A 288,358-nucleotide genomic window follows, 5' to 3' on the forward strand; every position below is an offset into this window, starting at 1 on the left:
TAGGTTTGTCGCAAACATCGCATGAAAAATAGTGTCAAAGAACAATATTTCTTTTGTTTTAAATAAAGCATGCAATTTATAGTATCCCTTCTGTTTCCCTCCTTTCTGTCACCTGTTTATCTTTTACTTCTCAGACTGTAGACTGTTATTATCCTGCATACTGTCCCACTGTTCCCCCATTATTTATTGCCTCCGACAGCTTTAAATTTGTAACCTTTGGAGATCCCTTTTCACAGTCCCACCATTATTCTATCACAACTAATCATTAAACCTTAAGCGGCTATTGATATCCTGTAATTAGCATGTGCAGTTAAATTTTACAGAGCGCTGAGTCAGGCAATTCTCTGTTTTGTTGTGTTAAAGAGATTGTATGGGTTTTAAGGCATGGCCGAAAAACCCACGAGACCCGTCACCAGTCAAGATAAACTACTTACAGATAGGCGGAAAATTAAGTGATAACATTTATCCCATAGTGAAACATTTCCTGATAGGTAAGGTCTCATTCAGAGGTCATCAGGGGGCTCACCGAACAGTTTGAAATGAGTGGAGCCTGTGCTACAGCTCACACAATCATCAGATCTTAACCAAACTGGATACCCATAGGAGGTTTTTCAAGTAACGTGTTAGATATTAGTCCACCAAAATCTTGGTCTAAAGCTGGACACCAAAATGTATTTTTTTAATAAGCCGTATTTGCTTGTGCAGCATGTTTATTAGCATATACAGCATAAGTAGGAACCATAAAGTTGATTTTTTAAAATGTGTTTGTGCATTATTTTTGATAACTGACTGAAGGGCCGTGTCATCGTCTGCCATAAACTGTATTTTTGTTTCAATAAAGCTACAAAGCAGTGCTGGATCTCCTGCCCTGTATGCACACAGTCGGAGATTTCCAGTAATAACCATCGCATGGTGCAATCTCAGTGGGCTCAACAAATGTGTGTAAACACTCTTCCAAGCAGTTAGAGCACATTATGACATTTAGCAGCATTTCTAATAACATTTATTCTCCAAGGCTCCTTTTTTGCCCATCCTGCGGGTGCTTGTAACCATCATCTGACTAAAGTCTTATCACAGAGACAATACAAACCATATTGATTCAGTCCATGCTGTCAGACTCAAACTCTGTGAATGTCTTATGAGTAGAAACTTGAGGACAACAAACACAGAATCGAAGCCATGAGAATAGATTTTCCCACTCAGGGATCAGGGCTGGTGAATGGCCATTTGCTATGTGCTGAAGCAGTGGGCTGTACTGTGTTTACATCTGTATAATTCATGTAAACACGCGGCTACAAAAATAGCACTATTGTAGGACTTTCTAAACTTAAACACATTATGGAGCAATTACGTTCTCAGTCCATCACAAGCAGCTGCTGCCACGTTTCACTCTGTATGTGATCTGTCATGTGTGAACGATCACATAGTTATCTACACACATTTGTATTTTTGACGCATTTGGATTCAGCCAGAGAAATTAAAAATCTCACTGTGCAAAACAAACATGCATGCAACATTTTTACTGTTTTTGCACCCCCGAGAGGATATTTGAAACACATTCCAATGAAACCTCACACCTTAAAGGAGCATCCAGTGAGTGAGACCACACCAAACCTCTCTGAATGAAATAATATAACCGATTAAATGAAAGCACTGTCATTTACATATGATGGGTAGCGTAAAAGGTGCTAGAAAAATCACTTTTGGTTCAGCTGATCAATCCACTACCTCTATCCTAAATCCTGCTTGAGCATTCTACTATGTTCGCTTGTTTATCACTTTCTCTGGCAGCGGTCTTTAATCAGTATGAAGATACTGCCACTAGCAGACTGCATCTGAAATCATGCAGTCTTTAAATCATTCATTGCTAATGATCCTGCAGTGGCAGCCGCAGAATTACAACCTAGTATACTCTATTATCTTCTCTCACACCACAACAAAACCAAATATCTGCTTTAAAGGTCTAATAATGAACAGAAATAGAAATATTAAACAATATTTTACACTCCCAGTTAATCCATTTAGAGCACTCATTCATTGCAGAAATCTTGCCTATAATCAGTTGGAAAACAGTGGAAACAATGTTGTTTTATTTCCGGTTTGTTTTGGCAATAATAAGGCAAGAATAAGAACATGGTTAGCAGCGCGTTCTGCTGAGTCAAGCTGACGGAAAAGATAAGAGAGGAGTCAAGAGCATTACAGGAAAGAAAGGAAAGAAACAAGATAACAACAATATGAAACCTATTTAAAACATTCTCTCGATTAGATGCCTTTCTTTTTTACAACAAACATATGACGATCTTTCATTTAGTGTCACAATGATCTCATATACAATACAAGTACAACGCTGTATGCCTGACACAATCCATCTGTCAATTAGTTTGCTGTCTACACACACACACACACACACACACACACACACACTACCAGACCTATCCTTTTCCAGATCAGGCATGTGAGAAGGTTTGCTATGAATGGTTCTTTACCAGAGCCCTTAAACTGAGCCAGCTAAACCAAATTTAGCCATCGTGAATTTTATTATGTAAATATGTGACATGTAATATTAAAGTCCATTTCATACCAGGCAATTTTCTGTGCATTGCAATTATATACCCTTATTAAGGATCCGGTTTAACATCAAAATTGCAATTTGGAGCAGTTGAATGGTTCTTTGAATCATTAATGAACCGACCCTCCATTGTTGGTGGTATACCACGTTCATTGAATATTAAGCAGACCACAAACAGCACCCATGTTGGCCCTCACAGAGCCCATCAAGTCGCCCCCTTCCTCGGCCCCTTCTTCTAATAACCAGTGTTTAGCCAGATAATGAAGAGAAATGCAGATTTCTGCAGTATTAAAACCCCACTGTAATAATGCAATTGGCTTTTATTGTTTTCAGCAGGCTCTTTGTTACAAGAACATCTTGACACATTATTTCCCAAATGTTTTCGATACCTCATTTTACTGCACCATTTACTCACAGCAGTTCAATACGGCAGTTTCAACAAGCTGTTCTGTCATTTGCTTACCAGTAAAATATTTTGTGATTAGCACTTTGAATGTTGCAGAGATGTCTTTTACATAGCATAAAGACAAATAATTGAAGCTGCACCGTTTAAAGTCTTTTCTGCCTTTAGTTTGTTGAAGTATTGCGATTTTTCTCTAGCAGATTTTTCAAGCTTTGTGACAGTTTTTACTCTTCAGTGCTCCTGGAGTGTGGTTTCAAGGTCAAAGCAACTCACTGTGCTCCTGGGCTACTTGGGCCACAGCATTTTATGGGAACACAGAACTTTATTGGTGACAGTTATGTTACATCATTAGCCAAACACATTTACATTCAGGAAGAACACAGTGGGGTACAAGATTCTTTTACAAATCTGCTGAGTTTGCATAATAAAATCAAAATGCAATAATATAAAGGAATATATTACTATGTTTTAAGGGAACAATGAAAGAATACCCTGCAATCTTGCACGGATATTGCCAAGAATTAAACGTCACATGAATATGTCTGAATCCAAGAGCATCATTGGTGTTAGTTGATGAGCTAATATTCAGTTCTTTCTCATGTATGGCATGTAGGTTGGCACCAGAAGTGCTTTTTTTAGGAATGATATCTAAGTTTTGCTTCATTATTCGCTTTCAGCCATTAGAAAGGAGAGCATAAATGAGGTGAATGGCTTGACAGTTGTGTCGCAAGACTTCACATCACCCCTCTGCCATCCAATCCGTTATGTGATTCTGGTAGGAGGTAACCCACGCAGACCAACCAGCAAGTGCTCCTTAACAATGAGCATATTTTACTAATTGTGAGTGAAAAACACCCCGATGTGCCTCACACTGACGTCCAGTCTGAGTGCCGGTCTGCTTTGCTGAGACAAAAAAAAAGGCATCGGCAGAAAATTGCTGTCCTTGCACGTTATCTTCAGTTCAGTAATTGGAAAGCAGTGAGTGTGTGTGAACTAGAGCTGCATCAGCAATGTCACTGCTACATTCTGCCTGCTGACATTAGTACAGGACAGATATTCTCAACCATGATTGCTGCCGTAGGGGACCAAACTAACCTGGGTTTTCCCTTCCTTACAGAAGCTACTGCTTCTGCAATGACGTTGTCAGCCTTCACCAATTGTGGTAAATCCCCCTTTGAGAATTGTTGTGGAAATTTGTCTCCTGCAAGTAAAATGAGTCTCATGTGACCTGCTTTAGCTGGAATAACACGTTTGTGCTCAACTTACCTCCCTGCAGGGTACAGTAGGTGGCCTATATATGATGATATCAACTTCCAGACCTTCTGTTGACACTGTTGGATCTGCCTGGAGCTTCTCATAAGTGTGCCACATAAATAGTCCTGTACATTGTTCAAAACCATACGAAGAGCAACAGCCAAAGGCCTCCTTCTTGAATTAGTATTCAATAGTTTGGGTTCCAGACCTCATTCAAAGACCATTTATCTTGTAGTTAGAAGAGGATCAAAATTCCCTTATTGCTGGAATCACTTTGTCCAAAACACTCAGTTTCCATAATCATAAAGGGATGTTATTTCATGAATGATATTTTTCTGCAAATCAGCACAAGGAGAACATACACAGTACTGAGTAAATGTCTTTTTTATTTCTATTTCTTTCTATTTCTATTGGGAAAAGGATTGAAACAGGTATAACAATACACAGAAAAACACTATACATGCGAACAAAAGGAGTTTGTGCATTTCTAACCAGTCTATATTTGGTATGACCACCTTAATTCTCTCTCCCGAACAAGCTTTCTCATAATTTCCTGAAGCAGCCTTCAGGAACAGTTCTCCAGGCTTGAAGGGCGTTCCAAGTTCTGCCTGTCGTTTCATTCTCTGTCAGTCCCACAGTGCTTCAACAATGTTGATGTCTACTCTCGCACTGAGACAGTTTCTGATGAGGGTTTGGTAAATAATAGATAAATCAGCTGAAAGGCCAGAGGCACCTCACAAATTTTGTCTCAGGTCTTTGTTGGTCTGATCCATCCTTGGAGGCGCTTTTTATTGCTGAATTGGTCAGTATTAAGTGGGTGAAAATAAAGAAAAATCCTCTGAAAAGGATCAGGCACTAGGACTGAACTGAAAATGTGTGAAAAAGCAGCCAATGTCCAAAGAAAATCTTTGAAGGACTTTCAGAAAGCCTGGAGAACGACTGCTAAGGGCCACTTGAAAAAATAATCTAAAGTCTGGCTTCTTGAAAGCAAAATATGTAGTAAAGGCTTAAGACCTTTTCACAGTACTCTGTACAATTAGTTTCAAAGGTTTGGTTTCTGTTGGCTACTGACGAGTGAACAACTCAGGGAAAAACTTTATCTTTTACCTCCATCTAGTGGTGAGTAGGGAAACTTGGCGAGTACACCAGGAAGAAAAACAAAACTGTTTGACTAATTGTATGATAAAGATCAAAGCGTTTGCTTGACCACAGGTGAATTTAGAGGCAATTCATCGCAGCAAACAGGAAGCAAACTATTCAAATCATTAATGCTGTGAAGCAGATAAAGTCAAATGTTAAAACCAGCTGCTTTTTCTGTGTGATGCAAATTAAAGCATTCTTTTTCTGGTTTGTTCTTTTCAGATATCTTAAGTATTAAAATTACAGTCATGTAGCTTCTTTAGGCTCAACATAATGCTTTGATAATGGAGGTTTTTTTTTTGTGTGAATTATACATAGAGGGGTGAGCAGCTGTATCTGCATGCGGTTGTGCACAAGCTGAACTCTTTGTCCCGCTGTGTGCCTGAATAGAAACCATTTTCTCCTTCTAGTCCACTGTTCTCTCTGCCTCTTCCCCTCCTCCTCATCTCCTGCAGTCTCTCATCCTATTCTCTGCCCCCCTCCCCCCTCTTTTCTTCTCATCACACCATCATTATGCAACTCTGGGAAAAGAAACACACTGATTGTTTGTTCTGAAAGAACAAATTACTACTGACAATTAAACTTTTCTCCATCCAACATTAAGATATAATGGCACTACAGAGTTCTTTTAGAAATACTCTTGATGCAACAGTGCATCATTAGTGCCTGGCCTGGTTTTGTGTCATCTGTGAAACAGTGTGGGCCTATGACCTGTGAGCCTTCAGTAAATGTTATGAGAGGATATTGTAAAAGCTTTATCAGACATTCAAATACAAGCCAACATGGGTACTAAATTGTAAATGTTTTATCATGTGCCTCGTTATTGCTCATGCCCCAGTTCTCCTCTAAGCAGGCTGCCTGCTATATCAAATAGATAAGCTGTATTACTGATGACAGCCATATAGACGTGAAATGAACATCAGATATTGAAAACCCTGTACTGCTAAAGCAGCTGTGGAACACAGTGTTAGTAAGCAGCTGTGCAAACCTGACCTTTGGTAGAGAAACCTCAGATGTTTTCAGAAATAGAATTATAATCAAAACATTAAAAATCGCTGGCTGATTAGGGTATCAGAATGCAAGTTGAATATGTCCTCATTTTGAGCATCAACACTGTCTCTTATCACAAAACATCCACGAACCACCATGAAGGGGCCTTTTAATTCCAGCTATTCTCAATGTGTTATTCATGGTAATGATACTAGAGATGTTAGACAGTATTTCTTATATATATCTGATATATTTCTTATATCTCAGACTTCTGAGGTGCGGTTTTTACACACACACGCACGCACGCACACACACAGACACACACTGTTTGGAACGGAACATATGTGTGTCTGTGTGTGTGTGTTGATTTAGACATATTCTCGATTTAGACTTATGTTCTGTAATTTATAATAATGGAGAATAAGCTGCAGATGCTCAGCTTTATTTTTTTTTTAAAAAGGAAAAGGGTGCATGTTTTTTAAAAATCTGCTCTTTAGTGCGCATTGTCATTGGTTAAACGTTTCCTGGATTACATCTCATTGGCTGCAGACTGTGTCTGTCGTCTATCTAACGACGCCCCCATTTGCCAGCTACTTCCGCTGCTGTGTCAAGCTGAGGCTACACAGTAAATTCTTGTTCATCTTTCTGGACTTGCAGATACATTCAGCCTGCTCACGCCACTCAGGTACGATGACAGATATTCCGTTGGTCTTTCTATGGTCTTATGTTTTCTTTTCAGTGCCCTAAATTTTGCTTTGGCCTCTCTATTCAAAAAGGTGGCTAACCATGCTAGTTAGCCACCTTATTTTTCTTTAGCCCGCCCGCTAATGGTAAAGCGCTAGCTGTCAAAAAGCTCCGGCCAGCCTCGGCACTGTCAGTTTGTTGTGTGGGAACAATGATTTAAAAACATTGTTCTCATTTAGGAATATTGTATAGTTCGTCACATGTTAAATTTGGCAAGTTAAAGTGTATGCTATTATGTTAGCAAGCATAGAGTTTACAGTAGCATTTATTAGATGGGTTGTCAGAGCTGGGTGTTTTTCAAGTTGTCAGTGAAGGTTTAATTGGTAATTGATTTAGAATATAATTATTATTTGGGTATTTTTAATGTATTGTCAGTGCAAGCAGAACGATTAAGTTCCGTGTGCTGGTAAAAAGCTGCTGGTAAAAAGCTCTTGATGGTTGAGTGTGAGGGAGTCCTTCAGAGGAAAACATCTATTCAGATTAAAACCGTCACATTTTCTTCACCTGCAGCAGTTTATGTAAAGGTGCAGATTAAAGTCATTTCCTATCACGTTTCACTGCCTCAGCAAACATTGGTAATGTCTCCCCGCCAGGCTGACTTCTTCCCGATTACATCCGCATCTGACTCGCAAGAGATTAAACAAAGGTTTGTCGTTTAAAGCTGGTGTACTTTAGGTCATTGACACAAGGTTTGCTCTGACACAGTCATCTGTTTGTCTACTCTCCCTGACAGACATATTGCTCAGTGGCATTCATAGTAGTACTACTGCATGTTTCCACTGTCACTAAGGAACTTAATGTAAGGAAGTGATACTGTGTTACTGACGGTCAATCTGCTTAGCATTGTTTGTTCATTTGATATCGATCTTTTGTAGATATGTCAGTAATAACTGTGAGGCAATTCACAAATGTTTTGACTACCACAATTTGATAAAGTTGAACTGAAAACGTTGAACCAAAATAACATCATCTAAGCAGATGATGAACAAAAAGTTCCCCTTTTTCAGAATCAGAATCAGAATACTTTATTGATCCCTGGGGGAAATTATTTTTTGTTACAGTGCTCCATTATAAATCAACATTAAGACAAGACAGACAATACGCTAACTAAGAATAGTACAATATATACATACATACATACATACATACATACATCACTCATAAATAAATAGCTGGAAAAGAAACATGTGTAGTTGTAGCAGTAAACAGTGTGTTAAGTGGATGCGTTGTACAGGGAGATGGCCACAGGCAGGAAAGATTTCCTGTGTCGTTCAGTGGTGCTTTTCGGTAATCTCAGTCTCTCACTGAACGAGCTCCTGTGACTGACCAGCATGTCATGTCATGTCTTAAACTTTTTAAGAGTTTGTTAAAAAAAATGAGAGGTTTTGTTTTTGGTGGTGATGGTGTTTTTTTTGTTTTGTTTTTTTGCATGATGGTACAGTGGGGGTGGATCTTTTGGATCCTGTGGATTATGCTTTTTGGACTCCCATAGTTGCTATGTGTTGATCTTGGGGCTTTGGAGGCCCAGCCAACACTTTAGAATATTTTTCATGTACCTTGAACCATTCCTTGACAGGTTTTGTGGTGTTACAGCATGCATTGTCCTGCCTGGAGAGTGAGTGCTGCTCCATGGGGGTCAGTTTAATTATGGGTTTTATTTGTCAAAGTATAAAAGCTGGCATGGAAACTTTCCCAGCAGAACATTGCACTGAAAGGATGCTCTGTGTTATGTACTTCACGTAGTAGCTGTTTTATTGTTGCTAATCATCTTTTGTATGGTTAGGATTAAAGTGAACTTCCCTTTTTAAAAAAAATTGTTGCTTTATCCACAGGAGTATGAAGGTAGACACATTTTGTTTTTATCTTTACATGACATACTAGTCTGTCCTCTCTGGAATTGCAGTTGTTGTCATTTAGTTATGGGTTTTCCTCCCTAAGGTACCTTAATTACCCTCACCATGGTGTCTATGGCAATAGATTCCATTTGAAAGGGGAGCTTTACACTGTGCTAGTAAGTAAGTTTACTAGCACAGGTAAGGTAGTTACCTTAGAGTAATGTAGTTCCACTTGAGAGCTAGATGAGCAGTTGTCCTTGTTGAAACAGCAATTGCCTAATTAAAGTGTTCATGGAATAAATGCTTATGAGCGTTCAGTTGTGGAATATCTGTGTTTTGTTTATGTTTTGCTTTTGTATTTTTTTTCTGCCTCACATTAGAAAAAGTTTGTATGAGTACAATTTGTCTTTCAGCAGGATTGCACAAACGATTATTAGCCTGACCTTCATGAAGCTTGATGGAGCGGTGGTACGTGGGCAGAGGAAAGACCCATTGAATTTTGGTGGATCTTTTTAAATGAGCAAAATAGGGCAATGGCTCTGGTGGAGATTAGCCTGCCTAATGCTCTTGTAGTTGAGTTCTGTGGCTAAATTTAAGTGAACAGGAAGAAGATGTTGCAAGCCATGTCCCAAAAGTTGGGTTTCAGCAGTGTTGAAACCTAACTGTTGCAGCAATGGGACGGTCAGCAAATGCAAAATCAGTAGTTGTATTTGGAAAGCAGGGAGGAGTCTTGGTGTAGGTATGTTTTCAGTGTGATTTGTCTGTTAGATAAGATAAGATAAGATAACCTTTATTAGTCCCACACGTGGGAAATTTGTTTTGTCACAGCAGGAAGTGGACAGTGCAAAAGTTATGACGCAAAAATTAGAATACAATAAGAATAAATACAGTACACAGCTGTACAGAATAGAATAAAATAATATACTATATACAGTAGAATAAAATAGAATAAAAATATACAATAAGATAAAAATAGAATACGAATGCTATATACAACTGAGTAAAAATACAACGGTGCCAGAAAAGATTATTGCACTTAGTGTTATTGCACATGTGTGGATGTGTGTGTTTGTTCAGTTAAAGTCTTTGTTGTGGAGTCTGACAGCAGTGGGGAGGAAAGACCTGCGAAATCTCTCCGTCCCACACCGTGGGTGCCGCAGTCTCCCACTGAAGGAGCTGCTCAGTGCTGTCACAGTCTGCTGCATGGGGTGGGAGACGTTGTCCAACAGGGATGACAGCTTAGCCGCCATTCTCCTGTCACTCACCACCTCCACTGGGTCCAGAGGGCATCCTAGAACAGAGCTAGCAAATACTAGGTTGCTTCTGCTAAGCTAAATTTGAATCAATTTATTTAAGTGGAGCATGGGTGAAGACCCATGAAATCTTTAGTGCAGCTTTGTGTCTCTTTCTTTAAATTTCTAATTAATTGTTAAAAATAGATTATGTTGTTTGTGTATCACATTATATTGTGATATTCTGTCGTTCGTACAGTTGCATCATGTACACGAAACTGCACGATTTCCTCAAAAGTAAATTAAAGATCTTTCAGAAGTTTCTCTGAAGCAAAAAAAGACTGGTATATTTTTCCTTTGGTAATTTATAACTGTAGGTGCCCTATAAAATGCAATTAAAGTATATTCTGGTAATGTGAAATTGACTGGTTGTCTCTAAAATCCATTGGAAATGTGGCTCCACATACCTTTTTACCTAAATGCCAGAACGCAGAGAAAGTTTAAACCCAGTCACCTGAACCTGTCAAATAACAACTCAAGTGCAAACAATGCTGATCACAAAACATGCTTTTGTGCACATGTTTTATCTAAACTCAGGAGTGCCATTGTTTGTGTTAATGGGTGGACAATTCAAGGGAGTTTCCAGGCAAGATGCTGAGCAGGCTTTGTTTCTGCATACACTGTGAAGGTAAAACTCCTCCTAGCAGGTTCTTCTTCCTAGCAGGTATCACTGGTATGCGCTGACTCACACTGTTCAGTAGTGTTGTGTGTGTGTGTGTGTGAGAGAGTGTGTGAAACTATACGTTCAAGCATCCTGCCCAGAATGAGACAGTATCTTATGCCCAGTGGGGTTTACTTGACTTCAAGCAGGAGTAGAATAAAGAGAACAAGCTCCTCCCTTATATTTGAAAGACAAACAGACAGGATAGACTAGCGCACATGATTACACATATGATTGAGCTTAGATCTCAAGTGCAACAAATTCAATGAAACATTTGTTTGGAGCTACCTTTAGTCTTTAGAAACTTACCTCATCAGTGTTAGGGGTGTTACAAAAAAAAAAAGAGTGGGGCAAGAAATTAAATAAAATAATAAATTGCATATTATTCATTACTTTTCTTAAAAATAATGCAGTGTTACTTTCTCTGATGGGTCATTAAGTAATTTGTTCCATTACTTCCAAGTAACAGCGTAACATGACATTAAATTCGTTGTCACATAAACTCATATACATAGAGCATCAAATTACATCTCTGTATCTCTGTTATATGTATGCTAATTTCTTTACATTTGCAAATGTACTCCACAGTTTTTGTGTACTTGTTTGAGACATTTTTTTCACCCCCTACTTCCTCACTTCTAAGGCTGAATGACTTATGCAATCTAGAGGTTACATGAGTCCTCAGTGTATTTCAGAAGTTTCACTGGGAGCTTTTGTTATTATACGGCAAGATTTTTCACTCTATCATTTAAATAATCTGTAAACATGTTTTACATTACAGTAAAGAGGAAGAAATGCAAAAGGATCAAAAAAGATCTGACCAACATGGAAAAAAGATTTGTACTTGATTCTCATAGGAGAGTTTACTTTTCGTCACACATTTGAGTTATTATTGCATCAGATGTAAAAGTGTACGTTTGAGGCTGTTTGGGTGTGGTTTATTGCAATTTCCTCTCTTTAAATGGATTAATGGTTTTAATGTTAGCACTTAGTTTTTCTAAAGTGCTCCAGTCAGTGGATGTACTCCGTAAGGTTAGTCTTGTGATTGAAGTAGACTGAATTTGATTTCATAGTTTCAGTATACTATAATAAAAAGTAATTTGTGAATGATTGTCAGTTAGACCGTCTGTTGGTCTTGTGCTCTACTTCCATTCGCCAGCTCTTTGGAGCTTGGAACGTAAGTTTGGATAACATCATAGAAAGCTCACGGCTCTCCAAGGGGAGATTGAGAGACCAGTGTTGGACTGTTAGAACAGCTTTGAAATTTATGAGTTGTTCGCACTAAAGTAAAAACTATCATCACTTCATGCGGAGACCCCTTCGACGCCAGCTGCGGCCTCAAGGCTGGAGCTGAACAAAACACCCTCATAACGACTGTGTTTAGACTGTTCCCCCCATTCCATGCAAGGCCACCTGGGTTGGCTGGAAGACTGTTTACTTAGCCTGGCGGGGCGAAGGACACTGTCTCAGCTGAACTCTGGACACACACATACACTGACTCCCCCCCTCCCTTTCCAAACGCCTTCGATGCTTGTGCCCTACCGGGGAAGATGGCAGTCAACTGGACCAGCGCAGACATGCTGCAGGACCGGATGCGCTGTCTACACCGGCTCTCTCTTACCCTTTACCTGCCCCTGTTGCTTGTCTTGTGTTTCTATGGTGTATTGACAGTCATGTGCTTTTTGTGCTGAGGTGTTTTTTTCTATTATCAAACTGTTCTCCCACTAGGAGCTCAGTCTGAGTAGAGTTTTTGTTTTTTTTTTCCCCCTCCTCCTCTTACCTCATGTTATGTATTTTTTTCCCCCTCCTCCTCTTAACTCATGTTATGTATATTTTTTCCCCCTCCTCCTCTTACCTCATGTTATGTATTTTTATTTATTTATTTTTTAAAGTTGGTCAGAAGGTTCCTTTGTAAGTACAGCATGCGCCATTAGCGTGCTGCCTGCTGTAACCCTAATTTCCTTCGGGATTAATAAAGTATTCTGATTCTGATTGTGATGAAAACAGGAAGCACGGAACACAAAATAAACTAATTTTGGTCATTTCACCCAGTTAGACTCTTGCTCAAATAACTTTTGCTCTACGTCAGTCTAGTACTGGCTTACAGTACAAACATTTGTGTTTTGTAAGATGCTTGGGCTTAAGACAATCACGTAACAGCCTTTCCTGTATACAGACATGTTTCTGAAAAGATAAGAAACTAAAACATCATGAACCATTATAAACTACTGATTCAAACTTGGGGTGTAAGAGGTTTGAATCCCCGATGAGATGGCTTTTCATTGTTAACCAATATGGACCTTAGAAAAAATAGCGACCACGCACATAATGGTGAGTTTGGATAAATGAAATCTTAAACTCACCATTAACCAAATACTTCGCTGTTCTGTGTTATGTCTACACATAGCAGAAGACTTCACAATGTATATGTTATGAATTGTAACTTTAAGTGCTTTGTTACCAGCAGCTTGTTGCAAAAACACATAATTTGCTCTCATTTCTTTAGTTGAATGTGCAAAAAATTTCAAAGATGACAGTTTGACAGATGTCGGTGCAAAAATATAATTTTACAAGTTAATTCTCAAAGAGCTATTGGCTGAAAACTTGGCATATCTCTGCTTGGTGTGCAGAGACCTGATACAGGACCTGGGAAATGCATCTGGCCTTTGAGTTGATCCACCCATTGTTTGCCAAATGAGATCTTTGAATGTTTTTCAAGAAGCCTAAAGAACTGTTCCTGGAGACTACTGACAGAAATTACAAGAAGGCTTCAGTGCGAGAGTTTAGGCTGTGTTGAATGATAAATTTTGTTAGAATAGTGCAAACACTTTTTTTGTTGCCTTACACTGTATGTTCATGTGTATTTGCGCCTGTTTCAATAAATCATTGTACCTGTTTTCTAGCAGAATATAAATTCAATATGACCCAAAATGAGTGACTGAGACTATAAGCTTAATGGCAAAATGTTTAGATGCAAAAAAAGAAACATTTTCCAGTAGATTTCTATAGGACTTGATGTGTCCTACGTCCAGCACAAAACCATGAAGAGAAAGTTAAGAATGAGCAGGCAGAGTGGTTGGGGTCACCACGTTCAACAAGACCAAGCTAGGTTCATTCCTCCTGAGTAACTTGCTGTTTTTCAGTAGTGCACTACTTTCTGAGTGCTTTCTGAGTTCAGTTCCTTGGGTTGCTGCTTTGGCTTTAGTTTACTTGCAGCTACATCTACAGAGCACAAATGCCTATTAACACTCAGATCTCCATAGCGATTCTGTCCACCCCCCTTCTTTTTTTTTTTTTTTTTTTTTTTTTTTTTTTTTTTTTTTTCTCCCCCCCCCTTCCCTTTCTGCACTCATTAGTGCACAGACAGCACACACCGCAAAATGCTGCTCTCTGTTGAACTCCCTCCAACACAGTGGCCTGTCTGTGATTCTTGTTCCCACTGTTGTCTCTCAGGCCACATTCACATCCTTCCTACTTCTCTCAGAATCGTAGATGAGACCCATTTCCTTCATCTTAACCTTGAGCCTTTGCTAGGAAAACTTAATCACATGACATAAATAGCAGTGTGGCATCTGAGTATTTAGATGTCTATATAAAGTGTATCAGATGAATGACAGTGAATTGCAGTGGTTATCCGTGTGGTCTTATAATATGCATTTGGCATTATTTGACCGAAAAGTTCCGGGAACTATCAAAGTGACATGAAATGACATCAGCACAGAGTATAATTTTGTCCTGAACCGCAGGTTCATAGAAATAAGCCTCTGTGTCACAGAGACTAGTAACAACAAAAAGTCCAGGACTGATCATTCTTATATGTGAGGAACTAATATTAACAACAATAGCTAACATTTAGTTCACACAGTCCTGCATTAGATAGCCCTTCTGGCTGTGGTAGAACAGGTCTCTTAACAGTGGGCCACATTTGGGTTATAGAACAGTTGCCAGTCCTGTCTCTATATATGCACAAACAGAACCAAAGCACAGATGCTTTCTTAGTTTCAGTGTGGACTTGCTGTCCTTGTGGGCTATCCTAACACCATAAATCACTATGAGGAAAAATTGGGGTGAGGGGTGGGGGCTCCTGTTTCATCACATTGAAGTATTAAACAGTTATTCTACACTTTAACCTGGCCAGTGAGAATGTTAACCATATAACTATTAGCAGATATCCGATGGACAGAAATCTAGTCCCAGGGAAACAGAAGTTACTGTACTTAAAGTGCTGGTCCCAAGTCTGGATAAATGGCAGAGTAACCTTAGGAAGGGCAATTTGTACCAAATCAAACATGCGGTTCCATGTGCTGTGGCAACCCATTTGGAAGTAAGGGAACAGTGTAAAGTACCTCTATCTGCAAATAATAAAATGATAACGTTAATGTGGGAGCTAGGCAACAAATATTTTCAGGCCTACCTTTATAGATATTTGTATCTGAAAACCGTTCGTTTTTCTTAAAGTCCCAGATTCAGCAACTAGACAAATGGTGGAAGCTTACCTTACCAATTCTATTTAATCAGCAAAGAAAGTATTGTGCCATATCACCAGAAGTACAGCACTACCTCAGGTGCAACCTTTCTCTAACGTTAGCCTTTTTTGGTTGTCTGCTATACAGTTTCTGCCATCAGTGGCATGTTTGTATGTGAAACTGACTTGGTATGTGGTATGTGTTTCAGTCTGTAGAGGTGTGTCCCCTGTTGAGGTAGGTGTGTGTAAAGAGAAATATAGAGGTGTGTGTATGCTGTATCAGTATGTTGCATGGCAACCTTGTCCTTTACTTTCTTTCACCTTGGCTCTACCTCTGCCAGTCTCTTGACTCTCTCTCTATGCGCCTTTTGGCTTTGGATGTTTTTGTCTGCGGTGGACAGCAGAGACAGACATTACTTGGCTTATGAATGGAATTTTGGCATCAGTAGGTTTGCATTTCAAATGATTGTACAACATTTGGTGACAATTTTTACAATCTGTAATTAATGAAGGACTCGGAGTGCGATTTGACACAATCACTTGTCTTGTAACAATTGCTTTAGTTTAAGTAGTGTCTCATGTTTTATCAAAATTAGAAAATCTAGGGATAAACTGTGCACGTACCCTGTGTAATATTTTAAAATGTCTGTCTTTGTCTTCAAAAGAGAAGATATTATTGGTCCTGTCACTATGTATTTATAAATCATTTTATCCAAAAAAAATGGATTAGTTCATGATATAAAGTTTTATTTTAGGTTTAGCTCAAGCTTTGATATGGGTACTGCTATATCTAATTTTGCAGGTAATTAACTAACTTTATTTAATTATTGATTTAGAAAGTTTCATAACAGTTTTATTTTACTTTCTCCTGATATTTCTGGAAAAATGGACACCGACAGTGAACTAAATCAGAAAGCTTAGTCTGTGGGTCTGTATTTGAAATGAGTTACATGAATGAGGAATGGGGTAAAGTTATCTCTGTTCCAAAGCTTTATCTCTCTGTTCTGTGTATATATATATATTTTTTCATCTGCTGACCTTTTTTGTGGCTACATTTGGTGAGCTATTATCAAAGTACGGAGGAGAGTGGTTGTGGTGCTCATATGGTGCCATGTCTGTCATGGTTACGTAATGGCTCACAAGGCGTGTGAGACAGCGAGTGATATGATCTGAGAGCTTGCTGCAGCCAATCGGATACCTCTCTTTTTCTCTCGCTGTCTGTGGGTGTGTGTTAGAATCCGTTTAATTTATCTGCACAATTCTGGAATGAAAAGTAAGTTCTTTTAAAAATGCAAGACTATCAAAAAGCAAAACAAAACTTCTAAACATGGATTTAAACTGAAATTCAAGTTTTAGTGTGTGCAGATAAAAACGGTGGCTTGTCAGTGATTATGAAGAATTTATTTTCACTTTCATCTATTGTTGCTGATGCTGAGAAGGAATCCTGGGGAAATATTTGTTCTACAAAATATAAAAGAAGACTAAATTAACAGTGTTGTTAATGGAATACATTAGAGCACATAGAATTAATAGATTAGACAGTCTTTAATTTCCAAGTATTGCACTCAGTTTACTACTTTTCAAATACACAAACCTAATTATTCAGGTCGTCATGTGCCTCTGAAACTGTGCTTCAGAACAGCTTTAAGAAGTAGTGCTAGTTGGACATCTTACAAAGACCAGCTACAGCCTGAGTGCAGTAGTCATACTTTGTCTCAAGTGCTGCATCTCTATCAAAAGAAATTTTCTTATGATCTGAATAGGTTTAACCAACCTTATAAAATGGGTCTGCTTTTTAATAGGTTGTGAACAAAGAGCAGTTTGAGAAATGAGCTTAGAGTTCGAGTCAGTGTTGTCTTGACTTTTCTGAGTGAGAACTAGGTCAGCTTATTTCATCAAGTCAATAATGCAGTTCTATTATTGATGATAGTTTCCATCACTAAAGCACACACTCGTCATCTTCCTGTTTTCTCTGTGTGCCTTAGTGGAGCTAGGAAAATGTGATGGATATCCATTTCTGATATTGCCTTATTTTAGAAAGCTTCACTGAAGGATATTGATTCTGGTGACAGAGATTGTAGCACTGTTGAATTACAAACTGTGAAGTGGCCTGTCTATTGTACAAAACATTTAATGTCATACGCAAATTTTATTTTCAGTCATATTTGCTTTGTGCATGGATGTTAAGGTTGGGAAAACGTGTTTTGTCTGTCATTCTGTTGCTGTATACTATAGCTGTATATAAGGTTCAGTGGTCAGGTATTTGGGGGGAATTCATTTGGTGATGTGAAGACAATGTGCGACATGCCTTTTAACTGACAGCTTTGTTCAGAATCTGCTGTAACATTATGTTCACATAGCTTCCACAGACCACTGACTATGAATGCACTGAAATATGAATAAGGATTATCATACCACGACTCAATCTTTAAGAAGTGAGTTAGAGAAGGTGGTGTTTTCTTCAATCATATTTTCAACACAAACCCTGGTAGACAAGTGCATTAGTCAGATTTCCTCCGGTTGGGATTCCAAAATGTCCTGCAGAACCATTTAAAGGTTTGGGAGTTCCCTAGTTTATGTGATTTGTGAGGCCACAGGAAATATCACGTTTGTCCTGTAGATCTCCTGACTGATATGATCAGCTGATACAGTCAACTCCCTTTTATAGTGGAATTTCTTTTTTCTTTGTTTGTTGCTTTTAAAAAATGTTGGTATAAATCCTTTCTAATACTGAATGTAGGAAAATGAGAGAGATTCTATTTATTAATTTTAAAAAAAAATCTAGATCTTATTTAAGCCAGCCTTTCACAAGTTAGAAAAATGCTGAGTTGGACACAGAGTTAACTGGTAGAATATTTGAATAATAGTTTATCATCCATTCTGTCCACCTTATCAATTGTGGACGCAGAGGCCAAAGTTCATGTGTGTGCTGAAGGCGTTTCCTTTCTCTGGCAAGGGCAAAACCCATCCACTGTGTAGAAATAGGCCAGGCGAGTGTGTAGAAGGCCAGGCGAGTGGGAACAAGACTGAATTTGGTATTTTTATCTTCTAAATCAGTCAGCTGTATGAGACTGGATATTTCTTTTAGGATTTTCTTTATGCTTCAGGTATGTAAAGATTTTATAATTCTGGAGATGAGGTCTGTCACACTGCATTACTGTATTATTTAGACATTAATCTGTGCTCTCTCTATTACTTGCTATTACTCTCTCTATTACTTGCAGGAGGATCCCAATAAGCAGCAAGTGGGTAGAAGGGAATTTAGGTTTACTGTTTAATATACAATTATATTAATGTAATTAATATTCATATTTTTGTGTTTAGAGATGCTTTTTTTTTCTTAAGTGTAACCTGTAGGTATCAACTTTTTTTTTGCATATCCCAAAATAGGTTCATCTGAAACAATTTTATTATTATGCTTCACAAAGGCTGCTGTAAACACAGTGGATAACATTTGGTAATTTGGTTTGGCTCCTGATGGAAATACTGCTGTTAAAATAAATCAGAAAATTGTAAATGCAAATGGAACTTTGCTAATTTTAAAAGCTGTTAAACGGTGGAACACTGATTAAAAACTTGATCAGTGGAGTTATGACCATAAGAATGAGTTTTCCATTAGATCAGGGGTCCCCAACTCCAGGCCTCGAGGGCCGGTGTCCTGCAGGTTTTAGATCTACACACCTGAATCAAATGATTAGCTCATTACCAAGCCTCTGGAGAACTTCAAGATATGTTGAGGAAGTAATTTAGCCATTTGAATCAGCTGTGTTGGATCAAGGACCCATCTAAAACCTGCAGGACACCGGCCCTCGAGGCCTGGAGTTGGGGACCCCTGCATTAGATGGATGGGGCCATGCCTTCATTAGTCAAAAATTTCTTCTAGCATGGGACTGTTTGTCCTACAATAGGCATCTACAAAAGTTCTTTTTCTGTGGCAGTAGTAGATAAAAGTGTCAATGTAATTTATTGGAAAATGGATTAAATAAAAATAAAAACAAAAAACGCACAGAATACAGTGGAATGAGATGTGTATGTCTTACACAAATTCACCTTTGCCTGTTCCCCTTCCCTCAGGATGTGTGTCTTGCTCATATAATATTAATATTATATGAGCATTTCGTTGCCTTGTAAATATTAAGATTGCATATAATTTTAGTAATAGTTGTAAGTAAATATTGCATATATGTGTAACCCTGCCAATGGAGGGTGCCATCTAGATTACATCTGTCATATTGTTGTTAACACACATGCGTTTCACATATTCTATCATCCTTATAAATCAAAGGGGCCAATTTAATTTTCATATATCTGTCTGGTATTCTAGTTCTAATGTTTAGAGCCATTGGTGATAAGATAAAATGGATAAATGGGCCCTTGTTTACCTATTCCTTAGGGGGGTGTGTGTGTGTGTGTGTGTGTGTGTGTGTGTGTGTGTGTCTCAACATTTGACATGTGGGGTGTGTCATAATAAAATGATGTATGCTATCTTATATTACTGGTAAGAACAGGCACATGGTAGTAGTGGTTGTAAAACTAAGCTGATTGTTTAAAAAAAAAAAAAAAAAAAGTGTCCAGATGAAAATATTCTGTGTAATGGTAACAAAAATCTTTTTACATATTGTGTGAGGTTTTTACATGTTAAATGGTTTTTAAATATGGTCGGCACAGTGAACAAATTCCTTTTTAAGTGCAGCTCGGGTTTTTGCTAATTAATTGACACTAGGGCTGCACGATTTTGCATAAAATGAGAATCACGATTATTTTTTTTTTTTTTTTTTTTTTTTTTTTTGGCTTAGAATTGAGATCAGGATTCTCTCACGATTTTCTTTTCCAGTATAAATATTTATTGCACTTATTAACTGCACATCAACTTCGTAACAGTTGAAACTGAACATAAAAACAATAAATAAACATAAAAACAACAAATGTCTCACGTTTTGTTGTTGCCGCAAAATGTTGTACTGCTTGAAATTCCGTCTCCACCGTTGCTCGACACTGCGTGTATAGAACAGGTAGTGCAACAATAGAAAAATAGTTGCGGGACAGCACTGTGTAGCGTTTGTCTAGGGTGTTGATCATTTTCCTAAATCCCTTGTTTTGCACAGTGTTGATGCGAGCCATATCTTTGGTCAGGTGATAAGTGATAGCCTCCGTAATTTCTTTGTGCCTGCGGGAGTTCGACGGGTATAGGGAAGGGCTGTATAAGGTTCCCGTTATTGATGTTTGGGTGGTTGACTGGGACGGATTTTCTCCTGTCACTTTGTCGTCATCCCTGACGTGTTCGCCGTTGTTTTTTTCCCTGCTAATTTTAGCATCACGCGGCACAGCTTCTGTATCACGTGGTATAAGGCTCCGCCCTTGTCATTTGTTGAGCAGGAAGAGTGAGCGCTTGTTTTCATGCAGATTACGTCCCGGATCAAAATGCGGTACAATCGTCGTCGTCTTTTTTTTTTTTTTTTTTTTTTAATCGTTGTCATTTGGAAATGTGATCGCACATAAGTATGAATCGAGATCGCGATTTTCTAACAATTAATCGTGCAGCCCTAATTGACACACTCATTGACCCGTTGGCATTACTTTTTTGTTCTGTGTGATGAATAAACTGGAGTTTCAGTTTATTATGAATTGTATTTCTTGAAGGTTAAGTTACTAATTAAACAACTCCTTTTACTTCCTTGAAAATTGAAGTCCATGTTAAAATGTGTTTTGAAACTCTCAAAACTCTGGGCTGGTAATTTTGACCTGGGGAGTTACAAGTTATTCTGGGTCTTGCTTTTAAACTGGGTGAAGCTAATGTACCAAGCAGAGGGTAACAAAGACCCAGAATGCCTGTGACAGTGGTGTCCCAATTGTGTAACTACTGAACTAGAAACATCTCTGTTTTCACGCAACAAGCCATGATAGACAAAATTGCGACTGTGACAGAACAAGCAGACTTTGAGCGGATGGAACAGATGGTTAGATCTACTGTAAAGAGCATCAAGATAGTCCACTTAATGCAATCTTCTCTGCATGTTGTTTTTATTTTTGAAGGTTATCATTCCAGAAATGGAAGAAAATGTGTTAAAAGTTTGATTATTCTTAGTACATTAGTACTCAGAGCATGAAGGATGCAATGACATTGTGTGCAGCTTTCTGTAACTCACAAAGGTCTCTGATTTGCCATTGAATTGTTGCTCTAGGGCTTGTGTGAATGTGTTTGAAGAAAAATCATATGATGGTTTATATTCTCCCAAATTGTTTCAACTCCAAAGAAAGTAGAAATCCCTTGGAGGGAGTGGAGGCTACGGCAATTTCAGTTATAAATTACCTTAAATTGCAGGATTATTGCAACCTAAGAACATTATGATCCCAGCAGTATGTTTACACCCTTAAGGCCTTTATACATAAAATTAGTATAAAATTTGTGCAAGTAATTTGGTTTCAAAAATTTTTCGACTTTGTTTTGGGGGGTTTTGTGCAAGTTGGTTGTTGTATAAAGGCATTTACAATTAATTAAATGAGAATAAAGGATTATACCCATTTTAAGAAAAAACAAACAAAAAATAACACATTTTTGGAGGTTTGAACTTTAATGTGTTGACTTTATTTTTCCACTTTTGACTTAAAAAAAGTGGAGGGAACAAACATGGCAAGTAAACACTAGTTATAACCTTTTAATATTGATTGTTAGTAACATATTTGTTTCTTCTTTTTTTTCTTTCTACAGATTATTCATTTGCCTTGGTCAAAAGAGCCACATAAATTGAAGACTGGAAGTGCATCCGTTGTTTGTCTGCTAACTAAGCAGCTGATTTGCTCAAATTGACATCTGCTGGTGTCATTCCTCTGAGGACAGACCATCTGCTGAAAATCTGTGTGAAGCTGTATTTGGGACATTGTCTCGATATCAGACAAACATTGCTCTGTTGTTGTGGTGACACTCAAGCGAGACCTAGATTGACAGGTCTCCCTCCAGAGTAACTTTTCAGAGCAGCCACCAAAAGGAACATGTGCTAGAAGTTCAACATCTGTCCTAAACAACCGGTCAGCTTTGACTCTAGAAGATGAGCAATGACGATGAGTTCTTCGATGCCGTCACAGGTGGGTGCTTAATGTACATACTTATTGATGTGTTTCCCTCTAGTTTATCTTTTATTAAGAAAGGGGAAACATGCATGCTTCCTGTATTTCAGGACTGTATTGTGATTTTGTAGTTCTCACTTCTCCTTTGGTAGTTTAAAAACTTAAAAAGGGTTTTTAGAGGAAGAGAAATATTTTGTTTAGCGTTTTGGTATTTATTAGACCTGATGTGTATATATGTAATCGTTATTTTTCTTAGGTCTTAGTCTTTCTCTGGAAATTGCTACATGGTTTTTCTGCAAGAGGCTGCCACTCCTAATTAGATGGTCTGTTTTTGTTGTCGAAGCACAATGCTGTCCAGTGGAACTTAACCTGCCTTCGTCTGATGATTAGTTGAATAATTCAGAGGTTGGCTGTCTTACGACTATGATTAGTGATATCAACAACAACCTGGAGGGTGTGTGGTTCATACTTGTGTGCCTGTATTATATTCACAAAGAAATTTCATCTGGTAGAAACTGCCAAAGTTTGTGTCAGTGGGATAATAGTGACTACCCCAAATCAGCATATTTGAGGAAGCCAACTAGACTTCACTCTTTTTAAAAGTATTTTCACATTTCTTTTTTTGGTGAGCAGCAGTTAATAGTCCTTGAAGTCAGCACTCTCAGGATTTCGTGCAGCCTAATGTTACAGTCCAGGTGAAGGTCTGATATCAAGCAGTACCCATTTACAATTACAAAGTACAGCCATGGTGACTCGCCTGGGGTTTGTGAGCAAGCATTCTTGGAAGCAGATACCTGGAAACTCAGGAGAGATGAACTTTGAACTGTTTACTCTAGGCAGATCTACCTCAAGTTTAGAAGACATCAAAACAATATAAAATCTCAGGATTAATGAAGTCAGCATGTGTAGGTTCAGCATTGAATGCTGAAATATGATTATAATATTAACTCTGAGAAATAAAGGCATGCAAACACTTTATTGTTGTAGATAAATTAGCAGTGCAGCCACTTATTTAACAGCTCGTTCTGTGCAAGGATAATAAGAGGGCAGGCAGGGTGGTGTTCTCTGTTAATAAATATTAGAATCACTGTTTTGTTGTTTGATTACCCCATGTTGACGTAGAGCCATTGCTATATGGCTGTCGTCACTTTAGCAAGTCATTTCCATTCAGGTATAAATAAAAGGGCTGTGTGTGTGCCTGCACCTGTCTTTGTGCCATTGTTATGATCATCTTAGTAATTTGAGACAGATGCAGAACAGGGGTGATCTATTATTTATGTGGTAGCATCAGGTATCATCTGGCTTGGCTTTAGCATCTTTTTCTCTTCTTAATTTACCCTCAAATATTTTGTTGTAACTATTTATTTTAAAAATATTACTAATGTGCTTGATGATTTGCCCGGGGCACACCTTCATAACACCTACAGAAGCTTGAAAGACATTGTTGAAGTGCAGCTTATATAATACATGAAAAGAGATTATCAAATATTTAAAGTTCCACAACCCTGGCTATGGGTCAACACTAATGTGTGACAAATAATTTTGTGTTGCACATCCTGCATTTAATGAGTCAGTTTCATACTGTGCAATACATTTTGTTTCTCAGGAAGTGGAACTTGCGACGTCTCAGTATCCATCCATTCGCTTCCGCTTATCCTTTTCAGGGTCGCGGGGGGCGCTGGAGCCTATCCCAGCTGTCATAGGGCGAGAGGCGGGGTACACCCTGGACAGGTCGCCAGTCTGTCGCAGGGTGTCTCAGTACTAAAATAAAATATTTTGTTGTGACTTATGTGACGATACGAACAATGCACCTTTGTACCTGACACCTGATTAGGCGTGTTTTCTGAGTAATGATAGTCATTAGTGTTTTTAAGCTTTTGTTAATGCACCACCTTTAATTGCCCACAACTCCATCCTACAGTACTACGTTGCAGATTATTCCAGCCCATTCTCATTCCCACGCCATGAACATCTGCCTTTTTGTTAAATCCACTGACGAGATGCAAGATATTCACAATCTGTCCTTTTTTTGAGATTATGATGGCGAATATGACTCCTTATAATATGCTCTCCTCCATGTTGAGCAATGATGCCGAAAGGTATTTGTGTTAAATGTGGCCCTATGTTGTCGTGGCCAGGCTTCCTTATGTGAAAGGTTTGAATTGAGACGTAGATTGTTATTACCTCATAAACAAGTTTACTGTTGTTGTCCCAGGTTTCTTAGTTTACAACAAGTGTAAAGAAGATGACATGGTGCGGATATCTATGACGTCGGTTTTCTTTGAATGCCACATTTCTTTTTCTTCCGCAGGCCTGGAATCGGACGAGTCGTGCGAGGGGCTGTCGGAGGCCAGTTTCAAAGATGCACAAGGGATTGACAGCAGCAGCCAGAAGAACAATGGATCAGTCCCACAAGAAAATGGCATCAAGAAACACAGGTACTCCTGCATTCCTCACCCACATTCCATCTGCTGTGTGTGTACTTGTTTGTGGATAAGTACTCTCTTGGTCAAAAACAATTGAGTTAAGTGGAACATTTTTGGGCAGGGTCACAATTTGTAATGGCTCAGTTTCATACAAAACGCATACACAGAAAGGCACACAATGGGTGCAGCAGTTTAAAGGTGACGTATTTTTAAACTTAAAAATAATGAGGGGGGGGGGGAGATTTGTTGTTGTTCACAGTGGGGGGCTGACTTGGGTGACCTATATGTGAAGGTGTGGTGTGTTTACTTGAGTTAATTTCCTTTTTATAAATTTTAAGATGTCAGTGGAAAATTACCAAGTAGGAATTTTAGGATAGTTAGGTGACTGGGTTTAGTTCCTGTGAACAGAGGTGAGATGAATTGGCTTTGCACTTGTTCTTATCTTCGTGCAGAATTTCTTTATCTTCTGCCCTGATAACAAACCTGAACGCACTATCTCTTATCTGCAACCTTGGATATTTCTTTTCTTCTCCATTTCAGGACATCTCTCCCTGCACCCATGTTTTCCAGAAACAATATCAGTGTGTGGAGTATCCTGAAAAAATGTATTGGACTGGTAAGGGAAAGCTGGTTATCAGATTTAAGAGCTTCTCTTCTGTACATGAAAGGCTTTCATAGAGAGGTTTTCATAGTCATATTGGGCAGTATTTACAGTTTTTAATTTGCACACAGATAAACTGAAACAAGAAAAATGTATTACATAAAATTACTTGTTAAAACCACAATTTGAAAAACGTTTTAGAGTTCAATAGTATAAAGGGTAATATGTTAGGTAGCTTTTTTCCCCATTATAATTTACTGTAATTTCTTTCCATTTTTTCCCCCTTTATATGCACTACTGTGTTTAGTCATGTTGTATTTTAGGAGTTATTCTAGTTAACCTGTGGTTTAACTAGTGTTTAGTGCTTTGGCTGCTGACACAATTACAGTTTTTGTGATATAATAGAGTATATTCAGCTTTTATCTTAATGTTAAACAGGAACTGTCCAAGATCACGATGCCCATTGCCTTCAACGAGCCGCTGAGCTTCCTGCAGAGAATCACGGAATATATGGAACACACTTACCTCATCAACAGAACCTCCTCAATGTCCGACTCCATAGAGCGCATGCGGGTAGGGAGAGACGTGGACACACACGTCCTGTGTCATCTACCATGTTTCTCTGCTGTCACCCCTGACACTCTTCTCCACCCACTCCACCCTAGCTCCCCACAATGACATTGTCTTTACCTCTCTTGTCCATTGCTTTGAATGGTTGTAGTAGAGCCACCAAAAAAATTATCTAATCGAATATCATAAATGAAATGCAAATAATCTGGACATAGTATGGGGAGAAGGAAAAAACAAAACACTAACAGACATACTCAAGAGATGACTTGGACACATACGCGCATGCTAACTTGGTCTGTAATTGTTTCTGTTTAGGCAGTAGCTGCTTTTGCTGTGTCAGCAGTTGCGTCGCAGTGGGACAGAACTGGAAAGCCCTTTAATCCTTTGCTGGGAGAGACCTATGAACTTATCAGGTACACTTGCTTTTTTCTCTCTCGTTTTTTGTGAGGTCACTTTGTTTTACCAGTTAGCTTTCAGTCTCTCTTTTCACCCCTGCTTCTTGCAGAGAGGACCAGGATTTCCGAATAGTGTCTGAGCAGGTATCCCATCATCCTCCAGTGAGTGCATTTCATGCAGAGAGCCTGGCTGGGGATTTCGTGTTCCACGGCTCCATCTACCCTAAACTTAAATTCTGGGGCAAGAGTGTTGAGGCAGAGCCTAAAGGGACTATCACACTAGAGCTACTCAAGTTGGTCACTTAAAATCTTTGCGTTTAAATTATTTATTCATTAATTGTATTCTAAAACTGATTTCTCATTGTGTTGACTTTTTTTTCACCTTTCCCTCTTAAAACTTCCTCCTTCATTCTTATTTCCCCTTTTTCTTCCTTTTTTCTCCCCCCTGCAATTTTCATCCAGGCACAGGGAGGCATACACATGGAGCAACCCTAACTGCTGTGTACACAATGTCATACTGGGAAAACTGTGGATAGAACAGTATGGCACAGTAGAAATAGTCAACCACAGGTATTTAAATGATGCTTGCATGATAGAATTTATTATTTTCTTCTTTTTTTTTGGGTTGTATGGAAGCCCCAAACGCAATTTCATTGTTCTTGACAATGACAATAAATAAATAAATACCAAAAAAAAAATACCGAACTAGATACTAAGAAGTGTTTAACCTGTATTGATCACAATGCTTCCCTATAACTAGAGTGAGGAAATGACTGCAGTCAAGTTCAGATGAAACACTGTAAGGCTAACAAATGTTTACCCACAGTTCTCCATTCCTGCCGTGCACCTTCCTTGTTTCGTCTAATACTAGACACCAGCCTGCTTATGGTCTGTGTGGCTTCACAGGCAAACAACGTCTCCTTCAACATTTATTTTTCTAGGAAAGCAGTGCAAAGCTTTTATTGTCCTTATTGCTAAGCGTGCTGTGTCTTATTCACACAGTTGCACAGATTCATGCTAGTAACTGTGAATCAGCCAGACCTTACTTGCACTGACTAACTGTTGTCAAAACAGCAGGGTTTGAACGTGAACCTCTTTTATACAAATAGCCATGCAAAGTGATTTATATGAACGTATAATTGCATGATAAATCCACCACTTTATAATGTCAAATAATGTTGCTTTGTCTGTTTAATTCACTATAATGAGCTCTGCCAGTGAAAAGATGTTAATTGGCTCTTGTCTCATTTTTCCTGCAGCACTGGAGACAAATGTGTGTTGAATTTCAAGCCCTGTGGGATGTTTGGCAAAGAGCTACACAAAGTGGAGGGATACATCCAAGACAAGAGGTTTGTGTTTACTCTAACTGGTTTGTCACCTACATTGTGAATCTTCCTGTCTTCAAACGTTTAAAAAGACATGCTAATGCATTTTCATTATTTTCAATCTCATTTTCCATTGTACTTTTCTTCTCCTATTATTGACCATTTTCTTTTTTACATTCCTTTTTTTTTTTTTTTTTTTTTGTCTTTTCTAACAATTTCTTCTCTCCACTTGCATCTCCAACTTTTTGTGTCTTGCCCTTTTGCTCCTTTTCCTGCCACATCTTCTTACTGTCGTTTTCATCTTCCGTTTCTATCCAGTAAAAAGAAGCTTGCTGTCATCTATGGGAAATGGACTGAATGCATGTGGAGTGTCGACCCTCAGGCCTATGAAGTACACAAGAAGTCTGAGAAGAAAGGAGACAACAAAAAGCAGAAAAATGTAAGAACCTGTGCAACTAATATTTTACATCTGCAATAAGAAATCATAAAAAAACAACAGTGTAGTGCCAGTCTGTGGGCTTTCTTTCTTTCTTTTAAAAAATAAATAAATTCATCTAAGTCATATTTCCTTTTCTTCTTCTGTCTTGATTTCCTGTTATTGTCCACAGCAATCTGTGTGGTCGTATCTAGGTAAACTAACAAGCTTGTGTAGATCAGTGCAGAGGTTTTTCAGCTCTTCCCCTTTTAGTCTGCTTATTTATTTGTAGTTGTGTGCAAATGCTCCAAACTGCAGGTTTGGAAATAAACAGATACTGACAGAAGCTTTGATCTCGCTGGTAACTGTTTGTGCCTGCAGCGTTCAGTCTCTGCTGATGCTATCAATTGGTCCAGTAGTTACAGTGAGTTGTATCATTCACAGGATGAACTTGAGGGCGCTGAGAACGATGACGCAGATGACATGCCCGAAGTCCAAGAGACTGTGTCTGTTGTACCAGGAAGCACTCTGTTATGGAGGATAGACTCTAGACCAGCACACTCTTCTGTGGTATCAAAAATAAAGTTACACATCCAAATTGGTGGCCCAGAACGCACACACGCAAACACACTCATTCTTGACATCTTTTATTCTTTCTCTGTTTCCCAGATGTACAACTTCACAAACTTTGCGATGTGTCTGAATGAGCTGGAGCCCGGCATGGAGGCCATCCTGCCCCACACAGACTGTCGCTTCAGGCCTGACATCAGAGCAATGGAGAACAGCAACATGGGTAATTAGTTTTTATCTGATCAAATTTGAATGCGTCGCTGGCTGACATTCAATAACTTGTTTGACAGAACTGTTGTTTAAAAAGAAAACCAGTATGCTATGACTATGTGGATGTTTAAGACGACTTTTAGAATGATCACTCTGTGAAAGTAAAACAAAACACAACAACAACAAAAAACAAAACAGAACCAATAAAGAAAAGAAACTACAAATGTTTTACTTCTGCTGCTCAAAGCAAAGGATTGGCAATAAGTCAGTGCTTCCACCTGCTGGATGTTGATGGTATTGTGCAATCCAAAGTGAGTGAGTTCCACAGGTGCCTAAAGAAAAATGGAAACAAATGAAATTAAAGGGGTAAATAAGCACAAGACTTTTTCTTGTTTTATTACAATCTGAAACCTTTCAACTTTTTATTCTTGTGAAGATGAGGCCAGTAAAGAAAAGGAAAGACTGGAGGAGAAACAGAGAGCTGCCAGAAAAGAGAGAGCCAAGAGAGATGAGGAGTGGTCTACTAGGTGAGAAACGCACACTAACACATGCATTCACTTTAATAAATTTTTCTGTGGTAACCTTTACAACAGCTTCAAAATATACCAAAAGTAATGAAGTTTTCATGATGCTGTTAGATGTCCAGTGTACATGAGAATAGCAGGGGGATTGCAGTGGTGCAGAAACTGTTCTGGTTAGTTGTTAAGAGTAGAGCTGAGCCCTAAAGGAGAATCTGTTACCATAATGGTTAATCTACATTCCTACCCTCACCCATGGCCACAACATGGAATGTAGCTTTTACTGCAAGTGTTAAGAAAATATTATTTACATAATGGACATTTTGTGTTCCACTCTCATTTTGTTTAATAAAATTGAAGCTACCAACATCCGCTTACTTTATTACAAAGGCTGGAAACGGATTCAGTGAAGCGAAGTCTGTATATTTAAAGCTCACTAATCATTGATGAGATTTATTTGTTTATACCGTATGAAAACTGAGGTTTGTGAAGAAAGTTTTGAACTGAATAATGGATTAAAAGAGCTGCAGGCTGAAGACGCAGAAAGGAAGGACAGCTGTTAAGATTACAGATTGACAGGGAAATGCAGGTGGAAAATAATACACAGACTTCTTGGAGGTTAATTGTAAAAGTTATATCTAGAAACTGGTAACACACTTAAGACCAAAGCCATAGTAAATCCCTACGGAAGTGTAACCTGTGTTGATTTTTTTTTTTTAGGTGGTTCCAGATGGGCACCAATCCATACACAGGTTCTCAGGATTGGATCTACACTGGTGGATACTTCAACAGGAATTACCAAGACTTGCCTGATATCTACTGAAAACCTACTTGCCTTTCTCCTCCTCCTCCACCATATCTATAACCTCCCGTTACACCCCCCCCCCCCCCCCCACCCACCCCCGGTCATTAACTGGAGATAAAATGATACAAATCATCATCAAGGCACACCAACTCAGATTGGAAATGCATACAAAGAAGCTGAACGTTGTTGACTGCCGAGTCTTCAGTAAAAGTGATTGTTTTGGGTTTTTTTTGCGCTGACACACACACACACACACACACACACACACACACACACTTAAGAGAAGTTGTTATATTATTTCCAAGTCTTACTCTCCATCATCGACTAACATCTCCTGTTTCCCTGCTGAAGCACACTTTAGAGCACAATGGCCATTTAATTCCAGGTCAATCCCTCTGGCAGAGAGTTGGTAACAACTCAAAAACCTCACAGGTCCGTTCTGAATGTTTAACATCTTTGCTATTGAACTCTGTGCTCCGAGGATCTGCCCGCCAAGACTCTTGATGGCAGCATTTTAAAAACATTCACATGTCACAAATGAATTTTCCCAGTTTAACATGTGACTTTAGAGGATAAGGGTGTTGATCTGCAGCTGCTTGTGAATGAAACTGTTGTTCAGTCGTTTTTTTTTTTTGTTTTTTTTTTTTTTTCATTCTTTTAACTAGTGAACTTAAGAGGAGTCCAAAAAGACTAGAAGTAAATATTACAGTGATGGTATATGCTCATCTATTGTGTGAACCCGTGTATAAATGCGTACAAGCACCTAAAAGCCATATTAACAGGAGAGGGTGTTTTTTCTGTGCGGATATGAATTAGAAAATATGAGCCTAAAGGAACTGGATTGTTATAAATCTCACTATCGTCATAGAAGAAACTTGTCGGTGTAATCCGAGTATCAAATGCAGCTCTAGATAACTGTGTTCTGTGGCAGGATTGGGTGGATGGATTCATGGACAAAGTGACATAAGCAGACATGAACGGGAAAAACTGGAGAAAAATGGCGACTACAGAAAAGTTAACGGACCGCAGATTAACTTGGCGTCGACTCGTATAATAGGACAACAAAACAAGCAGAAACGATACAGTGATGATTGTAGTCTTTTGTGTCTGTGCAGGCTGCTTCTTACACTTATGTGCCAAGCAGAAACACTATTTCTTAAAGTGAAGAAGGAGAGGAGGAGGAAAAAAAAAAAAAAGCCGGAACTTCTCTAATGAATGTTGGCACACACAAAAAAAGACTGTAGACGTTTTGGATTGTTGGTAGTGTCCCAACAGGGTCCCAGAAATTGGTAACTCGAGATGAGGTCCACTGTTGTGCAGTTTCCCTTTGATTTGTGTTGAGCTCAACAACAGTGTGACTCTACATTTAACCCATTCATTATTATTTTAATGCATCGTCACTGAGCAGGACTCACATTTCCCTTCAGATTCTAGGATACAGACATGTTGGTAAATGAATACTGGGATGAAATCCATCTTTTTCTTTTTTTTTTCCTTTCTTTTCTTTTTTTTTAATTTAAATTTTTGTTGCTATGCTGAGGTTTTATTAAAAGGTTAAAGTTTTTAAACATTGTAATGCTTTCGATTAAAGCACTTAGGCAGAGCTCGAGTCACCCTGCGGTTTTGATAGAGTGAGAAATGTAGAACAAACAGGTTACAGCTCTCACATGTGCGTACTAACTTAACATCGTAACACACGCGCCTAATTTTGTTTGACAGATGCGTTCTGCTGAAGTCGATCCCTGCTCAGTACGTTATGGCACGCATCTAATTTTTAATCACATTTAGTTTTGTTTCTGTATTAAAAATCACATTTTCACATGAATATTTAGCTTGCAGCACCGACCCTATGCAACTTTTGCACGTGTCTGTTATTGTACCACAGCTTAACATTCCCCCCCCTCCACCCGCAGCGACACATTGAACGCACGCACACACACACCTTCACTTTTGAGTAGTGAGATGTACCTTTTTATATATTGACTTTGCAGCCTTAGTTTAATACATTCCAGATAATTTGAAACCTATTTGTACTACTTGTCACTACAGGTAGCCGTGTTGTCACATCTTCAATTTGACTTTTATTTGTATTATTTTATTTTATTTTTTTCAAAAATGGATTACCGTGTCATGCTTAGTGCCCGAGCTTGTCTGTTTTCCATTTTTAACTTGTGTGTTATTTATGGTGTTTTATGAATGAGTTTTTTTTTTTTTTTTTTTCTCTCTCTTGTAGCAAAATCGTTTCTTAATGTTTTGCTTAGGAAAGAGCAGAGCGCCTAATCGGGGCTTGAAGCAAACATTCACCAGCTGAACACTGAACCTTTGACTGTGGCTGTTACATCTGTCTGATTTACTTGCCAGTACAGTATCTGTAACCTATTCAGGACATGTTGGGTTAAATTCACCAGTACAATCCAGAACTTTTACATTCATTTAAAAACAACCTAAAAACAACTTTTTTTTGTTTTGTGTTATTAAAAAGCTTATTGCACAAACACTACTCCCAGTGCGCCATCACAGAAGGCTAAAGTCAAGCACTCACCAAATTCTGCAGCTGTACATGAATCCAAACAGACACAATGATCTTGGTAATTTTTTACTGTAAACTACTAACTGGCGAAAACTAAACACATGTAACCGTCACGTTCATCAGTGCTCATCAAGCTCTACCAGTTATACAACTAATAAACGTTATTTAACTAATTCTAGGATTTTTATGTTGCTTTGATTGTTGGCTCTTTCTATTAAGGAAAATGTTTTCTGTTGAATTTTGTTTCTCTTCGATTGTGTCATGTGGTTGTCGATGTAATATATGTGTAAAAGTGTTGCACAGAAGTAATCACAAGCAAAATGGCATATTTGTGCAATTGATTTTATTTTTATAGTATTTAAACAGTTTTTGGTGACAACCAGAAGTTTTATTTTGAAGTCGGGAGGGGTCTGTAAGGGGTTGTATCCATACTGTGGACAGCTTGTTAGATTCTATGAATGGGGAAAATGTCTACTAATAAAATCCTAATGTCAGCTTTGGGACCCTTCCCTTCTTCTTCTTTTTTTTTTTTTTTTTTTTTTTTTTTTTGGAAACATGCATGAGTAAGTACTGACTTTGCACTCCTGTAGCATCCCCGGACACATGATGCTTACTAGTGGGTGCATATTTAACTGCAGTGGGCTTCTAACTCAGTTGTGACAACCTACTCATGTAAGACTGTGTGATCCAGCTGTATTACTATCAATGATGGATATAGCATCGTTCTCAAAAGTAAAGATGATTGTGCGAGGAGAACCTGCGTGGTTGCAAACAAGTACATTTGTTTAAAAGTCAGACAGTTACAAAAAAGAAGTTGGTTTATAAATGACATTTTTGCGCAGGCATGTTTCCTTGCTCCCCGCAGCACCAAGAAGACTCTTCCTAGTGGGCGTGTTTAACTGGGGATTATTTTCACTACTTTTTGAGTGCTGACAAGTACAGCGTTAACTCCAGTGGGCTTCTAACAGCAGTCATGACATCCTACACATGTAAGACTGTGATTCAGCTGTGCGTGGAGCCAATCACAGGAGATGTTGAGAGGCTACAATGGGGAAAGACAGCATACACGATTTAAACAAATCATGAAAAAAAGTGCACGTACTGTAAAGAAAACAAAACAAAATTAAAAGGCTTAAAAAAAAAAAAAAAATCCAAGTGACCGTTATTACTGGATGTCCACACAAGTAAATTTTTAAATAAATTTGAGTCACAGTGAGCATCTCAGAGGAAATGAAAATGATTTGATGGTGGTTGAGCACTAAACAGGCTACTGTGCAGATTTTATGAATCCAGTGGGAATTTTGCATATGTGTTTTGTGCGCAGAGTGAGAACATTTATATGCAAATATAAGTGAATAAGGCCCATTTTCTCTCATGTGCAAACATGACAATTGAAGCATTCCATTTTTCTTTTTAATGACTTGCATTTAAATTTTTCCGAGCACGGCCTCCATTTCAAGGTTCAAGGGTTCAAGGTTCTTTATTTGTCACATGCATAGTTATACAAGTATAACACACAGTGAAATGTAGCCTGACACGCTCCTCGACATGTGCAAAAATGGGGGGGGGGCTGTATTTAATATTTAATTGTGCACATAGTGAGGAATACCTCTAAACTTTATTTAATACAAACAAATTCAGGTATAAGAATATGCATAAATCAATTATGTGTGTACACACTGTTAGTAAATGATAAAAAAAAACTAAACAAAACTGGGTTTAAAGGGTTTTTGTGTGTGCGGCGTGTTTAGGGAGGCTGACGATGCCACAGAGGGAGACAGAGTCAGCGCTTCTTACGAAGCTATTAGAAAACAATGGCCTGGGGACTGGCTTCACTTGTCTCCTGTTTAAGCTGAAAATCAACAGGCCTGCAGAAGTGAATTGCATCATTTTGCATCTTGAGAACATCAGCGGCATCTGCAAGGTCCAAGCTGCATGCCACAGCTGCCGTTAGAAGCCTGCTTCAATGATGTAGCTGTCAGCGCTTAAAAAAATCTCTGCAGGTGCCCACATGGTTGCATGGATGCACATGTTCATATTTCAAAAACAAATGGTAATACTCCAAATATTCCAAATATTGAAGATGATGCTTCAAAGCAGAGATCAACTGCCGTGCCAAGTTATGAACGATGGATCAGCTCAGTAAAGACACAGAAAAGCAACAGCTTTAAAAAACACAAAGCGTAAACATATTTTTAATGTATTTGTTTTTGTTTTTTTTATTTATATTTCCTGATTGAAATGTATTGTAAGGTCATAATTTGTCATTCATCACATTACATGGCATGATGCACCAGGTCTACTACACCCATTTACAGGAGGAATACACGGAAACATACACAAGGTTTTACAATGGGGAAACAGGAAGTTTAGCTCATTGCACTTACAACAGTGAATGGAACACTTTGTACTCATTTTTAGGCTCTCCACCTTTTTCTGTATTTTATTTTCAACCTTTTACTTCATTCAATTGCATTATTTTATAATTCTTTTAGTTTTTTTTACACACACATTTCCAATGTCCGCTTCACCCTCTCCCCATCTCCATAAAATCCCCCCCACCCACCCCAAAAGTCACATGGAAGCCAGGATATTTTTCCCTTTTTTGATTTTGATGTTTTCATTTTACAAACACGACATGTATAGAAACTCTACACAGACCAATATGTTTATTTTTTCTCATATCCGAATACAACTTTTTTTTAAAATGAGTTTTAAACAGTCCGCATGAGCCAGCCACATACGCACAACGATGCATTTTGTCGTTTTATTGATCAAATCAACATCTGATCTTGTTCGTTATGTTCTCTCGTTGTTTTTATACACGAGTAGCACGAGTCTGGGCAGGGAGTTTCCGGCTTGCATACGCTCCAGCTTGTGTTGCCGTTTTTGGTGTGCAAACGCCTCTCTCGTGCCTCTCGTGCGCGCGTGTGTGTGTATGTTTGAGATTTACATGGCATTTACATGTTGTTGGTGTCTGTTTCGAAGCGGACTCTAGCCGGCTCTCGTGTGATATTTACACTGGAAAAAAAACACGACATGGCAACCTGTGAAGTGGGAGGTCAAAGGTCGAAGGGGTTTGTGTGGTCAAAAGGGGGTGGGGGGGGAGTAGTAGGGTTGGGTTAGGGCGGGTGTCCAGGTCATGCACTTGTCCTTTTTTTTTTTTTTTTTTTTTAACTTTAATGATTCATACAGGTAAAAGGTGACAATAAATGATCCCTGATGGTTTTACAGTGAAAGATGGACTCTCTCGTGGTTTCATTTGTTTCGGCATTTAGCTTCTTTTACAGCCTCTCACCCATGAGACATTTACACACACTATACATTTTATATATATATTTGTGTTTTAAAATCGATCTAGGGTCCTACTATACGCTCACTGTCTTCATGACCAACAGCAAGACCAGTGGTGACTGTTACTACACTATGCTCTGTACAAGCACTGCATGCTACCTTTTTTTGGTGAGAGCACACACCCGCGGGAACGCACGCACGCACACACACACACAGTCTGGATTTCCCAAAAGCATTTTAAGCTGCATTTAAAGACAGCTCAAACAGAGACACTGTGTTTATAACTCTATGTGGCACTCTGTGGCACGTTCACGCCCAATTCAGATACAGATCAATGTCACAAAGGGTTAAAGGTCCAGATTGTCTGACTGTGCATAAATGCAGCTTTATTGCTGAGACGTTTCAGATTCAAAGACACGTCGCAGATGTGGTGGAAGAAACCTCTCGTTTAGCTTCACGTCTGTAAATCTGCCAGAGTTCTCTATCCAACTACTAGAGTTTTGTTCCAAACGGTCATTTGAAATAATATTCCTGCTCCTGGCATTGAGGAAAAACTCCAGATTTTTCTGTTTGGAGGAAGTCCCTACAGCAGATTTCATTCACGATTTGGAACACAACCCCTCAGAGTTCTGTGTATCTCTAATATTGTTTACATTTGTGCTTCAAACGCCATTGAAAAACCCAGCTGTGGCTTGGTTATTTTTGCCCACTGGTGATTGCTGTGGTCTGAACAGAAGTCCATTGCATTCCTGGTTATAGACGCACACCACGCAGAGTATAGACAGAGACCACGACTGGCTAGAGGGCAGTAACAGGATGGCTTTCTTCAATGACCAGTATATTAGTATAAAAGCCCTTGCTGCTATGCATATTTAAGTCACCTTCAGCGGCTGGAGCAAAAAAAGAAAAAGAAAAAAAGAAACCGCCACGAACACGTTTTCACAGTTCCTGGGATTTATGTGCTCCAAATATTACAGACTCTCTCTGACTGGCAGCAGCCACGATTTCACCGGTGTCGTAAGCGATCTGCTTTCACTGCGCCTGCACATACACACCCATTATTATCTGTTGTCTTCTGAACATCTCCGTTGCGATGCTGCCTTTAATGTGTGCTTTCCTGAGGCAAAAGTGATTGAGGATTGTTATATTCAACATTTTATTGGATTTTTTTCTTTCTTTTCTTTTTTTTTTTTTAAACAAACTTCCAAAAACATACGACATACTGTACAATAGTGGAAGTTGGTATTAACTTGGGTAACGTTAAACTCTCTCTCATATTGTTTGTTGAAGCCTTATCTTTTGTTGGTGAAGTCACCAATCCGACGGCAGCGTATCCGTGATCTCTGTTTGGGTTACACACACTTAATGTGCAACTTAGAATGAGGCTGAAGAACCGTGGTGAAAAAGCATATAGGCGACTTATGTACAAACACAGTTTCTCATCGATATATCTATAAATTTTAAACCTAAATCTCTCTTTTTCCTAATGCCAGCTCGCTTTCTATACCCGCTCCGTATGATAAAATAAACTCTTACATAGACGAATCATCTATAAATGATAAATGTTTCAGAAAATAAAAACAATATATACATATACTAGCTTCTTGTCAGGCCCTGCTCAAATAAGACTTCAAAGGTATTTATAGTTAAGGGATACTTTGATACTGCATAAACCAACTCTTTAAATCTGGATTTCAATAAATAGATTCTTTCATAACTTGCTCTAATAAGCTGCTACCAGTGCAAACCAAACATACACACACACACACGCACACACACGCACCCACACGTACGCAAACTCCCCTGTTTCACTGCTTAAATTCTGCTTTGAATAGTGTTTAACTTCATAGCCTACAACAGTTTCTTTTGTTAAATATAATCTATAGGTTTTGTAATAATTATACATCTGAACTTTAAATTGCTATGTCTATATCCTTTAATTTTTGGTGCTTCATTATCTGAAAAAAACAAAACTACAATTGCACATTAGGTAGCTAGCTAATAAGAATTATGGGTCTGGTTATTAAATTAAAAAAGGGAGACCTTTTCTTCTTTACCCCTGAGCAGACACTTACCATTTTAGGGAATATATTGAAGTATATCATAATCTGTCTCTTATAATCTGTTAATTCTCTATTTTTCCTTTATGAAACTGGATTGCTTGGATGCGTTCATGACAACCGGGATTTTTGAGTCCCTGCTAAATAGTTTTCAAATATCTGCACCTGCTGCTCCTTCCATTTCAGCAATTTTTTTTTTTTTGGTTTGTGTTCATTGGTAAGCAGGTTTTGACTCTTCTCTATGTGAGCTACTGATTGGCTGGAAAAAAGAAAAGTCACTTTGTATAAAAATATGAAATTGCACACTTCATCAGCTTTGCCTAACATTTGATAGAGAACAGCCTGATGCATCTAACTCATCAAGCAGCATATTTTGTTCAAATCATAGGTGTAATTTCCCAGCTGCCATGAATACATCTTTGGTTGCAGAAAGGTACCCCAAACATTTAGGTTAACATGAAAAAAAAGAAAGATCCATCTTCAGATTTCCCTTACAATTAACCAGTTTCATACACAAATTCACAGAATCCTCTTATATTAATCTACCACAGATATCAAAACAAATGTGATATGCAAAAAAACACGTGTGACTTTCCCCCCCAATCTGTGTGTTTCACTTGCCTTTTCCTCTTCGTGATTTTCCAAATATGATTCATTGCATAGAACGACTGGAGATGAGAGGTCGCCTCTTCTGCCCACCATATTTGTCGTGATTAAACTCGTGGTTGTCTTGTTTTTTTCCAGGGGTTTTTTTTGTGTTCCTTTCCCCTCCACATTAGATGATGGTTGTTAAATACACGCATACAGAACCCGCACACACGTACAAACATTAGGAACAGAACGATATAGAGGTGACTGAGGTTTTCTGCGCCGGGACGCATGCGAAGGTTCCCAGCGAGTGTTCACACAGACAATATACAGCAGAAGTTGGTTGGTTCCATTTAGTTTTGCTGAGGGCCTCGCGATGATTGGCCTGACAGAGTACATTTTGAGTACCTTACCACAGACCCCACAATACACTGCAGGAGCAACAGCAGGGAGAACACTGACCTGAGAAGATTCCTTGACAGCTGGCAGTCTCAGAGAGAGGGTTTTTTTGGGGGGAGGGGGGTAGAGTTGTCGATGCCACCAACGATAGAAAGTTAAAGGTGGTGGGGGGGGAGGCAAGTGACTTTGTGTGACACAACCAAGTGTGTTAATTTCTGGTTCTTCAGTCACAATTCTTTTCCCTTTTTGACACCATTTAGAGTGTGCTTTCATGTGCACATTTGACAGAGTGAAGGCGCATGCTGACAAAAACTCGAGTGCGAAGAGCTCGGATGAGCCTTTTCCAGCCTCCCTAAAAGGAGCGTTGAAGTGGCCGGAAGAATCGTCCTCGGGCACAAACAACTCCCCCTTCCCCTGACTCCCGACGGGAAATGACGTCAAGTTCAGCTCTGCCTCAGTGTGTGGACTGGTCTGCTTTTCGAGTGCCTCTGTGCTGCCCTGCAGTGCTTTTCGATCAGACTCCAGCTGGCTTATGTAGCAGTGTAACACTCCAAAACAGGTTACTGCCGGTCGGAGGGAAAGATCTGGGCGGACTTGTGGTGATCAGGCAAACTCCTGCTCTCTGGCACAGCAGTGTAAAGAGTGAATTTTGCGGTACTTTTAAGTCAGACATCGGTGGTAAGTTAGACAGATGGAGGCAACACATTTCTATTCCACCAACTCTTGAAATGACACATGATTGTGCTCTTTACTTCATCGCCTCTTGCCCTATTGCTTTTATAATTATTCACAATAAATAAAAAGTCAGGAAAAATCAAATGGAAGGGGGTAAAAAAAACAATAGAAAATGAAAAATAGAAATGAAAAATAATATCACAAAAAATTATCAAAACAATGTCAATTTAAAAAAATAGAAATTAATCTCTCTGTGGCCAGTGTTCCAGCTGATGTTACTACATAAAAAAAAACAAAGGATGTGACGGATGATGTGTTTACAGGATATCATAAAAAAGTATGCCACTGTTACCTGAAAATAAAACATGTAAAAATGATTAAGGCGATACTGGTAACCTGCAACATAAAACCAGGCAAATTAAAAAAAATAGATTAGAAAACTAAATAAATCAAAAGAAATCAACAAAAGTGACAACCACCTATGACAACACGAGCAGTATCCGAGAAACAAATTTTGCAGAGATTGCCACAAGCACTGCAGGCTAATATTGTCTTAATGGCTTTGCAATGGCTGGTTAAAAAATAAATAAATAAATAAATAATCCAACCATTTATAGCTTCATTCTACATAACGAACATAACAAACAACAACAAAAACTCAGTAAAAGTAAATGCTCCTCTTATTCCCGTGGCCGGATTCCTGTGTGTTGCTTCAGTAATCTCTCTTTTTCGTTACTGTTTATGTCGATGTGTTTCCAGTGTCTTTATGGCCTCTGTTAAGTAACGATGAACAGTGTAAGGTCTTGGATATAAAGTTCCATGCATTCCAAATTTCTACATTTTCCTTTCTTCTTTTCTTTTTTTTTTTTAAAATCCACTTCTTTAAAGACATGGCGTGGCGTGGATCGTTTGACGGGGACTGGAAAGAAAGAAGAATCGGCATTCAAGAAATGCAGAGAGGTGAGGAAGAGGGAACTGTTCCGATCTGGAATGTAGATAAAAACAGAGCAAACCGTGGAAAGAAATGCATGCCAACACGCTCCCTCTGTGTCGGCCAAGTCATTGTCATAGTCTTATTCATTCAGAGAGACGTTTCTGTTTCTTCATTTTGTCAGCAAACAAGAAGTCTTTAGTACCAGAAAAACCTGCAGTTCTCCAACGGTTTAATCCGTTTGCCCCACGCTTTCTTTACTTCGAAAAGAGACGGAAAAGAGGAGAGAGGGGAGTTTGGTTGATACTTTTCCTTGTTTTAGCAAAGGACTATGAATGCAAAGATTCCTGCATGCCACCAGCTTGGTAAAGCCAGCATTTCCTATACGCTGTTAGCGGGAATGAACATCAGCCCATGACAACAGAACTGCATCACCCATATACACCAACCATATTTCCGTCCACTGATGTTAAATCTACATGGAGGGCCTGAGTTGGTTCCACGTGTCTCCCTCAGCTGTGGAGATCTCCAAGGAAAACCAAAAGCAAAGACCAATTTTAGCTCCCAGTTGCTCTTTTGGATTTGGAAGAACTGTGGGTTGGTTGGTTCAAGGACTCTGCAATATTCACATCTGCTTCTTTGGCTGGGACTGTCGGATGGATGAAGAGACTCCTTCAGAAGATGGATCCTGGCTTGGACTTTATCTAAATATAAACAAAAAACAGAAAAGGAATTTTATCAAAATATAGAACACACCCCGTTTGGTCTGGTGTCTCTGTATGTATATGTTCATAAAAGTCTACTGTTAGATGCATTAGCAGTGGTGCATCATTTGCTACCGCACCAATATAACCCACTGTAACTTTGCTTCACCTTGTAAAGCTTATTTCTTTCACATATGTACAGAATAACCACTATTTACAACATCACAGCTGCTGTCCTTTTGACATAGAAGGCACAGAGGGGACAATGGATTGAGTCCAGATCTTTTGTGTGAACTATAGACAAGGATAAAGCAGAATAGTGTTTCCCTGTGGATATACATTTTTAAATGTTAAAGACACACAGACATTAAAGGAATTAGTCTACACATTTGTACTGATGTCCACTAGAGGGAGTGTTAGTCTAAGGAATAGACTGCCGGTCTTGCTTGTTGAACAGATGCACACAAACACACAAGCACATATTAACAGTGGATAGTAAGCACGCTCCCTTACTGTATGTCTGCACATTAGTGAAGCAGAGGATTCTCACGGAACAAAGCTAATAATACTGTAGCAATAATTTAATACTCAGTGATTTTGCTAAATAAAGTCATCATTCTCACCAATTTGTGCTTACAGTTTCTACGCATTTCACTTTTGCAATTAAATTTACGTCACACCTGTGAGATTGAGGTCTTTCATTGAGAAAAAAAAGAAGTAGTGCTGAGTCTTGCTCAAGAAATCCTGTTTTCATTCACTCAGAACTCTTTCCTGCTTCAGCCTTAAAAGTCAAAGCAAATAACAAAACACTCCAGTTTATATGTGCAGCACAATGTAATCAATTAAATGCAAAACTCCTGCATGTTCCAGGCAATCCCTTCTCATTTGCATGTTCAGAGGAGAGAGGAGTAGAGGGAAACAAGATATAAGCATCACAGATGCTCAAGCCACCTCAGCTGGTTCTTTTCACTGTGGAGGACTAGCGGCTCAACTCTGAGTCTTGACTGAATGGCCAACCTTCTCCCCCTTTGGCTAAGAAAGACCACAGCCACCCATTAGCGGAAACACATCTCTGCTTTTTGTATTCACGGTGGTGACCGACAGCTCGTGTCCGTAGATGAGGGTATTAGCATAGATCGACCGGCTTCACTTTCACATTCAGCTCTCTCTTCCCCACAACAGATCTGCATCACTGCAGACACCACACCAATCCATCTATCACTCTCACTGAGATCCTTCTACTGTGGGCAACAACTCCCCCTAACCTGGGGTGGGCACTACACTCTTTTCAGCCTGAGAACCACACCGAGGTGCTAATTCTCACTCTCGCACTCAGCTGCAAAGCGCTCCAACACAAGCTGGAGGTCACTCGGTTACATCGACAAATCTTCTGGTAGAGTCCAAAACCCAAAGGGAATGGGTTTGACTTATTACTGGCCAAAGAGGCCAGATACCACATACTCCTGAAGCACTCACCACATGAACCCCCGAGAGATGTGATTGATTGCCTTCCCTAGGTCTACAAAACACATGCAGGGTAGTTGGACGAACTCCCACACACCCTTAAATATCCTGACTAGCTGGTCCAGTGTCCTGTGACCACAAAGAAAACTGCATTGTTTTCTCCTGAATCCAAGTCTGACTAACAGACAGATTCTCCTCTTCAGTACCCTGTTGAAGGTTTTTCCAAGGAGGCAGAAGAGTGTGAGCCCTCTCTAAATAGAGGGATCCCCTTCTTGAAAAGGGGATCCCTCTATTTAGATTCCCACCACAGTCTGCCAAACGAGAGGCAACAGCCCAGACCTCAATTCAGTGTTCCAGAAGCATGTCAATCAACAACATCCAGAACCTTAAGGAACTCAGGTGGAAAGTCATCCATCTGACAGGTATGGCCAAAAGAGGCTGTTTAACTATCTCAGTGCCCTCATCCCACTCATCCCCAAATTCAGCTTCCTCTGTAGAAGATATGTCAAGCATGGCAGGTTTTTAAGTAATGTTACCAAAACATAATGACTGGAGCATCTACATCATCTGCAAATCAGATTAGCATAACAACAAAGGTTTTGTGTTATTTGCAAAATGCAAAAAATGAACTCATGCAATCCATGAGCTCCTTTTTGTAAGTGATAGTACCAATAAAAATGTATTTCCCTAAAAAGAAATGGTATCAAATGCATATTTGCACAATTACTGCCTTCCAGTTTTCTTTTCCACTGTGCCTGACCCAGATTAACTGCTCCAGCGTGCCATATATTTATATGTTTCCCAGCGCCAGACTTAATCTGTTCCAGTGAGCACAGGCACCCAAAGGGCTGGTACACAACTTGAACACACAAACAAGGACAGTGACTCACACAAAGATGTATTAGTACGAGCACACAAAGACACACTGACTGAGTAACTGGACAGAGGGAGGAGACAGAGAAATATTGTGGGATGAGGGGACACTATGTGGCCAAAGGTATCTACACACATATTTCTATTTTGGTCTGTTGACTGGTTGATGATCGCTTCAGTCCTTATTATTTCAGATCGGGAAATTTGAAGACTCAGGTTAAAAAGAAATCATATTTAAGAGAAAGTGAGTGGAAGGCCCTTTCTTGTGTCAACGTGGCAAACCAGAGGGCCACAAAGAAATGCTTCCATGCTCGTAGGAAACAAATAGTTTATATCATCAAGAACGTTTAGGCTGAAATGAAAGATTATCACGGACTCAAGCAAGTATCAGTGTGGCCAACCTATTTAGTGTTCTTGTGGCTCAATGGGAGCAAACCCCTGCAACCAGGCTCTTTCCAGAAGACTGGAAGCTGTTTAACCAAGACATGAATGCACATGGTTTTGTCATGAGATCGTAACATAGGATTTAAGTAGTTTTTGAGTCAATGGCAGCTATGGAAGTACATTTGACATATAGCAAAGAAAAAAAATGCAAGGATTAGATAGCAACAACTGGGAGAAAAGAAAAACAAGAAATCAATTATTATTATTTCTCCATGGGTGTTGGAAATTAGACAGAGCAGTAACAGAACAAGAAATAGAAGACTTCTACAGTTAATGGAGAGAAAAGAAAATATCTGGTAAAAAGAAAAGCAAAAATGGGAGCACGCACAGAGAAAAAAGGGACAAAAAAATGTCTGACAGCAGGAGTAAAATGACATATAGAACTCCCTCTGCAGCATTTAGTCATGTGGTGTGTGGCTGCAGAGCACTTAGAAACACACAGACAATGTCTTCACAGACATCTTCAACATATCACTCATCCAGGCTGTCGTCCCCACATGTTTTAAAGCCACCACAATCATTCCGGTTCCAAAAAAGTCATCTCCCTCCTGCTTTAATGACTACCGTCCTGTTGCACTTACTCCCATCCTGATGAAGTGCTTCGAACGACTAGTCATGCAGCACATCAAGACTGTCCTGCCCCCCTCCCTGGACCCCTTCCAGTTTGCGTATCGGCCCAATCGCTCAACCGATGATGCCATCTCCACTGCACTCCACTCAGCACTCACACACCTGGACAAAAAAGATTCATATGTTCGAATGCTGTTCATAGACTTCAGTTCAGCATTCAACACTATAATCCCCCAACAGCTCACTCAAAAACTGGTCCAGCTGGGGCTCAACACCTCACTGTGCAACTGGCTGTTGGATTTCCTCACCGGAAGACCTCAAGCAGTACGGGTCGGCAGTAATACATCCAGCACCATCATTTTAAACACGGGGGCCCCGCAGGGATGTGTGCTGAGCCCCCTCCTCTTCACTCTGCTGACCCATGACTGCACTCCATCACACAGCTCCAACCTCTTCATCAAGTTTGCGGACGACACAACGGTGGTGGGTCTCATTAGCAACAGGGATGAGACCGACTACAGAAGTGAGGTGAGACGCCTGGCCACGTGGTGTGCTGACAACAATCTCTCTCTGAATGTGGAGAAGACGAAGGAGATTGTTGTGGACTTCAGGAGAATGCACACTGTTACGCCCCTAGTCTAGGCGGGTAGGGACGCACATAAGGTTGGAGGAGAGAGAGACAAATCCCCGCCCTGGTTCCCAAGCCAAACATCCAAACCAGTTGTGAGTAAAAAAGTGATTTTATTTAAGGACAAGAAGCATAGCTCCAGGGTGAGCCCAGGCCAAAATAAGAAACAAAACCAACTAAGTCCCACCAGAAAAGACTAACTAAACCCTAAAAAGGAAAAAGAACAAACAAATGACAGAGCTATCCCTCGCTCCCTGACCAAGAAAACAGGAGAAAACAATTCCAAAAGAAAAGGCAGCTCACCCCTTCCGCTTCAGCCCACGAGTGCCTAAGCTCTCAGCTAAAGCACTAGGAGCGGCTTTTACAATTCACACTCCCACAAATACACAAGATAAACACAGGCTGGGAAAACCAGGGTCAGGACTGCGACGGCTGTCAGGCTACTCGCTCGTTCCACACTCTCTCTCTCTCCCTCTCTGGAGCGGCCAGAGTGCCATTTTGTGTGGTGTTTGCAGCTAGTGAGCTGTGTGTGTGTTTTGTGGTGTTTGCAGCTAGTGAGCTGTCTGTGTTTTGTGGTGATTGCAGCTAGTGAGCTGTGTTTGTGGTTTCCAGCTAGTGAGCTGCGCTTTCCTTTTGACTTTGCTTTATTGACCAACGCCTGAGTTTTGTTTGTTTTTCTTAAATGGTGATAGCGGCTTGTCCGTCTCTTTTAGTTGAATTACTTCAATAAAACTGTTTTATTTAACTGTTTTGCCTCCCTGACTCCTTTTTCTGACCCGGTCACTTTTGTTACTTCCCCCCTTGAAGGGTATTCTACCTTTTTCTGATGACTCTTTTTGTGGTTCGGATGCTCTTGTCTGGGGTGTAAAAATGGATGTACTGCGTGTGCCACTGCACAATGTGTTTCTTCAATCGCCGCTCGTTTCGGGTTCGGTACCGGTTGGCGTGCGCGACCAGTTGCCAGTGCCCGGAGTTGCGATGATTCTGGGGAATGATTGTTTTCTACCCCGAGAGTGGTTGAGATACCGGTGCCTGATATTTCATTACCTAACCCTGTCGCTGAGGAGCATTCCTCCTCTGTTTTTCCTGCTTGCGCGGTAACTCGTGCGCATAGGCGCAAGTACGGTGACGTGGATTTATCTGATTCTTTTCTCTGTGCTGGTGGTGGTCCGGAGTCTGAATCTGAAACCCGTGTTCCACTGACGGGCGACTCTGAGGCGATGCTGCCTATTAGCCCATCAGTGACACCTCAACTGTCTTTGGAAATCAACAAAAAGGAGTTGGTTTCGGCACAGCAGAGTGACCCAACTCTTGTGAGTTGTTTTTCCGCGGCCAACTCTAGCGACCAGTACCCTCGTGTTTATAGTGTCGAGGATGACGTGTTGATGCGTACTTGGTATCCGCCTACAGCTGGTGATTTGGGTTGGAATGTGTTTAAACAGGTTCTGGTGCCTCAACAGTACCGACCCAAAGTTCTTGGTCTTGCCCATGACAGTTTTTCTGGACATTTAGGTATTAGGAAAACCTATCACCGCATTCTGCGTCATTTCTTTTGGCCAGGAGTGAAGAATGACGTTGCTCAGTATTGTCGTTCTTGTCACACCTGTCAGATTAGTGGTAAGCCTAACCAAGTCCTTCCACCCGCTCCATTACACCCTATTCCAGTTTTAGGGGAACCTTTTGAACACATCCTCATCGACTGCGTTGGTCCGCTCCCTAAAACAAAATCGGGTCACCAGTACCTCTTGACTCTGATGTGTGTTGCTACCCGTTTTCCCGAGGCAATTCCGTCGCGCACCCTTAAGGTTAAACCAGTTGTTAAGGCATTGGTGAACTTTTTCTCTATTTTTGGTTTACCAAAAGCTGTTCAAACTGACCAAGGCTCTAATTTCATGTCTAGGATTTTTGCTCAGGTTTTGCAGTCACTTGGCATTAAACATCGGAAATCTAGTGCCTATCATCCGGAGTCGCAAGGTGCGCTCGAGCGGTTTCATCAGACATTGAAATCGATGATGCGGAAATTTTGCCTTGAGTCTCAAAAGGAGTGGGATGAGGGGTTGCCGCTGCTTCTTTTAGCAGTGAGAGAAAGTGTGCAGGAGTCGTTAGGGTTTAGCCCTGCTGAGCTGGTGTTCGGTCACACAGTGCGTGGCCCCTTGCGATTGCTTAAGGAGAACTTCCTGTCCGACACTGTTGCCCCTAAGGAAAATGTGTTAGACTATGTGAGCTCTTTCAGAGAGCGTTTGCATAAAGCGTGCGCAATTGCACGGGATGCTCTCAGTGCAACACAAGGTAGGATGAAGAGGAAGTTTGATGTGAAGGCTGTGCAGCGAAAATTTGAGGTTGGTGATAAAGTTTTAACACTTTTACCAGCCCCTGGATCTTCCCTCCAGGCCAAGTTCAGTGGTCCGTATACAGTGCAGGCGAAATTGAGTGACACGGATTATGTCATCGACACCCCAGAGCGAAGGAAAAAGTGCCGTGTGTGTCATATTAATATGATGAAGCCCTACTTTGCTGGTGGTGTGTCAACAGTTGCGACTGTGGGGGTGCCGGTTTCCGAAACTCGGTATGACCCAGTAGGTGACGATTTGGTTTTCGGTTGTGCTGTGGGCTGCGCACGACTTAGGAATTCTGAAATCCTACGCGATTTAAGGTCACATTTAACTGGGGTAGACGATGATGTCCGAAATGACGTGTGTCGGTTGATTGAAAATCATCCTAATCTTTTCTTGGACACTCCATCCTGTACCACCGTGTTGGAGCATGATATCGATGTGGGGGACCATCCTCCAATCAAACAGCATGCCTACCGGGTGAATCCCACTAAGCGTGCTCTTTTCCAGACAGAAGTCTCTTATCTGTTGGAGAATTGTCTTGCTGTCCCTAGCTCTAGTGCGTGGAGTTCCCCATGTCTCCTAGTGCCTAAAGCGGATAAGACCCCACGGTTTTGTACAGATTTTCGGAAGGTGAACAGTGTGACCAAGCCTGACTCCTATCCTCTGCCCAGAATGGAGGATTGTGTTGATAGGGTCGGTTCTGCGACCTTCGTTACCAAGCTGGACTTGTTAAAGGGCTATTGGCAAGTTCCCCTAACATCACGTGCGGCTGAAATCTCTGCTTTTGTTACTCCTGACCATTTTCTCCAGTACACTGTCATGCCTTTCGGGTTGCGCAACGCTCCCGCCACATTTCAACGGCTCATGAATATCGTGCTGGGCAGCGTCTGCAAGTGTGAAGTGTATTTGGATGACATTGTCGTCTATTCAGACACCTGGTCAGAGCATATGGAGACACTCACTGATGTGTTGCATCGCTTGGAAAGGGCATCCCTCACCCTCAACCTCGCCAAGTGTGATTTTGGTAAAGCCATGGTAACGTACTTAGGAAAGCAGGTGGGTCAGGGGCAAGTGCGCCCTATCTCGGCCAAAATCCAGGCCATACTGGATTTTCCTGCCCCTCAGACTAGGCGTGAGCTTCGCCGTTTCCTCGGCATGGTGGGCTACTACCGGAGTTTCTGTCAAAACTTCGCGGACGTGGTCGCCCCTCTCACTAGCCTCACTAGTGTGTTGAGACCTTTTGTGTGGACCTCTGCGTGTCAGAGTGCGTTCCGGGCTGTTAAGACTCTCCTGTGCAGTGCGCCAGTGCTGGCCGCCCCTGATTTTGCACGCCCTTTTAAGTTGGAAGTGGACGCCAGCGCAAACGGGGCAGGTGCCGTATTGCTGCAGGAAGACCATCATGGTGTGGATCACCCAATCGGCTATTTCTCAAAGAAATTCAATGTCCATCAGCGAGGGTACAGCACGATTGAGAAAGAGGCCCTCTCTCTGCTGTTTGCATTGCAGCATTTCGAGGTGTATGTCGGTGGCAGTCCCTCGCCTGTGATTGTTTATACCGACCACAATCCCTTGGTATTCCTAATGCGGATGCGGAACTCGAACCAAAGGCTGATGAGGTGGTCCCTCCTGGTGCAGGACTTCAATTTGGAAATCCGTCATAAAAAGGGCACAGAGAATGTGTTAGCGGATGCCCTATCCCGTGTTTTCCCTTAAACATGACTGTCCAAAACATCTACAAAGGAGATGTCTTTGATTTTGGGAAGGGGGGTGTTACGGCTGTGGCCATAAGAACACTGTGTGGGCTGTTTGTTCTGTGTCTCTTTACTGTGCTTAAGACTCTCTACAGGTACCTCCCCTAATAAAGAGTAGTGAGCAGCTGATTGGACCATGGAACAGGTGACCACATTCAAAAAGCCGCTCTGACTGCTCCAGAGAGGGAGAGAGAGAGAGTGTGGAACGAGCGAGTAGCCTGACAGCCGTCGCAGTCCTGACCCTGGTTTTCCCAGCCTGTGTTTATCCTAGCTCGACTTCCTTAGCCTTAGCCGCCAACTCCACCTCCTTCAAGCGAAGGGCAAGCCTGAGATCCTCCGTCACCAAACCCGCCCCAACCTGGCCAGCCGGGTCAAATACAGGAGACTGAATGGCGACAGGAGCTTCCGCCCCCGACGGCATCCGCCCCTTGGAAGGCTTCGGGACGGCCCCAGCAGCTTCCGCCCCCACTGCCGTCTCCAAACTCCCAGACCCACTCGGCGAGGTTGTCTGCCCCCCAAACACTCCCCTGTCCACCAGTCTCTCCACCAAACAGTGTTTAATTTCCGCCTTCTTAACATTCAACGGAACATCCACCCTGAATAAGTTAGCCACTACCAACAAATCTGCTTTTGTGCACCGCTCCAACTTTTCAATGGAGGGACGTTGCGCAAAATCATCCATGTCAAACGACATCACGAGCAAAGCGAAAAAGGAAAACACAACACCGCAGACACCCAACCGCATCCGCGCACTCCAGAGCCGCAAAACTCGCGCACGACGTTTCCCCCCCCACCACAAACGCAAAAAGGAAACGAACCAATCACACGAACGAAAAGGGACGAGCCCCCATTTATGTTACGCCCCTAGTCTAGGCGGGTAGGGACGCACATAAGGTTGGAGGAGAGAGAGACAAATCCCCGCCCTGGTTCCCAAGCCAAACATCCAAACCAGTTGTGAGTAAAAAAGTGATTTTATTTAAGGACAAGAAGCATAGCTCCAGGGTGAGCCCAGGCCAAAATAAGAAACAAAACCAACTAAGTCCCACCAGAAAAGACTAACTAAACCCTAAAAAGGAAAAAGAACAAACAAATGACAGAGCTATCCCTCGCTCCCTGACCAAGAAAACAGGAGAAAACAATTCCAAAAGAAAAGGCAGCTCACCCCTTCCGCTTCAGCCCACGAGTGCCTAAGCTCTCAGCTAAAGCACTAGGAGCGGCTTTTACAATTCACACTCCCACAAATACACAAGATAAACACAGGCTGGGAAAACCAGGGTCAGGACTGCGACGGCTGTCAGGCTACTCGCTCGTTCCACACTCTCTCTCTCTCCCTCTCTGGAGCAGTCAGAGCGGCTTTTTGAATGTGGTCACCTGTTCCATGGTCCAATCAGCTGCTCACTACTCTTCATTAGGGGAGGTACCTGTAGAGAGTCTTAAGCACAGTAAAGAGACACAGAACAAACAGCCCACACAGTGTTCTTATGGCCACAGCCGTAACACACACCCAACATGCTCCTCTGACCATTGACGGAGCGTCTGTGGAGAGAGTGAGCAGCACCAAGTTCTTGGGTGTGCACATCACAGAGGATCTCTCCTGGACGTACAACACCACAGCACTGGCCAAGAAATCACAGCAGCGTCTCTTCTTTCTCCGCAAACTAAGAAGAGCAGGAGCTCCAGCCCCCATCATGTACACTTTCTACAGAGGCACCATCGAGAGCATCCTGTCGAGCTGCATCACTGTGTGGTTTGGAGCCTGCAATGCGTCCTGCCATAGAACCCTCCAACGCATAGTGAGAGCTGCAGAGAGGATCATTGGTGTCTCTCTCCCCTCCCTCCAGGACATTTACAGCACCCGTCTCACTAAAAAAGCCCTTTGCATAGCGGCTGATCCCACGCACCCAATGCAAAGCTTCTTCAAGCTGCTGCCGTCAGGGAGGAGACTGCGGAGTCTCCAGGCCAGGACCAGCAGACTGAAGGACAGCTTCATCCATCAGGCTGTCAGGAAGCTTAACTCCCTCCCGATTCTGCCCCCCTCTCCCCTCCTCTCCACCACGGTCTCACTGAACTCTGTCACACACACACACACACTCACTCTCTGACGCACTCACTGGCCTGCTCCAGTCACTTTGTGGAGCATTGGACTGCTTAAGCATTGGACCTCATAAGACTTTGTTGTTACACTATCTCTTACCGTACACTACAAAATCCCCATTTGCACTATTTGCCTATTTTGCACCACTATGCCTTCTTACTTGAATATTGTATATTGTATATTGCATAGCTTTTTTTTTTGTTATACGTAAAATTGTATTGTATTTATTTAAATTTTTACTTTTTAATTATTTTATTTGCATTTTTCTAATCACTAGGGTTTGAGAGTAACGCAATTTCTATTCTGTGTATGTCCTGTACATGTGGCAGAATTGACAAATAAAGTTGACTTGACTTGACTTGACTTGACATGCATGCACAAAAAGTCTCACACGTATATGCAATCTATAGGCTCATTTTATTATCTTTTATGCCACACATGCAACACTGCACATACCCTGAGCAACAGTAGCAACATCAATGCCTGCCCATTACCCCAAGTTGCTACATCTGGTGAGAAATATTTACTTAAAAAATTGGATCGGTACTTATTTGATTATGAAAGGTACAAGGAGCTGGGATGGAGGTGGGTTGCAAAGTGGCTTGTAGACATGCAATTTTGAGCAGAGCAGATCAATTCATAAAGCATTTCTATGTGACATTCTCTCACTGGATGTGTGAAAGCGGGTCAGGCGAGCCATCAGCTACTTACACTTCAACTGTAGCATGTAACTCGACTTTGTGGTCTACCTAAATTAACCCTATGATTTTATATTTGGTAATGTAAGTTTATGCATATAAATACATGGTTAAAGTTAGAGAGAGAAGTGTGGTTACAATATAAAAAAGCCATAAAAAGCAGATGCCATTATTTAACCAAAACTACAATATCCCTCTAATATAGTTTTAATATTTTTTTAACTAAATTGTTTCCATCAGTGGACTAACAAACAGAACTGTGACAGTAACTCTGGCTGGAATAGTGCAGTCGTATAAAGTTATTCAGTAATGTGATTAATATGTGATCTAAAAACAGATGTCTGAAATTTATACACAACACATACTTACTGTTTAAAACACTTTAAGTACTTTTTCACTTACAACTATTGGTATAATTGATTTATATTTAGGTAGTGAGGTTGTTGCACCTTCTGACTTTTGTGATGTTGTCATCAAAGTATATATAAAAAACTCCCAAAATATACCTTGGCCTTTTTTAGATTCTGACGTGCAGTCATTGTGCAATGTCATCAAAACAAAGGAAAAAGATCAAGTATTTAGGCAAACATCTCATTTTATTAGTCTCACTGTCTCACACTGAGCGTTGATCAAAGACAAACACTGATAACGGTTTAGCTAAATTTCAGAGCTTTAGCTCTCTTTGGTTCATTGAGCAACAAAATGAGCTGCCAACCGTATTTGGATCCTATTTGGAGTTTGATGTTTTGTTGCCATTTCATAAATCAGTGCAACAGTTTTAGAACTGGCAGCTTTCAAGGTGCAATCCAAAATAAACCAACTGGTTTTAAGCTTTTTGAGAAACAGACAACGCGCAGATAATCTCCACATGACAAAGGCTGTATTATGGACGCGACAATTTACAGATGTACACATTTTTGCTTTTTGTGTGTGTGTGATAATTATCGTTATTATCACAACAGTGACTGACATACCACAAAACACTTGAGGAACTTGAGAATCTGAAAAGAAACATTTTACAGGGAGGCTTTCCACGGATGAAAAGATCTTGATGGATCAGTTAGGTAAAGTAAAAAGTAACTCACTGTCTGGCGTGTCAGAGAGAGCGGTGTATTCTCTCTTCCAGTGCGTGCACAAGCTGGTAACATGAAGCATCCAGAGGATTTCAGTCCTTGTTGGCTGCAAGAGGAAGCAGGAGTATTTTAGGCATCTTACAAAGTACATTATATTGTATGTACAGGGATTTTTTTTAGTCTTTGCACATTTGTCACACTTACATGTTTTAGATCATGAAATAAATTGTAATATCAGACAATGTTAACATGAGTTAGAGAGGTCAAATGCACTGCAATTTCAGAAAACACCAGCAAAAAGTTTAAGCTTTGTGAGTGTTGAGTACTCACCAGTTTGCTCAGCTCTCCTCTCTGTTCCCCGCTCTCTCTCTCTCCTTTCTCTCTCTCTTTTAGTAAAATAAAAGCAGGGGGAACGCAACAGGTTTTTCTGGTATGAGGCCTCATGGCTGTTTGAATAGTCCTGCAAACACACAAATATTCACTTTGAAAAGTCAGCATATCAAATTGCTAGTGCTACAAAAAGCAGTACATTAGCTTACAAATCATTCAGGGGGAGAAATTATGCACCGGTGTCTGCAGTACATTCATCCTTTAAAAAAATCCTTTTTGTGTAAAGGCCCAGTAAGCACAATTAAAGGTATTTACAAAACCTGCTCATCACTGTCTTATTTATTTATCATGGTTCTGCAAATTCAAAATGACTTGAATTTGCTTTTATGTCTCAAGTCAAGAAATCATTTTAAAACAAATACTATCTCTTCCAAATCAGTTGTCTCAAGTCTACAGCTCCGGTGGTCGTAGTGAGCGCAGCATATGTACATTCAGCTGATAACCTGCTGCGTACACAAACAGCCTGTGTGATGCAAACTGTGGGTCATAGTAGCAATTAGCTGTCATTGTCACTGTTAAATTCTCACCCTGCTTTCACAGAGCAGCAAGAGGACCAAATATAAATTAGCACTAACACAATGACACTGAGACACAGACACACTGCTCACACACTGATTCATGAACACACTGGCTGTTCTGTGTAAAACCATTTTAAGCCGCCCACTCCCCACAGCCTGCAAGAGTCAACACATAACATGCTCCAGCTAGCTGTCAAAATCCCACCAGACTTTGAACTAGCAGCATCTCGCAGAGTTATTTTTATACCTAATGTCTGAGATGCACTCGTCCACTGAAGACAAGGAGAAATCTTTCCAGGTCTTTGTACATGAATCACTGACCAAAAATACAACTGCTGTCTGATTGTGTTGTACTATGACAATCAAGAAAAGCGTGCTATTTTTGTTATTCTTTTTTTCTGTCTGTGCTTTTTATAAAATAAACTGTGCAGCGACAGGACAATAAATGAAAGAGAAATTCTATTATTTACATATTTTATACATTATCTGCTGTATCTTATGGATGCGTGTCTTTGTAAAGAGCATGTAGGAATGAATAGGAGCAAAAAAAAGGGAAAAAATACCTTAATCTTAGCACCTCAGAAGAAAGAGGTGAACTTCTTGCCAAAACCAGAGATCGCTGGAGGAAAGTGGACAAAAACGGAGAGTTAGATGAATGTTGCAGATTTCTCTGTGGGTTATTGAGCAATAAAGTAAAATTGAGTTGTAAAAGTTTCTTTTTTCTAACAGTTATTTATACTTTATTATCCTTTTTATCGTAATCAGTTCAGTACTAGATTACAACCAATTTTATGTTTAATGCGCTCTCTCTGTTTTCTGCTGATTCATTGGCGTTACCTTCTCCCAGTTTGCCAGCCTGCTCCGCGGCTCCTCCAGGCAGGATCTTAGAAAACATGCCTTCTCCTTCCATGCCCGGTTGACCTGCTGCAGCACTGCCAATACCACCAGGTCTAGGAGCAGCTTTGGAGCCTGGACAGAAATACAGCGAGTGGAAGAAAGGGAGAGGATGATGGGATGTGGGAGAGGAAACATGGCCAGAGACGAAAATACGGAAGAAGACTGAGTAGAGGAGGAATCTATATTTGTCCAGATTTCATATTCGGTGGCACCTGTTAGCAAATATGAATTTTATGATGGGATCTGGTGTCCGGTGTTGTGTGTCTATTTACCGAGCTTTAAAAATTAGGGCAGTAGAAGAACTGCATCGCTCATCAGTTGCCCTGTTGAGTTTTTTCTGCCCTTTAAGTTTGCTGATTTATTTGATTTATTTGCTTGCCTGCAGCCGTTCTTTGGTCATTAGGTCCCCTCGGATAGACCTACATAGGCTTCCTGTTTGCTGATTTCCTTCCTTAAGAAAAATTAGCTTCATCCCATTTTCAGCTGGATCTTCTATCTACTCATTCGTTGAGATGTTTAAATAATTGATTTTCCAACAAAATGGCAATTTCACTAAAATATTAATTAGCCTTTGATGTTCTGTCCCAAAACAGCACCAATCCAGGTGCTATTTTTAATTCTTCTTCTTTCGGTTTCCCTTTTACGGGTCACCACAGCGGATTATCAGCCTATCCTCCATCTCACCCTATCCTTATCATACTGTTCTTTCACATCAACATGTCCTTCCTTCCTGCATCCATGAATCTTCTACGTGATCGTCCCGTATATCCACTATCCCTCCTCTGCACATGTCCAAACCATCTTGCTCAACCTGAGCTGTCCCTCTGATGTACTTGTCCCTCCTGATTAGTCCCAATGAAAATCTTAGCATATTCAGATCTGCCACTCCAACTCGGCCTCCTGTCTTTGTATCCAAGCTACTGTCTCCAAACCACAGATCATAGCAGGTCATAGTGGCTCCACCCACTTTCTATTGCTTTGGCTGGTTGACCCCAGGTATTTAAACTCTTTCACCTTCACTACCTCTACTCCTGGAATCTTCACATCACAATGCTATATTGTGTCTTGCTTCTTCTGGCTTCCAGTCTCCTCTACAGTGTGCGCCTCCACCTCTACACACTCTTCTTCCTGCTCCCTACTCTCACTACAAATCACAGTGTCATCAGCAAACATGACTCCAGTGTCAGCTCATCTGTTAAGCTGTCCATCACCACTTCATTATAATGTTTTGTAAGGTTATTTCTAAAAAAGAAAAATGTGAATTTTCTGAATTTAAAGTTGAGCAATTAGATTCACATGATTGGACTAAAAATTAATGATTAAAAATGAAGAATGTTTTTAAAAAATCTTTCATGTCCCTCGATTTATCCATGTATGAAACAAGTTAGATTAGCTGCTCTCCCTTTAAGGTCATCCTCTCTTCAGTATAAAGACAGAAGGAAAACAACTGTCTGTAACCAAGTTTTAAGGGCAGCGACCTCAAACTAATGATCGATTCAGTATTGATTCATTTTAATAGAAAGTTACTAAAATGTTAGAAAGGGGTAAAAAAGCATAGATATTATTTTGCGAGATGAAGATGAACACAAATACTACTATACTATTACCTAACTAACACATTATGTCGTGACTTGGCATATTCATGAGGAATTACTGCCATGAAGTGAAAGCCCTCCTGTGTGTTTTTCCACTGTTGGATTAGCTGCAGATTAATCTCAGATTAGATGAAAGAGTGCGCAGTGGTTACATAATTCAGACATAGTGGGAAGCAGTTGGCAAGTTGTGGAATTTTGGGATTCTGTGTGTTTTGTGTGTGTGATGAGTGTACAGTACCTATGCCTGTGAGCGGGGGCTGGGCAGTCTTTGAGGCCAAGACAGGTGCTGCTTTTGCTCCAATAGCTGTTGCTGGAGGTGTGTCGATCTTGGGCTGGAGGCAGAAAGAGATGGAGAGAGGGGGAGAGAAAAGGGTCAAAGTTCATCCATTTAGAAATACTGACATCCCATGTTTACCTTCTTTTCACTGCAAAAAGGTTGGAAGTAGAAGACAGTCAGGGAAAAATGTCTGTCATGTATTCACATCGCTGGTGGCAGACAGGAATTGGAGGAATGTGGGATTTAGTTCTGTTTACTCGAATAAAACTTGAATGAAAGAGTGAGACAATACGAGATAAAAAGAGAAGAAGACAGCTGAAGTGATAGATAAGAGACGGAGAGACAGAAGCAAGACTGGAGAGAAAGCTGCTCCCTTATTGTGTTGTATTGTGACAGCTCACTGAATGATGACTGACTGAATGATGACTTTCAACACTGTCAAGTGTCAGTCTGAGGGTTTTCTCTTGAGGTGGGGTTGATTCACAAACCCAGAAGAAGAAAAAAGTGAAAAAACATATCTACAGAGTCAATGCACCCTGACATTGGTTGTTAAAGTCCCTGGAGCCCTCCTGGGGGAAAAGAACACTCTTTTGTACTAATTTGAACTGTCCCCTTTTTAAGGGGACAAATGGACTAAAACCACACACTGGAGCTTTTTCTTTAACTTCTCACCCTTACACACTGATCAGACATAACATTATGACCAATGACAGGTAAATACTAATAACTAATAACTATCGCTTCATCATGGGGCTTGTTAATATTAGGGTGCAGGTGAGCATTTTGTCTTCAAAGTTGACGCGTTAGAAGCAGGAAAAAACGGCAAGAGTAAGGATTTGAATGAATTTAACAAGAGAGAAAATGTGATGGCTAGACGACCAAGTCAAAGCATCTCCACAGCTGCAGCTCTTGTGGGGTTGTTCCGGTCTGCAGTGGTCAGTATCTATCAGAAGTGGTCACAGGAAGGGACAGTGGAGAACCAGTGACATGGTCAAGGGCAGCCAAGGCTGACAGATGAATGTGGGGAGCAAAGGCTGGCCCGTGTGGTCCGATCCAACAGATGAGCTTTCCAGCTCAAATTGCTGAAAAATCTAATGCTGGTTCTGATAGAAAGGCGTCAGAATACACAGTGCATCGCAGTTTGTTGTCTATGTTGCTGCACAATCACAGACCAGTCAACTGACCCCTGTTCACCACTGAAAGAACCATCAATGGACACGTGAGCTCACAACTGGCCCACAGAACAATGGAAGAAGTTTGTTGGCTCAGTCTGATGAATCATGTTTTCTTTGACATCACATGGATGACTGAGTGCGTGTTCGTCGCTTCACAAGGGAACACGTGGCACCAGGATGGACTTTGGGAAGAAGGCAAACTGGTGGAGTAAGTGTAAAGCTTTGTGCAATGTTCTGCTAGGAAACTCTGGGACCTGCCATTCACCTGGATGTTATTCCCTGATGGCCGTGGCCTCTTTCAGCACGATATTGCACCGTGCCTCAAAGTAAAAATGGTTCAGGGATAGTTTGAAGACCACAAAAACGAGTTTGCGGTGTTGACTTGACCTCCAAATTCCCCAAATCTAAATCCAATCAAGCATCTGTGGGCTGTGCTAGACAAAACAAGTTCGATCCATGGAGGCCCCACCTCACAACTTACTGCACTTAAAGGATCTGTTGCTAACATCTTGGTGTCAGATACACACGCAACACACCTTCAGGAGTCCCTCGACAGGGTCAGGGCTGTTTAGGCAGCAAATGGGGAACCAACGCAACATTACAGAGGTGGTCATAATGTATGCCTGATCAGTGTGTTTGATACTTTTAAAACCCCTGGAAAGAATTACTACTAACTACCAAAGTAAAGTTTTATATAAAAATGCTTCATTTCATTTCTTTTCTTTTCATTTTTTTATCTTGAGTTCTGATGTTGCTGTCAATCAAATCCATATTTAATCCATTTATTCCCTTGGCACTCATCTATGTGACACAAAGTTGCCAGTACTGGAGCTGATAGGTTCAGTTGATTTATTTGAATCTGCTGTGTCATTGTGATCAGTTTGAAAGTTTCTGTGCTGTTGTGTCCCTCTCTCTCAAACCCCCACCCCGACACCCCACTGCTCTGCATTCAACATCTGAGAACTAAATGGACAATGGCCTCAGGAAAGATACACACCAGACCATTTCTGATATCCATCACAGTAACAGCTTGGATTATCTGAACACAGGAAATATGAACCAGTGTTTGGATCCCTGTCATTTTTATCTTTTATGATAGACTGGCTCCTCTGTTTTCTGTAAACTGTGTGTGTGCAATTTATTTAAAGCTTCTATTTAAAGCAATCCATAAATAAACCTGACTTCAAAGACAGTGAACTGTTATTTTTAATCCCAAAATATGCTGCATCATTTCCATTTCATTCTTTTTGCTGCTGCAGAACATAGGTGATGCATAATGGTGCACAATGCAGCATACAGAATTTCATTATTTACAGCCACTTAATCAATGCTTTTTAATTACATAATGGACCCAACATAAGAGTGCAAGTGAATGAGTTCACACGCTGAATAATTATCATACCGCAATTTTTTTTGTTTTGTTTATGGTTTCCTGTCAGAAGCATTTGCAAAACCCATCCCTGCATAATTTTACATCAGATTTTATGAACAATTTCACTTTTCATTTTTCCTGCTGACTTTATACTAATGTACCAAAATGAAAATCATGAACACCCTTCAGCTCTGAAAGCACATTATGAATGATTCTGGGGTAGTAATAACCGGCACGGTGATAGTGGCTTTGTGAGCTTGAAAGTCATTCATATATTTACTAAAGATTGAATGAAGAGAATCTCTGAACTATCTCAGGTTTTGGGTTAAATGTCAGAGTGAGATTTTTTTGCTTCAGCTAGAAAAATAGATTGACATGGATTTCTGATTATGGAGGAAATGCAGGGTGAGAATAGATTTTTGCAAAGAGACTTTATGAGTGAGAATTTCTTGAGCATCTAGCAGACAGTGAATCAGCTACGCTGAGTTATCAACTGCCTCTCTGTTAATCACAGTGTAAGATAAAACTTGCCAGCAGAGGCGAGGCAGAATTTCAATATACTATCTGAACTGGGAGGAGGACCAGCTCTTATCTCGGGGACTGTGGAGGGACAGTGGAGGATGGAGGAGTGCAAAGGAGACAAGTGGAGACAAGCTGAAAGTGAAAGGGCTGGAGGACTAAAACAAAATAAATTGTTACTGTGCAGTAGGATGGCATATGTAATGTGAATATTGAAAGATATTTTTGTAATGGTCATGAAATACTTCTTATGTTACTTCATAAAACCAAAAACATCCTTTTATGACATTTTCTTCAAAATGTCAAATACAAATGTGAATTGAACCATTTGAGTGCACTGAAAGATGCATATTTTTTATTTTTACCTCATACAGAATAGAAAACAAAACAAGCCTCAAATCCTTACTTAGAAGAGTCATCTTTTCTTTCTGGACTCACAATTGTGGATGTTGTAGTTCCTGTTGGACCTGTCTGCCTGGCTTGGCCCATGGGTCCACCTGCTGGTCCCATCTGCCCCGGTTTGGCCTGGCCCTGTCCCATTCCCATTCCCATTCCCATGCCCATGCCTTGTCCTTGGGCTTGGGGCTGCTGCTGGGAGCTGTTGGTTGTTGTGGCACCGGGCTGCCCTGGTCTGGTTGCTGAAGTCTGGGCTTGCTGCTGGAGTTGAGCCCTCTGTCCCGGAGCCCCATCTGTCTGGGAACCCGGGCCACCTTGCCGTCCTGATCCCGTAGGCCCACCAGCAGATCCCTGAGCCCTAGCAGAGCCACTGCCAGACCTTGAGGAGCCTGAGTGGAAAAAAAGGGTGTTTTTTTATAAACAGTTTGTGGCTATTGCTTGAAAATGGACTCTTCTTGCCAATAAAAAAACAGGACATTAATTCAGCACTGATTTTTTCTGCAGCTACTGCCTGAAGGCCTGTAACTGTTGTCAAAACTGAAGGAATGATTGGCAGCTGAAAGGATTCAGTCAACACATCTTTGACCTTTGCGTCATCTGTTTCTTGTCTTGTGCACACATTTCCAAGTCGGTTATGCAAGTTAGATGATTTCCGCTACCATCTTCCACAGAGAAAGTTATGCTTTTATAAAACCAAAACTACAATGTACTGATAAAAGAAGCGGCTTACTCTGGCTTTCTCTTATAAAGTACTTTCAGATTTTATTACAGTGTAATAGTAACTGACAGGAAACACAGGCATGAGATGATGACACACAACAATGTTGTGAGCATAGATGAAAGCAGTGATTTAATGACTGCAGTGCTAAGAAAACAGCCATGGTGCTGCCTGCAGATAGCACATTTCTTGGAAAACATGTGCCTGATATTATATAGTTAATTAGAAAATGTTGATCCCTGAGGGAATATATGAGTGTAAAAAAAGCATCAAACACAATCTGAACAACAGGGGTTATTAAATACTTCTACCTAAGACTTAAATGATTTAAAAAAGAACACGGTATTAACTCCAGTGCCTGCTGTAGTTTCATTTTTTAAGACACATTTATAAAAGTGACACAATCATGTGTTCAGTATTAAGGTTAAGCTCATGGATCAGCATTATTAGATCAGACACTAAAAACAAGAAACGAGCTTCATTAGTTAGGGATATATAATAGTGCAGGTGCTATTATGAAAAAGTTTTGAGATTTATGGCGAAAAGCAATATAAGTGTTTTTTTTTATTTTAAACTAAACTAACTGAAACATACTTCAGTCTAATCTATATCGCCCACATAAGCAGAATCCGAATGAGATCTAATGCTGTTGTTCTCAGGAAAAGGACTTTTAGTTGATGCATCTTTTACTGCTTCTTCATTGTCTTTCATTATAAAGACAATGACATTATAACGTAGTGTGTAATATAACATTCAATAATATATAATTGCTTTCAATTCTCAGATAAATGTGCAGTTAATTAGAAAATATAAATCAATTGAACAGTCAGTCCAATAATCACATAATCAATAACTTAGATAAACTCTTTCTAGTCTGTACAATATTTTGCAATATACTTAAGTCAACGGGTTTCGAATACACTGTAATTAACCTATACATTGAGGTATAAAGTACAAAGACTGCGCTCTAATCATGTTTGACAAGAGATTCAACATTCGTATGTACCTGGTGGCTGCCCCTGCATGTCCACTGGACCCTGGGACTTGCTACGTGAAGACCTGTGTGGGTCGCCCTGTCTGGAGGAACGCTGGCCATGATGATGCCCAGATGAGTCGCGGGAGTAGTCGGAAGAGTGGTACCCACCGGATCTTGAGTCAACACGTCTTCCTGTAGATGAAGATCTTCCTGAGGGATCATGGCGCATAGATGGGTCTTTGGGGTGCCCCTTAGAGGATCTTGAGGACCTAGGCTCATCTGAATGACGTGAGGAGGAAGAATGGCGGCTAGAACTGCCATGGTGTCTGTGGTCGCGAGATGATGAGTGTCGCCCTGTGTGGCCATACTCATCTTGGGGCCACAGGTCCTCCTCAGGAGGCTCATCATAATCATGGTAGGTGTGTTTGACACTGTGCCGGCTCCTCCCAGAGTGGCTGCTACCGTAGTGACGAGAACTGGAGCGTGGCTTCTCAAACCAGTCGGTTTCTTCTTGGCCCAGATGGTAGGCTTTGGAAACCGAGAGCAGATCACAGTCAATCTCCATGTCGTTCGGAGACAGCGGCATGCAGGCTGAAAGAAGGAAGAAGGCAGGAGGAAGACCAACCGCATGCAAAAGAAAAGAGTGGGTAGGGGTAGACACAGAAAGAAGGGCAGAAAAATAAAAATAAAAGTTTTACATCCATGCACTTAACACTTAAAACATGTAAACTTCACACAATACAAGACAATATTACCAGAATAAAACAAACACTGCAAAACTGTCTGCTTTGGCTGCTGTTTTTGTGTTCATTTCAAATTAAAAGCCAGTGACAGAGGAGGACAGATATCCTGCACTAAGACACTGTATAACTGCTCTGGCAAGACAAAGCAGGTATATAAAACAGTCAACCTCTATTTAATTGCTGATTTGAGACAATAACACCTCTTTGACGGAATAAATATCAAACCTATAGGGGGGGACTGTTTTGCAGTGTAGATCCAAACACATGTAAAAACATAAGTAAAGATAAAAACCTGTAAAGAAAAAATGCATTTGTGTCGTGCAAAGACCTTTCAAGTGAATCAGAGTGTAGCGAATGACGAAAACGACCACGCCGAAGAACCATGCGAGTTTGGAACAGACAGACGACTGGACGGACAGGCGGAAGGACGGACAGGCAGGCAGACAGACAGATAGCAGTCCACTGATACGAGAGCTCCGAGTGACTCTCAGGATGACGAAAACATTAGCATGCAACAGCTATATCTGTCTCTTTTTTACTTTCTTTTTCTTTGCTAAGTCTAGCCTTTGGGTGGGTGGGGGACGTTTAGATAAACGTTGGGAGCAGTAGAAGGTAGTGAGACTGTGTGGGATTTCATCTCCCACAATTACCTTCGCTGTCTGACACAGCGCAATGATAATCGTCTATAAAGTATGTATCATCCGATTTGTAGACGTGTGTCCGGGGAAGGTCCCTTATGTGGTCTTGAACATCTGGCAGCGAGTGACTGGAACCATAATGGCCATAATAGTATTTACATCTACCGCTGTGACTGTCATACGGGTCGGGACCTAAACTTGACGATCGCCCAGAACCCATGAACCTCCCCAAAGGACTCAGGGGACTCTCCTCTTCAGAGTATTGTCGGGTTGGATGGCGCCCCCTGTAGCCAGATCGATAGGAGCGGTCGTCCCTCTCATAGGATCGGCTGCGATACCCGGAGTAGTCCCTGGCTGAGATCTTGTCCATGCCGTAGCCAGTGGAGCGGGAACGGCCAGTGGAGGTGTAGTAAATTCGATCGTCCTCATCCACCGTCATACTATAGTATCGACTACCATGAGTGGTGCCACTGCCACTGTCGTAAGCACTCCTCTTAAAACCGTAATCCTCGATCAGCTGGCGTCCTCGAATGTGAGAGGAGGGGTAAGCCGCACCTGTCACTGAGGAATAGGAGGCCAGGTCTGCCTCCACATCCCGTGCCTCCTCAATCGGGGAAAACTTGGAGATTTTTTGCTCCATACTCCCCAGCTTCCTGTGCTTGCTGCGCTTGGATGACATGACAGCAGGAGCCAGAAGGGTTCTGGAGGACGGTGAAGGTTTCTGTACCCCAGAGCGGATGCTGCCATGTTTGTAGTCGAAGTCATAGAAATAGGGGGATCCCCCACCCATGCTAGCGCTGCTGCTGCCCCCTAGAGGTCCGTGCCTGTAGCTGCTCTTACCCCTGCCATGGTGGTCGTACAGCTCTTCCTGCATCGCTGCTTCCTCCTCGGGTGCCCTGCCATAAGAGGAGCTGCCAGTTCCCCCACGCGTCGTGCCAGTGGTGCTGCTGTGGCTGTGGATGTCGCCCGGGTAACGCCCACTGCCGCCATGATGCATCATGTCCCCTGTCATCGTGCCCAGCCCATCTTTTGCCGTCAGCTCGCTAACATCATCTATCATCATGTAGTTCCTCGGAATGTTTTGCTCTAAACCAGGAGCCCCATACATCCCATCTGCTGTGCTGTAGGTGGAAGGACTGTCTACAGAGTGCCCGTAGGCATTGGACACAGTGGAAGTATACTGTCCATATGAGCTGGCTGTGGTGGTGGTGTAGCCATAAGTATTAGCAGTAGTTGTGGTATACTGGCCATATGAACTTGTGGTAGTGGAAGTATATTGGCCATATGTACTGGGGGGCATTGTTGAGTACCCACCGTAGCTGCTGGACACCGGTGCTGACCCATAGGGCCCATACGAGCTTGCCATTGTTGTTGCTGCAGTGTACTGAGCATAGGATGGGGCTCCACTGGAATAGGTAGCATCCTGAGCAGTAGTGGTAACCACAACAGTAGGGTTGCTAATAGTCTCATAGTTGGTGGGCATCTTGTGCTCTAGATCGGCCAATGAAGTCTGCCTCGGTCTTCCTGGATGAACTGTGAGGATATCAACTTGGGGCTGACCAGGGTATGGTGTGGTCTGGCTGGGGTAGGAGGACACAGCGCTGGGATAGGGTGAGCTGTGGGTGGGGTATGGTGGCTGACCGGGTGGTGCTGGCCCAAAACCTGTATGCCCTGGCTGAGGCTGAGGCTGAGGTGCAGCTGGTAACCCCATGTCTGTCTGGGGGTATGGGGGCTGAGTTTGGGGGTAGGTGTGAGAAGGATATGAGGTTTGAGGTTGATAGGTAGGTCCAGGAGGGGGAGCATGGGTTTGAAGGGGAGTGGGTTGTGGCAGTGCCTGTGACTGTGACACTGTTGGGTAGGGAGGCTGGTTGAATGTTGCAGACTGGTATGGTACACTTGGTTGCTGAGATGGAGCTGCTGGTTGGCTTTGGGGGTACTGACAAGAAAGGAAGGACGAGGTGGGTGGGTATTGGGCTGCGGTGTTGAGGTCACTGGTGAACTGGCTGAGAGGGGCGGTGCTTGGTCTGGTTGTTAGTAGCCCATTACTCTCATGTGACGCAGCTGCAGCTGCTAAACGTAAGTTATTCAACTCACTATCAGACATATAGTCCCTGGTGTCCCCCATACACCTCAGGTAGGCAATATCCCTTCTCTCCCTCTCCTTGACCAATGTCTCCTTCCTTTGGTGGATCCCCAGCTCAAGGTATCTCAGCTTAGCATCAATTTCTTTCTCTTCTTCCTCTAGTTCAGCTTGCTGCTTTCTCAGCTTGGTTGACTCTTGCTCCACGGCCTTGAGCTCATGGGTGAGGTCTTTGAGGAGGCTGGCTTTCGCAGCCAGGCCAGACCTGGAGCTGGGCTTGAGGCTGGGCACGGAGGGCAGGTAGACCTGTTGGAGGGCTGGTGTCATCATGGGCAGGTGAGCTGATGTAACAGTCTCGTCTGGAGGAGGGCTAGGCAGGGTTCGCTTGACCTTGCGGAGCAGTGAGCTCTGCTGTAGGGCTGCCAGCTGGAGAGAGAGAGACAGAAGAGAGAGAAAGAAAGAAAGAGAGACGGGGGAAGGAGTGGAAGAGGAGAAGAATATGGGGGGGGGGGGATTGGTGATGTAAAACATCAGATGTGGGGAATGAGGAGATCAGTGTGATAACAGTGGTTAGGAAGATCAATGGAATAGGAATGGGGGATGGAGAAATGGGAGGTGCGTGTGTGTTGGGGGGGTAAGTGAGAATTTGAGATGAACATGGCGAGGTATGGATAATGGGGAAAATCAATAGCAAAGATAGATGAAAAAACAGGTGAAGCAATTAAGCAGAGCAGATGAGTGAGATGTAAAAAGGGTTGAGGAAACAAATAAGGTAAAATAAAATAAAATAAAATAAGAAAAATAAATTAATGTACAGGGTTATAGGTAAAGGGAGAGAGTTGGCGGGAGAGATGACATGCACAAAATATGAGTAGAAGAGGAGGAAGGGAGGAAGAAAAACTCAAAAAGAGAAAAAAAGGGGTCAAAGAACAGAAGAAACAAGGAAAGGACGCAACAACAGGGCCATATAAGGGAGACAAAGGAAACACACATAGACAAAAGGACAAAGACAACAGGAAACAAGAGTGGAGTTTGTGTTAGCAGACATACAAAAACAGTGAAATGAGTGGCAACTGTGATAGAGTATTCCATTAATTTAATAGCTACTAATGCAATGAATTTCTCTTTCTTTTTTTGTTTTTACAGTTTTGAGTTGATATTTTCAGAATTTTGGGATTTATACCTTTATCTTAATATTTTCTTAATAATTTTTTAATTCTTATAAAATAATTAGTAATGATGAGGCCAGTAAACAACCTAAGTTTAATTAAAGGTTGTGGAGACAGCATGTAGTTTTGTTATGCTAAAATCTATATTCTTACTTAGAATGCACCATGGAATAACAAAAAACCCCAACATAATAGGCATATGAAGTACAGTATAATGAAGCAAATGAATATACTGGAAGATATAGTTGGATTTAAAGGCTGGCTAAATGAACCACCATGGCTTTTACAATTTTCCACTGTAAAATCTACTAAAAATAGAGAATAAAAATTAGGATTATCATTGATTTTTGATTTAGCTGTAAATTTTGACTGCTTAATATTGAATTAATAAAATGCTGAATTTGTGTGGGCTTCCCTGTCAAAACCAGTCAATGATGTGACCATCAAAATAATCTGTGTTTATCTTTGTCTTTATACTGTGTGTAAATAATATATCATCCCATTTGTTCCTACCAAACATATATTGAAATTGTAAATAGATCATAGTGTGTTGTGTGTTATTTTTCATTTCAGTCTGTGTGTAGGCGGAAGCATAAAGAGAAATCCCCTCTGGGACCTATTATTTTCACAATCCTAACATGGAGGCAGTGAAAAATACACTATGAAACACTTTTCAAAGGGTCAGAAGAATACAATGATATATATATATATATATATATATATATATATATATATATATATATATATATATATATATATATATTTGAACATATTTCATCCAACCACAGCTTCTGGCACACATGACGACTGATTTCAGCACGATGACACACGGCACACACCTGACCTTCATTTGAAGCAGGCCACACTGAACCTGTGGCAGGACACTTTTATTCTTACCTTTCAAATTAATTACCTATCCGAGAGGGTGAAACCCGACAGCATGATTTATGAAACGCTAATATAAAAGAAATAATGAATGCCTATATATATAGCTGGATAGCGTAGTGGTTAAACTACACGCCTTTGGAACAGAGGATCGCAAGTTCGATTCCTGCCTGGGGCGTCTGTATCCAGTAAGGGTCCTAAGGCTAGACCCCCTATGCTAAGCAAGCCTACCGCAGACATGAGCGAGACAGATAAATATGAAGGCATGCCGGCTCGGACGTCGCCCGGATCAACAAGGTCCGCGTCAGGTGTTGAGGAACCAGGGCACCCTGACGAAAAGTGGGCTACTGGAACAAGAAGGCATCGGTGGGCAAGGGACGAAAACAGGGCGTTGTTGGAATGCTACTACGCAAGTAACCCCGGCGGAAGGGGCTACATGAATAGGATGAGGGACCTATGGATTCTTCGATACCCAACATCCACAATGACGGCGAAACAACTAGTAGCTCAGTGTTCCAACATTCGAAAGAAGGGACTGTTCTCACAGCTAGAGATTGACGAGGTACAACACAAATGCTACGGCAAGGAGGAGTCAGGACGCCAGGTCAGGGGGGAGATATCATCACCCCCACCCGAGATTGGGTACATAGCCCCAAGTGCGATAGGAGAAGGATCGTTGAGTGCGAGAGGAACTGACCTGAAAAATAGGATCATGGCCAAGCTTGAAACCTGGATCCCCCGTAGCCGATTACCAAGATTACGTGAAGTACCCTCAGAAGGTCTGCTAGATGATGTTAATGCAGCACTACGGGCAATACCTACAACCACGATTACCGACACTAACAAGCTGATCTACAATACGGCAGCAGTGATCAGTGAGATGCTTGGCTACAAGTTGAACAGCCACAAGGGGCAGTACCCTCCATGGAGAAGGAGGCTAGAGGGCAAGATCAAAGTAGCACGGAGGGAGGTTAGCCAACTAACGGAGTTGCAGAAAGGTGCGACAAAGAAGGTGCCTAAGAAATACAGCAAGTTGTCCATACCTGAGGCCTTGGAAACTGCCAAGCAAAGACTCACAGCCTTGGCCAGCCGCTTGAGGAGGTACACCAGAGAGATAGAAGGCAGGAGAATAAACCAGCTGTTCTCCACAGAACCAGCAAAAGTGTACTCTCAGTGGCAAGGGAACAATAAGAGAACAGCACCACCAAGGCTGGAGACGGAGCAATACTGGAAGAGCATATGGGAGAAGGATGCAACCCATAACGGCAATGCTCAGTGGCTAGAGGCTCTGAGGGCAGACCACAGCGACCTCCCTGAACAGGGTCCAGTAACCATCACAGTGGCAGATATCCAAGAAAGGGTCTCCAGTATGAAGAGTTGGACAGCACCAGGGCCCGACATGGTTCACGCCTACTGGCTGAAGAAGCTGACTGCACTCCACGAGCGTCTGGCAGCACAAATGAACCAGCTGCTAGTTAACGAAAGACACCCGGAATGGCTAACTGAAGGCCGGACGGTCCTGATCCCCAAGGACCCCAAGAAGGGACCGGTCCCCTCCAACTACCGACCAATAACCTGCCTCAGTACTACATGGAAGCTCCTGTCAGGCATCATATCGGCTAAGATGAACAGGCACATGGGTCAATACATGAGCGGGACACAGAAAGGAATTGGCAAGAATACCAGAGGTGCAAAACACCAGCTACTGGTAGACAGAACAATCAGCCGAGACTGCAAGACCAGACTGACCAACCTGTGCACTGCCTGGATTGATTACAAGAAGGCCTATGACTCAATGCCCCACAGCTGGATACTGGAATGCCTAGAATTGTACAAGATCAATGGGACCCTAAGAGCCTTCATCAGGAACTCAATGGGGATGTGGCGTACAACACTAGAGGCCAACTCCAAGCCCATAGCACAAGTTACCATCAAGTGCGGGATCTACCAAGGAGATGCTCTGTCCCCACTGCTGTTCTGCATAGGCCTGAACCCCCTCAGTGAGATCATTAACAAGACTGGCTACGGATACCGACTACGGAACGGAGCAGTTGTCAGCCACCTCCTGTACATGGATGACATCAAGCTGTATGCCAAGAGTGAACGAGACATCGATTCACTGATCCACACTACCAGGCTATACAGCAATGACATTGGAATGTCGTTCGGACTGGAGAAGTGTAGTCGGATGGTAACAAAGAGAGGGAAGGTAGTCAGAACTGAGGGGATTGAACTACCAGAAGGCAACATTGCAGACATAGAGGACAGTTACAAGTACCTGGGGATCCCGCAGGCAAATGGGAACCATGAAGAGGCCGCTAGAAAGGCTGCAACCACCAAGTACCTGCAGAGGGTCAGGCAAGTCCTGAGGAGTCAGCTGAATGGTAAGAACAAGATCCGGGCCATCAACACATACGCCCTGCCCGTGATCAGGTACCCTGCTGGGGTAATAAGCTGGCCAAAGGAGGAGATAGAAGCCACTGACATAAAGACAAGAAAGCTCCTGACCATGCATGGAGGGTTTCACCCCAAGTCCAGCACCCTGAGGCTGTACGCTAAGCGGAAGGAAGGGGGCCGGGGACTGGTGAGTGTCAGCACCACAGTCCAGGATGAGACAAGGAACATCCAAGAATACATTGGGAAGATGGCCCCAACTGACCGAGTGCTCAGTGAATACCTCAGGCAGCAGAAACCCAAGAAAGAGGAGGGAGACGAGGAACCATCATGGAAGGACAGGCCCCTGCACGGTATGTACCACCGGCAGATAGAGGAGGTGGCTGATATCCAGAAATCCTACCAGTGGCTGGACAAAGCTGGACTGAAAGACAGCACAGAGGCACAAATCATGGCAGCACAAGAACAAGCTCTGAGTACAAGATCCATAGAGGCTGGGGTCTATCACACCAGGCAAGACCCCAGGTGCAGGCTGTGTAAAGATGCCCCAGAGACTATCCAGCACATAACAGCAGGGTGCAAGATGCTAGCAGGCAAGGCATACATGGAACGCCATAACCAAGTGGCCGGCATAGTGTACAGGAACATCTGTGCCGAGTATAACCTAGAAGTCCCGAGGTCAAAATGGGAGATGCCCCCAAGGGTGGTGGAGAATGACCGAGCTAAGATCCTGTGGGACTTCCAGATACAGACGGACAAAATGGTGGTGGCTAACCAACCGGACATAGTGGTGGTAGACAAACAGAAGAAGACGGCCGTAGTGATCGATGTAGCGGTTCCGAATGACAGCAATATCAGGAAGAAGGAACACGAGAAGCTGGAGAAATACCAAGGGCTCAGAGAAGAGCTCGAGAGGATGTGGAGGGTGAAGGTAACGGTGGTCCCCGTGGTAATCGGAGCACTAGGTGCAGTGACTCCCAAGCTAGGCGAGTGGCTCCAGCAGATCCCGGGAAAAACATCGGAGATCTCTGTCCAGAAGAGCGCAGTCCTGGGAACAGCTAAGATACTGCGCAGGACCCTCAAGCTCCCAGGCCTCTGGTAGAGGACCCGAGCTTGAAGGATAAACCGCCCGCAGGGGCGTGCTGGGTGTTTTTTTTTTTTTTTTTATATATATATACATACATACATATATATATATATGTAAATAGGTACAGTTGGGGTCAGAATGACATTTTAGAGGATGAATGTCATTTTGGATTTTCTCTTTCTACAAAAGATCTAGACAAAGACCCAAACTTCACCCTGAAAATGAAAGGAAATATCGCTATGAACTGAGAGAGTGCTTACTGCGAAAGAAAATATCCCTGCTTCAAAATCTTAGCCTTCAAACAAGACTGAAACTTCCAAATCCTTTCTGGAGAAAAGCTTTAGGGTGAGTCGAGACAAAGATTGAGCTGTTTGGCCGCAATCGCTACAGGTTTGTTTGGGCGAGTAAAATTCAGGAGTTCCGATCTAGGAAAACAGTGCCGACTGCAAAGCATGGTGGTGGTAGCATCATGTTTTGGGGCTGTTTTGCTGCCAGTTGTGCTGGTACATTGCATAAAGTGGATGGAATAATGAAGAAGGAGGACTACCTCCAAACTCTTCAACTTCACCAATGGTTCAATGGTTGATTAACATTAAGCTTCTGGTATGTCCTATGTCTGAAAATTTTTGGACTATGCTTCGAAACTGGGTCCATGCCAAGAAACCAACCAAATTAAATAAACTATTCTAATTCTGCAAGAGAAAAGTGGTCAGATATCCAGCCAGAATTATGTCAGAAGCTTGTTGAAGGTTAAAAAAACATGCAGTCATGATGCAACCAACTGAGGAAGATTCAACCAAATATTACTGGGGGTGTATATATACTTTTCAATTTTCAGTCCAATTCTTGTTCTCTAAAATCGTGAAAGATGTATGATGTATAATCATTTTACTGAATTCAACAAAATCAATAAAAGCCCCAACTTATACATTTGCATAAATCCATGACTAGCATATGTAAACTTCTGACCTCAACCATACATCACAGCATTAAAAAAACAAACAAACAATAACTCTCACCCAGGGAAAACCGGATGGGTAGTTGTTGTTACCCAAAACAAGTTAAGTAACATCTTTGCCACATTTCAACAGAGTTGAAAGTTGGTTGAAAATTGAGAGGTGAAGAGTTGTTCTTAGGGTATTAGGGTGTGTGTCTTTGGCTTTACTAGGGTAGATTTTACACTCATTGACACCAGCTGTCATTGTTAGGACAATTTGGCTGAAACAGAAGAGTTAAAATACTGTTTCAGTCTGAGCTGCTATTAGTAACGTAACATAAACTTCAAATGAACATAATGTACACTAAAGCATTCTTAAGTAATTGCACTTAAGCACAAAACAGTCCTGAGATCTACTAGTCTACAGTCTGTGCACGAACATTCTAGTAGCATCTGTATCAAATGTGACTGTTCACATATGTTTTATTGGTCCTTTTTTTAATTCTATTTTTTTTCCAGACAACCATTATACTGTCATATTGTAGCACAGTGTTTTGTGGTGGCATTAATTAATTCCCTAAGCTATTGTTGTTAATTGATTTTCAGGTATGGTTGTTGAGACAATATAGGTAAGTATGTAATGTCCATTTAAAAGAGTTATTGCTCCTGCTATGCGAGCAAGGGAGTTTCTGTTACCATTGAAACAGTTTAAATACACAGAATGGGTCACAATTATGGCTTAATGTTTTTGTTTTTTACTCTTCAAACCCCAGTAAATAATAGGGGTGGCTGTAGCTCAGGAGGTAGAGCAGGTCAGGCATCGACTGGAGTGTGAATGTGTGTGAATGTTAGGCAGAAAGCACTTAGGGCATAGAACAAAAATGTGCTTGTATGAATGGGTCTGAATTGGTGAATGAGGCATGTTGTATAAAGTGCTTTCAGTGTTCAGGTAGAGTAGAGAAGCGCTATATAAAACCAGTCCATTTACCATAATATGTAAATTGTTGAAACAGCATAGACCTTTATAAATTTAGTCGGAGATAAACTGAAGTTTTGTAGTTTGATCAAATTTAGTTAGTTTGTGGGCAAGCTGCTAGGCTCTTTATCAGTTTTTAAAATCAAGGCCCAGAGTAACTCAAGAGACCTCAATAATAGAGCACATTTTGACTTTGCATGCCAGCTACTGCTGAGGTGTTACTGGTTTCAAACAGAAGATGAGGTCGTAAAACTACAAAACAATAACAAAATCTGAAAAATAATCTAACAAAGGGAATTACTCATCATAGCATCCACATGAAACATTCATAGCACTCAGAAAATGAAAACAAGGGCAACATCGAATGAAAGAAATGGTTTCAAAGTTACACAGAGGCCATTCAGTATTAATGCCCTTGCTAGGTTTTGACTCAAATAAACAATATAAAACTGAGCCTGTTGTTGAGAGCAACGTTATTAAATGTGCTAACTGGCCCGCTGCAGGAGTTTAAAATGTACCAATTTATTTATTAATTGTTAAAAATATTTTTCCACTGTTTTAGTCTATCATTTGATTTTACTGTTTTATATGCGGCTTATAAATCTCTTCACTCTGAATTAAAATATGAATGTAGCATGAAGGATGTAACATATGAAAAGTAATAAATAATAAGACAAACTTTACATCTTTTGGATACTACTGTAACCTTTGCATACAGAATCACCATCTGTGCATTGCTTTATTTTCAGCTATAAAGTTAAAATAACAGGATTTAATGTTCATCCCACTTTCTTTTCAACTAAAACTTTGACAAAATTTTAGATAATTTTGTGTGAAAGTTAACCAGTGCTGTCATTTTTCCTATAAAATTTGTACTTTTTAACAATATCCAGTGATATTAGTGGTTATCTAGACTGTATCCATCTGAATAACATCATTAACTATAAATTTCAATGGCTTTTAGTGTATATCACCATGGTTTGAATGGCTTTACCTGGTTCTGAAGTGCTTGTTGTTGATACAGGGACAACCTGGCCTTCGTGTGCTCATCTGTGGTGGGGCTTAGAGACTTGGGATCTGACATTGACCTCTGAGTGCTCTTGATGGGTCGGGGCACAGAGGGGTGTCGCTGGGGAGATTCGGCTGTGTAGGACTTCTGCTGAGGTGTTACATGGGCCTTGTTCAGTCGCTCGCTTGACAGAGAAGTCTCTATGAGGCGGTGAGGGGACACCGGAGAGACCGGAGAGTAGAGGACTTGTGGAGATTTGGGGGCTGTTTGCTGCTGGCGAATGATGCTGGAGATCGATTCATTGTGGAGATGGTTGTGAGGCTGGTAATTAATGTCGAGTGGGTCAGGACGTCGGCGCTCAAATTTGGCAGCATTTGCGGCAATCTGCTGCTGGCGTTGCTGGGTGAGAAGGTCAGAACCTGACTGTTGTGTGCCAGTACCGGCAGAGGACGAATATGGACTGACTGTGGTTGGTACACTTAGCTGTGGAGCTACAACTCCCTGTGACTGGGCTTCTGGATCAGTCTGGCAAGCTAGAGATTGTCCTTTTTGAGTTCGCTCTGGTCCAGAGATATAGTGCACAATCTCTACTTTGTTAGGGTCTGGTACTGTCACATGGATTGCTGGGGAGACTCTTCCTAGGTGCTCCACTTCCGTCTGGCAAGACATTTCCCTGATTGTCTGAACGCCAATATTGGAGGAAACCATCTTAGTTTTGTCAGTTTTGGTATCAGTAGCTAAGGTGGCTGTAGTGGCAGTGCTGCTGCCAGCTGCACTGGACTCAGAGTGCCTTGAGAAACGCGAGCGCCTTCGGCGGACCGGATGCTCTGTCTCAGCCTTGTCCTCGTCATCATCTGTCTGGACAGAGCAGTCAACGCTGCGACCACGCCTCCTGGTGCGATGACGCATCATGTACCTGGCGATGGAGAAAATACACGAAAAACAAAAAATAAAGAACTATATTTAGGTTGCTGTCAAGTAATTTTGTAAATCTACTGGCAATATAGGGTATGAAAAAGTGATAACTACAATGCAATAAAGTGCTATGAATATAAATTGTTAACACAAACATTTATCCTCATCCTTTTTGAGTGTGAACTTTTTTATGTTAGTATGCTACTGTATATAGTATTGTTCCAACCTTTCCTTCAAGTGATTGATTTATTCTACATGGTATTATTCATAAAATATTAATAAAACCTGTTTCTCCTTGGGTCTTAAATTTAATTACAGACACGTGAAGTAAATTGCAAGGCTATTAAAATAACCTTTGCCTATATACACACAGTTTCACCTCTTACACCCCTCCTCTTTCCCCGTCACTCCATACACTCACACACTGTTTACCTCTCCTCGCCATCTTCATCGTCAGTCTGCACACAGCTATCCACAATCCTGCGGGGGGAGCCGTAGAACACCACGCCATCTCCATCCAAGCTATCTCTAGTCAGTCTGCTCATGGAGCTGTGTTTTCTCATGTTGGTCCTGGCCTCCATTTGCTCCTCCTGGCTCCTCAGGCACATCTCTGACGAGGAGTTGGGCAGAGAACGGGAGCCCATATGAGAGTCTGCGTAGGGGTGCAGCGGCTGTCCATCCAGCTGTACAAAAAAACCATGGGGTTTTAATATTGCTATAAAGCAGTGATTCAAATCAGAACGACAAGGTTGTGTAGCTGCACTTCACAAACACATTCCTTCAAGATAAAAAGGTACACATATCTGTCTGAATGCAGAGTGTCACATGCATACACAGCTTAAGAGCCAGCTACCAATGTTTTTCATTAACCCCACCCCACCCCCACCTGCATGATCTGGGTGACAGCAGCGGTTTTCTGTCTCTTCTGCTCTTCAAGCTGCTGCTGGAGCTGCTGCTGTAAAGACTGGATCTGATCTAGCTGGGACTTCTGCTGAGCCAGCTGCTCCCGCTGTAGAACAAGTTGTTTCTCACGTTCATGCTGTTGCTGCTGCAGAACCTAAACAAAAAGTGTCGGTGGAGATGGGAAGAGAAAGAAGGACATATGGGCAAAAACACAGACAGAGCGAGATAACATAACAGAACAGAGCGTGGAGCATAAGAGGGTGGAGAGATGGAATGGGTTGATGAAGGAGAAATTATGAAATAAGCAAAGTGAAGAATAGTACCAGAACAAGATGAAGAAAAAATTTAAAAACAGAGAAAACAGCGAAAAAGAGCCAAAGTCATGATATCTGGTTTTATTCAGGATGATAAAATTTCTAAAATGTAGCCTAAATCACAAGATTCCCACATGTGAATGTGACATGAAGTCATTCTTGTGCTGATGGATTAGTTTTGACAATGGTTCCAAGTTAGTCAAACTTGTATATACTGCAAAAACCAAGAATGGAGGCGCAACATGAATGAAGTGCAGCATTTACTGGTAATTGCTCTTACCAGTCATACAATGCTCTGCAGAAAATATTTAAGGCATTTCTTTTACTGCTAAAATGACAGGCTGATGCAAATAAGCAGTTAGGGGTTTTTGCTTGCACTGTAAATTATGAGATGCATTTTAAACATTCCAGTTCTAGTTTATTCTCATTAAGGAAGACTTCCACACCTGTTTAACAGACTTAAGTTGAAAGATTTTCAACTGCTTGTTCTATTAAAAAAGAAGAAAATTGTCACATTAGCCCTCAGGTTTACTGTGAAAACATCATTGCAAGGCCAAGAGCTCAGAAAGCAATATATTATAACCAACATGTGTGACTGATTTTCGATAGTTTTGCAATATATTTTGGTTTATTTTGCTTGATTTTTATGATTTTATGCAAATTAGTCCGCTGAATGGAACATTTAAACCACTTTTTTGGCCTAAAAATCAAAGTAATAAATGAAACATGAGACTTTATAAACAGGTATCCTTTTGAAACACACATACAACAGACATCAAACAGACACGCAAACATCATGTGCAAAATTTTAAAAAGCCCAAACAAACACAGCATGCAAACTCATCATTTATAACTAAGGCTGCATAAAAATATTTATTCAGAAAAAAAGTCATCACTTTTGAACAGAATTTTAGCACTACATTTTAAAGAAATATCTTATGGACTTAATGTATCTGATTAACTGAAAATGCTTGTTTAATATACTTTTTAGAAGAACTGCTAAGAGACAGACATTGAAAGACAATATACTGTATAAAAAATTAGCTGTTTTTAATGTGTCTTGTTAAGTAGGCACAATACTGAAACACTGAATAAAAGCATTTTAAATGGGATTAAAAAAAGATAACTCAACCAAATACACCACAAATAACACCACCACAAAACTAAACCAAAAAAAACCCCCAATATCCAATCCAAACACAATAACCACACAACATCAAACAAGACATTAAGGATCAAACTCTGCATTCCACCTCCTGCTTCTCCCTCTACCTGTTCCTTGATGTTCTGCAGCTCCTGTAACTCTCTCTGCACCAGCATCTGCTCCTTCTCTCTGTGCAACTTCAGCTCTAACCTTTCCCTTTCCAGCTCTTCTTGCAGGCGCAATTGCCTGAGTTTCTCCAGCTCCACCCGCTCTCTCTCCATCTGCAGAAGCTGCTCCTGCTGGCGGTGCAGTCTCTCTGCCTCAGTTTCACCCTCTTTGTGTATGGCACCTGGTGGAGGGAAAGGAGGAAGACCACCTGGAATTGGTAAGCCAGCAGTAGGGGCAGACAGGACTGCTGGAGGTTGGGTGTAACCATGTGTTTGTGCAGGACCTGAAAGTGGGTAAGCATGTGCAGCAGGGGCAGGCTGTTGTGGCTGCTGAACAGTTGTTACTTGTTTCTGTTGTTGGCTACTCAGGTGTGCCTGGGACAGGTTTATTGGCTGCTGCTGCTGATCAGCTGGTATGACAACTGTTCCTTGCACTGAGGTGACCTCTGCTGATAAAGAGGACACTGTCGCACCTTTGCCAAGGTAAACTGGTTCATCCTGGACCACTGAGCTAGTTGTCATGGGAACACCCACTAGGGCCCCTGCAGTTGCTGAGGTTGTTGTGGCAGCAGCACTTATGTCAGTGGCTGATGTTGTTTGGAGAAGGCCTGGTGCTGGATAACGGACTGCAGCTTGTCCAGATAAGGGCATTCTGGGGCTCATTGGTAGCCTGCTAAGACTAGATAGGGGCACTGGTGTCATGTTGGCAGAGAGGTATGGCCTGTAGACTCCTCTTATTAGTGGTCGAAGAACAGAGGCAGGCTGGGTTGTGATGGGAAGTGTAGAAGCAATGGGGGTCTGAATAGTTGAGTAGATCATCCCATCTGAGGATCTAATAGCAGCGGGGTACATGGCTCTTAGACTCGCCTGCCTGGCATTGATAAGATTAGTTAATGCTTGACTGTGAGAGATTGGCTTCCCATCTAATCCAAAGAGAAGGTTTTGCCTAATGCCAAGACCAGCTGCAAGTCTGGAGGCCATGGGCCCAGTACCTCTGCTCAAACTGCCAAACTGCATCAAGTCTGGGTTGCTTCCATAGCGATCCATGGAATTGAGTGCTGCACACATTCGGCTAATCTCCCTTGCAGTTGTGGCACTGTACTGAGCCAAGTTAGCTTCTTGGAAGTTAGCAATGTCACGCGCAGAATAGCCATAATCTGAACTGATGTTGGACAGGGAATTGTATCTTCTGATAGGCAGTGTTTGTGCTGCAATGTCTCCTCCATGCCGTAAATCTGTATAGGAACCATACTGCATCCCCACATATCCTCCATAGCCCTGTTTCATAGCAGTTAGATCCATGGCAAGTTCTCCTGAAGCTTGGAGATGTGGTTCCACTTTAGAATGGTAAGACTGTAACCCAGCTTCAGCAAGGTTTGTATCAGACATCGAAGGCTGGAGCCTACCAGGAAAAGGTAACGTGTAGGCCTTACGCCCATCCATTGGATACTCATGGTACCTTCCAGGTTGTCTTTCTTGGTCAGACTCATAGGTGAGAGGTGGGGCAGATGGAGGCCTTATGCCTTCTTTCTCAGGAGCACCAACACAGGTTCCACCAAATGGAAGTCGATAAACAATATCACAGCAAGCTGGTTGGTTGTCAGGCTTAATTTGGCCTCCTGTCAGATCTACAGCATCCTGTCCTTCTTCTACCTTGACGAGCTGAGTCACAGCCCTGGCTGGGTCTGGCCCCCCATCCATTTGTACAACCATACTATGTGGCGATTTACCCCCTGATATCAAACCAGGAGGACTGGGCTTTCCCTTGAGTTCAACTGGACCAGCGCCATACAGTTCAGGGTTAATGATTGGTGATACAGCACTGACCACAGCTGAAGCAGTGGTTGTCTGACTGACGAGCAAATCTTTTTTCAGTAAAGGTGAGATTGGGCCAGTAAGGTTGTACCTGGCTAAAACAGATGCCTGTTGCTGCTGTTGTTGCATCTGATGGTGGTGTTGCAACTGTTGTTCCAGGAGCTCTTGTTGTTTCTGCAGCTTCTCTTGTTGTTTTTGAAGCTCTCTCTGTTGTATACTGAGGTCTTCCAGTTTGGCATCAATTTTTGGTATTGATGGGTCAGTTGGAGGTGAAACTGGTTTATTCTGGGAGAGACAAACTGCTGAACCCATGCCTTGTCCCAGATCCACTCGGTTTTGATGTGGATCACCATAAACTGTTGGTTGTTTTGGCTGGGTCATGAACATTGAAGCAGCTACGGTGACACTCACAGTGGTTGGTGTGGTGGTTTCCTGTGTGTTCAAGTTCATAATCAGTGGCTGTACAATCGTTGAATGTCTGCTACCCTCTGGTCCACCATGGTATTTTCTGCTTTCTGTGGCTAAGGAGGTGAGATCCATTCCTTGGTCAGTCATAATAATAGGAGCTGGTTTAGTAGCTGTTCTAAGGTCCACAACACTTCCACCATGAATCATATGGCCCTGCTCTACCCTCGAAGTCCCTGGGACTGTAGATATCCTACAGAGGGAGATATTATCCATTGAAACAGACCCTCTGGTGTATATGCTGGCTGTGGTGACCATGCTTGTTCCAACATTTACTTTCTCCACTCTTTGTGTACGATAAAAGCTCCGTGTAGGAGAGTGGTGGTAAGGCGGTGTGTCTGGAGGGCTGCCACATGGAGAGTAAGTATCAAATGTTGATTGGCGGCTAAATCGGGTAGGAGAAGACAGCGGGGAAGTTGCAGTATTGACTGTCGTTGGCCTAGCTGGGCTTGAAGGAGGGGAGTATGGGGCATCCTGAGAGGATTGCTGTCGATAGAGCCTAGGGGAAACTGATCGATGTGATGTTTGGGTTCCCTGAGCCATTACTGGTGAAGTAGGACCAGAGCCTGCTGACTCCATTCTCAATGCTGAACTGAAAGTCTGTGTAGAGAACTCAGCTGTAGCTCTTCTTGAAGGAGAGCGAGTGGGACTCTGCGGTGGTGGTGGTGATGGTGAAAGAGGAGGACTGGTGCTTCTGTAATAAGTAGTATACTTGGGAGAACGGGGCTCAATAATTCTCTCAATAGAAGATGTTGAGCTGTCTCGCACTTGGATCCCCCTGGTCTCCCCTACCCTTCTGGTAATGACTTCTCTTTGACTGTAGGCTTGGGTAATCTCTGCAATCTTGCTGCATACGCTTGAGACTGTAGCTGAAGATGCGGATGTACTACCCATATGCCTGCGACCTATTTCAGACTGAGTGGACGTAACAGTATGGCTTGAACCAGTCTGAGAAATAGTTACTGCATCTCTAGCATAAACACCATATGCTGCAATAGTGGTTGCTGCCACTGTTGGAGTTATTCCATTCTTTCCTGCTTGGGTTTTGAGTCTATCTTTGTGTCCATCCTTTGCAGAATAGTGCTGTGTTACTCTGACATCAGGGATTCGCCCTGCAGTCTCAGCAAAGGACACAGGAGCTGAGATCTGGGTGGGACTGGTACCTGGTGTAAGGAGAGCATTACTTTGCTCTAGTAGCTTAGCAAAGGCTGAGCCTGTATCTAAGAGCTGTTTATCTGGGTAAGAGCTCTCAATTTCAATCTCTACTTGCTCATCTGTGGCCTGTTGCATCTTGGTAATGTTCTGAGATGTTTGTCTAATCTCCTCATAAATATCAGTTTCTGTCTCTGCTGCCTCATTGTCATATCCTGTTTGATCTTGCTCATATTCATACTCATCATCATAACTTTGCCCATTAATGTCCTCCTCATAGTACTGCCCATGTCTTCCATGTTGCTGTTGTTGCTGTTGTTGTTTCTGCTGCTTTTGAAGCATTTCTGCCTTTCTCATCATCTCCTCATAGACCTCCTCAGCACTCTTCAGAGGTTTGGAAGTTGAAGATGGTGCTGTGGTGGTGGTTGCAGTTGTTTTCTCTATCGGGGAATAGAGTGACATGAAGGTTGGCAGATTATACTCACTTCCTGACTTGTAAAGTTTGGACTCATATCCCTCTGCCTCTGAGTCAAGACTTTGAGGCGAATATTCAGAAGCAGAGGAACGATGAAGCTCTTCCATTTCTGCTGCTTGTCTCAGCTCTTCTGTTGGAGACGCATCCTCAATAGGTGACAGATTGCTAGGTGGGGTCTTCGATCTTTCTCTGCGCCTCTGAGCCCTCAGCTCCTCTTTATCTCTCTTGGTCTTTCTTGCTGTACTTCTAATTCTCTGCTGTTCCACTTCTCTCATCTTTTCCTGTTCTCTCAGAAGTTCCTCTTCCTCTCTGAGTTCATCCTCTTCTGAAGAATCTTCAATGGTAGGAAGGAGAGGGCCATGAGAGCGGTGGCGTGCTTTCCTCTGCTGCTTAGCCTCCTCCAGTCTTTGCCTCCTACTGGGGCTACTGTCACTATCTTCCTCCATTGATGAGATGGACGTAGGAGATTGTCCAGAGCCATATGAGGATGAAGTGGGTGGCAGAGTCGAGGAGTAGTCACCACGAGAACGTTCCTCAGGAGATCCTGTCAGACTCTCCATCTCTAGCTCTGGTTCCCGATCAAGGCTTAAGTCGTTTTCATTGCTCAGCTCGATGTCTCGACTGTAGCTATTGGTGTTATTGAGTTCAATTGTTTTGAAGCGCCTCAGACCTCCTTGCGATGCCATCACATCTTCCTCACCCTCTTCTAGTGAGCCTTTATAGACATCAGTAGAGCTCTTAGTCTCCTCCTCAAAACTACTGGAATGGTGCTGAAGGCGTCTCTTTTCTTTCCCTGAGTCAGAGATTATGTGCTTATGGTGGCTTTTCTTGGGTTTCTGGTAGCCATATCCTTCGTCTTCCTCATCTTCATCTTCCTCCATCTCTTCCTCCTCCTCCTCATTGTCTTCATCAGCACTCATCTCCATTATTTGTCTCCTCATGAACTCCTCATCGGTCATCTCTGTGGGCTCAGCTTCCTTTTCTTTCTTTTTCTTCTCCTTCTTCTCCTCTTTCCCTTCCTTTCGCTTACCCTCCCAGTCTCCCCCATCTTCTTCTTCCTCAAGTATATCTTCCAGCTCCTCATCAGAGTCATATGCATCTGGCGGGATTGACAGAGAACGTGGGCGTTGCTTCCCTCTGTCATCCAAATCTCTGTCTCTGTGCTTCCTCCCCCTTCTGTCTGCCTTCTCTTCAGAGAAGCTCTTCTCTAGTAATGGCCTCATGGAGCTTTCCAGCTTGGTGATTTCAGAGGGACTTGGTGGGGAGCCCCGGCTGCTGATTCCCCTTTCACTCAGCTTCATCTCTTCTTCCTGGATTAGACCTGTGATTTCACTGTGGGAGCTGGAGATACCATCAGATGAGTAGCCAGTGTCACTGAGACTCTGAGGGCTGCGTGACAAGTCGTGGGTGCTGTTGTTTTTTGTATCCTACAGAGAAAAGAAAAAAGAAAAACAAATGGATTAGACTTGGGGGAGCTAAGGTTTTTAGTTTTAATGATAATTTATATCAATTTTACAATGTGTTGAAACTGGTCAATAATACCAATCTGCATAAAAATTAAGCCCACTTAAAATCACTTTCTGATTTTAGATGCAAAATTCATACTTTTTTAAATTACAAATAAATACGAGTTTTAAAAATGGTATTTCTTATTTAGAAATTTGCAGTAATATATAATAGTCCTATTTGTATGATAGCCATAATATGGTATGGTTTCAGTTTATATTAAAAATATCATTATGATGCTTGAACCTGTACGCCAAAACTGCAGTTTTCAACTTTCATTGTCTTGTAAATAAAAGAAAAAATAAAAAAATATAAAAAATAAAAATAAAAATTAATGAAACTGATTTCATATCAACTGGATTTCATTCACGAGATCACTAAATCACCATGAAGACATTTTATGTTTTTCCATTAAACTTAGTTTTAAGCCAGTGGGCTGAAATGGAATGCTTTAGTTTAAATCAGTCTAAAAGAGATTTATTTATTACTACATGCTACTCATGTCTTATAATTTAAGGGACACAATGCCTATTAGAATTATTCAGAATCAGAATACTTTCTTCATCCCAGGTTGGAAATATAAATAGAAAAGAGAACATGTACTGAAAACAAGTAAAAACAAATAAAAAGAGACTCAATGGTAAAATAAATATCAGTCATTACATATTTAGAAACTTTACATTCATATAACACAAATAGGTTTGCGCATACTCATTTTGAATCTAAAGAAAAAACAAACAAACAAAAATATATTACTATCAGGTTCACTAGCATTAGCTAACACGTAGCTAACATGTCTAACACTAAATCCTAAATAAAAACAACTTAAATATAACTTAATTTAAATAGCTAAATATGTAATAAAAATTGAGAATTGAGTCAAAACACTTGAATTTTACTCTACATCTTTGAATCTGATCTGATTTATTCATTTGTCTCAAGACAAATAACATTATTATGCAATAATCTTAATGTGACTTATAATTGTTAGGTATGTTGAGCCATTGATGGAAAGAGGTTAGTCAAACTATGTTTTTCATGTTTTTTCCTTTTGATGATGAGCTCAAAGTAAGATTGTATAGCTGACTTTAATATCTGAACAAATGAAAACTCATTCATCAATGGCTCTTAATAACAGTCATTTATAATCTCAAAGGAACCAACCTGGTAAATGATTGGGGAGATGGAGAAAAGGATGGAAAACTGGTAAAAATCATGAAAAGCTCTTAAGGTGGTTATAATGCATCTTTACTTTGAGCTCTGTATAATTTAATTACTTAGCAGCTCTTCAGATGATAAAGTCCAGCGCTACCTTAAAAATGACCACAAGAGTGCTACATGAACTAAGGGCTTGGAGATTTTACAGATTCATGACATGCCAATTTTTAGAAGAATTGGAACAGCAAGAAAAGGTTCTTCCTGCTGTCTTTGTTCTTCAATCTCTATCTCTCCCCAAGGTAATCCAATGCCTTGCTGCCACTTGCAGCCTCAGCATACTGTGAAATGGGAATCAATGACATACTTTCCAAATCAATATGGACGTCCAACACTTGAGGAAAATGGAACCGATTTAGCTTAGAATTACCTATTATTACATCTATGCAACAGTTATTTTGCCATGTAAAGTACCCATATCTGCAAACAAAGTGATTATCATGTCAGTGTTGCAAGTAAATGTATATGTATAAGCACCAGTCTGAATAGAAATATATAGGGACATTTTGTACAAGAACTGAAAACATTAAATAAGCTTTGCATGGGCAGCACAAAAGCCATATTAACCGAGCAAGAGATACAGTACAAAAAATATGACACATCATGGGCACTAGTCACTTTTAGTGACAATATCATCTTAATAGAGTGTGGGAAAATGAGACAAGGCAAGTATCTCATCCCTCTGTAAATAAGTGCAGAGTCAAAACTGATGTATTTTATTATTTTACAATAATAATAATAATAATAATAATAATAATAATAATAATAATAATAATAATAATAATAATGAACATTCCCATTTTAGAAGTGATCAAATATGACTGCAAATAAAATATGTATCATAAATCAGAAGGCTCATTACAAAGCTTTAGCATTTTGACTCCTCTTTAAAAAAAAAAGAAGAACAAAACAACCATAAGTTGTATTTATGGATCAGAGACCAAATTTAAAAAAAAGATTTCTTTTGAATATTTAAAAACAAGAAACATGTAGCAAAGGATCCAAATTAATAGTGGTAAAATAAGAAGTTCAGATTTACTTATCTGAAGTAAGTAACTGAAACTCAGAAAAAAACATTATATAATGTTTACATTGGAAAAAATAAGTATTGAATGTGTCAACATTTTTCTCAGGAAAAACATTTCTAATGGGGCTATTGACATGAAATTTTCACCAGATGTAGGCAGCAATCCAGGTAATCCGCACATACAACGAAATCAAAACAAATAAGTATTTAAATCAAGTTATGTGTAATAAAGTGGAATTATGGAGGGAATAAGTATTGAATACATAAAGAAAAGAAGCATCACGTGGCTGCATGGAGGCTGGAAGGGCAGACAATTAAAAACTTCTCAAGTCAGTCTGAAGCATACATGTGGTGTAAAACGCAAACACACACACCCACACACACTGAGTTTGTATCCAGAAAGGCTAAAAGTAATCCCAACCCTGACCCTTCTCCCATGACTATGTGAATATGGAGAATCAGCTTATAGAAGTTATTAGTTGTTTAGCTGCATTCATGAACAATAGCAATGCAACAAGCATAAAAGCATGGATGTGAGTGACACAGCTGCACAAGATGCTGTAGGCCATCTACAGTAAACCAACATAGTCTCTAGTTAATGTGAAAAACCTTTAGATAACTATACCTAGCAGTTTTTCTGTGCGAAGGACAAGGTCAAAGGAACTTTGGCCTTTTTTAAACTCTAGCTTTAGTGCCACAAAAATGAGCAGCATGGAGAAATCCTCTGCTAAAGCTCTGCAGGTCGGAACCAGAGCGCGAGTTTGATTTAAAAAAACCAAAAAAAAACCAAAAACATAAATGTGAAGCTGGACCATACCTCAAAAGTCAGTTTTTACTTATATGCGACCCAGATCTGTTTTTTTACATTCTTGATTACATGTAAACTGAGTTCAATTTTATAAATATAGTGTCAAATCAGAGCCAAAAGTAGCCTAATGCCCTGTGGAAGTTGCTATTTCTCAGTTTTGCCTGGGGTAAAATAAATAAATGGTCATAACTCAAATGCAGGTCTGCTTTTATTCACTGCAACCTCAGTCCGAACAGTCAAATCAAAATTCATCACTTCCATGGCCCGAGTGTCTTGCTAAGTCTATCCTGGCATGTCTCTCTAATGGCGATACATCCTGAAATTTTGGAGGAAATCAGTTTCAGTGTAGACAGACATGCCTCAAAACCCTCCTGGCTCTAAGTCTGTATCCACATATTTCTGTACAACTGCACGATGACTTTTGCATTTTCTTTGTGTCTTTTTGCATAGTTCACATTTGAATGTGATATTGGACACATTTAAAAAACTCAAAAATCATTTGTGTTCACTTTTTGGTCATTTTCCTTAGTTTAACACATAAATTGGTGACATGCAAAAATCAGACTTACATCATAGTGCCTGGACTTCTTAATGTCCTTGATCGGTGTGATCTGCTCTCCTTTCTTCTGGGAGGGCTTGGTCTCTTTGGAAGTTTGGTTCTCGGGCTCAGTCTTGAGCTTTTCCTCTGATGGTTTTGGCTGTTTCTCGATCTCAGTGGTTGTTACTGGTGTCGTGGATGGTGCTGTAGTCTTGGTCTCAGTTGGCTGTTTGGCAGCTGCGGGTGCAAACGGGCTGCTAACGACACTTCCCGCCTGTGGCTTCTGGCTCTGTGTTTGGGGCTGGCCTGGCTTGGTCCCTTGCTGGGTGGTAGGTTTGTGGAGGGGACTTTGCTGACTGATTGGTGTCTGGTGTCGAGGCGAGCCCGTGGGTTGGTGCTTGGGAGACGGATGAGGAACAGGAAGTGGAGGCTCATCAAGACCTTCTCCAGACATCAGCCGCTGCGTCTGGCAGTTGAGACATAACCACTCTTTTTTCTGAAACAGAGAGAAGACAAAAAGACAAACATGTAATTTGTTTTGTGTGTAATTGTGATACAACCTTAGCCTTACTGCACCAAAGATCGCTTTATGTGGATTAACTAATATTGTTTCACATTCATAACCTGGTTAATATTCTTAACTTTCAACTCAGCATTCACTTAAATAGCAAACTACAGCAACAGCCTCACACACACATACACTCACGTACTGTGTACACTGAAAATCTTATTTCCAGACAGAGCTGTCAGAGGTGTAGCGGCTAAACTGAGCTGATGCACGTTTCTAAAAGGCCAAGTCGCTCTAACAGCTACTCCCTGTTTCATCAGATCAACTCTACTCGATTTCACACACTGTGAGCCTGAGTGGCAAAAAATGAAAGACTTGGTGCACAACAGTGTACTTAATCTACCTCGTAATTTGGTCTTCTTCATTCTGACAAAGCCAAACTAGTAGCATACAAATATATTTCGAAAATTCACAATATCATAAACATTACTCCAGAGACGCAACATTTTATTAGAAACTCATCACCTTTCAAGATAATATGACAAAGAGGTATTTACAAATTTGCTTGCTGCAACAGTTTTTCATTTATCCACCTGGTGAATATTAGTTTGTTATTCCCTTCTTCTTAGTAGTGAAGTACAGTAGTGCAAATGTTGGTATTGTAAGTAAATACAAAAACTGTTTTGTCAATACCAATACAGATGCTGATACTATAAAGGCAGCTTAAATAGGAGAGAGCAGTGTGTCATGATTTATGAGACGAATTATCAACAATTTGTAAATGCTGAACACATTTTAATGACCACTAAATCACTATGATTTTTAATTTCACATTAATTATTTAATAAAACAAAACACCTTTCATCTTATTCTGTGTTTTAAAACTGGAGTTTTTGGAGACCCGAAATGTAAATGTACCTGTCTAAAGCACTTTAGGTCAACTTCTGTTGTTTAAATGCAGTGTTGGGGAGTAACGGAATACATGTACTACCGTTACGTATTTAAAATACAAAATATGAGTAACCGTATTCCATTACAGTTACTGTTTAAAAAGGTGGTATTCTGAATACAGTTACTTTGCTGAAATAAAGGGATTGCACGGCGGTCTTTTCCTGTTTCATATGTCAGGCTATGCTCTCTCTATTTTTGGTAATTCCGTGCCGGTGAAAACCCAAACAAAACACGCATTAAGAGGCTGAAATGCCTGTGTCTCAATCTCACGTCTCATAATGATGTGAAGAAATATTTTTTTTTAAATTATTTAATATGAAGGCAATAGGCAGAATGTTACAGAAATAGTCCTAAAGAATGTAGCCTCATGGGCAGTGTAGTCCGTGCTGCAGGGAGAATAGACTGCCATACCCGTTATGTGTCTGTGTGAGTCTATCAACTGCAAAGGATTTTATCTGCCTCTTTAGCTTCTACATAAATAAAATGTACTCATGTAGCACTTTTTATAGACAGAAGAATCACAAAGTGTCAGGGGCTGGGTCTGTGACGTTTTGAGGCTATTTTGTATTTTAGATTTTCTTATGTTAAGTTTGTGATAATAGGTTCTTGTGTTATTAATAGTTAGGATTTAGTTAAGTTTTATTCTGGTTTTTGTTTCATCTTTGTCTCCTTGTTTATGTGTCATGTTTCCTGTCCAGTGTGTCACGTGTTTCATGTCTGTGTTGTGTCCATATTGTCAAGCTCGTGTGTCATGTCTACATCTCTCCATGTTTCCTGTTTTATTGTGAAGAGTCCAGTGTTAGAGTCTAGTTAAGTCTCCTTCTGTTCTTCGTCGGGTCGCCTGTTTATCTTCATGTCATGTCTCGTCAGTCCACAGAGTTTTTGCTACTACTCAGGTTCAGGTTCATGTTCATGTTCAGACTTTTTTCACATTTATGTTTGCATGTTCCTCTTCAGTTCCATGTTCATGCCTTATGTCTTTTTTTTCATAGTTTAGTTTTCCCAGTTTAGTTTTTAGTTTAGATCTTGCCCCTATTCGCCTTGCCTTGTTTTGTCTTCACGTTTTTTCAGTCAAATAAACGACTAGCTTTTTTTTAAACCTTAGTTTGTTTCTCCCGTGTCTGCTATTGTGTCTGTTCCATAAATACACCGGCGTGCTTCATAGTGTAACAGAAGAAACAAACGTATAACATCAGATCAATATGAAACACAATAGAATGCAACATACAACACAAAGAAGTAGCACTAAGTGGTGTTGTAGTGTCGTGCGGCCTATTGCTAACTGCTCCAATTAGCTAGTTGCTAATGGTGAATTCTACCCCATGAGCATTCAGAGGGTTTTTTCTTAGAGTTCAAGATAAAATTAACAGTCATCAGTGGCAAGAAATGATGAGAGTGACTAAAAACAATAAATTATCTACCTGTACAACACATAAATGAGGTGTAACACATTATAAAGTGTTTTGTCCTATGCTAACACTGACTAATAGAGTTAGCAGCACAGCAATACTACAGGAGTGAGGTCTAAGGCATAAAACTGAGAAGAGGGTTAGTTTTAAATTTACAGTTGCATTTCAACATAATATATAATACTTATGCATTATGTATTTTTGATGATCTCTCCAGTATCTAGCTCACCACCCACCAACGCCACCAGCACCTTCTGTTTATTCTGTGCCAGTGTGTCTGTTTCTGTCCATGACAGCTAATGGAGTTTGGGGCTGAAGAGCAGCTGTATTACTCATGTAATGAATAATTGACAGAAGCAGTTGTTCCTCTTCAACACTTATCTATCATCTCTATTCTTATTCACCTCCATCGAGTCCTTTCTCTTTCTCTACACCAAACTCACCAAATCTCTTTCTACTGAAATTCCATTCTCTGGCTCATTCTGCCTTTAATAGATCTCTCCCGCTCTCAAGCCTCCTGTATTTGCTCCATCCCCTGTCTTTTTCTGAATCCTTTTGGGAGTTTATCTGCGATTAGATGTCACACAAAAGACTCCATCTCCCTTAGATTTCACAGTGACAGTGCTGCTTTGGGCCGAGCAGTGAGCACTATAATTGGCACAGGATTCACAACATTAATAAATATAGTAATATAAGCTGATCCGACAGTTTTGAAAATGCTAGCCTCCAGTTATCATGACCAGCTAATTACAGTAAGAAAAACAATTAAATGGTAGAGGAACTAGAAGCTGAACAGACAACAGGTTACATCCAAGTGTTTGTTTTTCTTTTTTCTTTTTAATCATTTATCTTTTGCCATTTGTCACCAAAACTTCTTTTACAATATAAAATTCACAGAAAAACTCACATTTCAACATTTAATTTGAAATGACTGAATAATGCAGCTTAGGATACGTGAAATCTTAATATTAAAAAAATTTGGATCAGTCATTTAAAAATGAGGGGGAAAAAAGATCAAAAAAGTATGTGCGCTCAATGAAACCTAAAATTTAAATTCATTTGAATATCCTATTCCCACCAACATGGCTTCTGCATAAAAAAAAAGAAACAGATTATCAGAAGATGGAAAATCTTTTTGCGCATTAGGGACTCATAGCATTACAGAAAGAAAATATTTTGAGACGCTGTCACTGGCATATCTTAAATGCCTTCAGCAATTATAACTGAACAAAGTAGCTGATGAGGAAGTTATCTTCTGATTGGCTGCCTCGATGCTAACTGTAACTGAAAATGAGTTTATATCCCAGTGATTATACAGGAGATGTATCACTGTCAAATCTTTAAGCTCAACATAAATGAAGCTTAATTGGGGTTCAGGTTTAAACTCCTGAAGAATACATTCTGAATACAGTACAGTACACCAAATGAATGTAAGCCGATGTAATGCCCTCTGACATGATGGAAACACAACTCTGTGTGTGTACATCCCCTGAAGCACCACATTGTACTGTAGGTTCTGAAATGGTTGAATCATTTTTCAACCCTAAAGTGAACTCATTCCCTCCTTTTCTCAGAGAGAGTATATTCAAGATGACATTACAGGGAAGTTTGTGTGTGTGTGTTTTCCCAGTGGTGCCCACTTAGCCTATATAGCACAAACAATCTGGCCTTTTCTACTCCTGTCAATAACACTCACTAAAATGCTCCATCAGTGCTAATTCATGCCGCAGAGCACTGCTGTTTTCTTTTCATGTGTCATTCTGCAGCACATTCTGAATCTTCTCTTTCAGAATGTCTGTCCTTTTACAGCATGTTGAGCATAGCTGGATTTGTTTTTGTCCTATACCTTCCAGCTCTCGTCTTTTTTTTTCTTGTCTACCTTTCTGCTCTTTTTCAGTCCATTTCCTGCTATTTTCAGTTACTCCATCTATTTCGCACTTAATAATAGGGAAAGAAATGGATTTGCCTTTTATTCATACCCACCTGTCACAAGCAGCATTTCCCTGCCACTGGATTTTATTCGCAGAAAATCTGTAGCAGTAACTTACTATTGCTTTTACTTTGTCTTATCCAAATAGAGGTCTAGCAATTGCACCTTCATGATGGAGAGTAACAGTACTGTCCAAAACTCTCAGGCTTACACTCATTTCTAAATAGGTGCAGCTATTTATTGAAACATACATTTAAAGTAAGACTTGGCGTAATTCAAACGAGCTTGTAACTCAATATTTGGTATGATCGCCTTCATTCTTCCAACACAGCCTGAATTCTTTTAGGCAACTTCTTTGTCATTTCTTTAAGTAGTCTTCAGTTCTCAGGCTTCTTGAAGGACATTCAAAGCTCTTCTTCGGATGCCTTTTATTCTGTTCGCTGTCAAGATGCTCCCACACCGCTTTAATAACACTGAAATTTGGATCTCCATGAAACCTGTTGATACTGATTTTCAGTCCAGTTCTTGTTTCCCTTCTATAAAAATGTCATCTTAACAGCCATCCTTCCATTCAGTCTGTTGGGTTTGGTGCTAGTTTTTATGCTTGAACAAGTCATAGGTCAGTGTTAAGCGGCTTCACAAACAAAGCACCATTCTTCTGGCTCTCTTCCACAGTGTGTCTTTGTCCTTTCTTCCTCCCCTCACCCCCAGGCGATCACGGCAGATGGCCGCCCCTCCCTGATCCTTGTTCTTCCGAAGGTTTCTTCCTGTTAAAAGGGAGTTTTTCCTTCCTACTGTCTTGCTCAAAGAGAGTAATTCGACTGCAGGAATTTTCTCTGTAATCTTTTACAGGCTTCAACTTATAATCCTTAAAGTGACTGCTATTGTAACTTGGCTCTGTATATATAAAATTGATTTGAAAATTGGAAAAAAAAGGACAGGTACAAGGACTGGACTGAAAATGAGTAAAAGAGCAGCCTATGTCCAAAGAAAAACTTTGAAAGACATTCAAGAAAAGCTGGAGAAATATTATCCAAAGGCACTTTAAAAATGACAAGAATGTCTGTTTCCTTGGAAGAAAAAAATTTAAAAAATGAGATGTGGGTCAAGATTTTTGCACAGGACTGTATTTATCTCTGACTCTGGCCAAAGCTGCATCATCTATCGGCATGATTTTCTGTCGCTCCTTTCTCCACTACATAGTACTGCTACTATATGTCTGTGTGGACTATTACATTTACATGGCTGGTTCAAGGCTAGTCTTGCTATTCATAACCAAACTTTGCATATATTGTAAAATGATGAGTTACGAAAAATTGCCACATCTTTCATTCCACAGCTACAAAATATGACTAAAGGCATTTGATGAATTCTGTTATGAGCTGTGATTTAATATAATACACTGGTTACACTAGCAACACTCTTACTGGTCCCGAAATTCAGTTTGTACAGAAGACATCGATGTCAAATATCTCTATATCTACCGAGTGCGATTAGTTTATTGTTACAAAGACATCCCAACCTTCAGAAGCACTTCTGTCAGTTTCTTAGTCAGTTTCATGATTTTCTTTTTCCTGTTTTACTTCTCCCACATTTGCACCTGAAGTTTCTATTTTTTTCTTTTCACCACACAGTCATTAAACTTGTATCTTCTCCTTCCTCTCTCCTCTCTGCCTGTCACCCTCTGTCTCTGCTTCTCTCCCTCCAACAGAGCAAGGGCTATTTTTACCCAGAATGCCATTGTTCTGCTCGAGCGCACACTTCCTTAGCACAGGCTTCCGCTTTAGGCAGCACTCTACTGCGGCACACATACACTCATATCCTCACAGAAGCACAAATGCACGCATGTAGACACGCAGCTCACATCAATGCAAAATGGAGGAGGCGTCTGTAGCTGAAGGCTTACCAGAAAGAGAGAGGGATGACAAGCAGAAGGAGGAAGAAAAGGAAAAGAAGGGAAGCAGAGAAGCTCATAGGGCTGGAGGGGTGAGGAAAACGGGAGAGTGACACAACGTGTGCACATATACTGTAATTCAGCTCAGCCTTTAGTCATGTGGTTCCCTGCTGAGCCTGATGCAACTGGCTTCAGTTTGTGGCAGAGGAGTACAACAATGTGTTTGGGTGTTTCCGCCCCATCAAATCCCTCATCACCCCCAAAAATAAAGAGATAAAAAGATTAAAGAGATCAAATAAATAAAAAAAATCACAATTACATGAAGATGGTCGAAATGAAAGTCCAATTTTGGAATAAGAACAAGATTAAAAAGAGCTTTTTTGCAAAGTTGGATCACTCCCATCACACCATAGATGCCACTGCTATGACTGGCTTGGTCTCATATTTGTGGACAGTCAGCTGACCAGTGATGCTATATATTCCATACTCATCATGACATAGGAAGAGCATAGTACTTCATCCAAATACATGAGCCACATGATGTATCCACCTCTTCTTCATGAACATCATCTTGAAGTACTCACTGTTCAATAAGGGAGTATGCTGAAGCAACACAGCTTAACCTCAGGTCGGACTCTCCGATGAGCAGCAGAGACAGGTTATGATTGACAGCTGACTGGACCTTTCAGTTGACTTGCAAAGTAGCGTCAGAACCTGCTGAGCTATGGAAGTACTTCCTTGCTCACTTTATCCTTACAAATCAAACACAACATAACTCAGCTATCAACGCTCTATTTTCTTTGAGAATAAAAACATCTTAAATTCTACCCCCCACCTGTTTTTTGGACCTAATTTTTGTACACACCAAGTAAGACTGGGCGATATATTGCGTTTTTAAATATATCGATATATTTTTATACGAGATATGAGACGTGACAATATCGTTTATATCGATATAGTCTATGTTACGTTATAATTATACTTATGGAGCTGCTAGTTTGCCTTTCTTTCGTCCACTTTTGTCTCTACGCTGCGTTACTCTGCCTCGCCTCTCTCCTTCACTGAACACACCTCCCCCTCCCCCATCGCTTCACCTGCAGGCAATGACAAGATGGACATGGCAGCTATCAAAGAGGAGCTGGTCGGTAAAAAGAAAACATTTGGATATTACTATTCAACTGCTGGTGGAGGTAATCTTGTTAAAATGACATTAACACCATAACTGCATTAATACGGCAAATCTCTGTTAATGAGTTACCGCGTATCGCCCCGTGCGTGGGGCTCGACAGCGTCAACGCGTTGACACAACGGCCTAAAATCCTTTCATTTTCTCAAAAATCGACAGTGCGCCTTATGTTTGAATCCTGGTTGTGCTTACTGACCATGACCTGACCACGGCGGGCAGCAATCTGTCAAAAAATGTTTTAGTACGACGTTGATAAGCTACGAAACCGCACCGCTTGATGGTTGTCGGAGCATTTTCAGGATTACGGCCTTAGTCAGGAGCCTCGCGGAGTAATACGTACTGTGCTTCAACGTAATATTACTGGATTGTGTGTGTATAAGGACCACAAATGGCACCTGTTCAGAGACATGGTTACAAAGAGGATTTCAAACTCCAGGCAGCTGCGAAATCTGTCTGTCTTTGTTATTATGCTCAGCGTCTTTTAGTTTACATTTTGACTGCACAATTGTGAGCTTTCAGTTATGCACAAAAACAACATTGTTTTATTTTATTTATGGAGCATTATTATTTAATAAATGCTGATAATTTATTTCGGAGTAACTTTTTCATGTGCATCTACGCTGTATGTTAATAAAAGTGCCTGTGTGAGACCTGGGACACAGCTTTGACTAAGAACTCTCTTTTTGTCCTCACTTTATGGCTTTAAAAAAATATCGAGATACATATCGTATATCGCTATCCAGCTAAAGAACATCGAAATATGAATTTTGGGTCATATCGCCCAGTCCTAACACCAAGTCTTGAACCCCAAAGACACTCTGTAATGATTTTTGGGCAGGTTTCACTGCTTGGTGAACAGGTTGCATCACCTCTCTCATTGAGCCTGAGCAGCCTGACTTTTATATGGCAACAAAAAGCTGATTTCACAGGAGCCCTCCCACATAAACATTTTTCCTCCTGCAATTTTCAGAATAGCTTTCGATTGTCCTCCATCTCCATTCTAATTCCTCCCTCTGGAGCTCCATCTCCTCTTCAGTTTCTACTTCGTCTCTGAATTTCTTGCTGTTTTCTGCACCTCATCCTTCTCTCCTGTCTGCTGTCCAGCATTAATATTTCATGTGAACAACTGCACACACACACACACACGCACACACACACACACACACACACACACACACACACACACACACACACACACACACACACACACACACACACACACGCAAGGGGAATATGACTGCGAGCAAATAACTGAGAAATAAACAAATAGCCAGAAAGTGAAAAACTATGTGATAGCAAACATTATGATCACACATGCACTTGTGGAAATGACAAACACTGTGCACATATTAAACTTAAACTTTCCATTACGTCAGTACTTTTTAGAAGGTGCCTCTTTTTTCTTTTTGTGTCCTCTTGTTAAATTTCAGATTTCGTAAGACTCTCACATAAGTTATTTTGGATAATTCTACAAGTCCCAGAGACTCTGGTTTCATTTAGATTTCCTGTTGTCAAGCCAACAAAGTGAAGTGAATTAAAGTGAAGCGAGCTCAGAAGAGAAAATAGGATGAAATGAGTATGACGCATTGCATCATAAAATTGTTTGGCTGAGACTAATCTAAAAATAATAATAATAGTAAAGAAAATCCTTGATTAAAGAAAAATGTCAGTGTGTTTATTTTTATTTTTTTACATCCCCTTTTGGTCGCTTCATACAACATGTACACTAAACATTGGAGCCTCCTGTGAAGTGAAACATGTATGACAAATCAGTCAAATGTAGATCTTTTGTTAGTGTTGGATTGGATTAGGAGACGAAGAAGCAATAAAAGGTGGAGAGGAGGGAGAAGGATAAGTAGAACAAAGTATAGAAAAACATAAAATATGAGAAATTAAGCTTGAGGAGGAGGGAAAGAAGGAAATGAATTAACGGTTGGGGATGAAAAGGAGGAGGAGGAGAAGGAAACAAAAATAAATTAGAGAAGGGAAGGGGGTATGGAGGGGGTGGAGGAAAGGCTCACAGGGAGGACAAACAGGTGGAGGATGAATTATAGGTGCTTTTGTGGTTATGTAACCGAAGCAGGTCTCACTTTCACTTCACACACATTTTAAAACATTTTCTCATTTTATCATCACAATGGAGCCTCTTTAATTATGTAACCTTATTCTGAGAGGTGACGGAGCGAGTGCATAAGGCTGTGTATGAGTGTGTTTGTGTCCATGCGCATGCATATTGTGTCGCCGTCTGTCTTTCTCCTCCTACCTGTTTTCTGTCTCTGGCCAGCTATTCTTAACAGAGCCAATAAAACTTGAGACGAGGTTGATGTGCCCACCTCGTTCCTCTGCTGCTGCTACATTTTTCATATGTTGCCAATTTATAGCTGCCATGATGATGATTGTGAAGTTACTTAAAGCTAGGACTGTAACCACTGTAAACAGAATACAGAGCCTTTAGACAAATTGGCAGTTTTCATCAGCATCTGGCTGTTTTCAGATTTGTGAGGATTTTTTTGAGAAATTTCTATTATATAGGCTACCTGAATTAGCCTTTCCACAGAGAAGCAGCTATTATAAAGAGTTCTAGAAGCTAAACATATACTGTATCAGGCTTATAAACTGTAAATTTGTCAGCTTTCTTCCTCTGAGCTAAACTTTATGCCCAAATATGCTCCCTTGAGCATTCATTTTCTATTTTCTACAGGCGAAACCCATATCCAGTATTTTCCAGTATTATACAATGTTTTGTTCCCTTGAAGGAGTCATGTATTATTAAGTGGAGATTTCAGACTGAAATACAGGCAAAACATTGCATTTGTGGAAAATTTGGGATTTTATCATACCACACCAAGATTCTGTCTTACCTGTGCAGGCAAAATCTCTCCAAACCAGACAGCTGAGGCAAGCCTCAGAAGTGAATGAGATCTACTGCTGATATAAAATCATGGCCATTTACACACTTTTGCATTGAGTTTGAGGAGAATTGGTTCATAATGACTGTTGACCATCCTCTGAGTTCTTTCTGGTCATATTGCATCTCCTCATAGTTCATAGTTCTTTCCTTTTACAGAGCTTTGTGACTTTACAGCAAAGAATATTACCGCCCATAGAAATGAACAGGACCACTCATCCTTGGGCCTGCAGGGTGGCTGTAGCTCAGGTGGCAGAGCAGGTCAGCCACTAACCAGAAGGTCAGTGGTTCGATCCCAGGCTGCCTCCTGGCTGCATGCCAAATATCCTTGGGCAAGATACTAACCCCGTGTTTGCCTACTGGTGGTGGTCAGAGGGCCCGGTGGCGCCAGTGTCCGGCAGCCTCGCCTCTGTCAGTGCGCCCCAGGGCAGCTGTGGCTACAATGTAGCCAGTGTGTGAATGTGTGTGTGCATGGGTGAATGACTGAATGTAGTGTAAAGCGCTTTGGGGTTCTTAGGGACTGAGTAAAGCGCTATACAAATGCAGGCCATTTACCATTTGGGCCACTAGGCCCCCAACCACTGTGCAGCTCCAGTACATTGGATAAAGGTTAAGTACCATTTATCCAATTTACCATTTTCAACACCAGTTTCACCTTGTGGTTGTGAAGTTCCTGTCTAGATTCACTCAGACATGTGATTTGAACTAGTAACCTGACTGTGACTAACAGCTTAGAAGTGGAAGACTTTATGGCTGGCAGATGGACATGATGTGTTTACAGTCTGACCCACAAATCTGTCACAAGAGCTATTTTAAACAGACTCACTGTCTCATTGGGACCGGCTGACACACAGAGATAGGCACACAAATAAACACCAAATGCAAAAGGGAACTCTGTACAGTCTGTGCAGCGTAAGCATGTTTCCCTGCACAAGTTTGTGCACTGTATGCATGTGTGTGTGTGTGTGTGTGTGTGTGTGCGTGCGTGCGTGCGTGATTGTGTTCGTGTGCACATATATAGAGCCTAGAGGCACTAGAGGATTTTGACTCCTGCAGTAATAGGTTGGCAGGTAGCCAGGAGCAGAGCAGCACAGAGCTACATTGGTTCTGGCTATCTCAGCTCTGGGTCAACACAGAAAATCAAGACGGACAACTAGCTCCAATAACAGTTTGTGTTCTGGGAACAAATAAGCCACCATAAAACTTTTTTTAACATATAATAAATATTGTATTTCCCCAAACGAATAAAAGTTCAATTTAAAATTGTCTTCAAAAAATAACATTAGATATATCACTACATTATGAAATAGATTATCACCATTACACCAAACTATCACAGATGTTTTTAGCCTTTTTAGTTTATTTTTTTTAGTTTTAAGGCATTTTTTGGCAGCTATGTTTCACAGGCTGGAAGATACATTTCTTTTAAATTAAAGAAAATAAAAATAGAGTTAAAAGAAAAATGAATTCAGAAGAAAGAAAAATGAATGTTAAACTGGGCGTGAAACACTGCATGCATTAAGGCTAATTTACACCATGGAGCCTTCCATTACAACACTGTCATAGATTTATTGCTGTCTGTGAAGCTGGATTTGAGAAATAAGTGTTTAAAGATAAGGTTATTAGCGCATGTGTAGTTCCATCTGGAGCCAGTACTGAATGTGACATCTCTGAGTTTGCTAACTAGTGACAGAACTGATACCTCTGTGGTATCACCTGTTAGCTGTGATTTTGGGGCTTGTATAGCACTTTAGAAATGAGGACAGTGTGGAGAAGAGCCTGTTTCAGTCTGTTAATTTTAGCAAAAGCTAACCGATCAACGCAAAATCTGATCACTGACATGCACATATTATCTTACAGGTAGACTGCTTGCAAGAAGTCGTTTTTATCTGGAGTAACATTTTTGATATTGCATTGAAGCTAAATTTTGCAACGTGCTTTCTGTGGACCTGAGTTCTCGTGGCTAATCTGTCTGTCCTTGATATTTATTATTGAGTGGCTTGTATATGTTGTGCTATTTCTTAAATCTTAACATATTGTATTGTTAAATAATCTAGTCTGTTTTTGTTACTGTTACTGTACTGGAGCAACTGTAACCTACATAATTTCCCTAGGGATTAATAAAGTATGCTGATTCTGATTAACTCTGATTACATACATGACTACAGAGACCTAGAAGCTGTAAGTCCTATTTTTTCTTGTTTTCATCATTACAACTACAACCCAAATTACCTCTTGGGAAAACAAAGTGAACTATTTCAAAGTTTTTTGCCTTGCTGTTTGTACAGAGATTTGAACCTTGTCATCGGTGTTGGGGGCTGCTGGGTATTATTAGGATGGAATTGATCTAGCCTTGGTTTTAGTGTTAAAAAGACTGCAGACTTTGAAGTACTGAATTGTGTACTTTGAAGTGCAGAAGGCAGTCCTCACTTGGACAGGAGTATTATGGGTAGGGGAGATTGCTGGCTCATCCCGCAGGGCAAAGAAAAAGACACAATCAGACAGTTGCTAGAAAGGGAGGTGGAGGGAAAAAAATCTTGAGGAAAATTTAGCTGAGGGCTTAGAGCGAGGAGAGGAGAAGGAAAGTCTTCCACTGTGAAAGCAGTGAGTGAGGCAGAGGGGGAGGGAGGAGGAGGGTTAGAAATGGAAAGTAAGTGGAGGTGGGGGCGGACATGAGAGGAGATGGAGTGTTGCAGGAAGAAAAAAACACACGCAGACAATAGAGAGAGAGAATGATCGAAAAGAAGTAAATGAGAGTGTGCTCAGAGTAAAGAAAGGGGCAGGAAAATAAGAACCTCGCTCAGCTCTGGTTTCCTCCTGTTTGCTCCGTGACTCACTAGATGGGAAATACAAACGCAGCAGTAACATGGAACTGAATGTCGCTGGTAATAAAACAAAGTGAGATATCTCTTCACTATTTTGTAGTGCAGAGAGGGAATTGTAATTTAATTTGAACGCATATAAAATCACTACACAATAAACACAACATTTACAGCCATGTGTAATTTTCCGCTTAAATATCAAATTTTCATTTGAGACAGCTGATTCAGGACTCAGGGTGTTTTAGCATAAGATCAAAGCCTTATTGTAACTTAACATCATACTCATACTGCTTGAGGAATAAACCCAGCATTTGTTAACAGCTTATTTAGTAATGTGCATCTATATACTGCACACTTGCATCACACAGACACAGAGATCACACAAATTGAAATTTTCAGGCACCAAAATGGGAACATATAGACTTCCTGTATGGGTTGTTACATGTAGCTCGTTTAAGCACATAGTAGGCCACATTATTTTTGAGATGACTGCCTTTAAAATGCTCCACAATCCAACAACACCACTAACACCATTGAGAAGTTTAATGCAGTTACTCAAAATACCGTACGTGAACCTAGCAGGGACTGTAATTGCCTGTTGGCAATCAGCTGTCAGTCAAAATGACACAAGTTGGAACTTTAGGTCTAAACAAAATTAAAATGGTTAAATTATTAGAAATCCCTTTTCTTGTCTTTTAAATAAAGCTGTAAACCATTTCCTGGAAAGTTTGTATCATGGGAGCTAACTGGGAGTTACTCACGTGTAGGTTCAAGAAACTGCAGTTTTACTTCCATAGTGGCTATTTTTTTTCCAGCTTTGCTGTTTAGGAGTAGCTAATGTGGTCTGAATCATAGTAATTCAACGAGAGGAGAAGGACCAGGCTGCAGGGATCTGATAAGCTAATGTCTGTCCCTAAAGGAAATAACTTTATTTATGTATTTATTTTATTTTTCATTTTTAGTCCTAGTAGTCTTCTGCATGAATCAACACAAGCTAGAAGACATCACGTGAAGCATTTTTGGACTTTCCACAGATGTCTCTGGTGGGTGCCACAAAAGGCTTTAGACATCTTTTCTCACATATGCCGTTATAATCCTTGTAAGAGCTGTGAAAAACATGTGAAAAAAAATCACAAACGACCCATTGTCTGAATAGTTTAGTAGTTGAAATTTAGTAAAGTAATTTGTTTACTGTGTACTTTTCTTCAAATAAAAGTTTTGAGCCAGTTTTGCTGCTTTTGAAGAATACTTCAAGCTCATCACTGCCCATCAAATTCTTGCAGGAAGAAAAAGGGAAATCACAGAGGCACAAGGAGGGCAGAGGGAGTAATGCGCAAAAAAAAGGAGAGGAGGAGGGACACAAAGAGTGAAAGAAATGGAAAAAAGAAACCAGAGAGTGAGCAGAGATGCAGGCAAAATGTCAGACTGAAAGATGGAAGCAGCAGGAGGGGATAAGGATATTAGTGAATTAGAAAGAGAGATGAGAGGAGGATGAGGGGTTAGAAGAAGAGAGGGGAAGAGAAGAGAAGAGAAAAGAGAGGCAGACTACAGTGAATTAGTTCTGCCTCATCAAACTGGCAGTTCTGGCTTAGAAATGCTTTGGGGCCAGGATTTCTGTGAGGGTGCGTGTGAGTGTGTTAATGGGCTTGTGTGTGTTTTTTCTCCTCTTTTTTTCGTTTGCATATACAAGTGTGAGCATGTCTATTTATACTGTATGTGTGTGTGTGCATGTGTGTGTTTGGATAAAAGAATGTGTACTCCTTTTCTGTTTGTGTTTGTGTGTAAAGAGCATCACTGACTCCCCCAGAACAGAACTGATGTGATGCTGACATTTAGACAAAAACACAAGCTCCGTCTTTTAAAAGAGCATCTCTGAGAGTGAAGCTCGCGGAGAGCTGACAGGGTCAGACATGACTCCTACTGCTGCTGAGTACAAAACACAAAGAAAAAAACCCCCCATAAACTGTACCTCTCACGTCACAACACCTCATTTCATCTCCAAGTACCCAACAACATCCTGCTCAGAATGAGCTTTTTAGTGAGAGCAGAGCCTCATTACTGGCCTAGATCAGAAACTTGGTCTAATTAGGCTGAACTATGATTCAGGAGCTTAACTCCAAGTGATGGATTGAAATATAAGACCAAATTTTAAAAAAAGGAATCCCTATCAGCAGTGAGTCAGTACTCCATTCACTGAGCCATCACTGCTATAAGAAGTAGGGAAAATAACTTATTGGTGCTCTGATGCAATAGTACCTGACATCTGGGCAATTGAAACTAACGCTCAAAAAGCTTGCCACTTCCAAAATTGCTGAGAGGGCTTTTCAAACGCATTTGCAGTTTCAGACTTATAAGGAATGTGAAGGTTCAAAGAATTTGACTGTCGTGTATTATTTGTTGCCAAAGTTACCCAGTTCACACAGGAACTCTTACGCAAACTAACATAAAACTGATTACAGTCAGAGTTAAAAGAATATACATAAAAGAGCATTGCTTATATTACGTGTATTTTTAACATTTAATTCTCAGCTTTAGCAGTATTAATAGATCATATAAACTCATCATATAAACACTGATTGCTCACTCATTATTAAAATGAGAATAACGACTGAAAGAATGTGTTTACTGAGTTAACAGCATCCCCACATGACCAAACAGTGATACCTCTGTATTTAAAGTCCACCTGGTTCCCAGCAGTCAAACAGCATGAACACACACTCACTCACAAATAGACAAGAACAGTGTGTAAAGGTCAGTGTTGTCCCTGCTTCACTGCTGACTCACCTCCTCCATCCCCAGCGTCTGACTCTTCTGCATGTGTGTGCGTGTTTGTTTTGACCCTGACTTACAGCGTGCTTAGTCAGCCTCTAAAACTGCACGCGGTCTCCTTGCATACTGTGCACCCAAACAATATCTGGGTCAGTCTGCACCCTGTCATTTGTACAATGTGGCATCCTGCTCAATGGGAACTCAACAGGAAAAGCATTATTCACATTGTCAGGACTTATTCTAACTGAGTTAAGGCTATGCAATGTAGGGGACAGTAGTTAAGACCTGGAAAAACACAGAACTTGTTCACTGCCTTCAAAATTTATCAGTCATATAAAAAGGATTTAGCAGGTAACGATGATGCCATTATGATGCTTCAGATTGGGTATTGTTCCATGTAATTGTAACAACCCTGCGGGTCCATTGCTACATACCACATCACTGTCACTTAGTGTCACTGTCACTAAGACAACAAGTGCAACTAAAACTTGGCTTTCAGGGTCTTTGTGTAATGGCTCAGTCACAATCATGGGAATCCTAGTAAAATATCATATGTGTCTGATGATAACACCTCTGTCATGCAGCTTACGCACTGTAGCTGCTGGCTAAAGTTGGGAATTGCTGATTTTATCTCCACCAACATGACCAATAACACAACACACAAAAGCTATCCTATTAGCAGCACATGCTAACACATGCCTAAACGTTAAAACAACACATACATAACAATAACAAATTTACTACCTATATGTACAGTCACACAATTTACCCTCCAATCCTGTAAGATCTCTCTGTAGGAGTGTGCTCACAGTGTGCAGAGTATACTCTTAGAGGCAGGGACTTAAGATGAATCATGCTACAGCTGCTGTTTGTCTATTTATACATCTTTGTTTTTTTTATTTTTTGTTTTTTAAAACCTTCTATATTCAGACTAGCCTAATTTATTTGTTCAGATTTCGATCTCTCTCAAATCTCAACTCTTCCCTTCCAGTGTTTCAGTGTTCAGTAAGTCATGCACATAATGCGGCTTTCCCTTTTTTGAGTAAATACACAAAGAGAACACTACTGTGCTTTCAGTTGTAGGTCTGTGTGTGAATGTGTACTCACTGCCTGAGTGTTGGAAGCTCTGCTGTAGCTGCAGGGAAACACAAATCACTACATGGTGATTATTTGTCATCTCTGAGCAGTGATGACACATGGTCTGTCTGTCGCTGCAGCTCTGATGGGCATCGATTAGGTGTCAGTGTCAATTCTCTGCCCCCGCCATTTGTTCATTTTACACCGGCAGAAAGGCCTAACTAGAAACTGGTGTCCCACTGTTGCGAGGGCAGCCAAGTGTGGAGAAAGAATGGAAGACAGAAAGGCAAGGAGAAGAATTTGAATACACCTTATAGGGAAATTCTTCCTGGATCACCCAGTCAGTCTAATGTTCTGATATCGCCGTAAGAAGCTTTACAGGGTGAAACAAACAGAAGATGAGACAAATAGACAATAAACAAGTCATCAGATTAGATTATTTACACCCAGCAAAAAACGCTTACACCATTACTGTATTGGTTCCTATGACTGTCCAAAGGTTGTCTCTTATATTTGTGTTTTCCTTTGATCTAAAGAACTGCAGTGAAGTGGCTGCTTGCAGCTTATTAGCCAGTAAGCCAAAGGAAAGTGTTATATTGGAGAGTGCAGGAAGATAACTTTTACTGACAAATGCCAGTTACATATATGACGATTTTCTATTTGCAGTGCTAGATGCAAAATACCACATTGAAATTTGCAGTCTTTCATTCTCTGCTAGCTTTAACTTCAGCAAAGAAATTGGTATACGATGCATTTAACAACCTTATTACAAACACTGGAAGCCAGTTATCTCTGTAAAATGTGCAGTGCATGAGCTAACCTTTTCTTTTTCATTGTTTTAAATGGATTAGAGGTCTACGACTTAGATAAACAACTGAAGAGCTTAATGTCAAATTTTACAGAATTGGATAGCCATCATTAAATATCTAAAACATAGCCAGTCAGGAGTTTTAGCTGAGGCAGCAAGTACACAGAGAAGTCACCCTGAAGTCCCTGCGATCTGTTTTCATCAAAGACATTATAACTCAAGAGGGACAGCACAGCTGTAAAACATGATGAGAAGTCAAAGGTCACAGAAAGTAAACAAAGCTAGGTGGATATCTGTGAGGGAGGGGGGGGAGAGGGTTTTTCCCCCCAGCCTGCAGGTTTATTTCACATCTAGCTGGTTATCATAGTCCACACATAGGAATAGTGCAGATAAAATAAAAATAGGTAGACAGCAGTTTTTTGCAGACCCCAAACCAAACTTAGAATTTACTAGAATTGACATCATACGGTGACATGCAGCCACACATACATCACATTCCACTACACTGTTATTTCTCTGTATCCCCTGGGAAAGCTTGATGTGAAAGGTACTTTCAGCCCTATGGGAAATTTACTTCCTATCAACACACACTCCAGCAAACACACACACACATGCGCGCACACACACACATGCGCGCGCGCACACACACACACACACACACACACACGTGGAAAAAACTATGTGGATTACTACCTGTGAGAACTGATTGGTCAGTTATGGGGCAGAATCCATTCCCATTGGACCAAGAGAAGCCTGGATTGTAATGTGATTTGCCAAAGTGCTCCAGGGGGTGTTTTCTAATTGGTTTATGCTGGTGTGTACAAGAGTGTGAATTGTTCTGTGTGTGTGTTTACTGGGGAGGCAAAATCAATTTGCCCTCCTGTCCCTTGTGGGTCACAGAGATAGTGAAGCTGTTTCTCTCTCACTGTCGTTTGCTATAAAATTCTCTGTCATGTCATTTAGTTTGTTTTATACTTGGGTTAAATGTATCTATTGGGAATTTTAAAAACATCTTTATGGTTATTTTTAAGTAAGTTTCTATGAAATTGCACACTGCAGAGTTTAAGTATACCGAAGAGTGAAAAGCAAAGCACGACAAGCAGAGGAAGAAGGCTGTAGTGATAGCTGTAGCTATACCAAGTCATAGCTACAGAAAGCAACAGGAAGAAGGAACACAAGAAACTCAAGAAATAGCAAGGCCAGGGAAATATATTCCATCATTTGTCTGCAATGATGCATCTAACGACAAAATCCCAGCTTCCTTTACAAACATCACTGATATTGCATGCACTTACATGCACAAGCAGACCAGAATTACACTGAAAAGTGACATGAATCATGAAATGATCATTTTAAAGATGTATCATCCTCTCACCTTGCTCCTCACACTGTGTGAAAGCTATACATCTGTTAATAATGTCAGCCTTGATATGGAATTTCTGTGGTAATAGTTGTAAATTTAAACAACAGTGCAGAGAAGCGGCCGCAAGATAGCTCAATTCGCTTGTTATAAATTAACATTCTGTCATCATAAAAATTAGTTAGGTAATATGCTTTAAGGCATCTCATTAAATTTGATCTATTAAGGACACGATGCCAGATATTCATCCAGGCAGCAGCACAAAATTGGCTGAGATCAGCACCATGGACAGGGGCAACATCCTAAGCGCAATTCCCACAACTCACCAGCAGGGAGGCACACAGCTGCTGCTCATATAAGTATGTATGTGGGATTTACTGTACTGTGGAATTATGGAACTGCTCATTGCTACGTGCTGCTACTTAGTCTGCCATAGAGGGAATGAAGGTGCACATCAACATTTAAAAATGATACAAACCATAATCCAGAGGGAGAGAGAGGATGGGATGGGAGAGAGAGAAATGTGATGGGTTTTAATAGAAGAGGGAGGAATAAGAAGAGACACAGAGAGAGAAAGATACTGTGGAGAGGGAGAGCGCAGCAGCAGCAGAATACAAACCACTGAGCTGCTGGTTGCAGCTGGATTTTTCTAGTTCCACACACTCGCACACCCTGTCATTTTTCCATCAGCTCAGAGGACATTACACTAACTTACATCAATATCCTGAAGACTGACGCTAACCCTGTAAATGTTTAAATGACTTTGTCAGATTGCACAAAAGAGAAATCTGACATTCTGAAAAATAAATAAATAAATGAAGACGAGACTTCGAATGAGTGAAAATCTCCATTTTAATATTGGCCACAGTGGATTTTACTAACACACACACCCACACACACATGCACTTCAGCTCTGTCCTTTGTACTCTCTAAGCCTCTTTTTCTCCCACTTTTACTTCCCTTTCTGTTGATTTCTCACTCCCCTCTTTATCACGGTACAGTCCGAGTGGAATCTTTTTGCTCTCTTTCCTTCAGCCATCCATCACTTTCTGTCCCTCATTTCCCTCAACCTAACTCTCTCTCGTGGTGTTTGTGAAAACCGATATTGCTTAGATTTGTCACCATAAATGCAACAACCCATTAGCACGTGTGTGTTTGTGCACGCAGGCACGTCAGGGTGTGTATGTGCTTTGCATGTATGCTAACTGACTTCTGTGTCTGCTTGCTCTGTTTTTGTTGGAACCATTATTGGTGAGATTTGTCATAATGAAATAGAGGCGGTGTGTGTGAGCTTGTCTGTTGACTGGGGGCTATGAGCCATCATGAGACACTGCATACACAAACACACAGACACACACACACATACAGGTCTTTAATCATCATGTCTCCTACTGAGCTGAGCAGATGAACAACATGCTTTTAACAGATCAAATCCAACAGCCCACATGTGAATCACAGACTGCGTCTAGTACATGTGCATATGGGAGTGAGTGTTATATGCACTTAAATGTAAATGTCATGGAAGAGTTTAATAGTAGTACTGAGTTCACTCTTTCGTGTTATATCTGAATGCATTAGAGTGGATCTGATACTTAGTAACTAGAAGAAAAGCAGCTGTGTTTATAATGTGACTGTGTTCACTTCCGACTGGTTTGGCACAGACATGAAACAGGTGAGGATCAAATGGATGACCAGACTAACCTTTGCGATGTTTACTGCAGCTTTTAGTCAACTCAGGTTCACACTGCTTTAGAGCAAACCTCTTAACCTCAAACTATTTAATGATTTTAGAAGCTTTGCTTTTCATTCATAAACTGAATATCTCTTCTATCAAATGATTTTCATTCACTCATTGACTCCGCGTTCTTATTTTCAAAGCGTTTTTTTTTTTTACTGCTAATAAACTTCCAGCAAAGATGGTTCAGATTTAAATGTTTCCTATGGCTAAAAAGACTGCTTCTCCTGGTAGTGTCTGCCACAAATGCACATAGTATTGAGTTTTACTGGCAGTAGTATCACATTGGATTAAAAACAAACAAACTGCAAAACAGAAGCAACTGGACTTATTGGCAGATTATACACTTGCTTTTTTCCTTCTTGGCCAGAAATTCAATTATTTGAACATTTCGGAGCACCCATTGGCATACGGCCCATGAAACAGCAGGGAAATGTTGCAAATGCCTTTAGTTGCAGAAAAGGTTGTCTTAAAAAGCAAAGTCCACAACTAGCAAATAAAAGCCAGGATATCAAAAGGCACAAGGTAATAGCTTGTAAACAGTGACATGGGAACAAAGTCTACAAACTGTCAAACCAGCTGATTTTCACTGGTGAATAGGAGATTCAGCTTTTACTAACCAATCACTAAAGACCAACAAATGTCCCAGTTGTGCTGAAACAAGCTACTGCTGGCAGTTTAAAATATATTCAGGGTACTGTACCATGGCTAGTCCCAACCATGGTGCTAGGGTTTTGTTTTGTTTTTTCCAAGAAGCCAAACAGTGGAGTATTTCAAATGTATTTCAAATGTATGCTGTTGCAGGAGATAAGCATAGTTTCATTCCCTTTCATTCTTGGCAGAGAAAACCAAAGGGGGTAACAGTTTTAAGTTCTTATAATAAAAACATACCACAAGTCATGGATGTCAGTAAGGCTTCAGTCAATAAGGGCAGATTTTAGAATCACACTGACTCAGGAAACTGGAGTCACCTTGCTCCTGTCCCTCATGTGACATAATGTTGTTCTGCAGAGCTAGAGGAAACTCAAGTCTAGCCAGCATACAGCCCAGCTGAATAAGCCATGCTGCACAAAACTGCATTCATTCAAACCCACCGATTAACTTTTTTTTCCCTGAAATTAAATTTTCCTTTTCCTTTCACTCTGCCCTGGCTGCCCTCCCTGAGCCTGGTTTGGTCAGTTGTTTCTTGCTGTTTAAGGGGAGTTTTTCCTTCCCACCATCACAATGTGCTTGGTCATGGGGGTCATCTGATTTATGGGGCTTTATAATTAATTATGGTAACCTGATAGTTGAAAGATTTATAATTCTCTAATCTATCACATCTAGCAACTTAAACTTAACAGTTCTGTGCTCTCTGTTTGCTTGACACAGTCTAATTTATCAGCCCAAAAGTGTCAACACTTATAACCCCATGAATTCTAATGCCAACAGCGCACAGAGGCAGATGGAGGAAAAGAGGACAGAGAAGGAGAGAAAGTCTGAGTGGGTAGAAGAGAACAGCTGCAAGGGAGGAAGGAGGGAAAACGGAGGAGGTAATGGAGCAGAAATGCATAAAGCTTCAGTCTCAGGGCAGGACTGCCAGCAGAAAAAAACACCCCTATAAACACCAACATAGTGGCACAGTCTGGCTGGGACTCATCCACTGAGCAAAAAACACAGGGGGGATTGAGAAGAAGTAGATTGATCCTGCTGGGCGTCCCCTCTATTTTAGTTCTTTCTCATTCAAAGTTGACTCAGCGTGTAAGTCATTCCCTGTCTTTCTCTCCTTCACTTTCATTTGCTCCTTTTTATCTCCTCCTGTGAATCATTGCTTCTTTCTCACTTTTGTCATTTTCTTTTTTTTCCACATTGTCTTGCTTCGTGCATGTCCGTCACTTTCAGGAAGTCATTTAAGTTAAATAACGTTTGATCCATGTTTCAGCTGTGCATGTCTAAATGCGATCCCAGTACAGGGTCTATCTGAACATGTTTCTTTCTCCATGCATCCTGGATGTAAATCTAGGAGCCTCCGTACCGAACTGCGCCTGCGCATGTACACAGGCTTCAGCAGTCGGCTGTGTGAACAGTCATCTCTTTCTGGGTGCACGTGAGTATGACTGAGTGATGGACTGTTTATATTTGCATCCACACATATCTTTATCTGTGTTTGTGTGTCAGCGTGTGTCACATCTTTATAGCTGTCAGTGTCAGCAACGGGCAGCCACACATACAGGATTTGACAGCTGATTGGCAGATGGGCCACCAACATTTGTCATGGCAACCACAGAGGACACTGTCATGCTGTCAGGTGGAGTTTACACAGACTACTGAAGTTATTAAGGTTTAGAACTAGTTTTTTAGCTCATAGTTGCCTACAACTGACTGGCTTATAAATCATTAATAAAAATATGACTTTGTTACTCAGCGTCAAATAATCACAAGGATGGGGCTTATTTTATAGTTTAAATTAAAAAAAAAGACAGGCAAAGAGGTGTTGAGTCAAATGTGTGTCACTATCTTGAAAAATATGGTATCAACTGCAGAAATCCATGAAGTGTACGTTTTTCTTTTTCTTTTCATTGAAACTGAAACTTAACTTAGCTTTATGCAGCGCTGTAGTTTCTGAAAACACGAGAGCCTGTGCCGCCAAGCATCTGTCTTTCAGCAGTCTCCTTGAGAAAAGCAATGAAACCCTACAAGCGAGTGACCCCATGCTCTATGACAAATTTGTTCTCGGATATATAGCAATATGTGGCCATATGGTGAATTGTTTTCCTTCCAGTGACCTATTGAGCACCTCCAGCTTTTTGGATCTTAACCCGTTCAGTGATGAATGGTGTTTGATAATACCTGTTCTCCGTCAGACATAAAACTGTTCTGTACAGTAAACAGTTGATGAAGAAAGGAAAAATAAAGGGAAGGAGGGAAAACTGACTTCTGATTTGAATAGAGCAAAGCAGAAATGTTGGCGGCGTAAAGATTATGTATTTATTAATATTTTTCTCTACTGTTACTTTTTTGGTTTCTAAGTCATTACAACAGAGAAACTTTAACCAGCTGAAACATCAACAATTAGGGTAGGTTCAGCTTATTGGTCTTAGTGGTTGGTTGCACGTTTGCATCATTATTATCACTTTAATGCTCGCGTTAAAATTTAATATAAGCATTAAATAATATAAGGGTTTAATATAAGATTTGACATGTTCAGGATTGTGTCAAATCAATCGGCTGCTGTTCCCTTAAATAACGAAAATCTGTGTTCTTCATCCAGCAGTGACACATAATATTGTGAACCCCCTCTGGTGCAGCACAGACAGGTGTGTGAAGCACATTGGAGCACTGAGATAGAGACATACAGCAAGAGAATGAAAAAGGGTGTGAGTCAATGTTCTCCTTGTCTATCACAACCCCAAAATATACTAGCACCACACACACACACACACACACACACACACACACACACACACACACACACACACACACACACACACACACACACACACACACTAACTGTAGGAGTATAAAAGGAAGACAAATTGAACAAATAAGGGTGGTCGTACCATAAAGAGAGAGAGTAATACAAAAAAAGACAGATGAGTCATTCACCCTGTTCACTTAATAATTAATGTGAGTCATGACTGTGTGTTTGTGTGTGCGTGCGTCTCTTTGTACTGTGTTCCTGGGTTTTCTTTTAAGATCAGATTGCGTTATTGTATGTGTATGTCTTTTTTTTTTAAAGACATGAGTCATTTTCTTTTGCAGACCGTAAAATGTGTGAGAGCAAGATAACATGCAAAAGAAAGGCCGATCAACATGTTTGTCTTTGATATGAACACATCAGAGAGAAACAGAAACAGCTGTAAAAACTGTAAGAGGAGATGTTGCTTTTTACATCTCTCTAAGTATCGGCACAGTATGGTGTTTTCAGTTTACAGTGGCTGCCAAGTTTCCTGCTTTCAGAGCTTATTCGTTTCTTCACTAAAACATGGTAGTTTTGAGGATAAAACAGGATTCAGGCCCCTCTTCTGTGGAACCAGCATCCAGTTTGCATTCGGGAGGCAGACACTATCTCTAAGATTAAGATTAGGCTTAAAACTTTCCTTTTTGCTAAAGCATATAGTTAGGGCTGGACTAGGTGACCCTGAATCCTCCCTTAGTTATGATGTGATAGGTATAGGCTGCTGTGGGATTCCCATGATGCACTGACTATTTCTTCTTCAGTCATATTAACAGGCCTCTCTGCACTGAATCATACTTATTATTAATCGGGCGACCGTGGCTCAGGGGGTTGGGAAGCTCATCTGTAACTGGAAGGTTGCTGGTTCGATCCCCCTGCTCTCTCTGTCCTGGTCATTGTGTCCTTGGGCAAGACACTTTACCCTACTGCCTACTGGTGTTGGCCAGAGGGGTCGATGGTGCGATCTGTCAGTCTGCCCCAGGGCAGCTGTGGCTACAACTCTAGCTTGCCTCCACCAGTAAGTGAATGAATAGTGGAATTGTAAAGCGCTTTGGGTGCCTAGAAAAACGCTATATAAATGTAATCCATACTTATTATTACTCTCTGGCTCTCTTGCACAGCATGTCTTTCATCCTGTCTTCCTTCTCTCACTCCAACCAGTAACAGCAGATGAATTGAACTGAACTGAATTCAATTGAACCAAGCAATGCTAAATTCCCTGGTGTAACACACGTGCTGTCATTTGAGTCCCCTTTGTATCTAAGCAAGGACTTTTCTCAGTCCTCTGCTTAGGAAACACATGCCAAGCCCACAATCGTGCTAATAAAGTGCTCAAGAAATGGCAAATGCTGTGTTTTGATCAGTACTACATGAGCTAATCTATTTAATCCCTGTGCATGATCTTCATAGTGGCTTTTCCCTATAACACCCACCCCAAAAAAGAAAATCTTATGTAATATACATATTTAATACTTCTAGCAATCCAGCTAACTCCAGAGGATTAAACCACACACGTGTAAGAGCGCACAGTGTTGAATTCAGCACCATGCGCATGACAAACAAAATGCTGATGAAGCTACCAAGAAGGTTTAGGGTCTAAAGACCTCCCGTCACGCATTCATTTCTGTCTTTCAGTGCCATCAACCTGCAAAGCAACTGCAGACTCATTGTAAAGTCTGTACATTTCTGAACCAAAATCCTGTGTTATGCAAACGGTGTGCAAACCTGAGGATAACAAGCTCCGTGTCACTTTAAGACATTTTCACTCCACTCGGCTGTAATGAATCAAGAAGTCTCAACTCTGCAAATGTCTCAAAGAGAATTCTTCATTAAAGCTTAGCACCAGACCCAGTTACAGTAATGGCATTTTTTTTTACATTGTCTCATTGTGCCCTTAAGCTTCAACTTGGTAAAACAGGGCTCAGCTACTTTTCCATCATTGGCAATTGGCAAAGCTGTTACTGAGGTTATGAATCTTAACAACACTTTGGTGCTTTATTATGCTTCTCTTTCAATGGTTTTTATGTGTGGCAATCCTCATTTTGCCTCATGGGCCTTTTGTTTGTCTAGTCAGTGGTAATGGCACGCCCCGAATCTCATGGTTCTATGGTTTTTCTAGTGTTTTGACTTTGGGATTAGAATTTTCATTATTTAGCTTTGACTTGTATGTGGGTTTCACTGCAGTTAGTGCTCGCAGTGTTTTCTTTGTGTTTTGTTAATTATTATGGTTAGGCTGAATTTTTGATTCATTATGTTAATTTTGATCTTTAGTTCTCATTGTGATATTTAGGCTCCAGCCTAAATTTTGCTAAGTTTTTGAAATACAGAGTGAAGTTTTTTTTGTTGTTGTCCTTTTTAAAATTAAGCTTCAGTTCCTAGTTTCAGTTTATTATTTATTATGTGTTTTGTTACCTCAGTGTTTCTGTTTCCTGCTGTATGTGTTGTGTTTATGTGTCAGTGCCTTTGTCCTCTTGCATGACAGAATATTAGGGCCGCATTAAGGAAAAAATATTATTGTTCATTTTGAGAAATAAAGTGAAATGTGGAGATTAAAAATGTGTTTTACGTCAATTGCCACAGCTGCTATACCCTCTATAAAATGCCCTGTGTAGATGAGTCAGTGAAACAACTTGATCAGCTGTCTTGTGTCCTGTGATACATCATACATTCTCTTTATTGCGCGAGTGTGTAACCATCGGTATCCTTTGTCAGCAATTTCAGTTTCCTCAAATCCGGCCAAGTCTTCCAAGTTTGTGTGGTTTTTCCTTCTGACCAGATGCAGCTTTCTTGCATCATCTTTTCAATGTTGCGATACCCGTCACCACATTGTTTTTGTGCGATAAAAGATAAATAATTTCCTTGTAACTAAAACTGATTCTTAAGGATGATTGACTAACTCATCTACACTAGGAATTTTGTAGAGGGTATAGCGGACAGCCCAGTTGTTTGATTTGAAACGACAACTTTAATCTCGAAATTTTAACTATAGTTTCTTAATGTGGCCCCAATACATTCTGTGTTCCCTTTAATTAATCTGGAATCTGCACTAGCGACTCGATCTGTTCGTGCATTTGTCTCATAGTTATTAACTGTTTTACTTTGAAGGCTGGTTTTCTTTCATGCCTTGTCAGTTTTAAGATAAGATAAGATAAGATAAGATAACCTTTATTAGTCCCACACTTGGGAAATTTGTTTTACTTCCTCCTTTGTGATTTCTCCCCATTCCCTCAGTCAGTTCCCAGTTTATTTACGGCCCCATTGTCAGCATGTCAGCATACTAAATATTAATCTAGTTTAATAAAGGCAGAAAAATATAAACCTGATATTCAGTGAAAGTTCCTAAAAGTACATTCAAAATTCAGCTAAAAGGATCCCTAATCATTTAAATAACATATTGTTTTATAATGTACAAAACTGAAGTAATAACTTTTGTTGGAAACTTAATTCAGTGATGGAAAGTTCAAGATGTACTGTTACTGCTAACAGATGTGTACACAGTTCAGGACTTATACTATAGAAAATGGGAGGAGTTGTGTAAAATAAACCTTAAGTATATATATTTTGTTATATATTTTTAAATGTAATAATAGTAGTTGAAGACTGTTTTGTCTGTTTATGCTGGTGTGACCCTGATAGACTTTAGTATACTGAAGCCTGCATTTTGAATGTACAGAAGCCGAGGTTTTATTTCAGTGTATTTTTCACTTTGTGGAATCTGTTTGACAAAAAAAAATCTCAATATGGTTCTAGATTTTTTTTTAAAAAAGAAATCAGCTTTCGGTCACTCTTTCCACCCCAGTGAGGGAATACCCATCCTCTCTTCAACTGTCCCTGTACCTCTGGGTTTTACTGGAGAATCGCATTGTGCCTCTGTGCTGGGAGTCTCTTTTGGTGTATGTGAGGGGTTCACTTGATCAGCTGTGTAGCCCAGGGGAATGAACCGCTCTCCTCACTGACCCATTTAAAAGCAACATGGCCGACGGAGAAGTGAAAGTAGGACAGGAAAAACTTTCAAGTATGCTGCATGCAGGCAAACATACGGACACCGCACACTTATCTCCTCAACTCTTTCTGATCTGCCGCTTGTGCCAAAGATGAGCAAATTGATTTTTCTCACTGTGCCTTTGTGCCTTAAGTGCAAACATAGTTTCATATAAGAGCACTGCTGTCAAGAGATCAAGTTCCCTTTTGTTGTAAAGAAAAATAACTTTCTACATCCCTCTCTGTGGTTCCCTGAGGGACTCGCCGCTTGACAGCTCCCAGGAGGGCTGGTGTGCCTCCACTTTGACAAAAGCCTACACCCAGGCAGCGCCATCTGTGTAAAACTCCATCGTGCAGGAATACACTGACATGAGTTAAGAAAATACTTTCATAGAATTTCTGTCCTTTATAAGCACGTGCATACTGGGCAATACGTTTGTTAAGATAAAGAGAAAATCCTCTAGATTAGAGTGATATAAATTCTCTCTCAGGCCACACAAAACATGTTTTAACTGCTATAGTCCCAGTGGGGGAAATAAAAAAAGACATTAAAATTACTGCTCCTGATGAAGGACTACTTTTTCAGATACCTATCAGGAACAATTTATAGAGAATGTCTTCACACACTCCTGAAAAATTCAGCAACACACCTTTTGGAACAGTGTGTTTCCTTGCAAAAATCCCCAGCCACTCCTGTGTGCTTATAAGGAGGGAGCAAACTCACTGCCCTCCTCAGACTCTTCTCCTTACACAACAGTCTTTCTGAAGTTCTCTGTTGCACCTTTGCCACTCATAAATCTACATATCTTGCTATAACACTTAGAAGAAAAACAAGCTACTCTCTTGTGACAATTGATCTCCACAGCAGGTAGATGTGTGTGTTTGATTTGTCCCTCCTAACACAGCCCCAAAGGGGATTTGTATCTCTGCCTGGAATCCAACTAGCAACCTTTTACTTGGCAACCACATGCGTTGAACACAGCTGTATGCATCTGTATCACTGAATATTAGCTGAACTTTTTCATCCCCTTTGGTGCTTCTTAAAAATTTAGTACTGTGCAATAAGTTCAGTCCCACATATTGGTAAAGATTAATGTGTTTAATCTGTATATTTACTCTAATTTAAAGAAATCTAATAGCAGAGAGACCTCAAGCTATTTTTATAATTTTAATGTTACCCTTTGTTACAATTTTTTAAAAAAAAGCACATTTTCTTTCTGATGCCTAAATTATACAGCAATTCCTTAAAGACCAGGTCAGTGTTGAAGGTGAAATAGCAAAATTCAAACATATTATTTGATAAATGAGTCTGAGATTTTGAGTGTTGGCATCCTGGTTACACAGGTGCACAGCAGTGCTTATGTTTTAAGGTCTCCTGTGTTTATGGGGCAAAACTGTATATGTTGCTTTTTGAGTTTTTGTACATTGCTGTACGCTTTACAGCAAGGCCTTTGTTTCCAGCAGGGAGCTGTATATTCACCCAAATGGTTACAGCCAGAGAGACTAAGAGAGATGAATGTGTGAGAAAGGGGGAATGTGAAAGATGTAAAAACGCATAGATGGAGCTGTAATTCACCCACAAACAAGAGCTGCTGGAAGCAAAAAGTTCGTACTGAGGAAAAGTAAAACAAATAGAAGGAAGGGGAGAAGAGTGGATGGAAGGATGAAAAAGGGATGCACAAGGGTAGGAAAAGAAAAGTGCATAGTTTGGATGGTTGAGCATTTGAGGAAGAGATGGAGTAAGTAGAGGAGATGGTAAAGGCAACATAAAACTGCACAGGAACTGGCCGGAGAGGAATGGTGGAGAGAAGTAGCAATTAATTCAAGAGAGAGCAAACAAATGAAGAGGGTGAAAAAGGAGATGTGCGTGTGATGTGTGTGTTTGAAATGGAGTGAGGTGCATACATACAAAAAGACCCAAGTGATATCAGAGTGCGAGTGCTCGACTTGCAGTCTGTGAAGTCATTTCCACACTTGCTGTATTTTAGGAATGAAAACCACTGTTGGAAACCAAGCACGGGTTTATCAGCCTTCAGTCTCATTGCGCTAACAGAAGGATCTTAAAATGGCACTTGCCCCTCCTACCTCCTACCTCACTGAAGCTTGTGAGGCAAACCAAGCACTTGGCTTCAATTTACGTCATCTGCAGGTATTTAAAGAACCAACTGTGACAAGCCAAGTTAGCACGCAATGCCACAGACGTGCCTCTAGACGCAAACTGATACACAAAGCTAAGCTTTAAGCTTGAGATCTGAATTGAATGCATACTGTAGGTAAACAAAATGCATTTTGGATAGCATTAAAAAGTACATGCTCACGGTTTGAGAGTCAGGTCAAGTTCAGTTGAAACAGTTTGTGATTTTAACAGGATTTGACAGATTCAGGACAGAACTACGTAAGCAGAGAAGTTTTAAGTCATTAAACTAACATGAAGTAGTCGACCGAAAACTTTAATATATATTCAAATGTTAAAGGCATCTCAAATTCCTCATCATCATCATCGTCAGCATATTCATTATGAATCAGGTTTATCCTCATATCATCTATTTTATTAAGGCATTAAAACAATGTGGTAAAATTTGCTTTTTAATCCCAGTTTTATGTTAGAAATGACGACAAAAAGGGAGACTTTGGTTGAGTTTGTTACAAATACCTGTAACTACTCAATACTACTGCATTTGTGATTATTTGTGTTACAGTTTGCATCAGCCTTCGTTTTCTTTTATTCAGAACAGCATTTTTGAATGGGGGCTTTTTTCTAATAGTGTTCAGCAGTCGTACAATAACCAGAATAATAACCAACCAAGAGAACAGCTAAGACACAAAACAATTCCTTGACAAAAATATTCAGTGACTATAATCCACTGCGCTGCATTTAATTGCGTACAGTCAGTTCTTACAGAGCTCCACGTAGTCCTGGGGAAATCTATGTACACCTCATGATTCAGTAGCTTGTAGAACCACCTTTGGCAGTAACAGCTTAAAGTTTTATCTGTCACTTTTTCATTGTCTCACATTATTGCAGAGGAATTCTTCCTGCTCTTCATTGAGGTTTGCAGGTTTTGTTTATGGACAGCTCTCTTAAGATCCAGCATCGGGAAAAGGTCTGGACTTTATTGGGCCCTTGCAGCATCTTGTTTCTTTTCTTTTTCAGTCATTCTGTTGTAGATTTGCTGCTGTGCTTGGAATCATTGTCCTGTTGTATGACCTAATTTTGACCAGGCTTCAGCTGTTGGACAGATGGCCTCATATTTGACTCTACAATCACTTTGGTATACAGATGAGTTCATGGTGGACTCAATGGCTATACGGTGCCCTGGTCCTGTGGCTGTAAAACAAGCCCAAATCATCACCCATCCAGCACAGAGCTTGGTATGAGGGGTTTGTGTTGATATGCTGATAAATCAAGTACATTTTATTATAATCACCTGGCTGCTACTTACCCTCTTATTTCCTATGGAAGCAGTAAGGGTGTAGTTTCTTTATTTTGCACATGATTTTATATTTGAAAGAGTTTAGAGAAGCAGGTGGCTTGTGTCCTGATTTAAGTGACTAATTTAGCCTTTAATTTCCCGAGAAATTAAAAGAAGTCAACAACACAAGCAAAAGTAAAAGTTACTCGCCTTGCAATTCTCTAATTTCATGTTGTATGACTTCTTTAAGATGATGAGTGGACTAAATAAGTTGCAAGCTCTGACTAAGTTAGCAGTAGATCTAGCAGGAAAATGAGGGGGAGAATAAAAGTGAACTGAATCATCACTTTTTAGATTCACCTGGTAATTATGTGGTATGTTGTGAAAACATTTTCCAAAGATTTGCCGAGAACAATGCTGCTGCAAAGGCTCTCATGAGGCAATCAAGCAGTTTTAAGGTAAATCTAATAAATCTTTTATTTTGTATCTGTAGCCATGAAAAATAACCAAAATAAAATGCAGTCTCGGTGCGTTGGTGGTTCTTTGTGTCCGGGGATGGGCGTCCGGGTACACACCGGCTCACTCCTTGGCGGCCGCCTATCGGGGCCTGGAGCCTGGGGCTCGCTCGGGCCACTTCGGAGGTGGGGTGCCCTCGGCCTCTCGGCCTGGGGCTCGGTCACTCAGGCACAGCTGGCTGCCGGCGGAGCTCACGGGCGCGTCACTGCAACTCCCCGTGGCTTCTGCTCGGTGGCTGCTGAGTGAGCCCTCATCTGGGACTCTCCTCAGCTCTTACTGGGACAGTGGCGCGGCTGCCCCCCTGTTGGTCTTCCTTGGTCTCTTGTGTTCTGGGGGCCTCTGGATGTCTGGAGTTTTGATCTCCTCCATACCTGCTTCATACCCTGGGGGACGGGGCTGTGGCTCCCCACACTCCCTAGCAGATCGTTACATGGAGAAACCTTTGGAATACAAGCATGCTGATCCACACAGGTATGCACACAGGTGTACACACGGGTATTCACAGACGTGGACTACAGCTTTCTTGGCTGCTGCCTCAAAGCACATTGTGCGCTGTCTATCTTGCGTGCTGCACAATATTGTTTATTATTTAGTATCTACTGATATCTACTGCTAGCTAGTTTATTGTGATGGTGCTGGGGTTTGTTTTTTTTTTATTATGTTGCTCTTTGTTGTTTGCTTTCTCTTCTGTTTTTTTTCTCCATACAGGTGACCCAGGTGTTTTTTGTTTTTGTTTTTCTTTCTTCCCCCCCTTCTCACCGTCTCTTCTCCCCTTTGGTTTTCTTTCTCTCCCTCTCTTTCTTTCATTCTTTCTCCCTGTCCTATCCCCCAGTCATGTCTGTCCCGTTTGTAGCAACTGAAAATAAAATAAATTCATAATTATAATAAAGGTCAATCAAATGGACCAATATGGCAAGGCCATGATGATCCACTTGGTAAAATAAATCCGCTTGGCATCTTTCTTGGTCTTAAGACAACAATTCTGATGGCTAAAGATCCAAACGGGACACAAAAAAAGAAAGAAAAAAAAAGAAAAAAAAAAGGAAAACAGTTTGAGCAAGTGAACGCTGAATTTACACATAAAGCAGAACAATGATCAGGAAGTTGCCAGTTTGAGTCCCACCTGGGAAAATCTGGGTGGGCGAAAGAGGATGAAAAAAGAAGTCAGGGAGGATGAGATGAAAGGAACAGATGGAGAGGAGGAGGCTGGACAGAGGCTGGGAAAGGAAGAAGAGGGAAGAAGGAAGAAAGCACAGGATGGTGAGCCTTGTATTATTAATTGAAGGGAGATGTCTTGAAGTGCAGGAGCGAATCGTCTGTCCATTTGTAGCTCAGTCATTCCTGCTGCTGCTCTTATCCTGTATTCTGACTTCATTCTAAATAAAGAAACATGACTCACTCTATCTTTATTTCCTTCCACTGATTCTTCTATTCCAAGCCGTAAAGTACATGTCTGCATCCTTTAGTGCATGGGAGAGCCTCTGACTGACATGAATTGTCAGAGACCAATTTTGACACTTTTCTAGCTGAATTCTTGGATGAAATGCAAAAATAACAACTGTGGTGTAATCAGGTATCCTTGAAAGAGTCAGATTTAAACAACAGCTACTAAACATAACTGGCATGACATCTTTCCTCTTTTCAACCATGTGAGTAAAATTATACAAAACAAATGAACAGTAGAATTATCTCAAACATCAATCATTTAAAAAAAAAAAAAATAATAATAATATTTTTTGGTAGTTTTTTGGTAGTTCCAGGAAATTCTACCCGAGACACCTCAGAGGTCTCTCAACCTTAACACGTCACCACATGATCTTCAGCTATGTATTATAAACATATTCAATATTTTTCCAAACTGTTGTTTTATACCAGAAATTATTTAACAAATTGTTGCATTTTATCTGCTAAGAAAACAACTTACTTGATTCATATTTGTATGGAGTGTATCAAAAAGAATCATTGTATTTCAAAAGCTTATATGTTTAAAGTAACTGACATAGATGCTCGTGGTAAATGTTAAAACATGTGGCTGAATATAATATAACATATACACAAAACTTCACAAGTGCTCAATGTGTCTTCTGGATGCACGGCACACTTTCATCCATATGAAAGTCAAACCCGTCCCATACTTTTGCGAGTATGTCTGGAGTTACAACATCCACTGCTGTGAACGTGAACGTTATCATTGATTGGCTGCCAAATTAAAGCACTTTTAAATCCGATGATTCCTTTTTGATGATACATCCTGTATATTTGTATTTGTTTGACTCTGACTCTAAGCTCTGCACAGGATTTGCTATGTGCCCAGACCTTGTGTATGTATGCATATGGCAAATAAAAGATGTTTTTTTTATCTTATTTTTATACAGTTTTTGCAGCTGTTGGTGTCAAAGTGCATGTGTGCCCTGTCTCTGCTGTCCAAAAAGAACACTGAGAACAGAGGTGTTTCGCTACAGCAGCAGAGGACATGTTAGTGTTTTCCTACACATTGTATCCAAGACTAGCACTTTTAACTGTGGGCGCTGTTTCTGGTCCAGACATTTACAGCCTTGCACGGTGTGGCCTTTGGGGTGAAGGCTAAAACTGTTCATGGATTGTAATCACCCTCTCACTCCCGTACTTATTATCACTGATGTTTTATCTCCTGACTAGATTTCCAACAGCAAAGGTTTCTGTTGATCCTTAAGATATTTACTCAAGATACTACTTACAGGTGAAGTACAATTTAAATAATACACTAACTCACAGACATGACAGACACACATGTGTGGGCAAGTGTGTGTCTTGCGCTACGGGTGTGGGCGTGGGTTGTCTGGCGCAGTGCTTCTTCCTGTCTGGGCTATTTTCATATGCTGATCAATAATTCAGCTTAACAGACCATAAAAGTTGGTGTGACACATCCAAACACACATGCACGACAACACGCAAACACACACGCCAAATGGATTACATACCTTATGCTCTCCCATACACATTACTGCTTTTTTAACTATGTTTGTCACTTGTAATTAAACACACACGCATGTCTGTGTGAATGCACAAAACACACACACACAAACAAACACAGGTTGACGGACTGACCACAGAGCCACAGTGGATTATGTAGATGACGAGGATCACAAGAATCAATTTAGCGCTGTTGTGTGTTGTTGTGTCTGCGAGTTTCCTTTTCCGAGCGTGCAAATCTAAATTGGACGTGGCCATCATCTTGCAGCAGAACACATTACTTTATGGCATTTATTTGTTTGGAGTTGACTAAATGTCAAACAATTAATGGGACATTATGCAGCTTCTGTCTTTTGTTAAATTTTTGTCGTGCTGTTCCCTCGCTCCATTACCTCACCCCTCCCTGGGTGTCTACTCTCTGCTCATCATTTTACAGATTGTTATTCTCCATTTATTTTAACCAGTGGACCAGAGAGGAAGGGGTGGGGGTGGCAATAAGTGGAGATAACAGGGAGCAGCTTGAGGAAAGAAAAAAGGTAGGGAGACTAAGAAGAAGAATAAGAAGAAGAAAGATGAGCATAATGAAACACTGTTATGTAAAATAAAAATAATCCTACTCCGGTAACCTTAATGACCCGGGCAACCGTACAGACAGCAACCTTAACAATGGCCCGGTTTAGCTCTGTGGGGGACTCCTCACACATGGGCATGCACATAACTACAGATGAGCAACTAAGAAATGATCCACGTTAACCTTTTGGTCATTGAGGTGCGTGCATTAAGCACAGTGATTTGTCCAGCTGTGAGAACCTGAGAAAGACACCATCGACACATTATGGATTACACGGCAGCAGCAGTCTATGAGTCCTCAATAGAAACTAAGTGTGTGATCCTAATGAGAATAGCAAGAGAATAATCAGCTTTTCAACTTCATACTTTAAGCTGTCAGTGTCTAGTTGCATGTTGTGCAAGCGACCTATTTTCCACACAATAGTAAAGTAACAAGCACACGTCAGTTGCTTTTCATGTTTAATTCTAATTTTTTTCAGTCTGGCTGCTATTCACGTCATCATTGACGGTCACTTGCTATTTGGAAGCTCGTGGTAACTCTGCTCAGCAACAAGAATCAAGATCAGTGTTGGGTGCTGTAATTATATGACAAGTTTGTGAAGATGTTTGGGGTGGCTGTTGCTCAGTGGGTAGTCACCTTATTGGAAGGTTGGTAGTTCAATCCCTGGTTGCATGCCAAATATTGTTACACCAAGTTGCTCTCTGTTGGAGTGTGAATGTTAAATAGAAAGTACTAATGTGCTTGTATGAATGGGTGAATAAGACATGTTGCATAAAGTGCTTTGAATACTCAAGTAGAGTAGAAAAGCACTATACAGACCGCTTACCGATAGAAAAAATCTGACAGTAAAGTACAAACTGCCTCTCTGGGCACATCTATGAGCTCTGATTTCTCCACGCACCTGTAAATGCAACATGTTCTATGAAGATAGTAGCAGGAGACCCAGACCGGTGCAATTTAAATAATACACTAACTAAAGTAAGTGTATGCTGACCAAGAAAAAGCAACAAAAGTCATTACAACTCATCCTGCTCTCTACATCATGTTTTTGCTTGTATACTCATGTTTTTATTTTATTTTTTGAGTGTTTGCTTCCTGCACTTGTGTGCTTTCACCTACTGTGACCGTCTATTGTGTCCTGTTTAGTATCATCTTGTCTTGTTATCTCTCGGTTCCTAGCAAGTTTTCCTAGTGTATTTAGTCTGCCTGCATTTACGTCTGTGAATTTGTCTCATACACTCCTGGAGTCATCCTCATGTTCACTCTCTCACTGCATCTAAGTAAACACTGTAATGTGATTTTTTTGTCTGAGTTGTGCGTTTGAGTCTTATTTTGCCTTCATCGGTTGTTAGAGAAGTTCATATTTCAAGAGGTAAAAACAACAGAGATGAGGCTTCAAGTTTTATTTATGCCCAATCAAATTCTGTAGTGCTCCTCGGGCCGGCTTGGTTCTCATAAGCTTAAAAATTAAAAAAGAGACATTGTATATGTTCTTCTCATTAAGACAAGGATGTGTGGCTTATGTGTTGTTTAAAACAGGTTTAATAACTGCTAAATACATGACAATGCATCCAAAACATAATGATTAACAGTGGTCCATGCATATTTTCATGAACAGTAATGCGGACATAATTCAAAGAAAAAAAGACATCTTTTTTTAGAATTAACCAAATTTTTATCTGTTAATATGCATTAATAGGTGCATTGTGTGAGGCATCTGGTTCAAATCTATGCCAAATGAAAACATGTTTGTCCATCCACTGTGGCGACCACTTGAGAATAAGAAAGTACCATCTTCTTTCTTGTTGGCTTTTGTGTGGAAGTAATCAGTCTGACTTTATCATGAGACTCAAGCTTAAGCATCTAAGCTTACAACGTACATCGCCATAGTATCTGCAAGATTAAGCACTCTGATGATGACACAAACAAACACACAATACACTGTGTCTGTCACCGCAGACAGACACGCACAGGCAGACGAAGTGTGTGATTTTGAATACTTTCTCTGCACTCACAATCAGTGTTGGTCAAGTTACTTGAAAAAAGTAATCAGTAACTAATTACTGATTACTTCCCCCAAAAAGTAATCCTGTTACTTTACTGCTTATTTATTTTCAAATGTAATTACTTACTTAGTTACTTTTTAAAAACACGATTTACAACCTGAATAGGTGATAAAGCGATAGATCTTTCAGCCCAATTCTACTTTTTCTGCATAATCCATCATACAAAATGTAATCAAATGGAAAAGTCCCTTTTTAAAACTTGTTTTATTAGTTTTAATCTTTTAACTTTATGCATCAAGCAAAAATTTTATTATATGCAACATTCTCTGACTGGAAGAAATTTGTTTAACATTTAAACCTATTTTCTGCACATTCCAGCACATAAAATATTTTTTCTGTGTTTACGCTCAGTCTTTCAAATAAATGCAAGTGAAACACAGCAGAAAATAAATAAAATCAAAGACTAGTGGTCCTGTTGCTCTATTTTCACCTGTAAAGCAGGAGTGGGGTAGGCGGAGGCTTGCTCTGGTGCAGGTGTGCCGCAGCGGTCAGTGGAAGAATCTGCGAGTTTGTCTGTGAATTTCCCATTACGTGGTAGCGCACTCGATGCTTGCTCGGAAGTTAAGGGTTTTTTTCACTGTAAAAAGAAGTTTTCTTCCCACGCAGTGAACAGCGGACGCTAATGTTTTTGTCACTTTTTACGGAATCAAACTTAAAGTAAGGTCAGTACTTCCACGCTTTAAACGCTGCACGCTCATACTCTCTCCTGCACTCGATATATTATCCTTTGTTGATCTGCACACAGCTGTTGCCATGAACGCTTACGTCATTGTCATGAGACACTCTCGCAAAAAAATCACGGTTTTAGTAATGCAGCGTGCTTACGGGAAAGTAACAGTAATCTAATTACCTGTTTTGCAATAGTAATCCCTTACATTACTCGTTACTTGAAAAAAGTAATCAGATTACATGGGCAGTAACGCGTTACTGCGTGCACAACACATGTGCACAAACACAACGCAGCAGATTAAATGTCACAATCCCTAATCAGTTCTCTTCAGATGTGCAGATGCCCACAAACACAAATGTGACCTCATACACACACATTCAGACACACGGTCAGGTGGATGGATGTTGTTATCCTAGTAATTGTTCCGACGGCAGTCGTGACAGCCGAAAAAGTCTGAATGACAGACTGGACAGTGAAATAACCTCATTCACTCATTCACTAACACCTGGTCTATAAGCAGTGTGTGCGTTTGTGTGTGCATGTTTGGGTGTGTGAGTAGGTATCACCACGAGGAGAATGTTTGCACCACTAGAGACAAAGCTACTGATTAGTATTTTTCATGATGAAGCAAGTGATTTGGAACGGAGAATCTTGGAAAAGGGGGCTGGAAGGAAGGAAGTTTGCAGAAATGCAAGGAAAAGAAGGAGGAAAGAAAAAGCCGTGTAACTTCTTACTTTTCTTTTTCAGTAGACACTGCCTCCACCTTACATTTTTCATCTCTTTTGCTATTTATATATGTAAAAAAACCCTATTTGAATAATTAATAAGTCAAACGAGCGCGACCTCCACGTTTCTCTATCCTACAGTGTTCCTGTCTTTCTTGAACTCATCTGAAGTGTGACGTCAGTAGCTTTCATTTTTTTTAGTAAAGGCAAAAAGTTTTATTTTGTTAGTGGCTTGTTCAAAAAATGACTCAAGCAGACACATTTATTGTTTGACAAAAGGACATTTTACATTCATCTCCAGATTATGGACTTTGATCTGAAGAGGTTGTAACATTGTTTAGGTTTTTATGATCTCATTCCACATTGTGATCCAATAAACTATATTGCCAAATGTATTCAAATCAAATCAAATCACTTTTATTGTCACATCACATGTGCAGGTACATTGGTACAGCACATGTGAGTGAAATTCTTGTGTGCGAGCTTCACAAGCAACAGAGTTGTGCAAAATACAATAATGTAAACAAGCAAAATACAAGAATGGTTACATCTGAAACTAATAAATATATGTACAATATATAATAGTATATGCATTTCTGGATGTGTATACTAAATATTTTCTACGTGTGTGTGTGTGTGTGTGTGTGTGTGTGTGTGTGTGTGTGTGTACACATATTTTACAAATTAAATAGAGTAAACAATAAATAAAATATATAAAAATATATATTCTGTCATATATATTCTGTCACCAATGCAAATTATTGAAATCAGTTGTTCCAATTGCTTCCATGGCCACAGGTGTATAAAATTAAGCACCTAGTCATGGAGACTGCTTCAACAAACATTTGTGAAAGAATGGGTCGCTTTGCGGCGCTCAGTGAATTCCAGTGTGGTGACGTGATAGGATGCCACCTGTGCAACAAGTCCAGTTGTGAAGGTTTCCTCACTACTAAATATTTCACAGTCAGCTTCTAGTGGTATTATAAGAAAGTGGAAGTGATTGGGAACGACAGCAGCTCAGGCACGAAGTGGTAGACCATGTAAAATCACAGAGTGGCATCAGTGGATGCTGAGGTGCATAGTGCACAAAGGTCACCAAATTTCTGCAGAATCAATCACTACAGACCTCCAAACGTCATGTAGCATTCATGTAGCTCAAGAACAGTGTGTAGAGATCTTCATGGAATGGGTTTCAGTGGCAGAGCAGGTCCATCCAAGGCTTATATCACCAAACGCAATACAGATTTGGTGGATTGGGGATTATGGTGTAGTACTGTTTTTCAAGAACTGGGCTCAGCCCCTTACTTCCAGTGAAAGGAACTCTTACTGCTTCAGCATACCAAGATGTTTTGGACAGTGTCATCCTCCCAAGTTTCTGTGAACACTTTGGGGATGGCCCCTTCCTGTTCCAATATGACTGCACACTGCTGCACAAAGCGAGGTTCATAAAGACATGGTGAGCGAGTTTGGTGTGGAAGAACTTGACTGGTCTGCACAGGATCCTGACCTCAACCCAACGTAACACCTTTGGGATGAACTAGAGTGGAGACTGTGAGCCAAGCCCTCTCGTCCAACATCAGTGTCTGACCTCACAAATGTGCTTCTGAATGGTCAAAAGTTCCCATAGATACTCCTAAACCTTGGAAAACCTTTCCAGAAGAGTTGAAGCTGTTATAGCACGGATTTATCGCTTTAAACTGTGGTAACACTTTTATGACCTGTGATGTAATAAAATTATGTTACAGCCCAAAATTTCCATTTGCTGTTCCAATATAATCTAGAAGTTTTACACATATAGGACTTGTTTGTCAGAGACATGTATCCAGTAAATCACAAAGAGTTAAGATAAACTGTAAAAACCTGCAAAGTCAGCCCGGAGTGAGCTGATGGGAATCGTTATCAGGTATAGAAATGACTGTACATGCAGTTCATCTGTGATATCATCACTTCTTTGCTGGCTTCTCTCCTCATCCCTCTTTGCTTCACTTGCTTGATTTATTACCTTCTTCTTTGTCCTACTGTTCTAATTACTGGTTTTTGCATGTGTGTGTGCGTGCGTGTGCACTAGTGCCTGTCTTCCCTCTGGACTAAAAGCTGTACATGATTCAGGTCTACATGTCTGGTTTCCTCTCAGCTGCTGTCAAGCTCTCTTTCTAACTGTTTGCACCATTGCTCTGTTCTTTGTCCCACTTTATTCATTTTCCTTTTTATTCCTCCTTTGTTTCTATGAATGTCTCTTCATCCATCTCAGTTCCACCTTGAGTTCCTTTTTAACATTTTCTAAGAATTTCTCTCCATTAATAATGTACCTTTTTGTCCATTTCTATTTCTACTTTTTTTCTGTATGCTTATAATGACTAATGTTCATGATGATGCCCATCTTTTCTCCTCATAATTTGCCTTTTTTTAGAGAGCTCAGAAGTTAGTAGAATATGCTGTCACCATCATCTTTGACTCTAATTGGCTTAAAGAAATGATTTTATATGGTTGTTATATCACTTTTCTACTCCTTCTCTCTGTGTCCACCTTCTCTTTTCTCATTTTATGCACTTTTTAGGACCTGCAGGCCTTAACCCACATTGCAAAGAAACACACATCTACTTGCTATCTACAGGTAGTAAGTCCAAGTAAGTCCACTTATGAATAAGCGTGGTATCTTCAATGATATGGCCCATTCCTTCTTGTTATTGTGTTAGTGTGTATTTATCACCGTCCTGCATACTATAGTAAAGGCACTTATATATAGCCCTGTGTTTTATATCTAGGTCTATTATGAGGCAAGCACTTCACAGTACTGTTAAGTACTAAAGACCTTGGAGGCATTAAACTGCCTCAAAGTAAATATGCCATGAGTCTCTGTAAATCTGCCAGACTCACTGACTTCCATGCATCCTTGCTTATTTTCTTTCATGCATTTCCTTCATCAGTCCCTTCCTTCCTTTCAGTCTGACTTCCTTCTCTGCTTTATTACTTACCTTCTCAACTCTTACACTCCCCCCTTCTCCTTCCATTTCTTACATTATTCTTCTGCGACATTTGTTCCTTATCTTTTCCTTCTTCCTCTATTTCTAACTTCCTGAAATACTTGCCATCTTTTCTTTTCTCTTGCTTTCTCTCCTCTTTTCAACTCTAAGCCTGCACTGGATCGATAAAAGGGAAGGTGAGAGGGCGGTTGGCCTTTACGCTTGTTTCTTTATACCATGAGCAGAGGTACTTTGGGAGACACAAAGACAGCGAAACAGAAAAGGATGTCTATGTTTTGTGATTATGGGTCTCCTAGGAACAGTCTTTTCTCTCCTCTTGTGTTTTGTCTTCAACGCGTAGCTCACTGGATTGCTACATATTATTTTATTTCATCATTCATTCATTTTAATTCATCGACATGTGCACGGCAGTCCATCTAAGGTGACATGAAGAAAAGAAAGAGAGATCAAGGGGTGCTGATGTCACAGTGGATTATGATACATAAAAACTCCAGAATATTGTTATGAATCTCACTACTGTACATGTAGATGTTTCTGTGTTACAATTAGTATGATTACTAATCTTTATTGAGAAAAGTGGGTTAAATACAGGCTACTGTAGCCCAGCGGGACAGCGGAGAGAGGCAAAGAAGTGGTACTTAATTTAGATAACGAGATAACACATTAACTAAAGAATGAACTTCTGAATAATTTTCGAAATTTTTGTTTAATGTAAATTTATGAACTGAAACAAAACCACGTTCAATTAGATCAAATACAAAGGTGAAAGGAGCACATACTGTCAGTACAAGCTGTGCACACACAGTTTATGGTTTTCTTTGGTCAGTATACCCGAGTTAGATTTTATTTATTTGTAAGCAGCAAGTTTTAACATGATCGAATTTTCTTTATCGTGTTGCCAGGCCACACTCCTGACCTCATGTTCTACCTTTGGCCATTTTAAACTGTGCCCAGGACAGAAACAGCTGCATTGTGCTGCTAACACAACTTCAGCTCTTTGCAAACATCTGCACAGACAGCATGCTAATGCTAACCTAGCCAAGAACCCAGAGTGATGTTAAAGCTGCGCAAATGCCGACCCCAGCCCTGAACTTAACAGGTAACAAACTGATAAGAAGTCAGGCTGTAGCCTCTGTTTCTACCTCTTCATGTTTCTACAGTAGAATCACTGTGACGATTCTACTGTAAAGTCTCTTTGTGCTGGTTTTCATATTTGCTCTATGCTGTCAGCTTTGTGTTTATCTGTAAATACTGAGAGAAAGATCACACATGTTTCCTCATTAGAGATTTGTGTTGGTGTGTGGGGCTGTAGACTCTGGTTTATATTGTTAAATGGTAATTATGAGACAGTGTGCTTCAGGTCATTTTACAAAGAAAACGTTCTCCTGGGAGTAATTAAGTAATCTATTACATTACTTTTAAGAAAATGTTCTTTGCAATATATGTAATACATTACTTTTTCTGAGTTACAACCCCAACACTGATCACAACAAAAAGGGGAAATACCTCCAGCATGCACAAACATTTGACCACAGAGCATGCAGTTCATTTGCATGAATGCATTGTTGTTGATATGTTGCTTAGTGATGGTCAGAAAATAGACGACTATGTATAAAAATCAGTATCATTGCTAAGTAGTTAAACCCATTGCATTTGCACTTTAGTCCCATCTCCAATTACTTATGGATGTAACTGTATGTGTAAACATTCAGAACATCCAAAAAATAAAAATGGAAAGGGGGAAGTTAGGGATTAAAACGAGATATGGAAAACTCTAGTAGAAGTAACGAAAAACTCATAAATAAAAACAATTAATGAATTCAGGAGGGACATCTAAATTTATACAAATGTAGCAGGTGTAGTAAGATGGAAATGAAGAAACGGGAATAAAACAAAACAACATCTTTGTTATATCATAAAAAGAAAACGAAAATGTAAAATGAAAACCTGAGTGAAAAAACAGATCATGATAAAGGATAAGGCTTAAGAAAAATATATATTTTTTAGAGAAACTGAAACACGAGCTGCACATCTAACAGCATCCACACAGTGAAGAGGATTAGGTTCAACAGTGGAATGAAGAACATTATCTGCTTGTTGAATGTTATTGATTGTTTGGTGAAAAGTAAATTTGACGGCGTTTGTACTAGTAGAGTTTTTGTTCTTGTATGTCTGCAATAACATGTGTTCAGTGTGATGTCTGTAGGTGTTCCGTTCCTCTTACCTCCACCAGATGTGGTGTTGGGTTGAAACCGCACAAGTTACACACTTGGCTGTGACACTGCGTGCAGGTATTGTAGTTAGGTGGGTCGGAGCTACTGATGTTCAGCTCTGTTTTACAAAGAGGACAGTTCACTTTGGGTTTCACAGGCTCTGGAGCAACCACAGGTGCTGCTGCCACAGGCTCCTGCTTCTGCTGCACTTTCTGCTGATGAGTAGGTGTTTTCTGCTGTTGCTGTCCTTGTGGTTGTGTTTTTTGTCCTTGCTGTCCTTTCTGTTGATGAGCAGGTGACTGCTTCTGCATTTCTTGTTGTTGGGGCACGGTCTGCTGCTGTTGCTTCTGGGTTGGCATATGGGGTCCACCCATAGGACCACCCATTTGGCTTGGTGCATGAAGACCTCCCATTTGGCTCGGTGCATGAGGACCCCCCATTTGGCTTGGAGCATAAGGACCTCCCATTTGACTTTGAACATTAGGACCACCCATTTGGCTTGGAGCATGAGGACCCCCCATAGTGAATGGTTTAGTACTGGTGGTCCCTTGTTGTTGCTGCCTGTTGTCAGGTGTTGCATTACTGAAAACCACCTTGCCTCGTGCAGGGCTTGGCTGGGTGGAGGCGGTAGGTAGCGGGTCAACATTGATCAAGGTACTAGCCTGATTAAGCAGTGATGCCCCAAAGCCAAACAGTTTGGTCAGGCCATCCTGGGCAGGAGGGGCCTGACTCTGAGGTCTGTGGGCTGGGGAGGATCCAGCACTTCTGGTCTGGTCGTGGCGTGCCATAGATTGGTGCATTGGGGAACCACGACCCAAATCTGGTTGGGAAGGTGCCTTGGTCAAACCAGGGAGGGGTACTGCACCAGGGTGAGGAATCCGAGGACCCCCTGGTTGGCTAAAGCCTCCTGTGGGACCTCTAATAGTTCCTGGAGCTCCAGGACCGGTCTGGGAGTATGGATCAGATCTCATGCCCTGCTGAGAAGGCCCTGTATGAGACTGGGAGCCACCAGGGCCTGGATGTCTCTGTAAGCCAGGGGATGTATAAGACTGAGTCTGGGACCCTAGCTGTGATGAAGCATATGACTGCTGCTGAGACTGTGGATACTGCTGCGACTGGGAGTAGGGCTGAGTCTGGCTGTAGGGCTGAGACTGAGGTTGCTGTTGCTGCTGCTGCTGCTGCTGCTGCCGCTGGGTGGGCTGACTCTGTGCCAAAGATTTTGGCTGCGCTGCTGCTGTCGGCTGTGTTGGCTGAGGCGCAGGCTGCTGAGGCTGGACAATCGGCTTGGCTTGGTGGGACGGAGAGTGAATCTGCTGTTGGCTCTTAGAACGAGGCGTGGTCATATCAATGCCGAGAGCTCTCTGCATCTGACAGTTCAGACACAGCCATTCCTGGACCTGCAGGCAAAAAAAAATAAAAAATACAAAAAAACTAATGAGTATGCTTAAAATCCACTTTTTCAATTTGAAAAACCATTTTACTTTGTCTCTGTAACAATAATGCATACATAGTTTTTGGCAACAGTTTGGTCGAAGTCTTTCATTGGCACTATAGAGTTAGTTCTGAGTGAAATATTCGCATGGTGACTGTATTGTGAATACGTCAGTCAACTAAATGGAAATAGGTTCAATGTAATTTCCTTGACCACATCTTTGGCATTACCACTGAAACGTAAATCAGGTATCTGTCAGTTTGAACAATTCTTTGTGTAACACTGGAAGGGTCAGTAAGGCTCAAGAACGTTAATGATGTAGTGTTACCATTGAGCTATCACTATAATTAATTCATATTTTCTTTCAAAGGTGATTACTATTGATTCCTCTGAATATTATTGATGACTCAGACATGACACACTAGTGTTTCCTAGTTTCCTAGTTCCTAGTTTCCACCCAAACCACATAATCTGTGTTCATTCACCCGACTTGCACATGAAATATGATTCATTAGTCTTTCCATAGATGTCTTATGTAAAGACAATATAGCAGTTATCAATTAGAACCAGAGGGAGAGAAATCAACCACAAACTGACTGCAATGCTTAATGACAGCACGGTAGAAACTGCAACCGAAGTGAAAAGAATTGCATCCCTCACATGTGCCAAAAAACATAATCCACACAGACACACAGGTATGCGCACATGCTACCATACAGATACAGCATGAGCACAAAGGAGATACAAACAGATGTACAAAGAGATACAGTCAAATGAAACAAATATGCAACACTCCTCACCATCTAAAAATAAAAATAAAGCATCACCCTGCTCCTCCTCCTCCTCTTCTTCTGTCCTCCTCCTTCCTTTTCTTCCTCCTCCAGATGAGAGCTGATACTCCCTTGTGTCCGGACCTTGCTTGCTTCTCTAATTTCTCCCGACTGCGAAAACAACCCAGCTCCTCTCTCAGCTGTGCCAGTCTCCTCTTGTCCTGTCTTTCCAACTGTAGCTTTGCATTCACCACTGCTACCTTGCTGCCATAAATAGTGCTATTTTAGCTCCCCTGCAGTCAGAGCAAAGCTAGTAAATCTCTGCACGTTTCATGCATTTCTCCCATCCCCTTTTCTTCCCACAATGCAATGCGCAGATGTACTGTGTTACCCCACCCGCTGTTCAATAACACCCCCCTACCCACCCATCCCTTTTCTAATTTTTTTGCAAAGGGGTACAGTGGAAGTTGGCTCCTTGAATTTAAAGGGTAGGATGTGCAAACATTGGGACAGGAGAGAGAAAAAAGCCTGCATCACTCACATACCCTAACTAAGCAATTTCTCCCACTGTGCTGCTTTGCTGTCTGGCATTTTCTAGCTTGACAGCATTACTGATCCCATGTTCCGTTACAGCTACATCGCTACACCCCGACATCGTCTGTTCCTCCTTAACATATTCTCTCTTTAGCTTTCCTACCTAGCATCTGCTTCTTCTGTCTCTGTTTTTCTTCTTTAATTCTCTCTTCTTTCCTCCTCTTGTTTTCATCTTTATCCCATTTTTCTGTTCTCTTTCTGATCAGTTTGAAAATGTAGGTCTCGTTCCTCAAATAGCTAAAGTGGAAAGAAATTTAAAAGTCTAATTTTGCTGTGCACGGTCCTCCTATGTTGTGTTGTCATAATTACATCTGATGAAGATGCAGAGGGGGAGAAAGAAGAAGAGAAGTGGATAAGGAGGAAGAGAAGGGGGGACTGATTTTAATCCTGTCTCCCTGTCTACCCCTCTGCTTTAAACACTACATCACAAGAGACATTGGAAGGAACGAGGGATGCAGTGAAGAATGGAGGGATGGAAAGAACAGGGAGGAGATGGAAAAAGCAAACAGTGGAGAGAAAGAAGTCAGCAGTTTTTTTAATCCCAGCAGCTCTTCAGCTCTCATCATGTCAAGCTTAATCAACAGCACAGCAAAGCAGAATCTGAGCTTCCACGATGTGGTTAAAACCAGTGAATCCTTTGCACGTGCACCTGTGCCGTAACAGATGAGGAACAATGTCTTTGCTAATTGTGCAGGAGTTACAGGTTTTGTTCAACAATTTACACAAAAGTGATGATAACTCTGCCCTTTTTTTAAACACAGAAGAGAAAAACCAAGTGGAAACTACAATGGATACTAAGTCTGGGGTGTACAAAACAAACCTCACTGGGTACATTGGTTTTTGTACATGCAAAATTACAAAGGGTGTGATCAGCATGCTCTGAACCAATCACATCTAATCATTCAGACAGAACTCTACCAGTGACAGAGAATCACAACAAAAAAGCTCGGCTTACAAAAGGAGCTCACAACTTTGTCGCCTGCAAGTTGGTTGGCATGATATTGGCCCCATTCTAATTCAGACTCTACCTCTTCCTCCCTGGACACTAACACTGCATTTGTGCCGCTCCAAACCAACTATCCTTAAGTGAGAGAAAATCAAGGGCATCGCAATGATGCTGCTGTATTTCAAGTCCCCATTTCATTAAGAGACCTTGGAGCTACGCTGGTTTCAGGTTCTGTTTAGTCATTTCCTGTTTTATTATGAATATTTATTTCATTTAATTCTACTTCTTATGTTTGTTTTTTAACCTCTAGTTTTGTCCTCCATCTGTCAACAGTAATCAAATTTGACTCTTATGTAGCTCTTCGCAGGTGTCACATCATCTTGTTACTCCTTGTACTCGACCTAACTAGGCTTTTCCTTGTGCATGAGTGCATGAGCACTTGTGCATGAGCTTTAGTTTCACATAGTAAAGCATGAACAGTTGTAGACGTAGATCTATCAGAGGTTTTTAGTAAGGTAACCTCTTGAAGTGCAACAGGAGGAAATGTCTTACAATCCAAAGATGTGCACTCGATATTATCCATTTTATATAGCGCCAAACCACAACAACACTGGTGTCAAGGTGCTTCATATAGTAAATGCTACAATGCTAAAATCCAATCAACAGCAGGAATTCAACCTTGTAATTACTGTATTTCTTAATTAATACACTAACTATAAGGTTACTGTAGGCGTGAAGGCCCGCAGACTTGAAAAACAGACTCATGTCTGTGTTCACAAATTTCTACCAGTCAGCTTGCATGTGGTGTGCTGCTTAGCTCAGACCATTTCCCAGACCCACAGAAGTTATCAAAAGAATAAATAGCTGAAAATGTATTTTTTTTTTTTGAAAGGAGGAAAATGAGCCCTGACAATCTCCAACAATGCTGACTCTGCACACTCACACAGGAGGAAAAATGGGAGGGGGGCGGGGGGCTTCTCTGCATTGTAGCTTCTTATGCATACATCACAGAAACATGAATCAAGATTTAAATGGAAGAGCATACTTATTACATGATATAAATTGCAAGAGAGCTTTCCTGTTCTCAAGCATTTTCAATAGCACAGCACATTTGACCTTCATATGATAGAAGAATTGCTTTCAGTCTAATCTTTGTTAGCTCTTGGTGCAAATATGTCTGCAAGAACTGTTTCTCCTGAGGCTGAAGCGCCAATAAAACTTAAAGAATAGTATAAAGAACAGCTTTATTACTGGAACAACACGTTTCGGCCTGTGCCCTTCGTTATATTACAAATACACACATTTATATACAGAACATTTTGCCTAATAACAGAATATGTTGTTTACCAGTGCAAAAAATGAATCATAATATGTTTATTAAGAAGAATAACATAACCTAGTGACCTGTTGTTAAGGTCTGGTGAATTAAAAACATAAAAGTACTGTAAATGCCACAGACTTATTTACAAGACTGTGAATGATGTTTTCCGAGAAAAACAAGCACACTGCAGACTATAACTGTAACCTCTTATCTCCACTTTGAGAAGCACAGCTCTCCTCAAGGATTCTGATTTCCTCAATCACATTTCACTTTCTCTTTCTGTTGCTACCACTCTTATTTCTCTGTAGACACTTCACACCTCCACTCACACACATGGAGGTCTCAGCTCCTCTTGCAACAGTCATTAGCCTGAAGGTCAGGTCTGTCTATTTAAGAGGCTGATCTCTGTCAGTATTGTGTCTCTACGACACAATATGATCGCAGTGAAAACAATTGGATTCATCTTTAACAGGGCCAGAGGTGTCAAACAGCTGAACAGATGCTGTAATGCAGATAGGGAGACTCATTTGATGTTGCCCAAATGAATACAGATGTTGCAGGTGGTAAGAAATAGATAAACTGTGTTTACTCAAATAACCAAACTATAGCAGACAGTTAAATATGAGCAAGAAAACCATTTTGGCAATTAAGAGAATGAATTGGTGAATATGTAACCCCCCCATACTTTCTGGTGAACCATCAATCAATATCTTTAATCATTTACAAGTCAGCACGGTGAACGCAGAGGCATCTGTTAGTCCTAAAGGAATAAAAAGAATAGGAGCCAGGGCTAAAAAATTAATTTAGATTAAAGATCTAAATAAGAAGATTCACAGCTGGGGAGGGAGCATAGAGGGTTAAACAATGAAGTCATTAGAATGGCATGGCAGTGCAAAATCCATCAAAATGTGGCTGGGACAGATGCACGAAGAACATACAATGAAGCTCTACTTTTGAGTACAGGAGTCAAGTGGAAGTTCACTGTGACTCTAATTTGTAACTAACTAGCCTGGAGACACAGACAGAGAAGAGAAGAGGAGGTGGGAGGGTCAAGATCTAATCAGTGAGGTAAAACAGCATAGAGGAGGAAGTCTGTGAGGTCTTCATGGCTCTGCCTTTCTCACTATCGCACATCTCTGTTTGTTTTTCTCTCGCTATCTCCTAATTAATGAAAACAGTTAATAGGAACTAGACAGATGAGGCTGAATAAATTCATTAATACATTTAATGTTGTTATCCTGTTGATTTGCAAGGTTCAAACTGCCTGAATTACACAGAGTACTTCACATGTAGAACACAGCAATAGTAATATAAATAATATATATGTATACACACATGCATACATATACTAACCTTTAAAAATGAGCCTATGTTCTGTACTCAGTCGAGAGTACCTCAGTGAAAGCATGAAACTGGCAACTGAATATGAACTTAGTCACACTGAAAAACGCGCACACATAGGGGACACACTCTCATGCACACTGACCAGCTGTCAGCATAAAATATTCATGCTACCTATCTCCAAACACTACTGACCAGGTGTTACCGCCGTTTCACAGAGAAAACTCCACGTGTGATTCACCACATCATCTGCCGCAACACTGCCAAACATTTCTCGACATTTCTCTTTTCAGCACAGTAAAAGTACCTCATCGATCTGTATTTGTTATGAAAATGTATTTTAATCCAAGAGATAGTTTAGGTGAACACCCATGCAGTACTCCGTGACTGTCTTGAACCACACTCAATCCTGAGTACATAACCTGGAAGCTGTCCAGTGCCAGCAGTCACAGGCCTATGCTAGTGGCAGCAGCTTAAGTGTTTGGATGACAAGTGCCTTGTTCAAGGGCATCTTACCAGAATTAATGCAGACTCACAAGAGCAGAAGCCCCACCACCTTGTAATAGGTCCTACAGTGTTCTTTCATTTGACCACCTTGGAGATGCTAAAGGAATCGAGGATTACGTGCATGCATTTTAGCACTTTAAGAGAAACTTGCACGTGTATGGTATACTCTGTGACATATACAGGGCTGGACTGTGAAGCAGGGCTGAAATAAACACCAGTGTCTCAGTGCTCCTATAACAATCTTTGGCAAAACGACAGTATTTGAGAAACCTAGAGGACAGAATCCACTGGTAGTCTCAGTCGATTTTATTTCATCATGGTACTTGTCATAATGTTGCCTTAGATAAGCTCACATTGAGGATTTACTCACCCACATGATGGTTTTTCAGACTGATGGTTTTTCAAGTACAGTGGCATGACACTTTTTCTCAAACATCCCACAAAATTTGCTCAATTTGCTTTGATGCCACGGTTCTCGTCCGCAGCACTGAGGTATGAGTCGTCACATGAATTAAACCTGACTTCTAAGTTGAAGCTGTTGTCTTTGTGGGAGTATCTGTGAAACTGTACCATCCCCAGTAAACAGCGGGGGATGAAAGAGCACAGCAGGAGCAGAAGTAAACTGTTATAGCTGCGCTTTAGAATTATAGTAGCTAAAATATTTCATTGTGCAAAGAAACAGTGCAAGGGTCTATTTAGGATTAAACGTATGGCATGGTTATGTTTTGCCTAAATGAATCTGAGATGAGCTGTAATTGTCTAGAGTGGTGACAAATGTCACATTTGAGGTAAAGTAAATGAAGGCTATGTCCACTGTTTGAAGCTGTTTGGTTTTTTGTGGTTGTTGAGCTTGAGCTTATGTATATATTGTGCACCTCTATCTATATTCACACACAAAGTCCATTAAAATACAGCCTAACATGCATGTGCAGGATTCATTTGCACCTCTACTGAGGGTTACATACAACGCTTTTAATAGATCTGTCAATCTGCACAGTGTGGAGCTTTACAGGCTGAAGAATAGGAGGGAAGTAGACAGAGACGGAGTGAAAATACTCTCAATGTAAGCTTATCATAGTAGAAGTGTTTGTGGAAATCCAGGGAAACACTTAAGAGCAATTTTACCTAATATTGTGAGTTTGAAAATCTAAAAAATACATTTTCAAATGTTTCCATTTATATTTTAATCTATGTTTAATACTTTCATTCATATTTGAATCAACTTTACATTCTGGTGCAAAACTGTGGTAGCCCTTTAAATTATAGTTTGGTAACAATGTGGTAAGAATGGGCTAATAAGGAGGAAACAAGAAGGGGAATAACAAGTTATTACCACTTAGTTACTAAGTAATTGTCTTGTATCAAGCGTGTTAATTGCTGTATAACATTGTGTTGACATGTTCATCTTTGGGTAATAATAGGCAACAAACAGTACTGTATTTCTCATACTATAAGGGACACTGGATTATAAGGCACATTAAGTTTTTCTATTACGCTGCAAGCAGGGTTACAAAATGCAAAACTACCATGTTTCTACTTTATTTCACAGTAATATTTCCTATAATTCAAAACCAAAATTCAAAAACATGTTTGTGTTTGCTAATTGGAATTTTTGTTATCATGAATTGGCTATTTTATAATACATAATGTTATATTAGTTAAGCTCCTGTGTCAGTTTCTCATTGCTTCAGGTAAATAGCTTAAAAGCTACAGAGAAAATGTGTCAGTGTTCATCTTATGAAAAAAACAATTTTCCTTTCAATAGTAAGAATTTAATAAAAGAATTTATATTAAATAAATAAACTGACAGATTAGATACTAGAATTTTAACTATACTGATTTATGTACCTTAATGAAAACTAATACCTTATGTAACTAATACAGTGGATTTTGAAATCTCTGTGTATCATCAAATTTTACCATTCAGTTTATATGTAGGTGTGGTGCAAACCAAGCAGCATGTGGTGCTGTATATTACAGCACCACATGCTGTAATATACAGCATGTGGTGCAGTTTCTTATACAGTAGATAAATACACGGAATTTACTGAGAACCTTCTAAGATACATTTGCTCTCAACATATGGAGATTAAGAGAAATGCCTGAAAATAAGAACACTCAACACATTAATGTAGCTACTTCATCTAAAAGAATGACTACATGGTATGGGAATATATTAAATGAAACACAGAGGCATGCTGCCACTGTATGTTCCATGTTTATCTCCAGTTAATCATAGAGTGGAGGCTCTTTTGCACAATGACTTCAGTGAGCGAACACTTTGTCTGGCTGCTCACGGACATGGCAACAGGCTAATGTTTCGATCAATATTCCACGCAGATAGCGGACAATCCTGCAAGTATTCCTGTGGTGAATCACACAGATTCCACAGCTAATTATGGAAACACACCAGTACAACACAATGACACATTTCACTGATACATTACAATTCCTACCCCTTGTCAATAACCTTCACCAACACAACCACCTGCCTGGTTTATACTTAACTCTTAAAAGCCCTCCGAAAATTTTACACAGACTTATTAGATGTCAGAAACAACAGAATAACAAGGTGAACTCTCACATCACATGTTAAAACACACAAGGCTTAGCGAATAATTACTATTTTTTTTACTGCTAATAAGTTTAAACTAAAACAAAATGTAAAAAATAAATGCTAAAAACATTGCACCTTTTCCCTCACCAAGTAATAGTAATATAGGAATTAATGTTTGAATTTGCTTTTTAGCATTTAGCTGCTTTACTTTCAAAGACCCAAAACTTTCACTGTCATGGCCTATATTGCACTTAATTAGAGTGGAAACATTGATATCCATGATTTAGTACACCTGCACACCTGAGGTTATTTTTAAAGTGAGATGATCACCATGCTTTAAAAATCTCATCCTTGTATCAACAATTGTTTTTTTTTTTTTAAAAATTACACTTTTGTCATCTTGTAGTAACATTATATATCAATGACAAAGATTTATTCTAGCATTAAGCACACATCACAGCACTGACTAAAAGATTGATGGCATCAACATTAAAATAAGCTAAGGAGTTTAAGGAGCGGGTCACGTGTTTTTCTGACAGAAATGGGACACTTTGACAGATTAGATACTAGAATTTTAACTATACTGATTTATGTACCTTAATGAAAACTAATACCTTGTGTACCTAATACAGTGGATTTTGAAATCTCTGTGTATCATCAAATTTTACCATTCAGTTTATATGTAGGTGTGGTGCAAACCAAGCTCTTGTTATCATGAATCAATCATCATGCTCTACCCTAAAATGTAGTTAAAACATTTATTTATTGCATAGCCCCCTCAACAAAGCTCAGAGCTGTTGGGCTATGGCAGGGGTGGGCAACTCCAGGCATCGAGGGCCGGTGTCCCTGCAGGTTTTAGATGTGTCCTTGAACCGACACAGTTGATTTAAATGGCTAAATTAGCTCCTCAACATGTCCTGAAGTTCTCCAGAGGCCTGGTAACGAACTAAGCATGTGATTCAGGTGTGTTGACCCACGGTGAGATCTAAAACCTGCCAGGCCCTCGAGGCCTGGAATTGCCCACCCCTGGGCTATGGGCATGCATTCCCTTGGGGTATTTTGTGGTCTCACCCTAATAGCCTCAGTTGCTGTGGACATGCATTATCATTTCAGGCCTCCGTTTGCCCCCAGATGCTGACTATATAGAACCTGGAGTATTTGGAGGCCAGGTCAGCACAGTTTTTGTGGGTCACGTTAATATTTGTTGAACCAAATCTTCTCCCAGCTTCTGTCCCAACTTTGTCCACTTGCTTCTCTGGGGTACATGGGGAGTACATATTTCATTACAGACTAATAATAATCCTAGGTCAACAACGCACTACGTATAATTCGTTCATTTTGTCAAACTGTCATTTCTTAAGTTAATAATCATAATAATAATAAATACAATAAATGTAATCTGTAATAGTTTGTTAGCTATAAAACCTAGTGTCAGTAGATTGTGTCCTCCTGTTTGTTGAGGTCATTGTAATCGTAAAGTCTTTATAGACTTTGGACACGGTGACACAAACCTTAAATTGTACCATTTGAATACAGAGAGAAAGACTACCCCTTCATTCAAGATCTAATAACACCACAGCTGACAGTTCATTCCCTGCTTTGTCCAGATGAATGTCCTATACACACACACACACACACACACACACACACACACACACACACACACACACACACACACACACACACACACACACACACACACACACACACACACACACACACACACACACACACACACCAGCCAGCACAATTACCATCAGAAAGCTTCTGGCCAAGAGAAAGTCATAAAACACGTTTCACTTCTTAGGTTGCACACCAACACACACACACACACACATCTCGAGGACGATTCATCCACAGCCTCTCCTCACTGAATAACTCCAACTGGTCGATAGTATTGACCACTACCACACTACAATATAATGCATGTTTCTTAATTAAAATCTGGCTCAGCACTTCGGGCCCAATCTAATATGGTCACAACCTCAATGTGAACGTTGTGTGAGGTTGAGTGTGTGACGGTTTGGGTTATGATGTTAGTCACAAGGGACAAGGTTACTACAGTATAAGGGGCTAGAGAGCATCAGTACTGTGTACTGTGTGGGTCGGTGTGTGTATAAATGCACAACTTGTGATTAAAACCTGCAGTTGAAACTCTGCTGTTAAATCAATAATAGATTTGAGTCAGACTGAAGAACAATACCGCGGGTTCTTCAATGGACAGCTGGGTGGGAAAAAAGAACTCATAAAGCATTTGGAAATGTTTGGAAAATAAAAATGCAAATGGTCAGACTGAGCAGAGGAAGAAGCTGAATAAGAGCAGGAGGATTAGAATGAAAAGACAATGACAGGAAAAGGAAAGAAAAACAACGCGTGCATGAAAGAAAAATCAGGCGAGATAGGAGCGCAAGAGATAAAAACACAGAATAGAGGAACAGGGTGGATGATGGGATTTCCAATGCATTTTTAATCAAATGATAAAGAAAGTGGTGTTTCTTGTTTGTTTGCTAGAAATGAATTACACAAACATGAATGATAACACAATCTGTTTACCTCTCTGTCACACCCATGTCCTCTGATGTTCTGCACACAAAAAACTGTATTTGAAACTAAATTTACATCATGTTGCACCAAAAAATGAGTTTGGCATAAAAGCTTTTTACATAGCTTTAGCAATGCTTTATCTATAGCAACATTACAGAATAATAAAGACGACATCGCTTGAATATTATAAATGCTATATAGTGTTGAAAGTGCTGATTTTTCATACTTTTCCTAGAAGGGAAGAATGACTAGCCAATAAAGTTTCTTTAATTGATTTAACGTGTTAATGTTTCTGCTTTGATTAAATTTCTTTGATGATTTAAAAAGCCTCATGAGACAAATTATTGAGGACATCGCGCCAAAGGGTGTCTGCAGTCTTCAAGACACAGAGACCGATAAGACATCTCTCCAACCAGGAAGCTAGTCAGACAGCCAGATGGTGCAGACCTGTTTGCAGAGGTATGACAGTGTGAACGAGTTGTATCACCTTCCCCTCAAACAGTCTTATCATGCAGTGACAGCACCCAGCCGTCCTTTTAAAAACCACCTACGGCCAGTCTTTCCCTCTCCATCAGCCGCTGCTTTCTCTCCTTCTCTCTCATCCTTTTATCGACATCCTGCCTTCTGGTGTGTGGAGGTGTGATAGAAGTGGACATCAGTAGCGTCTGTATATTTTTGAGTTTGTTTTGGACTCTGAGGATAATTAAAAGTGTGCAGACATACACAAACGTGTGTGTAAAAGATCACTAGTATAGAATGGACCACCAAGTGCTGTATAGTGTGTCCTGCTTTTACATAGCCGACTGGCTAATCTGACAAGTATGTCCTGGCAAATCAAACAACATATAGAAACAAAATAAATAAAAAAATACTCCACAAGACGATCACAAAGTTACAGTATAACACATAAGGTCAATGTTGGTCTCTTTAACCCCCATCTTCATTGTCCTATGACCTTAACAAGTTAGCAAATTTAACATAAACAGCAACATTTCCTTAAGACTGGAAAAAGGCTGATTTGCAGTTTTCATTCACTTCAGCAGCAACAATTTGAATTACTAATGCAGAGCAATTTCAGTCAACTGCAACTTCAACAGAAAATAACAGTGAAAAATGTATTTTGCTCCAGAAAGAAAAAGTAGATAGACTATGATTTTAGGAAAACCATCACAACTGCAATGAGTAAAATTTAAAATATAAATTTGTTTTTAAAAAAGGAAAATTTTTAATACATCAAAATTTCTCAAATGAGATGATAAAAAAAATGCCACATTTCTCATCTTTTTTCATTTAAAGCACGTCGTTACAAATTCCTTGCAGCTGTACTCAGACCTGTGTGTGTGTGTTATTGTTAAGCTGAGTGTTTATGGCAAGCAGACTAAAGTTTGCATGTTTTTGATGCTTGCATGTTTGCTTTCCTAAGCGTGCACATGTGTGCACTAACGCATTTTTGTACACCAAGTGTGTAAGTGTGTCCAGGTGTGTGATGCTAGCCCAGGGCCCCTCTCTCTTTCTTTCAGTTCTCGACTGGCTGGAGCCTCTCTGCTGCTCTGCTCTCATGGTTAATGCATGTGGAGAGAGAACTCTTGTCCCTCTAGCTTCTCCTCTTCTCTTTACTTCCCCAGAATAGAACTGATCCTCACCATACATGAAGGAAGATAACTCCCATTCCTTTCCCATTCCACACACAGCAAAGAAGAAATTACAAAAGCACAGAGTCAGAGAGAAGGAGTGAGCGATAAGCTGACAGAGAAAAGGCTGGGGAGATAGGGAGGAAAGGGAGACATATGAAAAGGTAAGGTGGGAAGAAAGAGTAAAATAAGTCTCAAGAGCAGAGACATGAATGCTTTTAGATTCCCTCATCCCTTCTTCTATCCATGTGGAACTGTGCATAATGGCAAAACAGGATATCAAATAACTGCAATGAGCAACACTGAAACTGCACGTACCGAGTCTCAGGAAGCAACCAGTTAACAATGGAGAGAACACTGCAGGGGACACATGGTTCGACTCTGTTGGTGCTAAGTGTTACAATAAACAGTGGTGGCAAGCCAGGGAAGGATCATGCCCCTACATGAATGGCTTCTACTTTTCAATCAGAGCCACAGCAAGAGAGCGAACTGAGGGGTGACAGTCTAAAGATCTTTTCAGCATATTCTGTCATTTAATTTTTAGAGCATGCTGTCATTGTTTGCTCATTGTTTAACAGCAATTTAATAATCATCCACCCATCCATCTGTGGTCTGGAACATATCCCAGCTGTCACAGGACGAGAGGCAGGGTACACCCTGGACAGGTTGCCAGTCTATTGCAGTGCTGCGACTATCATTTATTCTTAAAAATAGCCTCGGAGAAAGCCATGATCCCTCTCTATGTGTTAGCTCTGCACAGACTGGCGACCTATCTGGGGCGTATCCTACCTACTGCCTGATGATAGTTGGGATAGGCTCCAGCCAGCACAATATCTCTGTAATAAAGAATGATACTGAACTAACAGCCATCTTTATGATCCAGGTTTCGTTTCCTGTTTTTCTTTCTCCGGTAGTTTCCACTGCCAAGCAGGCTTGGCTTCAACCAGTGCCAAGTTAAAGTGGCACAACAGACACAGACACACAAACATAGGGAAGCTATCACTGTGAGACTTCCGCTGGGCTATAATAGGAGATAAATCTGAACTGTCCTAAGAGTGACACACACACACACACACACAAACACACACACACAAACCATTTCCTGTAACTACTATCTGCTATTTAGAGGGAAATTTATTCAGCTACATCAAAGAGGGCTGCAGGTAGATTGGTGTTTACTGTAATGATTTCCCCTCACTGGAACCAAACACCCACAAACATAAAAACATGCCATTTGGCACTACATACACTAAGCAATGGGGCTGCACAATTAATCAGATTTTAATCTTGATCACGTTTTTGGCTTCTCACAATTAAATGAACATGATAGAGCGATAATGAAAATGTTAATTGTGCCAACACAATTCAAAGTAAAAGCAAATCCAGCACTCCCTAAATGACTCCCTCCAGATGGGCCAATCATGTTGCACCATGCAGTTTTAGGTTTCTTGGACAAGTCTGGATGAGTAAAACTTTAAAAGACAGATACACAAGAAAATTTTAATTGTCTGGCAGAGAAGAAGAACCTGTCCTTTGAAATGAATCACCATCCATTGTTTGGAAACACCTCTGCTTTAGTGCAACTGACATTAACCAAGAAACCATATGCAAAGAGTGCTGTAGGTCTGCACCAAAAAGCAACTTGACTAACTTATTCAAATGTTTGAAAACACAGCGTAAACTGCAGTATAATTAATGCATGAAGGTCAAGAAAAACAATGCGGCGGTTGTAAACAGGAATTATCCAACATCAACTCAAAGAGCCACAACTCATGAGCGTATTCTTCCAGCTCACAAAGATGCATTGAAATCACCAATCAGTCGCCTTCAGTTTGGCCAAAATCCAATAAACACGTTGAATACGTAAGAACTCAGGGAAATGGTCAACATACTTGACAAAAGATATGTTAATGCAGGGCAAATAGAGAGGGATCTCACAGCTGTCGAGTCTCTTCAAGTTTCATTCACATCCATCGAGCAGGCACAATGAATGGAATCAAAGACTTTGCCTTTTGCTTCTAGGAGATGCACTCAGATCAGGTGAGGAAACACCTTATTTGTCAGCAAAGATGTTTTATATAACAGGAATGCAGCACAGTGTGAATGTGAAAGAAGTTCCCTGTTGATTTAATTTTTTGTTAACTTTGGTCACATTTATTATTTATTTATTTGGGTTTTTTTCTAAGTGTAGCACTGAATTGAGGCGAATGAGGATTGCGGATTTTATTTTGAAAAGTTAGTTTACATGAAAGTGCAATAAAAGCATGTCTCACTCAGATCTCAATATTGTTGCAAATAATTATAATATACATTTTGTCCATAATCATGCAGTCGTACTAAACATGTCACTCAAAATAAATAGTTGATATTAGTGGTGCAACGGATCACGGTTGATCCGTAATCCGAACCGATCCCACTCTACAGTTCGGGACGCACGTGATCCGAAGATTCGAAGTATGTGTATGGTGCGCGTGGTCAGTCTGTCAAGCGATAGTTATGGCCAGCGCTAGCAGTCCAGGTGGAGGAGCAGAGGAGTTTGCAGCATTTAAGCAGCCCTTTGTTCCCCAATCCGACCGGGCTAAAGCTATTACAAAAGCTACTGGGGTGTTTAGCTGCAGACGGGAGGCCGTATTCCCTTGTGCAAAACAAGGGGTTTATGATGAATGTGCTTGAGCCACGCTATGATATCCCGTTGCGCGTCCACTTCAGTGACAAGATCGTACCCAGGCATGTATGAGCAGGAAAAGTTTAAAGTTATGGCTGAACTGTCCCAGGCATCTTCTGTTGCCCAACTACAAATGGGTGGACCTCGAGGTCAACGGAAAGCTACGTGACCGTGACCGCTCATTATAAAACAGCAGAGTGGTAGATAAAAACCCCTGTACTGCCCTATACTGCACCTTAATTTGTTTTTATATAATTCTGTGGAATGAGTCTTGGGTTGAATGTTTTTAATAGGCAAAAAATACTTAAATAAGTTAATAAGTAAATGTTAAAATTTTTTCTTTTTTTCTTTTTTTGCTGATCCGAAAATTGATCCGATCCATGACTTAAAACCGTGATCCGATCCGAACTGTGAGATTTTTTTGATCCGTTGCACCACTAGTTGATATGCAGTCCTACTTTCTATCACCCAGACATAAAAAAGCGAATACATCCAGTGCTGTGTGGGTTTTGGCTGAAATCTGACAGTAGACGACCAAATCTATGAATGCACTGATCCAGATACAGCTGCAGGAGTTGGCTTTGCTATTGAGTTTCTAATTGTTCCATTATGGGGGGTTGCAATTGGCCTTGCAGTGGACAGAAATCTGGTAAGCTTTTGAGTCAGTGTCAACACCTGCCCAAAGCTTTTCTGGTTAAAAAAAAACACACAGGAAATTAGCAATACGCTGAAAAGCTTCAACATTAGTTGCCATAACATCATCTGAAGTTATTAAAAGCGCTGACATCAGAAGCTGAAATAGCGACTTTCTATCTTCAGACAGAGGTGCTGAGATCCCAGTGCATTTACAGCTTCATGTGTTGATTGAGAGTTTTATCACAAGTGAACCAAAAATAAAGGGGTTGTTGTCATGCTACCTCTTAGTCTATTCCTCAGATTGTTTTCACACTTAGGTTATTTATGTGATAATGTTCATTAGTCAGTGTATTGTAAAAAAAAATAGTTGTTTGTTTAGTATTTTCACTGCTTGAAGTTCAAACTGAAGAAATACCTGAATGAAGATACTGTATTGATTTACATTCTTAACATTAATTAAACTCTGTTATTTATGCACGGAGGACTATTATTATTTAAGTGAAAATACAACATTAAAAAAATATGTAAATTATACAAAATACACATTTACTTTAAATAAGATTAAGAAAAACAGAGCTGTGTCTGCTGATGTTTTGTTTTAATTTTTGCATTAGGACCCTGGCTTGGCACAAAAGATTCAGTGGCTAAACAAACAAGTGCCATCTTTGACTGTACTACATAAACAAAGATCATTCAGATATCAAGTACATTAAAAATAAGCTGCTGAAAATGCTTTTTTTCCTATGTGTATAAATCGTGTTTGTCTGGATTTGTGTTATTGTACTTAGTTGTATGTTTATGTTTCAGCATGCGTTCCCTGGTGTGCCTGTTCATGCTGTTGCCATCACACTCATTCCCAGCAGGTTCCTTCGCCTCAGTGTCTCAACATGTTCAAGGAGCTTCACACGTGGGAACACAAAGCACTGCCTGCTATCAAAGCATACACATCCTCAAACATGCATCATGGATACAATGACCTTTGCTGTGGGTAACCTGGTTTCCATGGTTGCCTGCCAAAGTGTGAAAAAAAACCCTGAGACCTCAGAGTACAGCTGAGGAAGATTAAAGATACACGGAAAAATTACAAAAAGAAGTGCAGGTTTTTATTCAAAGCAGGACAGTGTGCTTCTGTTTGACTAATTGGAAAGAGCAGCACAGTAACCAGTGCCGGGTTAGAGGTGGTATCCCCTCTGGGGACACTCACAGTCAGAAAGAGCCTGATAAAGATAAAACATGTCCTACAAAATATGTGAAGAATATGTGAACTCAGATCATCCTCTCAAGGAGGCCATTGTGATTCTGTCATACTGAAACATATTAAATAAACTTAATAGCAGGACATGAAATCATGTATTTATAACTGGTACTTTAATAGTCTAATTGTGAACTTTATAGATGAGCCCTCTGGTAGATACAGAGTAATGTCTTTTATGTTTAGGAAAAGATTTCTGGCAATTCTTATGATTATATAAGAGCAGGCCGAACATTTCTATTGGTCTAAATGCACTGAGTTGATGCCATGTGATTGGATGATTAGATGTTTGAGTTAACGACCAACAGATCAGGTGTAACCAATGAAGTGGCCAGTGAGTGCATATTTAATTTAAAATAGTGCAGAGGTAACTTCTCAAATGTGGAAACTAAATGGAAAATAAAATTAATGAATAATTTTCGAATAATAGAAATTATTAGCAGTATAAACAAAGTGAGGCGTGGCACTCTGTGAGGGACTGTGTTACAAATAGTCAAAAAGAGTTCAAGAAAGAGAAAGAAAAGGGAAAAATCATATTAAATTTTATAAATATTATGCACATAATCATGCGTATGGTGTTACAGTGGTGGAAGCTTCTATTAAAGATTGCCAAAGTTTCAAATTTTGGAGGTAGACCAAAAAAGCTTTTTTAGTTGAGAAGAAGAGTCTTTTGTACTCTGTATGTAAAAGTCTTTACAAGATATTTCATTCCTTTAGCATCTTTAGAAACCAAAACCATTTCCACTTCAATTGACATTTTAGCATATTTCCCTCACATACACCGTTTAACAGGGACAGCAGTAGAAATCATGTCCCAAAATAGCATCATGTTGCAGTGTTTTTGCTGTCCACTCTCCTACTTCCAGGGGTTAAAGTGGACAACAACACCTTCAATTACTAGATAATTACATTTGACAGGTAGATTAATATGAATACTGTTGAGTGAGGACACGTAGCCTGGAGTTGCTTCCAGCTCATGGTTATGCCAGTTATTTCTGAGTAATTTTTTTTCACCAACACTGCCTGCCACTCTGGGTTCCCCCACCTGCCAAGTCTGTTTGTAATGTAACCTCTACTTACTTCCAAAAAATGCTTGAGAGCTCGTATATGTATATTTGGATATGACAGTTATCATTGCCAATCAAAATGGGAAACTGAAAGGCAGTGCCCACAAGCACTTGGTTCTATTTGTAAAGGAAAAGAAAGTGTTGGAAGTTTTTTATATTTCTTTGTAGATCATGGCCAACGTGCTCCAGGCTAAAGAGACCAGAACCCATCTGGTTTGTGTCAGTTCACCATTCAAAAGCCAACATTCATAATGGCATTGATGGCACGTGGCACGGGCAACTTGTCACATCTTTGAAAGCATTAATGAAGCAATATTTGTTGACATGCACACAACATTTTTCGTCTTATGTTTGTTTGTTTGGTGCTGTCCTGCAAAAATGTTGTGCATGCATTGGTATGACATGAAAGAGTCTTATCAGACATTTTTTTAAAAATCTGGTATATTGTGACATGAAAAATATACTAACGGAGACCGAACTGTTGAGGAGCTTGAATTCTTTCCAAGTAAGCAATAGAGGAAAACACTTCAAGACAACAACTGATCTCTCACATGGGTGGTGTTTAAAGAGGTGACGCAAGCATGCCCTATCCCAAGTTTTTGAAACGTGGTACTGGGATCAAATTCAAAATTAGTTTATATTTTTCAAAAAACACTTTAACACATATTTTGTGTTGTGCTTGTGCTGTCTTTAAATGACCACATTCGATTTTAATTTAGATTTAAATGTCACAGAGCAACTTCTTGGGGAAGTTGGAGGGATATATTGCATACACATTTCTCTACTCAAGTAAATTTGTTTGTAGGCATGCTGTGTACTCTATGTACTTCCATGTGTGTGTGTGTGTGTGTGTATGCGCGTGCACATTTCCACTGAGCTGTCAGTGTTACTGGAGGCATTCAAATTGGATTTTTGCTGCTTGGCGGAGGTTTATGCAGACACTGGGGCTTTTGATTCAGTGCTCACTCACGGACAGCCATGCATGACAGACTGTTTCCTTAAGAGAGAAAGGAGGAGAGCGGCAAACAGAGGAGGGATACCAAAGATGTGTGGCGTGAGACAGTGAGAGGCCAGACAGTGAGCTAGAGGAGTAGATAAAATGTGGAAGGCATATTAGAAAGCAAGAAATGGGGGCCGAAGCCACCAAGAATGCAGGAGGAGGACAATGCCAAGTGATGGACAGAAAGAAAAAAATCTGCTACGTGATTAGTCAGAAAAGAGCGTAAATTATATTTTCAACACTTACTGAAAAATGCTTTACCCACATTTCAGGTGCTTGGAAAGGTGACTTTAAAAGAGGTGATTACTTTCAGTGCTTAAAATGAAACTTAATTGCATGTCTGAATTCATAAAATCATTTTTAAAAATCCTTCCTGGCAGTGATAATTATTTGTGACTTCTTTTTCACTCTACCATATGATTGCACTTAAGCCAGTGTCTGCAGCTCATTTAAGACTGCTGCTATTGAAAGGAAGCTTTCAGACAGCTTAAACTGGGGAAAGGAGCTTGCCGATAATGATTTCCTTAAACAACAAGCTCCTTTACAACAGCAATAAACTGGACGAGCTATAACGGAGCTATTGTGTGGATTTTTTTAATAGCAATTTAGTTAGCAACTTGTAATATGATCAACAGCATCGTGTGGAAAACACTCTCAAAATAAACTCAATATAAAGCTTTCATTTCTGTTGCAGCACACTTGTAAATATTTTGGAAAACATTGACACGGAACGATTTATGGCTGTTTGTGTTATGGTTACTGTAAAGGTAACGCTGTTGAATAAATCCACAGGTTAAAGACCTGCCAAATCAGACTTTAACTCTTTAACACAACATCTCTTTTTCTTTGGTATCTAATATTAATACAACGAACATATAGACATATAAAGATGCATACTTACATAGGGAAAGTAGTCTTCAAACATTGAAAGAAAAGACCCAACCGTGTAGTGATCAGCTGGCACCAGCCATCATATTTACATTAATTCAATGTTGTCTAAATTATTGCCATTATCAGCCTTCTGTGCTGATGAGAATATATCCTCTCATTTAGGTCATTCAGGTCGTGTCCATCATTACGGGGAAAACAACCTCTTTTTCCCCCTTTTTTGGTGGTTATGAATAACTCCTTCCATTCCTCTGGGGGGAAAGTGCCATTAGTGTGATAAATGCATTCTGTTATTACCGAAAAATGTGAGAGGTAATTACCAAAGTGTCATTCCTGTAACCTGTGTCATTAGCTTTCCTTTTTTTTGCATGTTAGTAATGTCATCATCAGGATGGTTACCAGGATTAGAATAGCCACCAGTGTAGATATGCACATTACTGAGATGGGTGCAAGTACTCATCACACTGTGGGTTTGAGTTTGTCATGCGGCCTGGCTGGCATTTTATCTATTTATACTCTACTATTGAATAAGATTTAGACATTACATTTTGGTTTACTTGCAGAAAATTACTCAAACTCTAAAACATTATTAGAAAGCCTTGTTCCAAAGAAATACAAGAAGAAATTCTCTAGGTCTAAAACTTTTCCTAATGCACCTACTGTAGTGACGTGAACTTAAGAAAGATATTATTACCTTTACAGCACGGTTTACCAACCAACTACCATCTTAAGAGCTTCCAATTACCTCTCACAGCCTTTGAATCTGTCAGTGAAAAACATTGCCACTGATCTTATTATATGACGCCAGGAATTTCCAAGATATGCGGTCACAATTTTGCCTCTATTTATGCAGTTTTTCCCATTTATCAAAAATTAAACTTTAAAGTGCTCCTATGTGGAGTGGGTGACTCAGGCTTTAAATTACTAATAATTACTATCAGATTAGATACGCATTTACAGCAGTATCAATACCAGTGGCACTGTGCCTCTTTAACCTGACACATAATGTTACTCAGTTCTACTACTACTAATTACCCAAAAGCAGCATTAGCTCTATGTTATAAATAGCACAGTTATTAAATACAAACACAGTTATTTGGACAGCATGGTGGAATGGTGGTTAGCACTGTTGCCTCACAGCAAGAAGGTCCTAAGTTCCTGAATTCCACCATCAGGGCAGGGTCTTTCTGTATGGAGTTTGCATGTTCTTCCCGTGTTTGCGTGGGTTCTCTCCGGGTAATCCAGCTTCCTCCCACAGTCCAAAGACATGAGGTTAGTGGGGACAGGTCAACTGGAAACTCTAAAGTGCCCGTAGATGTGAATGGTTGTCTGTGTTAGCCCTGTGACTGCGACCTGTCCAGGGTGTACCCTGCTTCTCACAGTCCCAGATTGGAGCAGGCTGCCTTACCAACTCTATTTGGTCAGCAATGAACTTAGGGTGCCAAGTCACCATAGGTGCAGGACTACCTGAGGCAACCTGAAAATCTTATATATATATATATATATATATATATATATATATATATATATATATAAAAATAATGCCTTAGAATTTTTGTCATTTTTTCCCCTGTCGAATCAAAAATGGTATCGAGTATTTTTCGGGTATTATGTTTAAAATTCTAGTATCATCTCAACCCTGCTGTCAGTTAGTTAGCTCACAGTGAAATGGGCTTAAATGTTACCATAATAACAGTGATGATTTCTCACTCCCCCAAGCAAGTTTGAAAATATATAAATTTACATCTGCAGCAGTGCAAACAGAGATATTTACTTCTTGAGACAAATGGCAGCAGCAGCTTGCATGACTGCTTTATTAAAGCAAGGTAGAATTAGTGTTTTATATGCCTCATACTAGAGATGGACCGATCCGATATTACGTATCGGTATCGGTCCGATACTGACCTAAATTACTGGATCGGATATCGGAGAAAAATAAAAAATGTAATCCGATCCATTAAATATCACGAAAGCACCTCGCAAAACTTGCAACACGCCGTAACTCACCTCAGAACGTTAGCAGTCGGAGCAGTATGCATCACGTGATAGAGCAGCTGTGGCATGCGGGACCTGTCGGTGGTCTGGATAGCATTTGGAGCTTCGCTAGCAACCTGGCATTTCATCTCCGACAAAGTTATCCCCGAGAGAAGTAAAGCAAGTGTGTAAGTCCATCTCTGAATGTTTGTAAAGCATTCCCACGTTAAGCTTAACAAGCGACTGCCTCTCGCTCTCCTGCTGCTACTTCAATCGTGAAACTGCTTAAATGATCAGCTGATCGGCTTTTCTGTCGCGAGTCTCTCTTGTTTGTTTTTGGCCCACTTTGCACCAGAAAGAGGAAACCAGCGGCTGAACAACAGCAGAACGTTTAAGCTTGATAAGCTGTTGTTAGAATTTATTTAATATTTCTTTCTACACCAGGATCTTTTTCTACGTAGCTGACGGATGGTAACTGTGCAGGGGCGGATCTAGCAAAGTTTAGCCAGGGGGGCCGATTGTGCCCCCTTTTCCCTGTTCATGCCCTAAGACATACTTTTCTTTCTTATTCTCATTTAAAATGTCGAGCTTTTAATAAATAATTATCTGACACCCAAAGTTTTAATTTGATGTAAAATGAATAGAAGTCAATTACTGTATATAGTGACTATTAAGTCTAATATATACCCTAGTAAGCTATAGTACTTTTTACTTTGGGAAGGTACCATCTGTGCAGTCTGCAATTTTGTTGAAGAAAGATGTTGAATCTATTTAATATTTCTTGAAAAATAATTGATTTCTGTGCATTTTTTTTCACACTGCATCAAATTAAGGTTGATTACGTCGATTAAGCATCATGAGGTGGCGCGTGAGGGGTGGTTCCTTATTTTTTATTTATTTATTTTTGTTGTTGCTGGGAGTTGGAACCCTATTAGTTAGGTTGCTTAATATTTACGCTAAGTACTCTTTAAAATACCAGAATAGGGAGGATGGTGTAGGTCTAAGTTTATTAGATTGATCAGTATTGCTGAACTATGAAATATTTTTTTTGTATACAGGTATAACAGAATAGCTTTAGTGTAGTTGTTGTTTTAAACTTGAGTATGAACTTGCAGACTTGCAAAATGCAGCAAGATATTTTAAAAAACAGTTTTGTTGATTAAAAAACACTATATCGGATTCATATCGGTATCGGCAGATATCCAAATTTATGATATCGGTATCGGTATCGGACATAAAAAAGTGGTATCGTGCCATCTCTACCTCATACTGTACGAGGAATGTTTTGTTATTGCATACAGGATGGTACCCATGTAATGGAGTGCCGTAATTAATCATATCTAGTCTTATTTCCCCTGATTACCCCTGAAACTGACTCATAACACTGCTGTGGTGCCAGGGCTCGAACTTGAGACTGGAATAATTTGGTCGAGGAAATGTTTTCTTTCAGGCCTTTCAATGACTTTTAATACGTGGTAAATGTTCAAAATGGTCTGTTTTAACCAAAAACATGATACAAAAATTCAACTGAAGTACTCTGTTTGTCAAAGTTTTATCAAAACTGCAGAAAGTTGGTGACCTCTGTGCACCATGTGCCTCAACATCTGCTCTGCTCTGCTCTTCTCTTTGTTGCTTTGGTTCCCAATATATTTCATTGAGGAAATTTCACAGCTGGACTTGTTGCACAGGTGATATCCTATCACGGTACTGCACTGGAATTCACTGAGCTCCTGAGAGCGAACCATTCTTTCACAAATGTTCGTAGAAGCAGTCTGCATGCCTAGGTGCTTGATTTTATACACCTGTGACCATGCAAGTGATAGAGTCAACTGAATTCAATGATTTGGATGTGCAAGTCAATACTTTTGGCATTTTTATTATATGTTATGGATTACCAAATACAATGGAGGCACAAGCACACACATAGAAAAACGTGTGAAGGGCAGGTGCTTTGATTTGAGAGGACAGGAGAGAGAAGCACAGTCTACAGATTTCACCAAAAGAAGCGAATTAATCCAAAACACACACACACACACACACACACACACACACACACACACACACACACACACACACACACACACACACACACACACACACACACACACACACACACACATTTCTATTAGCAGCCCTACATGCACGCTGAGTCTAAAATTAGCACTCAATCTGTTGAACAACAAACAGGCTACAGGGAGGAAGACATGCTGCCAAAAGGTTTAGCCGAAAGAAAAGACAGGGACAGGTGCAGGTAGACAAGACTTAGTCAGTATTAACAACAGTGCTTATAAGACATAAAACTTTAACACATGTTTTAGTTATACTCATTATGTAATACTGATAAATAAGAAGAAGAATTATAATATTTGCACATTTAAACAAAATAGACTGGTGTGAACTCTTGTTATGGATCAAATTCGGATGCTTTTTTTACTGATATGTTAATGTTCATGCAGAAAAGGTTTAAAAATGCATGATAGTTTGTTTCACCTTTTTCTGTTGTTATTTTGCTTTTTTTGGCATTAGCTGCAAATCTCTGTTTACTGCTATCTTGGCAAAGTATTTTAGCCCTAAAGGTAACTTCCTGTAATGAAACAGCAGCATGAATACTGTAAATGTACAACAATTTCATAGTATCACAAATGAATTAATGACAGTTTTTGCTGTCAAAGCATTTTTTGTTTGTATTTTTCAATGAAAGATGTAACAAGTGAACACAATTTAAGAAAGATGTAAAACACATTACTGTAATACTCCACCTAATTAAAAAAAATGAAAAAGATTTTCTATTCCTTCTTCTCAAGGCACTCAGATAAAGGCCTCAATGCTTTTAATTCTATTTTGAATAATGGAATTCTCTGAGTCTTGTCATATATCACATAGAATAATAAAATGGAGTCAGCGCATCAGTTTGCATGACTACATCTGGCACAGTGTATTTTCCAGCAGATGAATGTCATTTGGAATAAAATAATGCAATTTAGCTGAGAACGATACAAAAGATAAGGATCATTAAAAGTGAAAATATTTTATAAGATTTCAGGAAATTGGTCATTTCACTTTTCCCACAGATTTTTCAATAAAATAAAGAAAAAAACAAAGAAAAAAAGAGAAAGAAATCTGTCAATAACATCTACAAAGTGGTAAAGTAAAAAATTAACAGCTTTGGGCTCCATGAATGAGAAACACTTGGAATAATTTTGAAGTCTCCTTTTCCTTGTTATAGTCCATAACATGATTTGGAAATGTCCATCAAAAAGTCTCATCAAATATTAACAACATTACATCTACATAATGAAATTTTAAATAAGACAGTAAACAACAATCATAAAACAGTGTGTCAGAGTCTAACCATGTTAGTGAGAATACTAGCAGCTGGTTTCTTCAATAAACATGCCACCATCAAAGACCCAGAATAGATGCACGGGTGGACGAGGTTTAACCTCCTAAGACCTGAACTCTTTCATGCGTGCCTTTTTAGTTTCTCTTTGCTATTTGGGCTGATTGGGACCTGATGAATGTAAAAACAAAGAATTACCTGATTTTTGTTTCTGAAAAAAATGAGATCCATATATGAGGACATTTGTTTTAAATTTTAAATTTCGATAGAACAGTGGCAGTATATTGTCCTCGTAAGTGGATATCAGGCCCTTGTAGAGCAAAATTTAGTATTTTGGTCTATATAACCCAAAATGTAATGTCCACATATGTGGACACCAGGTCCTAGGAGATTAATGATGCTGTGTATTGAAGTTCTAGGATATTGCCCTATTAGCAAATTTTCAGTTGTTGTTTGTGTGTGTCTTCCCTCAGTTTACTATACCTAGCAAGATTTTCTGTGTTAGGCAAGTGACAAAGCTATCATGTAGTTAGGCAGACTGAAAAAGCTTTATAATTGTACTGATATTGACCTAAGTATGTTCATACCACTGACTAACAAAGGTATAGTTGGCAACTTGTTTTCATGTTAAAAAGTATAATATTTGTCGTCTTCTGAAAAAAAAGTTTACACTTTGCAGGTTTTGCCTCAAGTACTTTATTGGAACTAGCCTGCCATACCACCTCAGAAGGTGTAATCAAAGAGCTACACTTTATAATAATAATAATAATAATAATGAATTGGATTTATATAGCGCTTTTCAAGGCACCCAAAGCGCTTTACAATGCCACTATTCATTCACACACTGGTGGAGGCAAGCTACGGTTGTAGCCACAGCTGCCCTGGGGCAGACTGACAGAAGCGAGGCTGCCATATCGCGCCATCGGCCCCTCTGGCCAACACCAGCAGGCAGTATGGTAAAGTATCTTGCCCAAGGACACAACAACCAGGAGAATCGAACTGGCGACCTTCCGGTTACAGATGTGCTTCCCAACCCCCTGAGCCATGTAAAGTTAATAATAATATAATATTTAGTATAACTAAGTTAAACTGTATGATGCAGTGTGCGGAAGAAGATAGACTAATTGCATGAATTCTAATGTTCAGTTTTTAAAGTAAAGCTATGGAAATATTACCCGTGTTACCTAAGTAACCTATTTCTTTCCAAGGTTTCAAACGGCTGTTTAACAAGAGACTATATAACGTACATCAACCAATGGAATTCTTTCTTATTCCAGAGCAGGTTTCCGATTTTTGTTTACTTAAACTGCAATAGATCAAGAATTACAGACAAAGTTCTACGATATTTGGTCTATACAACCCAAAATATGATGTCCACATATTAAGACCATCTGCAGTGGTTGGTTTACAGACAAACCAACAGGGCTGAGCTGCTGAAGGAAGGCTGTCAATTTTTTGTGTTTGTTTTTATCCCTTTTCTTTTAAGACTTCTGCTTACTGCAACATTAAAAGCCAAATTTGACTGTTTTTTCAGTCTAATCGTCAGAACATCTGGAAAGGTAACAACCCGCAACACATTAGCAAATAATCTTTATGGATTCAGATGTGAACCAACACAGCAAGGCTTTTTAGCATATTTCCCCAGGTGTACTTTTTTTCAAGGAATGACTAACTCACATAAATGAGCTGCAAATACATGTTGTGTGGGTGTTTCACTATCCCCCATCTATATTCATAAGAGCTGCAACACTCGGGGTTTATCCTTTTAATGTGCTAAACTGACAACTCCAGTACACACCGCACAGCACACACAAAACATCAAATGAGCAGGAGTTCATCTGGTTCATTCCTAGATGCTATTTATCCATTTTAAAACAAAAAATGCCACCTGTAATTTTGCTGCAGGCATATCGGAAACACAGATGGTGATGACTGTAATATATTGGGTGTGCTGGGAGTGCTGTTAATTTCCAGCTTGTTCTGAGTACTCCTCCTGCCACCAGAGGGCAGACATGTGTTGTAATTGTGGAGTGATTTGAAATTTAAAAAGCCATTATTTCTTGAGCTCCCATTTGTTTTTTCTGGCAGTTACGATACCATACATGGTGACAGATGTCTGTCAAGAACAGATTTAGCAAGTGCAGTTCAACAGCCATATTCGTCTTTCACGTGCCGCAGTCACAGCTATCTGCTAAGCAGAGAGCAGGTTGGCTAAGTATGTGGATTGATGAGGAAGGCAGAGAAATCTACAAGAGTCTGAACTGGGCGGACAGGAAGAAAGAGGACCTCACTAAGATACTGAATAGGTTTGCCAGCTACATAAAACCAAGGAAAACTAAGCTAATTGCTTGTCATTGCTTCAACAGGCAAGGCCAAGTGAAAGTTTTGACCGCTTTGAATAGGATTAGGGTTGCTTTTAGTGGACTGTGAGTATACTGACTCAGATGACAGGGTAGTCAACGCCAAAATTGTGGGACTTAGTGGAAAAAGAGTGTAACAAAGACTACTTGATAGAGGTGAGGATCTGACACTTCCTATATGAATTGTCTCAGAGACAAATGCCAGTGCAAAAGGAGTTGTACATCCTGTATCAGACAGCCTGCAGCACTGAAAGAGAAAATTGTGCAGAAACTACATGAGATGGAAAGAAATCGCCACATTGCTAAAGTTGAACAATCCATGAAATGGGTCAGCTCCATGGCAGCAGTCACCTGAGGAGGCAAAGTAAGGATTTGTTTTGATCCTAGTATTCTGAGTAAAGTCCTCAAAAGAGAGCATTACCCCATGCACGCTATTGAGGAGGTTGTATCTGTCGTGCCAGGTGCACAAATATTCTCAGTCCTGGATGCAAACTCTGGATTTCTGTAGCTAGAACTGGATGAAGAGTCTTCATTCCTCACAACCTTCAACACTCCTGTTGACAGGTACCGATGGCTCAGACTGCTGTTTCATTCGCAAGACTCAAGTGCCATATGTTGGACTCATTGCAGATGGTCTTAAGCCAGACCCAGCTAAAGTTGAGGCATTATTTGCATGGCTTCACCCTCTGATAAAAAAGGTCTAAGGTGTTTTCTGGGGTTTGTCACATATTTCACCAAGGTTAAGGGAGTGAGGAAGATGCATCCCTGTGACATTTACTGAAAAGCAACATGGAGTTTGCTTGGCAGCCAAATCATCAGAAAGACTCTGATAAGTTGAGGAGATAATTTAACCATTTAAATAAGCTGTGTTGGGTCAAGATAACACATCACACATCAAAACCTGCAGGATTCTGGCCCTTGAGGCCTGGAGTTCCCCACAACTGGTCTAGGTTTCTAACAGATGCAGAAACGAGCTATGCACAAATAGAAAAGGAAATGCTGTATATCGTCCACGTTTGCACCAAGTTTCATCATTACATCTTTGGTAAACAGGTCACAGTTTTCAATGACCAAAAACCAATTCAAGACATTTTCAATGAAGGAAAGTGAGCAGCAAGCATACACAGAGAAAGAACTGCAAGTTTTGCCTGAGGAAAGCGGGGAGGATCATCAAAGACTCCAGTCACCCGAGACTGTTCAGACTACTTCTGTCAGGCAGGAGGTACTGCAGTATCCAGTCCCGAACCAGCAGACTGAGGGACAGCTTTTTCCATCAGGCCACCAGACTGCTGAAAACTGACTACACTTCATAGACACTTCTAGTGTTGGGAAGGTTACTTTTAAAATGTATTCCACTACAGATTACAGAATACATGCCCCAAACTCAATGAGAGTAACGTATTCTGAATACTTTGGATTACTTAATATATTATCATGCCTTTTACATCTATATGAATGTACTATTGCTGTGTGATTTATTACTATTACTGAGGGTTACTCGCCATACCAATACCAACTAGATTTTTAAATCTTAATATAAAATGAGTAACTGGGCTCGTCAGGCACTCTTTTTAGCTGCAGTGGTTATTATTATATTTACATGCTTCCATCTCCCGTTTCTGCTTGTACTTTTTGACTGTCTTTTTTCTCTCTCCCTCGTGCTCACAGACACATAACGGGTATGGCAGTCCATTCTCCCTGCAGCATGGACTACACTGCCCATGAAGCTACATTCTTTAGGGTGATGCCCGTAACACTCTGCCTATTGCCTTTATGTTAAATAATTTTTTGAATAATAATTTTTAAAAGTATTACTTCACGACATTATGTGGGCCGCAAGTAGGGGTGACATGGGCCGCGAGATTGAAAAACACGCATTAGAGCCTCTTATTGCGTGTTTTGTTTGTGATTCCACCGGTGTGGAATTACCAAAAATAGAGAGGGCATAGCCTAACATATGAAACAAAAGGGGTTACATGAATAGGATGAGGGACCTATGGATTCTTCGATACCCAACATCCACAATGACGGCGAAACAACTAGTAGCTCAGTGTTCCAACATTCGAAAGAAGGGACTGCTCTCACAGCTAGAGATTGACGAGGTACAACATAAATGCTACGGCAAGGGGCAGCCAGGACGCCAGGTCAGGGGGGAGAATTTGCACCCGAAATTGGGTACAAAGCCCCAAGTACGATAGGAGAAGGATCGTTGAGTGCGAGAGGAACTGACCTGAAAGATAGGATCATGGCCAAGCTTGAAACCTGGATCCCCCGTAGCCGGTTACCAAGATTACGTGAAGTACCCTCAGAAGGTCTGCTCGATGATGTTAATGCAGCACTATGAATGATACCTACAGCCATGATTACCGACACTAACAAGCTGATCTACAATACGGCAGCAGTGATCAGTGAGATGCTTGGCTACAAGTTGAACAGCCACAAGGAGCAGTACCCTCCATGGAGAAGGAGGCTAGAGGGCAAGATCAAAGTAGCACGGAAGGAGGTTAGCCAACTAACGGAGTTGCAGAAAGGTGCGACAAAGAAGGTGCATAAGAAATACAGCAAGCTGTCCATACCTGAGGCCTTGGAAACTGCCAAGCAAAGACTCACAGCCTTGGCCAGCTGCTTGAGGAGGTACACCAGAGAGATAGAAGGCAGGAGAATAAACCAGCTGTTCTCCACAGAACCAGCAAAGGTGTACTCTCAGTGGCAAGGGAACAATAAGAGAACAGCACCACCAAGGCTGGAGATGGAGCAATATTGGAAGAGCATATGGGAGAAGGACGCAACCCATAACGGCAATGCTCAGTGGCTAGTGGATCTGAGGGCAGACCATAGCAACCTCCCCAAACAGGGTCCAGTAACCATCACGGTGGCGGACATCCAAGCAAGGGTCTCTAGTATGAAGAGTTGGACAGCACCAGGCCCCGACATGGTTCACGCCTACTGGCTGAAGAAGCTGACTGCACTCCACGAACGTCTGGCAGCACAAATGAACCAGCTGCTAGTTGACGAGAGACACCCGGAATGGCTAACCGAAGGTCGGACGGTCCTGATCCCCAAGTATCCCAAGAAGGGACCGGTCCCATCCAACTACCGACCAATAACCTGCCTCAGTACTACATGGAAGCTCCTGTCAGGCATCATATCGGCTAAGATAAACAGGCACATGGGTCAATACATGAGCGGGGCACAGAAAGGGATTGGCAAGAATACCAGAGGCGCAAAACACCAGCTACTGGTAGACAGAACAGTCAGCCGAGACTGCAAGACCAGGCTGACCAACCTGTGCGCTACCTGGATTGATTACAAGAAGGCCTATGACTCAGTGCCCCACAGCTGGATACTGGAATGCCTAGAATTGTACAAGACCAACAGGACCCTAAGAGCCTTCATCAGGAACTCAATGGGGATGTGGCATAAAACACTACAGGCCAACTCCAAGCCCATAGCACAAGTCACCATCAAGTGCGGGATCTACCAAGGAGATGCTCTGTCCCCACTGCTGTTCTGCATAGGCCTGAACCCCCTCAGTGAGATCATTAACAAGACTGGCTACGGATACCGACTACGGAACGGAGCAGTTGTCAGCCACCTCCTGTACATGGATGACATCAAGCTGTATGCCAAGAGTGAACGAGACATTGATTCACTGATCCACACTACCAGGATATACAGCAATGACATTGGGATGTTATTGGAGAAGTGTAGTCGGATGATAACAAAGAGAGGAAAGGTAGTCAGAACTGAGGGGATCGAGCTACCAGAAGGCAACATTGATGAGACAATGAACATCCAAGAATACATTGGGAAGATGGCCCCAACTGACCGAGTGCTCAGTGAATACCTCAGGCAGCAGAAACCCAAGAAAGAGGAGGGAGACGAGGAAACATCATGGAAGGACAGGCCCCTGCACGATATGTACCACCGGCAGATAGAGGAGGTGGCTGATATCCAGAAATCCTACCAGTGGCTGGTCAAAGCTGGACTGAAAGACAGCACAGAGGCACTAATCATGGCAGCACAAGAACAAGCTCTGAGTACAAGATCCATAGAGGCTGGGGTCTATCACACCAGGCAAGACCCCAGGTGCAGGCTGTGTAAAGATGCCCCTGAGACAATCCAGCACAAAACAGCAGGGTGCAAGATGCTAGCAGGCAGGGCATACATGGAACGCCATAACCAAGTGGCCGGCATAGTATACAGAAACATCTGTGCCGAATATGGCCTGAACGTTCCGAAGTCAAAATGGGATACGCCCCCAAGGGTGGTGGAGAATGACCGAGCTGGTGGTGAAAAAAATGGTGGTGGCTAACCAACCGGACATAGTGGTGGTAGACAAACAGAAGAAGACGGCCGTAGTGATCGATGTAGCAGTTCCGAATGACAGCAACATCAGAAAGAAGGAACACGAGAAACTGGAGAAATACCAAGGGCTCAGAGAAGAGCTCGAGAGGATGTGGAGGGTGAAGGTAACGGTGGTCCCCGTGGTAATTGGAGCACTAGGTGTGGTGACTCCCAAGCTAGGCGAGTGGCTCCAGCAGATCCCGGGAACAACATTGGAGATCTCTGTCCAGAAGAGCGCAGTCCCGGGATCAGCTAAGATACTGCGCAGGACCCTCAAGCTCCCAGGCCTCTGGTAGAGGACCCGAGCTTGAAGGATAAACCGCCTGCAGGGGCGTGCTGGGTGTTTTTTTGATTTTTTTTATATATACACATATATATCTGGTATGCATATTTAGTAATCTGCATACATTCTTTTTATTGTACATGTATTCATACCATTCCTTGCATATTTATCATTCCATCCATCCATCCATCCATCCATCTTCATCCGCTTTATCTTAGGCTGCTGCCCCGCAGCTTAATAAGCAAAGAGGCCCAGACCTCCCTCTCCCCAGCCACCTCCTCCAGCTTATCCGGGGGAACACCAAGGCGTTCCTAGGCCAGCCTAGAGATATAATCTCTCCAGCGTGTCCTGGGTCTGCCCCGGGGCCTCCTCCCGGTGGGACATGCCTGGAACACCTCACCCAGGAGGCACCCAGGGGGCATCCTTGTCAGATGCCCGAACCACCTCAGCTGGCTTCTTTCAATGTGGAGCAGCAGCTGCTCTACTCTGAGCCCCTCCCGGATGGCCGAACTTCTCACCCTATCTCTAAGGGAGAGGCCAGCCACCCTTCGGAGGAAGCTCATTTCTGCCGCTTGTATCCGCGATCTCGTTCTTTCGGTCACTACCCACAGCTCGTGGCCATAGGTGAGGGTAGGGACGTAGATCGACCGGTAAATTGAGAGCTTCGCTTTTACACTCAGCTTCCTCTTCACCACGACGGACCGGTGCAGCATCCGCATTACTGCAGCTGCAGCCCCAATCCGTCTGTCGATCTCCGGCTCCCTTCTCCCATCACTCGCGAACAAGACCCCGAGATACTTGAACTCCTCCACTTGGGGCAGGAACTCATCCCCGACCCGGAGTGGGCACTCCACCCTTTTCCGGCTGAGAACCATGGCCTCAGATTTGGAGGTGCTGATTCTCATTCCCGCTGCTTCACACTCAGCTGCGAACCGTTCCAGTGCGAGCTGGAGGCCCTCACCCGATGAAGCCAACAGAACCACATCATCCGCAAAAATCAGAGATGAGATTCTGAGGCCACCAAAGCGAAAGCCCTCTGCCACTTGGCTGCGCCTAGAAGCAATGGGCCAGACACCCCATACTCCCGCAACACCTCCCACAGGACACCCCGAGGGACACGGTCGAATGCCTTCTCCAAGTCCACAAAACACATGTAGACTGGTTGGGCAAACTCCCATGCACCCTCAAGTATCCTCGAGAGGATAAAGAGCTGGTCCAGTGTTCCGCGACCAGGACGAAAAACGCATTGTTCCTCCTGTATCCGAGGTTCGACTAGCGGACGAACTCTCCTTTCCAGCACCCTGGCATAGACTTTCCCAGGGAGGCTGAGGAGTGTGATCCCCCTGTAGTTGGAACACACCCTCCGGCCCCCTTTCTTAAAGATGGGGACCAACACCCCGGTCTGTTAGTCCACAGGTACTGCCCCTGATCTCCACGCAACATTGCTGAGGCGTGTCAACCAGGACAGCCCTACAACGTCCAGAGCCTTCAGGAACTCGGGACGGACCTCATCAACACCAGGGGCTCTGCCACCAAGGAATAGTTTAACTGCCTCAGTGACCTCGCCCCCGGAAATTGGCGGGTCATTCCCCTATTTATCATTCCATATTTATATATATATATCTATATATATACATCTATATATATATATCTATATATATATCTATATATATATATATATATATATATATATATATATATATATATATATATATCTTATATTTTGTTGTACCAGTGTACCAGTAATGCGATGTGACAATAAAAGTGATTTGATTTGATGAGTATTCTTAGTTTTGTATTTTCTTTTTTGTTTATTTTTAAGGGTTTGTGGTTAAAGTCTTATAGTTTTGATTGTCTTTTTTCTGTGTATTCTTTGTCTGTTTCCCCAGTCATGTCTCTGTTTATTCTCCCTTTGTGTTTGTCAAGTCTGTATGTCTCAGCCTTAATGGTAGCATCCTGTTTTATTTTGATAGTTTCTTGTCCCGCTTGTATTCAGTTTTGCTTCCCCTGTCTGACTAAGTTCACTTGTGCCTTCTTTTGCCCAGCTGTTTTGCATCTTCCTAGTTACCTCGTGTGCGTATTAAAGTCCTCAGTTTCCCTCTGGTCTTCATCATGTCATTGTTGTACTCCTCGATGTTGTGTACTCACCTTGTGTTTTCGTTAAACTTGCTGGTGCTAGCTAATAAAGCTGCACTTTGAGTTTACTTTAGTCTGAGGGTTCCTGCATTTTGGGTATGCTCTCCACCTACCACACAGCACGCCTTGACAATATTTTCTGTTACTGAAGCGTGCAGAGGACTTAAGCCGTGAATTGATTACACACTGGATTATGAATTCAAATTATTTTCTTGTGAATCAGTAAACAGTCAGTTTAATTTTCACCATTCAAATTTGTTCTGTTGGAGTTTTTTTGGTAACTCATTGAAGTGTTATTGAGTATTCATAATCAGCCACTTTGCACGTACAGTGAGTGAAAGCATTGGGTAAACTGAATCCGACCAAATTAAATCAAGCTATCAGAACTGAATGGACTCCTATTGATAAGAGAGTTAGAACAACTAAAAGAAACTTTGATTAACATGAAAGGTTAATCGAATTAAGAAATTAAGACATATATGTATGTAGACTTACTGGTCATTTAATCTAGCTAATTTTAACTGATGCCCAATGCCGGTAAACTATCGTGTCCTAAATGTCATGCAGCTACAGTATCTGCAACTAGATGGTGAATCACTGTTGAGAAACCCCATAAATCTGTGAATCTTGGCCTATCCTTTTGTTACCACTATTAGTACAAGGTCACGGATACAAGCAGCGGAAATGAGTTTTCTCTGAAAGGTGGATGGGCTGTTCCTTAGCGATAGGGTGATGAGATTATTCATTTGGGAGGGGTTCAGCGTAGAGCCGCTACTCTTCCACATCGAAAGGATACGGCTAACTCCATCATCTCCTGGGTAAAGTCTTCAGACCAGGCATGTGTTAGCAGCCAGAGGCCACAACATAGACCCGGGTATGCTGGAGCGATTACATCTGTCAGCTGTCCTGGGAAACACTCGACCTTTCCCCGGATAAGCTGGGGGAAGTGGCAAGAGGAAAGTTTGGGTTTCCCTGCTGCCACCACGACCTGACTGACAGATAAGCGGAAGAAAATAGCTCGATGTTTTCTTGATTTGTTATGGTAAAATGGCCTGTATTTGTATAGCGCTTTACTAGTCCCTAAGGACCCCAAAGCGCTTTACACAACCAGTCATCCACCCATTCACACACACATTCACACACTAATGTGTTATGTTAGATTTTACCTTGTTCAAGTGGTTGTCATGAATTTTCAACAATCTGCATCATTAATAATGCACAGCAAGTCGCGATTTATTCATCTTCCAGATGTTCTCATATTTTAGAAATACATGAACATATATTACATTTATATTTTTTCATATCATATATATAAGTATTTTTCTTCTTCGCTGTCTGGATCATAACATGTAATGTTGATAATGCACAATGCAAGGTGACGCACAGTTAATCAACATGATTCGTTATCGAAGAATGTCATAAATGGCTTAAAACGCCTTTCTTATCAGTTTTTGACATTTTCCATTAAACGGTTTTGACATTTAACTAAATATTTTAGTGTTTCTTAGTTTTAGACTAGTCAATTAGTCTACTTTTTTCCCCTCATTTAGTTGAGTAAGAATTTAGTCGCTTTCCTAGTGTGCAGATGGGTAGGTAATTATTACACTAATGCAAAAGTGCTATACCATTTGCAAAAGAAATACAGCCCGCTGACATGACAATATAATCCACAGTTTGTATATTCAGTGCATGATTCCAAATGACTCATCATTGTGCACAAATGCCAATTAATGGCATGAAAGCCAAGTTTCATAAATGCCACCTTCTTGAATTAGATACATCGATCATAATCTCTCTCTCATCCTGCTCTTTGGCTGGATAATTGATGTCTCTCTCCTGGTTTGGTGTTCTCAGTGTGAGATCAGATATGCAACTTGGAGTTCTCTATAAGATGACTCGCTCAGTTAAAGTACTTTTCTGCATTTTTTTGAATAAAACAATTTGGTTAAGCCTCAACATACAGGTGTAAAGAATTAAAACTTTGAGCGAGAAAATGTCTTGTGCCTTTTTGTGCCATTTATTTTTCCTGTCTTCTCCTTTTCCTATTAAAATATAATTAATCATAAAATATAAAAAACACGCCTTTATTAATTGTATTCTAGCTTTCATGTGGTATTTTCTGTTCGTAAATACCCATAATAAAACATAGCTGATTCCTAATATAGCTAAAATAATCTCTTTCCTTGCCTGGCTGCATCTGTTTAATGTTAAATTATGCAAATCAAATCAGAACATAGCACAGCAGATATGGAGCATAGCCCTGCTTGTCGGATTACTAGGGTACATGGTACACTGATTAGAAGTGATATTAGTGGATAATGTTTAGATTAGGTATTAATCTATATCTGCAGACATAACATGGCTGGATCCCTTCACACACAGAAGTAAAGGAAGAGTTGTTTTTTTTTTGTATGAGTCTAGATATCTCAGTGGAAGCAGAAAACCTTCAGTGTGTATTTTTTTTTCCTAAAAGGGTGGGAAAGAAATGTGTGGATTTCAATATAATAAACCCGAAAAATATTTAAGGAGTGACAGACAGTCGTCAGTGTTCGCTTTGTGCATTATTGGATGTTATGGAGCATATTTGTTTAATTATGGCATTTAAATGTTTTATTTTTTTATGCTTATGCTTACTAATCTCATGCTGTTGTTAGTAAATAAGTCATATTAATATTGTAATTTGCTTTGCATTAATAAGGTTTGCAGGACAGAACTGTGGGACCATTGACTTGCAGGGACATTGAAAACAGTGAGAATGTTAACAGGAGAAGAGAGCTGATCCATAATTCATACAAACCCAAACAACAGCAGGACCAGAGAATTAATCGGTACAAGATGGAGGGTTTGTGACTCAAATGCAGCAAACAGATGCAACATGTTTTCCCTCCATCTCTACCATTCTACAGATATATAGAAGATAATAAAGGGCTTCTTCACCTAAGTATATTGAGTTTTATGCTGTTGAGTTATATTTTCTCTACAGCAAATCTCTGTTGGTTCCTTCAACTGATTAACATCACAATTTATTGCACAGGTTTAATGCATGAAGGATGTGTGTGTGTGTGTGTGTGTGTGTGTGTGTGTGTGTGTGTGTGTGTGTGTGTGTGTGTGTGTGTGTGTGCGCGCGTGTGCGTGTGCGTGTGTGCGCGCACGTGTGTGTGCGTTTTCCATAAAGGGCTGTTTGAGGTTAAAGTTAGGGTGAGTGCCAACATCAGTGAGTGTCCACAGACAGTATGCGTGTGACAGTCTGTCTATGTAGTGTTGTTGTATGTGTGAAGCTATGTGAGTGTATACATGTGTATTTTGTGTTTTTTTAATATATAACAAGTCTGTGGCTTATCAATCTCTGCCTTTCCCCACTTCATTAGTTTCATTAGCACAATCCACTGTTATCAACATGTACTACTCACTCTCTCTTTCCACCAATTGACCTTAGAACTGAAGAAGCTTCTCGGATGAGAGGTGAAACGTCTTCAAGCAACTTAAAGAAGTCCAGACGCTTTTCTTTGCAAGCTCCTTTGACCACTCTCTCTTTCCTTCACATACACACACTGGACCGCAAGTAGAGGATCTGCAAATCTGATCTAAGTTTCGTACAAAAAATGATCACATACGAGCCTGACAGAAGTTGCTATCCTACAAATAGAGTAGGAGAGCTCAAAAAACACACAACAGCGGTAAAACCTTGACAGGCTATGCTGATAATTACTTAACATTAACACTGTATCCTTCACAGGAAGCTGACACCCTGCATATAAGCTCTAAAATCATCTTTGTTCTGACTATGTATTATGCAACCACCAGCTCCAGGCTAACACATTTTAAAGGATGTGTTTTGTGACGTAAAAGTATGACGACACAGCAAGTGTTAGTGATAATGAACAGGATTCCACATTTACTAAGCTGTATTAGTTTCCTTTTTTTAAAAAACAGAAAGAAGACTTTTACTTGCCAGCACAATCTGTGAGTGTTCTAACCCTGAATATAATTAGCCATTTACTATGCTAATTTGTTAGCATGGAGCAATGGGGGTGAATGATGTACTAGGTACATACTTCTGGTTTCAGTGTGCCAAAGCAAATGAAAAATGAGTCACAACAACACAAACACAGTTGTTTAATTCAGCGGAGTGTTTGTTGTGGTGTCTGTGAATGAGAAGCGCCTGTATCTGACAACAGTGGGAATCAATGAGTGTCGGCATGGCTAATATATCAGAGAGAGCCTTATGCTTTTGAATCTAGTGAGGTTGTGCTCTCTGTCTAAAGTCTTTCTGCTCAGAGATGTTGATATTTGATATTAGTCATCAGATGCTGACAAGAGGCTGATAGTTTGACCCCATCACCAAAGGCGAGCATCGACCTCTCAATCAAAACGAGACTCTTAACCTTTTTCCTCCTCCTCATCCCTACATACACCTCTGAACATCGCACTAATCCATCCTTTCAACTTGTCTTTTGACTGCAAAATACAAGAATCCTTGGCCTTCTGTCTTCACATCACACCTAAGTTGAGTCTCATTTGTGACCCATGTGTCATGTCTTAGCACACTAATGGAGATTCTGGCACCAAGGAAGTGCTGTCACTTGATGAATCTACATATGCACAGTCTATCACAAATAAAGTTCTTCATGCAGCCTTTGTACTGCTTACTCAAACTGCTCACTGTTTTTATATAAATGACATGTATTTCTGAGAAAATATAACTTTATTCTTTCACACTTCCGGGCCCAACACTGCCCTCACCTTAAGCCATTTCTCCCATTTCTTTGATCACTGCATTTACTCCCTTCTTTCGGTCACTCACATCAGTTCAATCTGATCCAATTCAAATGTGTTTTATTGGTCAAAAAAGAAGTGCCTCTTCAAGCAAAAACTTCTCTCACTCCCTCTCCATATCTGTACTTCTTTTCATTCACTGACTCAACAGGCCAGAAAAAACATCTGAAACCATCTCTCTGTTCGATCCATTCTTCAACATTCAGAGTTTAACTGCGTGGCCCCCTTTTTTTCTGTTATTTCTAAACATTTAAAACTGAAGGATTGCCTTCTGTCCACCAATAGTATTAATTTGATAATTACCTAAACAATTAGTAATGAGCCTGATCATATTATTTATTCTATTGATGCATATATAGTGATATCTTAAAGCAAACAAATGGTCATGCAAGCACCTCTTGACTGTTAAATCTGACCTACCTCAGTGAGGTGGGGGTTGGGGTTGAATCCACACTGGTTGCAGACAGTGGCCTTGCACTGGGTGCAGGTGTTGTAGTTGGGTACAGCCGGTGGGTTAGACAGCTCTGTGGTGGTGCACACTGGGCACAGCTTGCTGCTCGGCATGGGTGCTATCTGTGGCACTGAGTATGGTGAGGTGGGTGTCACACCACGGTCAGGTGACAAAGAAGGAGACCGACCTGTCCTGGAGCCGCCGGAACCACTGAAGTCAACTTGGAGGTTTCGGCGAGAGGCATGTTGACCAGGACTTTGACCTCCATGACCCCCCATGCTAGACCCAGCTGGACCGTGACCCATCCCTTGACCAGACCCTGGGCCCTGCCCCATTCCAGAGGCCTGGCTGGACTGCATATGTCTAGGAGAGGTAGGAGCTTCGTGAGTGGCCAGGCGGTAAGGCTCACCAGCTCTTGGCCCTATTCCTCCACTGCCCATTCCTCCTCCCATTCCCCCCATTCCTCCTGCTATTCCCCCCATTCCTCCTCCCATTCCCCCCATCCCTCCTCCACCTAATCCTCCCATTCCTCCCATCCCTCCTCCCATTCCCCCCATCCCGCCTCCACCTATTCCTCCCATAACTCCTCCCATTCCCCCCATCCCGCCTCCTCCCATTCCTCCCATCCCACCTCCTCCCATTCCACCCATTCCTCCTCCTCCCATTCCTCCCATCCCACCTCCTCCCATTCCACCCATCCCTCCTCCTCCCATTCCTCCTCCTCCATGGCCTCCTTGTTGCATGCCAGGCTTGGGACTACCCATTGAACCCATTGGACCCCTAGAAGAGACAAAGCAAAGGAAAAAAAGTCAAAATCAGACGTTTCTGTTAAAATCTCTAAAACAGAAATTCATTCAACCTTCCCAAAAAGTGACAGCACACTGGCACTGCAGGTTAACTGATATTTAAGGAATTTGGATCAGGATATTGTTTCTTACACTCACCATAACCAAAATTATACTAAGGCACAAGTGTCATAAACAAATAAACAGTGGGCTTCTCTGGAAGGCAGTGTTCCAGCAGTAAACATTGTTGCAAATGTTTTCATAAGTAGCTTACATTGTCTACATTAATCTAGGTTCTTAAGCAGAATTACATTTATTTGTGGGTAACAGTCGAGATTACATTAAAATATGCCCAGTTAACACATCTACTGTATGGCAGTCCTTCCAGGATGCTTGTATTATCTGTATATAGGATAATAAGTTCATGGCTGATTATTGCTGGGACTAAATCACTCTGTACTGAAACACCAAAACATTGCCATTTATTTGTTTCTATTTCTTGCATATAGGTCAGACAAAGACTAAAAACTTTTTGTCTACAAAGGCAACACTGTATGTATTGTTGTAATAAGTAAGAAAAAATAATGATTATTGCTTTGGTCTGAGTTTACTTTGATTTTCTCTTGTCTAAACAGGGTTAAAAGTAAACATGCAGGCTTAAATATAAAGATGCATTCACTTAAAGCTTTTAATTAGTCAGGCTAAAGACTCTATTTTTAACTTGGAAAGGCCAAGGCCAATTAACTTCTCATTAGTGATCACAGTTGACTACAGCTGGTATTTTCTCTTTGCAGGCATAAAAAGGAATTGTTTAACAGCACTCGGTAAACTGACTGCCACTCAGAACAATTGAAAAGTCAAATAAACTCAGTGAAGATCTAAGAATGAGAGTTGTAGATTTACTCAAGTTTCAAATGTCTCTTGGAGCCATTTCTAAACAACTGCAGCTTCCAGGATCATCAGTTCAAACAATTGTCCATAACTACATGTTATTTGGATGTCATCGCTTTGCCAAAATCTGGAAGGACACCCAAACTCTCACCCTCAGATGAGAGGAAATTGGTTGGGATGTTCAGGAACAACCTGGGAACAACTACTCCTCAAGCCTGCCGTGATTTAGAAACTGCTGTAACACCAGCGCGACTGTCCACAGTGAGTTTTACATCATCATGGACTCAAATCAAATCAAATCACTTTTATTGTCACATCACATGTGCAGGTACATTTGTACAGCACATGTGAGTGAAATTCTTGTGTGCGAGCTTCACAAGCAACAGAGTTGTGCAAAATACAATAATGTAAACAAGCAAAATACAAGAATGGCTACATCTGAAACTAATAAATATATGTACAATATATAATAGTATATGCATTTCTGGATGTGTATACTGAATATCTTTCTACGTGTGTGTGTGTGTGTGTGTGTGTGTGTGTGTGTGTGTGTGTGTGTGTGTACACATATTTTACAAATTAAATAGTGTAAACAATAAATTAAAAAAATATATATATATATACATATATGTGTATATATATATATATATATATATACATATATGTGTATATATATATATATATATATATATATATATATACATATATACATATATGTGTATATATATATATATATATATATATATATATATATATATATATATATATATATATATATATGTGTATATATATATATGTGTGTGTGTGTATGTATATATATATATATGTATATATATATGTATGTATGTATTAGGGGTGCAACGATACACAAAATTCACGGTTCGGTTCGGTTCGATACTTTGGTGTCACGGTTCGATATTTTTTCGATACAAAAAAAAATGTTCATGCCTTTTTAATTTGTCATTTATTAAAATTGTAAATATATATTTTAACACAAAAGTACAGTTTTTAAATTTAACCCTAACCCTTGTGCGTGTTGTTTTTTAGCTTGTCATATTGCAGCCACAGAAATTATTTTGTCCATGAAACCATAAAGCTGCACTTTCTTTTTGCCTTATAGTCTGATTTGTCATAACTTCTCCGTTTTGTGGTAAGCTTTTCTTTGGCTGTCACTTCTTCACCCTGACCTGTCTTATTTGGCTCAGCAGAACTAAAATATATATCTGTCTGTGAAGGTTCTCAGTCATCCAGGTCATCGTAGTCAAATATATATCCTGCCACACTCACATAAGCTCAGCGATTCTCTGCGCGATCAACCTCTCACATGTTTAAGCTGCGGGAGATTTCACTTGTCATGTTTGCATAGTAAGCTAACAATTAATAAGACGATGTCAGAGGAATTGGTGCACAAATTATCATCACTCACAGATCAGTGCTGTCGCTCTCTATACACAGTTCGCGCGATTGCAAAGTGAAAGCAAAAAAACAAGCGCAAATTCAAACACGATTTCAATATGTCACATATTGACAGTGGCTCACCCAATGACATAATTACCCAGCTACATTTCTGAAAGAATGCAAAAGCATTGACATATATTTTTCCTTCCTACAATAGCCCGACAGGCAGGGCAGAGATAGCCCCGGGACGTCGGGCTAGCGATATTGCGAGCCCTGTATCTGATTGAGGAATCACTCATCTTTGGAAAAGAGAGTTTATTACAGAGAAATGTCTCTTTCCAAAATAAAAGCTATACTATCCGCTTCTTCTGGGCTATATTCTCAGCAGCATATTAAACATATCAGGTCTCCATAAGGAGAATCCTGTGCTAACAGCTGTCTAAATGACTCGGCTAAAGTTTGTAGCATGCATGCTTGTTGTTTTTGTCTTTGCACTAGGATGATGTCGGTGTAAATGTGCAGTCATATTCGTTGTGTTCCCACTAGTGCTTTCAGGTTAATCTCGTTGAAATAACCTTAACGCCACAACACGGCAAATCTCCGTTAACGAGCTACCCTATACAGAGGGGCTAGACGGCCAACACGTTAACGAGCTAACTGCGCTAACACACTAGCTCCCACCCATGTAATTGAGCATTGCATGGCACATCCAACATACTGTTTTACTTTAGTCCATGACTCGCTTACCTTCAGGGTCATACGTCACATGAAAACCAAAATAATTCCAAACGCCAGATCTGATGCCAATTATGTCATTGGCATCGATGAGCCACTGTCAATATGTGACATATTGAAATCGCGTTTGAATTTGCGCTTGTTTTTTTGCTTTCACTTTGCAATCGCGTGAACTGTGTATAGAGAGCGACAGCACTAATTGGTGAGTGATGATAATTTGCGCACCAATTCCTCTGACATCGTCTTATCAATTGTTAGCTTACTATGCAAACATGACAAGTGAAATCTCCCGCAGCAAGCTTAAACATATGAGAGGTTGATCGCGCAGAGAATCGCTGACCGTTATGTGTGGGTGTGTGTGTGTAAAAGCAGCAGGATGTCAGGAGTCCGAACCACAAAAGAAGCACGTATTCTCGGAAAAGTGGTTGCAGGAGGTGAGCTGGCTTCAAACAAATGATGAACGCACAGAGATGTGGTGCGGAATGTGCCGTGAAAATCCCACTCTAGCGGACAAAAACAGTGCTTTGCAACTTCTTATCTGGTGCGCGTCTTTTATTTTGACAGCGAATGCGCACATGCGGACCACTTATGTGCACCCGTGTAAATAACATAATGTTCTGCCAGGTGTGTTGTTGGTTTTCTCTCGATTTCTGAGTCGACAAGCGCCTTTGTTACTGGGACCAGTCATTTTAAGAAAGGCCCCCATTAGAACCCATGAGAAATCCAAGAAATGCATTATTGCTCAGTCTGCAATATCTTTCCCAGAACAAACACCAATTGCAAATAACATACTCAAAATAAACCTGAAAAATCTGTTTAGAACAGCGTACTATGTTGCAAAGAGTGAACTACCACTGGCAAAATTTAGCAGTCTTTGCAAACTTCAAAAAGCAAATGGCCTAGATCTTGGTTCCACTTGTCTCTTACCCGTGACTTCAGTGGAAATTTCAAATTCAGGATCTGACACAGACTGATTCATGTCCTACACAGTTCTTACAAGTTCATAGAAATTTCTGTTCAATTAGAACCAAGTATTTGAGATGATGATTGTAATTTTTATACAATGTTGTAATTTGTTTTTCAACAATTTTTTGATTAATGTTTTGTTTCCTTTACAATATTATACATTAATGTATAATATTGTAAAGGAAACAAAACATCAATCAAAAAATTGCTCTCTTTTTTATTCAGGCTACTTAAATTTATTTTGGGCTACCAAAAACTGAAGAGTCCCTGCCCAAAGGGCTACCAGGGATTTTGAAATTTTGAGAGCCCTGAGATATATTTATTTTTTTAATTACTTTTGTTTCAGCAACATTAAATTTAAAAACTGTACTTTTGAGTTAAAATATATATTTATAATTTTAATGAATGACAAATTAAAAAGGCATGAACATTTTTTTTTGTATCGAAAAAATATCGAACCGTGACACCAAAGTATCGAACCGAACCGAACTGTGAATTTTGTGTATCGTTGCACCCCTAATATATATATATATACATATATATATAGATAGATAGATAGATAGATAGATAGATAGATAGATAGTATGACGTTCCCCACAATGAGTACATGTTAATTTCTGACCACAACTTTAAGCCTCATGGTTCATTCAAATATATTTTCTGCAGCTGTGGAAAAGAAAATGAAATGAGCAGCGCTGGGATACCAAACACAGCTTTGTTTTGTTTTTTTATTTAAAGTACTATTAAATGAGTGGATGCTACAGGAGAATTAAGCCTATAAATTTTTACTGATTCTACCAGAATCAATTATCTCTTCACTGCCAGAGAAACAATGGCAGCAGCAACTTTAAAAACCAGCAAAAGAATTATATATTCATTCACTGGACTCTGAACATCCACAGGCATAAACAAATTAACAGAACAGAGCTGGCTGTAGCTAGCCAACACACACACACACACACACACACACACACACACACACACACACACACACACACACACACACACACACACACACACACACACACACACACACACACACATCATGATTCTGTAGTGAATATTTGAAGTGAGTCTTACTGACATGTACAGCATTAAGCATTCAAAGAAAAACATATTTCTGACTTTTGGATATTTAGTGGTGAAGCATTAAAACATTTTTGCATGTGAGTCTCAATCCATCTATCCATCCATCTTCTCGAGGTTTTGGGGGTGGGAGGGGTCGGAGGCAGCTATCTATAGCCTATCCGAGGTAATACGCAGTACGCCTTAAACAGGTCGCCAGTCTATCTCAGAGACAACAGAGATTCAAACAATCGTTCACGTTCACAGTAAAACCTGTGGGTAATTTTGAATGACCAACCACCCTAACATGCATCAGACTGTAGGATGAAGTCAGAGTACTTGGAGAGAAGGTGCACAGGTAAGGGGATTTTAACCCAGGGCCTTCTTGGTATGAGGTGACAGAGTTAACCATTCCAGATATAAATACTTTTTCTTTAATTCAGCTAATTTTAAGCACATTAACAAATTAAGACAAGTGAATCAACACGTAATGGATTGCTAAAACACTAACTTTGTGTTCATGTCTTAATTCAAAACCCCAAAGAGTTGCTGCTCTAACTAGCCTCCAGTGTGTACACTAGTGTACAGTATGAAGCGTTCACACAACGCACCCCACAACGAACACAATGCATGTGCAAAGAATTATGTTTTATTCTGTTTATTCTTTTTTTATTACATGTGCTGTTATTAACTGAACGGGTTTTGTTCAAATGAAAAATGTTGATTTACTCTGAGCTTCAGCGTCACAATGGAGACTGACAAATGTTTCCGTCTATTTCTCCTCTCATCGAAAAGTTTTCTTCTTGTGGATACTCCGTCTGTGAAGAAATATCTTTCTGCCTCTATTTTTTCTCCAGTTTTCTATCTGTGCTTATTTTCTATCATTGACCTTTGCAATTTGTAAAAAAAATTCTTTTTGCTGACTGTCTAACATTTTGTTGCCTGTCTGTCTCTACCCATATCCTCGCTCCTCTGTTGTTTTGTTTTTCCGCTCTCTTTTTTTGTCTTTTGTCGATTCTCTTCTTTTTTCTCTCGCGACATTTTCATTTCCGCTCTTGAAAGGGAAGTGGCCCTTAAGCGACCCTTTTTGTCTTTCCTACACAAAGTCTGTCGGTCAAAGAAACAACCTTTTCTATTCTGAAGTGGAGATGAAAAAACAAACATATTTACCAGAAAAACAGAGACACTGAGTGTCAGTGTGTATTTGTGTGTGTGTTTTATAGAGAAAAGGGTGACTCAACAAAAACCTACAAGTTCATTCACCAAGCAGAGACTGAACAGCACAAGACTTAAAGCTGACAGAGAAATGGATTATAGGACAGCAAACATAGGGTTGATTCTGATTGTATTGAGCTATCACTACATGGTCTGTTTTTTAAACCGCTCTCTAGTCCCTTAAAGCCAGTATATTTATTGCCTGGTATATACCCACAACACTGGCCCCTAAAAAATCCATAATTTAATAATAGTATGGTGTATACAGTACAAGCTGTTTCAAAATTTCTTCCATAATAAAAAAAACATTTCAGGGACATGAGACTTAGCACTGAGTGGCATGGCAGCTATCAGTAATGCTCCAAAAGGATAAAAAAAAAAGAGAGAAGTCATTAAAGTAGTCATTTTCCACATCTTCCTGTACTCTTTTCTTCTAGCTAGCTATTAGCACCAGTAAGCTGGACTGCTCTAGTGTATTTACAGTCCTCCTGTGAAAAACTAAGTACACCCCATGATTGAGTAGCTTGTAGAACCACCTTTAGCAGCACTAACTGTTTCCTGTATAACTTTATCAGTCTGTGGAGGGATTTTGGCCCTTGCTTCAGTTAATTGAGATTTGCAGTTATCTGTTGATGCACAGCTCTCTTGAGGTTCCACCACTGCATTTCAATCAGACTGAGGTCTTTGACTGGGTCAAAGCAACTCTTTGATTCTTTTCTTTCTCAGCCACTCTGTTGTAGATTCGCTGCTACGCCTGGGATCATTGTCCTGAAGCATAATCCAGTTACAACCAAGCTTTTGCTTAGATGGCCTCATATTTGACACCAAAATATCACCCAGTCATGAACGTTTGTCATGCTAACTGCTACATGTAGAGATGTAAGTTTTAGGTGTTTTTGCACTTTCTCTGAGCATTATATGTTCTAATCTTGGGATGAATTTCCAATCCTGGGTAAACTGTGACAAAACGCCAGCACACACCAGAATACCTATCAAAACTTCTGCTTTTATACAGGTGATCACACTTGCTGATGATTAAGTCAGATGCACTGGATTAGCATCACTTTGCTGATAATTCCAGTGAAAGCAATAAGGGTGTACTTAGTTTTCCTTTTCCATGTGACTGTATATCTTTGATGCTTAATATTTTTCTGCCTTTTCACACTTTATCTTCCATAAATGGACCACCACTGTGCAATACCAATTCTATGTGCAATAACTCAACTGTATATACATAACACTATTTATTACATATTACTTACGTCTTGTATATTGTACATTTTATATATATATATGTTTTTCCCTATGTTAATACTGTCCATGTGTACATAGTGCTGCAGAACTGTACCCCCCCAGCATGTTTACACTGAGTAGGAGATGCTCTGTATCTCATTGTACAACTGTATAGTGACAATAAAGGCATTCTATTCTATTCTATTCTATAAGCAGAGCAATTAATTTAAATACATTTTTAAAAGAAAAAAAATGAATTGTTTTCGTATCCTTAAAAATCACTATTTGAAAACAGTTTTTCATGCATACTTCAGAACTAATAGTAAAAAACCCAAAAATGTAAAGGTTAAGGAAAATGTTGTTTTCAAGAAGACAGCATCATGAATTGCTGTGAGTGTGGTCGACATAGGTGACAGTCCAAATAATAGGAACAGCCTTTCTCTCTGTGTGTTTACACAGTTTGGCTTTGCATCACACTGGAGACATTCATCACTGTCGCAGCCAGCCTTTAATGACCCAGTACAAATGCTTGTTCAGTCAAAGTGATTTCACCCACTCCCATTATAACCCTTAATTTACTCTGATTGTGGATGAGAGGGCTAAAGCTTGTCTGCCAATCATACATAAGTGACATTGACAGAGACAGATGAATTCAGAGGGGAAGACACAAACAGAGAAATGAGATGAAAATGTCACAGTAAGCAAATGTTAATCTGAGTGGTACTTCTTCATAAGCTGGAGTATGCCTAAAGGATGCATCATTATTGTGGTCACTTTTCAGACTGATTAGTAATCAGATCAGCTCTATATTGTCAGAATCAACTTTGACTAGTCTGGACTAAATGCTGACAGGCATTATTCTAAATTAATTTTGAGTCATTTTTTATTGCTATTTTTGACCTACAGCTGCTTAGCTGAGGCTTTAAAAAAATCAAATCTTTTAAAGACAAACATCTACAGCTGTTTTAGACTGGCTAATTCCACATTTTAGGTGTTAAACCTATTAAATGAGTACCTGTTGTTTTTTTTAGCAGTACTTTATGTGTTCAGTGGTAGTTTATGTAGATTTACTGTTTTATTCATAAAAATTGGATTTTTGCTTCCACTACACTTCAACTTGTCATCTAAGTGATTACATTTTGAAATTGTACTTTTACATTGTTCACTGAATTATCAGCTAAACCACTATTGAAAATATGACTGATGACATCAATTCATAATTCAGACTTCATTTGCAATCCTAGAAAACCCCAGAGGAGATGCTTTCACTTGCTATTGATCTTAGCTCTAGCATCCTTCTCTGCCACTTTATATGCAAAGCAAATAGAGCTTCGGGTGGGATTTACCTGATCTTATTCTCCTTAGATTGATCCATTCCTTTTGCCATCTCAGTACTCGAAGCAAAACAACTCTATTTGGATTGTTGGTGGACCCAAATTAAACATCTATTTCCTCCTTCTCCTTCATTCCTCTCCTGCCTCCATTTCTTCCCACTCAGGGCTATGGGAGAATTGCTTTTATACGGCCCATTTATTTCCATCTGCATCCTCTTCTCTCCCATTATTTTTTTTTGTTCTTTCCTCTTCTCTTCTGTTCCCTCTTTCTCATCCCCTTCTCACCTTTCAGCATTTCCTCTCAGTTCCTGACGCATGGCTCAGACTACAGGAGTTTTGGGCTGCTCGATCCCAAATTCACACCCTCTGATATTTATAGGGGGAACTGGATCCAGAACCTAAGTCAGTGTGGATGCTCAGACCAGATTATCTCACTATATAGGTAATGAGGCTGTCTGCACAAAGACAGTGAGGTCTGAAACTGAAACTGCATGAGACAAAAAGCTGCTGTAAAGGTGCTGAGCTTAACTCTGTAGAGTTAAGCTCAGCAGCTGTAGTAATGTTGCCTTTACAGTATTACTCTGAGTAATGCTAACTTTAGCTAGCATACTATTGTTGTATGTGAGTTGTGGACTGAGTTGAAGAGGAGCGTGTGTGCACCTGCCTTGGACCTTCCCTCCCATTCGGACCTCCCTCCACCCCCTGGAGCCTCACTGTATATATGTATATATCCTCACTTGCTGCCACATTGTAAATAAATCCCTCACCTTCTCTCTAAAACTTCAGAGTCCTGCGAGTGAGTCCTCTGCCTAATAATCTGTGACACCTGTATTGTCTGCATCTCCCCAAACATGTTCTCATCCACGTTCACGAAGACTCCGGCTCTGTTTTATCCCATTCAGAGTAAAGCTGTTTCCCACAGAAGCCACTTCAAAACTGTGTCTGTCCAGTTCCACCCACTGTAGTTTACAAATATGACAACCTTCCTTTGCTCCTCCTTTTTCCTTTTGTTGTTTCACATTTATGTTCTCTTCTTTGGAAAAACTCTCAGTAGATATGAATATTAGTTTGGCAAAAGTTCTATAATTGTTTACTAAGTGCATTCTGTGCACATTGTGGATAAACTGGTCTTTGATGAGAAGCTGATGGGTGATAAATTATGATAAATTAACAGACTATTACAAACTTCCATCAGTGTCTGCAGTAAGTGATGGTACCTGCAGTGTCTTAACCATTAAACAGGCTAATGTAGGAGACGGATACGACTGGCTTCTCAAAATATGTCCGCTGTAAACATGCTTCTGCAGTCAGCAGCTAGGAGACTCGACACAGACCCAAGATACAGTGAAACAGTTATCTAAATATTGTGTTTCCTGTCTGTAAGCCCAGAAAATAAAACGATGAGGATGTTCAGTCTTTTAAAATCAGTTACATTACAGACAATAGTTATGTTAGGCTGTGTTCTGCCAGGGAAAACTGACTATGTCAGAATAACAGCAACATAAAAAAAAAACTAAGGTTGACAAAACATAACTTAATCATATGTTAATCCAACAGGTTATTTTTTTAGTGTGGCGGTTCACATGCTGGACATTACCTGATATTTTAAAAATAAACTGAATGAAAAACAAGCATCTATTGATTCTCATGTGGGAGAACGACACCTTGGCACACCAAAGCACTTTTTGTAGGAAGTGAACAACAAGAACTTGGCAAATATCCACACAACTACCCACGCACAAACATTTATATTAGAGCCTATCATTGTTTTTAAGAGTGAGTGGGCAGCTTCGCACGCTATTATCTGTGTGACAAGACAGAGTAAGTCTGAATTAAACCTCAAAAAGTTGTTTTTAGGTCATCTAAATTCAATTTTACAGACAGACAGACAGATAGATAATATAGCATTAAATTACAACAACAGATGGCTCAAGGTGCTTTATATTGTAAGGTAAAGACCCTACAGTAACACAGAGAAAACCCTGTAATAATCAACAATCAGACGACCGCCTTTAAGAAAGCATTTGGCAAAAGTGGGGAGGAAAAACTTCCTTTTAAGAGGAAGAAACCTATAGCAGATGCACAGGACAAACAGGTCACTGAAACTAAAAATTTGCCTTAAATTGCTGATTGGTGCAGTTAATCGGTTCTTATGATCAGCTGGCCTAAACTATTCATGCAGTTTTGATAAGATTGGGCTTCATGTGATTTGGATTTTTGATGCTCACATCTGTGCCAGAAAGTGAGATTTGTAAAAGGCTGGTGTGGTAAATTCACAGTGCAACTAATGAGACAGTTTCTAGATGTACATAGATGTAAATAGCTTGAAAGTGTTGTTTATTTTCTTAAGAAAACAGGTTGTGCTAATACCAGTCTTTGTACGTGGAGATTATATTTTGTGGCCATCTGTTCACAGCAATGTACTCAACAAACTAGTTGTTCAAAAAAAGACAGTCAGTTCCTTCATTGTACATGCAAACATTAACATCTGTTCATCTAGAGCTCAGGTTTTGCAGTCCTACCGTGACCAGTATTTAACATTTTGACCCATGTTTGCAGGGAAGGTGTGCAATGCTATCATGGAAAGTCACCATAAACAGATGAGAATACTTTGGCTTCCACTTTATGATTAAAACACATCTAAACAATGTACGCAGCTGTATAAAAGCAAATGGTAAATGGACTGGTTCTTATATAGTGCTTTTCCAATCTATCTGAGCTATCAAAGTGATTTACTTACCTCATTCACCCATTCACACCCATTTGCACAAGCACTTTTTTCTATGCTCTTTCTAAGTGCTTTCTATCTAACACGCGTTCATACAAAGTATCAGAGAGCAACTTGGGGTTATTATCTTGCCCAAGGATATTTGGCACCGCTAACCAGTTAGCTTTTTGTGATATTTAAATTCAGCACATCAAAATCTATACGAAATAGAACGTTTTTCAACACAGACCTCGGATACAATAATACATCTTGCAGTCAGTGATAATACTATCTAAGATATGTCAGTTGCTTAACCTAACAGTATGCTATAACCTGTGCGTATTAAGTCTCAAGGCGATAATCTTGTCTTTCATGGTGAAAATGCTGTCCTGTGGTTGGAATTTACGATTTAAATTTTAAAAAGGAAGTAAGAAAAGTATTCATGTTTCATGTTTTAAATTAATCCCATCTCATGAAAATATCCTTTGAGATTGGTGTTGATGTGGGTTTGTTTATTCATACCAATAAAACAAAACGTTCTCCAACTTTTGCATCTGTGACAGCTTAAGGGTTTACCATGTATACTGCTTCAAATTCTGCAGACAGGGTAGTTTAATCTCTTAGCATGTACTCACTTGATAAAGACAAAGCTTTGACTTAATGAGGGAATGGCAACACTTTAAACAGCTGTGCCATTCTCTGTGGGTGTGGGGCACTTTCACATATGCACATTTGGAGGCATATATTCAAGTGCACCATGTACAGGATGCATATTTATGCAAATTTACAAGCATAAAAACATTACAGTAAACACACAGTAGCAGACGAAGATCATTTTTACCAATCGGAGTCACTCTGAGGTAGTACACAGTAAGAGGCTTTGCTGCAAATGTGGTTGTAATGATCCCACACAGTGCTGAGAAAAGGCCAAAGCAGCCTGGATTTAAACATCCTACAAGGCTAAATAAAGTGATGTCAAGGCCTCCTCCCCCAAAAAACTGACACCTACTCTGGCTTCAGCTAAAGAAAGTTGTAGATGGTTATGGAAATATTACTGTTTTATCCTGAAACAGACCTGAAGGACAGCAGAAACAAGTTTGCAGCCTTGTACAAAAAACCTGCCGCGCATAGGATCATTTCAGCTTATTCAAGTCCTTGAATTGGACCTCTGGTTTGTGGTGTTGGTGCCTTTGAAGCATTTTGAAACTCTTTTTAAATCATCTGATAAATGTCCAATATGTTTGATACAAAGATGTGCTCTTATTTTTTGGATGTTTGAATTTGTATATTAAATATTAAGTCGCAAATATCTGAGTAAGTGTGAGAAATCCAGACAGTCTAGCTTTAACTTATCCAAATTTGGTCACAAAAAGAACATTTTAAAACAAAAATATTTTAGAAAAAAGTACATAAATAAGAAGGTGGCAGTAAAAAAGATCAGACTCTAGGATTCTATAGACCACTCCACCAATCAATAGGCGATGTCAGGATGGCTACAGTCTATTGTATAATTATGATGTGTTGCCATTTTAGAGCAGCAGTGCAATTAATTACTCATATATGAGGAGGGTTGACCAACCTACTTTCAGTTTCAGGTATTGTCAATAGCAACTACTCCTGCAGTTTTTGTATTTAAATATAAAACACCACGTTATAAAAGAATAATCGTTACGCAAGCCAAGAAAAAGTCTTCAGGAACACCACAGGTACAATAAAAATTCTCATTTAAAGCACATTCACTGTGATGCCGTGCAGGCATCTCACACTAGGAACCTGATAGTTGCTGTGATTTACAGCAGGAAAGGCTCGAGACCAGCACTTAGGGCACTAAATGGATTCTATGATACCCAGGTGCCTGTCTATGCATGTACACACACACAGCTACTGTAGTGGTTCTCATCAACCAGTATTTCTCCATCCATTCAAATCTGATAGCATTAACCCCGGACACATGAATGAAGATGCTATAAATGATAACCACTGCTGCATCACTTAAACATGTCTATGAAAAGAACCAAACCAAAAGAAGACAGATGGGATTAGTCTGTGTTTTCATGCATTTATACACAGATGTAGCATACAATAGACCAAGATTGCTTGATTGCAGTTGCTGCTGCTAAGGGTGGTCCAACCATTTATTAGGTTTGGGGGGAAATCAATTTTTCACACAGAGCCATGTAGGTTTAAAATGTTCTTCCCCCCTTTATAATAATACATTCATCTTTGTCTAATATTTAAATTTCTTTGATGATCTGAAACATTTAAGTGTGACAAACATAAAAAAAACAGGAAACGAGGGAGGGGGCAAACACTTCTTCACACTGCTGTATGTGTATCTTAGCTATTATCATGAACGCATGTTCGTGCGAAATCTGCATCTTACTCGAGCAATCCTCCACCTGAACAGTGTGACAAAATGATAGTAACCCCCTGCACACCTGTCTGAATTTATCTCTCTGCGTGAGAAAAAACTCACACAAACCATTTTCAGCTGTTGGAGATGCCATCAGCATAACAATGCATAATAGACTGTTCATTATAACCCTACAAACACAAACAGAAAGACACAGCAGGCTTCATCTAAGCTAAGGGCTTGGAGTAAGGAAGAATCCAGTAGGCATAGGGGATTTGTACCTCTGTGTACCTACGCCACAGGTAGCCACAAACCTTTCTGAAACCCTCTGTTGTAGCTTGTGCCATAACCTGATGTGCTCCTCCCTAGAAATGTAACTACAAGTCACCATCAACACTTTCTGACAACAGCATTGGCCATTTGTATTTATTTATTGTGGCCTCTATTGTAGGCAAATATCTAACCAAGCAATCAAATGACAGCATGATTTTCCTGCACAGCCCGAAAATGGTCCAAAAAAATAAAAATATCCAGTGAGTGGTACTTCTCTGGTGAAGGAGTGGAAACATGTTGCCTGGTCTGATTAATTTGGCATAAACAACACGACAGCACAGATCCTTCCTACCTTGTAATAATGGTTTAGGCTCTTATGGGGGATATTTTCTTGGCACAGTTTGAGCCCTTAGTTCCAGATAAGCACTGTTCAGATTCCACAGCCTAACATTGGGTAAAGCATCGTTGGGGTGTGGTGGAATGGGAGATTATCATCATAATTAGGTACAAGGGGTTCCTAATAAAATGGCCAGTGAGTATATACATAAATGTATAGCTCTGTCACACACAGCCACACACTGTACTGTTGTAAAGAAAGAAAAGTTAAATAAACTGATTTCTAAAAAGGACAAAATGATAATATATGTATCTTATATATTTAGCTTACTGTCTATTTGAAAAGCTGGCTGGCCATGTGACCTACCAACCTGCTGTTTAACAAGCTTAGCATATAGCAGGATCCTTGCTATATGCTCTCTTAGCGTAGTGAGTGATTGATTGGGCAGCAGAATGACTGATGAGTGAAGGATTAGCATGCTAGCTTTTTGACTGACAAGATGACCCACCAGCTTACTTAAGATTAACTGACTAAATGACAGGATAAACTTGACTGAATGCATTTCAACCTGGATTTCCTGTGGACACACTGCCTTGTAAAGCCAGTAAACTATCCCAAAGACAGGTGATAGGTGAAGTAATATTAACAGTCGCACTGTGGCCTTCTTACTACTCCTCTTACCATCTGCCATCAAATATAGGCAATATTGCCACATTAAGACCCAAAATAATAATCTTATATATATCACACATCTACACAGGGAAAGTATTCAGCTATGTTGCCTACAAATTACCTTAAACTAAAACAACGTTTTCAAGATCAAATGCATTAATCGTAACATCTTTTCAAGTCTGCTGAATTTCTAACACACGTTGTCTACTGCTCTCAAAGTAGACAGCAGGGAAGTTTATGTTATCGTTGTTTTGCACTTTTCAAGTGCAACAAGTGATTTTGAATTGTGTATTTTCATGCAGGCTCAGATATTAACTGTATTAGGAAGACAACTAATAAATGCTTGACTGCTTCTTTACCTGACATTCCAGCTTTTCAGTTATATTATCAACAAAATGTTCTGCTAACTGTTAGCGAGCTATCACTAAATTGAACTGATTGTTTCAAGTCTCTGACTAGATGATGTAGGATACTATTTGACTCGCCAAGTCTCTCACTGATGATTCACAGTACAGCTGTGATGTGATTTCTCCACTAATGACAAGCTGCCTGTCTGCGTGAATGAGTGGCTACCAACGTACCTGCTCGGCTGACTAGCTCTGCTTTAGTTGGCTTAGGCACCGACATGAAAGCAGCCATATTCTGACAAACAGAAGCTGGTTTTAAAGTGATCAAAGGGACTGAGACACGGGACAGACGAGGGGAAAGAGAACAATTATCAACTTAGCATTCTGCTGCACACTTGGAAACCTCTTGTATCCCCGCCTCACTTTCCCCCTCTATGCTCCCTCAGAACGTAACGTATCAACAAAGACACATATTTATATCACCTGTGCCATGAAATCAGGGACCAAAACATTTATTTAGTATGAACATTGCAAATCTCATCAGTATTATAATTTTGCCAAGGGTCTGAATAAGTCTAAAATGTGACTAAAATATTTTAAAGAAGGATGAATAATCTCAAATCTCAACTCTATATTGATCTGTAATCTGAAATGACCACAAGCAGTTTTTTTTAATTAAAAAAATCATGGAAAAGGAATGAAAAACTATAGGTTTTTTTTCACAAGCTACCTTTTTTTTCTTACATTTTGGAATAAGAAAATTCCACAGCACCAGCGGGGGTTTAAAGTACTTTCCCACTCACGGCAGAGTGAACTTCTAAAACATCCTTACCCATTTCCTCTCCACTGTAATTGGAATTCTTGTCGGCAGTGCGTTGCCTTAAGGAGAAGCAGTGAAGGAATGCATAAAAAGAAGACACCCAAAAACCAAGAAGAAAAGAAAGAAGATGGAGAAAGTTTGTGGACCCATGACAAAGAAATATTCAACTGTTACCAAAATGAGAAGAGATGATGGAAGGTATGAAGAGGATGGTGGGGCTCCACCTACATCTTCCTCACCCACATCATCACATTATGGTAAAACAAAATGCAGCCACACCTCTCTTTCTTCTTCTCTTTACAGTGTTTGTCCTCACTCTCCCCGTCTCTCTCTCGCCGTATGATCTTTATTTACAAAGAGGCTTATTTCGTTTTAATACGACTCATTTCATAATTACCCCCATTAAACAAACCAACAGGCCCAAAAGGGGATTAACAAAAACAAAGGCAGCAATGTGTTGCTGGTTAAAGGTAAGGTTACATCCACCGTTCGAAGCAGATAGTTTACAAATATTTAACGTTTGGTGGGAAAAAAATAGATACGGCTAGATAAAGTATTTAGTATTTAGTATTTATTTATTTATTGTCATTGTCAAGAACAATGAAATTGCGTTTGGGGCTTCCATACAACCCAAAAAAAAGAAGAAAATAATAAATACCCCTTAAAACCCAAGTGTACATATTTAACCCAGTGTGACTCCAATGCAATAAGACAATCCTTAGCAATAATGTTCGTAGAAATTCAGACAAAGACCTGAGAAACATGACAAAATACAACAATGCAACCCATTCAATATTATTGTACTGTGAGATATGATATCAGATATGATAGTTATCTATTTAAGAAAGAGGGGGGGGGGGGGGGCAGGAGGGGGAAGAGAATAAAGATATGATGCACCAATGCAGACCAGTTCATTGCTATTAAGAAGTTGGATATGGTTATTGTCCGTGAGAGGGGGGCAGAGAGTTCAGGAGCCTCACAGCCTGTGGATACAGGCTGTTGGCCAGTCTGGATGTTCTGGCCTGTATAGACCTGTACCTTCTCCCTGAGGGCAGCAGATGGAAAAGGTGGCGCGCAGGGTGATGTTGGTCCCGCAGGATACTGTGCACCCTCCTCAGACAGTGAGTGGGGAAGATATTACTGATCTCTGGCAGCTATAAAACTTTATTGTGCCAAATAAATATTTATAAAAATTCCCTTTGAACGTTTTACAGCTACATAATTTTTTTTTTTAAGGAAAGTGAGACCAGAAGAAAACCCAAACCCAAGTAAAAATGGATTAATGGGGAGGAAAATTATTTGAATGGTTTCAAGAGCTTGATTGCTAAAAGTGAAAAATTTGAAGTCTAATCATTTCAGTCTGACTTTGCCTGCAAGGTTTTATGGTCAAATTAAAAATTACTTATCGTGGGGTTTTTGCTTCTTTTTTTAAAAAAAAAATAAAGCAATCAAGGCTCATTTGAGAATTTAAAAAAAGAAATGCAGTCATGTTGTAATCAGCAAGCAACAATTACAAGCATAATTTAACTTTAACTTAAATTTGGAAGTCGTTGGTGATGTGATGCCAAAAAAAAGTTGTCTGTTTCCATGGCAACCTGGCCCTCGATCACACATAACAGAGTTCTCAGATTAAAACTGTGTCTTTGGCAACGCTTCTTGATGGTGTCATATACACTTTGTGTTTTGTTTTTTTTCTACACGTGATCATCAGTGCACTTCCTTTAAAGACCACTTCTCACTATCAATCGTAATTTGCACCAACCAGCCGTCTCTGTGAACCATGCCACAGCAGCAGCAGGTTATTTCATGCTGTGTGTGTAATAAACGGATTAATTTGTGCTGCTCAGACTCAGAAGGGCCAGTAAATGGGGCAGAGTGATATAAATAGAGAGTACCTCACTCTAGCGATCTGTATTGCCTGACACAGGTTGCTGCAAAAGAGGTAAAATACCTTTTTTAAACCATCATCAACCTCATCAACCTGACGGTACCGTAGCCTTCCTAATTGTGCATCTTCGCCACGATTTGGCCCTTAATCTTTTACTGTTTACCGTCATTCTTTCAGTTTCCGGCATATCTGTTAACTTTGCATTTAAAATTTGCCAGCATTGCCAGTTACTCTTTTCCTCTTCGTTATCTTGAATTGTGCAATTATTTTCATACTCTAACCTTCAAAAGTGTTGTTGTTGCATCTCCACACTGCAAAGCACAGTTATGCTGTTGCTAATTTGATGTTTTTTTCAGGCTTTTGGGCATCAAATATTTACATTTTTACTATTATTATTTTTTATGATTATGTGACTGTTCTTCTGGAGTTAGTTGCCCTGATTTGCTGCCCTCTCACAGTTGTAGCAGGCTGGTAGATTTAAAAAACAACCCTCAAAAAAGTTGCTTAATGTTTAAACATAGATAGACAAATTGTTGAAGTAGTACACCTGACTTGATTTCATCACATTATTAGCCAACTGCCTCGCAGGGGCAAGGACAAATTAGCAATAGGCTAATTCTTCTTACCAATACACGCGTTAGCTAAAGGCTTTGGTGTAACATTATGAGTGTGTGCTGCATTTAATCAGCCTGTTTTAGATTTAGGTGAGTGGTTCTGAAATAAGATCTTGGGTTTTAATTGTCTTGCAAGTGGTCTGAAGGGCAGGGAAATCAGTGAGTACTCAGAGGGCTCTGTCACCTTTCAATACAAGCAGCATAAAATCTATAAAGGTGAGACTGGAGTTATGAGGTTGCTGTGTGATGGCGAGGATATGCAGCCTGTCCTTGGCAGAGCCACAGCACAACAGAACTGCTGAGCCACAATATGTCCTGCTGGATTTGCCTCCCTCTCACTCTTCCCTTTATTTTGCTCATTATCTGTCATGCAGGACTGTCAAACAAAATCAGGGACAAGCAGGGAGACTGCTCAGAGAGGCCTTCAGAAACATGGAGGTGTTGTACCAAAAGTGAAGTAGAGCTGAAGGGCTCAAAGGCAGCTGCTCACTTCACAGCCCCAACGTTCGTTGCATTTGTCACTTGTAATTATTCCTTTGCCTCATGCCTTTGCCTTTAGATACTTTTTTTTAAAATGGTTACTGGGGCAACCAGTTTGCACTCCAGTATTTATTCATGTATTTATTTATTTGGAAAAGATATTAACTAAATATATTATTTAAATACAGAACAGACCTGTTAACACCTTTGAAGCTTAAATTCCTTACCAAAAAGATGAAACCTCCTACGGATATAAAGCAACAGAGCACCAGCATTACAGCATTTAAACTTTGTTTTAGTTCTGTTTCGGCTCACGCATCTGTAGATGCTAAAGGCTCCTAAATTACCTGCTTTGCTTCAAAAAAATTCAAATGAGAGCGGTAAGTGTAAACCAGCGAAGAAGAGCAATTATCAGAAAGAAGGAAAATAGAGCTGAGAGGAATCCCTGAGTTACTGTTAAGTTTGCTCTTTTGTTACAAGTCGGGCATCATTAAATTCAACATCACATTTTTTTATTGTATATATAATGAAATATATAATTTAACTGTATATACAGTTATGTATATGATTAAAGCTCAAAATCCAGGAAAATTAGGAAAAAAAATTTTTCTCAGATTTTATAGTAGAAATAATGTGGCTGACCGCTGCTGGTTAAATAACTTGTTATATAGAGTCGCCCAGTTGTTGTTGTTTTTTTCTTTTACATTTTAACTGTTTGTAAAGAAGAAAGCCTCTAAATGTTTTACAACAACTCTTGCAATAGTGACTGCCAGAATAAGAGCTAAAGTGAATGCTATCTTTGCTACTGGAAGCAAAACACTGTAACACTGTCACTAGGTTTATTGAACCATAACCCTTAGGTGAACTAAATAAACCTACAGAAGGTTAATCACCGGGAGGGCAAGCAACTTATCACTTTTAGAGGCGCACATAACAGATATAATAGACGCTCTGTGGCTCACAGTTAGCACCGTGGAGTTCCCCTTAGTCTTTTATGGCTTCTAATGTTGACTGTCTGTTAAAAACACAGATGTTTTTCACACAGTTTGTGATCTCCTCTACTGATGACTCACTCAGGAGACTTTTATGTCTTCCAAGTGTTGTAAGTATACCCACCACTGTTAGTCACTGAACAGCGTCTCTACAGGAAATGAGCATGACTTTACTTCTATACTGTAGTGCACTGTAAAAGAAAATTGTAATATAAAAGTATTTTACTGTGTATTTTACCGTTTTGTACTGTTCTTCTAGAATATCATTAAATTTACATGAATAGACTGTGATTTTACATTTCAAATGTAAATTAACGTAAAATCAATGTAAATGTAATAGAACATAATTTTCTTGTTTTTTAAATGTATCTGTCTGTACATATGCATATTTATATTGTTAAAATACATTCACAAATGTATCATAATTTCACAAATATTTGTCCGTTATTTGAAAGATTGAACTGTTAAATTCAAATGTAATGCTATGGAAAAATATATAAAATGATTCTTATAAGCTTTTTTTTTTACATCAAATAATTATTATTAATGTTATTTAGGGCGATCGTGGCTCAAGAGCTGGCAGTTCACCTTGTAATCAGAAGGTTGCCGGTTCAAGCCCCGGCTCGGACACTTTTGGTTGTTGTGTCCTTGGGCAAGACACTTCACCTACCACCTGCTGTTGATGGCCAGAGGGGAATTATGACGTGGAACTATAAAGCGCTTTGAGGGTCTCATAAAGCACTATATGAATGCAATCCATTATCATTTAAACCAACTGTTAACTGTATATTTCTGTACATTTAAGTATTATTATTCATATTGCCGCATTCATTGACCTTGTTTATAGGTAATTTCATTGTTTAATCACATTAAAATATTCCTAATTTAATGTTTAAAAGTACTTGAAAAAGGCAAAATCCCATGTAAAATTAGGGCAACAAACTGTATTGTCATTACTGAAAATAACCGTATTTTCATGTGAAAGTTATTTCCTGTTATTTTATGGTATTATTTTGGTGCCCCAGCTGCCAGAATATCACTGTTTTTTAGGATTTTTTTTTTTACGGTGTGTCGTTTCAGAAATGTTCTGCTATTAATGGCAAAGAACTTCTCAGGTACTGCTTCTTCTTTTTCATTTAGCAATATGTTTTAAAGTATAGTTTGATACAGATTTTAACACAGCACCTGTGGAACGTTTGAAGACATTTTAGTGGAAGTGGCTGTAAATCTGAGATTTACAAAAAAGCATTACATGAGTTACTTCACACCTTCTGGAAGTTGTAAAATATTTGTTACTGGTGCGAGCTGGTTTCAGGATGAGAAATATGAACTTGTGTTGCTCTTGAACTGAAACCTTTTTATCTCTTCATGAACTACACTCTTTAGATCAGCTTGACTGATACAGTCTGTCTGTCTGACAGAGTGCTGCAATCCATTTTATCAGTTTTCCTGTGCTGTTTCTGCTCTTTCTATACACACTCTGTTTTGGGGTTTTTAGATGCTTTGCTGTGTTTAAAAATCAATACTGCTAAACACATTTTAAATGGTCAAAACCCACAGCTGACCACTGTTTGCTATATTTGTCAGGGACACACTTAAAGTGTTTCCAAAATCAAACAGAGTATAGACGTTTTTGTTTACCCAACACCGGAACTGGATTGGCTGATTACTGGATTCATGTACAAAATCCGACAAGTCAGCATGACAATAGGAACAGAGACTATAGCTTCCTTTGAAGCTGCTGAAAACTGCTCACAAACCTTTGAACACATCATCCAAAGTGACCTAAATTCAAAAATCCCATTTTTTCTTAATTTCATGCTGATAACAATAACATCCCCTTTGAGTGCCGTTCGCATTGCCAACCCCCCCTACTGAGTCCAAATGACTGCAGGAAGCAGAATCGTACTGAAAATTAAACTGAGCCATTCAGATGAAGCTGTCGCTCTGCTCGTCTTCCTCGTAGGATCAACATAAGGTATGTAAAACAACTCATTTTGACAAGGAGAAATTAGTGATTTGGGGTTCAAACTTAATTAACAGCATATATTGGCCATGTTTTACTGACAGAAATTCAGTTTCAGAATTATTAATCTTCATTCATAACTAAGACTATTTTAGGAGTCTTTTTTTATTATATTGTATTGTATTGTATTCATTGTATACATTCCTTTTTCCAGATCTTGCTACTATGTGACAGGCTGTAGCTATGTGGTTGTAACAAATGCTTAAACAGCTTCAAGCTACAGGCAAAACCCATCAAGCTACAGGCAAATGACATACAGGCAAAGCACAGGCGCCAGTGCAACACAATTTTTGGGCCATTTTCTCCAGCTAGCGCTCCAGCAAGCAGTCAGCTGAGTGGATGCAGTGTCCCAGTTAAAAGGGACTCGTGCTGGTTTTGTAAGGGGGTCAGTAGTCCAGTAGTTTCTAGAAGCTATTCGGATATTCTAGTAATTGCTAGCGGGTATTATTATTATTATTATTATTATTATTATTATTATTATTATTATTATTATTATTATTATTATTGTTGTTGTTGTTGTTGTTGTTGTTGTTGTTGTTGTTATTGTTATTGTTATTATTAATCATCATCATCATTGACACACTAGTCAATACTATGATTTTTATCTTAGTGAACAAAATTATTCAAAAGTTAAAGGACCTTGACTGCGTTTATTTAAAATCAGGCTTCTAGTCTATTCTCAATTGATGCAAACTCAAAAGTAAAGAAAAGCTGAAGAGTAACTGAACTTCAGATGTACAGTTTATTTCTGGCCATTGGAGAGAGTCAGTGCTTTGATCAGTTATTACAGTTATCTGTTAATTGTTGCCAGGCTGGTGTGGATTATTCTGTTTCTGTTTGGTGCAAATATGTAATGTTTTATTAGACAAATGTTACAATAACCCATCTGTTTCCACTTAAACATGAGAGCAGGGTGCTGGATGTCAGTATTAGCTGGCTCATTAATTGTTTCCTGATGTTTCAGTTTCTGGCAGAGACACATTAGCTGTGCAGTTCAGTCGTTGACCCTGCAGATGTTTGCAGTGTACCTGAACACAGTTCACCTCAGAGCCAATCATTTTGCTAACATCAGATCATTAAAGAGAAAGGATATCTTGGCAGGTTAACAAGACCTTCTAACCTGTGCTCAGATCCCATCACACTGACCACCTCTCTGTGAAACCAGTAGCTGTAATATTCCTCCATAAGAGAAAAAAAAAAATCAAAACTTAAACTTAATCGTTTTGAAACCCTTAAAAAGAATCATGCTTATATTTAAGACTTTATCACACTGGCAGGCAATACATACTATCACCAAACACTTGTTCAACACTTGTTAACAGAAGCATCTAGTTATCTGCTCAATCAGTCACATGGTGACAACGCATTTAGACATGTGGACATAATCAAGACATGAGCTGAAGCTCAAACTGGGAAACACAATGGGGAAGAAAGACGATTTAAGTGACAGCATGGGAGAATTTAGGATAAACAACATAGAACCAACATCCCTTGTATTAACACTTCAGTCTGGTGATGGTGATGAAATGGTATGGGGGATATTTTTTGGCACACTTTGGGCCCTGTACCACCAGCTATTGTTAGTGACCACGTCCATCCCTTGTCCAGTGAGTGTATGTACTCTGTGTTTCGGTTACATGGCTCAGCAGAGTTTGGTTTCATCGCCTTTGTCAACTCAAGTATTTATAGTAACTCCCTGCCAATATATATTAAATTGGGCATTCTTTTATGTATTCCCTTCAGACGCAAATTAATATACAATGCAAAAGATCTTTGATATCGCTCAAATATCTTGTTCTGTTTCATTCATTGTAGCCTCCTCTAAATGCTGAGAGCTGAGCTGAAATCCATTTCCTCAGATGATTTCCTGTCTGAACTAACCAGAAATGACGGGAGCAGTTCACAAAGTCTGCAACAAAGACATTTTTGAGCATCAGAATTATTCGCACGGTTCCCTTGTTTGAGGAATGATTTGGTCACTTGTATGTCAAAAGACATTTAGATGTCAGCTGTGAACAAAGGCCAAGTTTTGTCACTGAGTTAACGAGTTAGAAAGATGTGATCACGATCTTGAGCAGTGTATTGGCTTTAATTTAGCCTACGGTTAGGGCCATCTTCATACTGCTAAAATATCCAGATAATGTGTTTTGATGCATGAATTTAATCATCTGTATAATGTTTTATTTTGTTTATTTATATGGACTGAAATAGACGATCAGAGCTGATCATATTGCATGTCCAACTGTAAATATTTTAAATACATTAAGTACAGCTTCCTTTATTGTGTTTTAGGAAATAGTGCTGCAAAGAAATTATTTGTGATAGTTAGAAACACTCTGACTTATACTTTAAAGAACTATAAAGGAATATGAGTGCGGGGTAACTTTAGCAGATTTTTTTAAAATCCATCTATCTGCACTAAAAAGACATTTCAGTAAGAAATTCAGGTAAGTAATTTCTTTTCAGGAAAACTGTGATTTGTCATTTCTGTTTGTTCTTTTAGCATCCATCAAATTAATATCTTAGCCATTGCAAGCCTTTGCTGTGGTAGAGTTGAACACTGTTTTAGATCTAAATACCCCAACCTGACATTGTTGTACAAACTTGGAGTGCTGGCTGAGGTGGTTGAGCCAAAGCTGCACTCTGCTCACTACATGAGGTCAGGGCAAACCGTGCTGGTGTCTCTTACAAATCCCTGCTGAGCCCTAGAAGGGGATGCAGTACTCTAGGACTCACAGCCAAAACCAGGAAATCTCTATAATCTGGACTTTTGATCATCCGTTCACAGAAGCTGAAAGGGTGTGATAAATTCCAACAGACATAGGCTGCAAACAAAAATTGTATTAAATGTTTATGTTAAAGATAGTCTAAGTGCAAATTTGCTATGTCACTAAAATTTCTTCACTAGAGTTGAGTTGTAGTTATACATAAAGTAAACATAAGCATAATACATTACATAGATTAGATTTATCCCAACAAACAAACATTTTTTTACTGTTTAAAATTTTCTAACACTTTAGGTTCCGAAAAACATGTAAAACTTTACCCTAAAGTTCACTTTTTACTGTGTGTGTTCATATAGGTATACAGTACATACTCCTTACAGCCCTTTGGATAGTGAAAGATGTGGTTTATAAATAGATTTTACCTTCTTACATAGAAATATCCTACACCAAATTAAAGCTACCACATATTTTAGAATTTGTCTTTGTGGAATAGAACTGTTGTTGTGTGGTACATGTACAGTATAAAAACTAACAAAAGGCATTTCTAGTTGTGTCTATGTGGTGAATATTCAGTACTCTTAAGTTTGTACATTCAGTGCATTCCTCATTAGGTGTTTCACTTTAACATTTTCACTTTTTAAGTAAACACTAATTTAAAAATGTATATATATTCATTTAATCTGACTCACATGGCATTCCAATCAGCCAATCACCTTATTTCTCTGTTTTTCAGTAGATAGCAAAAATGGTACTCAGGCACCAGAATTAAAACTGACAATCTCTTGCATGAGCCAAAAACATTTTGTAGCTTTGGGTTTGATTAAGCAATGTGAACTCTGTATCTACTAAGCAGCAATCACCAAGTTTCCAAAAACTGTTTTTTTCCCAAATTTTCACTTGATGTTGGCTTTAAAATGGAATCAATACCCATAAATCCACATAATAACATTCCCAACTTTGTTTTCGTAAAACAGCTAATTTTCCAACTTCCTGACAGCTGCATAAAAGTGGAAAATACCCACTTTATAGAGTTATATGTTAAAGATACATATAGTTAAGTAGCAAACATTAATAAGTCTGAATATAAGCATAAGGCATGGATGCTTTAGGTACCACTTGAATGTTATTTTATGCTGTTCATCCATTGGTTGTACCAAAAGAAAGTCTAACTCTGGCTCTGGAGTTTCTCTGTAAGTGCATTTAGTTTTCTCACTCATCCAGGTGGCCACGTCAGGATTTAAAAGAAAAACTAGCATGACCAAAATGCCTTCCACAAACCAACTGGTGATGTCTCCATAGTTGCCTAATTCAATCTTGTGTATACAGTAGAGTTTAAGTACCAGTTTATGGTCAAACCCAAAAATATGACACTTTTTTTCTACAGCAGTTTTCTTAAAATGCAATTAAATTAATCAAAGAATTTAAAAACAACAACAACAAAGTAACAGCTAATACTTGCAGTTCATGTTTCTGTTGTCAGTGGTTTTGTACAAATCTGAATGGCTAAAGGGCATGATGTCAAACTTTTTTCCTAATCAGCAGTGCTGATTTTCTAACACTGGAAAATAACTCAAAATGTTAGAAATGTTCCAGTGTTAGAAAATCAGCACTGCTCAGTGTTAGTCTTTGTTAATCTTCAAAACTGACGAGGTTACTTTTAAACATATAACACTGTCAAAAGTGTTAATTTAACACTCAACACTGTTGTATTTAACACTCAGAGGTGTGGACCCATATAGACACTCTCCAGTGTTAATTTAACACTGGAGATTTTGCTGTGTAGTAACACAATCACTAATGCCGGGTGATTTTTACCCGATATAATATAGCCAATAAAAAGTAATCAAATATATCAAAATATGACAACACATGACAAATTAGAGTGGTCTTCTTTTACTTTCAACACTGCCATGTCTAACAAAATGAAAAAAAAAAACCCTCCTAAAACAAAATAAGGACTCTGGAAAGCTGGTCTTTGGTCCACCCATTCCTGGGACATTTGAGACTTCCCTGGTGAAGGCACAGGCTCCTCGACACGCAAACAGCTGCAGGAGAGAGAAATCATGTGAATGTATTTGCTCGGGTGTAAATCACCCAGCGATAGTGTTCTAGGGTTAAAAAAATCCAAGAGCTAATCCATTATCCACCAGTGTCTTTCAAAGCCTTCACCCCTCGTCCTGCAGATACGTGTATCATTTCTGTTCAATCTATTTCTGGGTTTCATTCATAAGCTCCAGAGACACCATCTATTTGCTGAAAACTAATACTGTCTTGGGCTCTGATATTGTGCTTATTGCCATCTTATCTCCAGATGCCGCCACCCAAACACATTTAGTATTTGGAGGCTCCTGCAAACATGGTCTCCTGATAACAGGTCGTGTAAATATAGAGAGCGTCTGTCTGTCCCTTATCCACCCTCTCACACATTCACACATATACAGTTTGTAAAAATATCATTTTTCAAGTTCACACAATCATACACCTACACATAAAAACTCAAAAACACAACTCTATTTTTATTCCCACTTGGCCACTGACACATTTGCGTTAACATTTGGAGGTCATTACAGGGGAAATAAGGTGAAGCTAGACGGCAGATTGCAGATTTGGAAAAAAACCACCAAAAAAAACATGCAACATATCTTCTGATGGCTGCTTCTATTCCATGTCACAAGGCTCAGATCATCTGAAACTCGTGTCTTGAAGATGATAATGAGGTGACTACATTCAAGTGGCCTCCACAGTCACCACATTTCAATCAAATAGCACCTTTGGGATGTGGCAGAATGGGAAATTTGCATCATAAATGTGCGGCAATTCTCTGATGCTATTATGTCAACATGGAGCAAAATCTCTGAGGAATGTTTCCAGCACCTGTTGAATCTATGCCACAAAGAATTAAGGCAGCTCTGAGAATAAAAGTGGTTCTAACTCAATACCAGCAATCCATGCCTAATAAATTGTAAAAGTATTTCTGAGAGTTCAAGTTTAGTTTTAAAAATTCTTCAGAGCAACGAATGATTAAATGTAATCAAAAATATTCATAATGACAAAAAAGTCAAATGCTGCATGTTTGGGTACCATTGAATGGGCCATTATGGGGTCTTTTTTATAAAAAAGATCTTGCCTCACAAGTTTTACTAAACAATAATTCTGAATTGATTTCTATGATGTGCGTTTCAAGGCAAAAGATTTTTTACGTAACTGTTAAAAATTATTTTCATAGCCAGCACCCCATGAAGGTAAAGTGAGAACTACAGGGTGAATAAGAAGCTGTGGAATCTAAGTGTTGGCTGAAAGTCACAGATCAGCAAGAGGAGGACAGAATATTCCATTTTTTCCTAAGCTGCTGGAAAGCAAGCAGGAGGTTCAGACATCCATATTAAATTACACTCATACCTCAATTTAAGTTTTCTTGTGGTGTTAATAGGGATGGGTACCGGTGTCCAGTGCCATGATGGCACCGGTTCTGACATAAACGGTAGTAACCAGACCGAAAAGCAGCGCACATTTCGGTGCTTTATTTCGGTGCTTTTTTTTCCTGAGCTGTGATACACTTCTAGCCAATCGTTTTACATTTCCGAGGATAGTAGGCGGGTCCAGGTACGTACGTTCTTTTAGAGCAGAGCTACAGATTAAAAATGCCCAAGGCGAAGCGGTCAAAAGTCTGGCTGTACTTCACAGTAAAATATGCAAACTCAGCAGCCTGCAACAAGTGCTTTAAGCTGATACTGTGATACTGTCAAAGGAGGTAACACCTCAAATCCGATGAAACACCTGGCGACGCATAGCGGTTTTTTTTTAAAAGCCAAGAAATGCGGTGTATTTGATAGCTTTCTGCGAGACCTCACACCGAGCGCATCTACTGCGCGTGGGTTGCCTGTTATCAGACCCGGAGTTAGCAACATCCCCAAAAACCCGAAGAATAGAGTCCTGGCCCCTAGCCCTGCCAGTGTAGCAGAAATGATGACGGATGATGACGGCAGCAGCAGCTGTTCTTCTCTGCGTGAGTAGCTTAATGTTGTTCGTGTGTAATTTATGTTGAGTAGGCTAACCACGTTATTACATTAATGCATGTAAGGTGAACTAGCAAACATCATCATAGCTACATGCGGCTGTCTTCTTGTTTGATGGCAGATACTCCCTTCACCCTGGCCAAAAAGGCTAAAATGACCAAAGAAAAAGAGGGAAACGGCTAAACATGAGAGGTTTTTGGATAAAGTTTTTAAGCACTGCTTCCAGCCAAGAGTGATACCATATATGCCCCATAGCTGCAGAAAAGGCTAACATTGTTATCTTTTTACAAAAACCAGCTGAACATGAGAGGTTTTTGGACCAATTTTGTGTTCTCCATTCTTTAAGCACCGTTTGAGCACCGGCACCGTTTCAAAAGTACCGATTTGGCACCGGTATCGGATAAAACCTAAACGATACCCATCCCTAGGTGTTAACAATAAAAATTAATTTTTTGTCTTTTGTTTCATGTTTAGTCATGTGATATTCTATGTAGATGTCGTAGAGCTGTTTTTGTGGGGTTCCTGATCGTTTGTAATGATGAGTCTTTCCAATATTTCTGTATGATTTCCCTTTATTTATTTCCTAATGTTTTTCCCTATATAAATCAGTGTTTTAGTAGCAGGTTAGGAAGACAAAACTCACATTTTAAGATAATAAATCATGAAAGAATTTCCTCATTTATTTGCTAATGCTGTCTCGGTGTTCACATGCATCTGCATATGTTTATAATAGTAGCCAGAGCCAAACTAATCACAGAACAGGAGCAGCTTGTTAAGCGCACTAGTTTCCTATCAGTCTTCCAAAAACATGATAGAATTGCCCATAATGCGCATGTGCAAACAACCAAACAAAACCAAACCAAAAACAAGCTACTAGCCTCTCTGCTTGATAAACATCAGGTTTAGTTCATGGAACACAGACATGCCCATAAAAGAAAGAGGATCTATATGATGGCTTGGAGGTAGGCAGGTCATAGACTACTCATGTATGGTGTGCCTAACTGCTCTGAACAGCTGGTTGTTGTTTTGTGACAAACAAATGTTGCCTTTGGAGAAGCTGCGAAATGACTTCCGAAGGGCAAACTCTGCAACCTCAAACCCCATAACATAATCAAAGGGTGTTTCTCCCATTTCATCATTAATTTTTTTAATTTTCATTTATTGGCAATTAAAAAATACTGATACAGATATATAGGCTAATAGCCAGGCTCTAATCATCATCAAACATCGATTTTACCCTCACCAACAAAAGACTTAAAGTCTGTCTTTAATCAGTCTACTGATCAGAAACAAAATCATATCAGCACTTGTTCCTGTGCTTATGTGTGAATATAATCATGTTACTCTGAGCAGCAAAAAACTTTAATATTAAAGTTAAATATGCTTTACATTCACACTTAACATGCCAATGTTGCTTTTCTGGTGAAAAAAAGACACATACACATGCAAACACATCTTACATTTGTGACTCTCTTAAAAATGACAATTATCCTCAAGTGTGCATGTTCCAGAGAAAGTAAAAATACAACAGTGTTCACAGACTCTTTCTCCCTCCAGTGTACACACAAACGCACACACAACAAGTACACACACAGTCTTGCTCCCACTTTTTCCTCACTTTCACAGGTCTTAATAAGTGTTGAAAGAGAATCAATTTTGATGACTGCCAGTGCTCTTAACAGTTACTGCATATATACACAAAACACTGATGTAGTCATGCACAGCACACACTTAAAATAAATGCATACACATCGCAGCCAAAACATGAGTGTGAGTTGAGTCAGATGCAATATGAACACGTGATCCCACAGCAAGGGAATGGTCTGTTCCATATGTGCTTTAGATCTCACGTTCTCTCTCTTCTTCAGTGTCTTTACTGAGTTCTCGCACTCCTCTTCCTTTTGCCATCTGGACAGCAAAACCCATCCCCCTTTTTGTCTCACTCTGTGCCACTTTTTCATTTCATATCTTTGACACATTCCTTTTTTCACTCTATTCTAATTTACTTTATTTAAAATGCAACACTGCAGAATTATCAGCTATCCGGGGATACAGATTTGCATTTTTTTTTTATGTACTATCATTTTAATTTTGTATTTAAGCCTTCCTTATACTGGCTTCGTGACTGATATGTTATATTCTCATGAAAACGGTGTGCACAAATCTGTTTGAGAGTGTCCTCTCTAGACATGTGATGCCATCTCTTATTTCAGCAAGTTATCTTAAGTGACATCCATCTGTCAAAGTCCTCCAATGGCAATAGTGATTATTAATGTGAAAAAGTAAGTAAATTTTGGTGATCGCAGGATGTATCCTATTACTCAGGGATGAACGCAGGGAATTTTAAACCTCCTAACCAGTGGCATCACACATGCCATAAAAGTCAGCAAATAACATTGATTGGGGAGAAAGAAAAAGGCAACATTTTATGACTCTACAATCTGACATGGAGACCATGATAATGGACAAAAACATTGTGCAGCATTGGAGAGTGGAGCACAAGTCTTTCTTTGTCTTTATGAAGTGATTTTTGTTCTTTAACCTCACTGCCATTGAAAAGTGCAACTAATGTACCAGTTATTCATAGTCAGGTCCAGACATCTGAAATCAATAAAGAAATTAGTTTAGCCTCCCACTTATTCTAATGCGAATCTGTCATTTTAAAGCAAGTGAAGTGAAGCCTATTGAAGTAGTAATTTACAGGTTTTACTCCTAATCAAATGGTCGACTGCTTAACATGTTATTATACGTTGTGTTTATATTGCTGATTGGAGGACATTACATTTTGAATTTATCACAGTCTTTTGCTTCCTTTAGCCTCTGTATATCTATCTATAGATAGATAGATAGATAGATAGTGTGTGTGTGTGTGTGTGTGTGTGTGTGTGTGTGTGTGTGTGTTCTGTCCACTTAGTCTCAGTATCTTTCTCTCCTTATCTGGACCGGGAAAGAAGGGACAGAGTCATTTATAGGCTGGTGGTTTAAAAAGGGAGAAGTAAAAGAGAGGATAGAGGGGAAGGTGTTTAGTCAGAAGAGGAAAAGGGCAGCATGTGTGCACAACAACAAAAATGCACTGAAAGATTAAAAAAAACACTCTTGTTCCTATTTTATGATGGAGTATGATAAGTGAAAGGGTAATGCATTTTGTGAAAAGACCAAGACTTAAAAAAGCTTAATTTCTGTCCCAAAACTAGCAAAAACAAACAACAACAACAACAAAAACCCAACCAAACATCCAAAGACCAGCACAATTACATAGCCACATGTAGTTTATTTTTAGTCTGTCCTACTTACACAGTCCTGCTACCTTAAATAGACTAAAAGATAGCTGAAAATAGCTTTAAAAAGGTACTTTTTTCTCCTGTTTGCTTAACTTTTGCTAAATCTTACAGTGGCCAGACATGGCAGGAAAGAGAATTAAGATATATTCCTTTGCCTTTCTGCTTTACAAAAAAATAAATAAATAAGAGAACTGAGGAGTATACCAGTTTGAAAAGTGAGGGGAAGTGAGAAATAATCTGTAATCATGTGAAATTACAGAGACGGAATGAAAAATATAGACATATGCAACAGAGGGGCAGAAGCAGTAGGAGAAGGAAGGATGATAAGAGAGGACAGCACCCTTTTTTCTATTTAAAAGATGCAAGTATGCAAACGGTGGAGAGCACAACAAATATAAAGAAAGAGGGAGAGGAGGAGAAAAGGGGGGAAAGGGATCAAAGCATGCAAGTGTGCAGAGGAGATGGAGCGAGAGAGAAAGAGATAGAGAGAGAGAGAGTTATGGGAGCAGGCAGTCAGGCAAAGCAGCGCAGGAGAGGGAGGGAAGTGTGAGAGAGAGTGTGTGTGAGTGAGAGGGCGGGGGTGAGCAAACACGTGATTCAATCTGTTCACATGGCCTTGTATTACGCTGTTATAAATACTTAATGTGAGGCGCAGCATGCAAAAAAGAAAAGGAAAAAAGGCCTTTTATATAGAGTGATTTTGAAAATGTGGGCAGGAGGCCTGAAATCCAAAATCAGCAGAAAATGCATAAAAGAGGCAGAGGATGCACGACATCACAGCAAACTCCCTAAAGTAGTGTAATGCACCAGTAACACATCAGAGCACGTTCAGCTCTGTTGTCATTTGTCGGAAACGAGCTGAAGCTGTCATCTGCTCTCTGAGTCCCTGTGTTATATAAGGATAGTTAGGCCTGCACTTCTCTGCTTTCCTCTCCTATAGAGACATGAATCAAACCCAGGATGTGTCCTAAATAGAACCTGCACACACAGATCCCAGTGTGTGTATGCGTGTGTGTGTGTGTGTAGACCAGCTGCAGCCCTATAGTCGGGGACTATATCCACAGAGTGTCAACCTGATTAGGTCTCTGTGCACTCGCTTGTCTGCAGAAGGGTTTTTATGGATGAGGTGATACAGTAAGTTGGGATTCCTGGATGGTGGCAAAAACAAAGGAATGTAAAAAATCTGTTTTTGCTCAGCCAATCGCATCGTGTTATGTGAGAACAATGTGTCACAGAATCAGATATTACTGGTCCATCATTTTTCATCTGGTAGTAAGTAAAGCACAGACAGATTAGGTAACATATGGGGTGTGTTTGAGCACTGCTATCGCATGCTATAGATGTTTTATGGCGTCATTATTATGTAGAAGATCTACAGTATGCTGAACTAGGACACAAGATTATGTGTTTTCATCCAAGAGGCTAGATTTAACTTTGCTTAGGCTCTCTGTCGAATGTAATCTAAATATATCCGCTGCACTCAGATATATATTTCATTCAGGCATGCACTGTGATGCAGTGATTAATGCTATCACCTAACAGCAAGAAGGTTCTGGCTTTTGAACCCGCTGGTCATCTGGGACCTTTTGCTTCCTCCCACTGTCCACAGACATGGCATTTCAAAAACTTGTCACACACACAATATCCTTACATTAACCAGCTGAAGCCCTGAGTAGAAAATCTAGTGAAGTCAATACTGCACATCTGCCCAGGACATGATCTGGACGTGCTTATGATTTGATTTGGTTGGGTAAGATAAGAAGCACCGACTCTGTGAGAAACGGTGGGGCTGCTCATAGTACCAGTAGGCTATACTACGCATCATCAAACACACGCCTACATAGAAAGGCAAGCCCCTTAACGTACACGCACACATGCACGAGCCCCGCACACACTCACACACATTCGGCATACTCCCTTCGCCCATGCGGAAACAAGCGAGGCAATGAAGACGCTTCGAGCACCCAGCTGCATCCCGTCTCCAACGTAAAACACCAAGACGTGACACTGGCACGCCTCGTAAATGAAACCACGCAGCCTCTGAATTACACAATAATTAGGAGGGAAGAGCGAATAAACATGCCTCGTGCAAAACACTACGCCAAAGCACAACCCGAGCCAAGAACGAGGAAATACTATTAGGGCAGCACATGACACCGCGGAATAAAATTATCTCATTCTTGGTGACAAGCGGTCACACAGACCAGAGGGGCACGGCCGTCGTAAGGTGGTATAACACGCAATGTCAAACCTATTTGTGGAAATCAGTCTACCTTACAAAAAGAGCCATTCAGTGCAGCTCGTAGTGTTCAGCACCGCGGACAGCTCAGTGATTCTTTTATTTATTTTATTATTTTATTTCACCCCTTACACTCTGAGCATTTCCTCTTTAAAATCCCAAATCCACAAGAGTGGTGAAACACTTTTTAACACCCACGTAATCCCATCCCTGTAAAAAAAACAAAAAAACAATCGCAATCAAGACGGCATCTGCTCTGCTGCTGTCCATCAGCTGTTTCCGTGTTACGGCGCAAATTCGGAGATGCGCTGCTACCCTGAGCACTTCACCCAGTGCTGCTGCTCCTGCTGCTCCTACCTTGTCATTCCCATCCCGGGGCCTCCCATTCCCATTCCTCCACCGGCAGCTGCTCCGTTGACCGGCTTCATGTGCTGTCCTGGTCCCTGCGAGGGTCCTCCAGGCATCATCGACCCCATCATCCCAGCGGATCCCGGCTCCCCGGGCTGCCCGCCGCCCTCCATGCTCGCTTCGTTCCCCATCTCGGTCTCGACTCAGGAGACGGGAGGGGTGTGGAGAAAGGTATTAGGTCAAATCGGCGGTGTCGCTTTTTTGTATCGCTACGTTTTGTGTTTTACTTATGCAGTCAAAACAAAAAGAACTAAGAAGGAGGGAGAAGAAGTGAGAGAAAACTGAGCGGAGCGAACTCAGCGCTGTTCCTCCGTCACCGCCATCATCGTCCTCATCCTCGTCAGTTTCAGCACCAGCAGGCTGCCTCCTCCTGACGTGATGACGGGAGCGTGCCGCACGGCCACGGCGGCTGTGAGAGAGAGAAAATGAAAGCGCGAGCGGCGAGAGAAAGCGAGATTAGATTAGATTTGATTAGATCAAAGTTAAATGAGTCCCGTGGGGAGGAAACAGGGACGCACGGGCGAGATTAGGAAACAAGGAGCACCGGGGAGAGGAATTAAAAGGGGAGTACCTTTTCACCTCCTGTTGGTGAGCATAAGAAAAACAAGCACAGATATGAAGAGATTTCAATTACATTTTCCAAGCTCATCTAGGTCTAAATAAACACCGCTTGAATGAGCTTTATTAATTGTAATGCAGAATTTTTCACATTAATTAAAGAAAAAGATGGTAACATCGTGTAGTTTAAAGTTAATCTCCCCTAACCTGTGGACTTAATCAGCCTGTAGACAGAAAAATACCCTAATCCATCACATTTATTAACAAATGTGAATATTTACACTGCAGTGTCGTGCAAGCATGCAAATAACAGCGACTTAAATGTGGAAATGAGGATCACTCTGCCATGTATAGATACGCTATGCAAGAGGAGCCTGGTTACCTCTGTGTGTGACCAAAAACTACGTAAAATGCCTGGTTTATTACGTAGAATTTATTATGTCACGTGAGGTGCGAAGACACAAACGCGAGGTCGCACTTTCTCGCTGTGGACGCTGATGCTGATGCTGAGGGGAGGGGCAGTGGAGAGTGCAGTAAGACATGGGAGCGCGCGCTCACGTGACACTTTTTCCCACTCTGAGAAGGGCACGAGGAGGTACGCGAACGCGCAGAGGCACCAGGAGCCACTGCACTGGAGTATCACGTGTCCGAAAAGGAAAAAAAATACTCCAGAGTGTTGCACACCTGCCGGGCACGCGCTGTTTATTGACACCCAAACAATTCTGGGCATGAGGTTAATGCGCTGGAAAATTTGCCCGTTATGACGTTGGCTTGTTGGACTTTGGCTACATTAGAACAGGCTAGTAGAAGCTCTTGTTAGCTGTAACTGGTAACAGTAGCCTAAACCAGAGATTTACAGTACTGCGCAAATGTCTTGAGCCACAGCCTCACCTCTTTTTATTTGCTAGGAAAATGTGCAAACGTACATTAAAATACAGTATATGAGGCAACAACAGAGTTTGTTCAGTTGTAATGACTTTAAAAAGGACAGGCTTTAAATGTTTAGCTTTCATGTCCTCTTCTATTCCTCAACACAGCTTGAACTCTCTTAGGCAGCTTTCTTGTAATTTCTTTAAGTATCTTCAGGAATAGTTCTCCAGGCTTCTTGAAGGACATTGAAAGCTCTCATTTGGATGTTGGCTGCCTTTTGTTCTGTTCTCTATCAGTATAATCCCACACTGCTTCAATAATGTGCAGGTCCAGGCTCTGGGGAGGCCGATCCATGACTGACAGTGTGCTCTTGTGTGTTTTTCAGGTATTCTTTTACTGCATTGGCAGTATGTTTGGGATCATTGTTGAGCTGAAAAATGAAACTGCAGCCAATCAGACACTTTCCAGAAGGCATTTCATGGTGGATCAAACTCTGATGGTACTTTTCTGTGTTTTTAATACAAGCAATTTTGAGACGATCTCCAACACCACTGACTAAAATGCATCATTAAACCATGACAGCCATGACACATGGCTTTAGATGCTCCCTGTTCACTGACACTCTCTCCTTAAGTCCTTGCTACGTACTTATTTGGATTCATCACTCCATCAACCCTGTCGCTGCTGATTTTCAGTCTTGAGTAATTTAGCTACCTTGGCATGCCTCTTTTCCCTGTTTCCCTTCACTAACATATATACATACATAAAACTACTATTTTATACATTTTAAAATTAATATTTCATAAAATAGCAATTTTATCAAGCATTAAATATCAAACGTAAAATTGATCTGTTATGTGTAGACACAAAACTGGTTCATCACTTCAGGTAGGTGCTGAATAATTCATAGGTCAGTGTTTAGTGAATTAACAAACAAAAACCAAAAACCTCTGAAAATGATCAAGTACATTGACTGGACTAAAAATTAGTTAAAAAGCAACCCATGTTCAAAAAAAACTGTGGCTTCTTAGGATAAAAATAAATAGAAATTAGGGGTGACTCAAGACTTTTGCACAATGTTGCACATTATTTATTGCCGCTTGTGGTGTTTAATCCAGGTGAATATTAGCCCCTCTTTTTTTAAAAAAATAATCAAACCCTTTGAAGAAGAAATAATCCTGAGTTTATCTATGATTGTTGCCTCCTCTGGATGTATTTTTATGTTGGCAAGCTCATCAGAATGCACCAAGCTGTTGCTCTAATGATCACGCCATCACTTTGATAGATTTCTTCAGTTTTTTCTGCATTTTGGGTCAAAGGTTTTCTAAATGGAAATTAACTGCAGACCTCTACACACTCTACTGTCGAGGGAATAGCAAACACACAGCCCACAATACTCTACAAAACAGCTTTTGGGTTATTTGTCCATGCACATTTGAGTCCCTGAAAAAAATAAATGGCCGTAATTCCTTAATGTTCAAAGCAATATCGTTGTTCAGCCTCTCTAATTAAAGCTGAGTGTCTGGACTTGATTGTTTCTTTACAGGTGACTTTTTTTTATCCATCTCAAATTCTCCAAATTCAAATGTCACTAAGTGATGTCACTCACTTAGTGTCCAAAAAACAAGGACATAGCATAACAAACAAAAACATATTTAAGAGACTGAGGGAAAAAAAAAGAGGTACTAAATCCATAAAACAATAACAACAAAGCCTTTAAGATAAGAGCGTCTCACACCCAAAGCTACTGGGAAAAGGACCACTTTCTGTTCTAGTGCCAAGTATCTCCCTCTGAGGCCAGACTTTATAGAGATGAATAAACCCTGCCAGCAAACTTCAGCGCTACACACTGCACAGTATATCTTCCAGCACAAAGGAAAGAGACAAAGTAGTGCTGGTGCTGAAAAGATAAAGAAAAAACAATTATCCTCTGAGCTTATTTTAGCATTCACATTCCACCATTAATGCTATTGCCTATTGATATTTTTCTCTGCTTCACACTTTCTTGTTTTGTCAAACCGATTCACATGGCAAAGAAAGCTTTGTTGCATTTCAGTCATGTGATGTTATTTTAATAGAAAGATTTATAATGGTTCACAGAGCTCCATCGGGAGAAGTAAGACATCTTTGTGTCAAGGCATTAAAAAACAGGAAAGTGCAAGCTGATAGGTAAAGGCTCTTAAGCTCAGGCAATCCCAGAAGACCCTTTTCTCAAAACTTTACTCTTGAATGAACAATCAGTAACACATTAGTCATTGTTATTTCACTCAAAGCAGTCTTCCGCTTGAATACAGAGACAGTGACATGTGAACTTTAACCTTCCTAGCCTTGAATGTCATGGTCTGCAAGTACAACCTGAATAAACTATTTGCATTTTCATTTGCTCTCACAAAACAAAAAAACAGTTGCCCATCCCGGACTAACTGGCAGAAACCTTTAAACTTACTGTGATCTAAGAGTTTCTTTTTACTTGAATATTAGACCAAAGATTAAAGCATGTCACTGAAATCAGCAGAACAACAAAGAAACAACAAGGACATCCAAGACTTGCTGTGCAAAGCATTAATGGTCCTGTAGCAAAGAACAAAAATCTTCTGCATGGCTGCAGGCACCCAACACATGAACTAACCTTTAATATTACTTTTTATTTCATGGATTTGTTGCAGTTACAGGATTCTTCCTGTAAAGTTTGATACTCGAGTGCAATGATTTAAAAGAAAGTAGAACGAGATCTGTGATTGACTGTAAACTTGATCTGTCTTTGACTTGTTGACTAGTCTCAGTTTAAATTTAGGTTTTTTCTGTCATGCAGTTTTACTGTGTTTGTGGATGAGGAGTTAATCTAACACAGAGTCAGCATTTTATTAAGTTTGAATATGTGTACCTCATTAAGCTACTGCTTTTTTAGGATACTTTGGTGCTAACATTACCCTATGTGGACTGGTATGTGCTACCCTTAAAATTGCTAATGCTCACTTCAGTGCGGTAGAAGAATTTGTTTAAAGTGCGTGAACAAAAACACCCTGTGCTACTACAGCAGGAAGCGTCTTTGGCTCAAAATGGCAAAACAAGTTTGACCCACTGGCTGAAACACCAAGCTTTAAATCAGCTCCTGAGAAAACCAGGAGACGTGTCACACATCGCTGGACCTGTTTTTATTTAATCTATGGGAACAAGCAAGGTGAGTGCAGAAAAACATCCATACTCTCGATTTTATAGATTTTGAACAAATGAGAAATGATAATGAAAAGAGATCAAATCTATATTGTGTTTAAGTTAGTATTGCTTTTAATTATGAGTCAAGACTATTGAACCATTAGGAACTGATTTATATACTTTGTTCATGGCTTTGAGCAGATAGGAAGTCAAAAACCCCACGGTTATTTGACTTTCCTTAAGTTATTTGAATATTTTCAGTAGACGGACTACAGCAGCAGGAGACCACACTGGGTGACATTCCTGTCAGCTAAGGACGGGAAACTGAGGCTACAATTCACTGTAGGTTCCAGAAAATAGGACAATAGAAGATTGGAAAGTGTTAATTTGTGCTGCAACATGCAGATGGTTGGGTGAGAATATGTAGTAAATGAAATGAAAACATGGATCCATCCATCCTTATATCAGCAGTATTGTTGCTGACCGTTTTCATCTCTTTATCACCACAGTGAACCAATCTTCTGACGGCTGCTTCTCCCAGGATAAAACACTGTGTCACAAAGCTCAAATCATCTCAAATGTCTTTATTGAACATGACAGAGAGTTTAGTGAACTCAAGTGGCCTCCACAGTCACCAGATCTCACTCCAGTAGAGCACCTTTGGGATGTGAGAAAGTGAGAAAGTCACATCATGGACGTGTCAGCCAACAAATCTGCAGCAACTGTGTGATTCTGTCATTTTAATATTGACAAAAACCTTTGAGGAATGTTTCCAGCACGTTGTTGGGCTTGTTGCGCCAGGAAGAATTAAGGGCAGTTCTGAAGTTTAAAGGGGGGTGTAAGCTAGCACTGAAAAGGTGTAACTAACAAAAGAAATGAATTGACACAGTTAAAGAGAGCTTTCCTTTGGCGTGTCAGAATGTGTGCTGGATAAAGACGTCTATCAGACCTGCGATGTCTATAATGAAGGAAATGAAGACCATAGTGCTCTAATTACATGTCTGTTAGTGAAACACTGTATTTGGTGTCTTGGTTGTCTGCGAGTGGCCACTGACTAATAACCTCCAACAGCTTTTTGGTCCACAGGCTTTAAAACAGGCAAACGTCTGCTGAAAGGAGGCTGACCACAGGCAACATAAAAACAGGCTGGGAGGATTTAAACATTTGTCATTTCTACAGCTCTACAATACTGTAATGGCAGAAGTCCAAGCAGTCTCTTTTTAATCTGCCATCATGAACCTTCTGATGAATTGTTGAATCCAAAATGCACTTTCTCAGCCAGCGTTTCCGGCTCCAGCAGAGCACCATTGCTTCTGAGGCAATCTGCAGCGCTGAAATCGATCCCTTTGACAGACTGACGCATTGACGCTACTGTTGAAGTAAATACTTAAGGAGATTAAAATGAGCAATGTGCCAGCACTTCACTCCACTCTGCGCAACAGACCGAGAAAGGGAACCCCTATTGGTCAAATGTGAACAGTTGATTGAATGACTGATGGGAAGAGAAGACCCCAATCAGCACTTTCAGAGCCCAAGTCCAGAGGACACAACCCAGGAGGCTTCTCATATCATTTATCTCTTTCCTGGGAGTCCGCCCTTCCTCTGACTGTACCTTTACCCTTAAAACAAAAAGCACCATTTATTCTTCTGCTGTACTTATTAAAGGACTATACCACCTTTTCTGGCCAAAGGTTTTCTGAGGAAATGACTCATAAGAATCAATTTAGCTTTTTTGGGTAAAATATCACTTTAATAATGCTGCTGCAAGTGTGTTTTAAATACTGTGGACTGGATGAATGGACTTCACTGAGGGGTGTAACATTCGAGGGCAACAGCGCAAGCCACAAGTACGCGGAGTCTAAAAACAACAGCCATGCATCAGCTTTATTTTACATTTTTTATTTTATCTTCTCTTTTTTTGGACCCTTTAAACATCAGAGATGGTTGGGCCTCAGTAGATTGAGTTGCTGCCATCCGATTGGCTGATTAGCTATTTGCAATAACAAGCAGTTGAACAGGGGTACCTAAAAAAGTTGCCAGTGAGTGCACATTGCATTTCTTTCAAAAATAACACAAGTCCTAAGTTATACAAAGCTTTGTGTGGCAGTGTAAAACTTTCCATACATTCTGTAGAAGTGGGGTTTATAAGAAGAAATTTATTCTACTCCTAGAAAGTTGTAAAAAATAAAGTCATGATTAAATATCGCATTCATAAATTGGAGGCACCCTTTATGGGATTACATCCCCCACATTTCTTTCCATTTGGTATTCGGAGAATTGATAAAATGAGATTTTCACCAGCATTCTGTGGTAGTTTACCTTTCCCATAACACATCCCGTGTTTCAAAATGAAACTATAAAAGGGAAACGCCGGGCTTTGGTTTGTTTGTACCTCAGAATGCCTTGCAGCAATACGCAATGAGTTCAAGGAAACAACAGAAAACGCTTCTGGTTGTTTTTCTTTACTCTTTCCCCCATGAAAAGACAATTTGATTAAAGCTTTTTTTTTATGACTATTATTTCACAACCATTTAAACTCTTCAAAGTCACATGTGATTTTTCATGAGATGGTAATTTACTACTATATTATATATATTATTATAACACACGACAGGAATGATATGGAGACGTTGTTCTTGCGTCTCGTTTCCCTTTCATTAGTAATTCTCTTTCTTCTCCCTTTTTTTGCCCTGCGGAAGTCATGATAGAAGGAATGAAGCAGTCCTTTCAACTTATCTGAGTGTAAAGTTGAACATGAAATTAATTATTAACTTAGAGCTAAAGAATTTAGCTTATACTTCTGATCCCTTTAGAATTTATAGCCTTACCAATCATCAGCTCTTGCCTTTATATTTCTCAGCTATCTCACAAAAAGGCTGAACTACCTTTTTCATCCTCTGAACACAGAGTTAATTACCGTAATGTGCGTGACGGGAAAGATTCAGTCCTCGTCAGCAATCTGTTTGGGTGGTGTCCCAGCACATCCTGCAGGACAGCAGAAAGAGCTAACTCTGTGCTGATAGCAGAGACACAAAGGTTAGAGCAAGTGCGAGTAACCAAAGGGAACGCGGAGCACAAGCACAAAAACTTGAATAGCTGACGAATCTTAATTACGTCCATTTACTAGCGCATGCCAACAAACGCGCTAATATTTCAGCCTTTAGAGCATGAAAGAAAATGCAGTAATCTGTCAGATGATTGGTTTAAAAGACAGATAATAATACACTTTGTAATCTCAGATAACATGTTACAATTACAAATCTTAAAAAAGAGTAGTGTAGTGTGATTACAAATGAGGCATTTTTATCTATCATTTTGTTTCATGCTCTGACTGCGATCACAAGGCTGAAACGTTACCGTGTTGGTGGCATGGACTATTCAAGTTTTGTGATTGTACTGTCTTTGGGTACTTAGTATTAGAGTTATATGACTTCGGTTTAGCACAGGGGTGGGCAACTCCAGGCCTCGAGGGCCAGTTTCCCTGCAGGTTTTAGATGTGTCCCTGAACCAACACAGGTGATTTAAATGGCTAAATTAGCTCCTCAACATGTCCTGAAGTTCTCCAGAGGCCTGGTAATGAACTAATCATGTGATTCAGGTGTGTTGACCCAAGGTGAGATCTAAAACCTGCAGGACACCGGCCCTCGTGGACTGAGATTGCCCACCCCTGGTTTAGCACCATGTATTGGGAAGGCAAATCCTCTTCAGAGGCTGATTTAGAAATTGTGCTTTTATTTTAACCAGAAAATTAATAATTGGTTAGGAACTAATGTATGTGTCATAGGCCGGTCTCTTTCACAAAAGAGCCTGCTTAGTACATTTAGGAGGCTGACTATTTGGCAGAAAACGGGAGCAGGATTGGTCCTTTTAAGCAGAGAGTGACGAGCTGATAGATGGCAGGTGAGCTAGTTGAAGAGCAGGAACTCTGGAATAGGACCTCCCAGGATGCATGCCTGCTGAGCCATCCTGGGAGATCCTATTCCAGAGTTTTTGAAAACACCAAACTAACCAGTGCAATGTAAACACAGTTAACCACTGGTGTTTTTCCAAAAAGTGATCACTTACCATGTCTACTATCTCTAGACTTTTCCTTTTTTTACTTTGCCAAAAACCGATTCCAGCTTCTAACTTGTGACAGGATTGTTGTTTCTGGCTCTAAATGACTTGAGATCCTTCATGGGAGATATGTTTGACATACTTCTGACAGATTATAGGCCAACTAGTCTGTTATAACTGTTTGAATTCCTGCAATCATTTTTGGCATAAACCCACCCGCAAATCAGAAGTGCCATTGCTTTATATGGGTTATCAAGTCTATCATAATGTTTTAAGGTACCTCAATGTATCTAAGCAAAATCCAAAGCAGAAGGGCCTACCTGCCTTGTTGCTCTCTGTACAGATTATATAAGGACAGGATGCTTTACAGACAACAGATGGAACAGCTTCTCATTTTATGTACACGCACTGTGATAAACTTAAGCCTGCAGTAAATGAAAAATGGCTGTTACGGGACTTGTATTGGATTCACCATAAGGCCTCTCAACAAGACTCTGTTTTTACATAAAGCAGCATATGGCAGGGCTGATAAATGAGCAGCCACAGTTACACGTGATGCCCCACCCCAACACACACACACCCTGCAGAACACAAACAGGAGAGAAGAAAGGGAGGCGCAGGCATACATCATACATGTTGAGATAACATATACACAACACACACAATTCACTTTTCATTTTGTTTGCCTCAGACGCTCTGAGTTATTATGGTAGAACAAGCACAGCTGCACCCGCAAACGTTAATGAGTGCCCCAGTGGGCCATCGGGCTGAGCCAGCACGCACAGAACCAGGACCGTGAAACCGAACACCTGCACGGCATGCAGCCTTTGTTTGTAATGTCCTACTGTGCAGCCATGCAATTACCTTACAGCTGACTTCAAAACTGAAATATGACTGTAATACATTCTTGAAGCAAACATTGGACATGAGTTATACTTTTCTTTAAATTGGGGTAAGGAAGTAAAACTAAAATATACAGCATTATTCAGTGAGTGGCCCACGACTACTTCTCACCTCACCGACCTGTGGTGGTTAGTCTCTGAGTTCAGGGCCCAGTATGTTTGACATATAGATTTACTCACAAAGAATCAAACATGCAATTTGTTATGATATTAAAAATATGCTGGTTTGTGTTTCATGGTTCTTTATTCTTGCAATGTACATAAAAATAGTTTCAAAGTAGTGAACTGTAGGAGCTTTCTAAGAGGGAAAAAAAAGATCTCTGGACCATTGCACTTTAGGCAGTATTTGTTTCTCATGAGTTGCATTTTGGAGCCGTGATGTCAATTGTCAGAACACTGTATAATCGGGAAGATTTTCCTTGCGCTCCAAGTATGAGCCTGCTTGTCATGTTTCTAGTGTGAACACACTACATATAGTGTTTAGAGGCTGAGTATTAATACCTGGTGAGTGGCTCCATCTAGCGTGTTAATGAGGGAAACACAAGGTTAAAATTCCAAACGTCTGTGCCTGAACTTTCCGTCTTTCTCCGATTTATAGATGTTTTCTACAGACTCTATTTTGACTTGTCACGGTGAAGGAATCACCATTAAAATTTATAGTACGGGTTCATTTCTATGAGTGCTCCAGTGAGAAATAAAACATGCAGAAAATCTCCCCTACCTCACACTGCCTGATTGATTCACATAACATTCTCCCTCTCCGTGGTTTTCAAACAGTTTGGGCTATCTGAATGTGTGTGGTCTCCTCACCAAACAAATACCCTCTAAGCATCACTGTTCGCTGTCCCTCTCTGAGCCTCGTTCTGCCGGAGGTTTCTTCCCGTTAACGTCACCAGGTACTTGCTCAAAGGGAGTTGTTTAATTGTAGGGCTTTTCTCTGTTTTTTGTAGGGTCCTTACCTTGCAATATAAAGTGCCTTGAGGCAACTGCTGCTGTGATTTTGCTATATAAGTAAAACCGAACTGAACTGAACCACAAAATACAATCTCTTCCCGTCTTTACACTTCATGAGCAATCTGCACTAAATATATTGCTTGTACAAAATAAAATAAAATTCTCATTTCACTCAGTTGAACAGAAAAAATATCAATGTTCTTTCAAATAAATTAAGAAAAGAAAAAGTGAACATAATGTAGGAAATTGGTGCAAATAGCTACCTTTGAATTTCAAATGTGATTCAATATGAAATAGTCAAAGCCTACAGGTTCAGCTGAAGAAAGAAAGAAAGAAAGAAAGAAAGAAAGAAAGAAAGAAAGAAAGAAAGAAAGAAAGAAAGAAAGAAAGAAAGAAAGAAAGAAAGAAAGACTCGTATAAACCTGACCCCCCAAGTCTTAGAAAATGGATGGACACAGTGTAGTAAATTGTTTGCAATTTTTTCTCTACTAAGATCTAGAGGAGATGCCTTTTCACAAAATATGGAGCAATGGATCGCCTGTATGCTTGTATACGTCCTTTAACTTGTATGGCTACAGTCATTTGGGTCAGTACAGCCACTGGATACCTGAAACATTGGAGCCCGTCCCATTTGTCATAGGCAAAAAGTGCAGTACACCCTGGACAGGTTCCTTGTCTATTGCAGAGGTAACATGTAGAGACTAATAACTATAACTACTGATAACACAGCTAGGTCTAGGCCACCATCAGTTGCTGCTTGATTGTGGGTCTCTTTGCACTTAGTTTTGCCTTCAGTTATTAAAAACCATGCTCTGTTGGGTTGAGATCAGGTGACAGACATCCCATGTCTTTGCATTGAGAAAGTCTTGGGTTGCTTTCACAGTAAGGTATGGGTCACGGTCCGTTTACTGTCCGATCAGTTCAGCAGCATTTGGCTGAATCTGAGCAGAAACTATAGCCCTGTACACTCCACAATTTACCCTGTAACTTTTATCAGCAGTCACATCATCAGTAAACACCAGTGACCCACTAACTGGCAGGCATACATGCCCCTGCCACAACATTGGCTCCACTAGTTTGACAGATGATGTGGTATGCTTCAGATCACGCGCTGCTTCTCTACTCCATACTTTTCTCTTCCCTTCAGTCTTGTACACGTTAATCTTGTTTTGATATGTCCAAAGAAAACATTTTCCAGAACTCTGAAGGCTCTTTTAGATGTTTAGATGTTGCTTTGTTGTAAAGCTTCTTTAATTCCACTCATGAAGGCGTCCAGATTGTCAAGCTTGACAATGATACACCTGCCTCCTTCTTGATTTGGTTAATGTCTTGAAGTTTCTTTTCTTAACCACGGAAATAATTTCCAATCATCCACTTTAGTTGTTTGCTGTGGCCTTTCCGGCCTTTTGGCGTTACTGAGTTTAAGATTGCAGCAGATTGTAGATTTGGCCACTCCTGATGTTTGCTATCTCTCAGATGGGTTCATTTTGTATATTTCAGTCTAATGACAGTCTTCTTCATGTTCATCTCTTTGGGGCTCATATTGGGAGTTTCAGCGAAAAGCTGCCAAACGAAAATTCAACATTTTGGAATCAACTCTTTTATCTGCTTGATTTGCCATGGAATATTGATAGAGTGCAGGTCTCAACTAACAATCAAACCGCCAAACAGATAACCCAATACTTCATATACTTCATTAAACCACTTTAATTTAAGCTGAAAGTCTGAACTTCAATCACATGTTGACTGTTTGATTTCAAATTCACTCTGGTGGTGAACGTTGCAAAACGTGTGCCATTGTCCAAAGACTTATGGGCCTAACTGTAAAATTTTTAGAAGAGTAAACAAGGCTTCAACAAAGTGAAACCAGACTTTTCACCGTATATTAAGGAAATAGAAAATAATTTCTGTATTATAAAGCTTCAAAATATATCACTGTCTATAATAACAATAGGACAGTTTGTAAGGAGGGTCTCTTAGCGTATTTTTGTACTTCTTTGATCTTATGAAATTTGTTATTTATATATGGTAAAACACAGTCTTCATAACTTTAGTAATAATAAATGTATATTATTAATAACATTTTTAGTTTAGAGTTCCAGAAAGTCCTTTATAGCTATAGTTAATATTAGGATTTCTTGCCTCTGGTTTTTAGGACAGGATACAGCTGTTAGTCAATTTAAACACATTTTAAATTAAAAAGGTGTTGATGGGCTGGTGTTTTTAATGTTGAGAATTTTTAAATATGATATGTGTATTAAATATAATTTATTTATTTTATTTGTTTTTGGTGTGCAGTATCTAACCATTTCTTTACAGATCATCACACCCTTGTGTGTCAGACCTTTGCTTAAATTCCATAATCTGGTGTTATGCGGACCATCTACCAAAAGAGGGAGCCATATCAATATGAAAAAGAGCCATGTTTTTCCATCAGTCCAGGAATGTGTGAAGCAGACCACCTGCTGATCAGTTTCATAACGGAGAATATTAACCCCGTTTAATGTATAACATGTTTAGAAGGATTAGGGAGAAGCTGGAGAGGCAGACTGTTCACATGCATGGTCGAGTTGACATTACAGTCAGCTGTTCTCTTTCAAATGAGACACCTGACACATTTTTGAGTTTCAGTTTTGGTTTTGCAGAGATGATGATACATATTGTCAACACGAATCAGAGTCTTTTAGTCCAAAATAAACAAAATCATCTGATCGTGAAGTCACTGATCTATGCTCAGCCAGCTTACATATTGTATTTAAATTGTTAAATATTAAAAACACACATACAAAAACTTAAAATCTACAGAAATAGATACTGTAAAGCAAAAAAAAAAACTTGCTCTTTCTTTGAAATCTGTATTCTGGTCAACAGCTGGAGAAAGATGTCAGGGTACAGGTCTGCTTCAGAGAAGAGTCCCGACTTACTAGATGATACTGATGTGCTGGCTTGAAATCATCTGCTCCACTTTAATCATGAGCTCTTCTTATGAAGCAGCCAAACCAAGGCTGACCTTTGGGTTTTAGAATGGAAATGTCGTTCTTTCTAAAAATCCTCCTGATTTAACCGAACTAAAAAACAAAACAACAGAAAAAATCCACATGCTGTTAACTTGTTATAGCTTGTTATAACTGGTTTAGCAGTCAGTAAATAAGGTGAAACCAGAATGCAAAATATTATGAAAGAACCTTTTCCTGTTTATGGTGCATGCAATTTTTTTATTTTTAAAATGCTGAAAACAGTTAAGTAGCACAATGGGAAAGAGACCAGCGGCTTTGTGCATACCGCAAAATTCAAACTCTGTTAGATATGCAGTTATTCAGCTGGAGAGTTTATTTAGGACATAACTCCACGTAAGTGGGCCAGACTTGTGCTGGCATGGCTGCGTGAGCTTGGCAACATTAGGCTTGGTGCACTGATGCACCTACTGTGGCATATCCTTTCTATTAAAAACATTCTCAAAAACAATATTTAGGGCATTAAAATTAATGTTTAGAAGTTAAAATATTGGTCCAATATTCAGGTTTCATGTGTTGTATATGGAATACCTTTATTCAGTAATCACACTACACAGTTGTGATACTATCATGAGAGCACATTCTGTCCAGATCTAAAAAATCAAAAAACAAAAACAAAAAACAAAACAAAACACAATGCAAAGAGCTGCACATTCTTTAAGCTATACAGGCACCTTTAAGTAGTAGCATCAAACAGTATTTTATATGATTGGCCAACTTTTACAGACTTTTTGTTGTCACTGTCCCAGCTAGAAGCATTTTCGCTGGTATCCAATTCAAAATGAGCATTAAAAATATAGCAGACAAATACAATTTCGGTTTATATATATATATATATATATGTATGTGTATATATATATGTATGTGTATATATATATATGTATGTGTATATATATATGTATGTGTATATATATATGTATGTGTATATATATATATATGTATGTGTATATATATATGTATGTGTATATATATATATATATATATATATATATATATATATATATATGTGTATATATATATGTATGTGTATATATATATGTATGTGTGTATATATATATATATATATATATATATGTGTATATATATATATATATATATATATATATATATATATATATATATATATATATATATATGTATATGTATATATATATATGAGACACTTAGAACTTCAGAGGCCAGCCAGACTGATTGGAAACACTTGCATGCATGTGCGCTTATTCGGAAATCATCGGACATCTGAACAGGAAATTGCATTATGTTAATACCAGTTTATTAAATTAATTTCTTGATCTTGGCCATCTTAGGTAAGCTATAAGCAGGTTTTACACATCCAGACGTTTTGCCGATAGATTATTAAATTTTCAAAATTATATTTTGGGGGTTTTTTGTTTGTTTTTTCGCTATATATCAGGCTTTCTTCTTCTTTGTTTTTGCACAAAGTATGTTGTTGTTGTTTTTTTAAACAACTACTAAATTATATTTTTGGATGATGCAACAAAGGCGAACAAAATGAACCGCGTATTACGCATCAAATAACATTTGACAGTTTAACTTTCATGCAGTCCTTTCCTCTGCTAACCAGCACTGGAGCCCACAACACTTTGGATGCTCGGGCACTTCCGGAACTTTCGTAATGGCTTTTTTTTTTCCTGTACAGAGCGCGTGCAGGGACCAACAGGACCGACCCTCCTCTTTCAGTAAGAAACCGATGAATGGGTGAAAGCGGCCAAGCCTGCCCTGCCTCTCATTACCACTTCCTAAATAAAAGCTTTTTTTCCCCTTTTTTTTTTACTTGAAGGGACTCATCGCAGAGACGGGGACGTGAAGAAAATATAATCTGATCAAACACTATTCAGCTTTAAATATTGTTCAGCTTTAAAGTTACTGTGCAACTGTGTAATAAAAATATGTGCTCACGACTTTGGCCTTGAGAGCGATAAGAAGCGATCGCCTCATTCTGCAGGTGCAAGATATCTGCAAGCGAAGACACTAGAACACCCAAGGCCGCTTTCCTTTTATGGAGTTGTTTTTCTGCTAATGCAGCACTGTCCTCACAACCTCCTCCTGTAAGTTTTAGAGAATATATACCCATCCTCACAGCAAATATTGGGAATCTCTTGATGTGAGCTGTTTTTGAGAGGTTGTCTCTGTCTCAATAAAAGTTCACTGATTCCCCCATCTGCTGCAGGTGTCCGGTTGTCTTCATTCTCCGCCAGCCTGGTTAAGTCAATTCCTCCTTAACATCTAAAAGAACCTATTTAATGAAGGAAGACGGGTTCACTTTGTGTTTAATATTATTCTATTGCTGTTGTTGTTTTTTTTATATCCTTCAATTGGCGTCACGGAACAGGATCCGCTCCAGGGCAACTGGAACGGAGGGAGGACATCGGCAGTGGTCTGAGTGAACGGAGTTTGGACAAAAGCTGTGTGCACACAAAAACAAGGTAAGCAGACCTTTTATTTCTGCTATATTGAACATTATAAAAATACTTAGTGTCCAAACTCCTAGTAATTCATAACCAAAATTGTCTGGCTTACTTAAGGCTTGTTGAGAATCAGACAAGTGAATAAGAGATAAGTGAATAAGAAATAAGTGAATAAGTGAATAAAGATAAGAGTGAACTGAGGTCTGACCACGGTTGCAGCCGACGGGTTTGCTCTCCGGTGTCGGATACATACCTCAGCAGGTCTGGGACCTTGAAAGGGTTTATTAGTAACGCCTTTCTAAACAAATTAAAAGGTTAAAGGCCTTGAGAATATTTTTTAGTAATATTCTCTAAACTACAGAAGGGTTAGGAAGGCCCAGAGGACTTTATTAGAAAAGATCCTCTAAAACTTAAAAAAGAGAAGTACTGGTTGGAGTCCATAGGAGGGGTCCCTTTGATCAATAGGAGAAAACGGATCTCTTCTTAAAACCCCGATGATTTTAGTGTTTTAAATGTTTTGATGTTCTGTTTGATATTGGACACACATAAATACACGCTGAATGCTTGCTGTGGAACACTGGGCAGGACAGTTTGGTTCTCCGTTGTTCACAGATTACACAATTAAAGGAACTAGGTTCCTCTTTTGGTTAAAATAATACACCACACATAGAATTTTTTTTTTTTTTTTTACACATTTATTACATACATAAGGAGGGTAATGAGTGACTGCAGGTAATGTATGAAGTGTGAATGAGACGTGTGAACAAGGTGACAACCAACTAGCACCCCTATCAGGAAGCTCTAGGCAAGGTTACCCGCCAGACTCCGGTTTGGTAGAAGCTTGGTAACACCTGAAGGGATATTTCAGTGCTGACTCACCTTTAAAGCAGCGCCCCAGCTGATTAGTGCCTAACAGAGGCAGAAACCCAGCTGGCCCAAATTCTCCTTTAAAATCAATAAAAGAACACTCCTCCATTGACAGTAAAATGGATGGAGAATTAGATCGAGAAACTAATGATGATGGTTGGGGTCCCGGTGTTATTCTTAGCACATTGGGAGAACAATTAACATGTGTTGAGACAGTCATCAACTCCACACACCAGCCTAAAGAAGCAAAAAAGCAGAAAGAGTCATTGAGGAAAACAGCTGAAAGATGCTTTTAAATTAGTCAAAAAGTTAGGGGTAACCTCTTCTGGCATATGTCTATGCGGGCCCGTGTGTAAATAGAACATAAATTACCGGTGTGTGTAAATAAAGTGTAAAATAGTGGTATAAACTGTCTGTTGAATTTCTCCTGAGTGTTGAAAAAAGGAAAAACTCTTTTCTGCTCTCTCTGAGAGAGGGGCTGTGTGTGTGAGACAGGAAGTGTGCATGCCCATAGAAGGAAAGAGATGAGGTAAACTCTGTGCAGATAGACCGAAGTAAAAAAAAAAAAAAAAAAAAAAGGAAAAGGGTCTCTCTCTGTCTCTGTGAGAGAAAAAAGGTGGGGGCCGAGTGAGCCCGCGGGGCCGAGCGGGTCCGCGGGAGCGAGCGTGTATGCTGTATGAGGAAGAAGGGAGTGAGAGGGAGCGAGTGAAAAGAGTAATCGAGTATTTGGTGATTTTTTTTATTATTTCAGAGGCACTGGGTAAGAGTTTTGACTTTAGCTGTGAAAGTTGTGAAAAGAGCAGGTTTTTCTTTTGTTGTAGACTGTGAGTAATCGGTGTTTTTCTGCCTATTGTGCTGCGTGGAAGACACAGAAGTGTAGAAATGTTTGTGGTTTATCTTTGTTCGACGTTTTATATAGAGTTGGTTGATTCAGGGTGATTTCTCCCGTTTAAGGGAGGAGTTGCATTGTGGTTATGTTAAAGCTTTGCTGTAGGGGTATGTGTGTGATTTTGTGCTGGCTTCGCATGTTTAAATGGATGCATAGAAGTTTGTCAGTGAGAAATTGTTATGGTGGGGTTTTAAAGTTAGTAAAGAGTCAAACAACGCCCACTGTTTTAAAAAAGGCCCAAAACATCATAAAAGACACCTCACATCCTGGCCACTCCCTGTTCGAACTGTTGCCCTAAGGCAGACGGTACAGGGCAATCAGAGCAAGGACTAATAGACTCAAACACAGCTGTTATCCAACTGCAATAACACATCTGAATACTACAAAAATGTCCACCATGCCACTCTTGTGTTAATCTATGCACGGTCTGAAGCATGACGGTGGGAATACTTAGTATTTTAAGTATTCTATCTATTTTATTGATTGAATTTTATTGTTTTTTTATATTTGATATTACTAGGGATGATGCAATGATCAGGGACCATTCTTAATGTCGTCGGTCTCATGACAATGACAATAAAGTTTTTGATTTTGATTCTGATTCTGAAATACACCCTCCTCAAGAGTTCAATGATTTAGGCAGTTATGTTTATACAAATACTAAATGTATGTTTAGTGTCTTCATACAGGTGTTTTTTCTTAACCTGGAAGCCTGAGTACGGCAGCAGAAGACAGGCCAAGCTTTGGCTAAAATTCACGGCTGGACACCAGAGTTGTCCTCACCCCTCCCGGTAAAACAAAAAAGAGAGAATGTAGTTTGAGGCGGGTTTTTCTTGCTGAACCGCTCTGGGTGCTGTGTCCCTGAATCTCACCGGTGTTAACCTCTGGCGGAAGACATGGAGAAAAGGAAAAGATGTTCCTGGTAAATCACTGAAACAAATAAAACCACACACAACCAGAGAAAGATATGAGAAGGGTGAGGAACAGACACATGTGCGTGTTAGAGACATGCCTCGTTTGAGAAAAAGTTAAAGTAACCCATATACAGACGCACCCATACATGCAATGAAGAAACAGCTTACATACATGTGCACGTACATGCAAGGTTAAAGTAGCGACACTTAACATACACCTGTTTTTAAATGATATAGTTCATACATTACTGACAATTAAACGCTTTGGGTTGCAGGACAACAACGTAACGTCAAAAGACAAAGACACTGGTCTGAGGATTAAGTGAGGACACGACAAATTTAGTGGTTAAAAGGGTCGACTTGGGACATGTTTTTGTTGATTGTTTAAGACAAATGACTACTGAATGATAGGAAATTCCTTTTTAGGTTTCTAAACAGGATCTTAAGAATTTTAACACGTACCTGTGTTGTCCTGTCAACTTGAGGGGTTATGAGTTGATTATATGGAAAAAAAAAAAAAAAAAAAAAAAAAAAAAAAAAGGGGGGGACGAGATCTCGTTGTTTCTCCCCTCTCGGGATAACACAGCCAACACAGCACAGCCAACACAACATCATTTTCCTGTTCGCCTGTTTTGTTTTGTTTTTGTTTTTTCTGAGAGCCGAAGCTGACCTGGACTCCTACCCTCCCCTCTACCATCGTTGCCCTCTCCGCGACCATCTTTGACCCTTTGACCCCTGAAGGCCACAGCAGCTGGACTCACAACAACAACTTGAGGATGTCAACAGTGCTGCAAAAGAGTGATCTCATGCAGCAGAGACGGAGAGCACTAAACCTAAAGCCCGTTTCACTACACGGGGGAAATTCCCAGGCTGCGTCAGCTGACAGAGCTGTGACGAGACGCGCATTAAGCCCGGAGGAAAAGGGACGGTGAGCAGAAGGATGCTGACCTCTGAGAAGAGCCGAACAGCAGAGCTGCAGAAGGCCGTGGAGCAAAGTAAGGACAACATAAACAGACCCAAAGAGGAGGGGAGGACCCTAGGCCATGCGTCAGGCCGCTGGTTTACCTAAACTACAGAACAGAAAGGTGATGAACACAAACATATACCAACACACGAACACACACTTCTGCATGCGCCTACTTAGAATGAAGGGAAACACACACATGAACACTTATGCACTTGTTGAGGGAGTAAAAACTGATACATACCCATGCACTAAAATCAAAATGTTGATTTAATTTACTAAGAAGTGACACACAATGCTCTAGCTGCTGCAATGAAGAATGCTTTACTGACAAAGGCTCAATGCTGCACACAACAAAGTCAAATACAGAATTTGCTATAATAATAAGCCCAGAGGGCATTTGTGTGGTCTGGGGAGCAGAGTCCGGAGCGGTTTGGTTATGAAAATGATGCCCGTGCGAGATATCTGGGGCTTAAGGCCTCGACTTAATTGTTTACTCTACACTAAAAAGAAAAGAAAACACTCTGAGCAGTGGCGCAGAGTGAAAACGAGGAATTAACAGTGTGAGTTTTATTTCAGAGCGCCACGTCATTGTGATGGAGATTTAATAAAGGAGGAACACACGGACAAAGAAGAAGAGAAGGGGGGGCAGCTCTTGAACGCGATTGCCTGAGGCATTAAAGTTCTGTACTAAATTCTGGTTTCCAGTGTGAGAAAAGTCACGCAGTGCCAGTAGTAGAGCTAGGTTGAGTGATGATTCTAAATTACTGTAAGTAAATCATCGTACACCGTTCAAGTTTCATGAAAACGGGGATCTAGACTTTGTTGAACCCTAGGCAATTTGAACAGGTAAAAGTCGAGTGACCAAGTAGCAGTTGAATAAAAGTCATTGAATAAGTGTTGAAATAAACTGGCAGAATTAAGAGAATTAAAACATTTCAAGAGCTCAACTTACTTAATGGTTCAATTTTGTTTCACGAACGCAAAACATATAGGTTTATGAATATGAAAAGGTTGAGGTGGTGTTGATTTGACTCTGTGTAGGTTTAGGTTGGTATTTTTATTGATGGGAAGAATATTCAGTGACAAGTCCTAAGACCCGGGCGTCTGCATTTTGTTTTTGTTATTTTTCATTTTATTTTGTTTTATATTTACTGATTTTTGTTGGTGAATCTTTTCTTTAAGCAGATCTGCACATCGGAAATTACAAGCATTACACGTCGGCGAGAAAATTGTTGTAAGTGAGTTTCTCCGCATTGAAATGGGTTCTGGAGGAAACACTTGTGGGGACAATTAGAAACGAGAGTCCCTGTTTAAAAAAGGATTCGGCGAGGTAATCCAAACTCAAGTTCTTGTTTCTTTTTGAGATGACGTCATTTTGCTGAGTGTGGAAACTAGATGCGACGACAGGTTTCACTATCAGCAAAGAACGGATGAATGGATGAAAGACTGGGAATAAAAACAAACGGACTGACTGGTAAGAGATGACAAGACTTGACCATGACTCAAGGTTAACCACCTCCACCTAGATAGGATAAAAGGGTGGATGAATTTATGTGGGTTTCTTTTACAGGAGTAGAAGGATGACAAAATATTCGAGGATGAGTGAACCTGTAAATGCCATTTTTGTGTCTTGTGTTGCTTACAGAGGTAACTGCGCAGCGTTACCATTTACATTTTCTTCCCTACAGGGTTACAGTTTTAATGTTTTTCTATTACAGGATTTCTGGGCGGATGTGTGAAGAAACGGTGTTTATGGGTTAGGAGTTGGGGATGCTATTACACTGTATTCTGGTGAGAGTGTTGGGGGAGACACACCCTGTCTTGAAAACTGTGATTCTTTTACAGGAAATGTTTTATAGCACCTATGGAATGAGGATGCCTGACTACGGTCAATGTGCTGCTAATGTTTGCTTTGCTTTGGTGAGAGGGGTGCAGTAGAAAACAGACAAGTGACATGAAAACAAGTAATAATAACAAATAACAAATTTGGGGACAGTTTGACCTAGAGCCCACTAACTGGCCATTAGGGGCTCTCTCTCTCTCTCTCTCTCTCTCTCTCTCTCTCTCTCTCTCTCTCTCTCTCTCTCTCTCTCTCTCTCTCTCTCTCTCTCTCAGGTTGTTGCTCTTTAACTCCTAGAACACGCCCTTGGCGAGGTGGGGGGAACTGGACCACCTTTCTGTGCCCCATCATCCTCTATTAGACGACATCCAAGCTAAGTAAACATGTCTTGGCCCTTTCCCCCTGAAATGACAGGCAGGCAAAGATGTTGCGTCTTTGTTTGCTTCCTGGCCCTGGGTCTCATTCCCATTGGCATAATCCTGATCTGTGAAGGGCCCCCGACACTTCTGACACCTTCAAGTTCAAAAGCTTCGCCCCCTTCTGACAGTCCCAATCTGACAAATGTAGCCCCTAGGGTCTTGCCCACCACTTCCTCTCCAGTTTTGCCCACGCCCGATCCATTTAGAAAGAAACGAGACACGGTTACCTCCTCGCCAACGGATGATGAAAACTCTGATCGTGAGGGTGACGAACATTATCGTCTTTCTCTTGTTTAAATTCTTCTAGAATGGTTGTTTCTCTGTGGTGTTTTGTATTAGGCTTGTTATTAATTGTTTCCCTCACCCACTTCCTCTTGAAGGATATATCTGGTTGAACTGTGTCTGGTCGGGTTGTGAGGGTTAAGCGATGTTCTCAGGGTCTCCGGACTTAAGCCTGAGCGAATGTGTACTCCCACCAATGGATATGAATTGTTTTTTTTTTCCACACCCCTTCCTCACGTTTTACCATATTCACTTTTGAATGTCCTTAGCAGTTACCGTTCTGGGTTTATTTTACGGTTGATTTATTCTTTCACATTTTCACGTTTATATCTCTCATTATTATAGTAGACTCTGTACTCTCCACATTTTTATCATTACTTATGCTTTTTGGTTGCTGAGTTACAGGAACTGTTAATTTTGTGTCACTACCCTGGTTGCACTAACTCGTTGTATCCGTGTGTGCAGGACAGCTGTTACTGCTTTCATCGGGAACCGAGACTGCTTGCAGCCGACCCCTGGGCAGGGTGGTGCCTGGACTCTTTTCTCCTCATCTGCAATGACAGATAAAGACAAATGATAAGACCCGAGGAGTTTTTCGAGCCAGGCTTCGACACGTCTCTGTGTTCCTTTGAATGTTACTTATGTTTGTGTGTTGACCCATTTAAGATGGGTCAAAAGGGGGATTTGAAGAAAATATAATCTGATCAAACACTATTCAGCTTTAAATATTGTTCAGCTTTAAAGTTACTGTGCAACTGTGTAATAAAAATATGTGCTCACGACTTTGGCCTTGAGAGCGATAAGAAGCGATCGCCTCATTCTGCAGGTGCAAGATATCTGCAAGCGAAGACACTAGAACACCCAAGGCCGCTTTCCTTTTATGGAGTTGTTTTTCTGCTAATGCAGCACTGTCCTCACAACCTCCTCCTGTAAGTTTTAGAGAATATATACCCATCCTCACAGCAAATATTGGGAATCTCTTGATGTGAGCTGTTTTTGAGAGGTTGTCTCTGTCTCAATAAAAGTTCACTGATTCCCCCATCTGCTGCAGGTGTCCGGTTGTCTTCATTCTCCGCCAGCCTGGTTAAGTCAATTCCTCCTTAACATCTAAAAGAACCTATTTAATGAAGGAAGACGGGTTCACTTTGTGTTTAATATTATTCTATTGCTGTTGTTGTTTTTTTTATATCCTTCAGACGGAAGGTGAGAGACACACGCCGGCTTTAATGTCCGCTTTCGAATGTTTTCTTCCTGCTAAAAGCATTTTCCCCTCTCCTGTTGGGCTATTTTGGAGCGTCAATTAGGCTCCAGACAATAGAGGAGCATGCTGCACTTGCACCCCCCACCCCTTCTTCGCTTCCTCCTCCTCCTGTCTGCATTGCTGTTGCAGCCCCCCCTCTTCTGTGTTATGAAACAAGCAAGCACGCTGCTTTCATTTTCGTGTTAATTTTTCTATAGCAGGACTTCGGAAGAAGTAGCCGACACAGAGATGCAGTCAGGGGGACACATTAAATAAGAAGCGGATAGGTGTTACTTAACAGTTAGGCTATGAAGGGAAAGCATAAGGAAAGTGACTTATGTAAAGACTTATGTAAACTGAGGCTTTCTGTTTATTAGGATGCCGATTAGCACCATCAGCAGCTTAAGCGTTAGTATTCCCGGGATCTTTCACAGCCACTTTTTAACTTCTCCACATGCTTTTCAGTTCGTTTGTCACACTTGTGCACAGCTTCAACCAAATGACATCACTCGAGACAGTTTGTAGGACTTTGCACAGCTCCATCTAGAGACACAAAAGGCTTCCACAAATATACAGCAGTGAGCATCTGTAAGCACTGGAATATACCAGTTGTCTTAACACGGAAGTTAAAAGTGCAGAGGAAAGTGCATCTGCGCAGAAGTATGGCAGTTTATTTAACTGTACCCACACACACCACTGTGCAAAAGTACAGAGGATTTTATATTTTTTGTTTTCAAGGAGCCACACTTTCTAATTATTCCTTGAGGAAATAGTTCTCCAGGCTTTCTGAAGGTATCTCAAAGTTTTCACTCAATTTTCAGTCCGGTCCTTGTACCGGACCAGAGGGTTGCCATTTAACACCGGGCTATGAAGGATTAAAGCACAACAAAGGATACCTAGATCACTAGAAGAACTTGTGTTGTGTTTATACTTAACGGACAACTTAGCAATTTATTTTATATTTTAAGGTACTTGGTTACCAGCAGCCTGCTACAAAAACTAGTTCCTTCAATTTCTTTGATTCAATCTGTGGAAAATGCCAACAACATGGTTTGACAGACATAAACATAGTATTTTTTTGCAACAAGGTTATCCCCAAAAAGAAAGTAACATAGCATGAGGTACAGCAGGGGTGTCAAACTCAAATACACAGTGGGCCAAAATTCAAAACTGGAACAAAGTCGCGGGCTAACGTTAATATTTATTGAAATATATTTATTCCTCCAGATATAAGAATGAATCTTTTCTTATGGACTCAAACACGTTTTGCTGAAAAACTGAATATGGAACAAGCAAAGCTTAATACTAAACAATATATATATTAGCTGTATAATACCAGTAGGCCAGCTCTAATAGTAATTTGGTATGGCTTTGCGGGCCAAATTTGGCCCGCGGGCCAGAGTTTGACACCTATGAGGTACAGTGTCTCTAAAGAATCTGTGGAAACTACACAAGTGGAGGACAAAAGAAGAAGTGGCCTAAAAAAACTATTTACAGCAGATGAACAGTGCCTGCAAGTCATGAAAAACACTTAAAAAATGCAAGACCTGGCTCATGACCTTAGACATGCATCTGGTCCTCTGTCCATCCAGCGACTGTTCACTGAAGCCTCATCAGAAATGGTCTCAGTGAAACGTTGGCTGTCAAGAAGCCATTCTTAAAGGAAACTGGGAGAAAGGGCTGAGGAATGCCAGATTACTCAAGAACTGAACTAGAAAATAACATCCTCAAGGGCTCTGTCATGGTTTAGGACTGAATTTCAGCCGGTGGTGTTGGAGATCTTGTTAGAATTATGAACACAGAAAAATACCATCAGATTTTGATCTACCGTGAAACACCATATGAAAATTGCCTGATTGTGCCACAGCTTAATTTTTTCAGCATGACCATTATCTCAAATATGCTGCCAATGTAGTAAAAGCATATTGGGACAGAAAAAAACACCAGAGAACACGAATCAGTCATAGACTGGCCTCCCCAGAGCCTGGACCTGAACGTTATTGAAGCAGTGTGGAAACATAGTTGACAGAGAACCGAAAAAAAGGGAGACAACATCCAAAATATGCTGGCTCTGGATAGTGTAGTGGTAAGACTACGCCCCATTCGGAGCGGGAGTCACAAGTTCGATTCCTACCCGGTATCCAGTAAGGGTCCTGGCTAGACCCCCCATTCTTAAAACAAAGCCCTGGAATGGCGCGGCTATGTCTGCAGCTCAAGAATTTCACTACATGTTGTACCCTGTATAATTGTGTATGAGACAAATAAAGGTTGTTTACTTAAAAAGAGCTTTGAATGTCCTTCAAGAAGCCTGGAGAACTATTCCTGCAGACTACTTAAAGAAATGACAAGAAAGCTGCGAGAAGAAAGAGAGTTGAAGCATACCACATTTCTACTTTAAAGCTCATTAGAAGTGCACAAACTCTGGTTTTGCAACCTGAGCTTATGGAAGCCTCTTTACTTTTAAAAAAATTCTATCAAGCTCCTGTATAAATCTTAAACGCTTCACTAACTGGCCGTCAAGTGTTGTGTTTTTTTGGGGTTTTTTTGTGGGGTTTTTTTGGGGGTTTTTAGTGAAACTTATTGTGCTGCTGGTAGAGATGAATTTGAAGTACCGTTTTGAAGGTTACATTGCGTCTTTTCTTACTTAAGACTGTCTGGAATGATTCAAACTCAAGCTTTGATATGATCAGGTTGGCAAACTCCCAGACTTGTCAAATCTGGCCGTGTATGTGTTTGTCCAGTTTTGGCCTTTGTTTCCTCTCTCGCGCTCTCTTGAACAAAATACTGTTTGCAGGCTTGCATACTTCAAACACAGGTCAAGATTGGTTAATTACATTTTTGCGGGGGTTCTGTTTAGATCCAGATTCTCAGTATAATTTTGAAAGGATGATCTGGGGGCGCTCCTGTAGTGCTCTTTTCATCCCTCCAGTCACCCTTACATCACTCGGTCTGTTCCTGCTAATGAGCTCAGCAGGCAGCTCAGTACAGGAACACATCCCTAGAAACAGCACAGGAGTGATGGGAGCAAGGTGGCTACCGCTGGCCTGCTTGACATTTATGTATGGTGATGGGGGTTGAGCACCAGATGAGATTTCATCTGCTTGACGATATAAGGGGAAGAACTGCCCGCACTAGCATGATAGCGCTGGTGGCGAAGTCGAAAATGCACTTTTAGTTCTCACTTATCAAATGTTTCAAAGCAGTTAGGGTGAGATGTGTTCATGTAGTTAAAAAATAAACAATAAAGGATGGAGGATATTTGTCTACTAAATGTACTTTCTGCAGATGAATGTGCCAACAAGGGAATCGGGAAAGAATATCTGTCTTTGAGTTATAGAAGAGGGCATGTGTGTCATGCTCACTGCTTCCCATACTGAGTCCTAAACAGCGGGTGAGTGTTGTAAGTGTCTCTTTGACCTACGCTTCTTGTAAAGACGGGGGACAAAAACCACAATGAGATAGAAAGTGATGGATGCCGGGCAGGGCGCTCTGACCTGGGTCAGATGCTAATTTTCAGAGTTGAGTGAAACATCACAGCAGGGAGTTCGGATTAACTAGAGATTTGGTTTTACTTTATCTCTCCTTGTGGCCAGAAAATGTAAATCAGTGGAGCAGAAATGGAAAGAGAACGAGTGAAAGAACGACGGAGCTGAGGGACTGAGCTCCGGTGCTTCTCATGTTTTAGGAAATTCGTAATACCAACACGAGTGGGGTGGATGAGCCACTGTGTCTCTGCCCTACTGTAATAGTTAACCTAACTAAATGTCATTTTAAAATCTTTAATAGAGGAATTGTCAGCAATTTCTCTTTTTTACTGTGACACATCAGGATTGATGGAGGAAGTGTGAAATTTTGCAAAAGGCTCATTTTTCTTCTTGTGGCTAATTGAGTGTAAAGAACAGAGGGGCAGATGCAGAGAGCGACTGCTGTCTAGCTTACAGCAGTGAACATGCTGAGTGTTACTTCTGTCTAAAACTGCATGCGGAAGAGTGGTTTGAAGTCTGTGACTGTTCTCTTTATGTATGAGCGTAAAAACCTCAGCCAGTGAAAAGAAATCTGGAGACAGGGATGTAACTAATGGCAGCAGCAGAGTGGCTTCTCCCGAATGATGTCGCCCATCAGAATAAAAAACCCTCAGCATCAGTGGAGTGTAAGAGTAGTACTAAGTACTCCTTTATACTCAGTTCTTCACACCAGTTGTAATGGTTTTGAGGGCTCTGTGGTGTGACAAGCATATCGATGCAAAAGCGTGGCGAGTGGCAGCAGTTGTGATGTCACCATTCGTCAGAGTGACCATGACAAGCTTAAACCAGACTTGTCATAAAACCAAAGCACTTAAAACTTTGAGAGACTTTGTTATACCATCTTTATTTGTGTAACTCAGGCTGCTGAAACATTATCTCCAGTATGTGCAGGAAATAGCAGTTAACAGCCAGTCAAAACCAGCCAGTACGCCCAGAGTTGGTGTGAGAAGGCAGGACCAAAGTGGTGGAGATGATTGGGGCACGTTATGAGTGTCTGTATTTGTATATGTATGTTGTTATGATCGGATTGGTTTAAATAAGTTAAGCAATTTTAAAATGTTTTTTATTTATAAATGTAAAATATCTCTAGCCAATCCACAAAAAAATCCAACGTAGCCGAATTCTGCAGTACTCAGCAAACCTTGGTGTGGCCATAGGGGTATGCTATGAAGAGGGATTAGTAGGTTATCGAGCTATGTCGAACATGTAGTCAGAGTTTTCAGTGTCACAAACGTCATTCTCTTTTTACTGGGTTTAAAATGACCAGAAGCACCACGATTTCACTAATTATTTTACTTACAGCATGTTGTAAGTGTGATAGAGATTCTCTGCTGGGAGAACATGTTTTTAGGTGCATGTTAAGCTGTAGCTTACTACTGCCTAGTTACTGCTCATAAGCCTGTTTGACACTGCTGGAATTGCAGCTACTACTGCACAAAACACACAGTAAGAATACCTGTTTAATCAAGTTCACTTTGATCTTCCAACGAACTAAAGCAATTTCAAAGTCTCTTCTATTAGGCTGTGGGACAGGAACATTTAATGTTTAAATGTCTCTACTTTAAAGTTTCAGACTAATGTGCAGCAGTCACATTAGAAATAAATAGCTCTGAGAGGGCACTGTGATAAAATAAATATATTCACTCAAATTAAAATGTCAATTTTACTGCACTGTGCAGTCGATCACCAGATTAAGGATTTTCCTCAACATTAATCTCTTGTATTTGCAACGGTGTTGGCCTTGACTGTTAAAATTTTTATGTTCTTTATATATTTGTGTCACTGTTTTACTATGATCAGCTGATAATCTCTCCGATTGGAGCCGGTGGCACTCATAGGGATCATTTTGTGCAGGAGAAGAGTCATATGATGCTTGAAAGGGCGCTTTCATGTGGGCCGCACAGAGCCTGAAGCGGAAAGTCCAGCTTAATAGAGAAAGCTGATAACCACCATCGTGATACCCGTTATTTCCAGCTGGAGTTTTGGGTTTTCTTGAGTCAGCTAATGCAGAGAAAGCCTGGCCGTGTTGACTTTCCTACCCTTCAGGCCTTTACACATTCAGTGGGGAATTAATTTGAAGTCCTGCCTTCATGTTCCTTAAGAGTCTGATATTTCTCATTTTCAAAATTCGATGTCATGTTTTGATTTATTACACTGTGTCTTGTCTAACAGTATAATTAAAACAGGGGGATGGGGTGGGGGTAGCAGCTGCATCTGGGCTGTTAGCTGTAGCAAGGTAAACAGTTGAGCATAGGGGTTGTCTCCTGACTGCTTTTTCCTTTAATGGAAAGTTACTACCGAGCCTGTCTTGTGGAAAAATCCTACACACCCCTGAGATGACCCCTTCAGGGCCTCATCCTACTAAACTTTTAATGATTTAACATCTTCTTTCTGAGCACCTGCTCAGTTGTAAGTTTTACTCCCAGAGTCAAGGATTGTATTGATGAATGCAAGTCTGCTGTGATGTATCAGATTTTCAGTGCTAGATATCTGAGAGGATAGAGTCTGTTCACATCTCTGAGTTTTCATCGGCCACTTTTTCCTTTCTTTTCAATAACACACTGTGAACTCATTGGAAGTGGTCTCAGTTTGAATCTCAGTGTTTGTAAACTGCATTTAAATAATGGTGAAGCTATCCACTGCAGGATTTATGTCACAGTTATTAGAGTTCATTCATTTATTTCGTGACAAATATTTGGTGACATTTTCAGATTACAAATTATTGTAATAATCCCTGAAAGGAAATTGTTCTGCAACAGTTGCTCAAATGTCAAATTTCTTAAACTGTACAGGTGCTGGACCCAAAACCTCCTTGCAATTGCTTTGTTTGCTAGCAGTCACCCGTAGTTTGTGTGGTAGTATCCGACTAGTCTGTACACTTTATTTCTCATGACCAGATGCTCACAAGTGGTCCCTATGGGTCTGTGTTACTGCGGTCTGTGTGACTGTGGTCTATGATGCTACGGTGACCCACAGGGGTTAAAAATGTACTCATTGCTCTGTTAAGTCTCTCCTTCTCTCTCGAATCCATGAATTCTTGTACATATGCAAATATAAACTACACAGCTTACTAAAGCAAACAATCTTAAGATATGAGAATTTCAAAAGTTTTGGTCAGATGTGGTTCAGTTTAGGATCCGCAGTATTGCAGTGTCTATGACAGCCAACCCTCTTCAGTGTGTTTATTAGTACAGCTATACTTGTGCATCTTCCACTTAACCCAGTGGTAAAGGTTGAATTCGTTTGCAGGATGTTGAAGATTCCAAGAGACCCGATACTTCTTGGGTGTGTGGGTGTGTGGCAGTCCAGGGAACAGTGTTTGTTAGCATTGTTTTTATGTTTGATCTGTGACCTCTGATAAGCAAGCTCTCTCTTCTCTCCTCTCAGTTTTTTTCTTTGCGCATGTCTCTGCGTGTGCAGTGGTTATGATACCTGCTTGTGTAAATGCACCTATTTATTGTTGACATTAGTCATTTGTTGTCCAGTATCCATAGCTACACCTGCTGCATGTCTATCATCTTGTTTACTTTCTTCTCTTTGTTCTATCTAAATTACAGCACTGTGTGTGTGCATAACTAGATGCTTGGATTCCTGTTTGAACATGATTGTAGGTCAACATGTGATTTGAGGGTTGCTTTTTGTAGCCAAGATTAGGAAACTGGCCTACTAGAACAAAAGGAATACACATACATCCACTGACATGCCTTTTATTATTTACACTTATTCAGCTGCTTGTTAATAGAAGCAACTGAATAAGTGTGTCCATATGACAAGATCTCAATCCAATAGAGCACCTTTGAGATGTAGTGGAGAGTTTCATCATGGATGTATAGTGACAAATGAACTGTGTGATGCTATCATGGACTGGCATGCATCTCTGAGAAATGTTTCCAGGGTCTTGAATACGAGCCATGAAGCATGAACGCAGTTCTGAAGGCAAAAGGAGGTGCAACCCAGTACTAGCAAGGGTTGTGATTATATAAAATTTTGCTCTATACCAAAATTTTATTAACTAATGGACTGATAATTTAGTACCAGCAGTTCTTATAAAAGACAAAAGAAAGTAATAGTAACTATTGTCTGCTTCATGATTTAGCACTTTCTTTGCTAATTGTTTTTTTTCCCCATTGGTTGTGTGTTGTTTGAATAACATAAGAGACTTTAATAGAGTCTGCTTATTGCAGGGATTTTGCTTTTTTCACTTAAAAAAGCTCAGATAAGTGTTAATTCTTACTTTTTAAACTCTTTAGACTTTGTTTTGTTCCGAAGTTGATTTTTCTCACAGGTGAGGAAAGTTTCCACGACTTCAGTGTTGAGTGCTTTTCAGCTCTGTTTGACCAATGAGTAGAAGAAGAAGGGGAATATTAGATGCCTTTTAATAAAACCACATTTTACATTAAAACAAATAATAAAAGTATGTTTGCTCTTTTTAATTCAAGTAGTTTTTAAAAAAAAATATACTGTTCTGATAAGCAGTTTGTTTCCCTTTAGAATCGCATTCAAGTTTCATGTCTGATAAACATGAGAGGAAATGGATCTTGGCAGAGGTGGATGAGAAAATATGATTGGATTTCTTTTAATAAACATTTGTTGGCTTGCCAGAATGGCTTTAAAAGATTACGCCTTAAAGTCACAGACCATATAAAAGATGGATGTAGCGACTGTGGCATAACCTGTTGGTTTCTGAAGACCTATTTTCAAACGTCTTGCTGAGCGTTGCCACTGTTGTCATCTTGGTTGCAAAATAAAAATGCATGTGACAAGGAAGGGTGGATTTAGGTATGAAACCGTAGACTCATTGACTAAAGAGTTGTCAATTAGAGCAGGGCGATATAACCACAAATATTTATCACGATATACATTTGAAAATTTGCGATAACGATATAACTGACAATATAATTGACACTAGACAAAATACTTTACAACTCCTCAACTTTATTAGTGCAAAAAAACCCCATTAATGTAAACAAGCAGCTGTTTTTTATGTGCATTAAAGTTATATAAAAATGTGACAGTGCAAATTCCTTGCTGACAGTTTGTACCACATAAAATCATTTCGAGGTCAGTAAACACAACCAGAATTCATACATAAGGCACACGGGATTATAAGGGGCACTGTCGATTTTCAGAAAATTCAAAGGATTGATTTTAAGTGTGCCGTATTTTCCAAACAACACGGTAATAACGACGTCCCGCTAGCATGCTCTACCAAAAATAGTGCTTTGTTGTGTATCTGACGGACGAAAGCTAAACCAGTTCCACACCACTGAAGCTGCAGCATTTTTACAAACCAATTCTGGTTCATCTGTTTCATTTAACGATCCACTTTCGCTCTTCTCATTCTGCATCGCCGCCATGTGCGTATGTAAACAAAGGCACTGCGCATGCGCGTTTTACCCATATTCTATCGCGATATGTCATTTTCCTATCGTTGCCCAAAATTACACCGGTATTACCATGAATGGTATGATATAGCCCAGCCCTGTTGTCAATTACAAGTGGTTAACCAATGAGTGTGCAGTTTCTACCAGAGATAATCCACCATTTTGAATTTTGGATGTTGGCGTTGGAGTGATGTCACTCCTGGGTTGACGATGTTCCTGTAGTAAAGTTCTACAGGATATCAACCCCCAGCAAGTGATAGGTGACCACCCTCACCCCGCAGCTGGTTGTGGTAAATGGTTGACTCTACCTAGCAGCCTAGTTCTTCCTTTTAACAGCAAGAGGTTTCTTCCTGTTAAAAGGGAGTTTTTCCTTTCCACTGTCGTAGAGTGCTTGCTCAGAGTGCTTGCTGTTTGTTTATCTGGGTTTTCTCAGTATTGCTGTAGGGTCTTTACTTTACAATATAACGTGTCTTGTGGCAACTGTTGTTGTGATTTGGGGCTATATAAATAAAATTGAATTAGATATAATACAGGTCTTCAGGCCCTTCCACATTGGATTGGTTTTTTGACGCAGAGACTGTGTACATGTTTTATAGTGTCTAGAAGAATTATTTTAAAAGAGTTTCATTTTGCTTGTGATAAAATTTAAATTGATTGCTGTTAAGGTTCTGAGTCATCTTAACATCTTGATTGCTACAAACACATTTAAATGTGTTTCACACACATCGATAGAATCCTAGCTAAATATCATTGCAGAAACTTTTCCAATCATAGATGTTTTTTTCACAGTGAAGAAAAAAAGTGATTTTCTTCTTCCTGTTGTCACCTTTTCCCTTTTCTGGACTTTGGTCTCCAGTTTTGTCTTGTTTTTTTTCATGCTGAAGCTATCATGGCTTTTCCAGCAGTTTTTTAGTTGCCTTGTGCTGAGTGCCTTATAGGTAGTACAGATAACCTAAACAGAAGAGACCCGTCCCTGCTAGTGTCCGCACATGAACCTTAAACAAACCCGGTGAACCTACTAAATCCTTCCTTATTGGCTGAAGCACAGCCAGCTATATCCAATTGGATGCCATTGTGGCCTGCTGATATGTGATACCTCCCATGCTGCTCCTCAACCCTTTACCATTTTAAGTGCCTGGACCTTGGTCATGAGAATATTGATTAAGCTTGAAAATCTTTATATTATTTGCTGGTGACAATAGTATGCAAATAAATACAATATTTGTACTTAAATACTCTCCAGCATAAAAGAAAAGGTTTTCCATGCTCATTGTTTCAATTCTAAAAGCTCTTTAATGAAATGTGATCATATGTGGGTGTAGGCTGTTTTTTTTTCTTGTTTTCTTTGCTGTAATGCAAGAGGAGATCAGGTGGGCAGGCATTAGATGTAAGTAACATTTGGGATTGGCCCAAAGGTTTAAAAATAGTCAGTGAAGCAAGCCTGTGCGGATCAGCATTGTTCCATTGATCCAGGTCACTAAGTTGTGAGTGTGACCTCGAAGCTAAAGAATTAAAATGAGGCTAATCCTGGACAAACTTGTACATGTTGTGGGTATTTATAGGCTCAAAGACAGAATTAGAAAAATGGTTGCTGTGTGTGCAGGTTCAGATTAAACCAAGCAGGGTCCACTTGTTAATGAAAAAATACTGTTCATTCTTACTGACTGAAAACGTTTCCTTTTAATAATAGTACCTGCATTAACACTATAATTTGAAATTTAGTGTGTACTGCATTGAATTTTGCAGTATTGTGCAAATAAGAAATAGGTGAAGTGATTAATTGAACCATGTCCAAACAAAGGGCAAAAGCAGAGTTTTTACAGGTTTAATGAGCCTGGAATTGATATTTGATATGACCACCTTTGTTCTTCAACATAGTCTGAACACTCTTAAGCTTTCTTGTATTTTATTTAAGTATGTCCAGGAATAATTTTTCAGGCTTCTTGAAAGACATTCAAAGCTCTTCTTTGGATGTTGACTTCCTTTAGTCCTGTTCTCTGGCAAGATGATCCCACACTGCTTCAACAATGCTGAGGTCTGGATTCTGTGGAGGTCAATCCATGACCGATGGTTTTCTACTGTGAGTTTTTCTATCGAGATATGCTTTTACTGCTCTTACGTTCCAGATGGTATTGCATGGTGGATCAAAATCTGATGGTACTTTCCCGTGTTCATAATTTAGTCAGTTTTGGCAAGATTTCTTGTCACTGAGGTCAATGCAGCCCCAAACCATGACAGAGCCTCAGCTGATGGTTGTAGACACACTTTCTTGCACCCTTCTCTTAACCAGCTTCTTTATGTTTGGATTCATCTCTCCATAAAACCTGTGATCACTGATTTTTTTTTTCAGTCCAGTTCTTGTGTAATTTGGCATACCTCAGCATTTTCTCCCAGTTTCTCTTAATTAGGAATGGCTTCTTGATGCCCAACTGTACACTGAGAACATTTCTGATGAGGCTTCAGTGAACATTGAAGATCCAGACGCATCTCTTGGGTCCTGTGCAATGTCTGCTGAATTTTTCTCCATTGCTTTTGAGGGCATGACATATTCTTCATCTGCTGTCAGGCCTGCCACTTGTTCTTTTGTCTTCCATTTGTTTAGTTTCAACAGGTTCTTTAAGGACACACTGCATACTATGCCACATTTTCAGCAATTAGCTCTTTGGGTATTATCGTGTTGGTACTATTTTTATGTCAGTCAAACTGTTTTATCTTTGGCATTTTTTGCAGACTGAACAAAACGAAATGGCAACAAATTATGTTTTTTCTTTGATTTTTATCAAATGCTGCTAGTAACAAAGCCCTTAAGATACAATTTAAATTTGGTTCTTTGTTAGGTTGACTGTTATGTGTAGACACAGAACTGTTTCATCCCTTGACTTGAGGGATTTTTTATGCTTGAAGTAGCTTGGAAAACTTTGAAAGTCCTTCAGAAAGCGGGGAGAACTGTTCCCCAAGACCACAGAAACAATCCAAGAAAATCTGGCTCTTTAGAAGCAAAATATCACTAAATGAGGGATGGCTCAAAACTTTTGCACAGTCCTGTAATTAGCATGTGTTTTGGCAACACAGCCATATAATGCATAGCTGTGTCTGGTGATGATGACGCTAGTGTACAAAGTCAAAGGGTCACCAAACAGATTTCCAAAGGAAGACGTAAATCACAGCCTAACTGTGAAGTACACCCAAGTACATCCTCTAAACAGAGCATCCATAATGATCACTTTACAGAATAACATATTCTATTTATAAAAGCATCTGCACTGACATACATTGGGTAGAAAGAACTTTGTGTGTGTGCGTGTGTGTGTGTGTGTGTGTGTGTGTGTGTGTGTGTGTGTGTGTGTGTGTGTTTGAACTATGTGTCATCTTGTTTTGGATGAAAGCAACTTGACTAGATTGGTAAACCCCCTGCCTCCCTCCCCACCACCACCACCACCAGGTTTCAGTATTGTGTAATTCTGTTACACAAGCAAGGGGTTGTGATGCAGATCTTCTAAGTCTGTAAGCCACTTCAATATAAAAGGAAGGTGTTATACAATATCCATTTTCAGAGCCGTGAACCGAAGCGTTGGTGGTCTGATTATTCTTGCAAATGACCTGCATTTGGGGAATGTGCGGTGCACGGTCAGCTGACATCAGGGCAGTGCGTCATCAGTGTGTCGGGTTTTGAGTTTTTCAAAGGAGGAAACTGATCTGTTGTTAGAAACGCTTCAGTCTTTTGTATCCCTTTTCTGTGAAACACATGTGATGGAGAGGTACAAGTGAACAGCTTTCAAAAATACAAAAGCCAGTGTCAGCCCTTTCTAATTTAAGTTTAAATGAAGAGCTTATATACAAGTTTTTTTTATGGGAAAGCTTGACTCTATGTAGTTCATGTTACCATTCCCCCCTCCTTCCCTCTTTAAAATCTGCATCGAGCCTCCTGCAGGGTTTATAATGAGCGCCTGGTACACACTGTTCAGCACTGCTGACGTCTGAAACCAGGGTGCAAGATCACTGCGTTAGTATGTGTGAGCTCTTGTTACATCCTTTTTTTGCATGTGAAACCAGTTTGAGTGTGAGAGTCCTCATCACATTTAGAGCACATTTTTGAGGGTTAATATTAGATTTGGGCTACGATTACTCTGGAAAATAAATGTGTCAGTGAAGGGCCTTGGTATAGAGTACAAAAGTGTGTGTGTGTCTGAGAGAGAGAGAGTTTGTGTGTAAAGTTTAATAAGAAAATGTGATTTTTCATGCGTACGAGTTCTGTGAAAGAAAGGGATGGAGAGCAATTTGTGTGTGTGTACAATGTCTTGCATCTTGGCATACATCTTGTATAACTTAATTTTTTCTTCTAAGCTGAACAGTGGCATTATTAGCCAGATCTTATGTAAGCCAGCTTATGCAAGCAGCTGTCTTCTCACTGCCCCCCTCCTTTATCATTTTAACTTTACTCTTGCATGCGCACACTCTCAGGGGATTTCAACAGCTAATTACACGGTGTCTCTGGGTATGTAGGAAAGCATTCTGTACTTTACAGGTTTTTTTGTTCCAGTCCAGTTCTTGAGTCATTTTGAATACCTATACTGTTCTCTTTTGTCCTCTGTCTATTCAAAGTCTTTACTTTTCTTTTTAATAAATACTTGACACTATACCAGGATGTTTTGTTTTAAGCTGTTTGGAAATTGCCTTGTTGGTGTAAAAATGCACGACGTCAAGTTATGTTATCTTTGGGTTTTGTCAGATTCAACCAAAGAAATGGGAAAGAATTATAGAAAATTATGAAGGTTTTCATGCTTGAATGATTCATAGCTCAGTGTCAATTGGCTTAAAAAAAAAAAAAAACATCCATCCATCCACTCGCTTCCGCTTATCCTTTCCAGGGTCGCGGGGGTGCTGGAACCTATCCCAGTTGTCATAGGGCGAGAGGCAGGGTACACCCTGGACAGGTCGCCCGTCTGTTGTAGCGCTAACACACAGAGACAGACAACCATTTGAACTCACATTCACTCCCGCATTCACACCTATGGGCAATTTAGATTAATCAATGAACCTATCCCCACAAACTGCATGTCTTTGGACGGTGGGAGGAAGCCGGAGCACCTTCATACCAGCACCGTGTGGCACGGTGGTTAGCACTGTTGCCGCACAGCAAGAAGGCCGGGGTCTTTCTGTGTGGAGTTTGCATGTTCTCGCAAAAAAAACAAACAAAAAAAAACATTCCTCTGAAAATGATGAGATACAATGACTGGACTGTAAATCAGTGAAAAAGCAGCCAATGTCCAAAGAAAAACTCTAAAAGTTCTTCAGAACTGCCGATCAAAACCACTTCAAAATATTTTGGCTTCTTGGGAGCAAAATATAAAGAAATGACTCGGTCGTTAACATTTTTGCACAGTTCTACATGCTACAAATATTTTAAAAATGTATGTACTTATTTATTTGCTTGTGTTTTTAATTAGTTTTGCTAATATCTGTTACATGAAGATAGAACATGACTTAGAGATATTTAAGTACAGAGTTTCCATGTGATTTTTTTTTTTTCACACCCACAACTGCATAATACTGGGGAATTCAAAATGCCCATCATTCACACATTTATTATGTTTCAAAAAGTACCATATAAAGATTCAAAATATCATGTCAGATTTGACCTCTGACCTCTCGTTGAAGGTCAATAGATTGATCTGAAGGTCAAAGTGATAATAATGGTATAGTATGTGTTTGGAAGTAGTGCAAAGCAGAAGACTTCGTCTGAATAGTCTGTATGCAAGAGGCCTGAGTGGCGGAGGTTACTCAGACCATGGCTCAAATTGGTGAGGTGAGTGGGCAGGGGTTGAGTGTGGGAGGGGAGGGGACAGTCTGCATGGCCCAGGGGAAGAAGCTGTTTGTGAGTCTGAAGGTGTAGGACCGGATTGATCTGAGGCGCCAACCAGAGGGCAGCAGGTCAAACAGATGGTGAACGGGGTGCTGAGACAGGAGGCTCTGGCGATTGCCTCCAGGGGTGGCAGAGGGCAGCAAGTGATTTTTTTTGGGGGGGGGGGGGCAGTGTTAATTACCCTTTGACCAGCCTTCCTGTTCTCAGTTGTGGACCCTGCGGACCAAGACCAGCGGCAGCTTCTAGTTCATATTAGTCCAGGTTGAGCTCCTCTGCAATTTTCAGACTGCTGTTGGGGGTTGGGGAGCTCTTGCGTTTGTAGTTGGTGAGGGCTTTGATGCCTCTCCACAGCTGGTGGGGGTTGTTGACTGTGAGGAAGCTCTCTGTGCTCCTCCTGTAGCCCTCCTTGGCCTGTTCAAAGCCCCTCCTCAGGTTGACTGTAGCAGTGCTGTACAGAGAGCTGTCCCTCAATATGAAGGCTGAGTTACGAGTCCTGATCAGAGCCTGTACCTCACTTATCATCCAGTTTTTTTCAGTTATGAAAAACCCTGATGGTTTTGGTCACTGTCACATTCTCTACACAGCACTTAATGTAGAAAAGGACACGCTGAGTGAAGGTCTACAGGTTCTCCTGTTTTTTTCAGGGCACTCAGGCGGACATGCACCAATGGTGCGCATCCTGCCCCAAGTGTACAGCTGGTGAACCAGTCGACCATTCCAAAAGTGCCTTTAGGCCCACTATCATTAATGGAGGTCCCATTTGAGCACATTGGCATGGACCTCATCAGGCCATTTCACTGGAGTGCACGGGGATATCGCTTTGTATTCGTTTTAACTGTTTATGCAACACAATATCCTGAACCAGTGCCACTGCGCACCATTTCCCCAAAGAGTGTGGCACAGGTGGTGTTTCAGGTCATCTCCTGAGCCAAAAGAGATACTGGCTGATCAGGGCACATAAGTTCATATCTCGCACACTAAAAGAGCTATATGAATTACTGGGCATTAAATATGTCGCTGGTAAGACCCTCAGCTGTTTGCAGTGTGGGAGGTGCCTCAGACCTCCATGGGATTTCTCTGGGATTTGAATTTGGCAGAAAGCCGCCGGGGGTGTTGGACTTGATTAAAGAAAACTGGGAGAAAGGTCCAAGCCCGGCTAAAAATGAAATTCAATATGTTTTGGACCTAACAGCAAATCTGCACACATTTGGGAGGTTATGACGGGAAAATTTGCGTGAGGTATGGCAGTTTGATGCTTTCCCCATACCCCGGCTCAATGAGCTCCTGGCACAGTTAGACACAGCTCACTTTTTCACGACACTGGATTTAACCAAGGACTACTGGCAGATTCCCTTGTCTGCAGAGTCTAAGGAAAAAACGGGTTTCTCCACTGAGTACGGTTTTTACCAATTTGTCATACTTCCATTTGGCTTACTCAGAGCCCGTGCCACCTTCCAGCACCCGATGACCAAGTGCTGCATCTTACAGGCTGCTTATGCTGCCGCCTACTTGAATCACATCATCATCCACCTTAACACTTGGCTGAAGCATGTGCAGCAGGTGGCCATGGTCCCGGAGTCCCTGACGCAGCGGTGGCTCATGGCAAACCTGAAGAATTATGCGGTTGTACAGAGGGAGGTACAGTATCTGGGGTACCACTTGGGAAGTGGACAGGTGTGTCTACAGGTGGATAAAACAGAAGCCATCCCATCCTGGCCACATTCCAAGACCAAAACAGAGGTGAGGCGGTTCTTGGGGCTGGCTAGTTATTACTGCCAGTCCGTGCCCGGCTTTACAGATCTGACTGGCCCCTTGACTGATCTCACCTGAAAGGCTGCCCCAATTTGTGTCACAACGGGACTGCACGGACTCACGCGCAGGCTCTAAGTTTTGAAAACACAAGAGTCTTTATTACAGCAACACCAGGTGATCTATTTACAAAGGTGAGGGGAAAGCCAGGCTCTGGGGGTCCACACACAAATGGGAAAGATGCAGAAAGTCCACACACACTCCATCCACGCCTCACGCTCCTCTTCACACTCCACGTACACTCGATCGCTCGGGAAACACAAGGGTTGGTCCAGGGAATCTGTACGCAGAGACACGAAGGGATTACAAAGGAAGATCGCTGAGAAACACTCTAGAGTGAACTGAGCTGGGGTTACACTGACGAGGGTCGGCAACGGTCCAGCGACGAGAAACACAGAGCTGCCATCTTAAAAAGGAGCTGGAACACTCTCAGGTGATGAGCCACAGGTGCGTGATTGCGACCAGGTGCGTGGGCCAAGGGCAGGAGCCCACAAGTGAGCTCCGCCCAGGCAGAGGGAGGAAGGAGAGAGAGGAAGGGAGAGAGCAGGAACAAAAATGAAAATACAAACATATGTAGCCATACTGAGCCGACCAGGTAGGCACAGGGACCCTGACAATTTGGTCCAGTGGATGGAGCAATGCCAGATGGTGTTCGTCCAGGTTAAGACACGACTAACTTTTCTCTCCCTTTTATTCTGCAGACTGACGCCTTGAACAGAGGGCTGAGGTCCGTTTTGTCCCACCAGAAAAGGGGGACGGGGTTCAATTATTTATATCAGTAGGAAACTCTTTGAGCAGGAGGCCAGGTACAGCACAGTAGAGAAAGAGCACCTGGCCATCCGGTGGGCGGTCGACACTCTTCCTTATTACCTCCTGGTCGGCCCTTTCTCCCTCTGTTCAGATCATGCCCTGCTGCTGTGGCTCCATCGCACAAAGGATCCCAACATCCGGATCACCTGGTGATATCAGACTCTCCAGCCTTTTAATTTCTATGTGGTCCATAGGCAAGGGGTGCAGGTGGCTGTAGTGGATTTTCTCTCCTGGCAGGGTAGGCTAGGCCAGATGGCTCCCTGGTCTACGTCAGGCGATGGGGGTATGTGGTAGAGTGTGGTTTGTGGCTCAGCTGCAGGGGAGGAGTGGAGCAGTGGGTTCAGGGTGTGTTGTCAGGGGAGGCTGACTCATACAGCTGACCCCCATGATCTGATCATGTCTCCCCATTTGAATATGTCACTGGGACCAGATGACAGAACTGTGCGTGGCGTGAAACAGGAGGACAGCTGGAAAGCTGTTGCAAAGACAGTCTGTAATAAAAGCAGTCAACCTACAATGCTATGTGCGTGGGCACTTTATCACAAGAACGAAGAAAAAAAAAATGAATACATGCAAAATATAATACTAATTTATTTTTTTTAAATGAAACACGGCCTAGAGAGTGAGCTCCTTTGTTGGAGTGCTTCTTGTTATTTTTGCAACCTTCAAGATAAGTTATGCTAAATGTCTAAAATATCAAAATGTTTTAAAACAACAAATGCGTTGTAAGGCTTTTAACAATAAGTATGAAAATAACTTCACCCCCCCCAAAAAAGTGTAAGATGATAATATCTTTTAATAACAACTGCATTGGTTCCACGTCTTTTTTGTAATCTCATGTCAGTCCAGACCATAGTGTTGTTCGGGGGGGTTGTTTTGTTTTTTAGCAAGAGAAATTTAGGCTACTTCATCCCCTCCCCTGTGGTCATGGGGGTGGTGTTTGTAGGACATTACACAGACTGCTCCCCTCCCCCTGCCTCTCCAGCCAGGACCCCGTCTTTGTTCATCTACACCGTCGCTCTGTATCTTTTATTTGTTTTTTCTGTGCTTTTCATATTTTCCCATTAAGAGCGTCCTCTTCCCATATTCACAGAATTTAGATTACCGCTCGCTCTGTTTGGCCAAAAGTAATGCTGTCCTCCACAAAGCCTTATCGGCTGAATCATACGTCCTTGGAATCCCTCCTTGGCCTGCTGTTTGAGGTTACGTAAGGTAGAATTGTACAGAAAGAGGAACACAAATGGCTTTTCTTTTAAATTTTCAACCCTGCGTATGCAAGTACTTTCAAGAGAATTTCAACCGTCTCTGTGCTTTTAAAGGTTCACAGCAGCAGCTTTGGTGCAAAGGAAGAACTCTTTCCACAGATACTGAATTTGAAAGACTTTTGCATTCTTCTCTTGCTTTGCAATACTGACGAGGAGGTGAAAAGAAAAAAACATAAAGGGAAAAAACAACACTGAAAGTTTTGCAAAGAAAAAAGCTCTGCTTAAACTGCGAGTGTTCTATCATCTTTTTGTGCATTCATCTCTTCTTTCAGGTGGTACACCAGGCTTTAAATGACGATGCACGCACATGTTTGAGTTGCACGTTAGACACTTAGACATTGTGGTCTGCAGCAGTGTTGCTCCAGCTGCACAGTTTCATAAGATTTGTATAAAATTTTGCTTCTCCAACATTAGTGTAGTCCATTGTGAGTCATATGAATGGGCAAAATTGACCACAGTCTGGCGTGCATTATCCACTGGGGGCAGCAGGCATTCCTTTAGCAGCTAAAAGAAACAGAAGACTAAAGGCAGTGAATTGCCCTCTCTGACAGCTGGAAGTTGACTCACACATTGGTGTTTCATCTGTGGTGTGTTGGGGTCAGATCACTGCCAAGCTTTGTAAGACATGCAAGTTAGCTTTGACAAACAGTTTGCTGTTACACTATCTCTTACCGTACACTACTAAATCTCCATTTGCACTATTTGCCTTTTTGCACCACTATGCCTTCTTACTTGAATATTGTTTATTGTATATTGCATAGCTTTTTTTTGTTATACGTAAAATTGTATTGTATTTATTTAAATTTTTACTTTTTAATTATTTTATTTGCATTTTTCTAATCACTAGGGTTTGAGAGTAACGCAATTTCTATTCTGTGTATGTCCTGTACATGTGGCAGAATTGACAAATAAAGTTGACTTGACTTGACTTGACTAAACAGCAGCACGGACACCTGAACAAAATCTAGTGCAAGAGTGCTGCAAAAAAGAAAGAATCCTCCCTTTGTGCTCACCTCAGCTAGGCTTGAGGCTATAATTTGTGGGAAATGATCTCATTTTAATGTGAGCCTGTAATTTTGTAAGTATCCTTCACAGTCCTGAATCAATATTCAGGGTTAGGAAAAAATGGCTGAATGTGAGTTTCACAACGTTAGTACAGGCCTGTTGCATAGGATTGCATTATATTTGAACAGGTGCCGTCTTGTCCACCTTCAGAATGTTAAAACGGGTCATCTTAGGTAAGAAAGTTTCTTGCCCAGTACAGCTGGGGCTGCTTAGAGTAGCAGACATATACTGCATGTGTGTTATGTAACAGTTATTTTATAGCCTGAAGGCCTGACATAAACAGAATAGTTTGGCCTCCTTTCCACTGGTATATAACGTTACATAAAGCTTGATGGCATTGAATCAAGTGTCCCCTTTTTAGGGGGGGGAGGAGCTGGATTCGACTTCTGAGTAATGAAACAAGCTGTACAGTATTTCTGCTGGAGTTCATGTGACCTACTTTTAAATATAAGTAAAGTACTTTAACTTATCTGAATTTGAATCTACAGCCCGGCTGGGACCAATTTTTGTGGCATTTCTATGTCCCCGTGTTTGTATGGTTTCTGTACGGCTACTTCGACCTTTTCTCCCAGCCCGAAGACATGCATGTTAGTGTAATTTGTGATTATGAATTTGGTGTAGGTGTGAATGGTTGTCTGACTCTCTGTGTAAGCTCTGCAACAGACTGACAACGCACCCAGGGCGTACCCTGCATCTTGCCCTATGACGGCTCTGATAGGCTCCAGTCCCACTGCAAACCTGGAGTGGATGTGGGAGAAGATCAGTGGATGGCTAGATGGATTATTATCACAGCTACTCATTGGTTTTAGTGCCAAAAATGTGGTATATTGCACTGTCACATGAACAGAACACCTACGAGTCTATGAGCAAAGTAATTCTGGTCCTCGTTGTTCACCCAGATTCAATGCAGCTCTTAGAAGAAAGATGGGATGGTTGGAAAAAAGCTAAATTTGACTCTAAATGAAATCAACAGGGCAGTGCTTTCACTTTTACGCTCTGCTACAGTAAATTAAAACATCTTTGCCAACAAATGAAGCATTTATTCACTCGACCTTTAGGGCATCGCTTAGAAGCAAAGTATAAAGTCTTACTCAATTCATTGTACCTGCATGGATTGATGTGAATAGATCTTTTGAATTTAAAATGAATACAATTGTGCTCAGAATATAGGATAACTAAAAAATAAATATGCCATTGCAGAATGCTACTAAATCCAAGGCAGCACTATCTGGAAAAAAAGGCTCACAGACTGTTTACCAGTTTAGAAAAACCGGAGGTGGTGACACGTCTTTCGCCCAGTATGTTGAACACTTACCCGAAGCCTTCGTTACTCACCGTGTCTCTGTGGATGTATACCCTGACATGCTGCAGAGGCTCACTTTTATGGAGATCTGAGTAGATGTTGGATAAAATCACATTAGCAAGCATTGCCCTGTGTTCTTGGCCTTCATGCATTAATTATACCGCAGTTTGTGGTGTGTGTGTTTTTTTTTTTTTTCACATGGTTGAATAAGTTATTTGTGTTGCTTTGCCTTGCAGACACACCTCCACAGCACTCTCTGCATATGATTTCTTCCTGGTTAACATCAGTTGCACTAAATCCAAAGTATTTCCAAACAACAGAGGGTGATCTGCTTGGAGTGACAAGCTCTTTGACTTCTGCTGTGCCAGGCATTTAAATTTAATTGTATATCTGTCTTAATCTAGAGTTACTCACTCTGACTACTCCTGGAAACCTCAGGCTGCATGGTACAGGGAACAGCTGTGATTGGCATATGCAGGCGCTTATTCAGGGAGCGTTTTACTTGTTCTATTGGCAGAGTATGCTTTTTTTAATTTATTTTTTATATTGCACGATCATGCTCTTTTAATTACGGGAAGCCAAAATTGTGATTGAGATTAGAATTATATGTTCTTTCCAGCTCTGGATTCTTGTGATTCGTTTTTTCTGTTTCTGGTCTTCACACTCTGCTTTTAATGATTTTACCTTTTAACACTCAAAGAATCTTTTTTTCTGTACTGAAGACAACATCTTCAGTGTTCGTAATCACTTAAAATTGCTGTCAGACTGAGGCTTTCGTAAAAGTAATGCTTTTAGCAGTCTCATGACACAGGCTTTTCCACGTCAGAATCCTGTCTTTTTTTGATAGAGTAGATGCACAAACGGTGTGTTCTGCTCCAAGTACCGCATGCTTGTTCTCATTTTAACAGCAGTGTGATCTTCCAGCAGTGGTTAGTTTGGAACAACTGTGTCGTCGTCTCTGATGCATACATACTTCTATACAGAAAATTATGCAAAGGAAGCAAATTTTGAAATTACCTGAAAATAAACTCTTGCTCTATTGAAGATGGGTACATTGTCACTTGCTGTGCTAATTACAAAAAGGCATTATGCCCTTTACGCCCTTTATTTAGGGGAAATATTAAGTAGAAAGAGTATATGGTGTCTGTGTGAGTGAGAGATTGAATATTGGTTGCATTGTCACTAGAAAGTCCGAGTGAGAGGGGGGTCGTGTGGGATGTTTGGCCTCAGGTCAAATCCTATCCTCTACCAACTGTTAATGCTGGTTTCTGTTAACCATAAAGTGTGTCTGTAAGTTTCAGCAGGAAAGTGCATTTTCTGTCTTCATCAGTGGTGCAGCTGTGACTGCCGGTGTGAGTCCTTGAGCTGATTTGAGGAGCTTTCATGGGAAGATGAGCTGTAGATTTCATTTATTTCTTGACTGATCACGAGTGAATGAGATGCAATGAGAGGATGATGATCACTGTGGTTTCCACCGTGCTGCTGTCAAATCAACTGCACTGCAATTTCAGTCTTTCCCATCAGAGATTTAGGGGGAAAAAATCAGCAAATTCTTTGCTTGCTGGTTTTTAGGCCCAGCAAACCAATCCATGATGTTTAGCTTTGCTTTATGAAGCTGGTAAATCGACCTGTGGGACCAATAAGTCGGCTTGGCTGGAGCTACCTGTTGTGCAATGTGCTGAGTAAAGTTATGCAAGGTGAGCTGGCAGATGATCAAGAGTGAGCCTTGCTGTGATAATGCTGCGTCTGGACTCGTCTAAGTGGGCGCGCGCATTATTTAAAGCCTTCATCTTCATCCAATAGAGAAAAAAGGTCATGGTTTTAGCTTGTGCAGCTAAATGCAGGTTTAGGATCTATTTTTGCTGGTCAAACACTTTTGTGAAGCCTTTTTTTTTTTTCATAATATTGCTCAAGATTTCTGCAGTAAGGATCATATCTGTGGCAGTGAAACTTTACATAGGGGTTAAATATTCTTGTTTGTAGCAGAATTATATTGATATACCGGTAAAACAAAAAAAGGGGAAAAAAGAGAGCAAAACTTTGCTTTTACTGATCCACGCCGGGTAATGAAAGGCACATCTGCTCTGTGATCCTGTGAGCAGCGTTGGTGTAATTTTTCTCCCGCTCCTACAGAGAGATAAAGAGAGCTCTTTATGTCTCTCTTTGTGGCTTTTTCTCACTGGCTTTGTCTGTCTGCACTGTAGTTCTTTCTTTCATTTGCAGGTCAAGATCCTTATAATGTCTCTCTTAAAAAGCTCACATCCTGTCTTCTTAGAAAATTTAAATCCATGTTCTCATTGCCTGATTTTAAGATAACATTGTATTTTTCCACACCTTCTCTTTCAAGGCTACATGATTATGACCAAAATGATTATCACGATTATTTAGTTGTTTCAGACATTTACATTTTTTTTGTCTGTCTTTCTTTTAACTTAGTGTTCATCCAGACTGCAAACTTGGATGTAACGGCTGTGATTGGCACGTAGTCGAGGATTTAGGGAGCGCTTGATTTGCGTCTGTTTTGCATCCTATCAACGAAGCATGCATTTTCAGTATCGCTCGATCATAAATTAAAATTTGATGAATTGAGCAGCCTTACTCTCTTATCGTTCAGCATTTTTTTAGTATTTGAGCCCCTTACCTGCCTTTCCTGGACGTAGCTAAAAGGGTTTAAACAGTGGGGCACTAGTTTTTTATATTTATTTATTTATTGGGCTGACATGAAATAAGCTGTATTTTCTGCAGACATTTTTATTTATTACAACATGATTATTCTAGAAGAATGGAAGATATCTCGAAATCTTCTGATCAGTAGCCAGGAGCTGTTTTTTGCCTGACCAGAGAATAAAAATGACCAAGTTACATCCCATATTTTGGAAAACTCTGAGATTGTGTGACAGATTTTACCCTTTATATGTGTTTTTAAGCACCAGATGAAAACTGGACTGATACAAAGTCAGGTAGGGCATTTAAAGGATTTAACTACCTGCTGATTACAGAGCTAAATAATCTCTTATCTAATGGTTTATTAGTACTGTGTAATGTGTGTGTGTCTGTACATATCATCCCTTACATCTTCCTTTTCAAACTGTGCTGAGAGGCACAAGGAGCAAAGAGCCATCACTTTCTGTTCCTTAAAAACTGTGTTCTGTCAGTTTGTGTGTGTGTGTGTTTATAGTTGTTTATTGTGTGTTTTCTATATTTCAGGTGTAGATTTGCTGGCCATGCTGAGGTAGCAGCGGCCTTTTAGGTCAGGATGTCTGATGATGAAATCGAGTGGTTCAATGGGAAGGAGAGAGAGATCTGCTACATCAGTGATGCGGACGAAGACAATTATCGAGACGATGAAGATGAGGGTCAGCTGGGTGAGTCACGTTAGTGAATGAAGACCATCTCACCTGCCTGTGTTTTGTTGCATCTTATACAAAGATGCAAGTGAGTCGGGCTCAGGATCAATGGGTTATTTCAATTTGAATAAACCAAAATTATCCTCTGAATTTATAAATGACAAGTACAAAAAGCCGTTTTACCAAAAATGAGTAAAGTGAAAAAAAAGAAATGTGTGTGGACTGAGGAACTTTGATAAAAGAAAGCATTTTGCTTTTATTCCTTACTGATCAAGAATTAAGAGCACATTACAAACGACTGCAGATTCTTCAGTAAATTTCACAGATTTTTTTTTTCTGGGTAAAATAATTCAGTTTATATTTAATAAAACTAAAAGACTGTTTGTCAAAGCAATAAACCTCAAGTTTTTACAGTTTTCAGTCTGAATGGCCACGCCTGTAATTGAAGGTCCTTTAAGTTTAAAAAGTTGAGTTACCCAAAAAAAGCAACAAAAAACAAGCCCCAGGGCAGTTATTATGAAGCCCTAAAGTAGCTTTAAAGAGTAATCTGTAGCTATAAACATGATTTATTATGTAACATAGGAGCATTGTAACAGAGGAGTCTAGTGGGATTGACTCACTTTTGGAGCCAGGCTCAAGTGGCCTCATCTTTCAGAGCCGTCTGAATCTACATGATTGTGAAAGTCACCTATAAATATAATGACTTGCAGTTTTTAACAGAATCTAACGACGATGCCGCCTCAAACAGAGTTTGTGGGTGGGCAGAGAAAAGTTTAATTCTCTCTTTTGTTATTCAAGTCTACATCTGACACAAATGACAGCAGCTACTTTCTCTGCTTTGTCATCTAACTCACATGTAAACAGACACATTTTCGCAGAAGCCACCAAATAACTGAAGTGACCCAGCAGCTTTATTCTCTGTATGTGACCAGACCGGCTCTCCTCAGCAGCCTCTGCTGTTCTGTCCTCCCTCAGGAAACAAACCAAACTCTCATCTCCACCTCTTCTCTTATTTCTTCTTTTGCCAGTATGTGTTACATAACCTGGTGAATCATCTATTAGCTCTATTAAATGCAGAGGTGTGTGTGTGTGTGTTTTGTGTGTAGGAGGCATGATTTAAACTTTGATTGGATAACTTCAGTGACATCACAAAGGGCAAAGTTACAGTTTTTTACAGACGCTAGGACACATTTCTCAATACTTAGGTCACGTTTGCAAAACTCCTCACACAGTGAGCACAACAGAAGTCTATGTGGGCTAAACTGAGGACCAGTTATCATTGTTTTGGCACAAAATGCATTCAATGACTACATCTCTCAAATTTCATGAATTATCTTCTCACTCAGACACAACAACTGCCAAAAATCTTTGTACGTACAGGACATTTTGCATGTGCTTACATACTGTTTTCAAAACTGTTAAACTTATGGCCAAAACAATAACACAATGCAAAACTTGAAAAGACAGCAAAATTCAACAGCAATATTTTATTGAAACATATTTTAAATCTAAAAATGCAGTTTAACCAGCCACAGCTGATTCTCATTGTAGATGAACATCTACACAGGTGTTACTCCTTCAATTTTTCAACTCCTTCAATTCTGGCATGCCAGCAGATTCTTTCCTAGGTGTATTACCCTAGATGACATAAGATGTGATGTGGATGAGAACCTGTGGCCAAATGGAGAAGACCGAGTAGATTAGCATTACTATTGTATGTGTATCAGTGGATGGTGTGTATACAAATTCTTGTATTTTGGGATTACTTAGTGCAAAAAAATAAAAATACATAAACAAATATTAACGAATTCTGCATGATGTCTGATTCATTCCAGTAACATATATTGAAATTATAAACAGAGATGTGTCCTTGTTTTACACAAGAAAACACTGTGTAATGCTACATGTTGTTAGTGTTTTTCAGGTCATTGTTTTGTGGGTGACAAAGTGTGTTTGTCGGCTGTCAACCTTTGCTAGTGTTCTGGAAGAATGAGTTTATTTGAGACCTGAATGAAGTGTTTTGGTAGTTGTAGTGCATTTTGAATGTGAAATAAACTGCTTTGCCAAGCTGACGGTCAGTTAGGAGGATTGTGTGAAGAGTTTTGCAAAAGTGACCTAAGTATTGAGAAATGTGTCCTAGCGTCTGTAAAAAACTGTAATGTTTTTTCCCTGCAGTATTTACATGTTTTAGGATTTCTACCGAAATCTAAAAACTCATTGTTCACTGATGTGACGTCTTAATTTGTTGTTGTAAAAGCAAAGACAAAGAATGGGAGATTAACTGAAGGAATCACAGTGTCCTTGAATTTTAATTCTTCGTTTTCCTTTTTTCTCTAATGTGCTTGTGTGTGTGTGTGTGTGTGTGTGTGTGTGTGTGTGTGTGTGTGTGTGTGTGTGTGTGTGTGTGTGTGTGTGTGTCATTAGAGGATGCGCCTGGGCTTGACTTTGATTTTTGTGGGGACTTACCTTTGAGTTTATGGTTAGGACTTGGGTTTAGGTTAAGGATGAGATTAGGGAAGGGATCATGTAAATGTGTGTGGTTGACTCCTTTTGTCTCAGTTTCATTTTTATTTACCATCCAACCATAATGACTGTATAGTTGAGCATACTCAAAGCTAACCAAGTACCCACTGTGTGTGTACACAAACACTACACTACAGGTCTCCTTCCTTGTCTTGTGAGTGCCTTTGCTCTTTGTTTTTTTTTTTTTGCCTTCTTTGGTTTCTGACCAAAGACGGCAGGTTTTTTTGTTTTGTTTTTTGCAGCGAACCCGGAGCCTTTTCGAAACGATGACACATTTTAGATATGTGATGCAGTCATGTGACCAATTAAACTAAGATAGCGGAGGGCATTATACAGCACTTGTTTTGTTTGCTCTCAATTTTGACAGCCCTATTAAAGATTAATATCAGTCTGTACAAGCTCCAGATAGCTTTTCTTCAAATTCAACTTTGTACTTTTGTGTTACTTGGAGCAACAACTCCACCTCAGTGTTAGTCCATTTAAAAAACTCGGTGCTTTTCCTCAACATTTTGTCGGAAAGTAAATAAACGGCTGACAGAAATGAGGCAGGCCGAATCTTCTTGCATTTTACGCATGTGCAGTACTGGAACGTGAGCATTTTCAGCCATTTCAATGTGGACGCACAACTCTGTGAAAACAACTGAAAACAATAGTGTGGACGCAGAGCGTTTTCAGATGAAAACGCCATTTTCAAATTTATTCGGGCTAGTGTGGACGTAGACTAAGACAGCTGGGATAGCCTCCGCGACCCTGACAAGAATAAGCAGAAGAGAACTGAATGTGAAATAGATGCAGCGATTTTTTGAAACGTGCAAGTGTCATGTAAATACAGTATATACGGCAAAAGCAAAGTTTGTACAATTCTAATGAGCTTGAAGATCAATATTTGTATGACTAACTGCAGCACAGCCTGAACTCTCTTAGGCAGCTTTCTTGTCATTTCTTTCAGGAATAGGTCTCCAGGTTTCTTGAAGGACATTCAAAGCTCTTCTTTGAATGTTTCTGCCTTTTGTTCTGTTCTCTGTCACACACTGTTTCAGTAGTGTTTAGTCCTGGGCTCCGGGGAGCTAATCCAAATTTTCACATTTGGATTCATCATTCCATTAGACCTGTTTTTAAGGACAGGGCTGTCAGTTACTGTTCATCTCTTCATCATATACCATGTTTTTGGCTCTTTAGAAATAACCTTGTTGGTTAAAAAATGCTATTTTGTGCCTGTCATACTGGCCTTTTACCTATATTCAACTAAAGTACACTTTTGTAACAGGCTGCTAGCCACAAGTCCCTAAGGGGTACAGGTTAAAACTGGTTTTCAAATTTTTTTGTTGTGTAGACACAACACCGGTTTATCTGATGAGTTCAGTGACTTTTTTATGCTTGAATGATTCATAGGTCAGTCTTAAGTGGCTTTAAAAAAAACAAACAAAAAATAAGATTCCTCTGAAAATGGTCATGTACAAGGACTGGACCTAAAATGAGTGAAAAAGCAGCCAGTGTTGAAAGTAGAGATGGACCGATCCGATATTACGTATTGGTATCGGTCCGATACTGACCTAAATTACTGGATCGGATATCGGAGAAAAATAAAAAATGTAATCCGATCCATTAAATATCACGAAAGCACCTCACAAAACTTGCAACACGCCGTAACTCACCTCAGAATGTTAGCACGTCGGAGCAGTATGCATCACGTGATAGAGCGGCTGTGGCATGCGGGACCTGTCGGTGGTCTGGATAGCATTTGGAGCTTCGCTAGCAACCCGGCATTTCATCTCCGACAAAGTTATCCCGAGAGAAGTAAAGCAAGTGTGTAAGTCCATCTCTGAATGTTTGTAAAGCATTCCTGCGTTAAGCTTAACAAGTGACTGCCTCTCCTGCTGCTAATCATGAAACTGCTTAACGATCAGCTGATCGGCTTTTCTGTCGCGAGTCCGTGTCTCTAGTTTGCTTTTGGCCCACTTTGCACCAGAAAGAGGAAACCAGCGGCTGAACAACAGCAGCACGTTTAAGCTTGATCAGCTATTGTTAGAATGTATTTAATATTACTTTCTACTCGAGGATCTTTTTCTACGTAGCTGACGCTGGTAACTGTGCAGGGGCGGATCTAGCAAAGTTTAGCCAGGGGGGCCGATAGGACATTAACAGGGAAAAGGGGGCACAAAGACATACTTTTCTTTCTTATTCTCATTTAAAATGTCTAGCTTTTAATAAATAATTATCTGACACCCAAAGTTTTAATTTGATGTAAAATGAATAGAAGTCAATTACTGTATATAGTAACTATTAAGTCTAATATATATACCCTAGTAAGCTATAGTACTTTTTCCTTTGGGAAGGTACCATCTGTGCAGTCTGCAATTTTGTTGAAGAAAGATGTTGAATCTATTTAATATTTCTTGAAAAATAATTTATTTCTGTGCATTTTTTTTCACACTGCATCAAATTAAGGTTGATTACGTCGATTAAGCATCATGAGGTGGAGTGTGAGGGGTGGTTCCCTATTTTTTATTTATTTATTTTTGTTGTTGCTGGGAGTTGGAACCCTATTAGTTAGGTTGCTTAATATTTATGCTAAGTACTCTTTAAAATACCAGAATAGGGAGGATGGTGTAGGTTTAAGTTTATTAGATTGATCAGTATTGCTGAACTATGAAATATTTTTTTTGCATACAGGTATAACAGAATAGCTTTAGTGTAGTTGTTGTTTTAAACTTGAGTATGAACTTATACAAAATGCAGCAAGATATTTAAAAAACAGTTTTGTTGATTAAAAAACACTATATCGGATTCATATCGGTATCGGCAGATATCCAAATTTATGATATCGGTATCGGTATCGGACATAAAAAAAGTGGTATCGTGCCATCTCTAGTTGAAAGAAAAACATTGAAAGCCTGGAGAAGTGTGGCTCAAGACCACTTCAAAAATAACAAAGTCGAGTTCCTTGGAAGCAAAATATAAATTAATGAAGGGGCGTCTCAAGACTCACTCGTACTGTGCAAAATCTTCCGTAACATTTGTTGAATTCTTACATTTTGTCAATTTAGAACAAAAGCTAGCATCTGTTTAAAAAAACAAAAACAAAAAAACCCCCAAAGTGATCATGTCATATTTTTTATGCCTTTTTTGTCATCTTTAAAAGTTTAGAAATGATCTTTCTTGATTTAAGCAGAGTGAGAATTAGACCTCTGTCATATCTGTATCCTACAAAACTGGACTTTCTTGAACACCCACTTTGCTAACATGAGACTGTTTGGATTGATATTACGTTGGCTGTGAGCACACGGAATGCCTTAAAATAGGTGTTTAAAATTATTCGTTCAATAATAATAATAATAATAATAATAATAATAATAATAATAATAATAATAATAATAATCAATTGCATTTATATAGCGCTTTTCGGGGCCCTCAAAGCACTTTACATTTCCACTATTCATTCACTCTCACATTCACACACTGGTGGAGGCAAGCTACAGTTGTAGCCACAGCTGCCCTGGGACAGACTGACAGAAGCGAAGCTGCCATATCGCGCCATCGGCCCCTCTGGCCATCACCAGTAGGCGGTAGGTGAAGTGTCTTGCCCACGGACACAACGACGGAGACTGTCCAAGCAGGGGCTCAAACCGGCAACCTTCCGGTTACAAGACGAACACCCAACTCTTTGAGTCACGATCGCCCTTTTCCTTAGTGTAAGAAGCTTTATGGGAGCTTCATATCCACATACTGGTTAATTCAGGTGGTTAGTTTAGTTTAGCTTAGTACATTACACCTAGTTGTTGCTGTTAACTAAAAAGCAATTTCTCTCGCCAACCAATTTTGTGAATTTTGTTTTTAAAAAACAGCCATTTAAATATTTGTTGTGCTTTGTTGTTGTGTATTTATATGCTAAGTGAAAATGAAGCTACCAGTTACACAGTTTATAGCAGTGTATCAGTATTCACATCTTACACTCAAGCAGAAAGTAAATGAGCCTATTAATTTTTCCTTTTTTTGTTCTTTTCCTCCAAAAGCCTGAAGCACCATTCAACAAGATTCTTGCTGTTGCTTAACAACAGCAAGCTTGGGTCAGTTAAACTACACTTAAGTCTCAGCCGCAGCTCTGCTCAGTCTAAATGAGTGAGTAAGTAAGTGTGAGTAAGTAAAGAAGATGTTATATGTAGTTGGCTCTGTTTACAAATGTAACGTTTATTCCGGTGGTCAGTGGGGAAATTCCTTTTTGGCGTGTAGTGGTGAGTACTGTATCTCTGCAGGTCTTCAGCTCTTTTAATAATTCCTTGAATGGCCATATCTATCTTGTGGAATCAGAGATCTGGGAGTGGGTAGAAGCGCATCGTGCTCGAAGTTTGCAGCCTGTGGAGACCTTTTTGGGCTTCTCATCACTGTGAGTCAGTGTTGGATAACCCTGTAATGTGACAGATTGCTTGTTATGTTTGGGCCTGAGCAGCAGCAGAGAACTAAAACACACACACACACACACACACACACACACACACACACACACACACACACACACACACACACACACACACACACACACACACACACACACACAGAGGCTGTACATGTTGTCCTAATTACATCAGAACTCTGTTAGACTCTGTAATGGCAGCTCTGCAGTAATATGGACTCTGAAAGAGTGTCTGTGTTTGTGAGGCAGAGGGCAATGATGATGGACACTTAATCATCCACCAAAGGAGGTTCAGGTCTTTGCGCGTCCCTGCTTGGTCAGGTTTATAAAACATTTTACCACAACAGTTGTGCAACACTTTGTATAACTGACCCAGCATATCAGCAAAATTGGCAGACGCCGAAGGCGACAGAACTGGCTTTGTGAGGTTACCTTAGGAGGTCCTGATGGGTGAAAACAAGTTTGTTTGGAGTTTGTAAGCTGTAGCTGAATGTACAAGACTTTCTTTTTATACTCTTGAAAGCATGTGCTCAACAGGTCACCATGACTCTCCTTAACATAGGTGACTTGTTTTCAAGTTGGAGTTGTATGTACATGTATGTTGTAGGTTAGGATGGACAATGTTCATGTAGCTGAAAATCTTTTGTTACCTTTTAGTGTATTATCTATCTCCTGCCTAAAAAAGTGTCTTCTTTTAGTCGTGCGATATCGGATCGGCACCTCAGATCGGTCCAATCCCGACTCTAATGGATGTGTGGCGTGTTTGCAGCTGATGTAATCCAGTTCTTTCTTGGTTCGGGCTATCGACCCACAGGAGAACTGTCTGATGGAGAAGACACATTTCCATGTTTATCTTCCCCACTTTGCAAGTCTATTTTGCTCCTGTGACATCGTCACCCCCCCTGCTGCTTCCTGCGTCTGTCCCATAGTTACCATAACAACTGTCACCAGGACGCCGGCCCCCTCATAGTTGTGACAGTTTACTCCTCCAGGTTTGACATCCCCTTTTTTCCTCCTGTTCTTCTTCTTCCTCCCCTGTTTTCTCCTATTCACACTCTTATCTTTATGCTTTTGTCTCTTCTCTTCAACTAATTAGTGTAACTTTGTCCTCCTTATAGCTTTATGTTTTTAATCCTTGCATACACTAATAATTTAATTATTAGTTCTAAAGCATGTAAAAGAAAATCTACTTTCAACCAGCTGCTATAAAGTTTCTCCATTCATGTGACTGGTTCAGCACACACTGAGCAAACACTGAACAAAGAAAGGGATGACAGAGTGGGTGTGAGTTTAATAAACACGTCACAGGACTATTAAACAGAAAATATGTCAATACCGATGTACAGATGGAGTGTAGAATTAATCGGCAAAACTTGTCGTTGTTGTTATTGATCACAGAAATGATTCATTCTTGATATATTTTTAGGTGAAATTCACTGTTGAGCTACTCTGTGCAACTTAGTGAAAAATCTCTGATGTACATGAATTTTTTTTTTAACTTTTAATTTGCTTTTTTGACTGCATGAACTGATGAATAATGTGTCTTCTTTCTGGAGAAGTTTGGGTTGTTATGGTGATCACATCACTGGTACCACATAAAACACACATACAGTTGGGATATTACACTTTCAGCGTGGTATTTTTAAAAAAGTGTCATTTGGAGTCATTACATGAGTTTAAATGCCCATGAAAATAACTATTTGTGCTTTAATTTAGCAGTTTTTATTCTAGTATGCTTCCCCTATGTAAAAGTGAAGTGAAATTTATTTTGGTCAACAACAACAACACAGATTATCATTTTACATAAAAGTACTCAATCAAAAGTACACACATAATAATTTAAATATATACCGTAGTTTTCGGGTCATAAGCCGCTACTTTTTTCCCACACTGTGAACACTGCGGCTTATACTGACGTGCGGCTAATGCATTTTTTTTTTCATGCGGCCAAAAACATTTTGCCTGGTAACAGCAGACCAATAAAATTGGTAAGTAGTATATATACGGTATATATTTTTTACCGGTTGTTAAGAGACGTTGTAATGTTGTTTGTGCACTGTTCCGTAAAAAAACCATAAGCAACGTAATTTGTGTGTTACTGATACATACATACATACATACTACACTGTTCGAGGAAAAGAAGCATTTGCAGTATGTATTTTTGTATGTTACCATAACGTTTATGTTGCCATGTTTATGTTACCTTACGGATTAAATTAAACGTTAAAAATCCTCACGTGTAATATTTCTGTGTAAATATCTCATATTACGAGTGAAACGCATACGGCTTAAAATCCAGTGCGGCCTGTACAAGTACAAAATTGATTTTCTTTCTAAAATTAGAGCATGCGGCTTTTAATCAGGTGCGCTCTGTAGTCCGGGAATTACGGTAATTTATTGTAAAAAATAAATATTGCTTGAGAGAGATGGAAAGTCAGTTTTCATAGCATACCAAAGAGAGGCAGATGGGGAGAGAGGCTGTTGTTAATAGGCAGGTATATAACGACATTTCAGTATTTGTTTCGGTGGAAACATGTTTGGTAGAGACAACAAGCAAAAGTCTCTTCAGATTTTCTTTTTTAAAGCTTCAGAACAGCCTCTGGGTCAAGATTGGATATTAACACAAATGAATGAACAAGACTGGTTTAAAGCAGTATTGTATTTGCAGGTTTTTACGTGCTGGATTTGTGATAATTAGACCTTTTCTTCTGGCCACTGTGATAGTTTCACTAGTTACATTTTCAGGTCACTCGAAGGTAGGGCTGCTCGATTATGGCAAAAATGATAATCACGATTATTTTCACTGAAATTGAGATCTCGATTATTTGACGATATTTATTTAACAATAACAATGTATTGAATAATGACTTTAAAGATTGTCAAAAAATAATATAAAATAGTGTGCAAATACTGATAACAGTGCAAAGCTTTTTTTACCTCTCTTTTCAACCAACGGTAGTCACTCTCCTCTCCAAATAACTTCTGCTTAGCTTTCCGAGCTTCCCTTGGGTCCTCTTAATTGTTGTGACACGTGTTCAAAATGCAGAGAGGTGCGCTCGATTTGCCACACGGAGCAGCGCGAGAGTAAAGCATGAGGGAGGTGCTAATAATCGGCTCAGTCATTTTTAATGATCGTTGAAAGCCCAGATCATAATCTAGATTAAAATTTGATTAATTGAGCAGCCCTACTCGAAGGTTCGTCTCATTTACTTGAGCCCTACCAATTTCTATATTTCTATAGCCGCAGCTCACAGTGTAGTCACACAAAGAAGGGAAGACTGAAAAGTTTGGTCACAGAGATCCTATGATATGGATTTTATGATTTAAAAAAATGAAGTGACAAAAGATGTCACTATCATATCAATCTATCTATATTTTTATAAAACCCTGTTTATAGGCGTAAGCACGATTTGTATAGCACCAGCATAAAATCTTTTATGTAAAATCCATAAATATAGTTTTGAAAAGCACTTTTAATCAGTGCAATTCTTTCATTACTACCTTTTGGGTAAAATGCTTAGGCTGTTAAAAACAGGGCTTAATGAAGAAAAAGGAAGCATGCTGACCTAGAAAACTAGGAATATATGCACATGAAAACCCAAGAAAGAGAAGAGAAGAAGGTTAAAAAAAAGTATCTACAGAGGCCATTCTTCAAAAAGTGACATTGAGAAATGGACCTGGGGAGGTGGGACCACTATTCTAAAATAAAATCACCATCTTCAGCAGCATGGCGCTGCAGGGATACCTGTTCTGGGTCAGGGTGTGTGTGTGTGTACGCGCGCGCACGCACGTCCGCTCATGTGTTTTTTGAGTCTGTGTGTGAACAGATTGCGGTGTGTGCGCTGCATGTTGTTAGCTCTGTTGGCAGTTCTGATGAAGCTGTCATGAGGTTTAGTCACATCTTTCATAAGACTTGCACACACACACCAGAGAGCAGGGGAGTAATAGTCTGTTAATTAGCCTGTTGCTCCCCTGCATGTGTGTAGGCGTTGCTAAGCAGAGCACGCTCCCCGTCGCTGTAGTTCAAACTGAAGAAAAAGAGGTAAACGTGTTTCTTTGCGGCGATTGTTGCAGACACCTGGTGGTTTAATCGGCTACCTGATGCAACACATTGCCTGTTTTTTTTTGCCCACGCTAGATAAGTTACGCATCAGGTAGCTTTTTTTGTAAGATGGACTGTGACTGTAGGTTTTCATTTCCAACGTCCGGAGAGAAAAACAATGGTACAGAGGGGAAAAAACAGCTTACAATACGGGCAGCTTTGGCTAAATCATGAGTCTAACATGCTATACTGGAAATCAGAGAATCATCACAAAGCTCAAATTAAGATTTTTAGCCTCATTTTATTTTATGTTATTAAACCAATATCAGCTTGCTAGCTTGCCTGGTCAGCATGATGTTATCATATGTCACATCTGTTGACTCTATTCAAGGTTATACACCTATTTAAATGAAACTAGCTGTCACAAAGCTGATGATACATGCAAAAAAGATCATTACTAACATGTCTGGTTCTTTGTAACTGCAGTTATTTTTTTAATTGTCACATTCAGGTAGCATCCTATACAGTGGTGTTGAGGCTACTCACCATTACACTATTACAGTACAATTATTCTTTCAAACTGGTGGATCATCCCCTTTTAAAGATGTTAGATGTTCATTTTGCAGCATTAGCAAAGCAATAACAATAAATCACTGGTTACATAAAGTTGCTTGTATATAAATACATGCATTTCCCTCTGTAGTTGAGTAAACTGTAATACAGGGCTTGGATTTTGTTGAAACTAAACCATGATTAAATTATGTTGTAGGATTAAAAGTAAGTAGTTGAAACAAACATTTGTCAGCGAGAGAATGAGCACAATATCTGCAGGAGGAGAAAGGGGGGGGGGAATGAAATTACATTTCATAACATCAAGTGTGTGTGTGTGTGTGTGTGTGTGTGTGTGTGTGTGTGTGTGTGTGTGTGTGTGTGTGTGTGTGTGTGTGTGTGTTTGTGAGACCTGATTAAGGACAGTACAGAATGAAGTGTAGGAGGTGATACAGTAACACCAGCTGGTCTACATACTGACACACCAGACTGCCAGATCCGTGTGTGTGTGTGTGTGTGTGTGTGTGTGTGTGTGTGTGTGTGTGTGTGTGTGTGTGTGTGTGTGTCAAAGAGAGAAACAGACTTTGTGCGTGAGCAGACTTGAGATCAGATAACAGACTGGCTTGATGTCAAACTGATTATAAGTTACAATAGCTCATTAGCAAAACCACCTGCATGTTTGTTTTGAATTACGTGTTAGCTGTGGTCCCCGAGCTGCTATAATCTGAATGCATGTTCAGAAAAACTCATCCCTTTTTAGTCAAGAGTGCAGAATCCAAAGATTGGAGACTGATATCAGGGGTTCATGTATCTTCTAATCAGAGATGGGCAGTAACGCGTTACTGTAATCCGATTACTTTTTTCAAGTAACGAGTAAAGTAAGGGATTACTATTGCAAAAACGGTAATTAGATTATGGTGACTTTCACGTAGGAACGCTGCGTTACTGCGTTACTAAAACCGTGATTTTTTTTGCGAGAATGTCTCATGACAGTGACGTAAGCGAGTGCGACGTTCGTGACAACAGCTGTCTGCAGATCAACAGTGGATAATATATCGAGTGCAGGAGAGAGTATGAGCGTGCAGCGTTTAAAGCGTGGAAGTACTGACCTTACTTTAAGTTTGATTCCATAAAAAGTGACAAAAACATTAGCGTCCATTGTGCGTGGGAAGAAAACTTCTTTTTCCAGCGAAAAAACCCCCTAAACTTCCAAGCAAGCACCGAGTGCGCTACCACGTAATGGGAAACTCACAGAGAAATTCTTCCACTGACCGCCGCGGCACACCTGCACCAGGGTTAACCTCCGCCTACCCTGCTCCTGCTTTACAGGTGAAAATAGAGCAAAAGGGTCTGAGCGCTGAGTCTTTGACTTTATTTATTTTCTGCTGTGTTTTACTTGCATCTATTTGAAAGAGTGAGTGTAAACACACAAAAAAACAATTATTTTATGTGCTGGAATGTGCAGAAAATGGGTTTAAATATTAAACAAATTTCTTCCAGTCAGAGAATGTTGCATATAATTAAATTTTTGCTTGATGCATAAAGTTAAAAGATTAAAACTAATAAAACAAGTTTTAAAAAGAGACTTTTCCATTTGATTACATTTTGTATGATGGATTATGCAGAAAAAGTAGAATTGGGCTGAAAGATCTATCGCTTTATCACCTATTCAGGTTGTAAATCGTGTTTTTAAAAAGTAACTAAGTAACTAAGTAATTAATTACTTTTGAAAATAAGTAATTAGTAAAGTAACGGGATTACTTTTTGGGGGAAGTAATCAGTAATTAGTTACTTAGTTAAGGGGCGACCGTGGCTCAGGGGGTTGGGAAGCGTATCTGTAACCGGAAGGTCGCCGGTTCGATCCCTGGGCTCTCTGTCCTGGTTGTTGTGTCCTTGGGCAAGACACTTTACCCTACTGGTGATGGCCAGAGGGGCCGATGGCGCGATATGGCAGCCTCGCCTCTGTCAGTCTGCCCCAGGGCAGCTGTGGCTACAACTGTAGCTGCCTCCACCAGTGTGTGAGAGTGAATGAATAGTGGCATTGTAAAGCGCTTTGGGTGCCTTGAAAAGCATTATATAAATCCAATCCATTATTATCATTACTTCTTTCAAGTAACTTGACCAACACTGCTCGTAATAAAGAAAAAGTAACAAAGAAATAACAAACCATATATTTCTGACAATTTATGTTCAAGGTCCTGAAATTAGACATTTAAGAAAAAAAACCCCATCATGGCTTTTTGCTGCTCTAAAATCTTAATTTTGCCCTAAATTTCCAGTTCAAAATGGTTTCTCTGTGAAGTCAAAGCTTTGTTGTGCTGAGATGTGGGTTTCAACTAAACTAACCTTTTTAAACTCAGGCTATTCAAGGAGAGATGGCAGGCAGGTCACGGCTTTCAGGCAGTAAACACATGCTGGAAATCTCTTCTGTAATTGGGCTTTCTGGTCGTGGTTCAAGTCTGACTAATAAATTATAAGGATGTTGAATAAATCCATCTGTGCCAAAGTTAGTCTTTGCATTAGTAAGAAGACTGATTTGACTTGATAGCATTTACAGCACATAATAAAAATGTGGACTTTGTTGTGTAATTGCAGCTATTGCTCGACACCCAGCGTTAGTAGAGCTGGCATATCAAAGAATGAGATGAGAAGGCATTGGACAGCGAGAAAGAGGGGAATCAGATTTCCATCAAGATCTTGTACTGATGATGGAAGAGTTTGTCAGCTGTGTAAAGTCTTCTCCAGAAGGTCTCTAAATTCTAAATGTGTTGATGGACATGATGTCTGGTATGACATGCCCCGAACACCTCTCCCAGGAGGCATCCTAATCAGATGCCCAAACCACCTCAGCTTTCTTTTTTCGATGTGGAAGATCAGCAGCCCTCCAAAATTTCCACTGATGGAAAAAACCTGGGTGTATTGAATGACCAGCTTTTTCCTGAATGAAAAAGCAGGGAAGCAAAAATCCATTGATGGAAAAACCTGCTCATTCAGTATATTCAAGATGTCAGCTGACCTCATTTTTTGGGCACATAACATTACAAAAGCTTGACCTCACCAACTGAAGCTAACCCAGAAACAAAACACTGCTCTCGCAGGCTTGTAGGCTGGGCAGTAGGAATGATGGGTGCCTCAGGCCACATTAAGTTTTCCCTTTGCCACTGACTCCTATCTTTATGCTCCTTATCAAAGTGAAGCTGTTTTTCGGATTAGCCTCCCTGATAAGCGGTTTTCTGAAGGCTACACAGCTGTTTGGTACCAATCTCTTCACATTGTGTGTGGAAATGCTTCTACTTTCACTATTAAACATAGGCATAAATTCTACTGCTGATTATTTACAATTTATTTTATATCTTATTAGTATTGATATATTATTTACGATTATATATCTCCGATCATGATCATTCAGATCGAATGATCTGAAAGATGGTTGTTCACTGCTATCCTTCCAGGTTTTAATAATATATTGGACAGTCCCAATTTTCGAAGTTACAGCAATCTCAATCGTTGTTTACTTTGCTTAATCTAGACCGATTATTTCTAAAACAGAGTAACATGTCGTGTGCAACCACAGGAAACGTCTTCCGTATCAACTTCATCAGTAAGGGTTAAATAACAAGGTGCCAGCTGAAACTTTAAATAATCACATATTCAGTGTAAGGCTTTTACCTAATTTAGTTACATCCAGGTGTGACTTTTTTTTTTTGCCTGATATATCTTTGGATTTAATAATTTTCACACATATCTAAACCATGTAATGTCTCACTTATTTACAAAATTGGAAATAAGCTGTCATGGCTTCATCAAAGATGAGGATTTCCTGGTGTTTTTACATTATAAATGACCAGAGTGCCATAAGAGGGCAATTTAGGAATTTAGGAAGTCTTGGTTAAATTAAAAGAAAGACCAAAATGAAATGTCTTTGTAACTTTTTAGGCCGGCACGTGTTTTCAGAACCACTCCAGTGTGTTTTTGCATTGATTCTACATGTCTCCCTTGTTTGGTGGGAGATGATGGTGATAAGAGTTTTTTTTCTTGTCCTTTCGAAACAACAGCTGACAAAACAGTCTAAGCACCAGGTCCCTTTGGTCCCTGTTCAAAGTTCCTCCAATCTTTTTAAGCTGATGTGAATTCATTCATCGTTAGATAAATTGAGTAGTTCCCGTGTGGCTACTGAACTATTCTTGTTTTACCAAGTATCATTTTAATGAATTAACAAATTTCATATTTTAATTTTAAAGTCTGAACCAAACCAGATCTAATCCTTGAGTGTAACATAGCCTAAACAGCCCCTTGGAGGAGGTAATCAGAATCAGAATCAGAATACTTTATTCATCCCGAGAGAAATGATGGAGAATTAATCGTTCTTTTATATTCCTCAGCAGGATTGATCCCTCTAGTCACAGGTCCTTCTCTCCAACCTTAAAGAGTCCACTACGCTCAAAAATTAAAGTTCATAGACATGCTGCATAACCGTGTCTAAAGGCAAAAGTGTAAATTGCCGCAATTAAAAGAAGTGCAATCACAGCCTCTTCATGGCTATGTCTAACTGCTCTGATTTCACCCCAGGATTCTGATTTGAAGTGTGGTTATTCTTGAGCCAAACTTGAGATCTTTAGTTTAGTTTTTCTTTTTTATGTTTTGGGTTTTTTTGCACTATGATGTTTCAAATATATGCAAAGGCTTTTGGGCACATCATGTGTTTCAACATATTTTTTTAACTAAATTCTTTGTGACATGTCTAACAGCACAGTTCTTGTGTCAAATTTTAGCTTTTTTTTTTTTTTAGATCATCTCATCCACTTATGGGTGATGATAATGAAAGGATATGCATTGCAATATCTTTTCATGTCATGTATCTGTGGCAACTTTGTACAAAGGAAAGGTTTAGCCAGTTTATCAGTGTTTGGCTCAATAATAAAAAGCCATTTCCGACTTGAATCTATTTGTTGTTAGTTGACCATAGTCTACCAATAGCATCATCAGGTCTCTGAAATGGCCCAAACCAAGTTTGTTGTTCAAATAAATGTTTATATTAATCTGCCAATCAAGTCACAGAAACCTTTACGGTTTGCTAGGTTGTTAACGTCAGGGCTACTTTACGACCAATGTAGCCAACCATTTTGCAGCAGCATGACACCACACCACACCAATTAGAATAGAATAAAAAGCCTTTATTTTGTCAACGTACGTGTGGACAAACAAAAATAATGTCATAGTCTTTAGCAATATTTTACAATGTCCTGAGTGGTGAGAGTGCAGATCTAGAGTTCAGTACTTTGATGTCATTGTGATAGAAGCTTTTCTGTAATGTGAAGGTGTGGAGTGCCAGGTTCCTGTTGGAGCACCTTTATGACAGTTTACAGTCTTTATCCCTGTAGGCAGACTCATTTCCTTTGTGTATTAATCTTGTGGTGTCAACTGAAAACACAATGACTAAGTTGATTTTGTCGGTTGGTTGGCTGCGATTAGAGAAGTGGGCCTAGGGTGCATCCCTGAGGAGCACCTGTGCTATATGTCAGAGTAGGGAAGTGATGGGTCCCCAGTCTAGCAGACTGTGGTCAGATGTGTTAAGAAGTCACTGTTGCAACCTCTGGTGGGCCTGTGGCTTCTGAAGAAGATTCTGTCTGCTGTGATCTTCGTCTCATGCTAATTAGCTTTTGTTGCAACATGATGTCTGCTTCTCAGATATGTTGACTGGTTCTTAAAAGGAACCAAAATAGAACTGACTTTGCTCCAACTCTGAATAACAGGTAAATGGGAGACACTGATTACATTGAAAGTTTAGGTACTGCAGGCTGTGCTGATTACATCAGTAAAGCAGATAAGTGGATATCTCTACATGGCTAGCAATCATATGCATATGAGCCTGCATATGCACCTGCCTCATAAGCCATTTTCACACAAGACCTTTTGGCAGTCTCAGGGCTGGACATTTTTTCACACATTTTCCTTTCTGTAATATAACTCAGAGTAGGAAACGGTTCACTTCAGGCACACTCCCACTACTGGAAATACTCCATGTGGCTTAGAAAAGGTGAGTTTTCAGAACAGAGCATGCAGGAACTACACATGATGCACATATGCGAGCAGTAAATGGAGGAAATTATTTGTTGCACCATTCTCAGATGACATCACACAGATTTGCTACTAGGTCAACTGAAACTAAACTAAAACTAGGGTAAAGAAACATTTAAATTAACCAAAATAAAATAAAATAAAATAAAATAGAGTTTTGAAAATAGCTACTCCAGAACATATTGTGTACTCGCAAAATAAATGAAGTAAAAAATCATCTCGCTTATGTGATCTACCTTTAAAAAATGCTGTGATTATTTTAAGACCCATTCTGAGCTTTTGAAAAATTTGTCTCTATCAAATGTCCTAATGAAGCCGACAGAAGAAGAAGAAAGACTAGCTAACGCCTGATTAGACTTCAACGGGCATTTTCTTTCTTGAATCCACCTCGGTTGGTTGACGCACACAAGAGTTTTGACTTTCAGCATGTGTATAAAAATGGTGATAGAGCAGTGTTTATGCAAAAAAAAAATCGGTGTGGATATAGACGTCAAATGCATGCAGTTATCTTCTTTGTTGACTCTGAGACTCTAATCTTTTAACAGCTATAATCTTCCCCTGTTAGCAGAAGCTTGTGATTTCTCTCAATCTTTCTTAAACTTGGTGCTGTTTACTGTGCAACAACGCTGTCTCCAGACTTTGCACTGAACACACATGCATTTAGTGTGAGACTATAATTGGATTTAAAAAGGCTGCTTTTCTTCTTCTGTTATGTAAAATGGGTCATGCAGTGTAACATTATGGCATAACAAGGTGGTTGATATATTTATTTATTTATTTATTTATTTATTTATTTATTGTTAAAAGCGTTTAGAATATATCCTCCAGTCTAATTTCCTGCTGATCAAACTACTCGGGAATAAAAAAAAAAAAGATTATCTGCCAATCTGCTTTCATGATCGACATAAATACAACGCCTTAAATGGTTCATGACATCAATCCAACGTATATCATTCGATTTTCCAAACACACAAAGGATCTCAGTTTTTCATCTAGCTCCTGGCCAAACAGAATATGAAGATGGAAAACAGCGAGGCACAAATGCCTCTCTCTCTCCTCCCTCTGTTGGTCAATCTGGATTATGTAAACAGGGAAGTGCAAGCTCGGGTAGATACCGTAACTGTGGTAGTGTGGCAAAGGTGACCGTGTGCGAGCGCGAGCGTACTCGTTTGTTCCCAGGCAGTCCTGGCTTCACGTTCCAGCTGTCACTACCTGCTCTTTCTCTCCTCCCCCACCTCGCTATTTCCAATTCTGCTGCCCCTCCCCCCCAGACTTCCTTACAATGTGGGTTAGTATGTGTAACCATGTGACTGGGCTATGACCTTTCACCTTATGTGTGTGTGATCTGTGAAGGGTAATCCCACACGACCTCTTCCCTTTCTTTTCATCACGCTCTTCCACTTTTCTTGTCCTTTAATTACACATCTAGCCATTTTCTATTCCATCCCTTCTTTCTTGTCCTCCACCCTGTCAGGCTTGTGTTTTTCTTCCCCCACCTCCATGGTTCTTACTTCTCTCCACAGTTCGTCTCATCTGCACTGACAGTGTTTGCATTTATGTGTCACTGAAATTTACCATTTGTTGCAGTTGCGGTGTTTACGATGTGTTTATTAGTGTTAATGATGTGCGATGCTGCCCCGAGGAGCCAAAAAAAAAGAATTTTCCAAACAGAAAGTTGTACCACATGACTTTATTCATCTCCTTGTTTCAGCTTTGCATCTTGCAGCCATAGTTTGACTCCAGCATCACCCTCTCTATCGGTTCATATTGATCGCCTCCCCTCTCTGTCCACAATCATAAATCAGGCTGAAGTGGATTTGTGATTATATGTTACCGTTTTAGCTTGTCAGATCTGTATTTACACATTTATTACTACTAAACTAGGCGCCAGTCTATCCCAACCAATAAACTAATTCATATTCGATCGTATAAAATGTGTGCTTTTTGGACACCGAGAGAGATCCTCCAATCTAATGTTTCTGACATCAGTTTTGAAGGATTTCATTTTCATTGGGGCAAAACAGAATCAGCACATTAAAAACTGCCATAAACTATCAGATCGTTCACTCCTCCTCTTCCCCCTTTCCCGATCTCTCATCCTCTTCTTTTCCTCTCATCTTCTCCTCTCTGTCCATCTCTTCCTGGTTGAACCCCATTACCCTTGTTACCTAAGGCAGCTTTCCTTGAGTGGGTGTGTCCTGCTGACATCACACACTGGCTCCTGTGTCGGTTGGCTGGGGGAGGGGAGAAGCAGAGAGAGGCGGGAGGAGGTAGACCGGAAAAGCTGCGCAGTGGCGTTGCGGGGGTGTTTCTACGTACGGCGGTCAGGGGCAGTTTTCAACGACTCATTGTTTTGTAATTGTCCCGATGGTCTTCTGTCCTCAGTGGAGCGCCGGTAAAGCTGCGCGACGAGGCTAGGTGTTGGGTGACTCACACACGCGCGCGCACACATAGACAGACACCTACACACACTTTGACACGCTCGGTTCAGACAGAACAGAGGAAGTGTGTAAACTGTATGAAGAAGGAGCACACACACAGATTGGAATAAGTTTCTGAGAGTGATAAGGAGGAGGCATGAATCTCTCACCAGACTAGGATACAGAAAGTTGCAGCCACATGACATGGGTGAGTAGCTGAAACCTTTTGACTGACTGGTTCAGTGTGAGATTCCTTCTACCGCTTTCTCTCTCTGGTCTCGTCCCCACACGTGTGTTTTGTTCTGTAATCTCTCAGTCAGCCCAGTAATATCTCCTGCTCTGTCTTTTTATCAGTACGAATGCAGACACATTCTATCATACTGACCTATATGTGGTGCCGTGCCAAGTCTTTAGCTGGGCTGTTGAGGCAGAGCAGAGCTCAGAGGTTTCATAAGGCATGTTATGAAATAGACACAGGGGTTGTCCTTGTTCCTGTTCCTGCCCCCCAAAAAAGTATCTTTGCCTCAAGTTTCAAGGACTTCTGTGTCATTTTATTTATGTAAGACTTTCTTCTTGTTTCTGATTCACTTTTTTTTTTCTTGAGGTTGATGTAAAAGTGTCTCGTCCCAAATCAGTTTTTGTAAAGTATAAGTAGCTTCCAGTCTTTGGGGTAATAGAATAGAATTCAGCTTTATTGTCATTGCACATGCACAGGTGCAGGGCAACGAAATGCAGTTTGCATCCATCCAGAAGTGCTTTAGTGATATAGATATATTACAATATATATTAGCAATAATATAGATATGTAAGTAGGGCTGGGCCATATCATACGGTTCACGGTAATACCGGTATAATTTTGGGCAACGATAGAAAAATGAAATATCGCGATAGAATATGGGTAAAACGCGCATGCGCAGCGCCTTTGTTTTCATACGCACATGTCGGAAAAAGCATGGCGGCGAAAGCAAATCGTTGAATGAAACGCAACTTCAGTGGTGTGGAACTGGTTTAGCTTTCGTCCGTCAGATACACAACAAAGCACTATTTTTGGTAGAGCATGCTAGCGGGCCGTCGTTATTACCGTGTTTTTTGGAAAATACGGCACACTTAAAATCAATCCTTTGTCAAGCACCCTTGGCCACTGTACTAGTGTATTTCCATTGTGGGGGTGTTTACTGTAGGGGGGAGGAGACCAGAGGTTATAACTGTAACTGTTGTGTGGAGTTCTAGAGATCAGCCTTTAGAATAGGACTGCAGTGTGCTGATCTCCAGATGCATCTGTAAGAATAATGGGTAATAAAAGGATTGTGTAAAACATGGAAACATCTCAGCGTGATCTCTACCAGGACCAAAAGAATCGCAGAGACCGGCGTTGTCTCAACAATTGTCAGCAAGGAATTTGCATTTGCACTGTTAAATTTTTATATAACTTTAATTCACATAAAACAGCTGCTTGTTTAAGTGAAAATACATTGATGTTTTGTTTTGTTTTTTTGCACTAATAAAGTTGTGGAGTTGTAAAGTATTTTGTCCAGTGTCAGTTATATCGTCAGTTATATCGTTATCACAAATTTTCAAATGTATATCGTGATAAATATTTTTGGTCATATCGCCCTGCTCTAGTAATAAGCCATCTAATCCAGGATGAAGGGCTTCCTGTAAGTTTTTATAACAGTGTTCCCTCAGGTCTGTTAAAAAAATGTAACAAATTGGATTCATTAGCTGTAGAAAGGGTTAGGGTTAGGGTTAGGGTGTTAGGGGTTAGGGGTTAGTAGAGTAAACATTTGCTTGTTTACTCTACTCCATATGAATAGATATGAGTTTGCCACTCAGTGATTTCAACAGTGTTTCAGATCCACAAATAAACTTCTCATATGTTTCAGTGTGCGTTTAAAAATGCGTGGAAGGTAAAACGACACATTTCGAAGGCGTTCTATTACTGAGGTCACTCTTAGTATAACAGTAAACAATCGGTTTTAAGTATTGGACTGTCTTTATAAAATACGTGTGATATAATGTGTAACAGTTTTGAGTTTCTTAGCAGAAACCGCATATAAAGTAATAATGACGATCTTATAACACATGTAAGGGTTCTGATGGATGATGTGAGCTTTGATCTTATTTTGAAGGCGTTTCAGAGATGCTCACTCATGCAGAGGCATTCCTCTACGCTCTCTATTCTGTCACACACACACACAGTGGGGTCACCACGGAATCCCGACTCTGTCACTTGTCCAGCACTTAAAACAATCTCACGTGGGAGCGGGGAGATGCCTTTGAACGGGTGTTGTTTTTGTGTGGAACTGTGTGAAGTTAATGGTTCACTAAAGTATTTATTTAGTCTTCAGTGGCTTCAGATCTGTTATAAACAGGTGGGATTTCCAAAACTTTAGCACAGATTTAAAAAGAACTGTTGATTATTTGAATTTATTGACTGAATACTATTAGAATATTCAGTCAGTGAAGTTAATTTCACTAATTTCCATGTTTCCTTCAATATACTACAGCAGCGGTCCCCAACCCCCGGGCCTCGGACCGGTACCGGTCCGTGAGTCGTTTGGTACCGGGCCGCGAGAGTTGAAATGTATAGTTTTCAGGGTTTTTATCGGTTTTCAGCGTTATTTTGTTATCGTTTTTATCGTTTACTTGGTTTTCCTGGGTCTTTGCACGTGTGTTATGAATAAATCTTCTTTTTTTCGGTACCGGTACTAGTTTTATTTTATTGTATTTATCCGTGACACCTTAAAGGCCGGTCCGTGAAAATATTGTTGGGCATAAACCGGTCCGTGGTGCAAAAAAGGTTGGGGACCGCTGTACTACAGCATCAGTCAGCGCTTAGTATATAAATAGGTGTATTTTGATGGTACACATTAAAAATAGAGCGCAATGAAAATAAACATATTCTCTTATAAATTTGCAGCAGTTTACTTCAGCATTGCTCTCTCACCTTATTTTGAAACACCTTTATTGTGCATTGCCTCGATATTTTTTATGTCCAATCATATCTCTCCATGATGTATTCCTCAAGATCGGGGATGTCAATCATAAGGCTTGGATGCCAGAATCCAATCCAGCCCATTGGATTCTTTTGGAAAATGAAGGAGGGCATATTTTTACTTTTTAGTGTATTTTAATAAGTTTTGCACCTTATGGGGGATAAAGACCTCCCCACTGACTGTTCATACTATACAAAAAGTAATTAAGTAATAGATAAACAATTAAATAGTTAGTTAGTTGCTGTGCTTTCTATATTGACTTTAGAATTTATTTATTTTTAACAAGGAGTCAAAAAAAATTGACATTTTCTATGAATTAACGGAAACTTTCTGTTTTCTAACTACAGGATCACGTGAGTGACCAGGATACAGGATATTGTTCTGTAAATTTAAACATTTATTTCTTACAATTTAAGCCCAAAGAGTCATGCTGACAGATTTCTGTTATTTACTACAACAGCTTTTTTTTGTCGTGTGGAAAAACTGAGACGCATTGTTGAAATTGCATTATTTCTTATATTATGATATTTCAGGGGATTAAATGTGTAAACTTCTTTTCACTGACAGACACTGGTTTTTCACCAGTCTGCCCCACTTAGGATCAAACTAAGCTATGAGTTTGTGACCCACAAAGTAAACTGATATAGAATTAGAGATCAGTAAAATTAGACTGATCTCGAGGGATCTGTTTAGTGCAGGAAAGCCAAATGATGCATCAGAACGTCTCCTTTATGTGAGTGCACCTTGGGCCTTGAAGTGCGGTAAAAGTTATAATGGCCATTATCACTCACTAGGTGTTTAAAGTTTGAGAGTCTGTGAAAGTCACTTTGTTGTAATGCGTGTTAATCCTCTGACGTGTGGTTGTGTGTACATGTATAATTTGATCTTTGAGGCAACAACTTTTACAAGCCTTGCTGAGATGTTGTAACGCCTTTAATCATCAACGAACACTTAAATGGTTCCTGCTTCTGTGCATGCTTTGTATTCCTGACTCTGTTTATGGGGGAGTGGTTTAATATGACAGTTTTTTTGTTTTTTTTTTGCTTTAGTTGAGCGAGGGGAGGAGATTGAAGGGTGGTAGGAGTCCCCCCTCAGCAGGGCCCCAGCTCCAGCATGAAGGGTTATGTAAGTTTTCAGCTGCCAGCCTTCCTAGCTGCCTCTGCCTCACATTCACATTGTTATTGACCAGAAAGGAGCACACAGTGGTGGACCAGTAGTCAGAGAGTCAGTCAGTCACTGAGGTAGTCAATTTAAAGCCCACCTAAGTGTAAAGCCAGGCTAAGAGGAGGGAAGATCCACCTCCTCCTTAACTTCTTTTTAAAAGTTTTTTTTCCTTGAAAGGGGAAGCAATTTTGAGAGTGTGACAGGGAGGCAGAGGACACCAGCTTTTCCTCTGTTTCTGATAACCATGCTGCTTCTGGATGAATCGGAATCATTTGCAGGTGGGTGACATAATTCGCCTGAACCGTGTTGAGTTTGTGGAAGCGATTCATCTTTGGGGAGAAAGTTAGAAAGAAATGAGGGGAAAATATGGAGGTGCGTAAATGTTGTATGCGCTATGAATGCTTTAAGAACAGGAAGAAAACGCCACACAGAGAGCTTCACGCGTACGCTGAAGTTTATCTGATGAGATAACGAACAGTGTTACTTGGCTGCAGAGGCGCTTCCTTTCTGCATCCTGTTTCAGGAGAGGCAGCATGAAGAGAAGCCAGAGAAGAGGTGCACGGAGGGGGAAAATGAGTTAGAAGCTGCAAGATGATGAGAAATGGGGAACTTTGATGTTATAAAACCAGCTAAGAATTGACTAGAATGTGCAGCAGTTGTTGATTGAGGGTCGTTAAGTTACTTAACATTGTTGTGTAACACTGGATCTATACCTCCTTAGGCGTGTGCAGTCTATCTGAGCACGCTTTCTATTTACTTTTCTGGTTTCATCTATTTTTCTCTTCTCAGTCACCGTCTACAATCGCTGCTCTCTCTCTGCTCGATTCGTCCCATTTTTCTTATCTTCCTTCCATCTTTCAGCCGGTCTTTCTCCCACTCGTGTCCACTGCCTCTCTCTCTGTTGTCATCTCAGTTCCTGCCTCCGATTGGCTGTCTCTACGGTTACCTAAACCAATGCCAGTGCTGTGATTGGCGGACGGGGGTAGGATCGGGCCATGCTGGAAGTGTGAGCATGTGGAGGCAGGAAAACACATGGTTCAGCAGACCAGTGGGTTAGGGGGGTAAACGGCTGTAGCTGGAATGAATGAAAATGAAGGCTCTGAGTTCGTTCACATTTCTTCATCTGTTTATCCAGCAAACACAAGATAATCAGAAACTTCAAATCTTGTGTTAGATCAACTTTAATAGTTTGTTTTCAGTCAGATCAGGATTTTAAGTCTTAAATTTGTCTTAATTTGAAGCTGTCTTCACTGAATTTAGATGTACAGTGCAATGATTTGTGAGTCTTGTTGCACATGCGCTCAGTTTAAAGTTGACTCACAGATATTAAAAACATGTGATCGTGTGGATGAAGTAGGATCCAGAGTGGCCCTAAAACCATATTCAGATTGTCCTTGTTCTGCTTTTTATTAGTTTTTTAAGATCCATGTACATTTGCAAACAGTGAACGGAAATCTTGGTCCGGACGTCTTTGCACGTATGCCAAAACTTCCGATAAATTAGACACTGCCCTCCAGGGGCACTTTAGGCAAACAATGGCTTCCCGCAGTGTGCCCAATAGGAATGTAACTATTCAAGGTAAAGTTATGCGTCACGTCAGTCATTGTTTCATTTTATGCCCAATGTTCTGCAGTAAAAAGACAAAACAGTGCAGCTGCAGGGATTTTTACACGTTTTAACAGCAGTTGTTGAGATTAAAACAGGTACTGTTAAGGTCTCCAGAAAAGGTCACCAACTCATAATTCAGGATCTGCCTGATCACGTAAGCGTTTTTTTTAGACTTTAAAAACAGTGCTTTAATTTTGCTTAGCGAGCACCACGGCCCACTGACTCTCCTCTTGTTCCCTTTTGAAAAACGTTCACAGAAAATCCTTTATGGAGAAATAACTGTCTGCATGCTCGTAATTCATGGGATCGCTCTGGGCGTTTGGCTCACTATGAAAAGAGACACTAGATACCTCGTCATGTCTCTGATTGTGCTGTGTCAAATAGCGACGAAGGGTAAAAAGAATAGGACACACTGTTTTTCCCTAAATCTGTTGTGCGTGCGTGTATTTGAGAACAGTGCGTCCGTCAGTGGAGAGAGGGTTTCCGTGAAAAGAAAACAAATTTGACATTTTAATAGCAGCAAAAAGTCTGTCGTACAATAAAACAGGAACAGGCTTGTACTGATTGTTCTTCCATCGTTCTGCACTGCTTGCTCTGTTCAGCTGTAATTGGCCTCAGCATGCCGGGGAGGAACAACCCGTCCTGTTCAGGCCAGCACTGGAGTCCGGGCCAAGCACCAGGAGCACGTGCAGTCTGATTGCTTTCATAACGCCCCGGTGCTGAGGATGGACACACGGCTAATGCTCTCTTTGTCAAAAAGCAGTTTTTATTAAATGTTCTTTCATCTTCCTGGTACAGCAGATTTCTTTGTCTTTATTGTAAAATTTCCCCTTCCAGGTTCGAGTGACCTCTCTTTTTCATCTTTCTCCCATCCACACTTTTCCGAGTGCCTCACTCCTCCTCTCTCTCAAGTCTTAAAGAATTTGACCACAGATTAAAGCAGGTAGCAGATTTCCTTTTAAGAAATTTATACCCCATAAACTTGAGATCTTCTTTAACTTTGTGTGTATCCTCTGCTGCACTTCCAAGTCCTGTTTTACCTCATCTAATCCCCAGTTATTCTCTCTGTCTCATTAAATGGCCGCAGTGCTGTATAATGTTACAGTACAAAAGTCTTTTGATCAGATAGCGAACGTCATGGGTGTGGTGCCTGCACTAAGCCAATACCGGTTACATTATTTCACATTGCTACTAAATATTGGCTAGATTACAACGAGCTTAGAAATCTAAAGATGCTTTTTCAGTCTGCAGTGATCATTTATTCAGCTTCTTTTTGACAACCTGATTGGTAAATGTAAAGAGACACAAGTCCCTGAAATGATAAACAAATAATTATAAAACAGCCCTATGATAGATTGGCGATGTTTCCAGTGTGTACCCAGCCTGTCGTCCCGTAATAGGTGGGATTGAATTAGTGGAAGAATAACGGATGGATTATAAAATGTGATTTGTTTCAGTCTCTTTATAACGACTTCACAATCATAAATTTTACTTGTATTGATATGTAATTAAATAGTCGTTATGGGTTGAAGAGAAAACAGTGCTTTTGCGGTGTAGCTCGAAGCGTTTCACAATATGAAATGTTTCTTGGTACTGAAAGAGGAGTAATGGGAAATGGTTACATGAGTTTTGCTCTCTTTCCACCTCCGGAGGAGCTGTGACCGGTAGTTCATTAGCTGAAATGTTTCTCATTGTGTGCCAAAGTGTTAAGATTTTGGGTTGCTCAGAAGATATCTCACAGGGTGTTCAGAGGCTGAAAGTACACACTGTGTGCAAACTGTTGCCAATAAGGGTTTTATGTAACAGGCTATAGTGTGACCAGCACGAACCATCCCGACGTTCTCTCCTTCTCCTCTGGCTCCTCCTCCCTCCTCTGCCTCCCTCCCCAGCAGCAGTGACACACTGGCCTACTAACAGCCTGTTCTACCTCGTCTCACCCCCTCTGCTGTGCCGTCTTTATCACATGGCCGTTGTCTCTCCACCTCCTTTTTTTCCTCTCTGTCTTCTCGTCTCACCGCCTCATCGTTTCTCTGACACACTCGTCGGAATCGCTGCCAACAGGAACATTTCATAACTCACCTGCATCGCTCTAATAAAGCAGCCTTAATAACTCATTCAGGGCAGTGTCTTACATAAGAGAGGTGTGCGCGTGCGTGTGTGTTGCTCAGCATTAGTATTGAGATTTTATTTTCGTCCTCATGGCAAGCACGTAACCCAGTTAAATCTCGGTCAGTCTTTCGGGAGAACAACTTAAAAACTTTGAGAAACTTTCCTGCATTTGGCTGTAATTTGGTTGGGTGGGGTCAATAAACCACAACAAAAAATTACAGAGACAGCGAGTGAGACAATATTTTTATTTGAACTATGAGCTTATAAATTGCTCTAATTTGGCAGGAAGTTCATGATGTATTTGCACTGATGATCATTTACAGATGCCTAGATCTCTGATTTGGTCACATGACCTTATAAAGGTTTAGAACTGCAGAAGTAGAAAGCATTTACAGTATATATCTACCTGATATCATGGCCATGATCTGTTGCTAGTGAGTGAACGACTACAAAAGCATATACAGCGTGCAGCTACTCCTCCCCTGCACTGATAGGAGCCAGTTAAGGTGGTTCAGACATGATGCCTCCTGGATTTCTCTTAGGTGATGTGTTTTTGATGGCTGGCAGGTGGTTAATCGGAAGAGGAAGGTCTGGGAATTCCTGGTTAATGTACGCTCTTACCTGGATAAGCAGATGCTGATAAGGTGGATGAATAGATGGAAGAAGACATTATTCCATCTGTCATCAACTATGGAAAAAGCAGAAATAATACCCTAGCTGTAACTGTCAGGCCAAGTTTAAGAGTTTTGCATTTTTTATAGTTTATAGTTTGTCTGTTGGTATGTTCTTCCAAGCAGTCTGTCCACCAGCGTCACTGTCTGTGCTCCATCCAGCCACCTTAAATAATCTCTGACACTCTCCTTGCCTTAAGAGAACAGCACGGACGCTGCTGAACAGCAGGAGCGAGGTGGAAAATCATGCCGACACACTCATCACTCTGTGTGTGTGTTTCAAAGTCTAGATGTTCTTTAAACGTCGCTGTGAGACCATCAGCTCTTGCGAGTGTGCTCTGTGTGCTTGCAATGCGTTACATCTTTTAATGTGTGTGTGTGGAGGACGTGAGATTCTTGTGAACATGCTGGTTGTGTAACAGCCAGAGGCAGCAGTTACATAAGCGTCCCTTCTCGTCGGACCAGCCTTAGCGGCGGTGGCCTGGCTGTCTGTTGGGGAGCAACTTTTTCCCTTTGTGAGACTCGGACTGCGTAAATGAGAAAGCCAGGAAGTCACTTAATAAAGCAGGTCGTCTTATTGGACCTCCACCTGAACACAAATAGAAGTTTTGTCTTTTCTATACTTTAACTCTTTACACAGCAGACTGACCTTGTCAACATATTCATCAATGACACATCTCCAGTTTGGATCCGTCATTTACGTTTCCACTCGAAACAGTATGTTGAACTGGAAGCTGTTATTTACTTCTGATAACAATCAAACTTTTTGTTTTGAGTTTGTCGGTTTTTCACATATTTTCCATCATGTTCTAGTTTACTAGGAATCTCTGAATAGTTGGGCCACAAGACAAGCCTAAATCACACTTGATGGTATAATTTAGCAGCCATTATATGAAGGTAGATCTTATCTCCAAGCCTCTCTGAAACTGCGATTTTTAATCTCAATTCTAAAGCTATGTTTGCAATACCAACTCAGATTAACTTGAAGTGAAAAAGAATAATGGCAGTTAAACAAGTAGGAGGATGGTTTCATTTCTTTTGTTCAGAGGGTCTTGGATTTCTGGCAGGTTACTACTAAAAGAAAAAAAATATGAACCTCTAGCATAGGAAATAAGAGGGTTTTTTTTTAGATTGATTTCTGCATTTTGTCATTTAAAAATGTGCAGTGAAAGATTTCCTTCACTTCACTTGCGGTGCTCCTGTATTTTCAAGTGAAATTCTACAAATTGCATCGGCTTTCAGTTAGCGTGAAGCAAAATCTTAGCCCTGAGTGAAAATTGGAGGCCAAAAAAGGCCATCAGCCAAGAAACAAGTGAAAATAAACAAAAACTTGTACCAATTCTCACCATTTTATCTCTTGCCTTAGCCCCCAGTTACATGCGAGATCAATAATTGGCCATCTTTCAATTGGGCCCCTTGGCAGATGTGTATTCCCCAACGTCTTTGCTGGTACTGGAATGCGACTGTGACCACAAAGAGGTATATGGTGCTGCACCTAAGACGTCCTCGTGATTTCTTTGGTTGATAGCAGAGGGCTTTGGTGAAAATGTGGAAACTATAAAACCAGAACAGAATAGAGACCATTTCTTCTTCGAAGTTTAAGGGGCACCAGTTGAAACGAGCTGGCTGCTGAGGTAAGGCGACACATTTACTTTGAAGGTGAACGCATTATGCATTATGTTGTTTGTATTACACTTTTTCAAGCTTTACTACCACTCTGCTAGTGGGTTAGCAGGTGTTTGCAGACAAGTTTTCCATGCAAATTACAGGTGACTGCTGCAGGCTGCCGGTGACCAAAACAATCACCAGCAAGCTTTTGCTGCAACAGCCTCGCCAACACTCAGCAACCAGTTGGGGAATGCACATTTTCCCCTCAAGACTGGAGGTTCCCACGGGGGTAGCGGATCAGTCAATAGGTCTGTGTGACTGAAGCCTTATAAGTTTTCTGTGATTATATTTGGATCTACCCTGACAAATTCATCTCTATTTACACATAAGCACTTATTAAAAAAAATATCACCCGAGCTTTTAGTTTCTTATATTTGACAACCTAAATACCCTCCATGCATCCATCCACTTATGCTTGTCCTGATCAGGATTTCTTTAGTAGAGGATAAACCTTCATCAGCATCATCAGCGAAAACGTACAGCACATTATTGTTTGATATGAAGCATCGTGCCAGTAATCAGCTTGCATGTCAGACCGATGGAATTACAGCTTCTAATGACAGCAGAAATTGTTTTATAAATGGATCTCAGCATGGGGGCAATTGTGTACAAGTGAGACTCATTGATGAGGAAAGAAATCCAGCGAAGGAGGAGGAGAACAAGTGACAGGTGAGTGCGATGAGGTGGAAGCAGGATTAGATGGGAAGGGGAGGGGTGAGAAAATGAGAAGCAGGAAAGGACAAGTGTGAAGATGGTGCATCTCTGATTTCATGCAGAGCTGCATTTGGAGTGGAGAAAGTGAATAAAGACTTATAATACACACCTGCAGAATAATGAGCTAGTAAAGCAAATGTAGACTCAGGTGTTTAGTACGCATTCTAACAAAGGTTTAATTTTTTTAAAAAGTAATGAAAAAATAGTCAGGAATAGTCATAATAATTAAAAAATATCAATGCATGAATTGCATTTAAAACCACTTAATTTCAAATAGCTTTTCACTTTTCAAATAAATAAAACTTGCCAGTTACAAAAATGCATTTTTATTTAAGCATGGCTTACTACTTGCTTCTTGCCTCTAATTCTTGTTGCGTCACAAAGTTGCCCTGTTTTACAGGCATTTTAAAAGTCTGTGATGTTACACAATTTATATTGCAGTTTTTCCAAACATGTTGAATAACTGCAAGAGAATTTGTGGTTCTCGGTAAAGGGGTTTAAAATTGATTCTTTTTTCCACCAGCACTTGTCCAGCTGAGCCTCTTGGGACAGCGTTAAATGAGACGATTAGATGAATCATTTAGATGCTCTGTTACTATAAATATTCTATTCTTCTATTTTCTATGTACTTCCTGGAATACCACGTTTGAATAATAATACAGTTTGTCCTCTCTGTGTGTTTGTGTCTCTGTGCACGTAAAACGTGTGACGCAGAGGATTCTCCACCGCGTAGTAGTAAATATGTGCCATCATCTGTAATCTGCTTACACAGACAGCAGCTGGCCAATGACGGGTCGCGACACAGACAGATTGTCCACTTCAGCCTTTCTTTCTTTCTTTCTTTTTACGAGGCAAGAAAAAGATTGAAAGCTTTTTTTTAATGTTTTAATCTTCAAAGGACATTAGACCCTAAAAACATCCTCAGGTCTCACCATTCCTTGAATGTCTGACTTGATGGAAGTTGGTATGTAGGTCAGAACCTCATATTTCCTGTGTGAGGCTGTGTTTGTGTGCATCTCTCTAAGCTCGCCCTCAGATGTCTCAGGTCATGATTTATAGATGCAATTGAATCTCATGCAGGTGTCGGATCTCAAACTAAATTGGGGTCATCGTCAGTTCATTGTTAATAGAGAAGCTCGGGAAAATGGTACTCGACGACTTCGGAGAGTACCAATCTTTACTCCCAGTTTTAGTTCAAGGTCCAGATTTCTATTCATCTTTTTTTTTGCCAGAGAAGTTTTTTTTGAGAAGCAAAGACAGATTACAGAAGAATCTGCAGTCTGCCATCTGTTTTTCTCACTTATGGGCAAAACTTTGGCATCGCTAACTTGTCAGTTTTTTCAGAGCCAAGAAAACAGCCTGTACCACTAATGACTCTAGAGAAAAACAAGACTTTATGAGGGGACTGATGCGTTATACTGCTGTTAGTACATATTTGTAGGTAATTCTCTTTGGTTACTCTTTTTAACCCTGTAGTTTTAACCTTTCCTGTTCTTCTGCCTCCTCACTTTAAGAAATTGACACATTAGGAGTTGCCACTTACTTCACATAAACACACACACACACACACACAGAGTTCTTTGGCACACTTATGTTTGTATGTTCGGCAGCATA

At 40.2% G+C, this 288,358-nt stretch overlaps 4 protein-coding genes across 14 annotated transcripts in view; 2 read left to right on the forward strand and 2 right to left on the reverse strand.

Annotated features, from left to right (window-relative positions):
• The first annotated feature begins 6,914 nt into the window (after window positions 1-6,914).
• Window positions 6,915-33,278, forward strand: osbpl2b (oxysterol binding protein-like 2b). 3 transcript variants are annotated; one of them, XM_026153838.1, is made up of 14 exons: window positions 6,915-7,041; window positions 22,063-22,436; window positions 24,730-24,856; window positions 25,385-25,460; window positions 25,884-26,018; window positions 26,331-26,428; window positions 26,521-26,703; window positions 26,873-26,980; window positions 27,670-27,759; window positions 28,054-28,174; window positions 28,595-28,720; window positions 28,820-28,943; window positions 29,367-29,457; window positions 30,169-33,278. In XM_026153838.1, the coding sequence occupies exons 2-14, from the start codon at window positions 22,400-22,402 to the stop codon at window positions 30,269-30,271; spliced, it is 1,419 nt and encodes a 472-aa protein (XP_026009623.1). In that variant the 5' UTR covers window positions 6,915-7,041; window positions 22,063-22,399; the 3' UTR covers window positions 30,272-33,278. The 3 variants fall into 3 exon arrangements, with proteins under 3 accessions (XP_026009623.1, XP_026009624.1, XP_026009625.1); XM_026153839.1 differs by lacking the exon at window positions 6,915-7,041 and adding an exon at window positions 7,084-7,746; XM_026153840.1 differs by lacking the exon at window positions 6,915-7,041 and adding an exon at window positions 18,170-18,460.
• A 6,719-nt stretch (window positions 33,279-39,997) lies between these two features.
• bsna (bassoon presynaptic cytomatrix protein a) lies at window positions 39,998-172,766 on the reverse strand. Of its 6 annotated transcripts, none has more exons than XM_026154698.1 (16): window positions 172,233-172,766; window positions 131,457-132,842; window positions 86,593-87,057; window positions 77,522-82,894; window positions 75,919-76,089; window positions 75,465-75,715; window positions 74,103-75,033; window positions 64,421-66,086; window positions 62,230-62,727; window positions 60,548-60,894; window positions 57,005-57,098; window positions 55,112-55,243; window positions 54,838-54,893; window positions 53,697-53,826; window positions 53,379-53,472; window positions 39,998-41,434 (listed from the first exon to the last, which is right to left on the reverse strand). In XM_026154698.1, the coding sequence occupies exons 1-13, from the start codon at window positions 172,764-172,766 to the stop codon at window positions 54,853-54,855; spliced, it is 11,889 nt and encodes a 3,962-aa protein (XP_026010483.1). In that variant the 3' UTR covers window positions 39,998-41,434; window positions 53,379-53,472; window positions 53,697-53,826; window positions 54,838-54,852. The 6 variants fall into 6 exon arrangements, with proteins under 6 accessions (XP_026010483.1, XP_026010482.1, XP_026010478.1 ...); XM_026154697.1 differs by having other exon boundaries at window positions 62,230-62,790; XM_026154693.1 differs by having other exon boundaries at window positions 63,593-66,086.
• Window positions 172,767-172,777: 11 nt separating this feature from the next.
• On the reverse strand, window positions 172,778-208,450 carry LOC113012990 (acanthoscurrin-2-like). The gene is made up of 3 exons (XM_026153481.1): window positions 208,014-208,450; window positions 172,848-173,043; window positions 172,778-172,801 (listed from the first exon to the last, which is right to left on the reverse strand). The coding sequence occupies exons 1-3, from the start codon at window positions 208,193-208,195 to the stop codon at window positions 172,778-172,780; spliced, it is 402 nt and encodes a 133-aa protein (XP_026009266.1). The 5' UTR covers window positions 208,196-208,450.
• Window positions 208,451-255,632: 47,182 nt separating this feature from the next.
• Window positions 255,633-288,358, forward strand: part of LOC113013452 (helicase ARIP4-like) — a 54,372-nt gene continuing 21,646 nt past the window's right edge. The window contains exons 1-2 of one of the 4 annotated variants that reach the window (XM_026154355.1): window positions 275,021-276,022; window positions 279,860-279,935. In XM_026154355.1, coding sequence (XP_026010140.1) covers window positions 276,014-276,022; window positions 279,860-279,935 — 85 coding nt within the window. In that variant the 5' untranslated portion in view covers window positions 275,021-276,013. The other 3 variants (XM_026154354.1, XM_026154357.1, XM_026154356.1) reach the window with 3 other exon arrangements.

Source organism: Astatotilapia calliptera, chromosome 20, assembly GCF_900246225.1.
Source record: "Astatotilapia calliptera chromosome 20, fAstCal1.2, whole genome shotgun sequence".
Classification (NCBI taxonomy): Eukaryota; Metazoa; Chordata; class Actinopteri; order Cichliformes; family Cichlidae; genus Astatotilapia; species Astatotilapia calliptera.

Excerpts from the sequence above, each read along its gene's own strand:
- osbpl2b (XM_026153838.1), top strand. The coding sequence starts at position 22,400 with ATGAGCAATGACGATGAGTTCTTCGATGCCGTCACAG. Across the intron at positions 28,721-28,819 it reads GACCAGCACACTCTTCTGTG|ATGTACAACTTCACAAACTT; the intron begins GTATCAAAAATA and ends TCTGTTTCCCAG. Across the intron at positions 28,944-29,366 it reads AATGGAGAACAGCAACATGG|ATGAGGCCAGTAAAGAAAAG; the intron begins GTAATTAGTTTT and ends ATTCTTGTGAAG.
- bsna (XM_026154693.1), bottom strand. The coding sequence starts at position 172,766 with ATGGGGGGAATGGGAGGAGGAATGGGGGGAATAGCAGGAGGAATGGGG. Across the intron at positions 82,895-86,592 it reads AGAAGTCCAGGCACTATGAT|GATACAAAAAACAACAGCAC; the intron begins GTAAGTCTGATT and ends TTTTCTCTGTAG. Across the intron at positions 55,244-57,004 it reads GCCCCCGCTCACAGGCATAG|GCTCCAAAGCTGCTCCTAGA; the intron begins GTACTGTACACT and ends ATTTCTGTCCAG.
- LOC113012990 (XM_026153481.1), bottom strand. The coding sequence starts at position 208,195 with ATGGGGAACGAAGCGAGCATGGAGGGCGGCGGGCAGCCCGGGGAGCCG. Across the intron at positions 173,044-208,013 it reads CCCGGGATGGGAATGACAAG|GGGTCCAATGGGTTCAATGG; the intron begins GTAGGAGCAGCA and ends TGTCTCTTCTAG. Across the intron at positions 172,802-172,847 it reads GGATGGGGGGAATGGGAGGA|GGATGGGAGGAATGGGAGGA; the intron begins GTTATGGGAGGA and ends GAATGGGAGGAG.